This window comes from Mya arenaria, chromosome 14, assembly GCF_026914265.1.
Source record: "Mya arenaria isolate MELC-2E11 chromosome 14, ASM2691426v1".
NCBI lineage: Eukaryota > Metazoa > Mollusca > Bivalvia > Myida > Myidae > Mya > Mya arenaria.
The window spans coordinates 42,034,467-42,304,310 of NC_069135.1; the positions used below are offsets into that span (position 1 = coordinate 42,034,467).

General features: G+C 35.6%; 10 protein-coding genes and 11 non-coding genes across 29 annotated transcripts; 8 read left to right on the forward strand and 13 right to left on the reverse strand.

Moving 5' to 3' along the window:
• Window positions 1-2,751: 2,751 nt before the first annotated feature.
• On the reverse strand, window positions 2,752-4,125 carry LOC128217830 (uncharacterized). Its single transcript, XM_052925235.1, has 2 exons — window positions 3,873-4,125; window positions 2,752-3,035 (listed from the first exon to the last, which is right to left on the reverse strand). Exons 1-2 carry the CDS (start codon window positions 4,018-4,020, stop codon window positions 2,767-2,769), a joined length of 417 nt encoding a protein of 138 aa, XP_052781195.1. The 5' UTR covers window positions 4,021-4,125; the 3' UTR covers window positions 2,752-2,766.
• A 14,771-nt stretch (window positions 4,126-18,896) lies between these two features.
• Window positions 18,897-21,130, forward strand: LOC128216148 (uncharacterized). Its single transcript, XM_052922729.1, has 2 exons — window positions 18,897-19,228; window positions 19,810-21,130. Exons 1-2 carry the CDS (start codon window positions 18,897-18,899, stop codon window positions 21,128-21,130), a joined length of 1,653 nt encoding a protein of 550 aa, XP_052778689.1.
• Window positions 21,131-33,031: 11,901 nt separating this feature from the next.
• LOC128216149 (uncharacterized) lies at window positions 33,032-35,264 on the forward strand. The gene is made up of 2 exons (XM_052922731.1): window positions 33,032-33,363; window positions 33,935-35,264. Exons 1-2 carry the CDS (start codon window positions 33,032-33,034, stop codon window positions 35,262-35,264), a joined length of 1,662 nt encoding a protein of 553 aa, XP_052778691.1.
• A 7,232-nt stretch (window positions 35,265-42,496) lies between these two features.
• On the reverse strand, window positions 42,497-117,903 carry LOC128218523 (inosine-5'-monophosphate dehydrogenase 1-like). Of its 7 annotated transcripts, XM_052926208.1 has the most exons (16): window positions 117,740-117,903; window positions 117,410-117,458; window positions 115,509-115,610; window positions 115,181-115,255; window positions 113,903-114,109; window positions 112,777-112,864; window positions 111,364-111,563; window positions 110,082-110,172; window positions 109,500-109,595; window positions 107,730-107,873; window positions 105,593-105,737; window positions 87,128-87,271; window positions 86,725-86,808; window positions 86,293-86,317; window positions 83,627-83,663; window positions 78,478-81,187 (listed from the first exon to the last, which is right to left on the reverse strand). In XM_052926208.1, exons 1-14 carry the CDS (start codon window positions 117,835-117,837, stop codon window positions 86,302-86,304), a joined length of 1,539 nt encoding a protein of 512 aa, XP_052782168.1. In that variant the 5' UTR covers window positions 117,838-117,903; the 3' UTR covers window positions 78,478-81,187; window positions 83,627-83,663; window positions 86,293-86,301. The 7 variants fall into 7 exon arrangements, with proteins under 7 accessions (XP_052782164.1, XP_052782166.1, XP_052782169.1 ...); XM_052926204.1 differs by lacking the exons at window positions 78,478-81,187; window positions 83,627-83,663; window positions 86,293-86,317; ... (1 more) ...; window positions 87,128-87,271; window positions 105,593-105,737 and adding exons at window positions 42,497-43,972; window positions 46,402-46,438; window positions 69,387-69,470; window positions 69,793-69,936; window positions 75,414-75,558; XM_052926203.1 differs by lacking the exon at window positions 86,293-86,317.
• Window positions 71,297-74,823, forward strand: LOC128218522 (uncharacterized). Its single transcript, XM_052926202.1, has 2 exons — window positions 71,297-71,960; window positions 72,078-74,823. Exons 1-2 carry the CDS (start codon window positions 71,629-71,631, stop codon window positions 73,399-73,401), a joined length of 1,656 nt encoding a protein of 551 aa, XP_052782162.1. The 5' UTR covers window positions 71,297-71,628; the 3' UTR covers window positions 73,402-74,823.
• Window positions 101,328-105,453, forward strand: LOC128218521 (uncharacterized). Its single transcript, XM_052926201.1, has 2 exons — window positions 101,328-101,693; window positions 102,901-105,453. Exons 1-2 carry the CDS (start codon window positions 101,362-101,364, stop codon window positions 104,261-104,263), a joined length of 1,695 nt encoding a protein of 564 aa, XP_052782161.1. The 5' UTR covers window positions 101,328-101,361; the 3' UTR covers window positions 104,264-105,453.
• A 743-nt stretch (window positions 117,904-118,646) lies between the features above and the next one.
• LOC128216150 (zinc finger MYM-type protein 1-like) lies at window positions 118,647-123,515 on the forward strand. The gene is made up of 6 exons (XM_052922732.1): window positions 118,647-118,762; window positions 120,356-120,844; window positions 121,016-121,658; window positions 121,947-122,078; window positions 122,440-122,866; window positions 123,466-123,515. The coding sequence occupies exons 1-6, from the start codon at window positions 118,647-118,649 to the stop codon at window positions 123,513-123,515; spliced, it is 1,857 nt and encodes a 618-aa protein (XP_052778692.1).
• Window positions 123,516-134,853: 11,338 nt separating this feature from the next.
• LOC128217759 (optineurin-like) lies at window positions 134,854-150,007 on the forward strand. Its single transcript, XM_052925125.1, has 14 exons — window positions 134,854-135,014; window positions 135,469-135,845; window positions 136,248-136,432; window positions 137,761-137,901; window positions 138,679-138,753; window positions 139,553-139,987; window positions 140,274-140,417; window positions 140,738-140,862; window positions 141,900-142,052; window positions 142,684-142,795; window positions 144,715-144,885; window positions 145,597-145,812; window positions 146,412-146,582; window positions 147,154-150,007. The coding sequence occupies exons 2-14, from the start codon at window positions 135,506-135,508 to the stop codon at window positions 147,289-147,291; spliced, it is 2,406 nt and encodes an 801-aa protein (XP_052781085.1). The 5' UTR covers window positions 134,854-135,014; window positions 135,469-135,505; the 3' UTR covers window positions 147,292-150,007.
• Window positions 150,008-155,777: 5,770 nt separating this feature from the next.
• On the reverse strand, window positions 155,778-155,849 carry Trnam-cau (transfer RNA methionine (anticodon CAU)). The gene has a single exon. It is a non-coding gene; the product is annotated as a tRNA-Met (tRNA).
• A 3,046-nt stretch (window positions 155,850-158,895) lies between these two features.
• On the reverse strand, window positions 158,896-158,967 carry Trnam-cau (transfer RNA methionine (anticodon CAU)). Its single transcript has one exon. It is a non-coding gene; the product is annotated as a tRNA-Met (tRNA).
• Window positions 158,968-159,132: 165 nt separating this feature from the next.
• Trnam-cau (transfer RNA methionine (anticodon CAU)) lies at window positions 159,133-159,204 on the reverse strand. Its single transcript has one exon. It is a non-coding gene; the product is annotated as a tRNA-Met (tRNA).
• A 5,813-nt stretch (window positions 159,205-165,017) lies between these two features.
• On the reverse strand, window positions 165,018-165,089 carry Trnam-cau (transfer RNA methionine (anticodon CAU)). The gene has a single exon. It is a non-coding gene; the product is annotated as a tRNA-Met (tRNA).
• Window positions 165,090-165,255: 166 nt separating this feature from the next.
• Window positions 165,256-165,327, reverse strand: Trnam-cau (transfer RNA methionine (anticodon CAU)). The gene has a single exon. It is a non-coding gene; the product is annotated as a tRNA-Met (tRNA).
• Window positions 165,328-179,728: 14,401 nt separating this feature from the next.
• Window positions 179,729-179,800, reverse strand: Trnam-cau (transfer RNA methionine (anticodon CAU)). Its single transcript has one exon. It is a non-coding gene; the product is annotated as a tRNA-Met (tRNA).
• Window positions 179,801-184,236: 4,436 nt separating this feature from the next.
• On the reverse strand, window positions 184,237-184,308 carry Trnam-cau (transfer RNA methionine (anticodon CAU)). Its single transcript has one exon. It is a non-coding gene; the product is annotated as a tRNA-Met (tRNA).
• A 1,643-nt stretch (window positions 184,309-185,951) lies between these two features.
• Trnam-cau (transfer RNA methionine (anticodon CAU)) lies at window positions 185,952-186,023 on the reverse strand. The gene has a single exon. It is a non-coding gene; the product is annotated as a tRNA-Met (tRNA).
• A 2,198-nt stretch (window positions 186,024-188,221) lies between these two features.
• Trnam-cau (transfer RNA methionine (anticodon CAU)) lies at window positions 188,222-188,293 on the reverse strand. The gene has a single exon. It is a non-coding gene; the product is annotated as a tRNA-Met (tRNA).
• Window positions 188,294-190,540: 2,247 nt separating this feature from the next.
• Trnam-cau (transfer RNA methionine (anticodon CAU)) lies at window positions 190,541-190,612 on the reverse strand. The gene has a single exon. It is a non-coding gene; the product is annotated as a tRNA-Met (tRNA).
• A 429-nt stretch (window positions 190,613-191,041) lies between these two features.
• On the reverse strand, window positions 191,042-191,113 carry Trnam-cau (transfer RNA methionine (anticodon CAU)). The gene has a single exon. It is a non-coding gene; the product is annotated as a tRNA-Met (tRNA).
• A 3,970-nt stretch (window positions 191,114-195,083) lies between these two features.
• LOC128217522 (ubiquitin-like modifier-activating enzyme 1) lies at window positions 195,084-215,066 on the forward strand. Of its 3 annotated transcripts, none has more exons than XM_052924700.1 (25): window positions 195,084-195,143; window positions 196,669-196,764; window positions 196,984-197,042; window positions 198,251-198,419; window positions 198,733-198,867; window positions 199,678-199,784; window positions 200,103-200,187; window positions 200,617-200,749; window positions 201,102-201,199; window positions 203,737-203,883; window positions 204,229-204,399; window positions 204,816-204,923; window positions 205,736-205,816; window positions 206,253-206,408; window positions 206,844-207,092; window positions 207,759-207,986; window positions 208,559-208,705; window positions 209,649-209,723; window positions 210,233-210,428; window positions 211,396-211,577; window positions 211,943-212,029; window positions 212,378-212,482; window positions 212,863-212,946; window positions 213,461-213,561; window positions 213,873-215,066. In XM_052924700.1, the coding sequence occupies exons 1-25, from the start codon at window positions 195,099-195,101 to the stop codon at window positions 214,006-214,008; spliced, it is 3,180 nt and encodes a 1,059-aa protein (XP_052780660.1). In that variant the 5' UTR covers window positions 195,084-195,098; the 3' UTR covers window positions 214,009-215,066. The 3 variants fall into 3 exon arrangements, with proteins under 3 accessions (XP_052780660.1, XP_052780661.1, XP_052780662.1); XM_052924701.1 differs by lacking the exon at window positions 195,084-195,143 and adding an exon at window positions 195,953-196,176; XM_052924702.1 differs by lacking the exon at window positions 195,084-195,143 and adding an exon at window positions 196,322-196,474.
• Window positions 215,067-227,748: 12,682 nt separating this feature from the next.
• Window positions 227,749-230,820, forward strand: LOC128216151 (zinc finger protein 888-like). Its single transcript, XM_052922733.1, has 2 exons — window positions 227,749-227,760; window positions 229,537-230,820. The coding sequence occupies exons 1-2, from the start codon at window positions 227,749-227,751 to the stop codon at window positions 230,818-230,820; spliced, it is 1,296 nt and encodes a 431-aa protein (XP_052778693.1).
• Window positions 230,821-269,844: the final 39,024 nt, after the last annotated feature.

The window sequence follows — 269,844 nt, forward strand, 5'->3', positions numbered from 1 at the left end:
AGTTTTATGAACATAATGGGCAGAAAATGTGACCTCAGAGTGAAAATAAGATTTTTTCAAACTTTTGGCCAAGCTGCCTATTGACCGGATACATCTACCTATAGAAATCCAACCCATCAAAACATTTTATCAAAAAAAATGTTCTTGCTAAGATAAGTTTTAGGTAGATTGGGTAAGAAAAGTGGCCATAAGAATGTCACCAAAGTGTGCCAAACTTGTCACCTAATGACCTCTGTTACCATTAGCACTTTAACCCATATTCACTAATGTCTTGAGCAAGTTTGAGACCCACTCAGATATATAAATACATAAGTGTACAAGTATCCAAATTATAAAGAAAATAACAGGTAACTGCCTTGGATAGGGAAAGTACTTCTGGCATGGAGTAGGAATTTATCAGGTGAGTCCACTCACCCAAGATAAACAGCATATGACCTACTGACCTGGTTAAGCAAAGGTTATCATGCACCCTCATATCAGATTGATTTCAATGCAAGTGACAGGATAAATGATTTTAGCACACCGGATGGGCACTTCCGGAGAATTCAGCCATGCTGGAAAACTATCTGGCACCCCCACGCTTGATGAGTCATGTGCTGTGACGCAATACTTTTTATTTCTTTTATTATACACTTTATGTAATCATAATTATAATTTCAAAGAACATTAACCTTACAAAAAATATAGCTTCAACACAAAACAAAATAAACCTCAAAAGATGTTAAATTGAAGGAACTTGTAGACATATGCACTGAATAAAAATTACTTTGTGTCATGACACCAGTAAACATCATTGCACATGCTTTTTGGTGAAATGTACAAAGATGTGTTTTTCTATGTTCTGTTTTTTTTTTCACAAAAGTATTATTCAATGTATGCAAGAAAAAAATCAAACATGTTTGTCCAGTCCAGATAGAAAGCTTTTAGGTAAAATGTCTAAATAATGTTCATAACCAAAAGTGGTTTTAAAGTCTTTATACAAAAACAAGACTGGACTATCAAGAGAGCGATACCACTCTTGCCTAAAACAATCAATTATTCTAGTTTTTAACTCACACAAAAAATACTTTTCATTTGGTACACTAGCATTATCAAATACATATCCAAAGCCAAACTCGCTCAAAAGCTTTCTAACATTTGATACCCAATTATTCTTTCCTATTACACAGTCTGATAATACATACCTATATACAGTGCGCATTATGATATTATCACTTCTTACAACCTTAAGCCAATATTGTATAATTCTAACAAATCTATACATGTACTAAAGAGGATATCTGCCAACCTGCTCACCGTAAACACTTGCTGTAAATGTATTTTTTCTAGCATTTAATAGACGTTTACAAAGTTTTAAATGAATTCTTTCAATTTCTTTAGACTTGGTATAATGACATTAACATAAATACAAGAGATGCATAAATATTATGATATTTATTACAAATCAATAAATTAACAACACATGTTACAGTTTTTCATTTTTCTTTTCCTTTTTTCAAAACATTGTTATATCAAAATACATAATTCTAATAAATAAACACTTTGATATGATTAACAATTTATTTATATTATCTATTAAATCATTTATTCTCAGGAAAATAAACTCTGAAACATAATATTTTATTATATAACATATAGATGGTTCACTTCGTCTCACCAAGTGGTTCACTTAGTCCTGGTTCACTTGGGAAGTGGTTCACCTCGTCCTACATTCGAAAAATCCGACCCTGGCCTTGTTATCTGGCATCGCAGGTGCTCTCCATGTGGATTTTTCTATCTGGACCAAAAACTCATGACAGATATTATTCTTGAAGATGTAAATAGAGAATACTAGGTTAGTGCTGTGGATGGAGGAAGTTTATCTGGCAAGGCAGAGGAATTTATCGGGTGAGCCAGATAAACCTCCTCCATCCACGGCAGTTACCTAGTATTCTATTCATCTTGTTACTTTGTTTTGTTTATTAATTAAGTATTATTTAAAGTAAGGGGAGCAACTGTTTTTTCCTTGTTGACGTCATCACACTCGGTATCCATGTTTAAATTGCCCCCAAAATAGTTCTAAAAACTGTTCAACTTTTTTCAATATGTTTATATTCAAAGTCATTGCATTTTAATACGTCAATATCAATTCAAACCATACAAAAGCTTTGAAAGTGCATAAACATGGATCAGTCCCCAAACATTATCTGATGATGTAAAAATTATTCCGCAAGTGACAGAGTACGTACAGTAAACATTATTCAAGATCACGAGTGTTCACAAACAAATGGATTTAATTAATGTTGATAGTGTTGGATGATCAGAACTGCACCGACAAAGAAATCATTCATTTCTGTTGTAAGTGAGATTTTGTCATACACCACAGAAATGGAATAAACTATCACCGAGTATCGTTGAATGCTGTTTCACAGTTTCCAGCATTTGCGGGTGGGGTAAGATTTGCACATCACACATGTAGTTCAGGTCCATTGTTGTGCCAGTGTCATTATTATGCAGATTGGTGGGAGTTTATGGGCGAGTGCAAATAATTGCTTTAAGTTGTTTGTCATATGACACAGGCAAAAAGAAAGTAATATGAAGATTTGCACTTTGAAGTTTTGAGTCTGATTCCTAGTGGCAAGGTTAGAGCTTTAAACTCTGCAAATTCTTCTCATTTCTCGATCATTAGAATTATAGAATTATCCTTTGATGAAAAACATAATGTGTGTGACCTTTGGTCCCACAATGACTAACACATAATAAAAACCAAAGCAACCTTGAACAATTTTATTTCTTTGTTTTCTTAGTTTTTAACAAAACATTTTCAGCAGCTGCTTTCAATTCTTCAATGGATAAAGAAACTTCATCCCCAAGTTTTTCTAGTTTTTCATACAGTATGTTCATCTCTTTGGGCTCTTCTTTCAACTTTGTATACAAGGTAATGAGCTGTTTCACTTGCTCATATGTAAAATTTACAACCGCTTGGTCATGTGACCTGCTCTCATCAGGTGATTGGATGGAATGGTCCTCCCCACTTGAATGCGCCTGCAATCTCTCTGCAAAAAAAATAATTGCCATTTATTTTTTGTCAACTTATTTGAGGTTATTTGTGTCAGAAGAGACGTATAATATAAGTTGATATGCTTATCACCCATGAGTCTGTTTCCTGGAATGAAACCAGCACTACATGTAGTTTCTATTTTTTGAGAGCCAAAGAGAATGTTCCCTTGATCTAACAAATGATACAGTGACAGTACAATATGAATGTGTGTGTGCAGCTCAAATTTACGACTGCTTTGGCAAGACCTGCTGCTGTCAAAGATTTTCACCCCTTCAGCTGTCCAGGGCTGATTAGAAAAATCCCACATAACACGTCTATTATTTTAGAATAGTACTAGTCAGGTTCTAAAAAATAACTGTTTTTAAACATTGAAATTAGTTAAAGGTTATTACGGGTATTCCACTTTATCCAAATGTTTTGTTCCCACCAGATACTTATATATATACAGTAATACTTAGATATTGCCTCCAAGTTTGCAGTGTTGAAACACATGACAAATAATTAGTTTAATTTAGATCGACTTCTGTTAATAAAGCATCGCCATTTTGAAACCATCTAGCAGGTGCCCGTTATCTTTCCACTCAATATACTTAGCGCTGGGATCTGTCATTCTTGGCTAGGAAAACAACAAGTGGGATATGGACACGTAGAGTCCCCAAATAAAAAATCGCCAAAGACTCTGAAGCGGCTGTTTTATACTAAAAGGCGTCCTTTCAATCAAATTCCAATAAATTGATACAACACAATCATGCAGTAAATTAATTTAGAGAGAGTTTCTATGCATGTCTATATAAACTTTTTAAATAACTTATTTTTTAAAGATATTTTTGACCTGATGGCACTGAAGCTGCAGCTGACACATGCGCTGGATACTGCTGATGGAAAATGACGTCACTCCCATCTGCAGAGGACAAATCCTTCAAAATCTGCTCTGGTGTCGGTGGTTTGGGCCGATCTTTGAACGTTTGACTCTTTCCCATATTGAATTATGCAAATATTTGTGACAAAACACAAGACAAAAATCTTACTTTATGTCATTTTTTTGTTGTTGACAAACCTAAAAAAGGATCTTGTCGTAATATTAGCAAACGACTCACACAACAAGTAAAGCTAAGGAGCACACAACATAATTGATATTCACTGTCCTTTAGTCTGGAGTTTACTCCCCTTACACTATTGGTATGGAATATCATTAAACAGGTTTTCGTGTTCTGGTGATTCCACCAACCGGAAATAAAGTGTGGCAAATCATTTGGAGTTTTAAAACTAAGATATCAATAGCCGGAACCCTTCGGCAAATGTTGATTTATGTAAAAAAACATCGTCTTTGAAGACCGCAATGGTTGATTGGTATTGTCCCGTGATTTTATCAATGTATTGTTTAAATGTCAAACTATACATACCTGCTGTTTACGTCCTGTGGGATAGTGGTGCAAGCGTTGGTTTTCTATTTTTTTCTTGACTTAACCGGCATTGGTTTGTATATGGCTTTATCAATGAGTAATTAAGTGGTGGAATATCACTCGGAAGGCTTAAGGTTATAAAAAAATCTGAGAGCAGAATTGGACTCAGTCTAATAAAGTGGTAATCCAAGCTTCTTTGTCAGATCAGCTTTAGTCTGATATATTTCACGCTTGGTACTGGAAGAACCAAGTACTGGTGTCATACGGAAGCTACGAAAGAGTCGGAGGCATATAAAAATTAGAAATAGGATCCAAAACAAATGGGCTCCAAAATGGGAAGCTCCGCAGGGAATTTATTTGTTCAAAAATGGTGTATATATGGTGTAGTTATTTTTTTCTACTAAATTCACAGGAACTCATCGGTGGACACTTTAGGAGAACATGTGTGCGCTGGGTTCCGGATGGAAGATGGATGTTGACATCACCATTCAGCATTCAGGACCCCATTGGAAATAAACCTCGGGGCTTTTAGCGGCAATTCTTTCTCGACTACACATTTTAATCGTAAGACTTTTCAGCCATGTTTGTTTTTGTGTATTCGAAGAAGATACTCCTATCTCATTTTTACGAACAATGATATGAGAAAACTACGGAATGCCGTTAGGGCCATCGCCTATGAATGTGTTGATCTGAAACGCGATACTCGATAGTACGATGATGAAAACGCGAAGTCACCAAACTACGATGGTGAAAACGCGACAGTACGATGATGAAAACTCGACAGTACGATAACGAAAACGCGATAATACGACAGTACGATGATGATAATGCGATAAACTATCGTGTTTTCACCATCGTACTTTCGCGTTTTCACCATCGTAATATCGTGATTTCGCGTTTTCATCATCGTAGTTTCGTAATGTCGCGTTTTCATCATCGTACTATCGCGTTTTCATCATCGTACTGTCGTGTTTTCATCATCGTACTGTCGCGTTTTCATCATCGTACTATCGCGTTTTCATCATCGTACTGTCGCGTTTTCATCATCGTACTATCGCGTTTTCATCATCGTACTGTCGTGTTTTCATCATCGTACTATCGCGTTTTCATCATCGTACTATCGCGTTTTCATCATCGTACTGTCGTGTTTTCATCATCGTACTATCGCGTTTTCATCATCGTAATATCGTGATTTCGCGTTTTCATCATCGTACTATCGCGTTTTCATCATCGTACTGTCGTGTTTTCATCATCGTACTATCGCGTTTTCATCATCGTACTGTCGTGTTTTCATCATCGTAATATCGCGTTTTCATCATCGTACTGTCGTGTTTTCATCATCGTACTGTCGCGTTTTCATCATCGTACTATCGCGTTTTCATCATCGGAAGTTGTTCTGTTTTCATCATCGTACTATCGCGTTTTCATCATCGTACTATCGCGTTTTCATCATCGTACTGTCGTGTTTTCATCATCGTACTATCACGTTTTCAACATCGTACTATCGTGTTTTTTTTATCATCGTACTGTCGTGTTTTCATCATCGTACTATCGTGTTTCACCATCGCACTATCGCGTTTTCAGCATCGCACTATCGTGTTTTCACCATCGCACTATCGCGTTTTCAACATCGTACTATCGTGTTTTCATCATCGTACTGTCGTGTTTTCGTCATCGTACTATCGCGTTTTCACCGTCGTACTGTCGCGTTTTCATCATCGTACTGTCGTGTTTTCATCATCGTACTGTCGTGTTTTCATCATCGTAATGTCGTGTTTTCATCATCGTACTATCGCGTTTTCATCATCGCACTATCGCGTTTTCACCATCGTACTGTCGTGTATTCATCATCGTACTATCACGTTTTCATCATCATATTGTCCAAGTTTTTGTTGGATTTTCTGGATAGAAATTGAGTAAGTTTGATTTACTACAGATAAGTTTATAGAAGTTTTTCTTTTTCTAATATACATATTTTTTTCTAATACCCATTTTTACGGGTAAATAACTATGCCATATTAGCGATCGTCTGCACAGATTTACAGTAAACACTTATTACAGTAGAAAATCCCTAAATACCGAGTACAAAATAAACTCGTTATATTTAGGCCTTTTTTTAAAAAAAAAATTGGTTAACGGATCCGCCGCCCATTTATTTCGAAAACTCAAAAAAAAAAAAAAAAAAAAAAAAAAAATGGAAAAAGAAAATGAATTTTTTTTTTTTTGGTAATTTTTTCTTCTTCAAATATTGAAATAAGTAAATCAGTTGTGTGTGTTTTTTGCGCACATGAAATGATGTAAAACCTGTTGCCTGTTCCTTTGCAACATAAGGATGCAGTTTTAAAAATTGTTTTCAAAATTGAGATCATACAAAAAAATAAATTCTCATTTTCAACATACCATCTGCATATAAACTATTTTTTTGGTATAACTGACATCAAGGCTGATGTCTGTATCAATGGTAACAAATCACATATAAACCAGAGTAATTGATAAAATATATTGTCCTGTGTTTGTCCCAGGGGGGCATTAATTGTTAAACAAATTATATGGAGACTACTATTCAAGTAATCAAAATCTGGGGTAACTTAAATTTGGTTAAAGCTGCAGAGAAATATCTTAACTTTAACGAAAACAATACTAGAAAGACAACTTAACAGCTAGTCTAGTTTCATAAAGACCTTGCGTGTATTAAAATGTTTGAGATTCGTAAGGCCATTTTTTTATTAATTGGTCAACGGAATTCATTACTGAATATAAATTCATTTTTATTATTTACATTTCCTTATTCCATTTAAAATAAATAATTGAGTCAGTGAAATTTGTTACATTGTGCTTTTTCTGTTGAGAAAAAGTAGTGCCCAGCAATGAGGAGACACAGGCATATTTATAAGGTTGACATCAATTATCTTCTCAAATGCCCATATCAACTAATATCGGTCATGCGTTAACAGTGTTAAACGGGTTTTCACAAATTATCAATTGCCTTTCAACTGTCATTGCAATTTTTACAACTTGCGAACATTTTAATACCTAGCAATTGTTTGTTTATTTTGGAACACGCCTTCGGTGGGGGGGGGGTGAAATTATGACCTCGAGGGATCCATAAGGTTTTGTGCATGATTTGTGTACTTGGGACCGAGAATATTGCTCGACTCCTCGACATAATAAGGTTTCGATGCAGCATAGGTATATTTTATATGAAAATAGAAGGAAAAAGTTCGGGACCAAGCTCCGACCTCGAGGGAAAGCCGGTTCTCGAACGACCGCTTGTTCGAACGACCGCAGTTTTACTGTATGTGGAAATAGTGTAGCAATCAAAACATACTTAAGCATTTCAAATGTCATTCATATATATATCTATGAACATGTCCTTCCTGTTTGTTGTTATGTTGATCTTTTGGTTTTGGGTTTCGCAACAAACGCTATGAAAAATACATGTACATGTATTGTAAAAAAATAGTATGAGTATGAAATCCTTTTTTTTTCGCACCACCCGTCCAACATTTTTTCAAAAAAATCCGTTGACCAATTAATAAACAAAATGGCCTCACGAATCTCAAACATTTTAATACACGCAAGGTCTTTATGAAACTAGACTAGCTGTTAAGTTGTTTTTCTAGTATTGTTTTCGGTTGATAAATGTTATCTGGTTAGCATAAAGAGCCAAATAGACACGCTTTTTGTATGTAGCATGTATGCCTAATTATACTATACATGTATCATATGTCGAATTATTGTTCACATACTGTTCTGTCATTCTTATAACTTTGTATGGTTTATCTTGTCGAAAGTTTTTTTCAGGTCGGTCTTTATTAACTAGGTAACATGGCAACTTCATCAAACAACAAGGGACGGACGGCGGCGGTGAAGAGGATCCGGTCCGCTCTCAGCTCTGACTCCTCCATTGACGGCGAGCTATCGTACCTCGACCTTCATTCGGGACGCGTTACGACCGCCTCCAAGAAGCCGGAAGGTGAAGGGATCACACTTACGACCCCGCAATATGACTCTATGATGTCTAAGCTTTCAGTTCTTTAAAAGGTGCTTAGCAAGTTAGAGAAATTAGACAAGTTGGATGAGATAGAGATAACATTAAAATCTTTTAGTTTAGATACAAAAGTAGATGACTTTGAACGACGGCTTTTAAAATCCAAGTCTGACATGAAAGATCTAGAACATTCTGTACAGTTTGTGAGTGATAAATATGATGAAGTGGAGTCGCAACGAAAAGATGAAATTGTGAAAATAAACTGCATTGAAAAATCTTATAGTGATATTCGTCGCGAAAATGATGAACTGCGGGCAGCCACGAATGACATTAAACAGATGAATACCAGTCTGAAAGATGATTTGATCGACATTAAAAGCAGAAACATGAGAGATAATCTTGTATTCATTAACATTGAGTAACGCACGGCGAAGACTGTGAACATGTTCTGTGTAAATTCATATCAGAAAGTTATAGATCACTGATAAAATTCAGTTCGAGCGCGTGCACCGCTCCAAACCCAACCCCTCCCGACCGATCCTTTATGGGCAGCCCACTCCAAGACCTATTATTGCAAAATTTAGTTTCTTCAAAGACAGGGAGCGTGTGCGTAAAAGTGGCTATTTACTAAAGAATACCAACTTTGGGATCCATGAACAATTTCCTGACGAAATCGAGACCACACGCCGCCCACTATACCCGATCCTTCGACAAGGCAAACGCGACAAGAAGAAGGCGGTACTGGTCAAAGATAGGCTTTATGTCGATGGAGTGGAGGTCAGAGCTGAGGCACCATCGGCCGCTGCTGCGGGCCCCAAACACGGTCATCGGCCGTCCCCACAGCGCCCGGGAAACCAAAGGACATCCGGCCACTCGCCCGTTTAGGATAGCCACTGTGACGGATATGGAACTGTTTCATTCTGTAGCGATAATGTTTGTGGACTTGCGTCTAAATCATTAATTCCGGAATTTATTGATTATGTTTCTAATTTTGATATAGTAACATGTTTTGAAACACATCTTGATGATTTAGATGTTAGTTTAGATAATTTTGAATGTATTTACAAAATTCGAAAGCAAAAATATGTGAAAAAATCAGGTGGTATTGCAATTTTAGTTAGATCGAATATATAATATGTAAGTACTGTTTAAACATTGATTCTGATTGTGAATATGTTCAGTGGTTTAAGTTATGTAAAACTCTTTTCAATACTGACGAAGATGTTGTCTTGGGTGCGGTCTATGTTCCCCCAGAAAGTTCGAAATATTTTATGCAAAACCTATACAATCTTTTTTTAGCTGAATACGAACAATTAAGTTGTAATAATAAATATGTCATTACAATGGGTGATTTAAACGCAAGAACTGGTACTTTAGATAATGTTACTTATGTTGATGATAGCATTTTTGATGTTATTGATGTTAACCCCAATACATTATTTGATATCGATTTAATCAATGAGCTAAGACGCTTGAATTTATCACTAAAGCGATCATCGATGGATAAAACAGTAAATAAGGTTGGCAAAGATATAGTTGATTTTTGCAAAGGCAACGATTCCGTTATATTAAATGGTCGTGCATTTAATGATAAAGATGTTGGGAATTATACTTGCCAACAAACCTCTGTAATTGATTACACAATATCATCGGCCCATAGCCTTAAATTATTTTAACATTTTACAGTTGATGATTTTAGCTCACTGTTTTCTGATGTGCATTGTCCAGTTCTTTTTGCCCTGAGGGCACCATTAGACATTAACTCTGTTAATCGCAAGCACAATAAAGAAAGGGTTAAAAGGTGGAACGATGATGAAGCTGACACCTTTAAGCTAATTATTGATGTTGCACACAACAACAGTGTTATTTTGAAAATAGATAACTGTGATAGTGTTGATAAACAGTTTGTTAATGATATATCTGCCGAGGTAGAAAGTATCTTATTAGATTCAGCTAAATATACCCTTGGTACATATAAGTCAACTACAAAGCAAAAATGTAAACCAAATCATAAACCATGGTATATAATGACCAATGTAAAGAGGCACGAAAACATTATCATACATATAAACGTAAATACCACTTTGTAAAAAACCAGCTCAATAAGACTGAATTAAGAAAAGCAAGTAAAAGTAATAAAAAGGTACTACATACTAATTTTGTAATTTTCAAGAGATAAAACCGTCAAAAGTTACGTAATTTGAGATCGACAAAACCTAAGGACTATTGGAATTATGTCAACAGCCTAAATAAGAAACAAAATAGCCCCGATGTTGATATGTCTGTATTTTACGATTTTTATAAAGAACTCAAATCTGATAATACAAAACAGAATGATGAACCAAATTCAGATTTTCCAAATATTGATATAGCAAATAGTCTTAATGACGAAACTACTTTAGATGAAATACTTAAAGCTGTACACGTGTTCTCTAAAGAACGGCAAGGCGTCCGGGTTTGACCTACTCATAAATGAATATATTAAAAACAGTATCGACATGGTACTGGGATTATATCATAAATTATTCAATATTGTGTCGATAACTGGTTATCTGCCAGATTCATGGACTGTAGGCTGTATAGTGCCAATATATAAAAATAAAGGGGATATTCAATTACCTGAAAATTATCGTCCAATTACCTTGTTAAGTTGCATGGGTAAATTTTTCACTTGTATTTTAAATAATAGACTGATTCAGTTTGTAAAAAGTTATGATTTACTGAATGTTAACTATTTAACAAGCAGGTTTCCGGAAACACTATTCTACCATTGATAATATATTTGTTCTGCATATGTTGGCGGAATATCTTAAATTCAAAAAGAAGAAATTATTCTGCGCTTTTGTTGATTTACAAAAACCTTTTGACTCGGTGTGGAGAATAGGCTTATGGTCAAAAATGGTAAAATACAATATATCCGGAAACTTCTTGAATGTCATAAAATATATGTATAGTTCCATTAAGTCATGTGCATCGTTAGACGGTAAATATTCGAACTTTTTTGCATGTAACAGAGGACTTCGCCAAGGAGAAAATTTATCTCCGTTACTGTTCTCACTTTATCTAAATGATTTAGAACACTATATGGTTACAAGAAACGACAAAAGTTTAGAGGTAAACGATGTGAACTTAGATATGTGTATTAGACTACTTATTTATTATATGCCGATGACACAGTGGTGTTTGCCACTTCTGAGGATGATCTTAAATCTGTACTCCATACGTTTTTTTCTTATTGCTGTCAGTGGAACCTAAATATTAATTTTGAAAAGACAAAAATTATGGTATTTGGCGATAAAATGAGACGAAATAGAGATATTAAAATTAATGATTGTACAATAGAAGTCGTTGATCATTTCAAATATCTAGGAGTTTTGTTCTCGAAAAACAGACATTTTGCATTAGCTAAGAAACATGTAACAGAGCAAGCTCGTAAAGCAATGTTTAGTTTGTATAGGACAATTACGAAGTTAGACCTCTCCATTGATTACCAACTTAAATTATTTGACCACACCATTGTACCAATTTTGACATATGGTTGTGAGAGTTAGGGTTATGGTGAATTGACACTTCTTGAAAAGGTACACACAGATTTCTCAAAACATATACTCGGAGTTAAAAAGAGCACGCCTCATGTTATGTTATATGGTGATCTTGGTCGCTATCCATTGTCGATTGTAATTAAGAAACGTATGGTTGGATTTTGGCATAATTTGGCAGCATTGCTACTTTGATATCTGAAAAAAATACAAAATCTATACTTATAAAATGTGACGTCGTTTGCGAAAATGCGCCCTGTTGACGTATTGACGTTAACAATAAAAACAAATTTTAACCAGGACAGGATGTCCATACAAACTCATTAAAATGTCGAAAATTAAAGTCAAGAAAACCCTTTTCGACTTAAGCATTTAAAATTGGCTATACTTGTTTGGTTTAGAGTCTTGAAACATAGCAAACATGAAAACATCACTTTTCCTTGCACATGACTGATTTTTGCTGACGACATCACAAATATAAACGTCTTACGCAGTTTAAAATTATAATATTTGATGTTTGAAGAATTTCCAAACTTATCCAATATCATCGTATCAGTAGCACACGTAACTAGAACATCAAATCATTATAATATCTTACACCTAGTTATCAGTATTATGAACAAAATCAGCCCAGTTATAAGCATACCATAAATATTATCGTAACAAAATTAATATCGTCATTTTATATATCATCTCAATAAAAAGAATGTCACTTACACTGCCTGTGCTTCAAGTTTTGTGTTTTTATAAAATATTTATCAAGGCCTTTTGCATAAATCGTTCTGAGCATTGTGCAAAAAGAATCCAAAATAAATTTGATTCCCTAAAGTCATGCAAATAAGTATGTTTCCTTTTCATTAGTTCACACTGAGGCATCAAGGTTTTCAGGGGAAAATGTTACGTTATAACCATAAAGTTTAAGAGCATAAGGCGAGAGATTTATTTTTGTATTTTGTTGACTCAGAATTTAATAATTTAATATGTTCCTGCCGAAAAAGGTATTTTTTTATACTTTATAAAGTTACATTTTTCATTTGTGCCTGTTTAACATTGGATCGTTCAAGTTTAAGGTGGGCATTTATTATATATTGGCATCAATGGAATAAGAATGATCAACCGAAAAGTAGTGTTATTATACAGATAAAATGCAGGATTATTGAGCATAATGGGGTTTTAAGTTGTTTTAAGTTGGATTTTTCTTATCAATGTCACCATAAAAAACACACTCTAGATCATTTAAAGTTTGAAAAAAACTGTATATACAAAAAAAGGAAAATAAGGGAATGTTGTGGAAAAACATGAAAATTAATGTTTTAATATATAACTGTTAGTTTATAAAGAATATACCGATTTGAAACTCGAAAATTGTGAAATGATATGATTTATAATTAATACACATTAGTTCTAAATTTGTCAACTGTAGATGTTCCAAGATGATTAAAGCCATGTTGAGATACACTACCAACCACGCGTTTTTTTTACAGATTTGCTATTCACTACGTTATTTCCTTACTGACGGTATTTTTCTAATCTATTTTTCACTAACTTTACGACCCGTTCATTTCTATAATATGCTCCGCGTCGAGTCAACGCTATACGCGGCGTTGCGAATTGTTAAAAAACGGTAAATAAAAGGCTTTTTCTTTGTTCCTGTCATATAAATATAATTCTTGTCAGTTTTATTTAAATCCGAACTCGACACGTATTTTACAAATCGCTTGGTTAACTTAGGTTGATTCCTGAAAAAATATGACCGCAGCTGTGAAAGTTTTTTGTCTTCTTATTCGCACGAATTTAAATTTCGAATGCCCTCATTAAACTAGCGTGAATGTAAATAAAAAATATATATTGAATACAATGTACCTATAATTAAATGATATTCATTATCAGTGGATACAATTGCTAGTGACATATAGGGGAATTTACCTCTAGAAAACGAGGCAAGAAGGCCTTCAACCATGCGCTGTAAACTTTGAATGCGTCTTTGACCACAGTCGCTTTCAATTGTGATTTTCCAAAAAATATATAGTAACTTACACAATAAATCACATTTAAAAACATTCTTTGCACAATGATAATTTTTAAATAAAAACTAAATTCAGTTTTGTTTGATTAGCCTTGACACCTACAACTACGTACAATAACCTCTTCTCTTCCAACAAAACTACAAGCGGAGCAACTAGTTCAAACTCTTCATGCAAAGCCATTTGAAAGCCGGTTTACATGTATATTTTAGAATCATGTAACCTATTTAAAAAAATACTTTAACAACAAAACACTCAATATTCCATCGACCTAATTTATTTTAGCGTGTGTGTGTGTGTGCGTGCGTGCGTGCGTGTTTTACAAAAGGTTGGCAAAGAACATAAATTGTATTCAACGATACACTATTTCCAAAACTTGTATTTAATGATACACTATTTCCAATACTGTACTGAAAAGTGAATACTTTCAAATCTATCTTCAGGTATAAATGTGTTTATCTATTTCATTTGTATATGAAAATCCAAAAATGAATTATAAATGATTGTACACAGTGAACTAGCAAAAACTTGAGTCGATTCAATAATAGTAATTTTTCTACCAAAATAAGCCACACAAATCTATTTTCTTTCTTAGTTGACCAAGGGGTGCAATTCAACAAATACTTTAGCCCAAGTGACGAAGCTTGCTATAATTTACATTGTATGTCTATTGACACTGGAAACCTGTGTACCAAGTTTAATGGGACAACAATGCAATATAATCACTAGAAAGTTCCTAGGCTTTAACATCAAACATAAAAGGAGCCTATAAACGCTTTTTATACGCATCAGTGAGGTCAACTATGAAATGATGTAAATGACTTCCAAAGGTTTCGACAACTGTTACAATAAATGACACGGCTGTGACTATTTCTGTGAAACAATGACTACTTTCATAGGAATATGAATTATAGAGTTTGCTCAAAATTCACCTAGCAGAATCCCTGAGCCTGCTTGTAAAATCTAATCTTGGCCATCAAAATTCCAATACATGTGTTCTGCAATTTACACTTGCCTTGGTTCATAAATAAAGCTGTCCGGGCCTTCAGGTTTTCCTATGTTCCAAAACATTGGAATCATTCATACGCCAGAATGGCCCGTGCTTTATACAACATTTATGATGACTGACAATGTACATATCTCTAATTTCTGTAGTTTTACAGACAAATAGACACAGCCTTAAAATGACTTGAACAGAAGGCAGGTGCGCAGTCATGGCGGAAAATCCAAAGTACTATTTACACAAATCTTCTCACCTATCAAGAATACAGACGCAAAATACTACAGAGAAAGAAAATCAACATTAAGTACCATGATATTTACATTATTTATCGGCAACCAATATATAGTAGACAACCAATATGAAGTACGGACAAACAGGATTACAAGAATACGCATGCTCATCATAAAGTAGCATTTAAGTCCATGGTATTCAAAAAGTTCTTTTCAAAGTTTTGCTTATTTGCATTAATGAAAAAGGCGATCATTCGAAACTTTCGTTTTAAGAATTAGGAGACATTTATAGAAAATAAAAATAAATAGTTTGATTCATAATCTTACACTAAAATAAGATGTAAATATGAGGGCACTCCAAAGACATTACATAATAATATTCTACTAAGTATCAAAAGCAAAACGATATTAACTCTGTGTAAAAATACAAGAAGCTGGTTCTTTTTTGTCCTTTACCCAGTGTTAACAATAATAAATGAAAATGGATACATAAGAATGAAGATTGTGAACTCCGCCTTCGATCTGCGCCGACGCAGTTTTCCGTTCAAAGTACATCATTGATCTAGAAAGTTAAGATTTAATGCCGAACACAATAAATACATTATTAGATGCAAAGAAATTGTATCTTTTATATCTTTGTGTCACACACATATGGAACATAAACTCCTCCTACCTGTTAATACTTCATTTGAACTACCAAATGGTACCAGATATTTCGGCTTCAATAGAACAATCAAAGAATGTGCCGCGGAGACACGCCAACGCAAAGAGTTAAGTGTTTGTACGAGCATAAAGATAATCGATTATTAATCGATACTCGGTCGGTTTTTAGTCTCCGATAGTAACATTTGGTTTGATTCCCAACACTTACCGACGTTGTGAGAGGCTCTTGAAGCCAATACCCTGGTAGCCATGCTGTATGCCGGCAATCGGATATGGAACGAAGTTGTGGATGGAGCCTTTGTCTTGAATTGACCCGCTGACTCATTGGGCTACCTCAACTTATCGCTCTCACTGGAATCAGAAAGGAAGGTTTTTTCATAGTTCTGACAGTACATTCACTGATGTGTGTGAGTTTAAACATGTTAAGGGAGAAAGACAGTCTAAGATTTATAGCATTGTCATGAATCACTCTCAATTTCGTTTCTTTGGTAGAAATTGGTACTGGTGTCCTTTTTAGAGGCCATGAGTGTGTACATCTCACAACCTGTTGGATGAGAGGTTGACATCCATACCATTCGACTCCTCTAATCCTCTCAGAGATGGATTTGCTAGATAGCAACATAATTTGTGGTCAAAAAAGTAAAAAGAACATCCAATTATACTCATATTTTAGAGAACCGATTTGAATCCTTTCGAGTTTTAAAGTTTTTACTCTTTTCTTGCCACAATAATACAAGTCAGTTAACACAATTAACATGTAGGGGGCACTGAGTAAGAGCATTACATATAATTGACTCATGACTTTTAAATTGTTAAACATACGCCAGCAGCCAGATATCTGTTGACATTGGTAAACTTCGCATATACAGTCCAAACTCGCTATGTCGACCTCTGATATCTCAATATTCCGGTTGTGTAAACCTTTTTCCACGGTCCCGAATTTATTCCTTCTTTTTCTATTAAAAATAATTCCGTATATGTCGATTTTTCTATCTCGATTTTTTCGCCATATCGAAGTCATATTTCAGTCCCTGATGCCAAGTTTCACACATTTTCTGTGTTCTTTCATTCGGAGCTCCTCGGACATTTTTTTCAGAAACACCCTCGGATGTATGCCGGTACATCAGTTGAAGTAGTTCGTAAATTTTTGAATTATATCTTTAATTTAATGTAGTATTTAAGAGTTGTATTTATTGATCTAAGTTTAAATTAATTAAGATTCTCAAGGGTTAAGTCATGAAGTTTAACTTCTAAATAAGATTACTACGCGATCTATTTGCAGCGGACTTAAACGTACCACTTTTTGAGTATGTAAACCGTCCAAATACATCCGAGGTTGTTTTCGATAAAATGGCCGAGGAGTTCCGAATAGTGTTCTGTATGTCGAACAACAGATCCAGCTGTAGGTGCGAAAAAATCATGACGGTTTGCGGCATGTCGCTAAATTACCGAGCGTGTCAAAATAACAAACTGTCATAATTTGGAGTATAATTGATATGTGGTCGCCGAATGGGTATTATTGGTATTTCCCGATAGCGCGGGTAAATGAGCTTGCCCCCCAATGTTTATGTGAAAAACTACACAGAAACAAGCTCAATAGCCAAAAGTTTAAACATAAACCCCGTTTAATGGCACGGGGTATGCGCCAAATACCGATTCAATTGTAGATGTAAACGTTAGACATGATTTTGGGTTTGATGTTATTATTGTATTTTAGATGTGTCGAATGTTCGTTATCTGAATGTTTTCCCTAAGTCCCGACGACCTCGAAATATCGAGTTTCGATTGTATATCTATTAAACAAGACTGGTTTAATATAATAGTATATTATCAGAATAAAACATGTGTGTCAAGTCCATCTTGTGTGCTGAATTAACTGTCAAGGTGATGGAAGTGTTAACATCAGCCTAGGTCATTATAATTATATAACTTTCTAAGAGTTGTTTTATAAGATTGTTGTTGCTATATCAGCTTTGTTTGCCGCTAAAAATATACAATTAAATTCAGAATGTCAATATGGAAATTATATGCATAAAATGAACTAGAATGCACCATTTAAAACTTAAATTAGCCTGAACACCATATATTAGATTTTCAACCTATAATTTTCGGTTCTTGGGAAGTTGGTGCACATCCAAAACAATGACCCCTGAGCCCATCTTACATTTAATCCTAAATGTGACCAAGATAGTCTTCAGGTAGATTAACATGCGCCTGAGTGTTTTTTCCTTTGTTTCGCCACTTATGTTGGAGTAAGGGACACAAATATACAAGTATTAAATATATTATATTTATTAACATTTATGTCTTTGATAAAGAAAACATTTTTACTTTGAAATTTCCCTCAACTCTTTTCAACGCCCGGTAGTATCAAGATAAAATTGTACAATTTTGGTTGAATCTTTGGGGCTAGGTTAGTATACTTTATGAGTAACAATGGCTTTAATCTTTTAAAGTTCCTCGATTTATAAAGCTTTTTATTTGACTCATGAATTTTCCTGCTCTTTATGTTACGAAAACCAACATAATAAAAAATGATTTAAACATGCAAAATCTTGCTGACGTATGATACAAAGTAATAGCCTTTATATGGGGGTTTGTATTGACAGTCATGAATAAACCTTATCAGCTCTCCTGACAACGTCAGCCATTGCGAATAAACTTGGGTAAACTTCAGATTTTCACATCCTTATTTCAAATAGTTATCCGAATTTAAAACCTTACTAGCACACAAGTGGATTAAAATAATTGTAAAAAGTAACAACGCTTAAAACAAATAGGGATTAAAAGGAATAATGAACTTCAAAAAATAGTTCAATAGGACATTGAAAAGGGAACTATGGCGTCTATGTTGGAATCATCTTTTCAACAAGTGTCTGACCTAAATCATGACTTTGTCTGTTAACTAGGTGTAAAGATGATCGAATAAATCACCTAAAGAAATTATATTAAATATACACAATGTTATGGACTTTCGTTCCTGAGTGTAATTAATAAGTAATAATGGCTGCCAACTACAGTTCCTCTGTTTATCAAACTTTTGATTTGATTCATGACTTTGCCTGCTCTACATGTAAAGATGATGGATTAAATAATGAGGCACAGTTCTTCTGTGGTGATTGCAAGAAATATTACTGCAATAACTGTGTACAGCTACACAACAAACTGTTCAGGGCACATTCAGTGCTTGGAAAACAAGATGTGAGCAAGTGGGTGGGGTATGCAGGACTGAGCCCCTTAGAGATATGTGACAAACATAGTGACAAGAAGCTTGAACTGGTCTGTGAGGACCACGATGAGCTTTGTTGTCCCATTTGTTTCTCACTGACTCACAGGTAGGTCTGAATAAATTATCCTTCTTCATTAATTGACTTTTAAGTACAACTTATACACTGAACAAACCCTTTGGACATATACATATAATTCATATTTTTAGCATTTGTTTTGAGTACCACTACTCACTGATTATTCATAGAATATGCTCGAAAATCTTACATATCATAATAACCGTATTAAAAAGTGTATAAGACACACTTTTATGCCGACACACAAACAATGATTAATTTGAGGACTTTGAGGAGAGCGCCATCGGGTGTTTAAATATTTATGTACTATTTCATAACCTTTGCCATTTTCTCGATTTATTAAAATTTGGCAAACTAATATAGTGGCTGCCGATTTTAACATTTTTTCACTGAATCTTGTAATTATATGGTTATAAATTTTTTCACCTGATTGTTCACATATATTGTGCCTCCGTCTTGACGATTTTAGCGTCCTAAACACAGAATAATCATTATTATTCCTGCTGTTGTCGAATAATACCCATTAAACATTATCAAACAAAATGTCAAAATAGTATACAGAAGTTATACAATCAAAACAAAGAATATCAGTTGTAAATTAATTGTTTCAGAATGTGTCAGGGTATCAAGCGTATTCCTGACCTTGTGGATGGACTTAAGAAACAAACAGACTTCATAAAAATGCCAGCTGATGTACAAAAGATTATCTACATGCTTCAAGAAATCACCCAGAAAAGAACCAACAACAAACAGTCCCTCAAAGGCTCTGGAAAGAAATTGCTTGTGGAAATTAAGTCACTGAGGCAACGAATAAATGCCAAGCTCGATATATTGGAGGAAAAGACCAATGCCATCTTAAAAGTCCAGCTCAATAAGGCAGATGATATCCTTCAGGATGACATTGACAAATGCACAGACCTCACTTACAAACTAAAAACTTACCTACAAACCATCCAATCCCAGCAAGATGACAGCAATTCTTACATCGCGTACAAGAAATGCACGGACAAGATGAGAGAAGCAGAGAGCCTGCTCAAGCAACTGTCTGTCAATCCTAACAAATCACCAGCATTTTGTGGTGACCCCAGGATTGAAAAATTTCTTTCTGGATTAAACTCACTTGGGAAAATCTTGTGTATACATGGTGTGTATAAGGTGAAAAACAGATCACAATACACAGCTAAAATCCAAAATGATAAAATAGGTAGCGCAATAACCGGTATATGTGAGCTGCCTGGAGGAGAGATCCTCATAACGGACTACAACAACCAGAAAGTAAAGCTGCTAGACTCCAAGTACAATGTGATAGCCACATGTAACTTGCCTGATGAACCAATACATATGTGTCATATTGCTGGAAATGAAGCTGCTGTAGCTCTAGGTGAAAAAGGTGTGCATTTCATCACAGTGGCAGGCAGTACACTGGGTGTAAGAAGGAAGTTAACATTTTCACATTATTGTCTCGGTATTTCCCACCGCAATAGTACACTCTATATAGGATCCAGCACAGCAATTTACCAGTACACAATGTCAGGCCAATTAGTGAAAAAGATATACGAAGACAAAAGTGGTTTTGACACAGTGGGCAGATTCACACTGAGCATAAATGGCTCCAACATCTACATACCTGCTCCAGATCACAACAAACTGATCACCATTGACACAAGTGGGAACATTCTGTCTACTCTTCATGACCCGGACTTTAAGTCCCCTATTGCAGTGTGTGTGAGTGACGGAGGACATGTGTATGTCTGCTCTTATGCATTCCACAATGTAACACAGGTGGACAAAGAGGGTAAACGCAAAATTTCCACTTTGATCACAGGGGCAGATGGACTATGTTCTCCTCAAACAATATGGTTTTCAAGACAATCATGCAAACTGATTGTAGGAGAACAACGAGATGAAATTGCTGTTTTTGAGTTGGAATAAAATGAGAACTTATGATGGAAATATGAGACAAAATCAGCCGTTTTTTTACTGCACTTAGCACAAAACCATGTGATAAATGGGATGAATAAGAACACAAAACATAGTCATATTGCATAAATTGTATAATAATAAAGAGCGCTATCAGCAGACTTTAATGCTCAACTGTTTTTTCAGCTGACGTGTTTAATGTGACAATATATTTTTGCCAGTAAGTTAAAAGTTTGTATGAAACATCTTTGGTTAATGTGTCAAAGTACAGATTCACGATCTTATCAATTTTATGTCGAAAATTACTCATTTTAAGGGCAGTAAATCACCCTTCAATTTAAGCTATTAAGGGCACAATTACCGAACATTTGAAAAGCGAAAATTCATGGTCATACAATTATAATTAATAAGTATGCTATATTAAATGATCACTTAGCTGCAAAGTTATTTACTATTTCCGCTGTATTTTTTTTCAAAACATGCGATTTAAATGTAAAGCGTAATTTCTATTTATAAATATCTTGAATTTAGGTCAACATAACTGCAAGGCCTCAAAGATGCGCATGCGCCCTCTGACGTCATTCCCCCATGTGCTACATTTTGATCTTTAAGCGTATTAGAACATTGAAAGGAATTTTTAGAAAAATACTCAACACCAAGGCAAGCCTCTGTATTGATCTAGATCATCGAATAATCTATCAAAGTAAAATGTGAATATATGAGATATTTTATTGAAGTGATTATATATGACATTATATTGAAGAGGCTCTTTGTGATTACATTGTATATTAGGTACATATATGTCACTGTATAAGAAAAACACTGTATGTGACATTATATTGAATTGACTGTTTATGACTTTATGTGAAAGTCAGTGTATGGTACGTAATATGTAAGTGACTTTATGTGACTTTATATATATATATGCAATTGTATGCGAATTTATATGTAAGTTACTGTATGAGACTTTATATAAGTGCTTGCATGTGACCTTTTATGTAAGTGACTTTAAATATAAGCAATTGTATGTGACTTTAAATGTAAGTGAATGTACATAATAATCTTGGTTCTGTCATAACCATTGTGGCTGGCATTCTTTCTACACAGCAAGCAATTATATTTACAGCCCAGGCACATGTGTGTTAGTGGTTAAAATGCCCCATTATCAGGTTACATTCGGATAATCAACACCCCCCCCCCCTCCCCCTAAAAAATGTTATAAAAGGATATTTGTTAAAGTTATATGTGTACCATGACTTTTAAATGTCTCGTTTGACCTTGACCTTTGAACTATGGACCAACGTCAAGGTCATTGCACATTATCTCAATGAGGACAACATTTGAATCAAGTAATATGGTAATCCATCAATGCATAGGTAAGTTATAGCCCGTACAAAAACATGTGTACTCTGACCTTTATATGTCTCATGTGACCTTGACCTTTGAGGCCTGGGTCAACGTCACTGCACATCGTCTCAATGAGGACAACATTTGTACCAAGTGTTATGGAAGTCACTCAATGCATACGTAAGTTATAGCATGGACACAAGCATGTGTAATCTGACCTTTTAATGTCTTGTGTGACCTTGCCCTTTGAGGTATGGACCCTTGTCAAGCTCACTTCACATCATCTCAATGAGGACAACCTTTAAACCAAGATATGTGGTTATCCATCGATGCATAAGTAAGTTATAGCGCAGACACGAGCATGTGTACTCTGACCTCTAAATGTCTTGTGTGACCTTGACCTTTGAGGTATGGGCATCCGTCAAGGTTACTGCACATCGTTCAATCAGGACAACAAGTAAGTAAGTTATAGACCGGACACGAAATTTTACAGACAGAAAGATGGACGGACAGACTGACAAAGTGCAATTCCTATAATACCCTCCCCACTCTGTGACGGGGAAATAAAAATATGCTTCTGGATTCAAACTGCTACCATGAAACCCTCAAATATTTGTAGTCCTGTGCTCAACAAAATAGGCTAAAACATTGAAATTGAAGAGATTCAAATTGAAGTTTTCATTTATTGCTATCTTAATGAACATGATAGGTCTATGGTGCTTGTGCACTGCACTTCCGCTCATTGTCATCTATCTATAAACCAAGTTTTATTTTAATCCCATTAGTAGTTTTGAAATTATGCTCGGACAATAAAAAGTAACAAATGGCAATCACTGTGTTATTAGCTGAAATAGAATGATAGTTCTTTAAAATTGCACTTCCTCTCTTTGTGCTTTACCATTTGTGTGATGTTCCATTAGATTTCCTCCAGTAATATTTAATTTATACTCCGGACAAGTAAAAGCAACAAAGGTCAAAAACTCTGTAATAAGGTAAATCTGAGTTAAATGTCTTGTACATTGCACTTCCTCTCATTATGTTCTTTCATTGTATGAAGTTTAATTTAATACCATCCAGTAGTTTTCAAATTATCCTGAGGACAAGGAAAAGTGCAACGAACCAACCGACCAACCATAGGGTGACTCCACGTTGCATTCCATTGCAACAATCTAGATAATAGCGATAAAATAGAGGATATGTGTGTGTTTTAGTGTAAGATCGTATTTTATTTCACGAGAATCATAGAAAAACATAGCAAGCATTAACACTATACGGTATGGTATTATAGGAGTGTACATGTATAGAGCACATACCGGATCATTTTCTCAGGCAGCATTGCTACTTTGATATCTGAGAAAATATAGAAATTATACTTACAAAATGTGACATCGTTTGCGAAAATGCATCCTGTTGAGGTTTTCACGTTAACAATAAAAATAGATGTTTGGCAAACCTTATGCATCCTTGCGCGCCATGTTGTCAAGAATATTTGAACAATTGAATGAAATATGCATGGACTGAAATGACAGCTGATTTGTCATTGACATTGGATGCCTTTGAGACAGTTTTACGGTTATGACCATTTAAAGTGTGAGGATACTAGGTACAGTTTTCAATCATGTTCAAGCAATATACCCCCTCTTCTTCAAGTACAGCCAGTTTTAAATGTTTAAATCGAAAATGTATTTCTTTAATTCAATTTTCGACATTTTAATAAGTTTGTAATGAAATCCTGTCCTGGTTAAAAACATGTTTTTAAATGCCCCCTTTCGAAGAAGAGGGGGTATATTGTTTTGCACATGTCGGTCGGTCAGTCGGTCCGTCTGTAGACCAAAGTTTGTCCGTGTGATAACCAAACAATTACTGGACCTATTGTCATCAAACTTGGCATGAAGGTTGGACCTGACCAGTAGATGGCCCTCAAACGTAGCATTTTGGTTGGGAGTTACTTCCTTGCACATGACCCATTTTTTCTGACGACAATACAAATATTAAAGTCTACCGCAGTTTGAAATTATTATATTTGATGTTTGTAGAAGTTCCAAACTCATTATATATCATAGTTTCACTAACACACGTAACTAGAACATCAAATCATTAAATTATCTTACCCGGAGTTACCAATATTATGAACAAAATCAGCCTAGTTATAAACATACTGTAAATATTATCGTAACAAAATTAATATCGTCATTTTGTATGTCACCCCAATAAAAAATGTCTTAAACTGCCTGTGCTTCATGATCAAATTTTGTATTTTTATAAAATATTTATCAAAGGCAAGCACCTTTTACATTGATCAATTTGAGCATTGTGCAAACAAATTCCAAAAACAAATTATTCCCTAAATTCATGCAAAGAAGTATAACGTATGTTTCCTTTTCATTGTTTTACACTGTGGCATCAAGGTTTGCACCGGGAAATGTAACTTTATAACCAAATAGTTTAAAAGCATAAGGTGAGATATTTATTTTTTTGTATTTTGATTGCACATAATTTAATCAATTAATATGTTCCTGCAGTAGGAGGGATTTTTTCCTAAGTTTTAAAAATTTTAATTTTCATTTGTGCCTGTTTACAATTTGATTCGTTCTATTTTATGGTGGCCATTTATTATATATTAGTATCAATTGGATAACAATTACCATGCTGTGGATTTTGTCACATGAACGTCCAGTTCCACAAAAGTTAACAATTTACTGTAAATATACCAAAAAGCACTCCGCCGATATGGACGATTAACAAAAAATATAGTTATCAGACATGCAGCGTTATTGAACACAAAGGGATTGCTTCAAGTTGGGTTTTTTCACAAAATAATCTTAAAAACAAGCTCTAGCTCATTTAGAATTGATAAAAACCTGTGTATTCAAAAAAGGAAACAAAGGGAAAGTTGTAAAAAAACAACAACATGAAAATAAATGTCTAAATGTGTATTAGTAACTGTTAGTTTATAAAGAGTATTCCAATTTGAAACTCGAATATTATGAAATGATATGATTTATAATTAATACACATTAGTTATGAATGAAACTTCAAGTTCTAAGAATGTGTCAACTGTATATTCTTCAAGTGGATTAGCCTTGTTGAGATACACAACCAACCACGTGTCTTTTGCAGATTTTGCTAATCGCCCCGATTTTTCCTTACTATGACGTTATATTTTTCATCTATTTTTACTATACCCCGCAACATAAGCATATCGCACACACCGTTCTTCTCTGTACCTCGCCTCACATGGAGTCAACACTAAACGTGGCATAGCGGTTCATTAACAGAAATTTAAAAAGTTTTTCTTTGTTCCTCGTATAAATATACTTCTAGTGAGTTTATACTCGACCCGTAATCTACAAATCACTTGGTTAATTAAAACTCAAAATGTAGTTTGATCCCTGAAAATCATGCGTGCAACTGTGAAAGTTTTCAGGCGCTATTGTCACTTTAATCGCACTAATTTAAATTTCGAATGCCCTCATTTAACTAGTGTGAATGTGAAAAAATAATATATTGAGTACAATTTAGCTATATTTATATGATATTTATTATTGGTGGTTAAAAACAGCGCCGTTTAAGGGAATTTACCAATGTGCATGTTTTCGGAAGTTGTACGCAGTAGCAGCAGATGAACGCGGTCAAAAGCGTACCACCGCGTTGGCTACCACGAAATATATCCCGCAATATATCCGCGATGACGAAATGTCTCCTGCGAAAACAACGCGTATTGCAAAAACGCGTGGTTAGCAGTGTACTGCAAAATGATTGCAAAGAACATAAATTGTATTCAACGATACGCTATTTCCAATACTTGTATTTAATGTTTAATGATACCCTACACTACCAGCCACCAGTCCTTTAAAAAAAGCGTTGCCACCGCGGGCGAGGTTGCGTCATCGCGGAACATCGCGGGGATGTATTCCGCGTTCGCCAATACAATACGGCTTACTGCGATATGCAGGTATTTTAAAAGAACAAAACAGAAATTGTATTCTACTAACTAAACATATTTTTTTGCGAATAAGTTGAAAATAGAGTCTGAAAACTTCCACAGAAACAAAGCATAGGTTTTAGGGATCAAACTACGTTTTGAGTACGAACTAAGTGATTTGTAGATTACGGGTCGAGTTTGTTTGATTTTAATAAAATTGACTAAAATTATAGGACTTTATAGGACGGAAACAAAGAAAAGGTCTTCATAAATTGAAAGGTACCTCAATGACCGTTAATTAACATTTTGCAACGCCACGTATAGTGTTGACTCGATGCGGTGGAAAAGTATGGAAATGATGTGTAATGCCTATTTCGCGGGGTATAATGAAAATTAGAATAAAAGAAAAAGCGCGGCGATGTTCGAAATCTGCAAAATATGCGTGGTTAGTAGTGTATTTCCAATACTTGCATTTAAAAATACACTATTTCCATTTTCAATACTTGCATTCAATGACACACTACATGATGTATTTCCAATACATAAATTTAATGATATACTATTTCCGATACTTCACTGAAAAGTGAAAACTTTGAAAGACAATGCAAATCTATCTTTGGATATAATCGTGTTTATCATTTTCATTTTATATCGAATCCAAAAATAGTAATGGTAGTAACGTCTATTTGAACAAGCAACAAACTTGAATAGAGTAATTTTTCCACCAAAATAAGCCACACCAATGTAAGTTGTTTTTTTTCCTTTCTAAGTTGGCCAAGGGGTGCATTTCAACAAATACTTTAGCCTCAGTGACGAAGCTCAAATGCTACCAACAATATTATATGTCTTGACTATTGAAAGCAAGTGTACCAAGTTTGATGGCCAAAATAAGACGTTTAGCCTAGACAGTTCCCAGACTTGCCATCAAACATATAAAGAGCCTATAAACGTTTTATACGCACCAGTGAATTCAATGAACATGAACTGATAACAATAAAGTTGGGAAGATCTTTCAAAGGGTTTTTGGTCAACTGTTACAATGAATGACATGGCTGTGACTATTTCTGTGAAACAATACTTTTTCAATTGGGATATGCATAAAACAGTCTGCTTTAAATTCACCAACCAGAATGCCAACGCCGGCTTGTAAAATCTCATCTTGGCCAAACCAAATTCCAGTACATGTTTTCTGCATTTTACACTTTGCCAATGTGCATAAATAAAGCTCTCAGGGCATTCAGAAATTGGAATAATTTATAGGCCAGAATGGCCTGTGCTTCTTACAACATTTTGTGCAGACTGACAATGTCATAATGTACATAATCTCCAAAGTTTTACTGACAAATAGACACAGCCTTAAAATGACTTGAACTCACCCATCCAGATTACAGACGCAAAATACTACAGAGAAAGAACATCAACATTAAATATCACCATATTAACATTAATTATTGACAACCAATATAAAGTACGGACAATAGGATTACAAGAATACGGATGTTCATCATAAAATGGAATTTAAGACCATGGTATTCAGAATTTTCATTTCAAAGTTTTGCTTATTTGCATTAATGAAGTATGCGCTCATTCGAAACTTTCTCTTTGAGAATTAGGATATATTTATAAAAAATCAAAAAATAAATAGTTTTGATTCATAATCTCTCACTGAAATAAGATGTAAATATGAGGACACTCCATATAAATTACATAATAATATACTATCGAAAGCAAAACAATAATAACTCTGTGTATAAATACAAGCTGCTGGTACTTTTTGTCCTTTACCAAGTGTAAACAATAATAAGCGAGAATGGATACTAACGAAAGAAGAATGTGAACTCCGCCTTCAATCTGCGCCGACGTAGTTTTCCGTTCCGTACATCATTGATATAGAAAGTTAAAATTTAATGCTGATGACGATAAATACTTAAATAGATGCAAAGAAATTATATGTTATATGCAACCGCGGTTGCAGTTCTTGGAAAATATGCAAACTCGCGGCCGAGCGTTCATACTGCATGAACGCACAAAAAATAAGAATCAATACTTATATTTACATTTTCCCTTTTTATTTGTTTATTTTTTTCGACCTAATAGTGTTTGAGAACTAGTCTTTAATTACAACAAATGGGTTCAAAACGTGTAGAGCGAATGTAAATGGTAAGAACACTTGTCGCCCTTGGTGTTTTAGATGGGCGTTTTTTATCCTCTGCATAATAAATCGTCCATAAGTAATTTGCAGAAAAAAAAAGTTTGTAGTTTCTGTAAAATATGTTGAGGTGATAAGGATTTTTGTTGTAATATGTTCATTTTAATCAAGAGAACATTCGATACATTTTAACTCCTGTTTTACATATGCATGACCCATGTTAGTGGGTATTAAAATGTGGTCACGGTGATTTTATGGATTACTTCCAGTTCAAGGTAATTATAACGTCATAATTTCATTTTGTTGTTTTCATATAACTTTTGATATAACTTAAGATATTGAAGTGTTGTGATGTGCTAGTCTTCTCGAATTGTCAATATTAAGACGTATCTTCGAACTCGCGAAAATACATGACAATTTGACAGTCTCCAATCATTTCATGGATTTAAATGTAGATAAGCTGGACGAAGATATTGCTTAATTCTATCGTAGAAATATATTAATTGTCTGAATCCGATTATGGATCATACATTTGTCCTAGAAAGAAATAGCCGAACTCAGAAGCATCAGCCATGTTTGTTTTGACAGTTGTTGCAACCGAACCGTAGTAAAGACCGCGTAAGTCAATTTCAATTTGTTTTTATTATTTGTTCAATGCGTGATCTTTTGTTATCAAATGCAAAATCAAGCATTTTGCAAATGATATTTCTAGAAAATAATGTCTTTCATTTAAATTCTTCGTAAAACATCAAAAGAAACATGTAAACAAGCCGGCATTCAACAGAACATGTGCTTTCTTGCCAAACTTCGCCTACAAAGGTCATGAAAGGTCGACCGGTTCATGCAAAATGAACTCAATTTTATCGTTCAGAAAATCAAGTACGGATGTAAATATACATATTTCAACCACACATATCTGTAACATAAACTCCTCCTGACTGTGAGTGCTTCATTTGAACTATCAAACCAAACCTGATATTTCGGCTTCAATAGAATAATCAAAGAATGTGCCACAGAAAAGCACAAGCGCAAAGAGTGAAGTGCTTGTACAAGCATAAAAATAATTGAATATTAATCGATAATCGGTCGGTTTTTTACCTCCGATAATCAATAGTAAAATTTGGTTTGATTCCCAATACTTACCGAAGTTGTGAGAGGCTCTTGGAACCAATATCGTGGCAGCCATGCTGTATGCCGGCAATCAGATATGGAATGAACTTGTCACTCTCACTGGAATCAGAAAAGCAGTTTTTCATAGTTCATACAGTACATTCACTGATGTGTGTGATTTAAACATGTATAGGGAGATAGACAGTTTTAGTGTTATACTAATTTATTTAAGCTTGATTGTGAAGAAAGCTAACAATTGATATGAATCACGCAAGTCCGTTTCCTGGGTAGATGCCAGTACTGGTGTCCTTTTAAGAGGCAATGAGAAAGTACCTCTGGTGGGAATAGAGCCCACAATCTCTTGGGTGAGAGGTTGACACCTATACAATTAGACTCATTCTCTCGGAGATGGACTTGGTAGATAGCAACACGTCTTCAGGCCAAAAACGCCAGAAAAGCCAATTTCACTAATAAATATCCAAGAGAAACGTTTTCGAGCTTTACAGTCTTTACTCTTTTCTTGCCACAATAAAACAAGCCAGTTTATGCAATTGACATGCCAGGGGGCAATGCGTAAGAACATAACAAATAGAAAGATATTGATCCATGGCATGACAAATGTAAAACTCACACCAGATAACAGTTCACATTGGTAGACTTTCATGTATATTTTTTAAACAAGAGCGGTGTTATAATATACGTTTATCAAAATGAAACCTGTGTGTCAAGTTTATCATGTGCGCTGAATTAAGTGTCAAGATTATAGTCCTTGCCAGTTCTAATCTTAAAGTTTGTTTTATAAGATAATTGTTGCTATTTAATGTGTTATCAGCAGTGTGTGCCATTAAAAGTATTCAATTAAATTGAAAATGTCAATATGGAAAATCCTATGCATAAAATGACTTTAAAATGCACCATTTAAGACTTAAAATAGCCTTAACACTCTATACCTGATTTTAACCTATAGTTATTGGTTCCGGGAGAGTGGGTGCACATCCCAAACCATGACTCCTATGCCCCTCTTAGGCCAAAAAAAATATACCTGTGTTTCCGGTAACCCGACCGACCCTATTTTTTCCTCGCCGACCACAATTTTTTTTAGGCATAAAAGTAAAAATAAATAAATATATATCGTCGTTATTTTCGTTGTTTCTCTGTCTCTGTTCCCGGAGAATAAACTTTTATTCCTGATATGTATTACCGAGACGCTTTGTCAACAGGAAAACAAAATGGCGGAGTTCGCTGAACCCTGTCCGATATCTTCTAATTGGCAAACGCTTGATTATGGTCCAAACATGTGGTTGATCATAGGAGACACATGTTGTTGCCTTTATAATGAAAATATTTAAAAGATAGTTCGCGTTGTTATATATCCACATGTTCAAAACAAAACTTATATTTTTCTTACGGTAAGGCTTTGCGTATATCATGCAGGCTTCTTACGATTAGGCTTTGCGAATTCATGCAGGCTAACTGCCAGGTTCCAATACACATTTCATTAATCATTACATTAATTAATCCGCAATTATCAATGGTTATTCATTTCGCCTAATTTAAGTCCCATCAACTGATATTCAAACAAACACCTGCGAAAGTTAACAACACATTTATTGGAATGTGTCGGCTGCAGATCAAACGGTACAATTTGTGATGTCAGAGAACGAGCGTGGTTTAGATCAAAGGCGCTCGGCTATGGTTTGTATTTAAATCGGTCAGTCGGATACCGTATGATCCCATTTTATTGCCAGTATTTCGTCTAGGCTGGTTAGAAAACACCATACGATCGAAAAAATAATAATAAATAATCGTCGTCAGAGAATCTTAAAACAATGACAGAAATGTTTGAATTCACTACAAATATGAATAAAACTTGTATGAAAATAAAATACGTTAGATAAATCCATATCCGCGAATACTTGTTCTATTATTAACCTACCTCCACATTAGAGAGCTCACAGTTGACGTGAAAATCGGCGATTTTCTTCAAGCAAATTAACAAATTTAGTTGATAATTGAATGTTTGGCTAGATCATTATCACAGATTGGTAGAATTTGAAGTGCTGGATTTGTTCTAAAAACCGATCGCGTTTTATAAACGAGTATTGTATACAAAAACACCAGATTTCATGGGCAAAATAGGAGGAAAAATACGGTAGTCGAAGGTAAGAAAATGATTTCAGACATTGAACAAAGCCGTTTTTTTCTGACTTTGTGTGAATTATGAAACGCTTAGATATAACATAATTGATCCGATGCAACAGAATATTGCATGTAATCGAAACTGTAAAAAAAAAAAAAAAAAAAAAATCCCTACCGACCGACCATATTTTTTTCGCCATGTTACCGGAAACATAGGTTGTTTTTTTTTGGCCTTACATCAAATTCTGAATGTGATAAGATAGTCTTCATGTAGATTGGCATGTGCCTTTTTTCCTTTGTTTCGCCACGTATGTTGGAGTAAGAAACACACATATACATGTATTAAATATATTAAAACATTTATGTCTTTAATAAATTTACTTTGACTTTCCCCCCACTTTCTCTCTTTAAAGCCCTTTGCAACTTGCTTTAACATTGAATAATGCGATGAGATCAGACGGTAACTGGGACAGACTGTCACAAAGTATAAAATCTTTTAATCACCTAAACTGATTATCAAATACACACACTTTGGTTCCTGTACCCAATAATGGTTATTGAATGTGCCTGTTCAACTCAGCGCGCCCGGTAGTATCATGATGAAATTGTACAATTTTTGTTGAATCTTTAAGGCAATGTTAGTATAGTTAATGAGTAAAAAGGGCGTCAATATTTTAAAGTTCCTCGATTTATCAAACTTTTGATTTGATTCATGATTTTGCCTGCTCTCCATATAAAGAAGTTAACATAATAAAAATGAATTTTAATATGAAAAATTAATGCATGCAGATGTATGATACAAAGTAATAGCCTTTATATGGGGGTTGTATTGACAGTCATTAATAAACCTTATCAGCTCCCCTGACAACGTCAGCCATTGCGAATAAACTTGGGTAAACAATAGATTTCTTACTTCTTCATTTTAAATATTTATCCAAATGACATTTAAAGTTTTAAACCTTACTAGCACCCAAATGGATAAACATTATTGTAAAAAATGACAATGCTTAAAACAAATAGGGATTAAAAGGAATTATGAACTTCAAAAAATAGTTCAATAGGACATTGAAAAGGGAACTATGGCTTCTATGTTGGAATCATCTTTTCAACAAGTGTCTGACCTAATTCATGACTTTGCCTACTGCCTTGGTGTAAAGATGATCGATTAAACCACCTAAAGAAATTATATTAAATATACACAATTTTATGGACTTTTGTTCCTGAGAGTAATTTATGCGTAATAATGGCTTCCAACTGCAGTTCCTCTGTTTATCAAACTTCTGATTTGATTCATGACTTTGCCTGCTCTCCATGTAAAGATAATGGATTAAATAATGAGGCACATTTCTTCTGTGTTGCGTGCAAGAAATTTTACTGCAACAACTGTGAGCAACTACACAACAAGTTGTTTAGGACACATACAGTGCTTGGAAGACAAAACGTGAGTAAGTGGGCGGGGTATGCTGGATTGAGCCCCATAGAGATATGTGACAAACATGGTGACAAGAAGCTTGAACTGCTCTGTGAGGACCATGATGAGCTTTGTTGTCCCGTTTGTGTCTACTTGACTCACAGGTATGTCTGAATAGATTATCCTACTTCCTTAATTGACTTCTTAGTACAACTTATAAACTGAAAAAAAAACTTCGGACATGGATACATATTATATATATTTTGAGCATTTCTTTTGAGTACCACTTCTCACTGATTATTCGTAGAATATGCTAGAAAATCTTACATACCATAATAACCGTATAAACAGTGTATAAGACACACTTTTATGCCGACACAAAAACAACATATAATTTGAGGGCTTCGAGGAGTTCGACATCGGGTGTTTAAATATTTATGTACTAAATAATAACCTTTGTCATTTTCTCGATTCATTAAAATTTAGCGAAATAAATATGGTGGCTGCCGATTTTGACACTTCACTGCATCCTATATATGTTATTAAGTTTTTTACCTGATTGTTCACATATATTTTTTTGCGTCTTATTGATGTTAGCGTCCTATACACAGTATTCGATATTATTACTCTTGTTGTCGTATAATACCCCAAACTAAATTAAACAAAATGTCAAAAAAGTATACAGAAATTATACAATCAAAATAAAGCATATCATTCGTTAACTAATTGTTTCAGAAAGTGTCAGAGTATTAAGCATATTCCTGAACTTGTGGATGGACTGAAGAAACAAACAGACTTCATAGAAATGCCAGCTGATGTTCAAAAGATTATCTACAGCCTTCAAGAAAACACCAAGAAAAAGACTGACAGCCAAAAGTCCCTCAAAGACTCTGGAAATAAATTTCGTGCAGAAATCAAGTCACTAAGGAACAAAGTAAATGCCAAGTTTGATGAATTGGAGAAAAAGACCAATGACATCTTTCAAGAACAGATCCATAAGGCAGATGATTTTCTACAGGACGACATTGACAAATGCACAAACCTCACTTCCAAACTCAAATCTTTTCTAGAAGTCATCCAATCCCAGCAATATGACAACAATTCTTTCATTGCATACAGGAAATGTATGGACAAGATGCGAGAAGCGGAGAACCTGCTAAAGCATCTGTCTGTGAAGCCTGACAAATCACTTGCATTTCATGGAGATCCCATGATTGAACAATTCCTTTCTGGATTGAACACACTCGAGACACTTGGAGAAATCTTTGATGAGAACTATGTGTATAAGGTGAATAACAGATCACAGTACACAGTTAAAATAAAAAAAGATAAAACAAAGTGCCTAATAAGTGGTATATGTGAGCTGCCTGGAGGAGAGATCCTCATCTCGGACGACAACAACCAGGAAGTAAAGCTGCTAGACTCCCAGTACCAGGTGACATCAACACATGACCTCCCAGATGCACCAAGACATATCTGTCACATTGCAGGAAATGAAGCTGCTGTAACTATACTCAACAAAGAAGTACACTTCATCACAGTGACAGGTAGCACACTGAGTGTAACAAGGAAGTTAACAGTTCCATACTATTGTCTCGGTATTTCTTACCACAATGGTAACCTCTATGTAGGATCAAGCAAAGCGATTTTTCAGCACAAAATGTCAGGTCAGCTAGTGAAAAAAATATATGAAAACAATAGTGTCGGAAACACAGTGGAGAGATTCACAGTGAGCAGAGATGGCACCAACATCTACATACCTGATCCATCTCACCACAAGCTCATTACAATTGACACAAGTGGGAACATTCTGTCAACTCTTCAAGATCCAGATTTTGGCTGGACTACTTCGGTGTGCGTGAGTGAGAAAGGACATGTGTTTGTCTGCTCACGGATGTCCGACCAAGTGACACAGGTGGACAAAGAGGGTAAAAACAAAATTAACACATTGATCACAACGGCGGATAGACTATGTTCTCCTCATGCAATATGTTTTTCAAAAAAATCATGCAAACTGATTATAGGAGAAGAAAGAGATGACATTTCTGTTTTTGAGTTGGAGTAAAATGAGATCTTTTGATGGAAATATGAAGGCTTTTTACTGCACTTAACACAAAACCATGGAAAATATTGGATGAATTAAAACACAAAAATATATTTAAATTGCATAAATTGTATTAAGACCATTATCATCGGACTTCAATGCTCAACTGTTTTTCAGCTGACGTGTTTTATGTGACAATATAGGTTTGGGATTTACTACATGTGTGGACTTCCATAATGAAGAGATCGACAATCACACACATCGAACTTTTATGTAAAAATATAATATATAAAATATAGAATACAAGTTTATTTATTTATTTATTTTTTAGATCTTCGACATGACATATACTTTCTTTGCTATTGGTTTAAACAATGATGCATCCATTATTATACTACATGATGACATTTTTTTAAACATCGCATTTGCTGAGGCCAACTGTTTCAGATGGCTGTCTTTAAATGACTGCATCATACCTTTTAAAGTTGGCACTTTTGCTCCGGCCTTATTTATCGGTGATGTCTGTATTCGGCTGTTGAGAACATTATCAGTTTATATATTAGTTTTGCTTTATTCTCCATTGTTTACCAAATGATGCTGGCTCTGATGAGGCTTACAGTTTTATTTTTTAATTATTGATTAATGACGGGACAAGTGTGAGGTTATGGCTCTAAAAGCTAGTTAAGCCCCCCTCCTCTGCAAGTTGACTCGAGATCTAGTGAACTCCTGTTGACTGTTTATGACTTTATTATGTAAAAGACTGCGAGTGACTTTATATTCGAATGACAATATGTTACTTAATATGTAAAATGACTGTGATTTTATTTAGATGACTAATTGTCACTTTATATGTAAGTGATTTCATGGGACTTTATGTGATCTAAATGTAAATGAATGTATGTTACTATATACGTTAATTACTCTTTGTGACTATATGGGGTGAATATATGTCTCTTTATATACAAATGACTTTTATGTGACTTAATATGTAAGAGACTGTATGTAATATTTTATTGAAGTGATTATATGTGACATCATATTGAGGTGACTCTTTGTGACTTCATTGAATATAAGGTGCGTATATGTCACTTTATAAGAAAGTGACTGTATGTGACATTATATTGAAGTGACTGATAATGACTTTATGTGTAAGTCATTGTATGGTACATATGTAAGTTACTGTATGTGACTTTATATAAGTGATTGTATGTGACATTATATGTAAGTGACTGTATTTAACTTTATTTATAAGCGATTGATATGTAACTTTATATATAAGCGATTGTATGTAACTTGATATGTAAGTGAATGTACATAATAATCTATATATAAATTTGACATTTTGGAAGTGCATTTCACAAGTTCAGAACTTTATACAATTATGTTTTGTGTGTTTAATTGTCAATGATTGTATGTGTCCGATATAATAAATTATAGCCAGAGTTATTGGTCTTAAAAATCCAAACACCAAAAAGGCTGTCCAAAGGACGGCTATATCTTCCGCCGTTGTTTTTTTAGATCATGTTTTTCTCGGAACCTGACTGGTACGTTGAATCTGACAAAAATTGTACACTACCACTGGTCAATAGTGTGAAAATAGGAACCAGCCAACATAGAACCCATCATCACTGTAGAATAGATGGTGCAGGTAATCAAGAATGTAGGAGAGTGGTATCAGAGAGATGCTAATCAGAGCTTAGTTCAATGGTAATCATAGGTAAGGTAAATATTAAAAATGCAGTTTGATGTGCGTCCTAGAGTGGTTTGATGGAAACAGGCGATAGTTGGGAGGGTTATCAGTATGCTCTCTGTACCTTCTTAACTTTAAGTTCATTGCATTTTCTACCTGTAGATGCTTCAAGAGAATGAGCCTTGTTGAGAACACTGTTGATATTTCTCTGTCAACCATCACAGACACTATTGTAATCATGCAAGTGCTCTGCCACTAACGCTACCATTCAAGTGTGCCAAAATAGTATATCTGTAAAAATGCATGTACTCAACAACTTTAATGCTACCAAACATGTATATTTGCAACAAAACAACAAGGATCACAAACCTGTAGATGATCCGAGTGACAGTGCCTTGTTGAGATGTCCCACTGTTGATATTTCTCCGTCTGCGATCACAGGCACACCGAATCTCCGCGCGTATTCAGCCACCTTGTAAACAGCAGTGTTGCAACCTATCTGAACACGAAGTATTGGGACATATATTGCAAGCTACCTGGTCAAGATCTATCATTACATAATATCGCAAGCTAACTGGTCATGATTTTTCTTGACAACGACAATATTCCTATGACAAAAAAAATCAAGTTTTTTCTTTGCAAAGAAGACAAGTAAAAAAAAAATGGAATCCAACAGCAGATTCTAAATGAGATGCAAAAGCCAAATATATAATGTCTGAAAGATGGAACCGTTATTGTTAATTTGGACTGCTTTTAACAAAGGCTTAGTTACAATTATTGCATTTTCTTTGACTACCTTATCTCATACCTTCCTGTGTAATACAGATGGAGCCACTGCCCACCCCAACCCTTAGACCGTCCACTCCAACGTCAATGAGATTCTTTGCTTGGGCTGCCGTGACCACTAAAACAGGGATGATTCTTTTCTGACTATCGATCTGTTATCATGATGTACTAAGTATATTTTCCATTTAAAACAATACTGTTTACTTAAATTGTGGTGGTGGTGGTGGGGATGTCTGCCATATTCGAGTTTAGGCAATGGGAGTCTTTGCCCTATTCTTTTGGTGGTGGTTGGGGTTAAAACATAATTATAATTGTCTTGATGTTCCCCCTTTTTTCGAATTCAGTTCCTCACCCCTAGTACCTTTTTTCCTGAAACAGCCCTTAAGTAGTTTATGAAGTGTATTGTTCACATTTGTGTCCTTCAGATGAAGAGTAATGATGATTGTTAAAGTGAACTGGCACATTGAATTGAATAAATGTATTTCACATACACGACAGGCTTTATCCTATATAAATAACTGAATATTAAACCCTTATATGCTCCCTTCCTTCTGCAGCAATTAAAATTATACTCGCCAAAGGAGATCAATGCTTAGAAGAAGTTAACTTACTAGTATCTATTCAATTACCCTTACCCCCTATTAACAAAGTGTTCACCTACCATTACCCACTTTGAAAAAAGTGTTTACCTACCATAACCCACTATAAACTAAGTGTTCACCTACATTTACCCCTATGAACTAGTTGCTCATTTACCTTTACACCCTATGATTTGTATGTCTGGGTATTGTAGTTTATCGGATTTAATCATTTATCTTTATCTGGTAGATGGAGTTGTCTTGAGATTAGTCCTGAATATATAACACAGATATTTATATCGCTTAATTATGATAACAAATAATTCAAATATTTTTAATAAAGATGCTACTATATACCTATATAAAATAAGCTAAAGCGTAGGAATTTATCCTGTTCTTTTTTTTCGAAACATTGATTCCACACATAAAACACAGATAAAAGAAAGTGCCCAGTTATGAGTACCGATTTTAAAACAGTGCTTACTATGTAAACACGGTGTTTGGTTGCAGACAAAACTTTGCTAGACATGATCAACCAGTATATGGAGTTTGAAATCAATACCTTAAAGGCTTTTTTAGTTATGCTCCAGATAAATATTAAGAATGAAAATGAACAATAGGCAAGAGTTATTTTCTCTATGCGTACTTACAAAGACAAGTAAGTCGGGCTAGCTTGGATCAACGCTTCCACTCTCGGTGTTCCCGTCTCGTGAGTACTGACTGCCGCCCCTAACAACAACTGTTTTTCGTCCTTGGACCCTAACGGGTACTCTCGTTTTTTGTGTGTGTCCGTCCGGGCAATCGACGCCAACAGTTCGTTATTTTCATTGATGATTGGAAGCCTTCCTGTTATCAAAATAAGAAGAAAAAGATGGCCTAACCACAGATAGTAATGTATTTCTGTCTACAAATCTACCAGTCGTTCGAAACTACTAGAATTTAACCTTGACAAAACAGAACAGGCACCCTGTTATCAGGTTGATTTCAATGCAAGTGACAGGATAAATGATTCTTGAAATGTGTATGTAATGGTAAAATATGTTAATTGTCGATTGAGGAGCGTTTTATAAGTAGTAACAACACCGGCACTACAGCTTGTATCTACGCAAAAATGTCTCAAACAGACCACCTTGGCCATTTTCCAATAACATATTTGGGCCGAGATGTTCCCCTATGGCATCCACACTCATTTTTAGGCGTGGAATCAAGTCTGAAAGAGCCTTTGCAACGATTCTTTTCGTATGTGTATACACTAATATAAGGCAGAGCACCTATCAAAGCTGCGTCCGCGTAGACACGACTTGATGAGGGGCTTTGACCAGGAGTCAGACGGTGAGATGTCTGAGCTGTATGGTGGTTGTTTTAGAAAGTGCTGCTGCAAATAGTCCGTTGCCAGTGTAGAACGATGTGCGGGTGCTTAATCGTTCAATAACTAGATACCGCACTCCCTTGTACGTGAGTGCTTGTTGTCAATAACACCAGAGAAAACAATGTTATGATCCCTATAAATATGTATGTAACATTTATGTGCTAAGGTACTGGAACTAGAGCAATGTTAATGTTTCCACCAATTTCCAATTTATTTATGCACATTTCTTGAATCATTCGCTATTTATTTAGAGTATTTATTTATTTTATTTTTTAGGGCGGATAGCCGGTTTTTTTTGCCAGATTATGACATCACAATATAGGGATAATTTAGTTTTAAAACTTTCTCCATGTATATACCATGCTGTACATGCGGCGATAACCATGCAATCCTTTAAAGAAAACTGCAGAAAATCTAGACCCCTTTATCGAAAGTTAATTACGCTAACCATTTGGTCATCGATACCAACGCTGTATTCCATTACAACAATCTAGTACATACTAACGATAGAAATAGTTTTATTGGATTTATTTGTAAATATATTGCAACATGACACTCAAACAATACCATCAAAATCTAGCAACATTTCATTTCAAGAACATGCATTCCATCAGATAACTAACAAATATATCATATATACAGGAAATAAAACCAGTTAAAGAATTTGGTTGCAAATGTTTGCTTCAATAAATGGTACTGGTAGTCTACATAATTTCAGTTAAAGTACAGCTTATCAATACTATGTTTTTATTTTACTTGAGGTTTTTTGTTAAACTCAGTTAGAGTCACAGACATTGTAAAGCACATTTGATATTGGCAAGGTAGTGTCAGAACAATTATATTATTATAAATCATCAGATAGTGAATGAGGTTTAACATGTTTAACAGAAACTCTTAACTATTATTATCATAAAAAATCTTTGACGAATTCAACAGCCTTAATACACAATTACACATTGTCATTGACAGCTTCCATTTTATATCATACATACATCATTTTATACGTTACTCAGACTTAAACGGCCTTAACTTTGAAACATACCTTAACTTTGAAACATATCCCGAGGAAGTATTCAATAAACAACTTGAATCAATCATAAAATTCAAAGTAGAATACGAGTGTTTTGATTGTACAGTATTATTAATTGACCAATGGACTAAATGAAAACACTCAGGCATGTCTAGAGATAAGGAACTTTATTGAATACCTCCCCAGGGGACTTATTGAAGTATCATGGGAGAGGTTTTCATTCCTAGGAGAGATCTTCCAAGTTGAAAACGTTTCCTAGGTACAAAAAAACGCTCCTAGGGTTCTTCATAAAACAGCAACTATAAACTAGAGCTGTCACAGGAGTGACGAATACCCCCAAATGCCGCCTGGACACAGGAATGGCAAACCATTCCTTTGAAAAGAGGCCATAACTCCAAGGTTACTGTACACTGCATCTTCTTTTATCATGCATGTATTGTTTGTCCGGAAACCGTTTTTCTATTTTCGTAACAGTGCACAAAAACCTTTACTCCACTGGCCCCATTTTCAATTACAAGCATTGTCTTCACAGAGGCTGCCTATACAGCAAGTTTCATCACAATATCTCATGCCCAATTAAAGTTATGAAGCAGAAACCATTTTTCTATTTTTAGTAACAGTGACATTGACCTTGGCCCCACCAGCCCCAATATCGAACTTGACCTGTATCTTCTGAAATGTACACCTGTGTAAAAAAATGTTCAAATCTGTCATGCCTTTCATGAGTTATCGTCCGGAAACCATTTTCTATTTTTAGTAACAGTGACCTTGACCCCACCAGCGGCAATATCGAACTTGATCTGAATCTTCTGATGTTACACCTGTGTACCAAAAATTGTTCAAATCCGTTTAGCCTTTCATGAGTTATCGTCCAGAAACCGCATTTCTATTTTTAGTAACAGTGACCTTGACCTTGGCCCCACCATCCCCAATATTGAACTTGACCTGTATCTTCTGATGTTACACCTGTGTACCAAAAATTTTTCAAATCTGTCAAGCCTTTCATGAGTTATCGTCCGGAAACCGTTTTTCTATTTTTAGTATCAGTGACCTTGACCTTGGCCCCACCAGCCCCAATATCCAACTTGACCTGTATCTTCTGATGTTACACCTGTGTACCCATTTTTTTCAAATCTGTTAAGCCTTTCATGAGTTATCGTCCGGAAACCATTTCTATTTTTAGTAACAGTGACCTTGGCCTTGGCCCCACCAGCCCCAATATCGAACTTGGCCTGTATCTTCTGATGTTACACCTGTGTACCAAAAATATTTCAAATCTGTCTAGCCTTTCATGAGTTATCGTCCGGAAACCATGAAAACCGACAGACCAACCGACCGACAGACCGACCGACCGACAAGCTCACTCCTATATACCCCCTCAAACTTCGTTTGTGGGGGTATAATTACTACTACAATGTAACAGGTCAACATATTAGCACAAAAATAACTGACCATAAAAAGCATAATGCAAGTAACAAGTACATTGAGAAAAATGATCTGTGTCAACCATTACTTCTTTCTAGGTTGTTTCATTCCAAAATTTCCTTACCAAACAAAACTCATATTATCTCAGTGTTCAATTATCTAGCCATACCAAACATATAACGAGAAATCAATTCATAAATGTAAAGTTTCTATAATTCTAACCCTATACATATACGCATGTATCAACCATCAAAAATACATTCTGTCTTTAAGTAATGGTGTTATGGGTGTTTACACAATCATTCTATAAAATGCTTCATCTCAGAAATAAATTTAAACATATCCTATTCAATGATAATTATTAAAGGATTCATTTTTGTACCTTAAATGTTCATCACAATGTGATATAATGTACCATTAATATTCATGACACTCAACAAAATTTACATTTTATGTCCCTCCCTGTACCTTTATTATTCACCACAATAATCAACATTATCAATAATCTCAAGAAGACATAAATAACGCCTGCACTCGTGAAACAAGACAATGTACTTATAGTACATGTATGTATTTTAATGATTTATGATTACTTTAAGTATTCTGTCTAAAAAAAATACTGATTGTAATATCAAGTTTAAATACAAACTGGATAGAACAGTAGCACAGACTACCCATGTTATAAAATTTATCATCGGAATCAAATCGCTGTAGTATTTCAAATAAAACCTAAATATTATGCTTCATTTTTTTCAAAAAACAACAACAACAAAAACATAAAAACAAGAACATTGAAACATATAATTGTAGCATTTTTACAAGATTTTTGTCTTGGATTTCTGTTGCTCAACTCAGTTAGCAATAATGGAAATACAATTATGCCTATAATGATTGACACCAAAATAGAAATTCATGGAAATACAATAAAGCCCGATCTATGCAAACTTGCCAACACTTATGTAGAATATTATCATAGAAATACAATTAAGCCTGATCTATGTAAATTGACCGACACCTCGTTAGAAATTCATGGAAATACAATTATGCCTAATAGGATTGGCACTTCAGTTAGAAACTCATGGAAAATATTATTATGTCTATGTAAACTGACCAACACTTTAGTTGGAAATTCATGGATATACAATCATGGCAAGTCTATGTTAACTGATTGACACTTCAGTTGGAAAATCATGGATATACAATCATGGCAAGTCTATGTTAACTGACTGACACTTAAGAAAATATAAAACTGAAAAACAAGCACCATTACAGAGTAAAGTTGAGACTTAGTAATATTTGAAACATAATTGGCATGATAATTATAAACGACATAATGAAAAAATATATCTGGAATGCTACTAACAAGGGCAGTAATTGTAATCCCTTCAAAATATGAAATCATAATATTTTTTCATAACTATTCATCAAAGACATACAAGTTAACAATTTATCACTTCTGAAAAAAGTACAATGGAAAATTCCTTCATTTTTTCTTATAACACATCAATACCCTGCAGACCCATTTTATTTATACTGAAACATATTTGAAACTGAACATTTATATACCATCAAAATCATGAACAGAAAACTTTTGGATATTAGTTTCTGCAGTTAAATTTATTGACAATCCATGCAGGCTGATGCAAATGATATTCACAAAATGTCATTTGAAAATATTTCATCATCATCTTATGCATGCTAATGTTTGATTGATTGCTGAAGTACGTGATGACGATTATGGCTGGTCCGCAGAAGACGCTGAACGCTAACGGTCCCAAGAACACAGACCGAGAGATTGCACAAAATTGTTGACTGCTACCCCCATTCCGCTAGTACAGGCGTTTCTCATATCTGCAAAAAATAAAATTTCAATTTTATCACGAAAAGTTTTAGATTTCAACTTTCATTTCCTAAATATTTGTGCTGATCAGTAGTGGAAAGAGTATCAGTACAGTAAAAATAGTCAAACATATTTCTAAAATAGGTCAATAACTGAAGTTAACAACCATACTTATTACAATCAAAAGTGTTTTGTTCAATATAGTCAAGATAACACTCAATTATAGCTTGTGGTTTAAGTGAAAACCACAGTAATTTATCCAGGCGTTATTTATGGAACAGAAACTCCCATTGTATGTGTTACCATTCTGATATGTGTGGACAACACTCTCAAACATAGTACTTTTTTAAACATTTTTATCACATCACAATATAATTATCTTCAGAAACTTTTACTCTTTTCTTTACAATTGCTGTCTAATAGGTTCATATTTTGCTATAATAAAAAGTATGCTCTTAAATAAGAGGGCTCCAATAGTCAGGAAACACTATTAGAATTTGATACAAAAAATCATGCAATGAACTGTAAATAACAGAAAATACTGAATAGAGGTGCTTAATTAAGGTGTTTGCCTTTGATGTTCTGATTAAACGTGTACATGTACAACGCCTTTAAAACAGTACATGCTTAACCAACTGAACCGTGACAAGCAGAAATAGGTAATCTTATCAACGATTATATCATAGGTCATCTCATCAACGACTGTATCGTACAGATCATCTCAGTAACGATTGAATCATCGTCCAGGTCATCTTTTCAAATCAGTACCTAAAGAATCAAGAAAAAAATGGTATATAACTCGAAGCAAATGATAAGATTGAAGAGACATTGAGGCAATATTTATTTAAATTTTCAATCAAAAGATCAATAAATTTTGTGATAATACTTAAACATCAAACTGAAATTATTGATGACTCACACTCTTTGATAAGATGGTGCCTATGATAGTAAATCGGAATTAAATCGGTAATATGCTGTCACTGGTTCCCATGACAAAAATGGCAGAGCCTATAATGTGGCATATTTTAAGCTCCATGCAGAGCTACTGATAAGTTTTCATTTTAATTGAAGTGTATGTGTGTAAACAATGCTTTCATTCATTAATGGCAATTGTTTAAATGTACAGTTAAAAACACCACATCGCAACACTTCTCATCAAGGGAGATCACTCTGAATGAGTCGAATTTTGGTTAGTATCATAACGCGCATTTTCAGGCGTATTTACAGCCATTTCGATCCTTTACTGTAGCTCTGTCCATGGAATTTTTAAGGTCGTTAACGCATGAATAACATATTTGATGTGCTGACCCATTTATGATTGTCGCAATACAAAAATGAGATTACCGTATATGTTCTATATGACGCACTTGGGCATGTCATACTTCTGTAGGTAAACAGTAAGTCTTGTTTAAACAATAATGGACTGATCACATTAGTGCCTTTCTTCTTATAATCGAAAATCGACTGAAAAGGGCAGCATCGGCGACAATTAATAGTGATTTTGCCATAATTGATTATTTGAATGGATGAGGTTTTTTTATTAAATTATTTTTTCCTTTTAAATTCATCAATTTGTTATTACCTTGATATAAAAATACAGAATTAATGTATTAACAAAACATACAAGTGAGGAAAAGGTTATAATAAGTTATAAAAATGAAGCCAAAATGCAAAGAGCGAAGTGTTTGTATAAGCATAAAAACGAATGATTATGAATCGATCATCAGTCGGCTTTCAATCTATTTAAGGCAATTGATGGTAAAAATAAGTCCAACTCCAAACACATCAATCGATGTACATTTCAAACATAATCCATAATCAATCGAAGAAAAAAACAGAAACAAAGCATCCTCTTTAATATTTTCTGTAAAAAAAACAACAGTAAGGCCAATCAAAACCGATCTTATGCTGATCACAAAAAGTTCAAAAAAGATGTCAGTCATTCGGTCCGACAGCCCCTGAAATTTTGTCAGTATTGTTTTTAAATATTTGTCGGTCTGACTTTTGCCAGTCTTTTAAGATTTCTGTGAAATAAAATTTGCCGCTATCTTTTGACAGCCCCACACTGACTCGCAATAAAATTGCCATTGGTTGATTTGGTGGCAATGTAATTCTCTCTTTTAAGATTTAAATGAGCCGTGTTTAATATTTGATGAACATTGTATCTTTACTACTTTTTTACATCTGAACACACTGTCAGTCAGATAAACACCTTACCATTTCAGTCTGAGAGAGACAAAATTTACCAGTCAAGACCACTGATTTTAAGGTTTTCGCGATGTCTGGCTTGTTCCTAAATGTTTTGAATTATTACAGGCAAGCCAACATATTGAAAGACCAAAGGTCGTAAATCCAACTAAACATAAAATCAGTTTGTCATGGCCCTGACAAGACTATACGATGTGGGATTATAAAGAGGATACATGTATAGAGCACATACCGGAACATTTGCTCAGGCAGCATTGCTACTTTGATATCTGAGAAAATACAGAAATTAATCTTATAAAATGTGACGTCGTTTGCAAAAATTCGCCCTGTTGATGTATTGACGTTAACAATAAAACAATTCGTTTTTGAAAACATTTAAAAATGGCTATACTTGTGTGTTGAAGAGTCTTGAAACAAAACAAAAATGAAAACATCACTTTTCCTTGCACATGACTGATTTTTGCTGACGACATCACAAATATTAAAGTCTTACGCAGTTTAAAATTATTATATTTGATGTTTGAAGAAGTACCAATCTCATCCTATATCATCGTATCAATTAATGTAACTAGAACATCAAATCATTGAATTATCTTACATCGAGTTATCTATATTATGAACAAAATCAGCCCAGTTATCAGCATACTGTAAATATTATCTAACACAATTAATATCGTCATTCTATATGTGTGTCTCTATCACTGTCCATGGTTCAAGTTTTATGTTTTACTTAAATATTTATCAAAGGCAAGCACCTTTTACATAGATCAATCTGAGCATTGTGCAAACAAATTCCAAAAAAAAAAATGATCCCTAAATTCATGCATGGAATTTTTCAAGTATGTGTCCTTTTCATTTTGTTTTTACACTGAGGCATCAAGGTTTCAACCGGGAAATGTAACATTATAACCAAATAGTTTAAGAGCATAAGGTGAGATATTTATTTTTATATTTTGTTTTCTCAGAATTTTATCATTTAATATTAGAAGAACTAGAAGTACTTTTTCAAACTTTTAAAAATTATAATATTAATTTGTGCCTGTTTACAATATGATTCGTTCAAGTTTAAAGTGGACATTTATTTTATATTGGTATCAATGGGATAATAATTATTATGATGTGGACTCATTTTGTCACATGAACATCCAGCCCCAGAAAAGTTAACAATTTACTGTAAATATACCAAAAAGCACTATGCCGATATGGACGATAAACGTAAAACTATTGTTATCAGACAGATAACATGCAGCGTTATTAAACACAAAGGGATTGTTTCAAGTTGGATTTTTTTTCACAAATTAATCATAAAAACAAGCTCTAGCTCATTTAAAATTGATAAAAACCTGTGTATTCAAAAAAGGAAAATAAGGGAAAGTTTTAAAAAAACATGAAAATTAATGTTTTAATGTGCATTAGTAACTGTTAGTTTATAAAGAGTATACCAATTTGAAAGGCGAACATCATGAAATAATATAAATTATGATTAAAACACATTAGTTCTGAATGAAACTTGAAGTGATAAGAATTTGTCAACTATAGTTTCTCCAAGAGGATTAGCATTGTTGAGATACACTACCAACAACGCGGTTTTTTCAGATTTTGCTAATCGCCGCGAGTTTTACTTTAACTGGGGATGTTATCTTTTTAAACAAAATTTTCACCATACACTGCCAAATAAGCAATTCATATGCATAAGCGATTTTCCTTAGTGACGCCGCGTATAGAGTTGACTCAACGCGGTGGAATGCCGTGAAAAGTATAGAAATAAAAGCAGTGGGTGTTATGCCTATATCGCGGGGTATAGTGAAAATTAAAGTAAAAAGATCAAGTCCGCGTTCAGGAAAAATTGTGGCGTTGTGCGAAATCTGCAAAAGAAACGCGTGGTAAGTAGTGTATTTCCAATACTTGCATTCAATGCTACACTATTTCCATTTCCAATACTTGCATTAAATGGTACACTATTGTCAATACTTGTATATAACGATACACTATTTCTAATACTTCACTGAAATGTGAAAACTTTGCAAGACAATGCAAATCTATCTTTTGATATAAATGCTTTAATCTATTTCATTTTTACATCAAAATCCCCAAAAAATCATAAATGGTTGTAAAGTCTACTTGAACTTTCAAAAACTTGAATAGAGTCAATTATAGAGTGATTTTGCCACCCAAAAAGCCACACAAAACTAAGTTGTCCAAGAAATGCAATTCAGCAAATACTTTAGCCTAAGTGATGAAGCTAAAATGCTACAAATAATAGTATTTGCCTATTGACTCTGGAAACATGTGTACCAAGTTTGAAGGACAACATAAGAAGTTGAGTCAAACAGATCAGCGCGGATATCAATGTTATATAATCACTAGGCAGTTCCCCGACTTTACCATCAAACAAAAAAGGAGCCTATAAACGCTTTTTATACACATAAGTGAGTTCAATGAACATGAAATGATAAAATGACATTGGGAAGATCTTTCAAAGGTTTTTTGGACAACTGTTACAATGAATGACACGGCTGTGACTATTTCTGTGAAACAATGACTTTTTTAATTGGAATATGCATAAAACCGTCTGCTTAAAATTCACGAACCAGCATGTGTGAGGCTGCTTGTAAAATATCATCTTGGCCAGACAAAATTCCAGTTGATGCATACTTTATTTAACACTTTGCACGAGTGCATAAATTAAGCTGTCAAGGGCATTCCCATTTTCCTCTCATCCAATAAATTGGAATAATTCATTGGCCAGAGTTGCCTGTGCTTCATTCAACATTTTGTGACATCTGACGATGTCATAATGTACATTATCTCCAAATTTCTGTAGTTTTACAGACAAATAGACACAGCCTTAAAATGACTTGAACAGAAGGCAGGTGCGCAGTCATGGCGGAAAATCCAAAGTACTATTCACACATATCTACTCACCCATCAAGATTACAGACGCAAAATATTACAGAGAAAGATAAAACAACATGAAGTACCATCATATTTACATTAATTTCCGGCAACAAATATATAGTACGCAACCAATAAATAGTACGGACAAACAAGATAACAAGAATACGGATGTTCATCATGAATTTAAGCCCATGGTATTCAAAATTTTCTTTTCAAAGTTTTGCTAAATTGCATTAATGAAAAAGGCATTTATTCGAAACTTTCTGTTTGAGAATTAGGATACATTTATAAAAAATAAAAATAGTTTTCATTCATGACCTTTCACTGAAATAAGATGTAAATATGAGGGCACTCGATAGAAATAACGTAACAGTATACTATCAAAAGCAAAACAATATTAACTCTGTGTATAAATATAAGCAGCCTTTTTGTCCTTTACCCAGTGTAAACAATAATTGATGAGAATGGATACATACGAATGAAGATTGTGAACTCCCCATTCGATCTGCGCCGACGTAGTTCTCCGTTCAAACTTCAATTCCCCAGAGTACATCATTGATCTAGAAAGTTAGATTGAATGCTGATGATAATAAATACTTTTAATAACAGATGCAAAGAAATTGTATATTTTATATTTTCGAATCACACATATATGGAGCATATACTCATCATGCCTGTTAATACCTTATTTGAACTATCAAAGGGTTCCAGCTATTTTGGCTTCAATATAACAATCAAAGAATGTGCCGCAGAGAGAACGCCAATGCAAAGAGTGAAGGGTTTGTACGAGCAAAAAAAAGATTATTAATCGATAATCGGTCCGTTTTTAAACTTTGTTTATTGATAGTAAAAATTGGTTTGATTCCCAACACTAACCGAAGGTGTGAGAGGCTCTTGGAGCCAATATCCTGGCAGCCATGCTGTATGCCGGCAATCAGATATGGTGCGAACTTGTTGATGGACCCTTTGTCTTGAATTGAACCGCTGACTCCTTGGGCTACCTTTAACTTATCACTCTCACTGGAATCAGAAAGGTTGTTTTTCATAGTTAATACAGTACAGTCACTGATGCATGTGAGTTTGAACATGTTCAGGGAGAAAGACAGTCTAAGATTTATACTAGTTTATTCAAGCTTGGTTGTTAAGACAGCTAAACATTGATATAAATCACTTTTAAATCTGTTTACTGGGGAGCTGCCAGTACTGGTGTGCCTTTAAGAGGCAATGAGAAAGTACCCTCGGTGAGATTAGGAGCCACAATCTCTTTAGTGAGAGGTTGATACCTTTTCCATTTGACTTCTCTCATTAACTCAGAGATGGACGTGGTAGAGAGCAACATGCATTTAAGGCCAAAAAGCCAATTACACTTATATATTCAAAGGGGGAGGGGGAGGGGGACACTGAGTAAGAACATAACAAATAGAAAGATTGACCTATGACATAACAAATGTAAAACTCAAAAACGCATACCAGATATCAGTTCACATTGGTATGTATATCTATTAAACAACAGTGGTTTTATAATTTAAGTTTATCAAAATGAAACCTGTTTGTCAAGTTTATCATGTGCGGTTAAATAAGTATCAAGGTTATAGAAGTGTTTTCAACATCCAAGGTCGTAGTTCTTGCAGCGCGTAGTAGCTGGGGCCGCATGGGCCGCGACCCCAATATTCTGGCTAGTAACGGCAATGGGGCCGCAAATATTTGATACCAATTTTCTTAATAATCGTATTTTAACTAAAACAACGCGCATATAGATCAATTCCAGTCTGACACGATATTGAATAACAGGTCACCATGTCATAATTAAACATGTGACCATCTAGCTAATTGACATGTGAATGACGTGAAAACAGTCAGATAAGTGGGAAAAAAGGCAGTAAGACAATAATTATTTGTATCGTTTTTGATGTTTCAAATACTGTAGTTGAAGAACTGAGAAAGGAAATTAGTCCCGCCACACCTGGATTAAGAGTGCTGTGCCCGATTAGATGGACTGTTAGGGTGGATTGTTTGAAAAGTGTCTTAGACAATTATTCCGTTCTCCAGAAATTGTGGGATACCTCATAAGACAACAAAAGACACTGAGACCAGAGCAAGCATTGTTGGTGTGTTGGTTTGAAGAGTCAGATGGCATCATTTAACTTTCTTTATGGTGTGACAAATGGGTATGCACAGTGACAACATAAGCAGAGCTCTGACAAAGACATGTCAGCTTCTGAAGGTCACGATCTTGCCCATGTGTCAGTGTCTAAATGTAACAATGAAATTTTCATGTTACTAAACGATAATAGTTGTATATCTATCAACTATTTTAACCGAAAAAGGTTCAGATAAAAACATGAAAATAATACCTGAACTCCCTGGAAATCGAGTCTTCCAATGCTTAAATTTAAAAAAAATCAAACGTAGGGGACACGCCTCATTAGCCCCACCCCTGTCTGCGTCCCTAAGCGCCTGTAATCTTAACAAGTTTGTTGCTATCTTATGTGTCAGCTGTGTGTGCCACTAAAATTATTCAATTCAATTCAGAATGTCAATATGGACAATTCCATGGATAAAATAAACAAGAACGCAGCATTCAATACTTAAATTAGCTTAAACACCCTACATCAGATTTTAACCTATAACTTTCGGTTTCAGGGAAGTGGGTGCATTTCCCAAATCATGACCCTCTAACATCAAATCTTGAATGTGATCAAGATAGCCTTCTGATAGGTTGACATTGGCACGAGATTTTTTTTCCCTTTGATTCGCCACTAATGGAGGAGTGAGGGACAGAAATAAACATGTATCAAATATATGAATACATTTATGTATTTCATAAAGAAAACATTTTTACTTTGACTTTCCCTAATCTTTTTTCAGTGCCCTTTGCACCTTGCTTTAATAGTGAATAATGTTATGATGTCAGACAGTGATTGGGCCAGACTGACACAAAGTATGAGGTCATGATTAGACCTTATCAGCTCTCCTCAAAACGTCATCCTATGAATACACTTGGATAAACAACAGAATTCAACTTCCTCATTTGAATGGCTAGCAAGGTTTAAAACCTTACTAGCACACAAATGGATTACAATTATTGTAAAATATAACCATGATTTTAACAAATAGGGATAAAAAGGAATAAGTAACTTTAAAAACAGATCAATAGGACATTAAACAGTGTTAATCAAACACTTTGAATACTATTTTCAACAAGCTTCTGACCTGATTCATGACATTGCCTGCTGACTTGGTTTAAAGTTGATAGATTAAATCACCTTTACAAATTATTAAATACACACAATTTTCTGGACTTTGGTTCCTGTATCTAATCAGGACTATCTCTTGTTCAACACAGCCTGTGCAAAGCAGCCTGCCTGGTAGTATCATTGGACATTGTCCAATTTAGGTTGATTCTTTGGAGTTATCTGAGTGTAATTGATGTGTAATAATGGCATCCAACTACAGTACCTCTGTTTATCAAACTTCTGATTTGATTCATGACTTTGCCTGCTCTCCATGTAAAGATGATGGATTAAATAATGAGGCACAGTTCTTCTGTGATGAGTGTAAGAAAAATTACTGCCAAAACTGTGTACTGCTCCACAACAAACTGTTCAGGGCACATTTAGTGCTTGGAAGACAAGATGTGAGCAAGTGGTTGGGGTATGCAGGACTGAGCCCCATAGAGATATGTGACAAACATGGTGACAAGAAGCTTGAACTGCTCTGTGAGGACCATGATGAACTCTGTTGCCACATTTGTGTCTCTCTCACTCACAGGTATGTATAAATAGAACATCTTACTTCCTAAATCTACTTTAGAACAACTTATATACTGAACAAATCCTTTGAGTATAAATATGTAATATTTTTGAGCATTTCTTTTATGTACCACTATTTACTTACAGTATTATACAGTGTAAAGGACATACTTTTATGCCCACATGAAACAATGAGAATTTTGAGGGCTTCGAGGAGAGTGATTTTGGGTATATAATATTTATTTACATGGGATGTACTTTTTTTATAACCTTTTCATTTTCTCAATTCAAAAAAAGTTCATCAAACAAATATGGCGGCTGCCTATTTAGATGTTTTTGCTCTGCGTCTTATCTATGGTATTAAGATTTTTTACCCGATTTTTATATATGTTTGTGCCTACGTCCTATTAACAATTTGATACGGTATTATTCCAGTTGTTGTCATACTATTCACCTAAAATCATTCAAACAAAATGTCAAAATGTTAGTTATAGTTATACAATCACAATATGGAATATCAGTTGTAAATGCCATGTTTCAGAATGTGTCAGAGTATCAAGCATATTCCTAACCTTGTGGTTGGACTGAAGAATCAAACAGACTTCATAAAACTGCCAGCAGACGTTCAAAAGTTTAACCACAGGCTTCAAGAAATCACCAAGAAAAGGACACACAACAAAGAGTCCCTCAAAGTTTCTGGGAAGAAATTGCTTGCAGAAATCAAGTCAATGAGGAATCGAGTAAATTCCAAACTCGATGAACTGGAGAAAAAGACAAATGCCATCTTACAAGACCAGCTCCATGAGGCAGATGATTTTCTACAGGACGACATTGACAAATGCACAAACCTCACTTACAAAATAAAATCTTATCTAGAAACCATCCAATACAAGCAAGATGACAACCATTGTTACATTGCGTACAAGAAATGCACGGACAATATGCGAGAAGCTGAGAACCTGCTAAAGCAACTGTCTGCCAAGCCTGAAAAATCACTTGTATTTCTTGGAGATCCCATGATTGATCAATTCCTTTCTGGATTGAACACACTCAGGTCGCTTGGGGAAATCTTTGACGAGAACTATGTGTATAAGGTGAAAAACACATCACAATACACAGCTAAAATCCAAAATGATAAAAAAGGGTGCCTAATATCCGGTATATGTGAGCTGCCTGGAGGAGAGATCCTCATCTCAGACTTTAACAACTATAAAGTAAAGCTTCTGGACTCCCAGTACCAGGTAATAGACACATATAACCTCCCTGATGAACCAATACATATATGTCACATTGCAGGAAATGAAGCTGCTGTAACTCTAGGTAACACAGGTGTGCACTTCATCACAGTGACAGGTAATACACTGAGTGTAACAAGGAAGCTAACATTTCCAAATGATTGTCTTGGTATTTCTCACCACAATGGTAACCTCTATATAGGATCCTGGACAGCAATTTACCAGTACACAATGACAGGGCAGCTAGTGAAAAAGATATACGAAGACAAAAATGCCGGAGTCACTGTGAACAGATTCACAGTGAGCAGAGATGGCACCAAAATCTACATTCCTAATCCATCTCACAACAAGCTGATCACCATTGACACACGTGGGAACATTCTGTCAACTCTTCAGGACCCGGACTTAAAGAGCCCTACTTTAGTGTGTGTGAGTGACAGAGGACATGCGTTTGTCTGCTCTTCAAGCTCCCATACAGTGACACAGGTGGACAAGGAAGGTAAACACAAAAAGACCACATTAGTCACAATGGCGGATGGACTATGTTCTCCTCAAGCAATATGTTTTTTAAAACAATCTTGCAAACTGTTTGTTGGAGGCGGAGATGAAATTTCTGTTTTAGAGTTGGAGTAAAATGAGAACTTACGATGGCAATATGGGATAATATCAGCCATTTAACTGCACTTAGCGCTTAACCATGGGAAAAGTGGGATGAATTTAAAACACTTTTTTTCAAATTGCATATAGTGTATAATAATAAAAAGCACTATCAGCGGACTTCAATGCTCAACTGTTTCCAGCAGACGTGTTTTATGTGACAATATATTTTACCCATAGTTTTGGGACTTGCTACATATGTTTGAACTTTCATAGTGAAGAATTCGAGAATCAACTGGTTTAAACCTCGAATTTGCTAAGGCCAGCTATGTCAGATTGCTGACTTTGAATGACTGCATCATTCCTTTTAGAAGTTGGCACGTTTGCTCCGACTTGATTCATTTGTTTGCAGGTGATGACTGTATTAGACCGTGAGAAATTTTATCAGTTTATATGTTAGTTTTACTTCATTATACATTGTTTTCACATTGATGCTGGCTCTGATGAGGCTTATAGTTTTTATTCTGTAATTGATGAAAATTGTTGGGACAAGAGTGAGGTTATGACCATATAAGCTATACATAATAAAATGTACGTGACTTTATATATAAGCAACTGTATGCAACTGTATGTGACTTTATATATAAGTGACTGTACGTGACTTTATATGTGAGTTACTGTACGTGACTTTATATATAAGTGACTGTATGTGACTTTATTAGAAATAGAGTGTGGCTAATGTTTAAGCTACTGTATGTGATGATTAAATGAAGTGATTTTATGTGACATTATATCTAAGTGACTGTATGTGACTTTATGTCGAAGTGACTGTGTGTGACTTTATATCTAACTAACTGTATTTGATATTATGTCTACGTGACTGTATTAGACATTATGCCTAACTTACTGTATTTGATTATGTATAATTGAATGTATGTGTCATTATATCTAAGTGACTGTATGTGACATTATGTCTAAATGACTGTATGTGACATTATGTCTAACTCTCTGTATTTGATATTATGTCTTATTGATTGTATGTGATATTATGTCTAAGTGACTGTATGTGATATTATGTCTAAGTAACTGTATGTGATTTAATATCTAAGTGACTGTGAGTGACTTTATGTCTAAGTGACTGTATGTTACTTTATATGTAAGTGACTGTATGTGACATCATATGTAAGTGACTGTATGTGACATCATATGTAAGTGACTGTTTGTGAAATTATGTCTAAGTGACTATATGTGACTTTATATCTTAGTGACTGTGTGAGACTTTATATCTATGTGACTGTGTGTGACTTTATATCTAAGTGACTTTGTGTGATTTAATATCTAAGTGACTATATGTGACTTTATATTTTAGTGACTGTGTGACTTTATATCTAAGTGACTGTAGGTGCCATCATATGTAAGTGACTGCATGTGACTTAATATATAAGTGACTGTATGTGACTTTATATATAAGGGATTGTATGTGACTTTATAAATAAGTAAATGTACATAATAATCTGTAAATTTGACATTTGGAAGCGTCTTCAACAAGTTGAATACCTTATACTTTTACTTCAGTGTGTTTAATTGACAATGATTGTATGTGTCGATATAATAAATTATAACCAGAGTAATTGGTCTTGATTTCGCTGTACCCATTTGGTTCTGTCATTACCACTATGGCTAGCATACTTTCAACACAGCAAACGGCCTGTAGTTTTATTTAAAGCCCGGGCGCATGTATGTGTATATATTGGTAAAAACGTTAATAAACAAGTTACTTTGGGATAATAATGTCACTTCGGTGACATAATGCCAATGTGTTTGGTTCATAAGAACATATCTTTTAAACAACATTGAAAAATAGATGATCTCTACATGCTGCTTAACATCACCAGGGTTTTTTCACCTTCGCTATACATGCCGTCCACTAGGCCTCCGAAGGGTTCCCGATAGCGGAATTCACGAATCGGGATGTTTCGGCATGTCTTCGCGATGTTTTGGAACCCTTCCGTGTCCTTCCTTAACACTTCTGGAAACCTTCTCAGCACTTCAGTGCAAATCGGGATCGAAAAAGCTTCGGCATCCAAATTTTAAAACTTTTAAAATTTAAACGCCGAAGGTTTCATTCGGGATCTTCGGAAAACCATCGGGAACAATTCTTGACATTCGGGAACCCATCGCCATTAACTCGGCATCTTTGGAAAGCCTTCTGGGAGGCTTGGTAATCTTTTAGCCATACATTCCTTCAATTCAAAATCATTAGAGATATGGCAGTCTGATATGAAGCCCGTGCTCCCCATGTCACACCAGATAAACTTATAGTTACCATCTACCATCACGTCATTATGATACAAACTTCCCGAAACCGGTGGCTTCTTGATTTCCACATGTTTGCCATCGAGGGCACTAAGAGTATGAGGCATGTTCCACCTGCTTTCAAATTGGGCGGCCACTTCACGCCAGGCCTCTGGAGTATTTGGAATGACTAGAACGTCATCCTTATACTCATGAAGCAGGGCAGTACACACTTCTAGGACGAAATGGAAAACACTATCCACAGCAACGCGGAAGTCATGCGCCAAGGAGGCGTACGTGTCCCCAGATGCCATGTAGTTCAGCGTCATTGCAAGCTTTAGGCCAGCAGGAATGGCATTACGGAATCTGGTGTCCGTTTCTGATGCGAGGCGTTAAAAGCTTGAGTTTGTCGTCAAATATTGTTGGCATGATCCTCAAGTACCTTTTGAAGGAGGAGGCAGCTTCATCTCGGAATTCTTGCATCAATGTATTGTACTGTCCATACTGAAGCCTCCTGTCATCTGTGAGCCAGGGGCGGGCCCACCATCGATGACATCTTCTTCTTCTCTGTCTCAAAAACAATGCCAAGGCAAGCATGGCATCCATTTCAGCTTGGATTTGGAACTGAAGTACAAGGTGAAGACCTCTAACATACATGGTTTCTCACAAGTAACTGATGATTAAATAGTAGTTCGGCATCGTTTGAATAACCCGACTCTCAACTTTTCAACATTTCAGCATTATATCGCCAACGATTCGGCAACTCTCTGGCATGATCTGCAATGTTACCGCAACCATTCCGCACGTTTGGGAAACATTCGGGTGCAAATTCTTGAACTGTCGGCATTCTTCCGCGTAGCATTCTGCTACTTCGGATAGGTTTCGGCGTTTATACCGCAATCTTTCGTATGCCATTCCGCGAATTCAGATGGACCCACTGCCCATCTCAACCTTTAGGCCGTCCACTCCAGCGTCTACGAGATTCTTTGCTTGGGCTGCCGTGACCACTAAAACAGGGATGATTCTTTTCTGACAATCGATCTGTTAACATGCTGAACTAAGTATACTTTCCATTTTAAATAAAACTATTCTTTTGGTGTTGGTTGGCTTAAAATATAATTATAATTGTCTTGATGGTCCCCCTTTTTCGAATTAAGTTCTTAACCCCCAGTATTTTTTTTCCTGAAACAGCCCTTTAGTAATTTATGAAGAATATTGTTCACCTTGTTGTCTTTTAGATGAAGAGTAATGGTGATTGCCAAAGTGTACTGGCACATTGAATGGAATAAATGTATTTCACATACACGACAGGCTTAATCCTATATAAAGAACTGAATATTAAAACCTTTAATAATGCTTCCTTCCTTCTGAAGTCATTAAAACTATACTCGCCATGGAAAATCCCTGCTTAGTAGAACATCACTTATTTGTACCTATTCAATTACCCTTGCTCCTGTGAACAAAGTGTGCACAAACCATTACCCTCTAAGCAAAGTGTTCACCTACCATGACCCTCTATGAACTAAGTGTTCACCAACCATTACCCCTGTGAACAAAGTGTTTACCAACCACTACACAGTGAACAAAGTGTGCACCAACCATTACCCCCTAAGAAGAAAGTGTTCACCAACCATTACCCCTGTAAACAAAGTGTTCACCAACCATTACCCCTGTAAGCAAAGTGTTCATCAACCATTACCCCTGTGTACAAAGTGTTCACCAACCATCACCCCTGTAAGCAAAGTGTTCACCAACCATTACCCCTGTACACAAAGTGTTCATCAACCATTACCCCTATGAACAAAGTGTTCACCAACAATTACCCCCTGTGAACAAAGTGTAAACCAACCATTAACCCTGTGAGCGAAGTGTGCACCAACCATCACCCCTGTGAACAAAGTGTTCCCTTACAATTACCCCTATGAACAAGTTGTTCACCTACCATTACCCCCGATGATCTGTATATCTGGGTATTGTAGTTTCAGGGATTTAGTCATCTCTATCTTATAGATTGAGTTGCTTTCGGATGAGTCTTGAATGTATAACACAGACATTTATCGCTTAATTATGATTACAAATAATTCAAATATTGTTTATAAAGATGCTAGTATATAAAACCTATACCTATATAAAATAAGCTAAAGCGTAGGAATTGATCCTGTTGTTTTTTCTCTATTTATCGAATCATTGATTTAACACATAAAAACACAGATAAAAGAAAGTGCCCAGTTAGGAGTCCCGATTTTAAAATAGTGCTTACTTTGCAAACACGGTGTTTGGTTGCAGACAAATCTTTGCTAGATATGATCTACCAGTATATGGAGTTTCAAATCAATACCTGAAAGGCGCTTTTAGTTATGCTCCAGATAAATATTAAGAATGAAAATGAACAATAGGCAAGAGTTATGCTCCGTACTTCGTGTATAAGCTTATTTCTCTATGCCTACTTATAATGACAAGTAATTCTGGGCTAGCTTTGGACCAACGCTTCCACTCTCGGTGTTCCCGTCTTGTGGGTACTGACTGCTGCCCCTAACAGTAACTGATTTTTCGTTCTTGGACCCTAGCAGTTACTCTCGTTTTTTGTGTGTATGTTCGTATTGGGCAATCGACTCCACCAAGTCGTTATTTCCATTGATGATTGGAAGCCTTCCTGTTATCAAAATAAAAATAAAAACAAGGATGGCCAAGTCACAGATAGTATTGTATTTCTGTCAAATTTACCGGTCGTTCGAAACTACAACTGTTATCAGGTTGATTTCAATGCAAGTGACAGGATAATTGATTCTTGAAAATGTGTATGCAAATGATAAAATATGCTATTTGTCGATCGAGGAGTGTTTTATACGTTGTAACTACACCGGCTCTTAAGCACTTCAGCTTCTATCTTCGCAAAAATGTCTCAAACAGACCATCTCGGCCATTTTCCATAAACATATTCGGACTGAGATGTTCCCCTATGGCATCCACTCTCACGCCTTTGCAACGCTTCATTTCGAGCTGTATGGTGGGAGTTCAGGTAGTGCTGCTTCAAATAGTCTGAAACCAGTGTAGAGATGTGTGGGTGCTAAACACGGCACTCCCCGGTACGCGAGGGAGAGGGAGCAATACTATTCTTTATCGTTCAATAACTTGACACGGTACTCCCCGATCCGGGAGTGCTTGGTGTAGTCAATAACAGAAGAGGGAACAATGTAATAATCCCTATAAAATATGCATGTGACACTTCTGTGCTAAGGTACTGGAACTAGAGCAATGCTAATGTTTCCACCTATTTCCAATTTCCAACCAGTTTCTATTCTGGGCTCAGCATAATTATGCAGTATCCAACGTATAATTAGAATAATTAGCGTCTTAAGTGGTGCATTGGGTCTTGTTTATGCATCCAAATTGATATTCGCTATTATTATTTAGAGTATATATTCTAAAAAAAAAATTTTTTTTTTTTTTTTTTTTTGGGGGGGGGGCACTTGCGGATAGCCGTTTGTTTGCCAAATGTTGACATCACGTTATAGGGAGAATTGAGTTTTAAAACTTGGTCCATTTATATTCTACACTGTACCTTTAATTAAGAAACATTGTGATAACCATGCAGTACTTTTAAAGAAGACGCCAGAAAATCTAGACCCCTTAATCTTAAGTTAGAAACGCTAACTAATTGGCCATCGATACTAACGTTGTATTCCTTTAGAACAATCTAGATAATAATGATGAAAAATAGTTTTATTGGATTTATTTGTAAATATATTGCAACATGACATTCAAACAATCGCATCAAAATCTAGCAACACTTCATTTGAAGAACATGCATTCCATCAGATAACTAACAAATAAATCATATATACAGCAAATAAAACCAGTTTTAGAATTTGGTTGTAAATGTTTGCTTTAATTAAAGGTAGTGGTAATCTGCAGGATTTCAGCTGAAGTACAGCTTATCAATAGTATGTATTTATTTGACATGAGGCTTTTTGTTTTAATTAGTTTGAGTCACAGTAATTGTATAGCACATTTGATATTGGCATGGTAGTGCCAGAACAATTATAATAAATCATCAGATAGTAAATGAGTATTTACATGTTTAACAGTCTCTTAAATAACCATTATTATCATAAAAAAATCTTCGAAGAATTCAAGAGCTTTTATACACAATTACACATTGTCATTAACAGCTTCCATATTATACCATACATACATCATTTTAAAGGTAAGTCAGACTTTAATGGCTTTAACTTTGACACAGATCCTGAGGAAATATTCAATGAACAACTTGAATCAATCATAAATTCAAAGTAGAATATGAGTGTTTTGATTGTACAGTATTATTAATTGACCAATGGACTGAATGGAATCACTCATGCATGTATAAGGATGAGGAACTTTATTGAATACAACCCCAGGGGACTTACTGAAGTATCATGGTAGAGGTTTTCATTCCTAGGAGAGATCTTCCAAAGTTGGAAACGTATCTTAGGTTCAAAAACCGCTCCTTGGTCTCTTCATAAATCAGCAACTATAAATTACTTCTACAATGTAACAGTTCAACATAATAGCACAAAAATAACTGACCATCAAAAGCATAATGCAAGAACCAAGTACATTGAGAAAAATGATCCGTGTCAACCATTATTTCTTTCTAGGTTGTTTCATTCCAAACTTTCCTTACCAAACAAAACTCATATTATCTCAGTGTTCAATTATCTAGCCATATCAAAAATATAACGAGAAATCAATTCATAAATGCAAAGTTTCTATAATTCTAACCCTATACATATTCACATGTATCAACCATCAAAAATACATTATGTCTTTAAGTAATGGTGTTATGGGTGTTTACACAATCATTCTATAAAATGCTTCCTCTCTGAAATAAATTTAAACATATCCTATAATAATGTAAATTATTGAAGAATTCATTTTTGTACCTTAAATGTTCATCACAATGTGATATAATGTACCATTAATATTCATCACACTCAACAAAATCTACATTTTATGTCCCTCACAACGTGATAAAAGGTACCTTTAATATTCACCAGAATAATCAACATTATCAATAATCTCAAGAGGACATAAATAACGCCTGCACTCGTGAAACAAGAGAATGTACTTATAGTACATGTATGTATTTTAATGATTTATGATTACTTTAAGTATTCTGTCTAAAACAAATACTGATTGTAATATCAAGTTTAAATACAAACTGGATTGAACAGTAGCACAGACTACCCATGTTATAAAATTTATCATCGGAATCAAATCGCTGTAGTATTTCAAATAAAACCTAAATATTATGCTTCATTTTTTTTTCAAAAAACAACAACAACAAAAAACATAAAAAACAATTACATTGAAACATATAGTTGTAGCATTTTTACAAGATTTTTGTCTTGGATTTCTGTTGCTCAACTCAGTTAGCAATAATGGAAATACAATTATGCCTATAATGATTGACACCAAAATAGAAATTCATGGAAATACAATTATGCCCGATCTATGTAAACTGACCAACACTTATGTAGAATTTCATGGAAACACAATAAAGCCCGATCTATGTAAACTTGCCAACACTTATGTAGAAATTCATGGAAACACAATAAAGCCCGATCTATGTAAATTGACCAACACCTCATTAGAAATTCATGGAAATACAATTATGCCTAAAAGGATTGGCACTTCAGTAAGAAACTCATGGAAAATATTATTATGTCTATGTAAACTGACCGACACTTTAGTTGGAAATTCATGAATATACAATCATGGCAAGTCTATGTTAACTGATCGACACTTTAGTTGGAAATTCATGGATATACAATAATGGAAAGTCTATGTTAACTGACTGATACTCAAGAAAATATAAAACTGAAAAACAAGCACCATTACAGAGTGAAGTTGAGACTTAGTAATATTTGAAACATAATTGGCATGATATTTATAAACGACATAATGAAAAAATATATCTGGAATGCTACTAACAAGGGCAGTAATTGTAATCCCATCAAAATATCAAATCATAATAATTGTTCATAACTATTCATCAAAGACATACAAGTTAGCAATTTATCACTTCAGAAAAAAGTGCAATGGAAAATTCCTTCATTTTTTTCTTATAACACATCAATACCCTGCAGACCCATTATATTTATATTGAAACATATTTGAAACTGAACATTTATATACCATCGAAATCATGAACAGAAAACTTTTGGATATTAGTTGCTGCAGTTAATATTTTTGGACAATCCATGCAGTCTGAAGTATGCAAATGATATTCACAAATAGTCATTTGAAAATATTTCATCATCATCTTATGCATGCTAATATTTGATTGATTGCTGAAGTACGTGATGACGATTATGGCTGGTCCGCAGAAGACGCTGAACGCTAACGGTCCCAAGAACACAGACCGAGAGATTGCACAAAATTGTTGACTGCTACCCCCATTCCGCTAGTACAGGCGATTCTCATATCTGCAAAAAATAAAGTTTCAATTTTATCACGAAAAGTTTTAGATTTCAACTTTCATTTCCTAAATATTTGTGCTGATCAGTAGTGGAAAGAGTATCAGTACAGTAAAAATAGTCAAACATATTTCTAAAATAGGTCAATAACTGAAGTTATCTTGTCAACAACCATACGTATTGCAATCAAAAGTGTTTTGTTCAATATAGTCAAGATAACACTCAATTATAGCTTGTGGTTTAAGTGAAAACCATACTAATTTATACAGGCGTTATTTATGGAACAGGAACTCCCATTGTATGTGTTACCATTCTGATATGGGGGTTAATGTGTGGACAACACTCTCAAACATAGTACTTTTTTAAACATTTTTATCACATCACAATGTAATTATCTTCAGAAGCTTTTACTCTTTTCTTTACAATTGCTGTCTAATAAGTTCATATTTTGCTATAATAAAAAGTATGCTCTTATTTAAATAAGAGCGTTCCAATAGTCAGGAAACACTATTAGAATTTGATACAAAAAAATCATGCAATGAACTGTAAATAACAGAAAATACTGAATAGAGGTGCTCAATTAAGGTGTTTGTCTTTGATGTTCTGATTAAACGTGTACATGTACAACGCCTTTAAAACAGTACATGCTTTACCAACTGAACCGTGACAAGCAGAAATAGATAATCTTATCAACGATTATAACGTATAGGTCATCTCATCAACGACTGTATCATACAGATCATCTCAGTAACGATTTCTTTATCATCGTATCAATAATTACACATGTAACTATAACATCACATCATTGAATTATCTTACATCGAGTTATCTATATTATGAACAAAATCAGCCCAGTTATCAGCATACTGTAAATATTATCTAACACAATTAATATCGTCATTCTATATGTGTGTCTCTATCACTGTCAATGGTTCAAGTTTTATGTTTTGCTTAAATATTTATCAAAGGCAAGCACCTTTTACATAGATCAATGTGAGCATTTTGCAAACAAATTCCAAAAAAAATTGATTCCCTAAATTCATGCAAAGAATTTTTCAAGTATGTGTCCTTTTCATTTTGTTTTTACACTGAGGCATCAAGGTTTCAACCGGGAAATGTAACATTATAACCAAATAGTTTAAGAGCATAAGGTGAGATATTTATTTTTGTATTTTGTTTACTTAGAATTTAATCATTTAAAATTTTCCTGCAGTAGAAGTACTTTTTCATACTTTTAAAAATTATAATATCCCGGAACAACCTATTTTCGACCACAACCTATTTTCGACCACCTCCTGAATATGGGTAGAACATTTCTATTTTGCGTCACTTCCGGTAAAAATAAGCTCCAATTGTTAACCATAACAGTAGAACTGTCAGAAAACTTCATTTGAAAAAGAATGGGAATGGAAGTGTTAAAAAAACTTAAGTTATACTTGAAACAACACCAATTTGTCATTTTTAATTAATGCCAAATTAGACACTTCGTTTAAAATGATTTCACATGTTAAATACTTCTTTAAAATCGTGTTGTTTTTGTCATTCGGAACTCCTCGGCCATTTTTTTCAAAAACAACCTCGGATGTATTTGGACGGTTTACATACTCAAAAAGAGGTACGTTTAAGTCCGCTGCAAGTAGATCGCGTAGTAATTTTATTTAGCAGTTAAACTTTATGTCTTAACTCTCGGGAATCTTATTTATGTTTGCAATAATACACTTCACTGGTAATCAATTTAAACTTAGATCAATAAATACAACTCTAAAACACTAAATTTAATTAACGATATAATTCAAACAATTACGAACTACTTCAACTGATGTACCGGCATATATCCGAGATTGTTTTTGAAAAAAATGGCCGAGGACTTCCGAATGTGTTTTTGTTTGCAAGATCTTACATATCTACCAAAGCCTAAAACCTATGCCCTATTGTTTTCTAAGTATAGTGCACAACATTAAAAGAGCATCAAAATATGGTATGTTCCTTATTCTAAAATTAATGAAATTTATCTACATGTAACAATATTGAATTGCATTTGGGCGCTCAGTTACCATAAAATTATACATATTGTAGCCAAGGCAGGTCATATAAGGCTCATTCAGAGTTGGACCAGTGATAACAAGGTTCATGATGGGTGAATTTATCATTTTGTACCCATGTGAAAGCCATTAGAAGGGATGATGCATTCCTTTGCCTCTCTTGTGGTGATACGTAACTAAAAAGTGACTGTATGGCAAATATGTAAATATTTAATTACTTTTTTAACAAGAGTGACACACACAAAATACGCCCATCAATAATTTCTTGGATTCTTTGAGCCCAAGAGACAATCAGTGTGTACTTGGCAAAGCATTTATACCGGCAAACATTCTTGGTAAAGATTTTATAGCTACAAACATTTTCAGCAAGTTTGGTGAAGGTCAGATGAGAATTGTTCAAGTTAGAGAGTAGACAAAGCTTAAATGGCAAGGGCAGTAATCCTGAAGTGCTTCGGGGCATTTGGCTGATTATCATACTTGACCGATTTATTTTACCAACAAATATTTTCAGCAAGTTTGGTGAAGATCAGATGATAACTGTTCAAATTAGACAGTGGACAAAGCAAAAATGGCAAATTTTGACCAATTCAAGGGCCATAATCCTGAAGAGCCTGGCTGGTTATAGAACTTTGCCAAGAATATATACCAACAAACATTTATAGTAGCAAGTTTGGTGAAATTCGGATAAAAACTGTTCAAGTTTGAGAGTAGACAAGCTAAAATGGCCAATTTTGATAAATTCAGGGGGCCATAACTCTGGAGTGCCTAAAGCGATTAGGCTGGTTATCGAACTTGACCCATATATTTCACCAACAAACACTTTCATGAAGTTTGGTGGAAATTGGATGAAAAATGTTCAAGTAAGAGAGCGGACAAAGCTAAAATGGACAATTTTGACAAATTCAGGGGGCCATAACTCTGGAGTGCCTAAAGCGATTTGGCTGGTTATTGAACTTGACCGAGATATTTCACCAACAAACACTTTCATGACGTTTGGTGGAAATTGGATGAGAAATGATCAAGTTAGAGAGCGGACAAAGCTAAAATGGCCAATTTTGACAAATTCAGGGGGTCATAACTCTGGAGTGCCTAAAGCGATTTGGCTGGTTATCGAACTTCACCTAGATATTTCACCAACAAACACTTTCATGAAGTTTGGTGGAAATTGGATGCGGACAACATTGTGGAGCCGCCCGCCCTAACGCCCGCCGCCCGCCGCCCGCCCGCCATGGGTGTTCCCATAATACGGCCATCGTAAGATGGGCGTATAAAAATGAAATACATTAAACAGTTTAAACAAGTTATAGAAATAAAAATAAAAAAATATTGTGCACAAACTTTTGTTGCGAAGTATAGTTAAAGGTCATGGTCGAAAGCATGTTGTATCTAGGTCAAATACAACATGTGACAGCCGCCATTTTGGATTCAATATGTAAACAACAGACGATTGAAACAGATTATATTTTTTTGTTTTTTGAAAGATGAATGATTGCTTTAAATGGTACACACAAACATTTATTTTTTATTATCACTTATTTATGATTAAAATGTAAATAATCCTTAGGCGGTCGAAAACCCGTTGTTCCGGGATATTAATTTGTGCCTGTTTACAATATGATTCGTTCAAGTTTAAAGTGGACATTTATTTTATATTGGTATCAATGGGATAATAATTATTATGATGTGGACTCATTTTGTCACATGAACATCCAGCCCCAGAAAAGTTAACAATTTACTGTAAATATACCAAAAAGCACTCGGCCGAAATGGACGATCAACCAAAAACGTTTGTTATCAGACAGATAACATGCAGTGTTATTGAACACAAAGGGATTGTTTCAAGTTGGATTTTTTCACCAAATAATCAATAAACACAAGCTCTAGCTCATTAAAATTGATAAAAACCTGTGTATTCAAAACAGGAAAATAAGGGAAAGTTTTTAAAAAAACATGAAAATTATTGTTTAATGTGCATTAGTAACTGTTAGTTTATAAAGAGTATACCAATTTGAAAGGCGAACATCATGAAATAATATAAATTATGATTAAAACACATTAGTTCTGAATGAAACTTGAAGTGATAAGAATTTGTCAACTAAAGTTTCTCCAAGAGGATTAGCCTTGTTGAGATACACTACCAACAACGCGGTTTTTTTAACCAGATTTTGCTAATCGCCGCAATTTTTACTTACTGGGGATGTTATCTTTTCAATCTTTTTTTCACCATACACCAAAATAAGCAATTCATATGCATAAGCGATTTTCCTTAGTGACGCCGCGTATAGAGTTGACTCAACGCGGTGGAATGCCGTGAAAAGTATAGAAATAAAAGCAGTGGGTGTTATGCCTATATCGCGGGGTATAGTGAAAATTAAAGTAAAAAGATCAAGTCCGCGTTAAGGAAAAATTGCGCCGTTGTGCGAAATCTGCAAATGAAACAAGTGGTAGGTAGTGTATTTACAATACTTGCATTCAATGCTACACTATTTTTCAATACTTGCATTAAATGGTACACTATTGTCAATACTTGTATATAACGATACACTATTTCTTATACTTCACTGAAATGTGAAAACTTTGCATGATAATGCAAATCTAACTTTTGATATAAATGCTTTAATCTATTTCATTTTTACATCATAATCCCCAAAAAATCATAAATGGTTGTAAAGTCTACTTGAACTTTTAAAAACTTGAATAGAGTCAATTATAGAGTGATTTCGCCATCCAAAAAGCCACACAAAACTAAGTTGTCCAAGAAATGCAATTCAGCAAATACTTTAGCCTAAGTGACGAAGCTAAAATGCTACAAATAATAGTATTTGCCTATTGACTCTGGCAACATGTGTACCAAGTTTGAAGGCCAACGTAAGAAGTTGAGCCCAACAGATCAGCGCGGATATCAATGCCATATAATCACTAGGCAGTTCCCCAACTTTACCATCAAACAAAAAAGGAGCCTATAAACGCTTTTTATACGCATAAGTGAGTTCAATGAACATGAAATTATGAAAATGACATAGGGAAGATCTTTCGAAGGTGTTTTGGACAACTGTTACAATGAATGACACGGCTGTGACTATTTCTGTGAAGCAATGATTTTTTTTAATTTGAATATGCACAAGACCGTCTGCTCAAAATTCACGAACCAGCAGGTGTGAGGCTGCTTGTAAAATATCATCTTGGCCAGACAAAATTCCAGTTGATGCATATTTTATTTTACACTTTGCACGAGTGCATAAATAAAGCTGTCAAGGGCATTCAGATTTTCCTCTCATCCAATAAATTGGACTAATTTATTGGCCAGAGTGGCCTCTGCCTCATTCAACATCTAGTGACGTCTGACGATGTCACAGTGTACATTATCTCCAAATTTCTGTAGTTTTACAGACAATTAGACACAGCCTTAAAATGACTTGAACTGAAGGCAGGTGCGCAGTCATGGCGGAAAATCCAAAGTACAATTCACACATATCTACTCACCCATCAAGATTACAGACGCAAAATACTACAGAGAAATATAAAACAACATTAAGTACCATCATATTTACATTAATTTTCGGCAACAAATATATAGTACGCAACCAATAAATAGTACGGACAAACAAGATAACAAGAATACGGATGTTCATCATGAATTTAAGCCCATGGTATTCAAAATTTTCTTTTCAAAGTTTTGCTAAATTGCATTAATGAAAAAGGCATTTATTCGAAACTTTCTGTTTGAGAATTAGGATAGATTGATAAAAAAATAAAAATAAATAGTTTTCATTCATGACCTTTCACTGAAATAAGATGTAAATATGAGGGCACTCGATAGAAATAACATAACAGTATACTATCAAAAGCAAAACAATATTAACTCTGTGTATAAATTAAAGCAGCCTTTTTGTCCTTTACCCAGTGTAAACAATAATAGATGAGAATGGATACATACGAATGAAGATTGTGAACTCCCCCTTCGATCTGCGCAGACGTAGTTCTCCGTTCAAACTTCAATTCCCCAGAGTACATCATTGATCTAGAAAGTAAGATTTAATGCCGATGATGATAAACACTTTTAAGAACAGATACAAAGAAATTGCATATTTTACATTTTTGAATCACACAGATATGGAACATAAACTCCTCCTTACTGTTAATACTTCATTTAAACTATCAAACAGTACCAGCTATATCGGCTTCAATATATAACAATCAAAGAATGTGTTGCAGAGAGAACGCCAATGCAAAGAGTGAAGTGTTTGTACGAGCATAAAAATAACTGATTATTAATCGATACTCTGTCGATTCTTAAACTCAGTTAATTGATAGTAAAAATTGGTTTGATTCCCAACACTTACCGAAGGTGTGAGAGGCTCTTTGAGCCAATATCCTGGCAGCCATGCTGTATGCCGGCAATCAGATATGGAACGAACTTGTGGATGGAACCTTTGTCTTGAATTGAACCGCTGACTCCTTGGGCTACCTTTAACTTATCACTCTCACTGGAATCAGAAAGGCAGTTTTTCATATTTCATACAGTACATTCACTGATGCATGTGAATTAAAGCACGTACAGGGAGAGAGAGAGTCCTAGTTCTATACTAGTTTATAAATTTAAGCTTGATTGTGAAGACAGCAAAAAAATGATATGAATCAGTCTCCATTTCCTTGGTTGGATCAGTACTGGTGTCCCTTTTAGAAGCCATGAGAGAGTAATCCTGGTGGGAATAAAACCCACCACAACCTCTTGGGTGAGTGGTGCAAACCTATACCATTAGACTCCTCTCAGAGATGGACGTGATAGATACATGTAGCAACATGTTTTTATTGCCAAAAAGTAACAAAACCCTAATACAATTATATTTTAGAGAATTTTTTTGAAGGTTTTCCAGTTTTCAAGTCGTAACTCTTTTTATGGAAAGAAAATGATCCATGAGTTTAAAACTGTCAAACATATGCCAGATATCAGTTTATATTGGTAAACTTCGAATGTAAATCTATTCATCAATAGTGGTTTATGACACAAGTTTATCAAAATGAAACATGTGTGTCAAGTCAATCTTGTTTGCTGAATTAAGTGTCAAGATTATAGAAGTGTTAACATCAGCTTTAGTCATAGTTTTTGCCAGCTCTAATCTTAAGAGTTTGTTTATAATATAGTTGTTGCTATCTTTGTATTATCAGCTTTTTGTGCCAATCAAATTATTAAATAAAATTCAGATTCACAATATGGAGAATTATGCATAAAATGAACTAGAATGCACAAATTATGACTTAAATTAGCCTCTGCACCTAAAATCAGATTTTAAACCTACAGTTTTCAGTTAGGGGAAGTGGGTGCACATCCAAAACCATGACCCTAAGCCCCTGTAACATCAAATCCTCAATGTGACCAAGATAGTCTTCAGAAAGATTGACAAAGTTTTTTTCCTTTGTAACCCCAATTGTGGAGGAGCTAGGGACACAAATATATTAAATATATGCATGCATTTATACACTTGATAAAGAAAACATTTTTACTTTGACTTTCCCACAACTATTTTTAACGCCCTTTTCACCTTGATTTAACAGTTAATAATGTTATGAGGTCAGACTGCCATTGGGACAAACTGACACAAAGTATGATATCATGTAAAGAAGTCATAATAGAATATATTTTAAACATGTATAATTAATGTAGTAATATGATACAAAGTAATAGCCTGTTTATGAAGATTTGTATTGACAGTCATGAATAGACCTTATCAGCTCTACTGACAACGTCAGCCATAGTGAATAAACTTGGGTTAAGAAATGATTTTTACTTCCTGATTACAAATATTTATACGAATGACTTTTAAAGTTTAAATCATTACTAGCAAACAAATGGACTTAATTATTGTAAAAAAATAACCATGCTTCAAACAAAAAGGCAAAAAGGAATACTTAACTAAAAGATATAGGACATTGAACAGTGTTATTTCAAAAGTTTGAATCATCTTTTCAACAAGTGTCTGACCTAATTCATGACTTTGTCTGCTGACTTGGTGTAAAGATGTTGGATTAAATCACCTTTACAAATCATTAAAAACACAGTTTTCTGGACTTTGGTTCCTGTAACTCATCAGGGCTAATTCTTATCCTGTTAGTATCAATGCAATTGTTCAATTAAAGTTGATTCTTTGGAGCTATCTGAGTGTATTTTATGAGTAATAATGGCTGCCAACTACAGTTCCTCTGTTTATCAAACTTCTGATTTGATTCATGACTTTGCCTGCTCTCCATGTAAAGATGATGGGTTAAATAATGAGGCACAGTTCTTTTGTGACGAGTGTAAGAAATATTACTGCAATAACTGTGTACTGCTCCACAACAAACTGTTCAGGACACATACAGTGCTTGGAAAACAAGATGTGAGCAAGTGGGTGGGGTATGCAAGACTTAACCCCATAGAGGCATGTGACAAACATGGCGACAAGAAGCTTGAACTGCTCTGTGAGGACCATGATGAGCTCTGTTGCCACATTTGTGTCTCTCTCACTCACAGGTATGTATAAATAGAACATCTTACTTCATAAATCTACTTTAGTACAACTTATAAACTGCACAATAACAAGTTATACCATCAAAATAAAACATATCAGTTGTAAATTTATTGTTTCAGAATGTGTCAGAGTATTAAGCATATTCCTGACCTTGTGGATGGACTGAAAAACCAAATAGACTTGATAAAACTGCCAGCAGACGTTCAAAAGATTAACCACAGGCTTCAAGAAATCACGGAGAAAATGACACACAACAAAGAGTCCCTCAAAGTCTCTGGGAAGAAATTGCTTGCAGAAATCAAGACAATAAGGAATCGAGTAAACGCAAAACTCGATGAATTGGAGAAAATGACAAATGCCATCTTACAACACCAGCTCCATGAGGCAGAATGTTTTTTACAGGACGACATTGACAAATGCACAAACCTCACATACAAACTAAAATCTTACCTAGAATCCATCCAATCCCAGCAAGATGACAACAACTCTTACATTGCGTACAAGAAATGCACGGACAAGATGAGAGAAGCAGAGAACCTGCTAAAGCAACTGTATGCCAAGCCTAACAAATCACTTGTATTTCATGAAGACCCCATGATTGAACAATTCCTTTCTGGATTGAACACACTAGAGACACTTGGGAAAATCTTTGATGAGAACTATGTGTATAAGGTGAAACACAGATCACAATACACAGCTAAAATCAAAAATGATAAAAAAGGGTGCCTAATATCCGGTATATGTGAGCTGCCTGGAGGAGAGATCCTCATCTCAGACTTTAACAACTATAAAGTAAAGCTTCTGGACTCCCAGTACCAGGTAATAGACACATATAACCTCCCTGATGCACCATTACATATCTGTCACATTGCAGGAAATGAAGCTGCTGTAACTCTAGGTGACAAAGGCGTGCACTTCATCACAGTGACAGGTAGAACACTGAGTGTAACAAGGAAGTTGACAATTCCACATTATTGTCATGGTATTTCTCACCACAATGGTAACCTCTATATGGGATCCTGGACAGCAATTTACCAGTACACAATGTCAGGGCAGCTAGTGAAAAAGATATATGAGGACAATAGTGCCTTTGTCACAGTGGGCAGATTCACAGTGAGGAGGGATGGCACCAACATTCCTGATCCATCTCACAACAAGCTGATCACCATTGACACAAGTGGGAACATTCTATCAACTCTTCAGGATCTAGACTTTGACTGGCCTATTTCAGTGTGTGTGAGTGATAGAGGACATGTGTTTGTCTGCTCTCATAGATCCCACACAGTGACACTGGTGGACAAGGAAGGTAAACACAAAATTACCACATTGGTCACAATGGCGGATGGACTATGTTCTCCTCTAGCAATATGGTTTTCAAAACAATCATGCAAACTGATTGTTGGAAGAGAAGGAGATGAAATTTCTGTTTTAGAGTTGGAGTGAAATGAGAGTTACGATGGTAATACGGGATAATATCAGCTGTATTTACTGCACATAGCGCATAACTATGGGAAAAGTAGGATGAATTTAAAACACACAAAATTTTCAAATTCCATAAAGTGTATAATAATAAAGAGCACTATCAGCGGACTTCAATGCTCATTTGTTTCCAGCTGACGTGTTTCATGTGACAATATATTTTACCCATAGCTTAGAGATTTGCTAGCCTACATATGTATGAACTTTCATAGTGAAAAATTCCAGAATCAACTGGTTTAAACCTTGAATTTGCTAAGGCCAGCTACATGTGTGTCAGATTGCTGACTTCGAATGACTGCATCATACCCTTTAAAAGTTGGCACTTTTGCTTGGACTTGATTCATTCGTTTGCAGGTGATGACTTTATTAGACCATGAGAACTTTATCACTTTATATGTTAGTTTTACTTCATTATTCATTTTTTTCACGTTGATGCTGGCTCTGATGAGGCTTATAGTTCTTATTCTGTAGTTATTGTAAAATTGTTGGGACATGTTAGAGGTTACGACCATAGTAGCTATATATGAGCGACTGTATGTGACTTTATATGTAAGTGACCGTATGTGACTTTATAAGAAATTGACTGTGACTGCATATGTAAGCGACAGTATATGATGATTAAATGAAGTAATTTTATGTGACATTATATTAAAGTGACTGTTTGTGATTTTATATGTAAGTGACTGTGTGTTACTTTATATTGAAGTGACAGTATGTGATTTTATGTCGAAGTGCCTGTGTGTTACTTTATATCCAAGTGACTGTATGTGTTATTATATGTAAATGGCTGTGTGTGACTTTATATTTAAGTGACTGTATGTGACATTATCTCCCAGTGACTGTATGTGACATTATGTCTAAGAGACTGAATGTGACTTTATATCTAAGTGACCTGTATGTGATATGTCTAAGTAACTGGTTGTGACTTTAAATCTAAGTGACTGTATGTGACTTTATATGTAAGTGACTATATGTGACTTTATATGTAAGTGACTGTATGTGACTCAATATGTAAGTGACTGTATGTGACTTTATATGTAAGTGACTGTATGTGACTTTATATATAAGTGACTGTATGTGACTTTATATGTAATTGACTACATGTGACTTAATATGTAAGTGACTGTATGTGACTTTATATGCAATCGACTGTATGTGACTTAATATGTAAGTGACTGTATGTCACTTTATATGTAATTGACTGTATGTGACTTTATATGTAATTGACTGTATGTGACTTAATATGTAAGTGACTGTATGTGACTTTATATGTAATTGACTGCATGTGACTTTATATCTAAGTTACTGTAATACAGTGTATATGCCATCATATGTAAGTGACTGTACGTGACTTTATATCTGAGTGACTGTATGTGCCATCATATATAAGTGACTGGTTGTGACTTTATATCTAAGTGACTGTATGTGACTTTATATATAAGGGATTGTATGTGACTTTATACCTAAGTGACTGTATGTGCCATCATATGTAAGTGACTGTATGTGACTTTATATATAAGTGACTGTATGTGACTTTATATGTAGGTGACTGTATGTGACATTATATATAAGGGATTGTATGTGACTTTATATCTAAGTGACTGCATGTGACTTAATATATAAGTGACTGTATGTGACTTTATATCTAAGTGAATGTATGTGACTTTATATATAAGGGATTGTATGTGACTTTATATATAAGTGAATGTACATAATAATCTGTAAATTTGACATTTGGAAGCGTCTTCAACAAGTTGAATACCTTATACTTTTACTTCAGTGTGTTTAATTGACAATGATTGTATGTGTCGATATAATAAATTATAACCAGAGTAATTGGTCTTGATTTCACTGTAGCCATTTGGTTATTTCATTACCACTGTGCCTAGTATAATTTCTGCCCTGCAAGCAGTCTGTAGTTTGATTCATAGCCCGGGAATTTGTAAGCTGGTTAGTAGTTAAAACTCTCAACCTACCTGAAATATCTGCTCTGACTTGCTCGATGTTTTTCCATGGCGTCAAGAGAACCCATGCCTCGATACTTCTTCAGACGTACTCCGTCCGCAAAGAAATACTCGCCTGGTGCTTCTGATGTGCCAGCCAACATAGAACCCATCATCACTGTAGAATAGGTCATCAAGAATGTAAGAAGATGGTTATCAGAGAGATAGTAATCAGAGCATAGTTGGATAATATTTAGACCAGATGGTATTTAGAGCATAATTGGACGGTCATCAGAGCAAAGGGTAATAATGGGTAATAATCAAAGTGCAGTTTGATGTGCATCCTAAGTTGCCTGGATAGAAAAAGAAGGGTTGTTGGAGGGTTATCATCATACTTAATGTGCGTTCTAAACTACAAGTTCTTTGGATTTTTTCTAGCTGTTGGTGATTCAAGAGGATGAAGATGAGCCTTGTTGAGATAACCCACTGTTAATATTTCTCTGTCAACCATCACAGACACACTGTATTGTAAACATCCAAGTGTTCAGCAACTAATGCTACCAATCATGAATCCCAAAATGTAATGTCTGTAAGAATGCAAGTATTCAAGAACTTAAATGCTACCAAATATGTATATCTGCAACATTACAGCAAGGCTTACAAACCTGTTGATGTTGAGGTACAGTGCCTTGTTGAGATGTCTCAGAGGGGCAACCATGCTGGAAAAGTTAGTTTCCATCCCTGTTTAAACTATACTCTTCAAGGAATATCACTGCTTAGATGAAGTTCACTTACTCGTACCTATTCAATTACCCTTACCCCTATGAGCAAAGTGTTTACAACAAAGACATAACCCATTTTGAACAAAGTCTTGTACAACTTTTATTTTTATGAACAATGTGTTCACTAACCATTGCCCCTGATATAATTGTTCACCTACCATAACCCACTAAGAAAAGTGTTCACCTACCATTACCCTCTATGAGCAAAGTGTTCACCAACCATTACCCCCTAAGAAAAGTGTTCACCTACCATCACCCTCTATGAGCAAAGTGTTCACCAACCATTACCCCCTAAGAAAAGTGTTCACCTACCGTCACCCTCTATGAGCAAAGTTTTCAGCAACCATTACGCCCTAAGAAAAGTGTTCACCTACAGTTAACCCAATGACGAGTTGTTCACCAACCATTACCCCTTAAAAAAAGTGTTCACCTACCATTACCCCCTATGATTTGTATGTATGGGTATTGCTGTTTCGGGGATTTAATCATCTCTATCTGGTAGATGGAGTTGCCTTGGGATGAGTCCTGAATATATAACACATAAAATTTGTTATCGCTTAATCATGATAACACATAATAATATTTGAAAAAGATGTTACTATGTACCTAACAGGGCTTCTAAGAGTTTAAAACCTCAATCAGTCCAAGCCGGGCAACATCTACCCCCCCGCCCTCTCTCAGTATGTTTTATGAATAAATAATACCCTCCCCCTCCCTAAAGTACGGCTCCAAAGTCCCGTTATAGATATATCTGAAGAATTATGTCACACATTTTCGCAATGTGTATTATATTAATATTTTTTCTTGATGTGGCGTGGCTTTAAAGCCATCATAGCAGATTTAGATAGTCATTGATACAAACTGTATTTAAAATGAGATTCTCATCGACTTCTGCAAGGACTGCTACGATCGTAATTTATTGCGGCCGATGAAAAGACAAAAAGTGAAACAGTGTTGTTACTTATATGCTTAATGCATGCTTACAACGATAAGGAAAGCTGCGCCAGCTTGGACCAACGCTGACATTGTCGGTTTGTCCATCTCGTGTGTACTGACTGCCGCCATCACTAACTATTGTTTCTTTGTCGTCCTTGGACGCTATCGGGTACTCTGGTTCTTTGCTGTGCCCGTTCAAGCTATCACGCCACCATTTCGTTATTTTCATTGGTGATTGAAAGTTTTCCTGTTATCAAAATCGGAAGAAAAACAATGATTGCCGAATTACAGAAAAGTGACTTTCAAACACTCAATAAAGTGTGTAAGCCTCAATCATTTTCTTGCATGTTCGTTGCTACATGTGTGTCTGCAAATTAAACAGTTATCCGAAACAACTAGAATTTACCTGAACAAAACTGAGCAGGCACCCAGTTATCAGGTCAATACCAATGCAAGTATAAGGATTTATAAATGATTCTTGTAGTTGTGTAAAAAAGGTAAATATGTTATCCGTCACCCATGAGGAGCCATTAACAAAACATCTAAGCAGAAATGTCTCAAAGGAGCACCCAACTCGGCCATCTCCTATTGGAAAATGTCTATTTGAGTATCTGGAATTCCCCTTGGCATTCACACACTTTTTTAAGGTGTGAACTCATTTCTGAAAATGTCTACAAACTCTTCTTTTTGGTAAAATGTTTATATACTGATATAAGTGCACCTTGATGTCAGAAGGCGCGATGTCTGGGCTGTATGGTGGGTGTTTGAGGTAGTGCTGATCCAAATAGTCTGAAAACAGTGTTACAGTGGAGAAATATGCGGGAGCTTTATCGTTGAACAACTTGACACCGCACTCCCCGGTGTGTGAGTGCTTGTTGTAGTCATTAACAGCAGGGAAAACAATGTTATGATCCCTATAAAATATGCATGTTACATTTCTATGCTAAGGTACTGGAACTAGAGCAATACCAGTATTTCCACCAATTTCCAACCCGTTTCTATGCTGGGTTCAGCATCTGTACTATCCAATGTATCATTAAAGTAATAAGCGTCTTAAATGGTGCATTTTTGGTGTTGTTTATGCATATTTCTTGAACCATTCGCTATTTATTTAGGGTGTATATTTTATTTTCTTAGGGCGGATAGCCGTTTTTTGGCCTGATTATGACATCACAGTATATGGATAATTTATTTTTAAAACTTTCTCCATGTACATACCATGTACATGTGATTATGAAACATTGTGATAACCATGCAATACTTTAAAGAAAACTCCAGAAAATCTAGACCCCTTAATCGTGAGTTAGATACGCTAACCACTTTGTCATCGATACCAATGATGTATTCCATTACAACAATCTACATAATAACGATAGAAATAGTTTTATTGGATTTATTTGTAAATATATTGCAACATGACACTCAAACAATACCATCAAAATCTAGCAACATTTCATTTCAAGAACATGCATTCCATCAGATAACTAACAAATATATCATATATACAGCAAATAAAACCAGTCAAAGGATTTAGTTGTAAATTCTTGCTTTAATAAAAGGTACTGGTAGTCTGCAGAATTTCAGCTGAAGAACAGCTCATCAATACTATGTTTTTATTTTACTTACGTTTTTTTGTTAAACTCAGTTTGAGTCACAGACATTGTAAAGCACATTTGATATTGGCAGGGTAGTGTCAGAACAATTATATTATAATAAATCAACAGATAGTAAATGAGTTTTAACATGTTTAACAGAGACTCTTAACTATTATTATCATAACAAATCTTCGACGAATTCAAGAGCCTTAATACACAATTACACATTGTCATTGACAGCTTCCATTTTATACCATACATACATCATTTTAAAGGTAAGTCAGACTTTAATGGCTTTAACTTTGACACAGATCCTGAGGAAATATTCAATACACAACTTGAATCAATCATAAATTTCAGAGTAGAATGTAGAGTGTTTTGATTGGACTGTATAATTAATTGACCAATGCATGTCTAAGGATGAGGAACTTTATTGAATACAACCTCAGGGGACTTATTGAAGTATCATGGGAGAGGTTTTCATTCCTAGGAGAGATTTTCCAAAGTTGAAAACGTATCCTAGGTGCAAATACCGCTCCTAGGGTTCTTCATAAAACAGCAACTATAAAGTACTACTACAATGTAACAGTTCAACATATTAGCACAAAAATAACTGACCATAAAAAGCATAATGCAAGTACCAAGTACAATGAGAAAAATGATCCGTGTCAACCATTACTTCTTTCTAGGTTGTTTCATTCCAAACTTTCCTTACCAAACAAAACTCATATGATCTCAGTGTTCAATTATCTAGCCATATCAAAAATATAACGAGAAATCAATTCATAAATGTTAAGTTTCTGTAATTCTAACCCTATACATATATATACACATGTATCAACCATCAAAAAATACGTTCTGTCTTTTAGTAATGGTGTTATAGGTGTTTACACAATCATTCTATAAAATGCTTCATCTCAGAAATAAATTTAAACATATTCTATGTAAATTTTTGAAGAATTCATTTTTGTACCTTAAATGTTCATCACAATGTGATATAATGTACCATTAATATTCATCACACTCAACAAAATTTACATTTTATGTCCCTCCCTGTATCTTTAATATTCACCACAATAATCAACATTATCAATAATCTCAAGAAGACATAAATAACGCCTGCACTCGTGAAACAAGACAATGTACTTATAGTACATGTATGTATTTTAATGATTTATGATTACTTTAAGTATTCTGTCTAAATAAAATACTGATTGTAATTTCAAGTTTAAATACAAACTGGATTGAACAGTAGCACAGACTACCCATGTTATAAAATTTATCATCGGAATCAAATCGCTGTAGTATTTCAAATAAAACCTAAATATTATGCTTCATTTTTTTTCAAAAAACAACAACAAAAACATAAAAAAACAATTACATTGAAACATATAGTTGTAGCATTTTTACAAGATTTTTGTCTTGGATTTCTGTTGCTCAACTCAGTTAGCAATAATGGATGGAAATACAATTATGCCTACAATGATTGACACCAAAATAGAAATTCATGGAAATACAATTATTCCCGATCAATGTAAACTGACCAACACTTATGTAGAAATTCATGGAAACACAATAAAGCCCGATCTATGTAAACTTGCCAACACTTATGTAGAATATTATCATAGAAATACAATTTTGCCCGATCTATGTAAATTGACCGACACCTCGTTAGAAATTCATGCAAATACAATTATGCCTAATACGATTGGCACTTCAGTTAGAAACTCATGGAAAATATTATTATGTCTATGTAAACTGACCAACACTTTAGTTGGAAATTCATGGATATACAATCATGGCAAGTCTATGTTAACTGATTGACACTTTAGTTGGAAATTCATGGATATACAATCATGGCAAGTCTATGTTAACTGACTGACACTTAAGAAAATATAAAACTGAAAAACAAGCACCATTACAGAGTAAAGTTGAGACTTAGTAATATTTGAAACATAATTGGCATGATAATTATAAACGACATAATGAAAAAATATATCTGGAATGCTACTAACAAGGGCAGTAATTGTAATCCCATCAAAATATGAAATCATAATAATTTTTCATAACTATTTATCAAAGACATACAAGTTAACAAATTATCACTTTTGAAAAAAGTGCAATGGAAAATTCCTTCATTTTTACATCAATACCCTGCAGACCCAATTTATTTATACTGAAACATATTTGAAACTAAACATTTATATACCATCGAAATCATGAACAGAAAACTTTTGGATATTAGTTGCTGCAGTTAAAAATTTTGACAATCCATGCAGGCTGATGCAAATGATATTCACAAATTGTCATTTGAAAATATTTCATCATCATCTTATGCATGCTAATGTTTGATTGATTGCTGAAGTACGTGATGACGATTATGGCTGGTCCGCAGAAGACGCTGAACGCTAACGGTCCCAAGAACACAGACCGAGAGATTGCACAAAATTGTTGACTGCTACCCCCATTCCGCTAGTACAGGCGTTTCTCATATCTGCAAAAAATAAAGTTTCAATTTTATCACGAAAAGTTTTAGATTTCAACTTTCATTTCCTAAATATTTGTGCTGATCAGTAGTGGAAAGAGTATCAGTACAGTAAAACTAGTCAAACATATTTCTAAAATAGGTCAATAACTGAAGTTATCTTGTCAACAACCATACTTATTACAATCAAAACTGTTTTGTTCAATATAGTCAAGATAACACTCAATTATAGCTTGTGGTTTAAGTGAAAACCATACTATTTTATCCAGGCGTTATTTATGGAACAGAAACTCCCATTGTATGTGTTACCATTCTGATATGGGGGTTAATGTGTGGACAACACTCTCAAACATAGTACTTTTTTAAACATTTTTATCACATCACAATATAATTATCTTCAGAAACTTTTACTCTTTTCTTTACAATTGCTGTCTAATAGGTTCATATTTTGCTATAATAAAAAGTATGCTCTTAAATAAGAGGGCTCCAATAGTCAGGAAACACTATTAGAATTTGATACAAAAAATCATGCAATGAACTGTAAATAACAGAAAATACTGAATAGAGGTGCTCAATTAAGGTGTTTGCCTTTGATGTTCTGATTAAACGTGTACATGTACAACGCCTTTAAAACAGTACATGCTTTACCAACTGAACCGTGACAAGCAAAAATTGGTAATCTTATCAACGATTATATCGTATAGGTCATCTCATCAACGACTGTATCGTACAGATCATCTCAGTAACGATTGAATCATCGTCCAGGTCATCTTTTCAAATCAGTATCTCTGGGAAAAATGGTATATAACTCGAAGCAAATGATAGATTGAAGAGACATTGAGGCAATATTTATTTAAATTTTCAATCAAAAAATCAATAAATTTTGTGATAATACTAAAACAACACACTGAAATTCTTGATGACCCACACTCTTTGATAAAATGGTGCCTATGATAGTAAAACTAAATTGAATTGGTAATATGCTGTAATTGGTTCCTATGACAAAAATGGCAGAGCCTATAATGTGGCATATTTTAAGCTCCATGCAGAGCTACTGATAAGTTTTCATTTTAATTGAAGTGTATGTGTGTAAACAATGCTTTCATTCATTAATGGCAATTGTTTAAATGTACAGTTAAAAACACCACATCGCAACACTTCTCATCAAGGGAGATCACTCTGAATGAGTCGAATTTTGGTTAGTATCATAACGCGCATTTTCAGGCGTATTTACAGCCATTTCGATCCTTTACTGTAGCTCTGTCCATGGAATTTTTAAGGTCGTTAACGCATGAATAACATATTTGATGTGCTGACCCATTTATGATTGTTGTGGTATAAAACTGAGATTACCGTATATGTTCTATATGACGCACTTGGGCATGTCATACTTCTGTAGGTAAACCGTAACTCTTGTTTAAACAATAATGGACTGATCACATAGTGCCTTTCTTCTTTTAATCGAAAATCGACTGAAAAGGGCAGCATCGGCAACAATTAATAGTGATTTTGCCACAATTGATTATTGGAATGGATGAGGTTTTTTATTAAATTATTTTTTCCTTTTAAATTCATCAATTTGTTATTACCTTGATATAAAAATACAGAATTAATGTATTAACAAAACATACAAGTGAGGAAAAGGTTATAATAAGTTATTAAAATGAAGCCAAAATGCAAAGAGCAAAGTGTTTGTATAAGCATAAAAACGAATGATTATGAATCGATCATCAGTCGGCTTTTAAAATCTGTTTAAGGCAATCGATGGTAAAATTAAGTCCGACTCCAAACACATCAATCGATGTACATTTCCAACATAATCCATAATCAATCGAAGAAAAAACAGAAACAAAGCATCCTCTTAAATATTTACTGAAAAAAACAACAGTAAGGCCAATCAAAACCGATTTTATGGTGATCGCAAAAGTTCAAAAAAGGTGTCAGTCATTCGGTCTGACAGCCCCTGAAATTTTGTCAGTATTGTTTTTAAATATTTGTCGGTCTGACTTTTGCCAGTCTTTTAAGATTTCTGTGAAATAAAATTTGAAAGCCGCTATCTTTTGACAGCCCCACACTGACTTGTTATAAAATTGCCATTGGTTGATTTGGTGGCAATGTAATTCTCTCTTTTAAGATTTAAATGAGCCGTGTTTAATATTTGATGAACATTGTATCATTTCTACTTTTTTACATCTGAACACACTGTCAGTCAGATCAACACCTTACCAGTTTAGTCTGAGAGATACACAATTTACCAGCCAAGACCACTGGTTTTAAGGTTTTCGCGATGTCTGGCTTGTTCCTAAATGTTTTGAATTATTACAGGCAAGCCAACATATTGAAAGACCAAAGGTCGTAAATCCAACTAAACATAAAATCAGTTTGTCATGGCCCTGACAAGACTATACGATGTGGGATTATAAGAGGATACATGTATAGAGCACATACCGGAACATTTGCTCAGGCAGCATTGCTACTTTGATATCTGAGAAAATACAGAAATAATACTTATAAAATGTGACGTCGTTTGCAAAAATTCGCCCTGTTGATGTATTGACGTTAACAATAAAACAATTCGTTTTTGAAAACATTTAAAAATGGCTATACTTGTGTGTTGAAGAGTCTTGAAACAAAACAAAAATGAAAACATCACTTTTCCTTGCACATGACTGATTTTTGCTGACGACATCACAAATATTAAAGTCTAACGCAGTTTAAAATTATTATATTTGATGTTTGAAGAAGTACCAAACTCATCCTATAGCATCATATCAATAATTACACATGTAACTAGAACATCAAATCATTGAATTATCGTACACTGAGTTATCTATATTATGAACAAAATCAGCCCAGTTATCAGCATACTGTAAATATTATCTAACAAAATTAATATCGTCATTCTTTATGTGTGTCTCTATCACTGTCAATGGTTCAAGTTTTATGTTTTGCTTAAATATTTATCAAAGGCAAGCACCTTTTACATAGATCAATCTGAGCATTGTGCAAACAAATTCCAAATAAAAATTGATTCCCTAAATTCATGCATGGAATTTTTCAAGTATGTGTCCTATTCATTTTGTTTTTACACTGAGCCAACCGGGAAATGTAACTTTATAAGAGCATAAGGTGAGACATTTTTTTTTAGATTTTATTTACTCAGAATTTTATCATTTAATATTTTCCTGCGGTAGAAGTACTTTTTCAGACTTTTAAAAATTATAATATTAATTTGTGCCTGTTTACAATTTGATTCGTTCAAGTTAAAGGTGGACATTTATTAAATATTGTTATCAATGGGATAATAATTATTATGATGTGGACTCATTTTGTCACATGAACATCCAGCCCCAGAAAAGTTAACAATTTACTGTAAATATACCAAAAAGCACTCGGCCGATATGGACGATCAACCAAAAACTATTGTTATCAGACATGCAGCGTTATTGATCATTAAGGGATTGTTTAAAACTGTTGGGGTTTTTTCCAAAATAATCTTAAACACAAGCTCTAGCTCATTTAAAATTGATAAAAACATGGGTATTCAAAAAAGGAAAATAATGGAAAGTTTTGAAAAAAACATGAAAATTAATGTTTTAATGTGCATTAGTAACTGTTAGTTTATAAAGAGTATACCAATTTGAAAGGCGAACATCATGAAATAATATAAATTATGATTAAAACACATTAGTTCTGAATGAAACTTGAAGTGATAAGAATTTGTCAACTATAGTTTCTCCAAGAGGATTAGCCTTGTTGAGATACACTACCAACAACGCGGTTTTTTTTACCAGATTTTGCTAATCGCCGCGAGTTTTACTTTAACTGGGGATGTTATCTTTTTAAACAAAATTTTCACCATACACTGCCAAATAAGCAATTCATATGCATAAGCGATTTTCCTTAGTGACGCCGCGTATAGAGTTGACTCAACGCGGTGGAATGCCGTGAAAAGTATAGAAATAAAAGCAGTGGGTGTTATGCCTATATTGCGGGGTATAGTGAAAATTAAAGTATAAAGATCAAGTCCGCGTTAAGGAAAAATTGCGCCGTTGTGCGAAATCTGCAAAAGAAACGCGTGGTAAGAAGTGTATTTACAATACTTGCATACAATGCTACACAATTTTCCAATACTTGCATTAAATGGTACACTATTGTCAATACTTGTATATAACGATACACTATTTCTAATACTTCACTGAAATGTGAAAACTTTGCAAGACAATGCAAATCTATCTTTTGATATAAATGCGTTAATCTATTTCATTTTTACATCATAATCCCCCAAAAAATGGTTGTAAAGTCTACTTGAACTTTTAAAAACTTGAATAGAGTCAATTAAAGAGTGATTTCGCCACCCAAAAAGCCACACAAAACTAAGTTGTCCAAGAAATGCAATTCAGCAAATACTTTAGCCTAAGTGACGAAGCTAAAATGCTACAAATAATAGTATTTGCCTATTGACTCTGGCAACATGTGTACCAAGTTTGAAGGCCAACCTAAGAAGTTGAGCCCAACAGATCAGCGCGGATATCAATGCCATATAATCACTAGGCAGTTCCCCAACTTTACCATCAAACAAAAAAGGAGCCTATAAACGCTTTTTATACGCATAAGTGAGTTCAATGAACATGAAATTATGAAAATGACATTGGGAAGATCTTTCGAAGGTGTTTTGGACAACTGTTACAATGAATGACACGGCTGTGACTATTTCTGTGAAGCAATGATTTTTTTTAATTTGAATATGCACAAGACCGTCTGCTCAAAATTCACGAGCCAGTATGTGTGAGGCTGCTTGTAAAATATCATCTTGGCCAGACAAAATTCCAGTTGATGCATACTTTATTTTACACTTTGCACGAGTGCATAAATAAAGCTGTCAAGGGCATTCAGATTTTCCTCTCATCCAATAAATTGGACTAATTCATTGGCCAAAGTGGCCTCTGCCTCATTCAACATCTAGTGACGTCTGACGATGTCACAGTGTACATTATCTCCAAATTTCTGTAGTTTTACAGACAAATAGACACAGCCTTAAAATGACTTGAACAGAAGGCAGGTGCGCAATCATGGCGGAAAATCCAAAGTACTATTCACACATATCTACTCACCCATCAAGATTACAGACGCAAAATACTACAGAGAAAGATAAAACAACATTAAGTACCATCATATTTACATTAATTTTCCACAACCAATATATAGTACGACAAACAAGATTACAAAAATACAGATGTTCTTCATAAAATGAAGCCCATGGTATTCAAAATTTTCATTTTCAGGTTGTTGTTTTTTTGCATTTATGAAATAGGTGGTCATTCGAAACCCTCTCTGAGATTTAGGATACATTTATAAAAAATAAAAATAAATATTTTTCATTCATGACCTTTCACTGAAATAAGATGTAAATATGAGGGCACTCGATAGAAATAACATAAAATATACTATCAAAAGCAAAACAATATTAACTCTGTGTATAAATTAAAGCAGCTTTTTTGTCCTTTACCCAGTGTAAACAATAATAGATGAGAATGGATACATACGAATGAAGATTGTGAACTCCCCCTTCGATCTGCGCAGACGTAGTTCTCCGTTCAAACTTCAATTCCCCAGAGTACATCATTGATCTAGAAAGTAAGATTTAATGCCGATGATGATAAATACTTTTAATAACAGATACAAAGAAATTGCATATTTTACATTTTCGAATCACACACATATGGAGCATATACTACTCATGCCTGTTAATACCTTATTTGAACTATCAAAGGGTTCCAGCTATTTTGGCTTCAATAAAACAATCAAAGAATGTACCGCAGAGAGAACGCTAATGCAAAGAGTGAAGGGTTTGTACGAGCAAAAAAAAAAAGATTATTAATCGATAATTGGTCCGTTTTTAAACTCTGTTTATTGATAGTAAAAATTGGTTTGATTCCCAACACTTACCGAAGGTGTGAGAGGCTCTTGGAGCCAATATCCTGGCAGCCATGCTGTATGCCGGCAATCAGATATGGAACAAACTTGTGGATGGAACCTTTGTCTTGAATTGAACCGCTGACTCCTTGGGCTACCTTTAACTTATCACTCTCACTGGAATCAGAAAGGTTGTTTTTCATAGTTCATACAGTACATTCAATGATGCAAGTGAGTTTAAACATGTTAAGGGAGAAAGACAGTCTAAGATTTATACTAGTTTATTTAAGCTTGATTGTTAAGACAGCTAAACATTGATATAAATCACTCTTAAATCTGTTTACTGGGGAGCTGCCAGTACTGGTGTCCTTTTAAGAGGCAATGAGAAAGTACCCCTGGTGGGATTATGAGCCACAATCTCTTTGGTGAGAGGTTGACACCTTTTCCATTTGACTTCTCTCATTAACTCAGATATGGACTTGGTAGAGAGCAACATGCATTTAAGGCCAAAAAGCCAATTACACTTATATATTCAAAGGGGGGGAGGGGAGGGGGGGGGGGGGTGGCACTGAGACAGAGTAAGAACATAACAAATAGAAAGATATTGACCTATGACATAACAAATATAAAACTCAAAAACGCATACCAGATATCAGTTTTCACATTGGTATGTATATCTATTAAACAACAGTGGTTTTATAATTTAAGTTTATCTATGTGCGCTTAAATAAGTATCAAGATTATAGAAGTGTTTTCAACATCCAAGGTCATAGTTCTTGCTGCGCATAGGAGCTGGGGCCGCATGGGCCGCGACCCCCCCCCCAATATTCTGGCTAGTAACAGCAATGGGGCCGCAAATATTTGATACCTTTTTTCTTAATAATCGTATTTTAACTAAAACCACGCACATATAGATCAATACCAGTCTGACACGATATTGAATAAACAGGTCACCATGTCATAATTAAACATGTTACCATCTAGCTAACTGCCGTGTGAATGACGTGAAACAGTCAGGTAAGTGGGGAAAAAAGGCAGTAAGACAATAATTATTTGTATTGTTTTTGATGTTTCAAATACTGTAGTTGAAGAACTGAGGAAGGAAATGAGTCCTGAAATTAGAGTGCTGTGCCCAACTAGATGGACTGTTAGGGCGGATTGTTTGAAAATGGTCTTGGACAATTATTCCGTTCTCCAGAAATTACTTAAACATTCACAACCAATTTTGTTAAGATGAATGCGCAAACTACAGAACTTAAAGCTAAAAAATGGCCTTTGGGCTTTCAACAAGAACAAGGCAGAGTAATTCACAAAATCAACTGCAGAAGCAAAATGTCTCTCAAAATCTTAGACTTGCAAATTGTCTCCCTTAACTCTAAACTTGAATTTATATGTACATGTAAACTTGGCTAAAAATAGAATTCACTCATGCAGACCTGGCTAAAAATAGAAAGCATTTCTTTAAAACTTTCATGGCCCATAATCTAGGCATTCATGGGCGGATCTTGCTGGTTTTCGAAAGGAACCGAGCTCTAATGGATATCTAGATACTGTACATGTTTCATCGAGATACAATCAAAACTGAAGACTGTATCGTGTTCACAACCAATTGTATACACAATAGCATTATTTTATACTATCAATGGCCATAATCTAGGCATGCATGGGCGTATCTGGCTGGTTTTCGAAAGGAACCCAGCTCTAATGGATATCTAGATACTGTACAAGTTTCATCGAGATACAATCAAAACTGAAGACTGTTTCGTGTTCACAAGCAATTGTTTACAGATGCACGAACGCACGACCGCACGGATGCACATACGACGTACACATTACCATCGCATAAGCTCTTCTGGCCTTTGGCCAGTAGAGCTGAAAACATGAAAATAATACCTGAACTTACTGGAAATAGAGTCTTTCAATGCTTAAATTTGAAAAAAATCAAACGGAGGGGACACGCCCCATTAGCCCCACCCCTTTCCGCGTCCCAGATGTCAATTACCTTCCTATGCGCCTGTAATCTTCAAGAGTTTGTTGCTATTTTATGAGTTATCAGCTGTGTGTGCCACTTAAATTATTCAATTCAATTCAGAATGTCAATATGGTTAAAATAAACAAGAATGCAGCATTTAATACTTAAATTAGCTTAAACACCCTACATCAGATTTTAACCTATAACTTTCGGTTTCAGGGAAGTAGGTCCATATCCCAAATCATGACCCTCTTACATCAAATCTTGAATGTGACCAAAAAAGCCTGCTGATAGATTGACAATGGCCCGAGATTTATTTTCCTTTGATTCCCCACTAATGGAGGAGTGAGGGACAGAAATAAACATGTATCAAATATATGAATACATTTATGTATTTCATAAAGAAAACATTTTTACTTTGACTATCCCTAATCTCTTTTCAACGCCCTTTGCACCTTGCTTTAACAGTGAATAATGTTATGATGTCAGACAGTGACTGGGCCAGACTGACACAAAGTATGAGGTCATGATTAGACCTTATCAGCTAGCCTCAAAACGTCAGGCTATCAATTCACTTGGATAAACAATAGAATTCAACTTCCTCATTTGAATGACTTGCAAGGTTTAAATATTTATGCGAAAAGCTACAGAAACAAGCTCAGTAGCAAAAAGTTTCAACATAAACCCAGTTTAATGGCACTGGGTAAACGCCAAAGACATAGAACTTAAAATCACAAACAAGAAACATGGAAGAACAGCACAAAACTCCACAAGGAGCACAGTGCAAACAAACTTAGTTTATATATATATATATATATATATCAAAGTGCTGAAAGCACTGATGGACTAGGGCTTCATTCAGGGGAATGTTCACAACCATATAACAATATTCTAAGCATTGAAAAAATCGGCTCACATCACAAGGGGTCACTGTTTAATGGGCTAGCTTAAACTTTAGACTAAAACTGCTTGCAGCTAGCTGCAAAGGAAATTTGAAAAATCTAGTGAAGTGTGTGTAAAGTGAGGGGGGGGTATAGGGGGGGGGGGGGGGACACATACTTCTTTAATTTGATCAAATCCTTTTACTTCTTTAATTTGATCAAATCCTTTTATATCAAAGGTCTGTTATTTGCAGTTTCACAGAAGATTTTCAATGATGTAATTATGTACTATATAGAAAACCTGTCACCTCTTTTTCAGGGGAGCTTTAAACCACAGGGCCATACTTTGAACAATCTTTGTATAAGACATCTACATTGTACACCTATGTCAGACTGCATACACAATGCTATTAGGAAGTAGTTTTTATTTAAAAAGAGAAGAATAATTGTCTCCCTCTTAATTTGTGCTTGGTATTCAATTCATATAACATGTTACCATGATAACTTAGTGCTGTTGATAAATATTAGGCACTGCCTTCTGTCTAATGCTATTTATATTACTGCTGCAGACTTTTGTACATAGCAAAGCAAGTTGAGTAGACTTAGATGAGATGAATATTGTTTTTAAAGTATGAAATATTGAAATGTCTTTTAAATACTCTGACCATCAAATTTCATAACATGGTGTCAGCAGTTCATCACACTGCTAGAGAGAATGGAATAGCAAACATAATTTTATTCTTTATTATATACCCATCATCAATCCACATGCAATACATATCACAAAATACTTTAACCCATATTCCGCTCCAGTGCAATACGGCCATATACCACTCTTGTGACGTCACGTCATAACAAGTATGTTCACGTCATTAAACCAATAAGTGCATCCTTAAAATGAAATTTATTATGCAAAGATGTGGCTTCTAAGTGATCTAATCAGTAATGTATTTAATAAAAGGATTATTAGTACTGCGTTATGATCCGGATATGGCGGAATGTCATATTTGATTCTGGTAGTAAATTTGATTTTTCTCGGCTTGTGCCTTGTGAAATCCTAATCTGCAAAAATCTACTTGAGTTAAATACAACCTCCTGGATCAAAACGCAGGAACAACAAAACCTGTTACCCCGTGGACAGAGCATCTTTAACCCACAGGGCCATTGTAACTTTGAACAATCATTGTAAAAGACAACTACATACAAGATGCTTAAGGAATTAGTTTGGAAAAATTAAGAATTATTTTCTCCATCTTAATTTGTATGCATTAGATAACTCAATAATTGCAGCAGTTGGCCATTCTTGTATTGTTATCTGTCACTGTCCTGAATGCTCCCTATCTCAATAGATGCAAAAGGTTTAGGCTCATGATTCTCCTGGTCCAATATGTCATACAGAAAGAAGATGTTGAATGTAGAATCAAGAAGCTTTCTTTTCAGGCACTCCAAATTGAATAGTACTGTAACATTTGGAGTGCCAAGAATTAGTGGGATTCCTAGGCAACACAGGTATCAGGTGTTGCAGTACATCTGGCAAATACTTTTCACCCGTCCTTGTAAATCTAAAAAAGCTTTCATTTCGCAAAAGTAGTTCATATAACTATATTAAGGTTGCTAAATCAGAGTTTGAATAATTCTACAAACTAGATGTGCCTTTAATTGCAGCAATTTGAACTCCAACTCATTATGTCAATTAAGCTGGTTAAGCAATACTGTAGTTCCTTGGTGTGGGGATTGCTTTATTTACTTTAATAAACAAACAGTTCTTGCGTTGGAAAGTACAATGTATTAATATGCATTTTTCTTGCCCTGACTCCATCCAAGCCTTAAATCTTAGATCAACATGTACTTGGGGCTATGTGTAATAACAATGAGAACTATAAATTATGTTCAATTTAGTGCCACTTATGATATTTCATTCCACAAACAAAAACACTAACATGTTCAAACCAATATCCTATGTTATGATAAAACCATTGCCAAGTTGGTAATTTGAAAAGACAAGAAATTATATCTGGTCAGGGTTTGACATAGTCTTTCTAGACAGCGTGCTGGACTTGTTTTGCATTTACTTTAAAAATCTTCAAAAGCTTAACTGAACAAGACTGGAGCAAAAAAGGGGTTTAAAAGACTTACGAGATCATTCTAACATCACCTATACCATTAGTTCTTATCTACAAACTTAAGTCAACATAATAATTAATGTTTTACATAAATATTGCAATGAATAAAACATATTGCAACAAGAGATGTTTGTCAAACATTATGCCCCCCCTGAGCGCCATGTTGTCAGGATTATATGGACAATTGAATGAAATATGCATGGACCGAAATGACAGCTGATTTGTTGCTGTTTTAAGATTATGACCATTAAAGTGTGAGGATAAAGTGTGTTATGACCGTCATGACCTTTGACTCTATGAACTCAAAATCCAGAGTCATCAGCTGGTCACCAGAAACCTAAATGTCAAGTTAGAGTGCCATGGGTGCAGGCATTGTCAAGTTATCACAAGACAAGTTTTTTTCGTTCATGGTCACTGTGACCTTGACCTTTGACCTGATGACCCCTTAAATCATAAGGGGTCATCTACAAGTCAGATGCAACTCCAAGTCAAGTTTGAAGGCCATGGGTTCAGGCATTGTTGAGTTATCACTCGGACAACCTTTTACCATTTAAGATCACTGTGACCTTGACCTTTGGCTCTATGAATCCTAAAATCAATAAGGGTGATCTACTGGTCAGGCTTAACATCCATGTCAAGTTTAATGATCATAGGTTCAGGCATTGTTGAGATATCAGTGGGGGAAGATTTGTTAACTTTTTTGCGTTAAAGGTTACTGTGACATCGACCTTGGCCTGATGACCCCCAAAGTCGATAAGGGTCATCTACTGGGCAGGCCCAACCTTCATGTCAAGTTTGATGACCATAGGTCCAAGAATTGTCGAGTTAGCTTTCAAGGTCACTGTGACCTTGACCTTTGACCCCTAAAATCAATAGGGGTCATCTACTGGTCAGGCCCAACCTCCATGTCAAGTTTGATGACCATAGGTCCAAGAATTGTCGAGTTTGCTTTCAAGGTCACTGTGACCTTGACCTTTGACCCCTAAAATCAATAGGGGTCATCTACTGGTCAGGTACAACCTCCATGTCAAGTTTAAGGGCCATGGGTGCAGGCATTGTTGAGTTATCACTTGGACAACCTTTTATCATTCAAGGTCACTGTGACCTTGACCTTTGGCCCAATGACCCCTAAAATTAATATGTACAATCTCCTGGCCAGGCTCAATCTCCATATCAAGTTTGAGGGCCATGGGTGCAGCCATTGTCAAGTTATCACTCGGATAACCTTTTATCATTCCAGGTCACTGTGACCTTGACCTTTGGCCCAATGACCCCTTAAATCAATAGGGACCATCTTCTGGCCAGGCCAAACCTCCAAGTCAAGTTTGAGGGCCATGGGTGCAGGCATTGTCAAGTTATCACTCGGACAACCTTTTATCATTCCAGGTCACTGTGACCTTGACCTTTGGCCAGATGACCCCAAAAACAATAGGGGTCATCTCCTGGTCAGGCCAATTCTCCAAGTCAAGTTTGAGGGCCATGGGTGCAGGCATTGTTGAGTTATCAATCGGACCACCTTTTACCATTCAAGGTCACTGTGACCTTGACCTTTGGCTCAATGACCCCCAAAAACAATAGGGGTCATCTACTGGTCAGGCCCAACCTTCATGTCAAGTTTGAGGGCCATGGGTGCAGGCATTGTTGAGTTATCACTCGAACAACCTTTTACCATTCAAGGTCAGTGTGACCTTGACCTTTGACCCATTGAGCCAAAAAATAATAGGGGTCAGCTACTGGTCAGGCCCAACCTCCAAGTCAAGTTTGAGGGCCATTGGTGCAGGCATTGTTAGTTATCACTCGGACAAACTTTTACCATTCAAGGTCACTGTGACCTTGACCTTTGGCCTGATGACCCCCAAAAACTATAGGGGTCATCTACTGGTCAGGCCCAACCTCCATGTCAAGTTTGAGGGCCATGGGTGCAGGCATTGTTGAGTTATCACTCGGACAAGCTTTAAAATTATTTTACCATTAAAGGTCACTGTGACCTTGACCTTTGACCCGATGACCCCCAAAATCAATAGGGGTCATCTACTGGTCAGGCCCAACCTTCATGTGAAGTTTGATGACCATACGTCCAGGAATTGTTCAGTTATCACTCGGACAAGCTTTGGTCTACCGACGGACGGACCGACCGACCGACCGACATGCCTGTGCAAAGCAATATACCCCTCTTCTTCGAAGGGGGGCATAATAAGTGCCAATAACATAGCAATCAAGTATGATCACTATAGGCCTAAACATGAGATTTCAACATTTCCTAATAAACAATAAAAAAAATTACTCAAGTTTCTCATTATTTACACAAGCTGAAAAAATGGTCTCTTTTTGAATACTTCACATATTTCATGGCTTTCATCATTCAAACTAACATTTCGCTTGTTATTTCAATATTCAATGATTTTGTAAACATTCATAACTGATGGTTAAAATTAACATTCATGCTAATCATGCCTACCAAAAGCACCTGACTGACCAATCAGTATCCAATTTTGGTAGGGCTTATTGGTGGTTCATTGAAATCAACCATGACCTCCCACAATCTGCACTGATCAACAGTAGTCAATGAGTTGTTTCAATTGTTCTTATTTTCATAAACTTAGAAAACAACTGCAGTGAATAAAATTTATTCCTCATCACTAAGAGAAAGTTTAGAAAAATGAACGAAGCCGAGTTACATCTAGTAGGATATCAAATCCTACAAATGTATTCATCATTTTATATAACCGTATAAAGTAAATGTTAAATTTTTGAAAGTCTAAAAAGTTTTATTTTTTTGTATATCAAAGAACATTTGTGTGTATAATCTTGATGATATTTTGTGATTCATTTAATTTCATTCTTGTTTCATTTAGTGTTCAATCCCAAGCTTTCTTGTTCACATTTAAGTGCAAGAAAAGTCACTTAATAATGATCTGAATAAATTCATTATAATGTAAGGTCACATAAAGGATATATTGTGCGTTTAAAAAATAACATTTTTTCATCTGTTTATGTCAAATGTAGTGCATTGAAATTTTATTATGAGTTTAAAGCTGCACTCTCATTTTGACAACTTTTTTATTTTTTGTCTTGGAACGAGCCAATTTTTGCGAAAATCCATGGAAACCAGTTATATAAGACTGCTTACCAAAATTTAGATGGCAGATTTTTATATTAAAGTTAAAAAATTGATGTTTTAAGCATTATTCTTTAACTGTTAGTAATGGTTTAAGCCATAAAACATTAATTTTCGAACGGAAATATGACAAACTACGAGCTGATTGTTTGTCAGCAATCTGATATCATTGGTTTGAAGATGTTTACGCAAAAATTTGCTCTTTCCAAGACAAAACAAGAGCTGTCACAGTATGTGACGAATGCCCCCGAATGTGACATTGACCTATGAACAAGGTCAGTACATGAAAAGTTGATCTTGCCTTTACGTGTCAAATACATATGGCAAGTTATTTTAAATTGCCTCTGAACATAGAAAAATACCACCCATACTTGACAACCTACACTGTTATGTCCTTATATTCAGAATTCCCTTGTGAATAAACACTTAGTGTATCTTTCACCTTAGAGGTAGGGACATGGGTCTTGCACACGACACATTGTCTTCGTATGTGGAACACATGTAGCAAGTGATTTTAAAATCTGTCCATACAAGAGAAAGTTACAGCCCGGACACGACAACCTATACTCTATCTCCTTATATGCAGCACTCCATTGTGAATAAACACTAAGTGTGACCTTGACCTTTGAGGTAGGGACACAGGTCTTGCACGCGACACGTCGTCTTGGTATGTGGAACACATGTGGCAAGTTATTTTAAAATCTGTCCATACAAGGGAAAGTTACAGCCCGGACACGACAACCTGTACTCTATGTCCTTATATGCAGCACTCCATTGTGAATAAACACTAAGTGTGACCTTGACCTTTGAGGTAGGGACACGGGTCTTGCACGCGACACATCGTCTTGGTATGTGGTACACATGTGGCAAGTTATTTTAAAATATGTCCATACAAGAGAAAGTTACAGCCCGGACACAACAACCTATACTCAATGTCCTTATATGCAGCACTCCATTGTGAATAAACACTAAGTTTGACCTTGACCTTTGAGGTAGGGACACGAGTCTTGCACGCCACACGTCGTCTTGGTATGTGGAACACATGTGGCAAGTTATTTTAAAATCTGTCCATACAAGGGAAAGTTACAGAGCCGGACGGACGGACGGTGCGATTTTAATATGCCCACCTTCGGGGGCATAAAAAAGTTGTAAAAACGGTAAATCTGTGAGAGTGCAGCTTTAAACTATGACAGGAATAATTCAAGGGAATGATTTTTTGTGAATTCTAGCATTAAAATTGTCTGAATCGCATGAAAATTTATAAATTATGTAAGGTATTCTCACATTGGTCACACTTTTTAAACTTTGTGCTGTCTTCTTTTTGTTTGTCTCAAATTAATACAGCATTGGCTTCACTTGTTGTTTATGAATGGGACTGTACACCTGATTGGCACCAAAAAAGTTTTTTTTTTTCCTGTAACGAATCTAAGGACACTTTTTTAATAAAATATTTTACTCTTTGATATCGTTATTGTAAATAAAATACAAAAAAAAAATTGCTGTGAAGTGTCGTATCCACTATGCTATGAAGACTTACTTTTACTGGGTGGAATTTTCCAGATGTATACCTAACTCGCTAATATCATGTAATAACATCAACGGCAGATCACGCATAAGGAATGAATTCTACTCGGTAGACATACCTAGTAATCTTTTTTTAATGGAAAAACACGAAATAACTGCTATTAATAAATCATTTGTAAACTATGGGGATCATCAGTTAGTAAGTTTCAATGCATTAATTGTACACATCGATACCAAGTTTATGTCAATTTCCTACAATTTTCTTTAAATTTTTGCTTTTTCATCATTAACTGAGTACAGCCCCTTTAAACTGTACCTTATAATGTCTGTGACTTATCAAATTGTTAATTGTAATGGTCTACAACCAAGATTTGTTTTAATTATCCAGGTTTCAAACTGCATTGTGTATGCGATTGGAAAGGTAATCTTGAAAGCTCACTTGGTATAATTTTTACAAATAACATTCACCCTGCAAGGTACTGATATTTGGATGATACATAAAGATTTGCACAGTCATTTATGTATACTTGCATTTATTGATAAAGGATACCTCTTCAAATCTTATATTTAGATTGCAAAGTATAACTTATATAAATAAATATATATTCTTAACTTTATCTGAATACACAAGCTAATGCACCAGTCAATTGAAAGGCCTAAAAAAAATTGTTTGGTTAGGGTTATATCCTTTTCAAAAGGTAGGGTAGGTAGGTTTTTTTTTTTGTTTTTGTTTTTTTATTATTAGGCTTTATATAAGAATGTTAGTTTCATCATTGGAGAATGGTGTTAAAGTTATCTCCTGTATAAGCATTAAAGGTTTTAAACTACACATTGAAAAGCAATTAAAAAAAAAGAAAAAAAATATTATTATTTTTTTTAGTTTTTTCATTATTTTTTTAGTTTTTTCATTTTTTTTTTTTCAAACTGACTATAAAAACCGTAGGGTCGGCGCCTATTCCCTAGGTAGGGTCTGATAACCCGAACCAAATGTATTTTTTTTAGGCCAAACCATGCCCCCCCCCCCGGTCCCGGAGTAGCGGTCCAGCCAACCCCAGCTAAAATCCCCGCCCTACAGAGATAATCTGATGGTAAAATCCTCACCAAATGCCCCGCAACTAAGGGACATTATGTTAAGCCCCATCCATACTGTATTTTCCGGGAAGACCTGGCTCTGCGGGGCCACCTGAAAGGTAAAAACATGGCCCATTTCACCGGCTATCCCCGGTATACCCCCCGGATGTGGGAGCCGTGGTTACAATTGACTGGTGCAATCTCATGCCAAGATGATTCCTGGTCTGACATCGCGAGGTTAGTTATTCTTAAGCATACAAAAGCCTGGACAGCATTTGAGAAAGACTGTTGTGAGGTTAAATCTTCATTACTTCACTATTCCACAACATTGGGTGATAAGGGAACTTTATTGAATATTTTGATTTTAATTTTGTTCCTTAAACGCCACAAGTCAACTGATTAATTAATACAAATTCAATTCTATCTCCACAATATTCGGCACTGCATTGTTAAATAAAACACAAAAGTTACACTTATAAATTATTTAACCAAATACCTTTCCCTCAAATATTTCACAAATTTATATTGATCTATCAACAACAATGCATCACCATACAGTATCTTTGACTGATTTTTGATATTCATTCCTGGCTAGAAAACAAAAAGTGAGCACAAAGCGTCTTCAGAAAAAGAACTTGTAAAGTATGTACCAGTCAATTGTAACCACGAACCACGCCCCCCTCCCCCCCAGGGAATAGCAGGTACTTTGACTTTCGGCCCAGCCAATCCCCGGTAAAATCCCTGCCCTGCAAGAACGTACTGGTGGTAACATCCCGTGAATACCCCCCCCCCCCCCCCCCGCACCCAAGGGATCTAAGATAAGAGCAATTCTCTGATATATTTTGAGGGAAGACAAAACCACCGCAATCACCCGGCATTGCGAGGACACTAGTTCTGGCTTCAATAACTTTAATGTTGATATTTATTTTTGACTGGTGCATTTCACAGGGGCAGGTTGTTTTGTTTTGACAAACCACGCCCCTGTCCGTGCTCACATCACCCTGTTTAAGAAGCCATAACTTTATCAAAACTTTTATGTCAAAACAACGCAACCTGCCCCTGTGGTAAGAGAGGAAATCAAAATTGAGCATGCAAACTTGTTTTATCAATGGCGATGGTTTATCACAATGTCATGTACTTACACTGAGAATGGCTCCAAGACATTCTATGCACATAGGTAAACAATCATCTTATTCACAAATGCTGTGCACATATCCATACATTTGGCTTCATTTAGAATGAAACTTCATAAGTAAGTATGCGCATATTTGATTTTTTTTAATCTCCATTTTGCAAAATTGAAATCACATGATTTTTTCAAACGAACTTGTATTGCTTGAAAATTTACAAGTCAATTTAAAAATGCTACCCACGGTAAGATGAAAACTAGAAATGTGTCCATAGGACACGGATGCCCCCACTTCGGTTTTTTGTCACAGAAAATAAGCCATAATGATTTTTGAAGTATTTTTGGCAAAAAAGGGCCGTAACTCCTAAATGACTAAAGCGATATCCATGACTATCGAACTTGATCAAGATATTATGGTCACAAACATGTGTTTAAAGATTGGTGAGGATTGGACAAACAGTTTTCAAGAATTAGATCGGAAACAATCTTCGGGACGTATTTTTCAAGTCTTTTTTTGCAAATAAAGGGCCGTAACTCCTAAATGACAAAAGCGATTTCCATGGCTATCGAACTTGATCAAGATATTATGGTCACAATCATGTATGTAAAGTTTGGTGAGGATTGGACACATACTTTTCAAGAATTAGATTGGAAACATATATTTTTGAAGTATTTTTGGCAAAAAAGGGCCGTAACTCCTAAATGACTAAAGCGATTTCCATGACTATCGAACTTGATCAAGATATTATGGTCACAAACATGTGTTTAAAGTTTGGTGAGGATTGGACAAACGGTTTTCAAGAATTAGATCGGAAACAATCTTCGGGACGTACGTACGTACGTACGGACAGACGTACGTACGGACAAGGGCAACCCTATATGCCGCCACTTTGTGGGGGCATAATAAATCCGTTTGATGGTGGTAATCATTCAATGGCGGCTTTATTGATAAATTTCCTCAATAAAACACTATGAAATTCACATCATCAGCATCCGGAAGTAGCATAACATACATGTATGTCTGAATCATTCAGCCGCTCTGTTCATAAATCTTGAGGTCAATACGTAGACTGGTACCCTGATTTACTTTTCCTCAAAAATATAAAGTTATACAGGTACGTGGCATATGGTTTTTAGTAAACATTAATAGTATTTGAACAATAAATACCAAAAATCGTGTTGTATTTATAAATGTGCTAAGTGCCATGCGATGATTAGTTGAAAAACTTTGTATTGAAAAGAAAATATCACGGAAACATGCAAATTATGTCGAAAAAAAGAACAGGAACCGACTTCGGAATACCAACATTGTATGCAAAGGATAACAATACTTTTTTTAAACCAAATTTCCTGGTTGTTTTCTTCTTAGACCACACGCTTTATTCGCTTTACGTATGAATTCACAAGACCTTTCGAATGCGCGACGGGCACCGCGGTTAGCTGATACTGGTTTCTTTCGGATAAAAGAGAAAGAGGGTACCAGTCTATCAATACAGAGCATTGAACGGAAAAATTTTGCTGCGTACTTTTCCAATATGTTTATATTCTTATTGCATATAATCTGACCGTATGCAAGAATATTCATGTAGTTTACCCGATTAACTCACTCGCTACGTATGAATTTCTTGTGCTTCATTAAAAGAACATACAGTTAGCTTGAATTGTTAGGGGAACTATTTTCAAATTCGCTAATGGCAATCCAATCAAAATACAGCGTATGAATACATTACGTCAGTGAACCCCAAGATGCGGCTTGAAAATGCAGACATCGCGGTTATGGCTATGAACTAGGCCACAAGTGCCCTAGTCCAAAAACTAGGTATGTTTATCAAGGATTGTTAGGTACTGCCTTGGAACAGTCAGTAAAATGTAAATTTACTGGGGGTTTAAACCAGTTTAAGTGCACAAATCTCATTCTTATTCCAACAATCCCAAATAAAGATAAAACGCAAAAGGTAAATCTTATCAAAGTATGCATCAATTTGAGGAAACTTAACAATAAAACAAATAATAATAAACTTATATATAGGTAACCCCAAGTACTTCTATGATTAGAGATCCCAACTCTATCTGTAAAACTTTACTAGCACACAAAATGGATTAAAACTAATGTAAAAAATAACCATGCTTTTAAAAAATAGGGATAAAAAGGAATAAGTAACTTTCAAAACAGATCAATAGAACGGTGTTTATTAAACAGTTTGAATAATATTTTCAACAAGCTTCTGACCTGATTCATAACATTGACTGCTGACTTGGTTAAAAGTTGATAGATAAAATCACCTTTACAAATCATTAAATACACTCAATTTTCTGGACTTTGGATACTGTATCTAATCAGGACTATCCCTTGTTCAACGCAGCTTGTGCAAAGCAGCCTGCCTGGTAGTATCATTTGACATTGTCCAATTTAGGTTGATTCACTTCTGAGTGTAATTTATGAGTAATAATGGCTGCCAACTACAGTAACTCTGTTTATGAAACTTCTGATTTGATTCATGACTTTGCCTGCTCTCCATGTAAAGATGATGGATTAAATAATGAGGCAGAGTTCTTCTGTGATGAGTGTAAGAAATATTACTGCAACAACTGTGTGAATCTACACAACAAACTGTTCAGAACACATACAGTGCTAGGAAGACAAGATGTGAGCAAGTGGTTGGGGTATGCAGGACTGAGCCCCATAGAGATATGTGACAAACATGGTGACAAGAAGCTTGAACTGCTCTGTGAGGACCATGATGAGCTTTGTTGCCTCATTTGTGTCTCTCTCACACACAGGTATGTATAAATAGAATATCTTACTTCCTAAATCTACTTTAGAACAACTTATAAACTGAACAAATCCTTCGGATATAGATATGTAATATTTTTGAGCATTTCTTTTATGTACCACTACTTACTTACAGTATTATACAGTGTAAAGGACTTACAGTATTATACAGTGTAAAGGACATACTTTTATGCCCACATGAAACAATGAAAATTTTGAGGGCTTCGAGGAGAGCGACTTTGGGTATATAATATTTATGTACATGGGATGTACTATTTAATAACCTTTTCATTTTTTTCAATTAAAAAAAAGTTCATCAAACAAATATGGCGGCTGCCTATTTAGATGTTTTCACTGCGTCCTATCTATGGTATTACGATTTTTACCCGATGTTTAATGTATGTTTGTGCCTGCGTCCTTTAAACAATTTAATACGGTATTATCAGGGTTCCCGCTGGCAATCGTCATTGTCGCCATTTGCGACAAAATCGCAAAAGTGGTGACAATTTTTCAAATTTGGCGAATTTATGGAGACAACGATTATTTTTGAAAATATTTTCTTAAAATGACGTAAGCATAGCCCATGTGGCCTGCATGATAATTAATTCAATCACTGTCACAAATCAAGCGCATCTGCTGGTGCAAATCCGATAATTAGGGCAAGCAGTCACGGCCCAGTGAACACCTTGCTAATTATTGCGAAATTTTATTTCTTTCAAGGATTAACAATGACATCCTTTAACTCTTATTAGCAAACCATTTTAAGATTTAGCTCAACAGCTTTGTTATTGCGTAATTAACGTGTTAGTTTTAAAAATGCAAATCATAGAAGTTTAGGTTGTCGGAGAGACAAGTGGCAATATTTTCACTTTTTTATTTATACACTTGTCCATATATTTGTCAATAGAATAACAATTTGCTTATATCTTGTGCTTTATTTACAACAATATTATATAATGTTCTGCTAATGAGCTACTAGTAATTAAATGCAATTTAAGGCTCTTAAAATGCTTAAACCCCATGAGCTTCAGGGGGCTGCCCTGGACCTGTAAGGGAGCCATTCGCGGCCCCTTAACCTCCTCATTTTAGGTGTATAATATGACAACAACTGGAATCATATTATTCACCTAAAATGATTCAAACAAAATGTCAAAATATTATACAGTTGTTATACAATTACAATAGAGCATATCAGTTGTAAAATAATTGTTTCAGAATGTGTCAGAGTATCAAACATATTCCTGACCTTGTGGATGGACTGAAGAAACAAACAGACTTCATAAAACTGCCAGCAGACGTTCAAAAGATTAACCACAGGCTTCAAGAAATCACCAAGAAAAGGACCCACAACAAAGAGTCCCTCAAAGTCTCTGGAAAGAAATTGCTTGCAGAAATCCAGTCACTGAGGAATCGAGTAAATGCCAAACTGGATGAATTGGAGAAAAAGACAAATGACATCTTACAAGACCAGCTTCATGAGGCAGATGATTTTCTACAGGACGACATTGACAAATGCACAAACCTCACATACAAACTAAAATCTTACCTAGAACCCATCCAATCCCAGCAAGATGACAACTCTTACATTGCGTACAAGAAATGCACGGACAAGATGAGAGAAGCAGAGAACCTGCTAAAGCAACTGTATGCCAAGCCTAACAAATCACTTGTATTTCATGAAGACCCCATGATTGAACAATTCCTTTCTGGATTGAACACACTAGAGACACTTGGGAAAATCTTTGATGAGAACTATGTGTATAAGGTGAAACACAGATCACAATACACAGCTAAAACCCAAAATGATAAAAGAGGTAGCGCAATAACCGGTATATTCCTAAAAACCGATATACGCAAAATAACCGGTATATGTGAGCTGCCTGGAGGAGAGATCCTCATAACGGACTACAACAACCAGAAAGTAAAGCTGCTGGACTCCCAGTACCAGGTGATAGACACATATAACCTCCCTAATTTACAAAGTCATATGTGTCACATTGCAGGAAATGAAACTGCTGTAACTCTAGGCTACAATGGTGTACACTTCATCACAGTGACAGGTAGTACACTGAGTGTAACAAGGAAGCTAACATTTCCACATTATTGTTATGGTATTTCCCACCACAATGGTAACCTCTATATAGGATCCAGCAAAGCAATTTACCAGTACACAATGTCAGGTCAGCTGGTAAAAAAGGTATATGAAGACAATAGTGCTGGAGTCACAGTGGGCAGATTCACAGTGAGCAGGGATGGCACCATCATCTACATACCTGCTTCATTTCACAACAAGCTGATCACCATTGACACAAGTGGGAACATTCTGTCAATTCTTAAGGACCCGGACTTAAAGAGCCCTACTGCAGTGTGTGTGAGTGATAGAGGACATGTGTTTGTCTGCTCTTCAAGATCCCACATAGTGACACAGGTGGACAAGGAAGGTAAACACAAAATTACCACATTGGTCACAAAGGTGGATGGACTATGTTATCCACAAGCAATATGGTTTTCAAGACAATCATGCAAACTGATTGTTGGAAGAGAAGGAGATAAAATTTCTGTTTTAGAGTTGGAGTAAAATGAGAAGTTACGATGGTAATACGGGATAATATCAGCTGATTTTACCGCACATAGCGCATAACGATGGGAAAAATGGGATGAATTTAAAACACCAAAATTTTTCAAATTGCATAAAGTGTATAATAATAAAGAGCACTATCAGCGGACTTCAATGCTCATTTGTTTCCAGCAGACGTGTTTTATGTGACAATATATTTTACCCATAGTTTTGGGACTTGCTACATATGTTTGAACTTTCATAGTGAAGAATTCGAGAATCAACTGGTTTAAACCTCGAATTTGCTAAGGCCAGCTACATGTATGTCAGATTGCTGACTTTGAATGACTGCATCATTCCTTTTAAAAGTTGGCACTTTTGCTCCGACTTGATTCATTCATTTGCAGGTGAGGACTGTATTAGGCCGTAAGAACTTTATCACTTTTTATGTAAGTTTTACTTCATTATTCATTCGTTTCACGTTGATGCTGGCTCTGATGAGGCTTATAGTTCTAATTCTGTAATTGTTGAAAATTATTGGGACAAGTAAGAGACCGTATGTGACTTTATAAGAAATTGACTGTGACTACATATGTAAGCAACTGTATTTGATGATTAAATGAAGTAATTTTATGTGACATTATATTAAAGTGACTGTTTGTGATTTTATATGTAAGTGACTGTGTTACTTTATATTGAAGTGACAGTATGTGATTTTATGTCGAAGTGCATGGTGTGACTTTATATTTAAGTGACTGTATGTGACATTATCTCCCAGTGACTGTATGTGACATTATGTCTAAGTGATTGTATGTGACATTATCTCCCAGTGACTGTATGTGACATTATGTCGAAGTGACTGTATGTGAGTTTATATCTAAATGACCTGTATGTGATATTATGTCTAAGTAACTGGTTGTGACTTTACATGTAAGTGACTGTATGTGACTTTATATATAAGTGACTGTATGTGACTTTATATGTAAGTGACTGTACGTGACTTTATATGTAAGTGACTGTATGTGACTTTATATGTAAGCGACTGTATGTGACTTTATATGTAAGTGACTGTATGTGACTTTATATGTAAGTGACTGTATGTGACTTTATATGTAAGCGACTGTACGTGACATCATATGTAAGTGACTGCGTGTGACTTAATATATAAGTGTGAGTGTATGTATTGATATAATAAATTATAACCAGAGTAATTGGTCTTGATTTCACTGTAGCCATTTGGTTATTTCATTACCACTGTGCCTAGTATAATTTCTGCCCTGCAAGCAGTCTGTAGTTAGATTCATAGCCCGGAATTTGTAAGCTGTTTAGTAATTAAAACTCTCAACCCACCTGAAATATCTGCTCTGACTTGCTCGATGTTTTTCCATGGCGTCAAGAGAACTCATGCCTCGATACTTCTTCAGACGTACTCCGTCCGCAAAGAAATACTCGCCTGGTACTTCTGATGTGCCAGCCAACATAGAACCCATCATCACTGTAGAATAGGTCATCAAGAATGTAAGAAGATGGTTATCAGAGAGATAGTAATCAGAGCATAGTTGGATAGTATTTATAGCAGATGGTATTTAGAGCATAATAGGACGGTCATCAGAGCAAAGGGTAACAAGAGATGTTTGTCAAACATTATGCCCCCCCCCCCCCCCAGAGCACCATGTTGTCAGGATTATATGGACAATTGAATGAAATGTGCATGGACCGAAATGACAGCTGATTTGTCACTGACATTGGATGCCGTTGAAGCAGTTTTAAGATTATGACCATTCAAAGTTTGAGGATAGAGTGTGTTATGACCATGAACTTTGACCTCAAAATCCATAGGAGTTATCAGCTGGTCACCAAAAATCTAAATGTCAAGTTTGAGGGCCATGGGTGCGTGCAGGCATTGACAAGTTATCACACAGACAAGCTTTTTTCGTTCAAGGTCACTGTAACCTTGACCTTTGACCCAATGACCCCTAAAATTGTAAGGGGTCATCTACGGGTCAGACACAGCACCAAGTCAATTTTGAGGGCCATAGGTGCAGGCATTGTTGAATTATCACTTGAAACATTTTCGCATTCAAGGTCACTGTGAACTTGACCTTTGACCCAATGACTCATAAAGTCAATAAGTGTCATCTCCTTGTCAGGCCCAACTTCCATGTCAAGTTTGATGATCATAGGTTCAGGCATTGTTGAGATATCACCGGGAAAAGATTTGTTAACTTTTTTGTGTTAAAGGTTACTGTGACCTTGACCTTGGCCCGATGACCCCAAAAGTCAAGAGAGGTCATCGACTGGTCAGGCCCAACCTTCATGTCAAGTTTGCTGACAATAGGTCCAGGAATTGTCAAGTTTGCTTTCAAGGTCACTTTGACCTTGACCCCTTAAATCAATAGGGGTCAGCTACTGGTCAGGCCAAACCTCCAAGTCTAGTTTGAGGGCCATGGGTGCAGGCATTGTCGAGTTATCACATGGACAACTTTTTTACCATTCAAGGTCACTGTGACCTTGACCTTTGGCGTGATGACCCCAAATACAATAGAAGTCATCTTCTGGTCAGGTCCAACCTCCAATTCAATTATGAGGGCCATGGGTGCAGGCATTGGCGAGTTATCACTCGGGACAACCTTTTACCATTCAAGGTCACTGTGACCTTGACCTTTGGCCCGATGTGCCCCAAAAACAATAGGGGTCAGCTACTGGTCAGGCCCAACCTCCAATTCAATTATGAGGGCCATGGGTGCAGGCATTGTTGAGTTATCACTCGGACAACCTTTTACCATTCAAGGTCACTGTGACCTTGACCTTTGACCCAATGAGCCCCAAAAACAATAGGGGTCAGCTACTGGTCAGGCCCAACCTCCAAGTCAAGTTTGAGGGCCATGGGTGCAGGCATTGTTGATTTATCACTCGGACAACCTTTTACCATTCAAGGTCACTGTGACCTTGACCTTTGACCCGATGAGCCCTAAAACAATAGGGGTCATCTACTGGTCAGGCCCAACCTTCATGTAAAGTTTGATGACAATACGTCCAGGAATTGTTGAGTTATCACTCGGACAAGCTTTGGTCTACCGACGGACCGACCGACCGACCGACATGCCTGTGCAAAGCAATATACCCCTCTTCTTCGAAGGGGGGCATAATAATCAAAGTGCAGTTTGGTGTGCATCTTAAGTTGCCTGGACGGAAAAAGGAGGATTATCATCATACGTTTATGTACCTTCTAAACTACAAGTTCTTTGGATTTTTTCTAGCTGTAGGTGATTCAAGAGGATGAAGATGAGCCTTGTTGAGATAACCCACTGTTAATATTTCTCTGTCAACTATCACAGACACACTGTATTGTAAACATTCAAGTGTTCAGCAACTAATGCTACCAATCATGAATCCCAAAATGTAATATCTGTAAGAATGCAAGTATTCAAGAACTTAAATGCTACCAAACATGTTTATCTGGAACATTACAGCAGGGAACACAAACCTGTAGATGCTCCGAGTGACAGCGCCTTTTTGAGATGTCCCACTGTTGATATTCCTCCGTCTGCGATCACAGGCACACCGAATCTCCGCGCGTATTCAGCCACTTTGTAAACAGCTGTTGCCTGTGGTCTTCCTACAGCCATTACTGAAACATAAACATGTTGTGAAAATATTTGCAAATATAAAATTAAAATGTAGTGTAACAGATTCAACTATTGTCAACAATTTTCAGTTGTTGCAAGCTATCTGATCAGGAACTATCATGACATACATGTAATACAGTGAAACTGCGTTCCCTCTAACAAGCGGTCGTTCGAGAACCGACGTTCCCTCGAGGTCGGAGCTTGGTCGCGAACTTTTTTCCTTCTATTTTCATATAAAATATACCCACGCTGCCTCGAAACCTAATTATGTCCAGCAGTCGAGCAATATCCTCGGTCCCAAGTACACAAATCATGCACAAAACCTTATGGCCTCCTCGAGGACATAATTTCACACTTTTTCCCGAACCCGTGTTCCAAAATAAACAAACAATTGCTAGGTGTTAAAATTTTTGGCAAGTTGTAAAAATTGCAATGACAGTTGAAAGGCAATTTGATAAGGTGTGAAAAACCGTTTTTCACTGTTAACGCATGACCGATATTAGTTGATATGGGCATTTGAGATGATAATTATGAGAAGTTAACGCTTTAGATGTGGTCAGAAGGTTCTTTGAATTCACTGCCGATGCTGACCGTGATCTTCAGACGGTCTGTACGCTGTCATGTCACATTACGATTGAACAGTTTCGCGAAACCGACAAGATGCGCCAATCATCAATCCTTGATTTTGCGTAACTTAAATCTGACTAATGCCAGAATATGTACTGTCATTCAAATGTTGCTTGTTACGAATATGTGCTTTTTTGTTAAAATAAACATTTCTATTTATTCATTTATTGTTTTTTCTTTTGCGTTTTACATTTAGTTTACGTCAACCTTTGAACATATTAGCGATTTCCACAACGCAACACATAATCGGTGTCTTAGTAAACAGTCTGTTTGACGACTTCAAACTTAAAATACACTGAAAGATATTTCATATCAAACTGGAAAATTGAAAATCGGGTCGTTCGAAACATCGGTTCCCTCGAGGTTTTGGCTCGGTCCCTGGCGACCTCGAGCGATCGCAGTTTTACTGTATTGCAAGCTACCTGGTCAAGATCTTTTTTGACAACGACACCATGCCTATGACAAAAAATTCTAGTTTTTTTCTTTTGCAAAAAGGAGACAAGTATAAAATCAGGGATGTGATTGACCTGGCAACTGGAGGGCTGAAACCATTTCGGCCATGGGTTCTCGGGGCACTTTTGGGATCAAAAGCACACTGCCATAGAAGAAAAACTGGCTTTTTAAAAGCTCTTTTGAGGGTTCTTCTGACTTTAAATTTGAAGCTAACTGGAATATCAACTCTCACAACCAAAAGCACTCTAGTAACTTTTTAAATCAGCTGAAAAATAAAATAAAATAAAAAATTCATTTTTTTATTATTTTTTTTTTTTAGGGGGGGGGGGGGGTCCCTGGGGCTATTAGATCCGTAGAATTCCGCGAATCCACGGACAAATCACATCCCTGGAAATGGAATTCAACAGCAGATTTTAAATCAGATGCAAAACTTTGAAAAGCCAAATGTATTATGTTTGAAAGTTGGAACCATAATTGTTAATTCAGACTGCTTTTAACCAAGGCTTAGTTACAATTATTACTCTGTCTTTGACTACCTTCTCTCATACCTTCCTGTGTAATACAGATGGAGCCACTGCCCATCCCAACCCTGAGGCCGTCCACTCCAGCATCTATGAGATTCTTTGCTTGGGCTGCTGTGACAACTAAAATAAGGATGATTCTTTTTTAGTGACAATTGATCTGTTAACGTGCTGAACAAGGTATGCTTTTCTTTTGAAATAATACTATTTAGCTTTACTGTGGTGGTGCCAGAGGGGCAACCATGCTGGAGAAGTTAGTTTCCATCCTTGTTTAAACTATACTCTTCAAGGGATATCACTGCTTAGATGAAGTTCACTTACTCGTACCTATTCATTACCCCCTAAGAAAAGTGTTCACCTACCATTACCCTCTATGAGCAAAGTGTTCACCAACCATTACCCCCTAAGAAAAGTGTTCACCTACCATCACCCTCTATGAGCAAAGTGTTCACCAACCATTACCCCCTAAGAAAAGTGTTCACCTACCATCACCCTCTATGAGCAAAGTGTTCACCAACCATTACCCCCTAAGAAAAGTGTTCACCTACAATTATCCATATGAACAAATTGTTCACCAACCATTACCCCCTAAGAAAAGTGTTCACCTACCATTACCCCCTATGATCTGTATGTCTGGGTATTGCTGTTTCAGGGATTTAATCATCTCTATCTGGTACGTGGAGTTGCCTTGGGATGAGTCCTGAATATATAATACATAAAATTTGTTATCGCTTAATCATAATAACAGATTATTATTTTTGAAAAAGATGCTACTATGCCCGTCCCCCGCCCCAAAATATGGTTACAAATCCTATTATAGAAATGTCCGAGGAATTAGGGCACACATTTTCGCAATGTGTATTAAGTCAATATTTTTCCTTGATGTGAAAAAGCTTTAGAGCTATCATAGATGATTTAGATAGTCATTGATACAAATTGTATTTTAAATGAGATTCTCACCGACTTCTGCAAGGACCGCTGCGATCGTAATTTATAGTGGCTGGCGAAAAGCAATCAGACGACAAAAAGTGAAACAGTGTTGTTACTTATTTGCTTAATGCTACTACAGTGGATCAACATTGAACTGAAAATCTTGAATAAACAGATATATTTATACGCATAATCAGTCTATCACATTTCTTTCAGACTGTAGTTAATCAAGCGTGTCACTGTTGATATCCTATAGAATTAGGGCAAACTAGGTTAATTTATTCGGAATATTAATGCTTTTTCAGATTAACAATGACAAATTCATTTATAATATGATGATAATGAACTTTCATAGCGAAAGTATGACAAATGAGAAAAAATTAACACAGACAATTTTCCCCCTCAAGGATATCCCCTAGCTACAATAGGATGTCTCCTGGTAGTTAAGTTGTGGTATGACAAACACTCTTTGTGTGTTATAAATTCGGGGGGGGGGGGGGTGTACTGATAGCCATTTTGGACTGAAAATTGAAAAAAAAAAAATTTTGGTCCAAACTATTTGCCATTTTCTGTAACTGTTATCGGTCCTGCAAAGTCAAAATTTGGCCACACCGGCAAATTGTCAGTTTTTAGAAGCCTGGTATCTATATAACAAAGGCTGAGGCGAAGGAATTCATCCTGTTGATTTTTGTTCTTTAATCAAATCATTGATTCAACACATAAAACACCGATTAAAGAAAATGCCCAGTTAAGAGTCTCGATTTTTAAACTTTCTTTACTGTGTTAATACAATGTTTGGTTGCAGTCAAATCTTTACAATTTATAACAGTACAGTATATGGAGTTTGAAAACAATACCTCAAAGGCTTTTCTAGTTATGCTCCAGATAAATTAAAATTAACAATAGGCAAGAATTATGCTCCTTTCTATTATTAAAGCTGATTTCCATTATGCATACTTACTATGACAAGGAAGTCTGCACCAGCTTGGACCAACGCTTCTACTCTCGGTTTGTCCGTCTCGTGAGTACTGACTGCCGCCCCTACCAACAACTGTTTTTTGTCATCCTTGGATGCTAGTGGGTACTCTCGATTCTTTTTTGTGTCTGTCCGGGCTATCAACGCCACCAGTTCGTTACTTTCATTGATGATTGGAAGCTTTCCTCGAATCAAAATCAGAGGTGGAAACAAGGACGGACCAATCACAGACAACATAAGTATCTTCCATGGCTGCTTGCGTAAGATAGGTTCATCCCAACTCTAGTGTAGGGTGTTTTACAGAATGAGGTTTACAGAATTTCGGCAGAAGACCCTGCATGAAAGTTGGGATGAACCTATCTTACGCAAGCAGCCATGGAAGATGCATTTTCTCCCACATCAATTAAACAAAATAAAGTATAAACATATTCTTTTCTCTGGAACTCTTATGTGCATAGTGAAAATAATTTGCGTATAGATATATATGTAATAATTGGTGGTTGTCATAGATATGCTCATAGTGATTTGTTTTATGTAAATAGTCAAATCGTTCTGAATTTTTTTTTTTAGGAGAGTGCAGCATTATTTAGTGCCATTTGAAGCGAGAAATGATTCATTTGGATTTTGAATATTGCCAGAAGACAAGGTTTTCATGGTGCTACAGACAACACAACAAGAAAGGTAACTGCATGGTGACAATAAAAGTAGTTCCATACGGTTTTTTTATCTTTGCCCATGGGCAAAATAAGGATTTCCAGCATGGCCAAATATTTTGATCTACTTCTCTTGTGGGAGAAAAAGATGTCTTTCAAACACTGAATAGAGTTTATAAGCCTCAGGTTAAGTCATTTTCTTGCATGTTTGTAGTTCTGTCTGCAAATTAACCAGTCATTTGAAACTACCAGAATTACCCATTATGCGAACAGTCTCAGGCCTCAGTCTGGACTCAAGACTCAGAAAAAATTTCATCCAAACTGTAGCATACGGCATTTTGCGGAAACAAGGTTTACAGAATCAAACTTTAAAGAATTTCCGCAGAAGACCTTTCGTGAGGGTTGGGATGAACCTATCTTACACTAGCAGCCATGGAAGATGCATTTATAAATATATTTGTAAATAATAGTAAAATTTTCACTTAGAAATGTAATTCATTCAAGTTAACCATCAATGCTCTGCTATTGGAGAAGAGTTACAATACAATGAAGATCAGCAGTTTTGAGTTTTCAGTCTGGACTCAAGACTTGAGGGTGTTCGTAATGGGCCAGGGACCTGTACTTGTAAGCCTGTGATGGGCTCGGTGAAGAATAACACCACTACGAGACTGAATATGAACAATCCTGACACTTTCTACAACTAGCAATTATTTTGCGGACTAACGCCTTTTCAGGAGTCTGGTACCTTTCTTGCTTTTCTGGAGAATGAGATTGGCCTCTTTGAGAGTAACACCTGATGGAGCACACACAAGCTCATCAAATGGGGTCATCACCTGGAAAAGTAAATGAATATTTTGTTCACTCATACAGTTACAGGGATAATAACAGGTCGTGAAAATTAACTTCGAGAATAAGGGAGTCAGGCTCTAAACAGGTTTAGGGGTTTAAGACCCCTGTTGACGTCTGTTGATCTGTGAAGTTGCATCACTAGAAGTCACTTGCATCGTGACCATATTGCATGAAACGGAAGGTGGTAGGAGATGTATCTCATTATGCAATGAGAAGAGATACAATTACACTGATCCCCAGTATTTAATTTATTTAATATCATTTAAGGTTTCTTTAAAATATTTCTTTACAAAGGCACTTGAATTCTACTGTGTGATACAGAATCAGAAAACACAAGTGTGTACTACGGAAATTATTTCTGGTGCCCATTTTTCTTATTGAAATAATGCATTTTTAGACGAAAATAGTACGTAATAAATTTTGTTAAAACATATTCAATACAAAATGGTTGAATTGTGTAGAAAAAAATTATTCTTATCATCTAAGAAGTAAATTCCAAAATTAAGTTCATTAAATTTCTCAAATTGGTTTAACTGTTGAGAAAAAAATCATCTTTAAAGTTATCTCAAGATTAAAGTTCCTTTATTTTCCTGCTCAAGAGAATGTGGGCTAAAGCAATCCCTATCCCTAGTGATGTTTTGATGATGATTAATAAACAGAAAAATTGATTAGTTGGAAATCAAAAAAGCGACAATTGATTGTATTTGATCATAATCGATCCTCGATTCAACTTCTTCTTCGTCTTGTTATTTGTGTTCAGTTTATTTACATCAATTATTTTTTATTTATACATTCGGTGTTCAGTTGTTATCGTTAGCAATATCGCCAATAGCAACAACAACATTATTTTTCATACATACACTAATCATAAGCATAGTTAGAAATTAAGAGTTATTGTACAAGAATAAAACTACATTTAATTTAAAGTATTGTCAAAAAACAAATCTACTATCGATAATGAGTTACATGAGTGGAACCAATTATCGATAGTCAAACTGGAACCAATTTCCAACACTACCTACCCCTGACACAGACGTCTTGTGGTCCTCGGATGATAAGAAGTCGATGTCACGTTGAGTAACCAAGCCCACAAGTTTACCACCCATGTGACCATTTTCTGTTATGGGGATTCCAGAAAAACCATAATGCTTCTTGGCGTCCATGACGTCTTTAACTGTGTGGTTGGGTGACATCACAACAGGATCAACAATGAAGCCTTGCTCATATTTCTGTAATAATACAAAACAAAATACAAATGTAGTCTGTATTTTTTTCTGATAACAATTTAAAGAAATAGAAATATCTAAATTGTACCAAATGTCTTGGCATGTAATTTCTAAAAATGATACAAAATGCCATCATTTTCCCCTATTGATTAGGGTAAAAAACACACAACATTTTATCTTTTAGACAACGCAACCCTCAGGATATTCAACCTTTAATTAAAAACATACTGAAATGTCATCCTAGGCTTTTGTGACTTGTTTCTCTTTTGACTGGACTTCCCAAAATAGCCCGAAACAAAACACTGATAGTTGAATGACCACAATTGTCATTGCTAATTCAGATGGTTGACATTTACTTAACTTTTTGTTAAAAGCGAAATATACACATTAAAAACCGAGAGCTTCAGAAGCAAATGCCAAATCTTGCCACAATAACTGGCTAACATTCAAGGTTTAAATTGCAGACATCCTTGTACGCAACTATAGAGACACAACAATCAAAGCCATGACAGAATGTACATGTTGTAACTTGACATTTACAGCTTCAACAAACAAGAGTTGTTTGTCAAACAGTAGGCCTCCTGCCTACTGCTTTGTCGGAAACATGTGGTAAATGGAATAAAGGTTTATTATAAGAAAAAAATTATTGATGGTTGCACAAGTTATAACGAAAATGAGCCCAGGTTGAACTTCAAGCTGCAGACAAAAGTTTTCATGAGCAGGTTGACCTTTCACCTACTGACACTCCAGATATGGGGCAACCTAGTCCAGGGGGACCTTAAACTTTAGTGTCTGAGTCCTAGGTCAAACTTTTCTCAAGTTATTGTGTAAACAAACTTCTATAAGGGTATTGACAATACCTCAACCTATCGCTACAATATAAATAGGGTTCATCTACTGCAACCTACCCCTGACTTATGGTCAAACCATTCATGATTTCTATTGCTGACAAAACTTGGTCTACCATCAATCCAACTGAATTGTCATTTACAAACCAATATGCACCTTATTCCAAAAGGGGTTATAAAAAAGAGCAAAGTTGGAACAAGAATTGAATCTCTGAATCTCTCTCACCTTCACTTTGCGTACTTCATTAGCCTGGAAATCCACTGAACAGTTGTGGTGAATGACACCAACACCCCCACACAACTGTAATAGAAATAAAGAGATAATACTATTATACCAACTGTTTTAATATTGAGAAGATAAAATTTTCACTATTTGTTGCAAATCAGTCAGGTCAGGAGTCAAAAAATGGCAACAGTTCATAGCTTCGTTTTTTCTGACATGAACACAATGGCGTCACAAAAAGGTCATTTTGTTGATAGGTTGCTTATTTATTATAACTTGGAAAATTATAGCTTGTAAACCTAGGAAGTGCATCCGGAAAAAATTCACTTACAGCCATAGCAATGGCCATCTGTGATTCTGTGACGGTATCCATTGGAGATGACACAAGTGGAGCCCTCAAGGTGATACGCTTTGTCAAAGCTGATGTCAAATCCTGTACAAAACAAAACAGAATTGTGTGAAAGAAATCATTAAAATATTTAACAGATGACAATTACAGTAAGTTATGTACTAAGTAGATGTTTTTTAATGGCACAAATTTCGTAATTATTATTTAATATTAATTTGAATAAGTCCATAACATTTAAGAAATTGCAAACACTGAGTAAATAATTTGTTTATCATGTTCGTGCTATTTATCAGCAGAGAGTAACAGATATCACCAATTATCTAAATAATCAATGAACTGATATCGGACTGTTTCCAATCCATGGTTTATATGTGATAATGCCAACATCTGTTTGTGTTTCTTGGTTTCAAGGGGAATAATTAGACAAATATTTAAGCAAGAGTTGTGGAACCTTAACTAGCATGTTGGCAGAGAACAATTTGTACCAAGTTATACAGTAATACAGTCATTGAAATTAGACTTTTGGATGAACAAGGCCGAATTCTTATAATTTTGCTTGGCATCAAATTTTTGAACAAGCCCTGAGCACTACATAAAATTCAGCTGCACTTACAATCCGACTTGTTTTGGCAGTCTGAATTGATTTATTATTGATTTATTAGCAGCTCTTCTGAATATAAACTTGTTTTTACAAGGTAATATTCCTTCTGTTCCTCAATCAAAAACACTGACATTTGACAAGTCTCTTAACCATGATGTATTTTATGCATATTTTCTGAAAATCTAAAAATGGTATTAGTAACAAATATCAAGTTTTTGTTTACATTATATCATTGTTTTTTGACTGAAAATTAAAGCAATTAGAAATTATACCACTTTTGAACCCAATCTACCGCTTTTGAGACCTAAAACTACCTCTCTGTCAATACCTGATAAAAATACTGACAATATTTGTCAATAAGTCATGTATTTGATTTTCTTAGCGCTAACTTGCCAATGACCGTCTGCTTCAAAAGAAACAATGTTTAAAAACGTATGCCTTGTTTGAACAATTCAAGTATCAATTGTTTTTGTTGTATTATAATTTAACATAAGCCTGACAACATTTTATATCATTCCTTCTATTGAATTTTAACGTACTTTAATTATTGACCAGTGTCTTCTCTATGTACATTCTGATTGGTTGACGTTCAATAACTCTGCCTACTTGCGATGTTTCTATAAATGGATGACACACGACCCAATTATTTGATTAGTAGATTACTGATTATAAACTTAAAACTGCAATGTTTTGATGTGTCATAATGAACAATTAGCACCCTGATTAGCGTGAATTACCGTTAATCTAAGCCAGTGATGACGGTTGTGTGCCTTATCATGCGCTGATCTGTGACAGATCAGGAGACGGCGACATGACCATTGAAATACTTTTAGGGCGTAACTTTGTGATAAACAACGATTTGAATGGCCAGAAGGGTGCAAGAGGGCGGGAAAAATATGACAGGTTGTGTTAAAAGGGGCAACGGAGCGGGGTCAAATAAGGGCAGGGCCGGCCGCCCTTCCATTCCGCATTAGCTAAAACACTACACCATAATTTGATGGCCATAGCCTAGACTGGCACTTAAGGTCATTAAACTTTTTTCATTGGTATCTGGGCCAAATGGACTGCTAATCTGGACAGTATGGTCTTGCGGGGTCTAAGCATCTTTCAATTTTGGCAGAATGGCCTGCCAATCAAAAGCATATTTTCCGGAACTAATCAACGTTGGGCTATATCATTTGTATACATCTCAAAAATTAACACACCACCAAGGCTATGTCAACACATAATTAAGACTTTCAGACTTTAAGAAAGATAAAACATGATATGTTAGGTTTCTTACCACTTCAGTCGATGCAAAGTCAATAAACCCAGGTAAAATCAAGAAATCACTGAAAACAGATAAAAATGCTGAATTATGAATTATCAGATAGTATGTTAAATGAACTTGCTTAAAGAATAAATTACTTCTATATATATATATATATATATATATATATATATATATATATATATATATATATATATATACCGCACATGTTCCTCATATTTAAACAAATACGTGTTGCACTGAATGACCTCAATTGGTTTTCGTAAACAACTGCGTTAAAAAACTTAAAATACACTCATGGCACTCAATTTTGGCTGTTTACATTCTTCTACAACAACTCACTTGTACGTAAATCCATCTCCGTGAGAAAAAAGTTGAGCCCCTGTCAAACCATCATCCGGTACGTACCCGGCTCCTCCCGTTATCAGATAGTCTGCCATTCTTAAATATTGAAAACAACGTGGTTACGACCCAGCTGTCAATTTTTGTTTTGGCAATGGCGGGAACCTGCCTCGTTCTGGATGCAAATGTCCTCACTAGCCTTAAATTATTCGGTAAAAAATATGACTGTGGCGTAGCATCCACAAATGCAAGAGGGTGACATACGGTACCTGTACATTCGCTATAAACACGATTTGTCGACTAATATCAATTTATGATACTTACAAATCAATAATTCTAATGGTGTTGCCACTGGCCTTCTTTCGCGATTGCTAATTGTAACAATGTTACTAATAAACTGGACCACAGGCAGCAGTTACGTTGACAGGACCTACCCTATGGCCACCCCCCTCTAAAATGGGAAATTGTTTAAATACAAGGCCGCATGATATGGAAAGCCATTACCGAACATTCGTATTTCAAAATCTCAGGTTAAAGTTGTGTAAAATATCGGTAAAATATCGGTGAACAGTGTAAGTGCATCGGCGTAGCTCCAATAGGCACGGTAGGCCCGGGCCTACACATCGTTTCCAAAAATGAAAAATACAAAAAGTCCAAATCTGCTATAAAAACTGAAAGGTAAGGGGGTGACAGCTTATGCCTACTTTACATTCAAGTTAACTAAGCATTGTTTTTGCAAACAAGTTTAGTGCCTTTTTTTTAAAGACAGTCGAACCGTTTTACAAATCGATTCGATAACATTTTTACAACAACCGGCAAGCGCGTGATTTCAATGAGCGTCTGTTTAACTCGGTTTTGTTTACAATATAAGTTTCGAAGCGGCAGCATATTTTGAATATCATTCAACATGTTTCCCCCTTACCCCGACCCTGGAGATTCCGATGGTTCGTGGAATGATGAATTCAAACTCAGACTTTTATCACAGAAGTGGGAGTTGGTCAGTGATTTTAAATTTCCATCGAGGTACGTGTGGCTGACAGATCTTTAATCGGAAAAGTTTCGAAAATTTCGGACAAAAATAAATTATTATTGTCTTAGTTTATCATAGAACAAATGGTAGGAAGGAATTTCATTATACACAATGTAACCTTAATATTTGATATTTTGCATTTTTCTGCTGTATGGATATATTATGTTTGTAGTTACTTCTTAGTTTAAAGGGACGATACTGTACACAAAATTGGCTCCAAAAAAGTGTTTTCTCTGTAACGAATCTCAGGACAATTATTTAATAAAATGTTTTACTCTTTGATATCATAATTGTAAAGAAAATACCAAAATGTAAAAAAAAAATCGAGTCGGAGACAGGGTTCGAAACGGTGTCGCCAAAATTGCAGTCCAGCGATGTATCCACTGTGTTACAAAGGCTTACCTTTAATTCATGGAATATTTAAGCTATACCTAACTTGGTAATATCACGTGAAAATATCGACTAGCCAATACGCATAAGAATGAACTGTAATAGGTATACGTACCTAGTAGTTTTTTTAATGGAAAAATACGAAAATAAACTGCTAAAATAAATTAATTGTTAACTACATGTACGTGGTACTTCAGTAAGTTAGTTTCAATGCATTGGACACATCGATACCAAGTTTATGTCAGTTTTTGACAATTTTCTCATCATACGGTGTATAAAACTTAAATAAACTTATGCCAATTTATGTAAACACGGTACGACGACCCACCAAAGTGTGGAATGTACCTATTTGGAAGAAGAAGAAGAATAACGCTACAGTACACTATTCTACAGTTCATAAATAATCAATCCCTCCGTTCCTTTTATCACAATGGCCTATTCACTTTTTCATCCGTCACGAAAAATGTATAAATATATACTGCTCAGTACTATGTTTTACTGTTACTTTGCCCTTCCGTTCGTCCGTCAGATCGTCCGTTCGTTCACTCATCTATTCATCTATGCATCCGCATACATGCCCGTCAATACAATATTTAACGATTTACTGTCATTTTTTTCTATATTCTATGGCATACTACTGCCGTAAGTTAACTTGACTGTGTTTGCGAATTGTTTCGTGTTAACCATTTAATTTTCGCGTTAATTATCTAGCTATCTAGTTAATATTCGGGATCCTTTTTTGGTAAGATAGATATCTTATCTAGTTAACCAGTTATTATGTTACTTATTAATTGGTATTCTCAAATCATAACTAGATAACCAGTTACTGCTAAAAGCCAAAAATGCATTAATAGAGAAGTGGTAATACGAATCTTATCATTACCAGTTATTTTGTTACTTATTAAGTGAAATTCACAAACCATAAGTAGCTAACCTGTTAATGGTGTTCAACTAAAACAGGTAACAGGTGGGAGTCCTGGGCACTTTCAAGCCAGGTTTTAGTTTAGTGATATTTATGTTACCGAAAAAGTTTCGCGAATATTAACTAGATATCTAGATAATTATCGCGAAAATTAAGTGGTTAACACGAAAAATATTGCGAACGTTCATAGGTTATCTTACGGCAGTTATATGCTACCATAGTATTCTGCTATGCATGTTATGTTGTATATTTATAATGCTTCATGTCATTTTAGAAATATTGGCGGTAAGGAGAGAAAGTTTAATGCTAGCTGGTTGTCCGAGCACACATGGTTACGCTACTCCCTGAAGAAGGACGCTGTGTTCTGTGCTTGTTGCCTGGTGTTTTCAAAAGGTGAGAAGGAAAAGACGTTTATCAGGACCCCTGTTAACGACTGGAAGAACTTTTCGAAACTTGTCAAAACGCATGCATCGTCTGCAAATCACAGAGGTTGTTCAGTTCTTGCTGAAAATTTTGTTGATGTATCCACTGGTAAAGCTCTCTCCATTAATCAGCAATTGTCATCGTCTATTAAATGCACAGTGGAGCGAAACAGGCATGTGCTGTATGAAATTATTGAAACCTTGGTTCTCCTAGGAAAGCAGAACATTGCTGTAAGAGGACATACTGAGGACAGGAGTAATTTTATGGCAATTTTGCAGTCCAAAGCAAGGAATGACGAAATTCTGGCAGATCATCTGGCAAATGCTCAATCAAACGCAAAGTACACTTCGCCGGACATTTAAAACGAACTGTTGGGTATCTGTGCCGATCAAGTTGTCAGTACAATCATATATGACTGTAAATTGTCCGGTTTCTTCTCTATTATGGCTGATGAGGCAACTGACTGTTCAACAAAGGAACAACTTTCTGTTTGCGTTCGTTTTGTTTCAAGGGTAGAAGAGAAGCATGTCGTTCGGGAACAGTTTTTAGGGTTTGTCACTTGCAAGTCTATAAAGGGAGTATATTTGGCACAAGGCATACTCGAATATCTGCAAGGCACCGGCTTAGATATTTTGAAGATTCGGGGCCAGTGTTATGATGGCGCAGGAAACATGGCGGGCAAGTACAATGGTGTTCAGGCGCTCATCCGTGAAAGATTACCACTCGCTCACTACACCCATTGTAAGTCACATTGCCTAAACCTGTCATTGGTCCACAGCTCCAAACTTCCATGCGTCAGGACCATGATGTCTACAGTGCAGGATATCGCCTTTGCGTTTGACTACTCTGCGAAACGCCTCACAACATTTGCAGATGAACTGTCAGAAGACGTTGTTACAAAGCAATCGATGGAAGGCCGACAGAAGTTGAAGACCTTGTGTGAAACAAGGTGGATGAGCAGGGCAGATGCGCTTCGTACATTCAAGAATGCCTACCGCGTTGTCGTCCATGCGCTCGAAACTCTGCAGGAAAATGGTGACGTCAAAGCCAGCGATCACCTCAACGCTATTCTGCAGTTCCAGTTTATTGTTACTCTTGTGGCAACAGAGCACATCTTGAGCAATCTAGTAGGACTTACAGCAGTTCTTCAAGCGGTAATAGTTTGTGCTTATTACTACGTGCGACTTAAGTTAATATGAAAAAAAAGATTTTAATGGAAAAAAATCCCACAACAAATACATAAATAAATAATAACTTCATGAATTTCAGAATTATTCTCAGAACAAAACGTGTTGCATCCTTTAGATTTATGTATGATAATTTATAAATAAAAGTAAATCTTCAGGTAAAAAGTATCTGTCTGTTTTCCTTTCCTTTACATACACGATGAAACAGTGAATTTATGCATAAACATAATATATACTTATCTCATTTACATCTAGGTGGACATGGATCTCTTGGAGGCAATCGAGCAAACGAAGGTGGTCATGCAGATATATCAAGCTGAGAGGGATGACCCCCTTGTATGGGATGCCCTTTATCAGGAAGCTGTGACCGTAGCTGACGAGTTCCAGGTACATGTGTACACATATTACCTGTATTTGCATGTTGATTTCATGTGGTTGCCGATAAATATATGTATTGATATACTGGTGCATACAGCAAAGCGTTTTAACGCAATAATTTACAGTTCAACGGAACACCATGATAAAAACGTATTTGTAACAGTTCGAAATGCATCGTGTTTTTTCCAGATTGCAGACTGATAATTTAAAAAAAAATCTGCTAGCTGCTTTTATATTTCGATTTAAATATAATAAGATCCAGATATACTTGGTAAACTTCTATTAGGTATTTTGCATTCTTCTACCGAATGGTTTAATCGATTCGGCAATTAACGATATCGATCGAATGTTTTATTTTTGTTTTACCTAGATTGACCCAGCAGTGCCACGACAAGCAGCCAGACAGAGGAACAGGGCGAACTATGATGTACAGGACCCGAGTCGGTATTGGAAGGTCTCCGTCTTCTACGTTTTTGTTGACCACTTGCTTCAAGAAATGGATACTCGTATCCTAAAGAATGAAGAGCGCTTCCAGGCTCAATGGTTAATTCCAACCAAATTTGAAGGTCTCCTGCCGGCCAATGTGGACAGGATCTACGAGGCCTATGAACCAGACCTGCCCAAGACTCGGCAAGAGTTCAGCGAGGAAGTAAGCAGGTGGAATCTGCGATGGCAGCTGAATGATGCAAAGCCTTCGACACTGCTGGCGACACTCAACAAGACATCGGAGGCAGCTTATCCCTGCATATACATTATACTGCAAATACTGCTGACCATGTCTGCCACATCCGCCTCATGTGAGCGCTCCTTCAGTTCCATGAGGCGTATCAAGACATACCTTTGTTCTACAATGACCGGCGAGAGGCTATCCTCACTTTTCGTCCTCCATATTCATTGCGATGTTGCGATAAACATAAATAAAATTAAAATGCATGACTTGGATTTCATTTAAAGACACTCGATATATCATCGTAAACAAAACCAACTAGACACGCTTGTTTAACCATTAAATACATATTTTCTATTTTGAAGCTTTTTGACAATGCTAACATGTAATATCAAAGCTTTGTATTTCAGTTCTCTTACTGAACATTATACGTAAGACAAAAATAAATTTTAGTCAAGTGCATTATGAAGCTATTTTTGATGACTAAAAAGGCTCCAGATATACGCCAAATCCCACCATATTGGATCTATAGTTTAAAAAAATCTAGGGGGAGGTCCCCCGAACCCCCCGTACTAAGTGGGCCTATACTTAGTAATAGGCCCAGCTACGCCCCTGAAGTGTAAACAATATCAGTACACTGTACAGTATTGATGAACAATAATCAATTCAATAAATCAAGTGATATTTGAAAATGTTAAATCAGACCATGAAACAGTGATACCCTTACAGGTATTAAAAAGCCAAACAAACCAAGTGTTTATGGGACCGGCGCACCGTAATCACACCGTATCACAAGCATGTGAATCTCAAACGTGTGTCCACTTAAAAAGTAATATTTAAAACGCTCTTCTAGCTTAACGGGTACTCCCCATGTCATGTTCAATACATGTACGTCTAAATATAAACGGAATTGAACACACGTTCATGCACCGGACCTCGAAATGCACGAGGAAACGGGACATGATCCACTATTCATGATGCCCTGTAAATTTATACATGTGTATTTCAGACTCAAAAATAGTTCATATAATGTCATTTTAAAAGTCGACAATAAATAGTCTTACTTGTTGTGAGTAGAGCTCCCCATTGATTGTAGACGATCCGCGCACCTCCTGCCGACCGACTGAAATCCTTCAGTTGGAGTCGAGGAACCGGAAGCCGACATTCACACTACTTCCAATCTGGAATATTTAAGTTATTTCATATAGATATAGCATCACCTTTAATATAATAATACAGCTGGATTAATTAAATTATTTTATGAAAGTCATAATCTTTTATTTTATATTTTTTATTGTCTTTGCTCTCTCTGTCGAAGTTTTTTTTACTGTATCGTTTCGTATTGCACAGATTTGCTCGTTATTTGGGGTTTCGGAAAACCGGAGGGAATATTCGGTACGCAAATGTATGACAAAAGGGAGGGATGTTACACCCTTCGCCCTAGTATCTGTGTTAAAAAGTGGTCAATAATTAGTCGCCACGACACAGATCCTCACGTCACACTGGGACTACATTTACATACAATTCACCAGACTGTCGAGGAAGTCAGTCCTGTTGATATCACTGAGTCTGAGACAAATCAGTATAACTGTGTCGCAGGTATGACTATTATAGTCAGATGGTCGATTGGTCACCACAATCTACATACTGTAATCTAAATTTGTCAACCAAACTTTCCGCCCACTGACGGCCGGTCAGTCGATCGGAGGGCTGTGCATGGCTCGGTCGGTCGATCTAATTTTGGGTCATTTACATTTCGTCTACACGTTTCGAACAGCATAAACGCTATCATTGGGTCGATTTTTCAGAACTTTATTGAAGTAAGCAACATTGTTAACCTCATCGCTGTTAACTTTCAAATATTCACCACTGTGAAAGTTTAAAAATTACACTTGTGTTACGCAATATTTCAAATAAGATTTGAGACAACTGTTTCAGCTGTATTTGCTTCATTAAAATATGTGAACACATCAAACCATAGTTCACGTTCTAAAGTTAACTTTGATAAAATAAACACCGTTTTTAACTTTAACAACTTTCTGAACAATTCGGTCAGCCTATCGGTCAGTTCGGTCGGTCATTGATCCGCCTTCAGGGCGATATTCAAATGGATCGTCTGTTCATCATCTTTCGACTCATCAGCCACACTTCGAATAAACAATAATTGCAATGCAAGCACAAATGCGAATGTGTACTGCTCGTAGTGACACTCTTTTTCAAAATCAATACACACACATCTATTAAACATAAATTTTGAGTGATAAACCTATAACTACTTACTGAATAATGCATTCATGGAAAATATAATTACTCATAACAATATTGTAACAAGGTATTTAATAGCTGACAACGTATAAATATTAAATGATGAGTGAATGCTTTAAGATTTACTGTGATTTACTATCGTCTTATAAGGTTGAAATACCGTGTTTTTGCTCCCTTCTTTTAGATTAAACTCGGTACCGTTCTTTATAACCATTGTTGTCTTTTTACATTTATTCATCCTTTTTGGTGTATTAAAACAGTTGTATTAATTGTGGCAAATCTTATTTGGGAGTAAGAGTGCATCTTTAAGGTAATATGGTCCGATTTGAGTAAATAATCAGTGATTCCTTTTAACATACTTTTTTATTTAAATATATTACATGTATAAAAATGACGTTGTGATATTAAATATTTAATTATGGCTAGATAATTAATCAACATTATATAAAATCGAACGTTCGCATCCCATTTTTAGTTATAGTTTAAGATTGTTTGTATGTAAATGTAAAAAAAATACAATGCGTGATGCTTTCCCTTTTTATACTATTTCTTATCCAAATATATGTATAGTCAGGGGCGTAGCTTCCTTTAGGCCGTGTAGGCCGCGGCCTACACATTTTTCAGAAAATCGAATTAATAAAATTGCTAAATCTGCAATAAAGGCATAGGGGGTTAGGGGCTTAAATTTGAAATCCCGACAAATGCGCCTTAATATAAATTTACTTCAAGGTAAAAAGATTGATATTGTTGTTCTCATTAATGTTTTTACAACAAAAAGCACCAACCACAACATAGCTAAAATAAAAATCGGGGGGGGGGGACACCCCAAGAAAGTGGCCTACACATTTATTTTCGTCAAGCTACGCCCCTGATAGTTATGTCGGATTCATATTCCACACACACACTCATTTAAAGGGACTCGCTCAAGTTTTGGGACCAAAAATGAATTTCCCACTATAATGCACTTGAAATCACTTGTTTTTTTGTTTTTTTTACTATATGATATCTGAATTGCAGGAAAAATACAATTAACGTATACAAATGGTATGTTCTAAGTGAGATGAAACCCAAGCAGGTACAGTCAATGATAATTTAGAGCACTGACAACAAAACTACACACCCACAAACCGGGACTCATACACGAACATAAGGATAACTTAACCTGTATGCATTTTATAGAAACGCGTTACTAACGTCAGGTGCGTAGCTTCCTTAAGGCCGTGTAGGCCGCGGCCTACACATTTTTCAGAAAATCGAATTAATAAAATTGCTAAATCTGCAATAAAGGCATAGGGGGTTAGGGGCTTAAATTTGAAATCCCGACAAATGCGCCTTAATATAAATTTACTTCAAGGTAAAAAGATTGATATTGTTGTTATCATTAATGTTTTTACAACAAAACGCACCAACCACAACATAGCTAAAATAAAAATCGGGGGGGGGGGACACCCCAAGAAAGTGGCCTACACATTTATTTTCGTCAAGCTACGCCCCTGATAGTTATGTCGGATTCATATTCCACACACACACTCATTTAAAAGGACTCGCTCAAGTTTTGGGACCAAAAATAAATTTCCCACTATAATGCACCTGAAATCACTTGTTTTATTTTAATTTTTCTATATGATATCTTAATTGCAGGAAAATTACAATTAATGTATACAAACGTTATGTTCTGAGTTAGATGAAACCCAAGCAGGTACAGTCAATGATAATTTAGAACACTGACAACAAAACTACACGCCCACAAACCGGGACTCATACACGGACATAAGTATAACTTAACCTGTATGCATTTTATAGAAACGCGTTACGAGTTACGCTATACAAAATCATGGACTTAAAAGACAATATTTGAGCCTAAATTATTATTTGTTTAAGGGTTGCAGCCGTCGATATCTTAGTTTTAGCACTCCTAATGATTTGCCACACTTTATTTCGTAGAACAAAAAAGTGCATTTTACAAAAACATGAGCGAGTCCTTTGAAAAGTAACATATTATACCCCAAGGGTTATATAGGCTATCTTTTACGTTGCCCATATTTTGTAAATAACAAGAAAGGACACCTTCCTTTTGAAAGCAGTCATAATATGAATGTTTAATCTTTCAAAACAGACTGAATGTGTGGGAAGCTGAGTAAGGCTAAGAAAGTTTGCCATTATATTTAGTATCTTTAATGGCCGTCAACGAGTCTTTTGACGAGTTTTACTATGGCAGACTCGAGTAGAGCCTTTGGCAACGATTCATCATAAAAATCCTGCTTTGACACTCTCCTTACATACAACATTGTATTTAGATCATTAACAACAACCAACTGTGTTAAAATTTCATAAACCATTTTGTTCTAACAATGTGAAAACAATTCATCTGGGCATAGCTTGTAAACCATGCATACACTGAACAGACTGGTTATAAATAATTGTATGTTGCACTGTACATGTCTTTATACACCACTTTGCATAATTAATGTTTTGTTATTTCTAAACTCATCTGATATATGAAATAAAACTTTTGAAATTGTTATATATGATTTGCGTCACGTTCCGTCACGTCACGTCTCTTACATAATTCATCGCATGTAGCTTTCAAAAACTATTGCACCAAAGTTAAAGCTGCACTCTCACAGATTTAACGTTTTGACAACTTTTATTTTTTTTTGTCTTTGAACGAGCCAATTTTTGCGAAAATCCATGGAAACTAGTTATACAAGACTGCTGACAAAAAATTAGATCGCAGGTTTTTATATTTAAGTTCAAAAATAGATGTTTTATGCCTTTTTCTTAAACCGTTAGTAACGGTTTAAGCCATAAAACATTAATTTTCGAACGGAAATATGAATATCTGCGTTCTGATCTTTTGTCAACAATCTCATATCATTGGTTTGCAGATATTTACGCAAAAATTTGCTCTTTCCAAGATAAAAAATAAAAAAGTTGTAAAAATGGTAAATCTGTGAGAGTGCAGCTTTAAAGCCATTGGCTTATTAAAAATGATATGAACAATATTGAGTTGTATATACTCATGATGATGAAGCTCCATAAGTATAGCACCTAAAACCATGAAATTTCATTCGAGTGTCGGTTAGCATGGGTTGCTGTGCACATGAGATTTGTTTATACTTGTACTTAGTCTAAAATAGTATGGTCCTTCACTAATTAAAAAAATACTGAAAAAGACAACAAATGTGTCTTGTGTTTTTCCAAAAGTATTGCACCTACACTAATGAAACATAATTGGCTTGTGTGTCAGTTTGGGAAGTTGTGCACCTGCAAATCGTTTGAAAATTCACTTTTTCTAACAATAGTTTGGGCTTCCACGTTATCATGGTCTAAAAATCTAGGGGCGTGTGATAGCTCTAGTTTACAAATGACAGTTTGGGAAGTTGTGCACCTGCAAATCGTTTGAAAATTCACTATTTCTAACAATAGCTTGGCCTTCCACGTTATCTTGGTCTAAAAATATAGGGGCGTGTGATAGCTCTAGTTTGCAAATGTTATGGTAAACCTAAATATGAATATGTTAAGTCTAGAATGGTATAATCTGGTGTGTTCTATTCACATATCCACTCCGATATTGATAGAAAAAAAGTTAAAGTTAACTAAACAATATGTTTGTTTGTGTGGGGCGTGGTCACCCCTTAAGTCAACATTTCATAGGTAAGGTCTACATGAAATTGTGATTATTATCCAACTTAACCGTAAAACGGTACAAAATACCTACACATATTGCAATGGGTTTTTGTATTATGCTTTCTAAATAGTTAACCACTAGTAGTTAGTTACTCCAAAATTAAATAAAACATGCATAATGAAACATATCAGGCCAACTCTTACTGAGGAAGGCCCTTAAAATTGGGTGTATTTTTACCAAACCGAACAAGAAATGTAAACAGTTCCCCGGTCATGTGTCCGTATTACATTTTCGAACATATATTACAGAGTCAATGAACCCACAAGAAGTTGAGTGATTTCATAATGATAAGAACACCTTTAACACGGCGAATGTGTCCCGTTTTTTTACCTGTTTATCTTTTCTTCATTTTCATTGAAGCTTTGCGGAGGATATCAAAGTAACATCAACCGATTCAACAGCTAAAATTATCCTAATTTATGAATGTTCACTGCGCAGAACCTTTTCACAGAAACTCCAGTTTAATATAAATATAAGTCCAAACCATATCATTAACACATCATATATATTTGTATACTCAAGAAGTTAATGTGAACTACAGTGATAGCCATTCTCATTCAACTTTGAAGCAAAGTGGTTTGTCAGCGAATATTCAAGATCAGTGACTGCTATGGTTATTGATTTTATTACATGAAATAATCGTGGTCTTATTATCGGAAATGTCGCGCTGGCGAAATATTGAACGGTTGCTATGGCAACGATATAATGCTGGCTAATCAATTCACACTGAGCGCAGCTTGTTTCTTGGTAAACTAATTTTCTCCGGTTTAATTAACGGTAAAAGTAATTAAAGCACTAACACAGCCGAGTGTATCATAAAGTATTCGTTACAAAATCAAAGTAAATATGCAATCTGACCTTAATCTGCATTTCAATCCAACGAGTAGATGAAAACATTACAACATTGTTTTATTTACTGACGTATAATATAAACATACGTAGCCTACACATTCATGGGAAGTGTCACACTTTTCAAAGATTTCAAATTTTGTAAAACGCAGACTGATTTTATCCTCAACAATTTTGCAAAAAAATACATAAGTGTGAAATTAACTACGGTGGCAGCAAGGTGACATGCGTATGTTTTTTGTGCGCACGAGATATGTCGTGCGCAGAAGATACTTTTTCATGCGCACGAGATAATTTAGTCGTGTGCACGAGATACTAGTATGTCGTGCGCACGAGTTACTAAGTCGAACGCACGAGATAATAAAGTCGTGCACACGACATAATTAGTCAATCAGAATACACTTTATATATTTGAATGTTTAAGTGTATTCTGATTGGCTAAACTGTGTACGACCAGTGGCGTAGCTACATATAGGCCTTGTATGCCCGGGCCTACAATTTTTGGGGGAAATGATAAATATGAATAACCCAAAAATGCAACAAACACTAATAGATACTCAAACACTTTGAACAACTCAAAATATTGTTTTATTTTAACAAAAGCAAGTTTGGTGTTTATTTAAACTTCGTCACAATGTGTGTTGCTTGGTGTTATTGTAATCATTGAAAGTATTATTGAGTGTGTGCATTTTGCATATAAAAGTCCCCAAACTCACATAGCATCATCGGGCCTACAAGTATTGTAGGCCCTAGCTACGCCCCTGCACGTTATACGCACGACTTAATATGTCGTGCGCACCAGATAAATAAGAACATACACATGTCACCTCTGTGCCACCGTAGAAAACGGTAACACCTTGGAGAGTTCAGTTTTGATAAATTCCCGGTCTTCTCTCTATGATTCATGTTCTTGTTTTGCGATAAGTACCGGTACAATGAGTCCTGTAAACTTGCAGTATATCTAAAACTTGTGTATTGTGAAACTTCTAATGGGGGATCTGTTGTTAAGTTTTTTTTTTACAATAGGTGAAATAAAATGCCTCATTTTGTTGATAAGCGTAAGTAACTCTATTGAACATTTAATTAATTTTAGGCTTTATTAAAATATGATGAAATGACACTCTTATTCAAAATCAAAACATGCACATGAATAACATAAATGCATTTTGAGTGATAAAAATACTAAATAATTCATTATGGAAAATAATATTTTTTGATAACTAGATTGTAATCGTGTATGTAATAGCTGAGAACGCAAAAATATTAAATGATTGGTGAGTGCTAAATGATTTACTGTGATCTACTATTGTCTCATAAGGTAGAAATACCGTTTTTTCTGCACATTACTTTCAAATTAAACTCGTTATCCTTTATAACGGAACCATTGTTTTCGACATTTATTCATCCTTTTTTGTATATTAAAACAATTGTATAAATTTTGGTAAATCTTATTTGGGAGTAAAAGTGAATCTTGTGAGATATGTAAGATATGCGATTTACAAACCATTTATTTCTCTGAACGCTCCATTGCCCGGGTGGCACCGTATATTTTTGGTATCCATTTAAAGGTATAAGATGGCTGGTCACTTATATGTGAAATAAAGGACCGAAAGTACGCGAAACATAAAGTTAGTACAGATGATAAATTGGCTATTTTCAACTGAAATCGGACGGAAAAATGATCTATTTCGAGAATCTATAAATCAAAACACTTGTTTAATGTATTATTTTTGGTAAAAAAGGAGAAAAAAACCGCACAACTTTTTCTGCACAAGAAGATTCAAATGTTTATAAAACTATAAAATGGGTAACATGGCTTCCAAAGCCCACATACTTGTGTACCAGGTACCTTAAACAAGTATCAGTCAATCGCTATATTTGCTTTTTACTTTATACATGACAATTTTAAATAACACCATTTGAACTAAATCTAATTGTTTATAAATATAATTCTAGAAACATTAGAAAGGTACATACTCAGACCAAACTAAGTAAAACAAGTATAGTCCAGTCGGTTAACGAACACAAGTGCTAACTTATGTATGGCATCCGAGATATTAGTAGACTTTCGAGATAAAAACAAATTCGTCTAATTACTGAGCAATGCTGATTATTGGATCTCGCCAAAGCAACACTTTCTTTGATTAGAGGAAAAATCAATTTACATGAACTTGCACACTATTGAAAAGTTTCCAGGCAAAATTAACAAGTATACAATAATGGTCTTTTATTGCTGACCTGGGCTCTTTTTTTTGCCTTCTTAAAGCTTTACGCTCACAGATTTACCGCTGTGACAATTTTTCTTTTTTGGGGGGCTTGGAATGAGCCATTTATTTTTCGTAAATGCCTGGAAACCAGTGATACAAGACTGCAGACAAAAGATCAGATCGCCGTTGTTTATACTTACGTTCGAAAATTGATATTTTATAGCTAAAAGCGTTACTAACGCTATATTAAGAAAAATATTTTTTTTACCAGTTTTCCAAATAATTGAGATCTGAATAACTCAAAAACAGAAATTATCATGTATGGCACTAAACATCAGCTAGCAAAACTTAACATTTCAAGTGTGAGAGTTGGTGGATCATCAGTAAAATGTGTTAATAATGTCAGAGATTTGGGTGTACATATGGAAAGTACGCTTAATTTTGACATGCATATCAGAAAAAAATGTCAGATTGCGCATGCTCAGCTTAGAAATCTGAAAGAAATTCGTAAACACCTTTCACAAAAATCAACAGAGATAATGGTGAACGGCCTTATTCATTCTCATATTGACTTTTGCAATGGATTATTTACGGAAATTCCTGCCAATCAGATTAACAGACTTCAGAAAGTTCAGAACCAAGCAGCAAGAGTTGTGACCAACACACCATACGGTCATCCAACTACCGAAGTCCTCAAATCCCTTCACTGGCTACCTGTGAGGGCAAGAATTATGTTTAAAATTCTTGTCATTGTGTTCCGTATTGTGCAGGGAACAGCTCCTTCTTATTTGAGGTCTTTGTTAAACCGTGTTCAGGGAAAATACAGACTAAGACCTTCTGATGACATTCAATTTATTGTTCCAAGAACCAGAACCAGAATTGCTGACAGATCACTTGTTGTGGTTGGGCCAAAATGGTGGAATGCTCTTCCTAGAGACATAAAACACATTAAAAGTGAACCTACTTTTAGAAAGGAACTGAAAACTTATTTGTTTGGACTGTTTTATAATTAGAAGCCTACCAGATTTTATGTGTAAATGACTGTATATACCTTGTGTGAAATAGCGCATGAACTGTGTGAAGCGCAATCGAATATTGAACAATACTTTTTGCGCTATACAAATGTATTTGTATTTGTATTTGTATTTATATTGTGAGTTATCTTATATGACTGGATTAGAGGCATTGATACCAAAATCAGCTGATTCTAAGACAAAAAATATATACAAAAAATATGTCAAAACTGTCACTCTGTTAGACTCAGCTTTAATTGGTATTTTGCAAAATATATTATGAATCAATGGCATGGTATAAAAGGAATATGATTAAACAAACTCAAAAGTAACTTCCTACGTGTCGGATTTATTTACATAAGCATACAAGATGGAAACAATTTTGAACTAAACCACAAAATATCCTCAGTTGTGTAATGTACGATGCAACTATCCTACTTCTTTCAGAACAGAACAGGGACATTTATTAAGAAACAAACACATGCAGCTTATTATCAACAGCATAATTATCGAAGCATGCACATGCGCATTAATAAATACATTATTATAAACAAATAATAACACATTGTTCCAAGAGAGCAAATTACATCCAGTTTCAGTAAGACTGGAATGTTCACTATAGAGTCTCTTGTCTGATTTGCCTTTATACATATAACATGCGGCCAGATTATGTAACGTTCACTTCTTTTTAGAGGTAATTAATTTAAACACACTCGGTTGGACATGATTGTAACTAGGTACATAATGATCCCTTAATTAATTGTCTATACATATGCGTATCTATCAAATATTAATTCAAAATGATATTCATCTTTAATGCCATTCAATGAACATACATCACATTACCTTTCATGGCGGGATATGTTGCTATAACGGCCATCTTTGATCATAAGCCTGTGTGGTGACAATCTTAATTTGCTTAACACATGTCTATATATAACATTGTCAACGTTGCATGAATAAAAAGACAGTTCAAATGTGTATTTCATCGCACATATTCTAACTTATAGAGTTAAGCTTTCTGAGCTTCACTCTTCTAGCTGTGTAATATAAGTATCTTTCAGTCTTAATTTTAACTGACTTGTACAACATGGCATATTCAGTAATCAGTGAGACTCTATACAACCAAATCTCATTAAAACCAGATGATTTTAATAACAGTTTCACTTTGGTTAACCAATTGACACGACCCCTTTCTAATTTGTCTAAACGCATGTACATATATGGTAAACATCATACAATATACAAATCGAATTCTAGCTATTCATTAGTATTTAACTATTTTCACTTTCCTGAAAATTGATATTGGATACCCGCGTCTCGTTTCTTCATATAGTGACAAAATATTTCGTCGTTATTTTGACATTCTATATTTGGTTTATAGGTCTGTCCCAAGCTCCATTATGATTGAATGATAAGTGTATTCACGTAAAAGGGACATTACACTGTTGGTGTTGGGGCGATTCTTTCCGGCGATCGCCGAACTTGGCCATAAACACTGAGACCTAGTGTAATCATGATCGGGTTACAATTAATTTACGTTATTTTCTGCAAAAGATTTAAACCTGTTTTCGTTCTAATGTTAAATGGGCACCACTCTGTAGTTACCACCAGTGAAGCGATTATCCAAAGATCGAACTTGGCCGAGACCACAGGGGTTTCTCTCGATTTTGACCCCGTCACGATACAAATTATAAAGACTTTATGAAAAAGGAACCGTGACTAAGTCAGTATCTAACTAATGTACAAGTTAAGTCAACATTGGATGGTAAGTTTAAGCTCTTTTGCGTTATATTTATTGGGATAAAACCGTGACACGAGAGAAACTTGCCCCTGGCCGAGACCCTTAGGCCCACCAGCATTGTCAAGTTTCATCATGATTGGATTGTTTGCGAAGGTACATGTATGTAGTAAAGCAAAAACTGCCGACGCAAAAAGTAATATCTAGGTAAAAAATGATTTTTTTAATGCATACGTATTCCACACCGTGAAGCGCACCACGTGCTACTTATCTGATCGGCCGTTTAAAATATAGCCGTTTTGACTATTTCATAATATTTAGGCTACTGACGACATTTTAATCTTGGAAAAACCCAAAGGTCAGGGTTGATGAGATGAAAAATATTGAAAACAACCCAGATTAAACCCAAAACAAATCATCTGTTAAGGAAGCTTATTGAGTCGAACGTTTAGTGATTATTACTTATGTCTGGTGAAACATATTTTTTTGGACAACAGATGATACCGAACTAGGTAAAGTAAACTGGATTTTGATAGTTACTGTAAAACTACATTGTAGCACTGATGAGTTTTGTAAAATTGTTTTCCTTAAGTCTTCAAGGCAGTTGTTCTTACTTTCAGGCTGATGTCAACTTCTTACTCATCCTAAAATGTATCGTTGAATTTATTTCCTCATTGAAAGGAAAGCCTTGGAATAAAATAATAATTACTTGCTACATTATAGGTAATATTGATTGAAGAATGATTAGGTTACATTTATTAACATTCTTCGGGATTTCAGTTATCTCTGTATCATGTTGACGAATCATGTTGATGAATCGTGTTGACGAATCGCCATATCAAAGATCATTTAGTTATTTGGACTTACATTTGTGAAATATGTGTTATTATTGTCATATTGAATGAATTACCATTCAAAGCATATTATTAGTATAAATATTTAAAATGCATGTTACATTATTTTTAGAAATATTCAACTTCAAGACGTAAAAAAGAAGCCGAAGATGTCACAGAGTTCAGCCAACACCGGCCTGCCACAGCCCAACATCAGTGTCCCTCCAACCCAGTTGCTTGGTGGTCCTCAGTCGGGAAACCCCCCTTTTAATGGCTACGCAGAACTACCTTCTCAACATGGAAACATGAATCAGTCTCATCCATCTCGGTCTTCTGGAAGCTCATTTTCTGTGCTATCAAACCACACTGGAATGACGCATAGCAATGTGTTTGTCCAAGCCCTTCCAAATGGCAATGGTTTGTCCCCTAGTATGTCGTTGACTGATATATCACTGGAACAAGCTATGGAGAAAGTTCATGAGCTTGCACATGAGAATGCTACTCTCAGAGGTAAAATTATTGCATTATATCTATCGCCCATAGATGGTGGGGATTATGGTTTTGTTATAATACAGCTATATGCTCTAATGCTATCCATGTACAAAAATGATATCAGAGATGATAAAATTCAGGATCAGGATTAATCCCATAAATTTCTTTAAAACAGGATTGAGTGATTTCTACAAACCCTAGACTACAGAACATTTGTAATGTTTGTTATTTGCTGGACATTCATTAACTAAAACTCGTTAGTTAAGAGTACCTTGGAATGAAAAGAGATAACTTTGAAAGCAATTTCAAACAGGGGTCTAAGTGCCTTAACCCTGCTTGCTGACTGAATCCCTCATACTTTTACTAATTTGAATTGGAATTTTCTGTCAGTTATCCTCCCTGCTTATTCATTTGTTACAGACTATGTAAAAGAAAACAACGAAAACATGAAGAAACAATTCTCTATGCTGCTACAGTGGAAGGGAAAGGTCCGTGAGAGTAACCAGCAGAATCTACAGAGATTTGAGGCCCTGCAGCGGCAAATCTTGCAGCTCGGAGCGGAAAATGAGAAATACAAGCAGTGTTTGCAGGGGCCTGAGAAACAGGTAGTTAAATGTTCAAGGCTAAATAAATCATTTCAACTCTTACATTCTCGTCTAAAAGAAATATTCAAGGCCAAAGAAAAGTTATAATTTTGATTCTCACAATCTCATCTAAATTCAAGGCTAAAGAAAAAATATTTGAATTCTAACATTCTCATCTAAATTTTGATTGAATATTCAAGGCCATAGAAAAGTAATAATTTTAATTCTTACATTCTAAATTGGATGAAACATTCAAGGCAAAAAAAGAGATAATTTTATAAGAGTAAAAAAGTTTACATTTTCATCTAAATGAAAAATGAAATAAAAAAAATGATAAGAATCTCGTAAATTAGGTTCCCTATTTATAATAGAGTGAAAGTAATTATTATAAATCAGAATTTAAAAATTTGCTCTTTTTTAAACTCCAGTCTTGTGAACTCCAGTCTTGTGATTTTTTTAAATTAATGCAAGGACTAGATACATGCTTTATTTCAGTTTGATAAAAACGTTCACACTTGATATTAATTTACTATTTTGGAATCCAGATACTCATTTTAATTTTATTGCTAAAAATGATATTTACTCTTCTAGATAGGGAAATTTTATATCAAATTGAAAAACAAAGAAGCGCTTTAATGCAGTTTATATACTAGTATTAGATACTGAGAGAATAGAAACTTAAACAGTGTTATTTTCCTGACCAATTAAGGACTGAAGTCTAGCTTTATTCTGAATGCTAAAACACAAAAAAATTCCCAAATTTCAAATTTCTGTTTAAATTTTTATATTGTTTCAATTTTTGTAAAAATGTTGCATTATTTGTCAATGAAAAAGACCCTGACCCTCTTCAAAATCGTGGAAAAAATTTGTTTTATTTGCATTGCAATGATATTGTGCAGTTGTCCGAACACAGTAAGGGCTCAGGGCTGTCTCTCAGCTCTTGGGGGAATTGGGCTGGCTCCTTTGAAATAAATTCAAAGATAAATTTTGGCAGAAAACATCATTTCAAATAAACACAAATATTGTTTTATCTTAATTGATAATTAGTGTAAGTAAATTGTTGTGTCATATAGACAATCACATTCACATAAGAAATAATTGGATTGTAATGACAACACATTGCAGTCGAAGAAAGCATACATCATGGCTATCTTTTGTCTGAATGTGATCACTTTCTTTTCTATAGAACAACCATAATTGTAACTTTGACACAATATTACGAGAAAATATATGACTTTGAAGATGGGAAATTAGGCTGAACTTCAGCCTCAAAATTTCTAGAAAGGCAGCCTTGTCATTTGGGATGTCCTTTAACAAAGATATGATTTTTAAATGTGATTTCCATTCAGAATTCAGTCATGGAGGAACTCCATCGTCATGTAAGAAACCTTGAAGAGGATAAGGCATCAACAGAACACAAGATTGCCGCGCTTCGAGAGAAGATTGAAGAGCTTACCAACCAGCTCGACAAAGCCGGGACTGAAGAAACGGTTTGTGACTTTCATTTTTAGATCATAACAACTTGAAACCAGTTGGCATCCAGTTCCAACATTTAAACCTCCTACCAGGCAGAAAAAAAACGACAGCAAACATTGATTAAGGAATGGACATAAATTTTATTGTTCTCAATTTAACCTCTGTGAGAAACACTTACAGCAGGCGCTTCGAAAAGCAATCTGGCAATGTAAATTTATCCTAAAAACAATATATAACAATACAGTTAAAAATTCATAGACAACTTAAGTAATTACTTTATAGTTCATCTTATACAAATGTCTCAATAACATATTAGCATCACAAATGCAGTTCTTTGATATACATGTATTTGATTGAAAAAATAAACGGTTTTGATTAAAAAAAGCTACAAACCTTATGATGCTAAACATAGAATCAAATTCATTTTGGCATGGCCTTGTCTTATGAAAAAAAAGAGTAAAAGTACTGGTGTTGTCATTGTGGGCGTTGTTATTATTAGTATCTAAATGCTTGAAATAAATAAGCCTTAAACCTTTAAAGCTTTATACAATAGATTACATTCCCGATGATGACAAAAGCGTTCTTATACATGTATGTAAAAAGCCTTATTTAAAAAAATATAAAATAATAATGCCTACCTTACCTAAGCTGTTTTTGAAAAAGATGTAACTCTAACGAAACCATTTTAATTTTAGCCTAATCAGTGATGTATAAATTTATTAGTTCATGAAAACTGAAACGGTATATAGTGTAAGGGTCAAACTGTCTGAATTTTATATTTATGTTGTCAGGTGCTAGTTAACACAGCTGTGGACGAGGGGGAGATTGAGACGTACAAGAAACGCTGTAACGAGCTCTCCCATCAGGTGTGTACAGTGATTGATTTATATGGGTTTAAGAGACCAATGCTCATTCGGCAATAATGGAAGCAAAACTGTAGTAATTATTGTATCCTGTACCCCTTCTTATGCTGCTTAAATCATTCAGGTACACCCATAAAATTATGAGTAGAGTCTATGTGATGAATATTTTAGGATGTTTTTGAAATGCAGTTTATGTCAAAAAGGATGATTCGCATGGAAACTTACGATCTAAATGCCTTAGGATGTGTATTGAAACAGGGCCTAGAACCCTTGTTCCATAGATAGCCCTTTTTGTTTGACCCTGTGTTGAAAAATCCGTGAAGATGAGGATTTATTATATGCTTTTTGGTGGGTTATATATACTAAAATTATATATACTAAAATAAAAATTATATTTCACTGTTTTGAAATTTTAGCCCACTGTCATGTTCAAATCAAATGTCAAGCATACACAATTTTAACGTTGAAATGACTTTACGTGAGGCATACAATTTAGCGCACTTTGCTGAAAAAGTGCAATTAACTATCATTTTATAACCTTCTAGGAATATAATTTAAAGAAAAAATGCTCTATATAGTAGGAATTTTTGCAACTTGGCATTTAATATCTTGAGTTTTTGTGTGGATTTTGAAGAAAAACATAGTACAAAGTTAAACTACGTCAAAACAGATTTTCATATCTATTCTTTCTGAAGTCACATGTGTTGACATGTGTCAATTGATTTTGGTACAATGGAATATCTGGTAAAACTTAATGGAACAACCTGCCAAACAATAACATGATATATTTATATGTCAACAGGTGTACAACTTTCACGAGCAGAATGAACAGTTGATGGCTGACCTTCAGCAAGTGAATGCACACAAGGTTCAAATCCAAATGGAAAACAATCGCTTGTATGAAGACAATCTTGCTCTTCAGAAGAAAATGCAATCCTTCCTCGGCGACATGAATAAGACAAAATTCTCCCTCGGTGCCCTGCAGGACCCTAGTAACACACAGTATCAATACGGAAAAGACAGCGGAGAAAAGGAGTCGCCAGAAAAAGAGCAAACAGGCTCAGTTCCAGAAAAATCAGATATGGAAATTTTGGCTCTTCAGGCCGCAGCGATGGGAGATAGAGTATTGTCGGCGGAAAATGCGGCCGAGCAGACGGAAATGCTTCGATCTCAGCTGCAAGAAGAAAAGTCAAAGACCACAAAACAGAGCCAGACTCTAACTAGTAGAGAGCTTGAGGTAAGATATTTTTTGTAGTTTTCAGACAAATTTTGTTAGCCATTTTATTTTGTCTGAGCCGCTAATGATTGACTTGGCTGATTGGGCAAACAGCCAGCTTGCTTATCATGGGATAAATAATGACTCTTATTTTGCCCCAGAGATTAAAGGTCTACAGGGCATTATGAGAGAGTTAAAAAAAAATTCATAACACAGGACAGCCATATCACTTACAGGGACAGAGGAGCTGATTAGATCAAAGCAATTTTAAGTCTTCACATTAAAAGCATCTTCTTTTGATTCACAGATTAACCGTCTACAAGGCAAGCTAGGTGAACAGGAACAGTTGATAGGCCATTATAAGGAACAACTGGACAGCCAGATAGCCAACCTGACACTGGAGCATCAGCGACAACAAGATAATCTCGTTCAACAGTTAGATCACTTTAAGGTAATAACCATATTTGGTTCATAGCTCATGTTTAGATTAAGGCGATAACTAGCCTACTAAGTCAATAAAGGGCTAACAACTTTACAGCCAGGATGGAGCATCAACAACAACAAGATCATGTTGTTCAACAGCTAGATCACTTTTTGTAATAACTATGTTCAAACTGTTCGATGTTAAGCTAATAGAACTGGCTGCTAGTCAAGATAACATCATCTGCTTACTTCTAAATTTTTTTATAGCTTCCCTTATTAATATGGATATAGGAGACTCTCACCTTTTAAGATTTTAATCAAATCTTAAAACTCCCAATTTCATTTAAGTCACAACAACATGGTGGAGATGTCCAAAGCCTGAAGGCGCAGGTGATGTCGTTAATACAAGAAATACAGGAAACATCTGCCAAATTTGATATGGCCTCAAAAACCATTGATGTCAAGTCTAATAGGTAAGTACTATGGTCAGGGATGTGATTTGTCCGCGGAATCGCGGAATTTCGCGGATCTAATGCCCCAGGGACCCCCCCCCCCCCCATCAGCTGATTAAAAAAGTTACTAGAGTGCTTTTGGTTGTAAGAGTTGATATTCCTGTGTGCTTTAAATTTCAAGTCAGAAAACCCCTCAAAAGAGCTTCTAAAAAGCCAGTTTTTCTTCTAAGGCAGTGTGCTTTTGACCCCAAAAGTGCCATAAGAACCCATGGCCGAAATGGTTTCAGCCCTTCAGCTGCCAGGTCAATCACATCCCTGTATGGTGCAGGTGATGTCGTTAATTCAAGAGAACAGGGTGTCATGTGTAAAATGACATGGCCTTTAAAGGTTAATGATGTCAAGTCCAATAGGGAAGTCCAAGTCAAAAGGCACAGGTGATATCCTTAATTCAAGAGAAACAGGTGTCATTTCCAAAACCTGATAATGCCTATTATTATTGCGTATTGATGTTAAGTATTAAGTAGGTAACACTTGGTATTTTAAATGGTGATGCTTTTTGAATATATAGATATACCCAACAATAAATAATACCCATCAGAAAAGGTTTGTCTGGTCACAGTAACAAATTAGGCTCAGACTTATATAATTAGGTCCTGGATTGAGGATTTTTTTTAATATGCCTGAGTATGATACTTGCATATATGTGTGTGGTAAATTGAGATTTCCAATCTTGTTGACGGAACATACTACTTGCTGGTGATACATGAGTAGCAAGTCTTTGATAATATTAATGGTTGAGTTATCCCCCATGTGAGTTTGGTTAGTGGTCACCAAGCAAGACAAGTATTCTCGAGGTACTTCGGTTTCCCCTACAACACAAGACCCTCAGGCAACAGCGTGCCAACAAGAGTGACTTAGTTATCATAACTTTTGTCACAATTGTTGTAAAACAAATAATGCGCAAACTATCCCCCATGATCAACCTATAAGAAATTGTTGGTAGCTAATGTACAGAGTTACTCTTGCTTAAAGCTAATGCCCAACCGTTTTGTTACCAGAATCATGGAGTTAGAGGAGCATATTCGATGCCGCGAGGAACAGAACGCTCAGTCCCAGCGAGATATGAACAACTATGTTCATACGCTGAAATCTTCCTTACAAGTCTCCGAGGAAACAATCAACAAGGAGAGAATGGAACATGCCACCACTAAGTAAGTTTTGGGGTTCAAGGATCATGCTTAACATTGACAACATGTTTTCTACATTTTAGAGAGAAGTTTCCATCAAGTTTTACTTGTCAGTCTGTCTGGTTTTCGAAGATAAAAAGTTGAGTTCTTGTCAGAGGCTTGTTATCATTTGCGACGTTGTTGGTGTTATTGTTTAAAAACCTTAACCTTTGCCATAACTCAGGAACTGTTATAGATAATCAAACTTTGCATGTATGTTGCCAGAAATAATATACACATGTGAAGCAAGGTCTATAATTCTGGCTTTAATATTTGTGTAGTTATTTCTCTTTTTGACATGGAAAAAACATCATCAGACAATCTTGACATTCCCGTGATGGCAGTACTTTTTGTACAAGTATGTTTTGTAGTTGACTGAATATTAGCTTTACGATAACAACTGTCACAATAAAAATTTGTATGATATCAGTATATGATTTATACGATATTTTCTAGTATCTTTATCAGTCGCCAAATTTTGCTGAAGCCCTGCACTGATAAAATGCTTATTTGGCTTTTATATATCAAGGCTCATTAAACACAATTATGCCAAGAACTAGTGTTAGAGTTTGGGCTTGTTCATACAAAAATATTATTTTGGTGATTCAACTTCCAGAAAACAACTAATGGAGTTCCGAGCCTCGTTCAACCAGTTAGTGAGTGACTATAAGGATCTGCTGGACACATTTGATGAGTACAAGGCATCAGTAACGCAACAACAAGAACAGGTATAGTTTTATTGATAGTGTAGTAAAACTTAATATGAAAAGTTATGGAAAGGTGCTGCACCCTATCCTTTTTTTTGGAAGCACCCTTCTGCTGTTATGGAGACCAGCATTGGCACCCTTTTGATAGAATTAAATACTTTAAACTGTCAAATATATTTTTGATTTGAGTAAAACTTGCCATATAATTACAAATTCTTACAAACTTAGCATATAGGCAGGTGAAACCTAGTAAACCTCAGTAAACCCTGTCCATTACATTTTCTATCAAATTCGTAATGTTCAAGTTCTTTAAAGCCAAATTACCTTATTTATCCTTAAATAGCACTCTGTTCCTCTGTTTCAAAACCCTGTCCTTTTTAATACCAGGCTTAAACCCTACCCCATATAGAAGAGGGAAAACGAAGCTGTGTAAAATGAGAAATTACTTAATATATGAGAAAGAGACCTTGGCTGATAAAATGCTGTTTTCCTCAATTAGTTAAGCTATCAGTATAATTCTGAAACAGAGGGATACTTTATCATTACATGTGACAAAGAATTACATGTATATCACATTCTTTAATGTTCGTTTTTCTAAGATACACAATGTAGGTTATCTTTCTTGAATTGTTTCTTTATTCCTCTGGTTCATGAAAATCATTTACACAATGTAGGTTATCTTTCTTGAATTGAATGTAGGTTATCTTTCTTGAATTGTTTCTTTATTCCTCTGGTTTATGAAAATCATTTACACAATGTAGGTTATCTTTCTTGAATTGTTTCTTTATTCCTCTGGTTTATGAAAATCATTTACACAATGTAGGTTATCTTTCTTGAATTGTTTCTTTATTCCTCTGGTTCATGAAAATCATTTTCTAACTTCTTTATTGATGCACACACATAGGATACATTAGCATGCATTTGTGTATTTTCTGGAGAAAAAAAACAACATGCTGTCTGTACGAAAGTTTGTCTGACCTCGGCTCGCGCCAATATTAAATGGCGAGGTCCGACAATCACAGCTATATTGTAGGCCCGCTTGTCCGGCAATAATTTTTGGGGCAAAATGATATAATAAAAATGTGTCAAATGTGTATCTTGTTAATTTTATTAACTAACCTATGTTTACTTTATCAAACCAACTTAATCAGGGCGTTTATCGACCCGAGCTCCCCGGGTTTTGACGCATTCAAAATCGTAAATGACCCGAAAATGAAGCATCATAAATTTGTAATATTAATAATTTGCAAGACCTGATCTAAATGTCTTTTTATCAATTAAAGTCAAGAGCAATTAACACCCGCAATGACAACTAATTATCGATCTGGAATCTAATCGGTTTCCATGTTAATTAGCAGCACTCAAACTCAATGACGTGATAACTCCGCCCATTATGCAAATTAACGGATACCTTCTGTTTTTTCACTTAATACGATGGTTTAAAAAACAACAATGCTTAAAACCATGTCTATATCAGTTTAAAAAATGTATATATGTATTAGTTTTTAATAGATAATCATGTACCTTGCAATGCCCTCATACGACAGAGGAAAACTATAATTAAGAAGTAAGACCATGTATTTAGAAAAACACGGAAAATGACACTTGAAGATCTGATTTTGACTCCTGAAAATCAGATTTTAAGAGTCATTGACCATTGGGTTTAGACCCTGTTGAAAGCCCTGACTTTCACAAAAATGTACATGAAATGTTTGGTCCTGCAAAAACTGGTCCGGTCCTGCAATGTAGACTGTATTGCAGGACCTTGTGTCCTGCAATATGATAATGACTTTTGTACAGACTGAACATGTAGAATTATTTATGATGATCAAGCTGTTTAAGTATTTTAAGCAATATATATAATTCTATCCCAAAATAAGTAGCATAATTTACATGTATTATCATTATTTACATGTATTATACCCCACATTTATCATCAGAGTGGGCCGAAAACTCGCCAGCAGCTTGAAGAGATCAATCGCCTTACAGCTCAGACGATAGCTGCTGAGGAGGCCATTACATTCCGAGACGACCAGATAAAGGAATTAAAATCAGAAATTGCTCGTCTCAAAGATGACGTGGATAATACCATACCAGTACTGCGAGCTCAGGTAAGCAAGAGGCCTTATCAACTCAACTTTGACTATTATACTTTACTCAACTTTGACAAGGCCTAAAAAAAAATACATTTGGTTCGGGTTACCCGACCCTACCTACGGAATAGGCGCCGACCCAACCGTTTTTATAGTCAGTTTGAAAAAAAACAGAAGGAAAAACTAAAAAAAAAAAAATTCGTTTTTTTTTTAATTGCTTTTCAATATGTAGTTTAAACCTTAAATGCTTATACAGAAGATAACTTTAACACCATTCTCCAATGATGAAAATGATATTCTAATATAAAGCCTAATAAAAAAAAAAAAAAAAGCCTACCTACCCTACCTATTTTTGAAAAGGATGTAACATTAACCAAACATTTTTTTTTTTTTTAGGCCCTATTATACTTGATTCAACTTTGACATTTGTAAACCACTTTGACTGTTGTACTGTACTAACTTTGACATTTGTAAACATTTTTGACCTAGGTACTCATTTTTTTAGAACATGTACTATTTTCTGCAGGGAAGCATTTTACATTGTCTCCGACAAAATGGTGACTGTTAAAAGTATGAAAATAACATTCAGACTAGACCTAGCTTCGCATAAAAACAAAGACTCTGAAATATTCACTCAGTTTGTTAGCACTGAAATTGAAAACAATTTCCTTCTTTTTTTTGCCTTATAGTGAATCTATGAAATTGATCATCTTCTTTCTCTGTTTCCAGCTGGAGGTTTATCAACAGGACTTTGAAGCTGAACGTAACGCCAGGGAACGGCAAGTTGAAGAGAAAGAAAACATTATCGCAGAAATGAAAAATCTGGAGGTTAAAAACCAACAGTTATTGGATGAGGTAGAAAGTAACTCACGGAGGACTCTTGCTGATATGCAGCGACGGCATGCCAGCCCCTCCTACCATCAGCAGCTGCAGAACCAACTACAGGTAGCAATGATTAATTTAATTTCAGTTTTTCTGTTTTCAATAAAAAAGTCACGGAATTGTTATAGACTTGGAATCTTTTTTGAAATCATAGTGGGCGTGCAAAAACGTTGGACATAATTAAAAAAACTGATCGAGATGATCAAACGAAACTTGGTACACATGTTGCCAGAGACAATGTGGACATGTATAGTAAGGCTCCTTGTGCCCTTAAACAGGGTTAATTTTTGAATTTATGACTACTGGGCTTGTCCGTGTATTTTTCATTGTATTAATCATAACTCTGGATTTAATAATTGTTGAGTTATGTCCCTTTTTAGACAGAAAATTATAGACAATTGTGTTTGAATGAACAATTTCTTAAGGTATGCCTGTAATCTTGGACAAAATTTGATCTTTATGTTTTAAGGTAGAAAGCCATTTTGATAAAAACTTAAACCAGGTTGAATCCAATTTTCAGACATGGTCACCATACCCAGGCAGTGATCAACAACAAATGAGATACGGGCACCAGCCTGTAAAGTTGTAACAATATTGAACAGATTTATGATTGCATTTAGAAATGAACAAAGTCTCAAAATTTATTCACTGTTATTATGCAGGGTGGTTCCAATGTTCAGCACCGTGCACCATCCCCGGGCAGTAACCACCAACAACAGCCAATCAGATCCGGGCATCAACTACAAGGGGGTTACCAAGGGCAACAGGTGGACCGTAGTCATGGTGATGACCTTCAACAGAACACTAACTTTGTACCAGTGAATCCCCCTCAGGTATTGGTCATTTTTAGCTTGGCTATAATTTGATAACTGTTCAAGATATTCAAATGAAACGTGGTATACATGTTGCCAGAGACAGTACACAATTGTACATCTAAACCTGCCGTGAATAATTGTAGAGTTCTGCTCTTTTTTTACTGAAAAACAGTATTGGTGTCTGCTCAGTGGCACTCTTGTACTAATTCTTCCAAACTTGATTGTTAAAAAATCTTAAATTTGATACGAATGATACTTAAGTCTATATCTAGTACTTTGTTCCTTTAGGAGGTCAGAAGATTGTGCTCTGAAATTTACCATAAGAAAACTCTCACCCCGTATAAGTAATAATTATTGGTATCAGATCATTTTAATTTTTAGTGTTTTTAGGAAATATTTATGTAGGTATATGTCAGGTTGCTTAAAGTCCCTTTGCTTATAAAATTTAATAAATTGGACAGTGTGTGTGAAAGAATGAAGGACACCATACATATCTAAAGTGTGGAGTTTACTGTTAATATATGGACACACTTCAGATACACGTCTTATACTGTTTTGATAACTAACTGTATTGATGACTCCTTTACAGTTCCCTGGTCGGCCTGGCTCAGCGGGCAGTGGCGGTGGTCAAGACGAAGAGGGCAACCAGACCTGTCCCAAGTGTGGAGTTTACTGTCCCGATATGGACACACTTCAGATACATGTCCTAGACTGTATTGATAATTGATACACCTATACTGAACTATATAGACAATATTTGATATGGTTATATGATACAGAATAAATGGACTGTGTTCAAATATATTAATTTATCTATTGACAACTGATAAGCAGTTTTCAAGCACTCAAATGACATTAAATTTAACACTAATTTGTAATTATGTCTCCCCCTCTCTGGGGGAGACATATTGTTTTTGCCCTGTCCGGTAGTCCGTCCGTACGTCACACTTCGTTTCCGATCGATAACTGGAAAACCGCATGACCTAGGATCACCAAACTTGGTAGGGAGGTTGGTCGTGAGGTGTAGAGGATCCCTATTGTTTTTGGGGTCACTAGGTCAAAGGTCAAGGTCGCGGCGACCCCCAATATAAAAAATATTTCTGCTCAAAATCTTGAGAACGGTTTGACCTAGGTTCACCAAACTTGGTAGGGAGGTTGGTCATGAGGTGTAGAAGATCCCTATTGTTTTTGGGGTCACTAGGTCAAAGGTCAAGGTCGCGGCGACCCCCAATGTAAAAAACATTTCCGCTCAAAATCTTGAGAACGGTTTGACCTAGGTTCACCAAACTTGGTAGGGAGGTTGGTCATGAGGTGTAGAAGATCCCTATTGTTTTTGGGGTCACTAGGTCAAAGGTCAAGGTCGCGGCGACCCCCAATGTAAAAAACATTTCCGCTCAATATCTTGAGAATGGTTTGACCTAGGTTCACCAAACTTGGTGGGGAGGTTGATCATGAGGTTTAGAAAACTCCTATATTTTGGGGGGTCACAAGGTCAAAGGTCAACGTCGCTGTGACCTCTAATGTAAAAAAATATTTCCGTGCAATATCAGGAGAATGCTTTGATCTAGGTTCACCAAACTTTGAAGTGAGGTTGGTCATGATGTCTAGTTGATTTTGCGATCAGTTGGTCAAAGGTCAAGGTCACTGACCTTGAGGTGAAGAACCGGTTTCTGCTCAATAACTCAAGAACGTTTACACCCAGGAACTTCATACTAGGTATGCCAGTTAGTCATGACTAGTTGATGGCCCCTATTGATTTTGGGATCAGAAGGTCAAAGATGAAGGTCACAATACTGTGAGGTAAAAAATGGTTTCCGCTCAATAACTAAAGAATGCTTCCACCCAGGAACTTAATACCTGGTATGCCAGTTGATCATGACTAGTAGATGACCCGTATTGATTTTCAGGTCAGTAGGTCAAAGGTGAAGGTGACCTTGAGGTAAAATAACAGTTTCCGCTGATTTACTAAACACAACTTCGGCCCAGGAACTTCATACTTGGTTTGCTAGTTGGTCTTGATTATAAGATGACCACTATTGATTTTGAGGTCAGTAGGTCAAGGTCAATTTCTTTGTCACCAGTACGTACGTCACACTTCTTTTGGCTCAATAACTTATGAAAGCTTGGACCCAGGAACTTCATACTTGGACCCAGGAACTTCATACTTTGTATGCAGGTTGGTCATGACCAGTAGATGACCCCTATGTTTGTTCGTCTCCAGTCCAAAAGTACAAATTTCATGTCCATCATTGATTATTTCTCACCTACGACCACACAATGGGGGAGACATGCGCTTTTTCAAAAAAGCAATCTCTAGTTAATGTTTATGATCTTGCTGTTTTTGGAAACAGGCCACAATGTTTCAAACATTCTTTGAAACCTTAAAATTACAGGATCAAAAACCAATATTGTTTTAGTATAATTTGTGTATTATTCTCATGTTAAAGACTTTCAATGGAAATGATCTTTTTAATAATCGTGATAAACTATGGTTTGTAAATTTAAATAAACATTCAAATTTGTGTAAGTAAATTGATCAGATTTTAAAAAGAGACTTAAACTTGTTACTCTTAAGATTTTTTGAGATATTGGGGCCAGTTCTATATATGTTTATATATTAATATACTTAAAAATCAATTATAGCTGTGAGTGAACGGTGCTAAAACTATATTGCTTTACTATTCAAATTTAATTAAGGTACTAGAAATCTCAATAGTTTATTATCACATGGGTAACTGTTTCGTAATTGTGTATCGTTATGTTGTTATGAATACATTGTTGTTTTATACAAATTAATTGATGTGGATGTTTTGTTATGATGTTTTTTGAAAATCGTGCATTTTGAGCTAGTCTGTTGGTATTTTTTTTAGAAATCAAAAGTGTCAGTGTCAACATTAAAAAACTAAACCTTGGCCATGACTCAAAATGTTTAAAGATGTTCAACTGAAACTTGGTACATACGTTGCTAGAGGCAATATGCATATGTTACAGCAAGGCCATTAACTCTGGACTTAAGCACTGTAAAATTATGCCCCTTACTAAATTCCAAGTATTTTTTTACACTAGGTTATGTGCTTTATTCTGCGTGCAAGTGAAACGTTTTTTTGTAACTTAATACATGTAGTTTTATTTTCTGTGGAATTCATAATGCTAAGTCAGTCATAATCTAAAGATTTCATATTGAAAATGTTGGAGTAGATTGAAATATTTTTTGAGATGATACACTAATTTTGCCAGTACTTTATTAAGCCAATATATATATATATAATTATGCATGTATCTTGTATTTGGCAAGTCTTAAACAACTTTACTGTTGTACTGCTTGCGAATGTTAAAACACTTTTGTTTTCTGAATTGGCATCTATATTTTTTATTTATCACTTTATTTAGTAACACGTATCAATGATTATGTGATATTTTAAAGGCAATGAAAATAAATGTATTGATATTTTATGTTTTGTTAAATCAAACCTAAACATTGGATATATGTCTGTGCCTCAACTAACTCCTACACATACACAATATAATGCATAATAAATTAGCACAATAAAAAACCAGCTACTGATTCTCCTGGCATTTTATCAAGTTCAAGACCTTATCCTTTGATACACAATAACTAATCATACCACTTTGCAACTGATCTGATGAACTGTTAATTTCACTTTCCAACACAAGAACTGTTCATTACACTTCCAAAGACACAAGAACTGTTTTCATTACACTTTCCAGCACAAGCCTTGTTCATTATTAATATAATTAATAATAATAATAATTAGTATTATTATTATTGCCCTGTACAACTGTTGACGTAACCGCACAACCTCCCTTTTCTTGTGGTCAATGTAGTGCCGATATGCCGTCAGCAAACCCTCAACGACAAAAACTCTTCCCCGAATCACCACCCGGAAGTTCAAATTGTTGGTTGAATGCGCCAACACATGCCGCTGTATAATCTGTTCCCGTTTGATATACAAATGTTCCAACTGTAGTTCCGTCTGGCCTACATTTCCTCCTCGCTGTCGTCTGAAAACCGCGCGCCAATGTCGTGTGTGTTTATCGTGTACAACTTTTGACGTAACTGTACAACCTCCCTCTTGTGGGAATGTAGTGCCTATATGCCGTCAGCAAACCCCAACGACCAATAATCTTCCCCGAAACACCACCCGAAAAATACACAATGAGGAACACACAATGAGGAACACACATTGAGAGACACACACCGAGGGACACACAATGAGGGAAACACAACAACAGACACACACCAAGAAACACACAACGAGGAACCGTGACAATGAGAGACATACAACGAGAGACACACGACGAGGAACACAACGAGGAACACACAAAGAGAGACACACAACGAGGAACAAACAACGAGGGACACACCACGAGGGACACACAATGGGAGACACACAACGAGAGACACATACTGAGGGACACACAACTACGGACAAAAAAAGTGACACACAACGAGAGACTCACAACGGGAGACACACAACGAGAAAAACACACTGAGAGACACACAGCGACGGACACAAAACGATGGATACACAACGAGAGACACAACGAGAGACACACATCGAAAGACACACAACGAGGGAAGGACGAGGGGAGGACAACGAGGGACACAAAATGAGGGACACACAACGACGGACACAAAACAATGGATACACAATGAGAGACACACAATGAGAGACACACATCGAGAGACACACAACGAGGGAAGGACAACGAGGGACACAAAACGAAGGACAAACACACACATTTTCTTGATAACATATTTCGAAGAATAACTCGTCTGCAACTTGATCTGGACATTTTAGATATTTCCATATCGAGCATGTATATTTCATCTGAGCAAAATTAGTCGAATTCTTTAAATTTTAACATTATTCCACAGATTACGATTGAACAATGCATATTTTGACAACAGTATAATTTGGAGGATTCACAATTCACTTTTGCCAAACCAAATATTTGGCTTTTTATAAAGCGTGGAATGATATCTTCATTTTTATTTATGCATACCTTGTACATTTTAATTGAAAAACAAATGAAGAACATTCAACATTTATTGACGGCAAACACTTGCGTTGACAATCTAATCAAGAACAACCATAATTTATGAACACAAACTTCATCGGCTTTGAGAACTACTTAGCCTCGAACTGAGATGCGTGAAACGGCATTTTCAGCTTGCTCAAAATCCCATGTCGTCATTACAAAAAGCGGCATAGTCGATAGAATACTTTTGTACATATCGTAGCGCAATATATTTATAGCAATACTTTTCACGGTGGTTTTCCAGTTAGTTATAACTCATAAAAGGTGAAAGTTAACAAAAACAAATGCAATTTATTATTAGTTATTATACGCACTGCTCACAAACAAACACTCATTGTTTTTAAAGGAATAATAAATATAAAATGGAGAGTACGGGTAGCTTTTAAAACTGAGTGTGACATTACAACATATTTTTTATGTAAACACATTTCCATTAAAGATGCACTCTTACTCCCAAATAAAATTACCACAATTAATACAATTGTTTTGATTTACCAAAAATGATGAATGAATGTCGACAACAATGGTTCTTATGAAGGATACCGAGTTTGATTTATATCTACCTTATGAGACTAAAGCAGATCACAGTTAATATTTTGGCATTCACCAATCATTTCATATTTTTGTGTTTTCAGCTATTAAATACACGGTTACAATTTTGTTATCAGTATTTAATATTTTCCATAAATGCATTATTTAGTAAGTAGTTAAAGGTGTATTACTCAAAATGTATCCTTATTGTACATGTTCTGTAAATGAATCTTGAATCTTGTATTAATTTTGAATAAGAGTGTCACTTTAATGGTATATCAACAGTTTAACACGCAATTGTGATGAGTATATCAACAGTTTAACACGCAATTGTGATGAGTAAATCAACAGTTTAACACGCAAATGTGATGAGTATATCAACAGTTTAAAACGCAATTGTGATGAGTATATCAAAAGTTTAACACGCAATTGTGATGAGTATATCAACAGTTTAACACGCAATTGTAATGAGTATATCGACAGTTTAACATGCAATAAATTGTGATGAGTATATCGACAGTTTAACACGCAAATGTGATGAGTATATCAACATTTTAAAACGCAATTGTAATGAGTATATCAACAGTTTAACACGCAATAAATTGTGATGAGAATATCAACAGTTTAACACGCAATTGTGATGAGTATATCAAGTGTTTAATACGCAATTGCGATGAGTGTTTTGTTTGCAAATTGAAACCATAATTATAAACACAAACAAAAACTATGACTGTATTTGCTTTGTGTGAATACTATGTTTGATACAACAATGCAATCCACATTAAAGCATCCTTTGCGAGAAAACATCTAATATCGAGTCACAAACGTTTTTCCATGTTGTTTTAAGAACGTAGTTTCCGTCTTCCAAAGTCTAGATAATGCGTACGTTCCTCTTGTACAATTCGAACATTGCAGGTCCAAGCAGCTCTTCATTTACAGTGTCCTTGATTAAAAACATCACTGGTTTGCCCATTTGTAACGCCTGTTCGAATTCCTGCCGACAGTACGTGCTTTGTGCGTACGAATCGGACAAAAGGATAAGGACCATTGCTGATCGTCGTAGAGTTAAAACGATTTCGTCAGCAATAACGTGACCCGATCGAAATTCATGGCCTCCTATAAATACGACCGTCCTATTGGTTTCTAGCAGAGCTTGGAGACGCTGTTCTAAATGAGTAATAACATACTCCTGGAGAAATGCTTCATCTGTGCTGTTAAATGACAGAAATATTATAAATTCATACTCATTTTCCCCATCTCTGAGTAATTCAACTGTGTCATCAATGATCTGTTGGCGTCTCCTTTTCCTTTTTATAAACACGATGGTGAAAGATATAAAAGATACCAATAGTTATGTCCCTACTCCAAGACCAATAGATAACCCTAGACGAAGTGGAGAATTACAAGTAAATTGTATTACGGACAAAACGGTTTCATCAACATTAGTACGCTAAAATCTGATGCAACATTTCGCCAATCTTTCGACTTTAATAGAGTCATTAACATTGGAAAATAGGTCGTTCAAGTGATTGCTTTCAATATATCAGCATTTTTTTTATTAAATGTCGGTGAAATTTACAATTTACAAAGTCTGTCATTATCTAAAAATATTGAATTCAAAATATTATGACTTAATTGTTTCGAACCTTGAAATGGATTGAAACGTGTTTTAGTGATACAATGCTCATGCCAGTATAGTATTTGACCAGCTCACATGCTTATACATGTATCTTTTTTTACAAAGCTCTTTAGATAGTTTGCTACTTTATTTACGAATGCAATAACCTTTTTTTGTTAATTAGTTTTAAGAAAGATCAACTCAATAAGACTAAATTCAATACGTATCTAGGTTAAATTAAGATGTATATGTTACGGAAGCAGAGCATTCACACCTTCAGAACATACAATAATGGTGTGATCCTATTTGTCAATAACTGAATTACCCTATAACCACACTGACAAGCTACCCACCCTCTCGCCTTGCCTGAAGAGTGAATATTTTAAATAAATCAAGTATGAGCTTGCAGCTCAAGATCCAAGCTCAGCCGACTCTTTAAAAGCTAACAAACTAGTGTTATACATTTACAATCAATATAAATTGCACCCTCTTTACAAATAAGCATACACATTAAAATCCGACTCGATAAAACTATTACAATTTACCAGATTCCATATCGACATTTAAAAAAAAAAATCACACGTATAAAAAGTATCTTGTTATCCAAAATCTTCTGCATTATGGATATATCCAAGGTTGCCATTTTCGAGGGTCTGTTTGAGTGTGATCGTAGGATAGGCCAGGCGGAACTACAGTTGGAACATTTGTATATCAAACGGGACCAGATTATACAGCGGTATGTGTTGGCGCATTCAGCGAACAATTTGAACTTCCGGGTGGTGTTTCGGGGAAGATTATTGGTGGTTGAGGGTTTGCTGACGGCATATCGTCACTACATTGACCACAAGAAGAGCGAGGTTGTGCAGTTACGTCAACAGCTATACAGGGTAAACACTGACGATATTGGCGCGTGGTTTGCAGACGACAGTGATGTGGCGCCTTTCGACAGTCAGGAGGAAATGGACATTGAGTGAAGAACCATAGTTGCATTAAAAGTGTGTGTAGGTCTTTTATTATGCAGATGACAATGAAGATGTCCATCCTCGGCTAGACGGATCTGGGCATTGATTGAGGAATTTCAGTTGCAATGAATTGTGTTTTTTTTCTTCATATTGTACAATTACACGCAAGTGTAAGTTGATGGGTTGGAGAAATGATCAGCGACGTGAGAGTGTGCTGTACAAATGTCTTGCATTACAGCTCTAAAACCCGTACATGTTTTGTTATGTACATGTAGTTATTGCGAGATGCTTTAGAATTGTTGATGAAAAGATGTTATTGAATAAACAATGAAACTTTTAATAAATCTACGTTTTCGCAACCGACCCACATCCCAGAATCTCAATCGTATCGCATGTTTTAACACGATGGTGGCGATGACCGTTTGGCTAGCGTATCGGAGGGGTCTAGGTTCGGTCCCCACTCGGAGCTTCGTCGGTCATAGAACTGGTTATAACCGAAGAATGGTAAACGGTTCTTTATCACATGTAAATAGCAGATTTTAAAAAAAACTAAACCATGTGAAAACAACCTTTCTGACCGAGTTGCATGAGATCGGATCATGTAGCTTCCAAAGTTCAAATATCTGACGGAGTTACATTGAATTAGCATCAGTATTATAATCATTATCATACCCATCATCATATGATAATGTTTAAAAAAACACACGTTCAACCAATTCACAAAAGCACCAATTCAATGAGTGTGTTTTTATCATTATTAACCAGAGTCTACCGTAAGAGTGTTCGCACATGTGGGCACACTAATGGATTAAATGTTTTAGCAAATATCCATGTAAAATCGTATTTCTAGTGTAATCTAGGCATATAGTTTTTGTCATATGTTCATGAAATACCTTTGGACATCTTAAGTGGGGAGGTTGGTAAGAGCGCGTTTTGGAGATGTAACAGGTGTCCCTTGACTGTCTATAAGTGAGGATTCAATGTCAATGAACTGTTGGACACCTGTTCCGGGATAAGAGTTTGGTAAGAAAAAGTTTCTAGCAGAGCGTGGTTTCGATCCACGGACCTCTGGGTTATGGGCCCAGCACGCTTCCACTGCGCCACTCTGCTTCGTTAATATATGTGTCTATAAACAGTTTTATATCCTTAAACAGAATAGGCTAAAATCTGATGCAACATTTCGCCAATCATTTGACATTAATATAGTCATTAACTATAGAAAATAGGTCGTACATGTGATTGCTTTCAATGTTTCATCAGTTTGTTTTTTTATTAAATGTCGGTGAAATTCACAACTTACAAAGTCTGTCATTATCTTAAGGTATTGAATTTAAAATATCATGACTTAATTGTTTCGAACCTTGAAATGGATTGAAATGTGTTTCAGTGAAATAATGCTCATGCCAATATAGTATTTAACAGCTCACATGCTTATACATGTATCTTTTTTTACAAAGCTCTTTAGATAGTTTGCAAAATACTCATACTCGTATGGTGAGGACCTCCTAAGGGAACCATTTTTAAGTAATATCTGTGGACTATCCATTGTATGTTGTAAATAAATGTTGGTTATCCAGTTTGTGAATAAAACTTGAAAAACGATGTACAAGGACTTCCTTAAATTAGCATTAGTGTTCGAAGACTCCCACACAGACCTTTGAGGAGACAACCTCTTGAGTAACTAGACGTTGTGACAGAGAATTCTCCTCATAAAATCTACGCTAAAATCTGATGCAATCGATTTTGCCAAAAATCAAGAAAGGTAAATCGTACAGGCATCGAATTTAACATCAATAATTGCTATTAATACTATAGCAACCGTCTTTCATGATATGTAATTAAAAAAAAAACTTTTGAATTAAAAAGGATTGTGATGTTGATGAATATTGTTTAAATAGTTATTACTTGTTATGGTAATATTCCGGCTAAGATGTGAATACAGAATAGGCATATTTAAAACGGCCAATGAAACATAACTGAATCAAAACGAATTCAAGAACGGCTAATTTTGGGTTTTATATTTATTTCTGCGTACCGATATCATCATGAAGTATTTCCTAAGTGTAACTGTTCACACGAACTATCAACAGGGTACCAATCGTTTCTTATTGAAATGCACCAGCAAACATTTAAAGCTGCATGAAATTAATTATAAAAGCAAAAAATGATTTTAACCAATTCGGCGCAAAATGTATTATGAAAAGAAAAAAGGTTAGATAATCGATCAAAGATATTCCAAATCTGATTTCGGATCTGCTGGCACAGCCACAAACAAAACCCCATATGTACAACTCAACAACCTCTTAAGTTGCATGACTCTGGCTCATTAATCTTCTATGACGTTCGGACGGATAGACAGACTAACATACAGCCAGGCATACAAACACTGACAGACAAACAGACAAACCGCCAGGCAGGGCAGGCAGACAGACCTTAAGCCGAAGGAAATACATTATTATTGTATTTGGACATCTGGTACGCTTGTGAATTTTAACTGTATGCGAAACTTTAAACAATGTTGACACCGACGCAAGCGTACGACTTTTGTTGTAATCGGGCCCAGTTTCAATAAAGGTTGTACAATTCTAAGCGTAGGGAATAGACATTAGAGAGTTTGCGAAACACTACGTGTGCGTGCACGCGTACGTGTGAGCTACATTTTGGCCACTACGTCATTAATGTTTGTGTATACATGTTCATGGTATCAGTATTGTGGATTTGTCATTTTCTAAAAAATGTGCATTTTTTAGACGTGAACATGTTAAAATTTGAGGATTTTATATGTCAATGTCAACAAACTGTACGACAATTGTTCCGGGGTAAGAAAAAGTTTCTAGCAGAGCGTGGTTTCGACGTTTTAGACGTTTTCACGGACCTCTGGGTTATGGGCCCAGCACGCCTCCACTGCTGCAACCTGCTTTGTTAATATAAACGGTTTCATATCCTTAAATAAATAACGCTAAAATCTGATGCAACATTTCGCCATTCATTTAACATCATATAGTCTTACTAAATTCCAAGTATTTTTTTACATTCGGTTATATGCTTTATACTGTGTGCAAGTCAAAATAACACGTTTTTTATAACTTAATATACAATTTTATTTTCTGTGCAATTCGTTATGCTAAGTGGGTCATAATCTAAAGATATCAAATTGAAACTGTTGAAGTAGATTGAAATGTTTTTGAGATGATACAATAATTTTGCCAGTACTTTATTTAGCCAATATATAAATATATATAATTAAACATGTATATTGTTATTTGGCAAGTCTTAAAATACTGTGCTAATGTACTGCTTGCGAATGTTAAAACACTTTTGTTTTCTTAATTGGCATCTATATTTTTTTTATTTATTTATCACTATATTTAGTTACACTTTTTCAATGATTATGTCATTTTTTTAAAAAGCAATTATAATGAATATATTGACAGTTTATGGTTTGTTAAATCAAACCTAAACCATAATGATATAGACGGATATAGATCCGTGCCTTAACTGTCTCCTACATATATACAATATAATGTTCGTTATACTTTCCAACACAACAGTAACACTGTTCACTAGAATTTCCAAACAGAGGAACTGTTCCTTAGAAGTTCCAGCACAAGAACTGCTTATATTACTTTCAATCACCAGAACTGTTCATTAGACTTCCCAATACATGAAATGTGCACTAGACTTTAAATACAGGAACTGTTCGTAGGACATTCCATCACAGACTTCTTCATTATACTTTCTAACACAAGAAATGTTTATTACACTTTCCAACACATAAAGTGTTTCCTAGACTTTCCAACATAGGAAATGTTCAGCAGACAGTCAGTTTAACTTCTATGTCAAAACTAAATTAACGAAAGAAACTGAATTATCTGGACTTTGAAGAGCCATAACTTGAGTTAAAATATATTTATTTATTTATTTGTTTTTTTAAAAAAGGACTGGAACTTGCATTTAAATCAAACAAAAATTAAAAGGCTGCAACTTGCATTTAAATAAAACAAAAGTAAAAGGCTGTACCATCAAGGGGGAGGTTAGTAACAGCGCGTTTTAGAGATGTATCATGTGTCATTTGACTGTTTATAAGTGAGGTATCAATGACAATGAACTGTTGGACACTTGTTCCGTGGTAAGAGTTTGGAACAAAAAAGTTTTTTAGCAGAGCGTGGTTTCGATCCACGGACCTCTGGGTTATGGGCCCAGCACGCTTCCACTGCGCCACTCTGCTTTGTTAATATAAATGTCTAAAACGGTTATGTATCCTTAAACAAAATACACTAAATCTGATGCAATATCTTATCAATTATCACGGCAGGTAAATTATACAGGCGGAAATATTCACATAATATAGTCACAATTGTTTCGGGGTAATAGTTTGCAAAGAAAAAGTTTCTAGCAGAGCGTGGTTTCGATCCACGGACCTCTGGGTTATGGGCCCAGCACGCTTCCACTGCGCCACTCTGCTTCGTTATTTTTTCAATAAGAGGTGTAATATATCTAGTACGCTAAAATCTGATGCAACATTTCGCCAATCTTTCGACTTTAATAGAGTCATTAACAATAGAAAATAGGTCGTTCAAATGATTGCTTTCAATATATCAGCAGTTTTTCGGTTTTTTATTAAATGTCGGTGAAATTTACAATTTACAAAGTCTGTCATTATCTAAAAATATTGAATTCAAAATATTATGACTTAATTGTTTTGAACCTTGAAATGGATTGAAACGTGTTTTAGTGATACAATGCTCATGCCAGTATAGTATTTGACCAGCTCACATGCTTATACATGTATCTTTTTCTACAAATCTCTTTAGATTGTTTGCAACTTTATTTACGAATGCAATAACCTTTTTTTGTTAATTAGTTTTAAGAAAGATCAACTCAATAAGACTAAATTCAATACGTATAGGTTAAATTAAGTTGTATATGTTGCGGAAGCAGAGCTTTCACACCATCAGAACATACAATAATGGTGTGATCCTATTGGTCAATAACTGAATTACCCTATAACCACACTGACAAGCTACCCACCCTCTCGCCTTGCCTGAAGTGTGAATATTTTAAATAAATCAAGTATGAGCTTGCAGCTCAAGATCCAAGCTCAGCCGACTCTTTAAAAGCTAACAAACTAGTGTTATACATTTACAATCAATATAAATTGCACCCTCTTTACAAATAAGCATACACATTAAAATCCGACTCGATAAAACTATTACAATTTACCAGATTCCATATCGACATTTTAAAAAAAAATCACACGTATAAAAAGTATCTTGTTATCCAAAATCTTCTGCATTATGGATATATCCAAGGTTGCCATTTACGAGGATCTGTTTGAGTGTGATCGTAGGATAGGCCAGGCGGAACTACAGTTGGAACATTTGTATATCAAACGGGACCAGATTATACAGCGGTATGTGTTGGCGCATTCAGCGAACAATTTGAACTTCCGGGTGGTGTTTCGGGGAAGATTATTGGTGGTTGAGGGTTTGCTGACGGCATATCGGCACTACATTGACCACAAGAAGAGCGAGGTTGTGCAGTTACGTCAACAGCTATACAGGGTAAACACTGACGATATTGGCGCGTGGTTTGCAGACGACAGTGATGTGGCGCCTTTCGACAGTCAGGAGGAAATGGACATTGAGTGAAGAACCATAGTTGCATTAAAAGTGTGTGTAGGTCTTTTATTATGCAGACGACAATGAAGATGTCCATCCTCGGCTAGACGGATCTGGGCATTGATTGAGGAATTTCAGTTGCAATGAATTGTGTATTTTTTCTTCATATTGTACAATTACACGCAAGTGTAAGTTGATGGGTTGGAGAAATGATCAGCGACGTGAGAGTGTGCTGTACAAATGTCTTGCATTATCAGCTCTAAAACCCGTACATGTTTTGTTATGTACATGTAGTTATTGCGAGATGCTTTAGAATTGTTGATGAAAAGATGTTATTGAATAAACAATGAAACTTTTAATAAATCTACGTCTTCGCAACCGACCCACATCCCAGAATCTCAATCGTATCGCATGTTTTAACACGATGGTGGCGATGACCGTTTGGCTAGCGTATCGGAGAACCTGGGTTCGGTCCCCACTCGGAGCTTCGTCGGTCATAGAACTGGTTATAACCGAAGAATGGTAAACGGTTCTTTATCACATGTAAATAGCAGATTTTAAAAAAACTAAACCATGTGAAAACAACCTTTCTGACCGAGTTGCATGAGATCGGATCATGTAGCTTCCAAAGTTCAAATATCTGACGGAGTTACTTTGAATTAGCATCAGCATTATAATCATTATCATACCCATCATCATATGATAATGTTTAAAAAAACACACGTTCAACCAATTCACAAAAGCACCAGTTCAATGAGTGTTTTTATCATTATTAACCAGAGTCTACCGTAAGAGTGTTCGCACATGTGGGCACACTAATGGATTAAATGTTTTAGCAAATATCCATGTAAAATAGTATTTCTAGTGTAATCTAGGCATATAGATTTTGTCATATGTTCATGAAATACCTTTGGACATCTTAAGTGGGGAGGTTGGTAAGAGCACGTTTGGAGATGTAACAGGTGTCCCTTGACTGTCTATAAGTGAGGATTCAATGTCAATGAACTGTTGGACACCTGTTCCGGGATAAGAGTTTGGTAAGAAAAAGTTTCTAGCAGAGCGTGGTTTCGATCCACGGACCTCTGGGTTATGGGTCCAGCACGCTTCCGCTGCGCCACTCTGCTTCGTTAATATAAGTGTCTATAAACAGTTTTATATCCTTAAACAAAATACGCTAAAATCTGATGCAACATTTTGCCAATCGTTTCACATAATATAGTTATTACTTATATAAAATAAGTCGTTCAAGTGATTGCTTTCAATATTTCAGAAGTTATTTTAACTAACGTTTCTAGCAGAGCATGGTTTCGATCCACGGACCTCTGGGTTATGGGCCCAGCACGCTTGCACTGCGCCACCCTGCTATATGGAAAGTATTCATCTTTAAATACAATCCACTAATTCATTTCTGGCCTAGTGTTATCTTAATAATCAGGGTTTGATGTAAGATCGGGCACAAATGAGGGGCCTACCATTGGATTTAATTGTTTGGCAAATATCTGTCTAAATTGTATTTAGTGTAATCTTGGCATATATAAATAATGATTTCATATCTATTTATGGTCTAACTTTGCCAGAACCCTCTTAAAAACTGATTTACAAAATAGTGTTTACTTTTGGACGTGTTGTTAAATACAACATCTACATTTCATTATTGAGTATTAAACAATCTGTTTCCAGACTGCTTTTATAAAGATGTTTGTTTAGTAATTTATAACAGTTTGTAATAATCTTGTAGGTTCATATATGGCTGCAGTTGATCTTAACTACCTTTGTTCTATTATTAAATCCTTCCTGCTTTATCTTTCTGTAATCCCTTCAAAATTCAAAGAATGATTGTTTATCAATTGACACGTATTGCTTATACATGCCTTAAAGGAACGTCTTTAAATATGTTGTTACAATAATATGCTCTTTGGTTTTCCGTGTTTGTTCAAAAGCTTTCTTGTTAAATTTGTTACTTGCTTTTATCAGTCTAGAATTGACAGCCGTATGGTTAAGACCTTTTAAGAGAACCATTTTTAAGTAATATCTGTGGACTATCCATTGTATGTTGTAAATAAATGTTGGTTATCCAGCTTGTGAATAAAACTTGAAAAACGGTGTACAAGGACTTCCTTAAATTAGCATTAGTGTTCGAAGACTCCCACACAGACCTTTGAGGAGACAACCTCTTGAGTAACTAGACGTTGTGACAGAGAATTCTCCTCATAAAATCTACGCTAAAATCTGATGCAATCGATTTTGCCAAAAATCAAGTAAGATAAATCGTACAGGCATCGAATTTAACATCAATAATTGCTATTAATACTATAGCAACCGTCTTTCATGATATGTAATTAAAAAAAAACTTTTGAATTAAAAAGGATTGTGATGTTGATGAATATTGTTTAAATAGTTATTACTTGTTATGGTAATATTCCGGCTAAGATGTGAATACAGAATAGGCATATTTAAAACGGCCAATGAAACATAACTGAATCAAAACGAATTCAAGAACGGCTAATTTTTGGGTTTTATATTTATTTCTGCGTACCGTTATCATCATGAAGTATTTCCTAAGTGTAACTGTTCACACGAACTATCAACAGGGTACCAATCGTTTCTTATTGAAATGCACCAGCAAACATTTAAAGCTGCATGAAATTAATTATAAAAGCAAAAAATGATTTTAACCAATTCGGCGCAAAATGTATTATGAAAAGAAAAAAGGTTAGATAATCGATCAAAGATATTCCAAATCTGATTTCGGATCTGCTGGCACAGCCACAAACAAAACCCCATATGTACAACTCAACAACCTCTTAAGTTGCATGACTCTGGCTCATTAATCTTCTATGACGTTCGGACGGATAGACAGACTAACATACAGCCAGGCATACAAACACTGACAGACAAACAGACAAACCGCCAGGCAGGGCAGGCAGACAGACCTTAAGCCGAAGGAAATACATTATTATTGTATTTGGACATCTGGTACGCTTGTGAATTTTAACTGTATGCAAAACTTTAAACAATGTTGACACCGACGCAAGCGTACGACTTTTGTTGTAATCGGGCCCAGTTTCAATAAAGGTTGTACAATTCTAAGCGTAGGGAATAGACATTAGAGAGTTTGCGAAACACTACGTGTGCGTGCACGCGTACGTGTGAGCTACATTTTGGCCACTACGTCATTAATGTTTGTGTATACATGTTCATGGTATCAGTATTGTGGATTTGTCATTTTCTAAAAAATGTGCATTTTTTAGACGTGAACATGTTAAAATTTGAGGATTTTATATGTCAATGTCAACAAACTGTACGACAATTGTTCCGGGGTAAGAAAAAGTTTCTAGCAGAGCGTGGTTTCGACGTTTTAGACGTTTTCACGGACCTCTGGGTTATGGGCCCAGCACGCCTCCACTGCTGCAACCTGCTTTGTTAATATAAACGGTTTCATATCCTTAAATAAATAACGCTAAAATCTGATGCAACATTTCGCCATTCATTTAACATCATATAGTCTTACTAAATTCAAAGTATTTTTTTACATTCGGTTATATGCTTTATACTGTGTGCAAGTCAAAATAACACGTTTTTTATAACTTAATTTACAATTTTATTTTCTGTGCAATTCGTTATGCTAAGTGGGTCATAATCTAAAGATATCAAATTGAAACTGTTGAAGTAGATTGAAATGTTTTTGAGATGATACAATAATTTTGCCAGTACTTTATTTAGCCAATATATAAATATATATAATTAAACATGTATATTGTTATTTGGCAAGTCTTAAAATACTGTGCTAATGTACTGCTTGCGAATGTTAAAACACTTTTGTTTTCTTAATTGGCATCTATATTTTTTTTATTTATTTATCACTATATTTAGTTACACTTTTTCAATGATTATGTCATTTTTTTAAAAAGCAATTATAATGAATATATTGACAGTTTATGGTTTGTTAAATCAAACCTAAACCATAATGATATAGACGGATATAGATCCGTGCCTTAACTGTCTCCTACATATATACAATATAATGTTCGTTATACTTTCCAACACAACAGTAACACTGTTCACTAGAATTTCCAAACAGAGGAACTGTTCCTTAGAAGTTCCAGCACAAGAACTGCTTATATTACTTTCAATCACCAGAACTGTTCATTAGACTTCCCAATACATGAAATGTGCACTAGACTTTAAATACAGGAACTGTTCGTAGGACATTCCATCACAGACTTCTTCATTATACTTTCTAACACAAGAAATGTTTATTACACTTTCCAACACATAAAGTGTTTCCTAGACTTTCCAACATAGGAAATGTTCAGCAGACAGTCAGTTTAACTTCTATGTCAAAACTAAATTAACGAAAGAAACTGAATTATCTGGACTTTGAAGAGCCATAACTTGAGTTAAAATATATTTATTTATTTATTTGTTTTTTTAAAAAAGGACTGGAACTTACATTTAAATCAAACAAAAATTAAAAGGCTGCAACTTGCATTTAAATAAAACAAAAGTAAAAGGCTGTACCATCAAGGGGGAGGTTAGTAACAGCGCGTTTTAGAGATGTATCATGTGTCATTTGACTGTTTATAAGTGAGGTATCAATGACAATGAACTGTTGGACACTTGTTCCGTGGTAAGAGTTTGGAACAAAAAAGTTTTTTAGCAGAGCGTGGTTTCGATCCACGGACCTCTGGGTTATGGGCCCAGCACGCTTCCACTGCGCCACTCTGCTTTGTTAATATAAATGTCTATAAACGGTTATGTATCCTTAAACAAAATACACTAAATCTGATGCAATATCTTATCAATTATCACGGCAGGTAAATTATACAGGCGGAAATATTCACATAATATAGTCACAATTGTTTCGGGGTAATAGTTTGCAAAGAAAAAGTTTCTAGCAGAGCGTGGTTTCGATCCACGGACCTCTGGGTTATGGGCCCAGCACGCTTCCACTGCGCCACTCTGCTTCGTTATTTTTTCAATAAGAGGTGTAATATATCTAGTACGCTAAAATCTGATGCAACATTTCGCCAATCTTTCGACTTTAATAGAGTCATTAACAATAGAAAATAGGTCGTTCCAATGATTGCTTTCAATATATCAGCAGTTTTTCGGTTTTTTATTAAATGTCGGTGAAATTTACAATTTACAAAGTCTGTCATTATCTAAAAATATTGAATTCAAAATATTATGACTTAATTGTTTCGAACCTTGAAATGGATTGAAACGTGTTTTAGTGATACAATGCTCATGCCAGTATAGTATTTGACCAGCTCACATGCTTATACATGTATCTTTTTCTACAAAGCTCTTTAGATTGTTTGCAACTTTATTTACGAATGCAATAACCTTTTTTGTTAATAAGTTTTAAGAAAGATCAACTCAATAAGACTAAATTCAATACGTATAGGTTAAACTAAGTTGTATATGTTGCGGAAGCAGAGCTTTCACACCTTCAGAACATACAATAATGGTGTGATCTTATTTGTCAATAACTGAATTACCCTATAACCACACTGACAAGCTACCCACCCTCTCGCCTTGCCTGAAGTGTGAATATTTTAAATAAATCAAGTATGAGCTTGCAGCTCAAGAACCAAGCTCAGCCGACTCTTTAAAAGCTAACAAACTAGTGTTATACATTTACAATCAATATAAATTGCACCCTCTTTACAAATAAGCATACACATTAAAATCCGACTCGATAAAACTATTACAATTTACCAGATTCCATATCGACATTTTAAAAAAAAATCACACGTATAAAAAGTATCTTGTTATCCAAAATCTTCTGCATTATGGATATATCCAAGGTTGCCATTTACGAGGATCTGTTTGAGTGTGATCGTAGGATAGGCCAGGCGGAACTACAGTTGGAACATTTGTATATCAAACGGGACCAGATTATACAGCGGTATGTGTTGGCGCATTCAGCGAACAATTTGAACTTCCGGGTGGTGTTTCGGGGAAGATTATTGGTGGTTGAGGGTTTGCTGACGGCATATCGTCACTACATTGACCACAAGAAGAGCGAGGTTGTGCAGTTACGTCAACAGCTATACAGGGTAAACACTGACGATATTGGCGCGCGGTTTGCAGACGACAGTGCTGTGTCGCCTTTCGACAGCCAGGAGGAAATGGACATTGAGTGAAGAACCATAGTTGCATTAAAAGTGTGTGTAGGTCTTTTATTATGCAGACGACAATGAAGATGTCCATCCTCGGCTAGACGGATCTGGGCATTGATTGAGGAATTTCAGTTGCAATGAATTGTGTATTTTTTCTTCATATTGTACAATTACACGCAAGTGTAAGTTGATGGGTTGGAGAAATGATGATCAGCGACGTGAGAGTGTGCTGTACAAATGTCGTGCATTATCAGCGCTAAAATCCGTACATGTTTTGTTATGTACATGTAGTTATTGTGAGATGCTTTAGAATTGTTGATGAAAAGATGTTATTGAATAAACAATGAAACTTTTAATAAATCTACGTCTTCGCAACCGACCCACATCCCAGAATCTCAATCGTATCGCATGTTTTAACACGATGGTGGCGATGACCGTTTGGCTAGCGTATCGGAGAACCTGGGTTCGGTCCCCACTCGGAGCTTCGTCGGTCATAGAACTGGTTATAACCGAAGAATGGTAAACGGTTCTTTATCACATGTAAATAGCAGATTTTAAAAAAACTAAACCATGTGAAAACAACCTTTCTGACCGAGTTGCATGAGATCGGATCATGTAGCTTCCAAAGTTCAAATATCTGACGGAGTTACTTTGAATTAGCATCAGCATTATAATCATTATCATACCCATCATCATATGATAATGTTTAAAAAAACACACGTTCAACCAATTCACAAAAGCACCAGTTCAATGAGTGTTTTTATCATTATTAACCAGAGTCTACCGTAAGAGTGTTCGCACATGTGGGCACACTAATGGATTAAATGTTTTAGCAAATATCCATGTAAAATAGTATTTCTAGTGTAATCTAGGCATATAGATTTTGTCATATGTTCATGAAATACCTTTGGACATCTTAAGTGGGGAGGTTGGTAAGAGCACGTTTTGGAGATGTAACAGGTGTCCCTTGACTGTCTATAAGTGAGGATTCAATGTCAATGAACTGTTGGACACCTGTTCCGGGATAAGAGTTTGGTAAGAAAAAGTTTCTAGCAGAGCGTGGTTTCGATCCACGGACCTCTGGGTTATGGGTCCAGCACGCTTCCGCTGCGCCACTCTGCTTCGTTAATATAAGTGTCTATAAACAGTTTTATATCCTTAAACAAAATACGCTAAAATCTGATGCAACATTTTGCCAATCGTTTTACATAATATAGTTATTACCTATATAAAATAAGTCGTTCAAGTGATTGCTTTCAATATTTCAGAAGTTTTTTTAACTAACGTTTCTAGCAGAGCATGGTTTCGATCCACGGACCTCTGGGTTATGGGCCCAGCACGCTTGCACTGCGCCACCCTGCTATATGGAAAGTATGTCATCTTTAAATACAATCCACTAATTCATTTCTGGCCTAGTGTTATCTTAATAATCAGGGTTTGATGTAAGATCGGGCACAAATGAGGGGCCTACCATTGGATTTAATTGTTTGGCAAATATCTGTCTAAATTGTATTTCTAGTGTAATCTTGGCATATATAAATAATGATTTCATATCTATTTTATGGTCTAACTTTGCCAGAACCCTCTTAAAAACTGATTTACAAAATAGTGTTTACTTTTGGACGTGTTGTTAAAATACAACATCTACATTTCATTATTGAGTATTTAACAATCTGTTTCCAGACTGCTTTTATAAAGATGTTTGTTTAGTAATTTATAACAGTTTGTAATAATCTTGTAGGTTCATATATGGCTGCAGTTGATCTTAACTACCTTTGTTCTATTATTAAATCCTTCCTGCTTTATCTTTCTGTAATCCCTTCAAAATTCAAAGAATGATTGTTTATCAATTGACACGTATTGCTTTATACATGCCTTAAAGGAACGTCTTTAAATATGTTGTTACAATAATATGCTCTTTGGTTTTCCGTGTTTGTTCAAAAGCTTTCTTGTTAAATTTGTTACTTGCTTTTATCAGTCTAGAATTGACAGCCGTATGGTTAAGACCTTTTAAGAGAACCATTTTTAAGTAATATCTGTGGACTATCCATTGTATGTTGTAAATAAATGTTGGTTATCCAGCTTGTGAATAAAACTTGAAAAACGGTGTACAAGGACTTCCTTAAATTAGCATTAGTGTTCGAAGACTCCCACACAGACCTTTGAGGAGACAACCTCTTGAGTAACTAGACGTTGTGACAGAGAATTCTCCTCATAAAATCTACGCTAAAATCTGATGCAATCGATTTGCCAAAAATCAAGTAAGGTAAATCGTACAGGCATCGAATTTAACATCAATAATTGCTATTAATACTATAGCAACCGTCTTTCTTAATATGTAATTAAAAAAAACACATTTGAATTAAAAAGGATTGTGATGTTGATGAATATTGTTTGAATAGTTATTACTTGTTATGGTAATATTCCGGCTAAGATGTGAATACAGAATAGGCATATTTAAAACGGCCAATGAAACATAACTGAATCAAAACGAATTCAAGAACGGCTAATTTTGGGTTTTATATTTATTTCTGCGTACCGATATCATCATCAAGTATTTCCTAAGTGTAACTGTTCACACGAACTATCAACAGGGCACCAATCGTTTCTTATTGAAATGCACCAGCAAACATTTAAAGCTGCATGAAATTAATTATAAAAGCAAAAAATGATTTTAACCAATTCGGCGCAAAATGCATTATGAAAAGAAAAAGGGTTAGATAATCGATCAAAGATATTCCAAATCTGGTTTCGGATCTGCTGGCACAGCCACAAACAAAACCCCAGATGTACAACTCAACAACCTCTTAAGTGGCATGACTCTGGCTCATTAATCTTCTATGACGTTCGGACGGATAGACAGACTAACATACAGCCAGGCATACAAACACAGACAGACAAACCGCCAGGCAGGGCAGGCAGACAGACCTTAAGCCGAAGGAGATACATTATTATTGTATTTAGACATCTGGTACGCTTGTGAACTTTAACTGTATGCGAAACTTTAAACAATGTTGACACCGACGCAAGCGTACGACTTTTGTTGTAATCGGGCCCAGTTTCAATAAAGGTTGTACAATTCTAAGCGTAGGGAATAGACATTAGAGAGTTTGCGAAACACTACGTGTGCGTGCACGCGTACGTGTGCGCTACATTTTGGCCACTACGTCATCAATGTTTGTGTATACATGTACATGGTATCAGTAATGTGGATTTGTCATTTTCTAAAAAATGTGCATTTTTAGACGTGAACATGTTAAAATTTGAGGATTTTATATGTCAACGTCAACAAACTGTAGGACAATTATTCCGGGGTAAGAAAAGGTTTCTAGCAGAGCGTGGTTTCGACGTTTTAGACGTTTCCACGGACCTCTGGGTTATGGGCCAAGCACGCCTCCACTGCGGCAACCTGCTTTGTTAATAAAAACGGTTTCATATCCTTAAATAAATAACGCTAAAATCTGATGCAACATTTCGCCATTCATTTAACATAATATAGTCTTACTAAATTCCAAGTATTTTTTTCTACATTCGGTTATATGCTTTATACTGTGTGCAAGTCAAAATAATACGTTTTTTTTGTAACTTAATATTGAAAATTATTTTCTGTGCAATTCGTTATGCTAAGTCGGTCACAATCTAAAGATATCAAATTGAAACTGTTGAAGTAGATTGAAATGTTTTTGAGATGATACAATAATTTTGCCAGTACTTTATTTAGCCAATATATAAATATATATAATTAAACATGTATATTGTTATTTGGCAAGTCTTAAAATACTGTGTTAATGTACTGCTTGCGAATGTTAAAACACTTTTGTTTTCTTAATTGGCATCTATATTTTTTTTATTTATTTATCACTATATTTAGTTACACTTTTTCAATGATTATGTCATTTTTTTAAAAAGCAATTATAATGAATATATTGACAGTTTATGGTTTGTTATATCAAACCTAAACCATACGGATATAGACGGATATAAATCCGTGCCTAAACTGTCTCCTACATATATACAATATAATGTTCGTTATACTTTCCAACACAACAGTAACTGTTCACTAGAATTGCCAAACAGAGGAACTGTTCCTTAGATGTTCCAGCACAAGAACTGCTAATATTACTTTCAATCACCAGAACTGTTCATTAGACTTCCCAATTCATGAAATGTTCACTAGACTTTAAATACAGGAACTGTTCGTTGGACATTCCATCACAGACTTCTTCATTATACTTTCTAACACAAGAAATGTTTATTACACTTTCCAACACATAAAGTGTTTCCTAGACTTTCCAACATAGGAAATGTTCAGCAGACAGTCATTTTAACATCTATGTCAAAACTAAATTAATGAAAGAAACTGAATTATCTGGACTTTGAAGAGCCATAACTTGCGTTAAAATATATTTATTTGTTTGTTTGTTTGTTTTTAAAAAAAGGACTGGAACTTGCATTTAAATCAAACAAAAATTTAAAGGCTGCAACTTGCATTTAAATCAAACAAAAGTAAAAGGCTGTAACATCAAGGGGGAGGTTAGTAACAGCGCGTTTTAGAGATGTATCATGTGCCATTTGACTGTTTAAAGTGAGGTATCAATGACAATGAACTGTTGACCCTTGTTCCGTGGTAAGAGTTTGGAACGAAAAAGATTCTAGCAGAGCGTGGTTTCGATCCACGGACCTCTGGGTTTTGGGCCCAGCACGCTTCCACTGCAACACTCTGCTTCGTTATTTGTATCTAAAAGCGGTTTAATATAGCTAAACAAAGTATGCTAAATCTGATGCAACATCTCGCCAATCATTTGACATATTAATATAGTCATTAACTATAGCAAATAGGTCGTTCAAGTGATTGCTTTCAATATTTCAGCAGTTTTTGTGTCGTTCAAGTGATTGCTTTCAATATTTCAGCAGTTTTTCGGTTTTTATTAAATGTTGGTGAAATTCACAATTTACAAGGCTGTCATTATCTAAAGATATTGAATTCAACATATTATGACTTAATTGTTTCGAACCTTGAAATGGATTGAAACGTGTTTTAATGATACAATCCTCATGCCAGTATAGTATTTAACCAGCTCACATGCTTATACATGTATCTTTTTTTTACAAAGCTCTTTAGATAGTTTGCAACTTTATTTACGAATGCAATAACCTTTTTTTGTTAATTAGTTTTAAGAAAGTCAACTCAATAAGACTAAATTCAATACGTATAGGTTAAACTAAGTTGTATATGTTGCGGAAGCAGAGCTTTCACACCTTCAGAACATACAATAATGGTGTGATCTTATTTGTCAATAACTGAATTGCCCTATAACCACACTGACAAGCTACCCACCCTCTCGCCTTGCCTGAAGTGTGAATATTTTAAATAAATCAAGTATGAGCTTGCAGCTCAAGATCCAAGCTCAGCCGACTCTTTAAAAGCTAGGAAACTAGTTTTATTAATTTACAATCAATATAAATTGCACCCTCTTTACAAATAAGCATCAACATTAAAATCAGACTCGATAAAACTATTACAATTTACCAGATTCTATATCGACATTTAAAAAAAAAATCACACGTATAAAAAGTATCTTGTTATCCAAAATCTTCTGCATTATGGATATATCCAAGGTTGCCATTTACGAGGGTCTGTTTGAGTGTGATCGTAGGATAGGCCAGGCGGAACTACAGTTGGAACATTTGTATATCAAACGGGACCAGATTATACAGCGGTATGTGTTGGCGCATTCAGCGAACAATTTGAACTTCCGGGTGGTGTTTCGGGGAAGATTATTGGTCGTTGAGGGTTTGCTGACGGCATATCGTCACTACATTGACCACAAGAAGAGCGAGGTTGTGCAGTTACGTCAACAGCTATACAGGGTAAACACTGACGATATTGGCGCGCGGTTTGCAGACGACAGTGCTGTGTCGCCTTTCGACAGCCAGGAGGCAATGGACATTGAGTGAAGAACCATAATTGCATTGAAAGTGTGTGTAGGTCTTTTATTATGCAGACGACAATGAAGATGTCCATCCTCGGCTAGACGGATCTGGGCATTGATTGAGGAATTTCAGTTGCAATGAATTGTATTTTTTCTTCATATTGTACAAATACACGCAAGTGTAAGTTGATGGGTTGGAGAAATGATCAGCGACGTGAGAGTGTGCTGTACAAATGTCGTGCAATATCAGCGCTAAAATCCGTACATGTTTTGTTATGTACATGTAGTTATTGTGAGATGCTTTAGAATTGTTGATGAAAAGATGTTATTGAATAAACAATGAAACTTTTAATAAATCTACGTCTTCGCAACCGACCCACATCCCAGAATCTCAATCGTATCGCATGTTTTAACACGATGGTGGCGATGGTCGTTTGGCTAGCGTATCGGAGGGGTCTAGGTTCGGTCCCCACTGGGAGCTTCGTCGGTCATAGAGCTGGTTATAACCGAAGAATGGTTAACGGTTCTTAATCACATGTAAATATCAGATTTTAAAAAAAACTAAACCATGTGAAAACAACCTTTCTGACCGAGTTGCATGAGATCGGATCATGTGGCTTCCAAAGTTCAAATATCTGACGGAGTTACATTGGATTAGCATCAGTATTAGAATCATTATCATAACCATCATCATCTGATATTGTTTAGAGTTAAAAACAATCGTTCAACCAATTCACAAAAGCACCAATTCAGTGAGTGTTTTTATCATTATTAACCAGAGTCTGACGTAAGAGTGTTCGCATGTGTGGACACACTAACGGATTAAATGTTTTAGCAAATATCCATCTAAAATTGTATTTCTAGTGTAATCTAGGCATATGGTTTCTGTGATATGTACATGAAATACCTTTGGATATCTTAAGTGGGGAGGTTGGTAAGAGCGCGTTTTAGAGATGTAACAAGTGTCACTTGACTGTCTATAAGTGAGGATTCAATGTCAATGAACTGTTGGACACTTGTTCCGGGATAAGAGTTGGTAAGAAAAAGTTTCTAGCAGAGCGTGGTTTCGATCCACGGACCTCTGGGTTATGTCAAGTGTAAGTTGATGGGTTGGAGAAATGATCAGCGACGTGAGAGTGTGCTGTACAAATGTCGTGCATTATCAGCTCTAAAACCCGTACATGTTTTGTTATGTACATGTAGTTATTGCGAGATGCTTTAGAATTGTTGATGAAAAGATGTTATTGAATAAACAATGAAACTTTTAATAAATCTACGTCTTCGCAACCGACCCACATCCCAGAATCTCAATCGTATCGCATGTTTTAACACGATGGTGGCGATGACCGTTTGGCTAGCGTATCGGAGAACCTGGGTTCGGTCCCCACTCGGAGCTTCGTCGGTCATAGAACTGGTTATAACCGAAGAATGGTAAACGGTTCTTTATCACATGTAAATAGCAGATTTTAAAAAAACTAAACCATGTGAAAACAACCTTTCTGACCGAGTTGCATGAGATCGGATCATGTAGCTTCCAAAGTTCAAATATCTGACGGAGTTACTTTGAATTAGCATCAGCATTATAATCATTATCATACCCATCATCATATGATAATGTTTAAAAAAACACACGTTCAACCAATTCACAAAAGCACCAGTTCAATGAGTGTTTTTATCATTATTAACCAGAGTCTACCGTAAGAGTGTTCGCACATGTGGGCACACTAATGGATTAAATGTTTTAGCAAATATCCATGTAAAATAGTATTTCTAGTGTAATCTAGGCATATAGATTTTGTCATATGTTCATGAAATACCTTTGGACATCTTAAGTGGGGAGGTTGGTAAGAGCACGTTTTGGAGATGTAACAGGTGTCCCTTGACTGTCTATAAGTGAGGATTCAATGTCAATGAACTGTTGGACACCTGTTCCGGGATAAGAGTTTGGTAAGAAAAAGTTTCTAGCAGAGCGTGGTTTCGATCCACGGACCTCTGGGTTATGGGTCCAGCACGCTTCCGCTGCGCCACTCTGCTTCGTTAATATAAGTGTCTATAAACAGTTTTATATCCTTAAACAAAATACGCTAAAATCTGATGCAACATTTTGCCAATCGTTTTACATAATATAGTTATTACCTATATAAAATAAGTCGTTCAAGTGATTGCTTTCAATATTTCAGAAGTTTTTTTAACTAACGTTTCTAGCAGAGCATGGTTTCGATCCACGGACCTCTGGGTTATGGGCCCAGCACGCTTGCACTGCGCCACCCTGCTATATGGAAAGTATGTCATCTTTAAATACAATCCACTAATTCATTTCTGGCCTAGTGTTATCTTAATAATCAGGGTTTGATGTAAGATCGGGCACAAATGAGGGGCCTACCATTGGATTTAATTGTTTGGCAAATATCTGTCTAAATTGTATTTCTAGTGTAATCTTGGCATATATAAATAATGATTTCATATCTATTTTATGGTCTAACTTTGCCAGAACCCTCTTAAAAACTGATTTACAAAATAGTGTTTACTTTTGGACGTGTTGTTAAAATACAACATCTACATTTCATTATTGAGTATTTAACAATCTGTTTCCAGACTGCTTTTATAAAGATGTTTGTTTAATAATTTATAACAGTTTGTAATAATCTTGTAGGTTCATATATGGCTGCAGTTGATCTTAACTACCTTTGTTCTATTATTAAATCCTTCCTGCTTTATCTTTCTGTAATCCCTTCAAAATTCAAAGAATGATTGTTTATCAATTGACACGTATTGCTTTATACATGCCTTAAAGGAACGTCTTTAAATATGTTGTTACAATAATATGCTCTTTGGTATTCCGTGTTTGTTCAAAAGCTTTCTTGTTAAATTTGTTACTTGCTTTTATCAGTCTAGAATTGACAGCCGTATGGTTAAGACCTTTTAAGAGAACCATTTTTAAGTAATATCTGTGGACTATCCATTGTATGTTGTAAATAAATGTTGGTTATCCAGCTTGTGAATAAAACTTGAAAAACGGTGTACAAGGACTTCCTTAAATTAGCATTAGTGTTCGAAGACTCCCACACAGACCTTTGAGGAGACAACCTCTTGAGTAACTAGACGTTGTGACAGAGAATTCTCCTCATAAAATCTACGCTAAAATCTGATGCAATCGATTTTGCCAAAAATCAAGTAAGGTAAATCGTACAGGCATCGAATTTAACATTAATAATTGCTATTAATACTATAGCAACCGTCTTTCTTAATATGTAATTAAAAAAACACATTTGAATTAAAAAGGATTGTGATGTTGATGAATATTGTTTAAATAGTTATTACTTGTTATGGTAATATTCCGGCTAAGATGTGAATACAGAATAGGCATATTTAAAACGGCCAATGAAACATAACTGAATCAAAACGAATTCAAGAACGGCTAATTTTGGGTTTTATATTTATTTCTGCGTACCGATATCATCATCAAGTATTTCCTAAGTGTTCACATAAATAAAGGTTGTACAATTCTAAGCGTAGGGAATAGACATTAGAGAGTTTGCGAAACACTACGTGTGCGTGCACGCGTACGTGTGCGCTACATTTTGGCCACTACGTCATCAATGTTTGTGTATACATGTACATGGTATCAGTAATGTGGATTTGTCATTTTCTAAAAAATGTGCATTTTTAGACGTGAACATGTTAAAATTTGAGGATTTTATATGTCAACGTCAACAAACTGTAGGACAATTATTCCGGGGTAAGAAAAGGTTTCTAGCAGAGCGTGGTTTCGACGTTTTAGACGTTTCCACGGACCTCTGGGTTATGGGCCAAGCACGCCTCCACTGCGCAACCTGCTTTGTTAATAAAAACGGTTTCATATCCTTAAATAAATAACGCTAAAATCTGATGCAACATTTCGCCATTCATTTAACATAATATAGTCTTACTAAATTCCAAGTATTTTTTTCTACATTCGGTTATATGCTTTATACTGTGTGCAAGTCAAAATAATACGTTTTTTTGTAACTTAATATTGAAAATTATTTTCTGTGCAATTCGTTATGCTAAGTCGGTCACAATCTAAAGATATCAAATTGAAACTGTTGAAGTAGATTGAAATGTTTTTGAGATGATACAATAATTTTGCCAGTACTTTATTTAGCCAATATATAAATATATATAATTAAACATGTATATTGTTATTTGGCAAGTCTTAAAATACTGTGTTAATGTACTGCTTGCGAATGTTAAAACACTTTTGTTTTCTTAATTGGCATCTATATTTTTTTATTTATTTATCACTATATTTAGTTACACTTTTTCAATGATTATGTCATTTTTTTAAAAAGCAATTATAATGAATATATTGACAGTTTATGGTTTGTTATATCAAACCTAAACCATACGGATATAGACGGATATAAATCCGTGCCTAAACTGTCTCCTACATATATACAATATAATGTTCGTTATACTTTCCAACACAACAGTAACTGTTCACTAGAATTGCCAAACAGAGGAACTGTTCCTTAGATGTTCCAGCACAAGAACTGCTAATATTACTTTCAATCACCAGAACTGTTCATTAGACTTCCCAATTCATGAAATGTTCACTAGACTTTAAATACAGGAACTGTTCGTTGGACATTCCATCACAGACTTCTTCATTATACTTTCTAACACAAGAAATGTTTATTACACTTTCCAACACATAAAGTGTTTCCTAGACTTTCCAACATAGGAAATGTTCAGCAGACAGTCATTTTAACATCTATGTCAAAACTAAATTAATGAAAGAAACTGAATTATCTGGACTTTGAAGAGCCATAACTTGCGTTAAAATATATTTATTTGTTTGTTTGTTTGTTTTTAAAAAAAGGACTGGAACTTGCATTTAAATCAAACAAAAATTTAAAGGCTGCAACTTGCATTTAAATCAAACAAAAGTAAAAGGCTGTAACATCAAGGGGGAGGTTAGTAACAGCGCGTTTTAGAGATGTATCATGTGCCATTTGACTGTTTAAAGTGAGGTATCAATGACAATGAACTGTTGACCCTTGTTCCGTGGTAAGAGTTTGGAACGAAAAAGATTCTAGCAGAGCGTGGTTTCGATCCACGGACCTCTGGTTTTGGGCCCAGCACGCTTCCACTGCGCCACTCTGCTTCGTTAATTGTATCTAAAAGCGGTTTAATACAGCTAAACAAAGTATGCTAAATCTGATGCAACATCTCGCCAATCATTTGACATATTAATATAGTCATTAACTATAGCAAATATGTCGTTCAAGTGATTGCTTTCAATATTTCAGCAGTTTTTGTGTCGTTCAAGTGATTGCTTTCAATAATTCAGCAGTTTTTCGCTTTTTATTAAATGTTGGTGAAATTCACAATTTACAAGGCTGTCATTATCTAAAGATATTGAATTCAAAATATTATGACTTAATTGTTTCGAACCTTGAAATGGATTGAAACGTGTTTCAGCTCACATGCTTATACATGTATCTTTTTTTTACAAAGCTCTTTAGAGAGTTTGCAACTTTATTTACGAATGCAATAACCTTTTTTTGTTAATTAGTTTTAAGAAAGTCAACTCAATAAGACTAAATTCAATACGTATAGGTTAAACTAAGTTGTTCAATAACTGAATTGCCCTATAACCACACTGACAAGCTACCCACCCTCTCGCCTTGCCTGAAGTGTGAATATTTTAAATAAATCAAGTATGAGCTTGCAGCTCAAGATCCAAGCTCAGCCGACTCTTTAAAAGCTAGGAAACTAGTTTTATTCATTTACAATCAATATAAATTGCACCCTCTTTACAAATAAGCATCAACATTAAAATCCGACTCGATAAAACTATTACAATTTACCAGATTCCATATCGACATTTAAAAAAAAAATCACACGTATAAAAAGTATCTTGTTATCCAAAATCTTCTGCATTATGGATATATCCAAGGTTGCCATTTACGAGGATCTGTTTGAGTGTGATCGTAGGATAGGCCAGGCGGAACTACAGTTGGAACATTTGTATATCAAACGGGACCAGATTATACAGCGGTATGTGTTGGCGCATTCAGCGAACAATTTGAACTTCCGGGTGGTGTTTCGGGGAAGATTATTGGTGGTTGAGGGTTTGCTGACGGCATATCGGCACTACATTGACCACAAGAAGAGCGAGGTTGTGCAGTTACGTCAACAGCTATACAGGGTAAACACTGACGATATTGGCGCGCGGTTTGCAGACGACAGTGCTGTGTCGCCTTTCGACAGCCAGGAGGCAATGGACATTGAGTGAAGAACCATAATTGCATTGAAAGTGTGTGTAGGTCTTTTATTATGCAGACGACAATGAAGATGTCCATCCTCGGCTAGACGGATCTGGGCATTGATTGAGGAATTTCAGTTGCAATGAATTGTGTATTTTTTCTTCATATTGTACAAATCCACACAAGTGTAAGTTGATGGGTTGGAGAAATGATCAGCGACGTGAGAGTGTGCTGTACAAATGTCGTGCATTATCAGCGCTAAAACCCGTACATGTTTTGTTATGTACATATAGTTATTGTGAGATGCTTTAAAGATGTTGATGAAAAGATGTTATTGAATAAACAATGAAACTTTTAATAAATCTACGTCTTCGCAACCGACCCACATCCCAGAATCTCAATCGTATCGTATGTTTTAACACGATGGTGGCGATGGTCGTTTGGCTAGCGTATCGGAGGGGTCTAGGTTCGGTCCCCACTGGGAGCTTCGTCGGTCATAGAGCTGGTTATAACCGAAGAATGGTTAACGGTTCTTAATCACATGTAAATAGCAGATTTTAAAAAAACTAAACCATGTGAAAACAACTTTTCTGACCGAGTTGCATGAGATCGGATCAAGTAGCTTCCAAAGTTCAAATATCTGACGGAGTTACATTGGATTAGCATCAGTATTAGAATCATTATCATAACCATCATCATCTGATATTGTTTAGAGTTAAAAACAATCGTTCAACCAATTCACAAAAGCACCAATTCAGTGAGTGTTTTTATCATTATTAACCAGAGTCTGACGTAAGAGTGTTCGCATGTGTGGACACACTAACGGATTAAATGTTTTAGCAAATATCCATCTAAAATTGTATTTCTAGTGTAATCTAGGCATATGGTTTCTGTGATATGTACATGAAATACCTTTGGATATCTTAAGTGGGGAGGTTGGTAAGAGCGCGTTTTAGAGATGTAACAAGTGTCACTTGACTGTCTATAAGTGAGGATTCAATGTCAATGAACTGTTGGACACTTGTTCCGGGATAAGAGTTGGTAAGAAAAAGTTTCTAGCAGAGCGTGGTTTCGATCCACGGACCTCTGGGTTATGGGCCCAGCACGCTTCCACTGCGCCACTCTGCTTCGTTAATTGTATCTATAAGCGGTTTAATATACCTAAACAAAGTACGCTAAATCTGATGCAACATCTCGCCAATCATTTGACATATTAATATAGTCATTAACTATAGCAAATAGGTCGTTCAAGTGATTGCTTTCAATATTTCAGCAGTTTTTGTGTCGTTCAAGTGATTGGTTTCAATATTTCAGCAGTTTTTCGGTTTTTATTAAATGTCGGTGAAATTCACAATTTACAAAGTTTGTCATTATCTAAAGATGTTGAATTCAAAATATTATGACTTAATTATTTCGAACATTGAAATGGATTGAAACGTGTTTCAGTGTTACAATCCTCATGCCAGTATAGTATTTAACCAGCTCACATGCTTATACATGTGTCTTTTATTTTTTACAAAGCTCTTTAGATAGTTTGCGACTTTATTTACGAATGCAATAACCTTTTTTGTTAATAAGTTTTAAGCAAGATCAACTCAATAAGACTAAATTCAATACGTATAGGTTAAACTAAGTTGTATATGTTGCGGAAGCAGAGCTTTCACACCTTCAGAACATACAATAATGGTGTGATCTTATTTGTCAATAACTGAATTGCCCTATAACCACACTGACAAGATACCCACCCTCTCGCCTTGCCTGATGTGTGAATATTTAAAATAAATCAAGTATGAGCTTGCAGCTCAAGATCCAAGCTCAGCCGACTCTTTAAAAGCTAGGAAACTAGTTTTATACATTTACAATCAATATAAATTGCACCCTCTTTACAAATAAGCATCAACATTAAAATCCGACTCGATAAAACTATTACAATTTACCAGATTCTATATCGACATTTAAAAAAAATCAAACGTATAAAAAGTATCTTGTTATCTAAAATCTTCTGCATTATGGATATATCCAAGGTTGCCATTTACGAGGGTCTGTTTGAGTGTGAGCGTAGGATAGGCCAGGCGGAACTACAGTCGGAACATTTGTATATCAAACGGGACCAGATTATACAGCGGTATGTGTTGGCGCATTCAGCGAACAATTTGAACTTCCGGGTGGTGTTTCGGGGAAGATTATTGGTCGTTGAGGGTTTGCTGACGGCATATCGGCACTACATTGACCACAAGAAGAGCGAGGTTGTGCAGTTACGTCAACAGCTATACAGGGTAAACATTGACGATATTGACGCGTGGTTGGAGACGACAGTGATGTGGCGCCTTTCGACAGCCAGGAGGAAATGGACATTGAGTGAAGAACCATAATTGCATTAAAAGTGTGTGTAGGTCTTTTATTATGCAGATGACGATGACCATTCTCGGCTAGAAGGATCTGGGCATTGATTGAGGAATTCAGTTGCAATGAATTGTGTATTTTTTCTTCATATTGTACAAATCCACGCAAGTGTAAGTTGATGGGTTGGAGAAATGATCAGCGACGTGAGAGTGTGCTGTACAAATGTCGTGCATTACAGCGCTAAAACCCGTACATGTTTTGTTATGTACATGTAGTTATTGTGAGATGCTTTAGAGATGTTGATGAAAAGATGTTATTGAATAAACAATGAAACTTTTAATAAATCTACGTCTTCGCAACCGACCCACATCCCAGAATCTCAATCGTATCGCATGTTTTAACACGATGGTGGCGATGGCCGTTTGGCTAGCGTATCGGAGGGGTCTAGGTTCGGTCCCCACTGGGAGCTTCGTCGGTCATAGAGCTGGTTATAACCGAAGAATGGTTAACGGTTCTTAATCACATGTAAATAGCAGATTTAAAAAAAACCTAATCCATGTGAAAACAACCTTTCTGACCGAGTTGCATGAGATCGGATCATGTGGCTTCCAAAGTTCAAATATCTGACGGAGTTACATTGGATTAGCATCAGTATTAGAATCATTATCATAACCATCATCATCTGATATCTAAAATTGTATCTCTAGTGTAATCTAGGCATATGGTTTCTGTGATATGTACATGAAATACCTTTGGACATCTTAAGTGGGGAGGTTGGTAAGAGCGCGTTTTAGAGATGTAACAGGTGTCACTTGACTGTCTATAAGTGAGGATTCAATGTCAATGAACTGTTGGACACCTGTTCCGGGATAAGAGTTGGTAAGAAAAAGTTTCTAGCAGAGCGTGGTTTCGATCCACGGACCTCTGGGTTATGGGCCCAGCACGCTTCCACTGCGACACTGTGCTTCGTTATTTGTATCTAAAAGCGGTTTAATATACCTAAACAAAGTACGCTAAAATCTGATGCAACATTTCGCCAATCATTAATGACATATTAATATAGTCATTAACTATAAAAAATAGGTCGTTCAAGTGATTGTTTATAATATTTCAGCAGTTGTTGGGTCGTTCAAGTGATTGCTTTCAATATTTCAGCATTTTTCGGGTTTTTTATTAAATGTCGGTGAAATTCACAATTTACAAAGTCTGTCATTATCTAAAGGTATTGAATTTAAAATATTATGACTTAATTGTTTCGAACCTTGAAATGGATTGAAACGTGTTTCAGTGAAATAATGCTCATGCCAATATAGTATTTAACCAGCTCACATGCTTATACATGCATCTTTTTTTACAAAGCTCTTTAGATAGTTTGCTACTTTATTTACGAATGCAATAACATTTTTTTTTTGTTAATTAGTTTTAAGAAAGATCAACTCAATAAGAATAAATTCAATACGTATATGTTAAATTAAGTTGTATATGTTACGGAAGCAGAGCTTTCACACCTTCAGAACATACAATAATGGTGTAATCCTATTTGTCAATAACTGAATAACCCTATCACCACACTGACAAGCTACCCACCCTCTCGCCTTGCATAAAGTGTGAATAATTTATATAAATCAAGTATGAGCTTGCAGCTCAAGATCCAAGCTCAGCCGATTCTTAAAAATCTTGGAAACTAGTTTTATACATTTACAATCAATATAAATTGCACCCTTATTACAATTAAGCATCAACATTAAAATCTGACTCGATAAAACTATTACAATATACCAGATTCTATATCGACATATTTGAAAAAATCACACGTATAAAAAGTATCTTGTTATCCAAAATCTTCTGCATTATGGATATATCCAAGGTTGCCATTTACGAGGGTCTGTTTGAGTGTGATCGTAGGATAGGCCAGGCGGAACTACAGTTGGAACATTTGTATATCAATCGGGACCAGATTATACAGCGGTATGTGTTGGCGCATTCAGCGAACAATTTGAACTTCCGGGTGGTGTTTCGGGGAAGATTATTGGTGGTTGAGGGTTTGCTGACGGCATATCGGCACTACATTGACCACAAGAAGAGCGAGGTTGTGCAGTTACGTCAACAGCTATACAGGGTAAACATTGACGATATTGACGCGTGGTTTGCAGACGACAGTGATGTGGCGCCTTTCGACAGCCAGGAGGAAATGGACATTGAGTGAAGAACCATAATTGCATTAAAAGTGTGTGTAGGTCTTTTATTATGCAGATGACAATGACCATCCTCGGCTAGACGGATCTGGGCATTGATTGAGGAATTTAGTTGCAATGAATTGTGTATTTTTTCTTCATATTGTACAAATCCACGCAAGTGTAAGTTGATGGGTTGGAGAAATGGTCAGCGACGTGAGAGTGTGCTGTACAAATGTCGTGCATTACAGCGCTAAAACCCGTACATGTTTTGTTTTGTTATGTACATGTAGTTATTGCGAGATGCTTTAGAATTGTTGATGAAAAGATGTTATTGAATAAACAATGAAACTTTTAATAAATCTACGTTTTCGAACCGACCCACATCCCAGAATCTCAATCGTATCGCATGTTTTAACACGATGGTGGCGATGGCCGTTTGGCTAGCGTATCGGAGGGGTCTAGGTTAGGTCTCCACTGGGAGCTTCGTCGGTCATAGAGCTGGTTATACCCGAAGAATGGTTAACGGTTCTTAATCACATGTAAATAGCAGATTTTAAAAAAAACTAAACCATGTGAAAACAACCTTTCTGACCGAGTTGCATGAGATCGGATCAAGTAGCTTCCAAATTTCAAATATCTGACGGAGTTACATTGGATTAGCATCAGTATTAGAATCATTATCATAACCATCATCATCTGATATTGTTCAGAGTTAAAAAAAAATTAAACCAATTCACAAAAGCACCAATTTAATGAGTGTTTTTTTTATCATTATTTACCAGAGTCTGACGTGTTCGCACATGTGGGCACATTAATGGATTGAATGTTTTAGCAAATATCCATCTAAAATTGTATTTCTAGTGTAATCTAGGCATATAGTTTCTGTCATATGTACATGAAATACTTTGGACATCTTAAGTGGGGAGGTTGGCAAGAGCGCGTTTTAGAGATGTAACAGGTGACACTTGACTGTAAGTGAGGATTCAATGTCAATGAACTGTTGGACACTTGTTCCGGGATAATAGTTTGGTAAGAAAAAGTTTCTAGCAGAGCGTGGTTTCGATCCACGGACCTCTGGGTTATGGGCCCAGCACGCTTCCACTGCGCCACTCTGCTTCGTTAATTGTATCTATAAGCGGTTTAATATAGCTAAACAAAGTACGCTAAATCTGATGCAACATCTCGCCAATCATTTGACATATTAATATAGTCATTAACTATAGCAAATAGGTCGTTCAAGTGATTGCTTTCAATATTTCAGCAGTTTTTGTGTCGTTCAAGTGATTGGTTTCAATATTTCAGCAGTTTTTCGGTTTTTATTAAATGTCGGTGAAATTCACAATTTACAAAGTCTGTCATTATCTAAAGATATTGAATTCAAAATATTATGACTTAATTGTTTCGAACCTTGAAATGGATTGAAACGTGTTTTAATGATACAATCCTCATGCCAGTATAGTATTTAACCAGCTCACATGCTTATACATGTATCTTTTTTTTACAAAGCTCTTTAGATAGTTTGCAACTTTATTTACGAATGCAATAACATTTTTTGTTAATAAGTTTTAAGAAAGATCAACTCAATAAGACTAAATTCAATACGTATAGGTTAAACTAAGTTGTATATGTTGCGGAAGCAGAGCTTTCACACCTTCAGAACATACAATAATGGTGTGATCTTATTTGTCAATAACTGAATTACCCTATAACCACACTGACAAGCTACCCACCCTCTCGCCTTGCCTGAAGTGTGAATATTTTAAATAAATCAAGTATGAGATTGCAGCTCATGATCTAAGCTCAGCCGACTCTTTAAAAGCTAGGAAACTAGTTTTATACATTTACAATCAATATAAATTGCACCCTCTTTACAAATAAGCATCAACATTAAAATCCGACTCGATAAAACTATTACAATTTACCAGATTCTATATCGACATTTAAAAAAAATCACACGTATAAAAAGTATCTTGTTATCCAAAATCTTCTGCATTATGGATATATCCAAGGTTGCCATTTACGAGGGTCTGTTTGAGTGTGATCGTAGGATAGGCCAGGCGGAACTACAGCTGGAACATTTGTATATCAAACGGGACCAGATTATACAGCGGTATGTGTTGGCGCATTCAGCGAACAATTTGAACTTCCGGGTGGTGTTTCGGGGAAGATTATTGGTGGTTGAGGCTTTAGAATTGTTGATGAAAAGATGTTATTGAATAAACAATGAAACTTTTAATAAATCTACTTTTTCGCAACCGACCCACATCCCAGAATCTCAATCGTATCGCATGTTTTAACACGATGGTGGCGATGACCGTTTGGCTAGCGTATCTGAGGGGCCTGGGTTCGGTCCCCACTCGGAGCTTCGTCGGTCATAGAACTGGATATAACCGAAGAATGGTTAACGGTTCTTAATCACATGTAAATAGCAGATTTTAAAAAAACTAAACCATGTGAAAACAACCTTTCTGACCGAGTTGCATGAGATCGGATCATGTAGCTTCCAAAGTTCAAATATCTGACGGAGTTACATTACTTTTAGCAAATATCCATCTAAAATTGTATTTCTAGTGTAATCTAGGCATATGGTTTCTGTGATATGTACATGAAATACCTTTGGACATCTTAAGTGGGGAGGATGGTAAGAGCGCGTTTTAGAGATGTAACAGGTGACACTTGACTGTCTATAAGTGAGGATTCAATGTCAATGAGCTGTTGGACACTTGTTCCGGGATAAGAGTTTGGTAAGAAAAAGTTTCTAGCAGAGCGTGGTTTCGATCCACGGACCTCTGGGTTATGGGCCCAGCACGCTTCCACTGCGCCACTCTGCTTCGTTAATTGTATCTATAAGCGGTTTAATATACCTAAACAAAGTACGCTAAATCTGATGCAACATCTCGCCAATCATTTGACATATTAATATAGTCATTAACTGTAGCAAATAGGTCGTTCAAATGATTGCTTTCAATATTTCAGCAGTTGTTGGGTCGTTGAGGTGATTGCTTTCAATATTTCAGCATTTTTCGGTTTTTATTAAATGTCGGTGAAATTCACAATTTACAAAGTCTGTCATTATCTAAAGGTACTGAATTTAAAATGTTATGACTTAATTGTTTCGAACCTTGAAATGGATTGAAACGTGTTTCAGTGATACAATCCTCATGCCAGTATAGTATTTAACCAGCTCACATGCTTATACATGTATCTTTTTTTTACAAAGCTCTTTAGATAGTTTGCAACTTTATTTACGAATGCAATAACCTTTTTTTGTTAATAAGTTTTAAGAAAGATCAACTCAATAAGACTAAATTCAATACGTATAGGTTAAACTAAGTTGTATATGTTGCGGAAGCAGAGCTTTCACACCTTCTGACAATAACACTGACAAGCTACCCACCCTCTCGCCTTGCCTGAAGTGTGAATATTTAAAATAAATCAAGTATGAGCTTGCAGCTCAAGATCCAAGCTCAGCCGACTCTTTAAAAGCTAGGAAACTAGTTTTATACATTTACAATCAATATAAATTGCACCCTCTTTACAAATAAGCATCAACATTAAAATCCGACTCGATAAAACTATTACAATTTACCAGATTCTATATCGACATTTAAAAAAAATCACACGTATAAAAAGTATCTTGTTATCTAAAATCTTCTGCATTATGGATATATCCAAGGTTGCCATTTACGAGGGTCTGTTTGAGTGTGATCGTAGGATAGGCCAGGCGGAACTACAGTTGGAACATTTGTATATCAAACGGGACCAGATTATACAGCGGTATGTGTTGGCGCATTCAGCGAACAATTTGAACTTCCGGGTGGTGTTTCGGGGAAGATTATTTGTGGTTGAGGGTTTGCTGACGACATATCGGCACTACATTGACCACAAGAAGAGCGAGGTTGTGCAGTTACGTCAACAGCTATACAGGGTAAACATTGACGATATTGACGCGTGGTTTGCAGACGACAGTGATGTGGCGCCTTTCGACAGCCAGGAGGAAATGGACATTGAGTGAAGAACCATAATTGCATTAAAAGTGTGTGTAGGTCTTTTATTATGCAGATGACGATGACCATCCTCGGCTAGACGGATCTGGGCATTGATTGAGGAATTCAGTTGCAATGAATTGTGTATTTTTTCTTCATATTGTACAAATCCACGCAAGTGTAAGTTGATGGGTTGGAGAAATGATCAGCGACGTGAGAGTGTGCTGTACAAATGTCGTGCATTACAGCGCTAAAACCCGTACATGTTTTGTTTTGTTATGTACATGTAGTTATTGCGAGATGCTTTAGAATTGTTGATGAAAAGATGTTATTGAATAAACAATGAAACTTTTAATAAATCTACGTTTTCGAACCGACCCACATCCCAGAATCTCAATCGTATCGCATGTTTTAACACGATGGTGGCGATGGCCGTTTGGCTAGCGTATCGGAGGGGTCTAGGTTAGGTCTCCACTGGGAGCTTCGTCGGTCATAGAGCTGGTTATACCCGAAGAATGGTTAACGGTTCTTAATCACATGTAAATAGCAGATTTAAAAAAAAACTAAACCATGTGAAAACAACCTTTCTGACCGAGTTGCATGAGATCGGATCAAGTAGCTTCCAAATTTCAAATATCTGACGGAGGTACATTGGATTAGCATCAGTATTAGAATCATTATCATAACCATCATCATCTGATATTGTTCAGAGTTAAAAAAAATTTTTAACCAATTCACAAAAGCACCAATTCAATGAGTGTGTTTTTATCATTATTTACCAGAGTCTGACGTGTTCGCACATGTGGGCACTTTAATGAATTGAATGTTTTAGCAAATATCCATCTAAAATTGTATTTCTAGTGTAATCTAGGCATATAGTTTCTGTCATATGTACATGAAATACTTTGGACATCTTAAGTGGGGAGGTTGGCAAGAGCGCGTTTTAGAGATGTAACAGGTGACACTTGACTGTCTATATGTGAGGATTCAATGTCAACTGTTGGACACTTGTTCCGGGATAAGAGTTGGTAAGAAAAAGTTTCTAGCAGAGCGTGGTTTCGATCCACGGACCTCTGGGTTATGGGCCCAGCACGCTTCCACTGCGCCACTCTGCTTCGTTTTTGTATCTATAAGCGGTTTAATATACCTAAACAAAGTACGCTAAATCTGATGCAACATCTCGCCAATCATTTGACATATTAATATAGTCATTAACTATAAAAAATAGGTCGTTCAAGTGATTGTTTTTAATATTTCAGCAGTTGTTGGGTCGTTCAAGTGATTGCTTTCAATATTTCAGCATTTTTCGGTTTTTTATTAAATGTCGGTGAAATTCACAATTTACAAAGTCTGTCATTATCTAAAGGTATTGAATGGAAAAATATTATGACTTAATTGTTTCGAACCTTGAAATGGATTGAAACGTGTTTCAGTGAAATAATGCTCATGCCAATATAGTATTTAACCAGCTCACATGCTTATACATGTATCTTTTTTACAAAGCTCTTTAGATAGTTTGCTACTTTATTTTCGAATGCAATAACATTTTTTTTGGAAATTAGTTTTAAGAAAGATCAACTCAATAACAATAAATTCAATACGTATATGTTAAATTAAGTTGAATATGTTACGGAAGCAGAGCTTTCACACCTTCAGAACATACAATAATGGTGTAATCCTATTTGTCAATAACTGAATTACCCTATAACCACACTGACAAGCTACCCACCCTCTCGCCTTGCCTGAAGTGTGAATATTTTAAATAAATCAAGTATGAGCTTGCAGCTCAAGATCCAAGCTCAGCCGACTCTTAAAAAGCTTGGAAACTAGATTTATACATTTGCAATCAATATAAATTGCACCCTTATTACAAATAAGCATCAACATTAAAATCTGACTCGATAAAACTATTACAATTTACCAGATTCTATATCGACATATTTGAAAAAATCACACGTATAAAAAGTATCTTGTTATCCAAAATCTTCTGCATTATGGATATATCCAAGGTTGCCATTTACGAGGGTCTGTTTGAGTGTGATCGTAGGATAGGCCAGGCGGAACTACAGCTGGAACATTTGTATATCAAACGGGACCAGATTATACAGCGGTATGTGTTGGCGCATTCAGCGAACAATTTGAACTTCCGGGTGGTGTTTCGGGGAAGATTATTTGTGGTTGAGGGTTTGCTGACGACATATCGGCACTACATTGACCACAAGAAGAGCGAGGTTGTGCAGTTACGTCAACAGCTATACAGGGTAAACACTGACGATATTGGCGCGCGGTTTGCAGACGACAGTGATGTGGCGCCTTTCGACAGCCAGGAGGAAATGGACATTGAGTGAAGAACCATAATTGCATCAAAAGTGTGTGTAGGTCTTTTATTATGCAGATGACGATGACCATCCTCGGCTAGACGGATCTGGGCATTGATTGAGGAATTCAGTTGCAATGAATTGTGTTTTTTTTCTTCATATTGTACAATTACACGCAAGTGTAAGTTGATGGGTTGGAGAAATGATGATCAGCGACGTGAGAGTGTGCTGTACAAATGTCGTGCAATATCAGCGCTAAAATCCGTACATGTTTTGTTATGTACATGTAGTTATTGTGAGATGCTTTAGAATTGTTGATGAAAAGATGTTATTGAATAAACAATGAAACTTTTAATAAATCTACTTTTTCACAACCGACCCACATCCCAGAATCTCAATCGTATCGCATGTTTTAACACGATGGTGGCGATGACCGTTTGGCTAGCGTATCGGAGGGGCCTGGGTTCGGTCCCCACTCGGAGCTTCGTTGGTTATAGAAATGGTTATAACCGAAGAATGGTAAACGATTCTTAATCACATGTAAATAGCAGATTTTTAAAAACTAAACCATGTGAAAACAACTTTTCTGACCGAGTTGCATGAGATCGGATCAAGTAGCTTCCAAATTTCAAATATCTGACGGAGTTACATTGGATTAGCATCAGTATTAGAATCATTATCATAACCATCATCATCTGATATTGTTTAGAGTTAAAAAAAAATTTATAGCAAATTCACAAAAGCACCAATTCAATGAGTGTTTTTTTATCATTATTTACCAGAGTCTGACGTGTTCGCACATGTGGGCACATTAATGGATTGAATGTTTTAGCAAATATCCATCTAAAATTGTATTTCTAGTGTAATCTAGGCATATAGTTTCTGTCATATGTACATGAAATACTTTGGACATCTTAAGTGGGGAGGTTGGCAAGAGCGCGTTTTAGAGATGTAACAGGTGACACTTGACTGTAAGTGAGGATTCAATGTCAATGAACTGTTGGACACTTGTACCGGGATAAGAGTTTGGTCAGAAAAAGTTTCTAGCAGAGCGTGGTTTCGATCCACGGACCTCTGGGTTATGGGCCCAGCACGCTTCCACTGCGCCACTCTGCTTCGTTAAAAATACGGTGAAATCTGATGCAATTTATTTATTAGGTAAATCGTACAGGCATACAATTTTACATTAATGATAGTCATCAATAACTAAGTCGTTCCAATGACTGCTTTCAATATCGGAGCTCTTGTCTGTCTTGGTTTGTGGTTTCCCCTATGTGTTTGAGAATGGCTTGAATAATGCTATATCAAAGATGTGAACAGCGAAGTGGAGGCGAAGATGAACCCGCTTCGGCTTACAGACAAGCACAACAAAAAGAGATGATCTTCAACGTCAAGTAATAAGACCTTTCATACAATGAGTTAGTTGATGCATTCATCTTAACCTTTACACTAGTTTATATTCATACTGAGCGCTGAAGATGGTGTGGTCTATAAATACTGGACTATTCTTCAATTGTTCTGTTGACAACGTGAAGAAAAAGTTTTTAGCAGAGCGTGGTTTCGATCCACGGACCTCTGGGTTATGGGCCCAGCACGCTTCCACTGCGCCACTCTGCTATTTTTAAATACAAGGCATCAATTAATTTCTGGCCTAGTGTTATTTAAATAATCAGGGTTTGGTGTAAGATCGGGCGCAAATGAGAGGCGCACCATTGGACTGAATTGTTTGGCAAATATTTATCTAAAATTGTATTTCTAGTGTTATCTTGGCATATAAAAGTAATGATTTCATATCTACGCTAAAATCTCATGCAATCGATTTTATCAAAAATCAAGTGAGGCAAATCGTACAGGCAGCGAATTTAACATCAATAATGAATACTTACTAAGTCGTTCAAATACTTGATTTCAATAGTATAGCAACTGTCTTTCTTGAGTTGTAATAAAGAAAATATATATGTTTGAATTAAAAAGGAGTTAGATGTTGATGAATATTGTTTAAATAGTTATAATTTTGATTTTTACATTTACTGTGTATGACTTGTAATGGTAATATTTCGGCTTACTTGTAAATACAATATAGGCCTATTTAAAACGGCCAATGAATCATTACTGGATAAAACCGTCTCCGTGGCCTGGTGTTTAAGGCCTCCGCCTACGGAGCGGGAGGTCGTGGGTTCGATCCCGGACCGCGTCATACCGAAAGACATTAAAAGTTGGTACAAGTAGCTCCGTTGCCTGACGCTCTGCATTTAAAGGGTAGTGCTTGGAAAAGTGGTGTACTCAGTACTGGTTCAACCCAGGAAAGTTGTATCCCGTGCATCGATGCTTTACACCGAGCATGTTGAAGTACCAAGAGGTCTCTTTGCAAAGAGCTAGAGTATCGCACCCGGATCACTTGTATCTCACTCTGTTTCTTCAAGGCTTTCAATGTCTGGATTTGACTGCGAATTGCTGTCACTTCTATCTCATGTCACTTATGGCATTTACACACAATTTATGTCGTGATGGCGTCATGGCGGGGTCAAGCCATAATGCAGCCAATGGGCTCGGGCAGACCTTGATAAACTCAAATAAACAAACAAACAATTACTGGATCAAGACGGCTTAGAACGGCTAATTTTGGGGTTATCTTTTTTCTGCGTACCGAAACCATTATAAGGTATTTCGTTAGTGTTTACACGAACTATCGACAGGGGACTAAACCTACCGTATTGAACAGTAGCAGCAACATTATAAGCTGTATGAAAATTATAATAAAAAAGATAAATACAATATTTTAACCGTTTCGGCGCAAAGTGTATTATACAAATTACAAAGGTTAAACAATTGATCAAAGATATTCCAAATCTGATTTCAGATATGCTGGCACAGCCACAAACAAAACCCCAGATGCACAACTCCACAACTCCTCAAGTTTCATGACTCTTACTCATTTATCTTCTGTAGCGGACGGACGGATAGACAGACAGGCATACGGACAGTCATACAAAGACATACAGACAGACAGACAAACCCTCAGGTAGGCAGGCTGGTAGGCAACACACCTTAAGCCGAACGGGAGACATAATTCTTGAACATCTGGTACGCCTTTGAACTTAAACTGTATGCAAAACTTTAACCAATGTTGACACCGACGCAAGCGTACGACTTTTGTTGTTATCGGACCCCGTTTCAATAACGATTGTACATTTCTAAGCGTAGGGAATATACTAGAGAGTGTGTGCGGAACACTACATGTGCGTGCACTTACACGTGTAAGTGTGGACTACTTTTTGTCCTCTACGTCATCAGGTCATGTGCATACATGTACATGGTATCCGTTTTGTGGATTTTTTGGTGAACATGTTAAAGTTTGACGATTGTATGCGTACAATTTTCTACATTAGTGATATACCCTGATAAAGGTCAGTTTGGTAAAGAATCTCGGCTCTAAAAATAGAAAAAAATTGTGCCTATACCACCTACCTACCGTATTTATTTTGGCCTTACAGATTTAAAGCGAATTTCACATATAACTTTAAGGCGCGTATCTGACTGTACGCATACAGTATACGCAGTTGCGTAATGAAATTTTGACAGGTCTTTTTTGTCATACCAAAACCCCCGAATTTGAAATAAAAAAAACTAAAGGGGATAGGGGTGAAGGTGTTAAAATGCTGTCCGTCAATGAACTAATTTCGATCTGCGTGATTCAAAATTGGCCCTAGCTACGCGCCTGACATTTAAACTCGACTTAATAAACGCACATGTACACAAAATGTTTCGCATCCAATCTATTTCTGTATACGTTGTTTCTCCTGCTATTTTAAGGCATAACTGACTGAACAGAAAATAATTATAAACATAATGTAAGTCGATCGTAAATAAACTGTGTCATAAAATATTTGACTTGGTTTCCCATATTCGAGAAAATAAAAGTAACATGTCAGAGTTGACTAATTTTTAGTATAAATACAAGAACAGCCCTAAGATCGGCAAATGTGAGAACAGCAATTATAAGGTCCCAGTTCGGAATATAATATTCAATAGTTGGTGAGTCTGTAGTGCTAAGTTTTAGGGCATGAAACTGTCTGATATTGTCACGTTAAGGTGCATAAGGAAAAATCTGAAAGTGTGCACAATGGGCTGGGTGTTTAGAAGTTCGTTAAAGTTAACAACCTTGTTAACGACATCGCTGTTTAAGGTATAGTTGTTAATGGCGCAAGTGAGCTTTGGTTTTTGGTCGGTCACCAAGCCGGACAGGTGGGTTAGCCGGGTACTCTGGTTTCCCCAACAACACAAGACCACACTCTCGCGTAACATCGTGCCAACGAGAGTGATTTATATAATTTTGTAATCATTAGTTTCACAATCGATCAAATAAATAAGTATAGTAATGCACCTTCGCGTCGGAGTTCGTCACCGCGGGGCGGGGATTTTACCCGGACTTGGCTGGACCCGAAGTCGAAGACCCCGCTATTCCCCGGATCGGGTGGGTGGGTGAGGGGCGTTGGTTACAATCGACCGGTGCATACCAGCATCGTTTGTTATGGTATCGTTGTTACCGGCATCGTTGCTTACAGTATCGTTGTTATTTTAAAGACGAACTCGTTATGAAATTATGCCCACATTCATTAACGTCTTGAGCCTTAGTTCCAAACTCAAGACTCGAAATACTGATCAAAATGGTTACGCATGAAATGTTCTACAATTAGACAGACATACTTTGTTAAAACTAGTAATATTATTAAAGATATTTGACCATTAAGAATTCGCATTTATGAGTCCGAGTCTCAAACTCAGACTCCAGGGGTGGATCCCAGGACATGCCGCTAGAGGGGGCGTAACTTAGGAGCGTTACCTTTTTGACTTGCGCCCTTCCCCCAGAACCGAAACTTTATTTGATTTTTAAGTATTGGTATGGGTGTTTGGGGGTACTCCACCATTTTTTTAACCATTTCTTGTCCGAAAATGTTGCATTTCATGTGTATTTATTTTCCTATATTGAAATAAAAAGTACATTTGGACGATTAAGGGGGTGAGGGGGTCGCCGGGTGCACCCCGCCCCACTTCCAATCCCGTGCTTTGACGGTGCATCTCGCGGGTCTCCGGACACGCAAATTCTCCGTTAATGTGGGGACGCGCATAGCTTGTCGGTATTAGGGTTCTTTGTGTGTCGGTCCATATATGAAGTTAAGCATAAAATTTAAAAAAAGAACGACAACAAAAAAACACACACAAAGAAAACAACAACAACATTAACAAAAAAACGCAACAACTTTTACATGTATTCAGATAAATATAATGTGCTTGAATATCTTTCCTGCATATATTTTCATTCTAATACTTAAAAAAGTAATGGAATTGTTCAGTGAGTGGTTGGGGTTAAAATTACATAGTCTTTAGTGTCACCCAATGCCTGGTTCTAAATGAATTGAACACCATAACGAGCTATCGGGCATATCCAGACCAAATCAATAGTTCACGTGTGCATTTATACGGAAAGAAAGTTTAATATGTAGAACACAATGGTATTTTGTAACGTAGTTGCAGACTTTCTGAAACCTTCGTTTTCTGGTTGTAAATCTATTTTTTAGCTTCATACATTTTTCGTCTGAATATGGGAATTGGTGGCAGTAAGAATGTCAAGCCAGCAAATAAAAAGGTAAATTGATAAGTTCATGTATGCTATTTTAAGGTATGATTTTCGCTTATCTACATGTGATTGGAAGTCGATAGCTCATAAATATTGTAGTGGATACGAGGTGTATAGTGTATATATTTAGAACATTTGCGTGTCGTGATCATTTTTGATCGATATTGTACCTGCCAAAGGCGTAGGTTTAAGTTCAAATGTTGAGCACGTTTTTAGATATAACTTATTATTTTATAGGTGATCATTAAAAATTAAAAAATGGCTTTTACATAACTTTAATCTTTGAAAACTGATATTAACAATGCATTTTCGTTCCTCTTACTCATGCTGTCATTTTATTATGAACTAAGGCTTGAAATTTGAAACTTTAAAATGCGTGAAACGACTCAAATACAGTCCGCAAAATTGAAATATGATATTTTCGAAACTTGAAAACGAGAAGTTTGCTCATGAATGCATTTTGGATCATTTTGTGTTATAATAGGTTATACCAATTATAAGATATTTTCTGATCGAAATTATAAAAGTTCTATAAAGACCAAACCATATTCATTTTACATATACATGTCGGTATTCATAATTGCACCTTGTCATTTGGCCCTCTTTTCCCCCAAACAACAGTTGAATCTTTGTCTGCAATTATGATGCTTATTGATATCTTTTATTATCAATATTTTTTATTATGCACAAAACATGGATTACATCGCTAGCTTCCGAAATAATTGATCACGAGCAACATTTGCCCGTGCACTGCTACGCGCCTGAAAAATGACAATAGGGCATTGGTTTTACAAAATCTCCCAGCATGCCACAAAACATAGAAACAGGAAGTATATTGACGATAATAGTATTCCGGGAAACACCTCAATTATTGTGTCATTTTGTATAATATTAAGTTAATCTTTATCTGATTATATGTTAAGTTCATTGGAATTAAACAATTTTATCTTATTAAAGAAATTCTGTCTAAATTCATTTACGCGGATTGGCGAAATTGAGCGAAATTTGTTGTGACAGTTGCCGGTTTCTTTTTGTGTATTGGGTGAGCTGACGTCAGATTGAGAACTGACACTTGTCAATTATATTAACACAAACTTTTATTATTATTATATAAGCCTGTTTTCATGTTTTGTTTGTTATAAATATTTTCTATCGTTTAACACAGGATTTTCTAGTACATTCTGGAATAAAGAATGTAATTTGACGAATATTTATAATTTCATGCATGAGTCATTTCCAAATTCTCCCAACTTCCGCACGTGTAGAAAACTGCCGCCATATTGGTTTTCTGGATCTGCGAAAAACTGTTGTAGTCGTCTGTTTATGTCAAAAGTTTTCAGGTATTAACATTTGTAAACTTTATCTTTGGATGAAGAAGTAATAATGACCCTTCATATGGTATGTAACCATCATTTGGCTGTTTATGCGTTCGACTGATGATGGAAAATTGAGCTTTCGTTTTGAGGAATACCCCACCCACTTCTTTTCAATGAAAGAATGAATGAATGAACTTTTCCTTGTTCTTTATTTTTAGATGTCAAGTGTGAGCAACGACCAAGAGCCTCCAGCTAAAAGACAGCGTGTTGAAAATACACAAAGTGATAACAGCAACTCGAATTCAGTTGGAAACGTACGTTTTTTTTCGACATTAATTTCTGAGCAACAACAAAATACCATCTCTTCATTTAATGTTATTTTCAATATAAAATGTATGTTTTATTCAGCATTTTAATTTAGTCATAAAGCATAAACTTTAAAAATATATTGAAACTCTTGATACATTAGTCAATTGTCTTAAAATTAAATGAATTTCTGAACTTGTCGATAGTTTTATTTTTAACAATTTCAGAACATGGCGAAAAATGGAGTTGAAGGGGAGATTGATGAAGGGTTGTACTCGAGACAGCTGTGAGTATATAAAATAAGATGTCACAAGACCAAGACATTAGTGTTCTGTTGTATTACTTCAATGAATTCAATGCATTTGTGTCCACAAGGGTTTCTCTTTTACATTGACTGCGAAGTTGTGACACAGGTTGGCAAAGCAAATATACATATGTAAAAATACCTCTATCAACCAAAAGACAAATATTACATGATGTTAATCATTAAAATAACATTAAATATTCACATTGCATGCACATTTCAATCTGTAGCATTTTAACAAGGGCACAAGAAACTGATTTTTCAGTAGGCACTGTTAATTTGTTAAATTCGCCATTTAATGTGTTGGCAGTCATCATACAACCATTGTGCTCTGAAATTAAAATGGCCGACAAACTACCAAAACTTATCTTTATGGGTGACTTTGGCAAATTGTCGTACAACACTACACACAGCATTATTTTTATTAAGGTAATTTCATTATTTTGATTTTTGGGAACATGTGTCCGAATGCCATTATATTTATATCTTAATTGACAACTCAATACGGTTTGCACTTTGGTCCTTCAAAAATCCTTGTTTTTATGTTAATCACTTAGCAGAAAAAAACACATCCTTTATCTCCTTTACAATTTTTTTATTTTGTTAATTTCATTATTTTGATAATTGCTCAATTGGAAGAATAGCCCTTGTCTATAGGTTATAAAGGATAATAAAGAGAAACACTGTGTTTGTGACAAGTAAAAATATGGTTTCACTTTAAAGTTGTTCTTGAATGATTAATGTATAGTTTAATATAGTGAAAGAGTTATGGAAGATTGGTGCATCCAGTCTTTTTGGAAGCACCCCTCTGTTCTCATGGAAACCAACATGTGCACCCTTCTGCCCTCATAGAATCAATTGCTCGAGACTTGTCAAATATTTTTTTGCTCTGATTAAAACTATAATATGATTATGAATACATACAAACTTAACATATTGGCAGTTGATACCGAATAGTACTGCAATTAAACACAATTTCTAACATTTCACATTTTATGTCAAATTCATTAAACCTTGCTATTTAAAAACCTTATTATTAAGAAATGAAGAATATGAATGAATTTGATCAAGCAGCATGGATTAAAATTAAGAAAAACTGCAATAATTTTCAGAAAGTCCATTTATTATTTAATTGACATTGAAATTTGATACCCAATTTCATTACCAAATTCATGATTTTTTTCCATCAGCTATGTACTAGGTCATGATGCCATGCGGCGGATGCAGTCCTCCAATGTTCTCATCTCTGGAATGAAAGGACTGGGCGTTGAAATCGCCAAAAATGTTGTGCTTGGTGGTGTCAAGGCGATGACCATTCATGACACTGGAAATGCTGGCTGGATGGATCTGTCTTCACAGGTAAATTAAAGGAAGTAAAAGAAAAATCAAACAATTTTAGGGGTTGAAATCAGTTGTTGTAGTGAAAACTTAACTGTTGTGTTCATTTCTGTTATGATTTAAAAACAAAGCTGTTGTGTAAATAAAAGTTTTATACATACATCATGTACTATATTGCACAACATTTTCAGTCAGTCCAACAAGTTTGAAGAGTCCTCAACCATCTTTCAAACCAACGAGAACTTTGTTATTTACAATGAATGTAAACTAATGAAGATATATTGCCTTTATGTATCGGATTTCAGATAACTCAGATAACATGTTTCTTTTTTAGTTTTTCCTGCGAGAAGCAGATATTGGAAAGAACAGGGCTGAAGTGACGCTACCCAGGTTGGCTGAACTCAACAGCTATGTGCCCTGTAACTGCTACACTGGAGCACTGAATGAGACCTTCCTAAAAGGCTTCCAGGCAAGTCTATTAAAAAGGATTTAAGACGTTGTTACATCCAATTGTTCGGGCCCCAATTTCAGGAATCTTAAGTCCCTTAGGATCAAGCTTTCTATACACTTCGAATTTTAAAGGGTTTTGAGGTTACCACAACTTTTTGTTTTGTGAAATCAAGGTTAGGCGACTATAAATCAATTCCTAGATTTTCATACCGACTCACCCTCTCTTTCATTCGCTGCCTCTTAAATTTTATTGACTCGAATAAAAGTGTTGAACTGGGCTCTGTAATTGTGTAGCTGTCCTGGAACGGCACTTATTCATACCAGCCGGTGTTGTTGTAAACATTCACCTATAAAAAGGAGAATCATGTCACCTACTGCCCCCATTTTAAAAATAAATTGGATGAAAATTTAGCAATTAATTTATACTGGCCATCAGCAAGTTATTTGTGAATGGAAAATGACAGAGTGGTCTAGGTGTCCGCCTTTCACCCAAGAGCTTGTGGGTTTGATTCCCACCAGGGGTACTTTCTAATGGCCTCTTAAATAGGACACCATTACTGGTTGCTACCAAGGAAATGGTCTAAAAAGAGTGATTCATCTGAAATTAAAGTAAATGAGTAATAACTAAATCCTCCAGTCTAATTTGAAGACATGGCTAGATTCATACTGTTGTTAAGAATATTTATTGTAATATTGCTTGGGTACTTATAAATCCTTGGGAATTTGAAGCTTATGTAACCTTTATTTGAAGCTTATGTAACCTTTATATCCTTAAAAAAAATGTAATAATTTATATTCAAACCTAATGATTTTATCCCCCTTTTTGTAGGTTGTTGTGTTGACAAACTCCAGCCATGAGGAACAGATGACTGTCGGAGAATTATGCCATGCTAACGGCATTAGCTTCATAGTTGCTGATACCAGAGGACTTGCTGGGTAAGCTGTGACGGAAAATGGGGCCAAAATCTTGCCTCATCACGATCTCAAAATGTATATTAATTTCGCAAAAATTGGATTAAAAATTAACAATCCAAACACTAATCGTTTATTTTTTTATCTGAAATCTTTAAAAAGTCAACTAGTACAGTTACCTTTAAATCCATCCCTACTCTCTTGTTTGAAATATACTATCATAATACTAAGGGCACTGGCCCCATTCACAAAAAGGTAGAAAAAACACCGTGGATGTTATCTCATTCCTAAGTTTCATATATATAAGTTATTGTAGTAATAATGTTTTCTGTTCTCATACAGGATGATATTCTGTGATTTTGGCGAAGAATTTGTGTGCTATGATGTGGATGGTGAAGCGCCAGTCAGCAACATGATCGCTGATGTGGTAAGCATGGTTTTGTTCTTGGCTGGAAGGTGGGGGGGGGGGGGGTCAGGTATTGTCCCTGTCTGCATTTTCATTGGCATCAGTAGCATTGTCAGTGTCAACATTGTTGTTTTCAAATCATAAATCTTGGCCCTTACTCTAGAACATTTCAATATATTTCTATGAAACTTACTGTTAATGTTGCCAGAGACAAAACAAAGTGTAAAAAGTTTACCAATGCTTCAAATTAGGAAAATTTATCATGGAAATGCTTCAAGCTCACTCCTTTAAATTATTGGAAGATTGACATAAAATTAGGGAATTTTTTTTTTTTAAATTTTTGTATACAAATTATTGCCTCTGCTAAAGAAGGTGAAAAGGCACTGCATTTTGCTAAAAAAATGTCAGCAGGAGAAAAAAACTCTTTAATTTTTATGTGGAATTCCCTAGGATGAAGACGGTGTTGTTGCCTGCCTGGATGAGAGCAGACACGGCTATGAAGATGGGGATTATGTGTCTTTTACTGAGGTCCAGGGCATGACTGAGCTTAACGACCATGAACCCTTTAAAATCAAGGTTCTAGGTAAGATCTGTTTGTGATTTTGTTGTTTAAGACAGCATATATTATAGAATTGTTTAACAAGTGTCATTCTGTGTAATTTATAACATTTGTTAAGTGGTTAAAGTAGTGCAAAATTATTAATAATATATTTGGCCTTCATAATTTTTCATTGTATTAGCTATTAATATTAAGTAGACATTTTGTCAGTAATCATAGAATTTGACATTTCTATTTCTATAATCCTCCATGCATTTCATAAAATTTTGCATGTTCATGAAATTAGTTTAAATTGTACCTTTGTAAAAACGATATTAATTGACTTAATATTTGTCGGACTAAATTTTAAAATAACATGACATTTTTTAAATTGCAGGACCGTACACATTTAGTATAGGAGATACCAAATCATTTAGCAAATACACAAAGGGAGGAATTGTCACTAAAGTCAAAATGCCAAAGAAGATGAAATTTGTAAGTAGTAGTCCCAGAGTACACAATTTCCTATTCATATTTTAATAGCCACTTCATGCACAGTCAGGTTAAATTCAAACTTAATAAATGTTTTTATAAATTCATTCATCCATTTATCAATTGGTTTATGTTCCATCCATTTATTCCAGCATTCATTCATTCTGCCAGAAATTAATTTATTCATTCATGCATTGATTGATTGAATGAGGGAATATTCTTGTATGTTATTGTATTTATTTGTATATATTTTATAAAAAAATTTTATTCCATTTCACAATGATGCATTAAAAATACTCTTACTGCTGATAATAAATAACCTAGACTAAAAGATGTACTTCTCAATAAAATAATACTCTTTAAAAATACGCTCTGTATTGACAAGAAATTTAAAAAGAAAAAAAAGATACTCTTTTCGATAAAAGACACGCTTTTAACGCAGATATATGTTGTAGAGGACATATATCAGTTAAATAGGCTCTTACTCACAAAAAATTTTTTTTAAACGAAGATCACTTACACAGCAAAAGATGCAGAACTATTGCAATTATTTACGAAAGAGGCAGAAAAATTGCACTTTCAACTGCATTTTAAGAATATTATGCAGGGCTTAATTTGAAACTTGAAGTATGAACTTCCTGTCCATCAACTTTGAAAGTTTTTCACTGAAATGTGGAAGTTTAAGGCTCACGAATACTATGAACTTCATGTCCCATCAACTTTGAAAGTTTTTCACTGAAGTGTGGAAGTTAAAGTCTCATGAATACAATTATTTTTCACGTTTTTTCAACTATTATGTTAAAAGTCAAATAATTTGCAACTATAACTTGCAGTTCACAGATTTATATTATAATAATTCAATTTACATCAAGACTGATTAAAAATGTGACCATAAAAGTAATATTGACCTCAGGTTTTGATATTTTGAATTTCCAAGCATTCAACTTTGGAAGTTTCTTCAACATTATGGAAGTTTTTGTACTTCCAAGGAACCCATTTAGCAGGGGTCGACACTAACCATTTTCCCAAGGGATCCCGAAGGGACACCAACATCTGAAATCAGGTGTCCCTTCCTGAAATTAAGAGTCCTTTCCATTTTTTACATTTTTTTTCATTAATGAGCCTGTTTTAATATTAAATTGAACATACAAATCTAGTGCCTTTTACTTTTCAATTTGTAATTCAAGTATACACCATATTATACATGTTTTCAACAGCATGCAATGGCAAGTTAGTTATAGCACAATGTCACCCATGTGAACCTCTGGCAATGGCAGAGAGGAAGATTTGGGTCTAAAGTCGGTACAATGTAAACAAAAACTTGATGTTGTTACTATTTTTAGAATTTCGGAAAATACGCATTAAAAATGCCATGGTTCAGGGTCTTGTCAGATGTCATTGCTTTTGATTGAAAAACAGTAGGAATATTACATCTGGCTTGTGAATCAATCAGACTTCCCTACAAGTGTAGTGCATACTGGAAGAGCAGACAACTGGAAAATAGTGTATGTTTATTTTCGCGCCAAAATGTCATAATTTTTTTATCCATTGATTGAAGATAAATAATAAAACTTTGGGAATTTTATTTCTATAATGTTTTGATCAAGGCATAAAACAAAGAATGCTGAATAGTAGGATGGCTTCCCAGTAAACTAGTTCCGTAGGATGCCAGTCTTTTGTGCCGTAAATGTTACTGTAACAACTCGATGGTCGCATCATTAAGGCATCAAAGTCAGCAGTTTTGGCATCTTTTTGGGCGGTTCTGACACGTGAGCAAACTAGTTCACCATAATTATTGTACCGATTATAAAAGTCCGTCACCTCTGACACCATAATTATTGTACCGATTATTAAAGTCTGTCACCTCTGACCTCGTTGATAATGTAAACAACAAAGCGGAAGCGTTAACCCGCATGCGCACTGTGAAATGACCTGTTTATTTACAGATTCATGACGTAATTATAGTGAAACGGTCAGCCATACTTTCGCTTTAGTGTGTGCGACGTATTAATATTAATATCTTTTTTACATGCACTGTCAAGAAAGTTGGGGGGACCCAAATTTAGGTAATTAATTCATGAAACGCTATTTATTTATTGATATTTAGCTTTTATCGGTCAAAATTTAAGTGTCCCGACAGAATACCGGACTTTGAAGTTGAGGTGTTCCTCCTGAAAAATTGGTGTCCTCGGGATCCCGGGACCCCGTTAGTGTCGAACACTGCATTTAGGAAATTTTAACCAATTTTAAGGGAGTAATATACTTCCAAACTTCCTTTAACGGAAGCCCTGATTGTGGTAGTGTTTTACCCATCAATTTTGAATAGGGTTGTACCCAAACATTTGATTAAATAATACAGAAAAAATATATGTTTTTATTAACATTATATACTGGATTTACTGAGATAAGTAAATACTGGAGAACTTCGAGAAACTGGTTCCTAGCTATGAATGATGCTGATACCTGATAGTAAACTTCGTAAACCAAAAGTAAAGTGACTGTAGTAAATAATGTATTCATTGTTGTCTTTTATATCTCAGAAATCAATCAAAGAAGCTGAGAATGCCCCAGAGTTTGTGATGACCGACTTTGCCAAGTTTGACCGGCCGGGTCAGCTGCACATCGCTTTCCAAGCATTGTACGAGTTTGAGAAGAGAAAATCAGCCCTTCCCTGCAGCAGGAGCAAGGTAGGTCAGGCTTTTGTAATTAAGATTAATGATCAATGGCTCAGGTTATTTTTGTCTGTGCTTATATTCCATTAACCAGAAGTTCTACGATGCACACATTTACCAATGCTTAATAAGTGATATATTTTTAGTAAATTCTCCTTTTACATTGTTTCTTTATTACTGGAAGTAGTGTTGTTTACAATTCAGGTACAAAAATGTCCATTTGATGATGTGAAATCACGTGACAAATGTGATTGTTTTTCTTTGTACATTATGGAAGCATCTTGATACTTATACAATAAGTTAATTCTGAGAAATTCACATGAATGTTCATGTTTTAAAGACTTCTTTCATTACCAACAGGATGACGCCACAGCATTTCTGGAAATCTTCAAGGAGGTGAACGCAGCATCTGCAGCCAAGGTTGAGGACATTGATGAAGACTTGATTCGTGAGTTCGCAATGGGAGCGCGGGGTGACCTTTCTCCGATGGCCGCTGTGATTGGTGGTATCACTGCACAGGAGGTCATGAAGGTATATACATCTTTGCTAATTTTGTTTGTTTATACTGATTTAAAAATTCTTTTTGCAACTTATGCAAAATATATGTATTCACATTTCTGCAAAATTATATTTAACATTACTTGGATTATGACTTTTATTTCCCAAATTCCCAGGAATATATTCTAAAAAAATGCAAAATCCAAAAAAGTCATTATAAAATGTTTGTTTTAAAAGCTAGTTTATTGCAATTTATTAACTTATAAAAGCCCACAAATAAATTATTGAGAAGAGTTTTTGATTATATTCAACCTATATAGTTATTTACCAAAAAAAATAATAAAGCAGAGATTCCCTATTCCAATGGTATGGGTTATTATTCCAAAATACCCCCCGAAAAATTTGGTATGTTATGCTACACTATTTCAGGCATGTTCTCTATATTACAGGCTTGTTCCGGAAAGTTCAATCCTGTAAATCAGTACTTGTACTTTGACTCCCTCGAGTGTCTGCCAGAAGACAAAGATACGTCCCTAACAGAAGAACTCTGTGCTGCAGTAAGTTCATATCTGGAAGTTCAAAATCTACCATCAGTCGTGATGAAACAGACGTCCTATGCTTTTACATTTTAGGGTGCTTCTTTACTATGGTAAAATATCCTAAGGCCTTAAAAAAATATTTTGTTCTGGTTTCCCAAACCCTACCAGTGAAATAGGCTCTGACCCCACCATTTATATAATCAGTTGGTAAATTATTTGTGTGTTTTAATACGTAGTTTAATACCTTTGAAGCTTTATACAGAAGATTACTTTAACACCACTCTAAAAATGACAATAATTTGTTTGAGTAAAGGATGTAACCCTAACTTTAACCAAACCATTTTATTTTATTTTTTTGGCCTATTAAAATGGGGTAAACATTTATTTTTAAAGTTTGCACATTACTTTGGAAAAGAAGAATTAATGCAATGTGCTCTGTTTCAAAGGGGTTCTGGTTGAGTCCAGAGACATTGTTCTGATTTCTGCATCATGTCAGTTCTTGATCAGGCCCCAATTTCTCGAAACTTCTTAAGCTTAACAGGCTTAAGTCGCTTATTTCAATTAGCCAAAATACATACTGAAAATGGATTTTGATTAATGAAAAACGTTTTATTCTGATAATCATACACATTATTCTTACATAATTTCTAAAAATTCTTGAAGAAGTAAATATAACACATTTTATAGAAGAACACAAATAGTGAGATTAGCTTAATCCTGTTATAAGGGACTTAAGAAGTTTTGAGAAATTGGGGCCAGATGATTTGAATCTTGGCACTGCTACTCACATTTGATGCTTTTGATGAAATTTGATGATATTTGTATTCCAGCAAAACAACAGATACGATGGCCAAATAGCTGTGTTCGGACAGGAGTTCCAGAAGAAGTTGGGAGACCTCAAATACTTCCTGGTATGACACTATGGTATATTCATGTAGCACTTTGCATATTGATAAAGGTTAAAAGATAAACTTGCTATTTGGAAGTTTATTTACCATTATAATTGTATTACATTTGTACACTGTAAATCTGAACAATATTTATCCAAATTTATCATTGTTACAAAAAAATATTTTTGGTCCTGATTTTTTTATCTTTGTTGGATTAAAATTGCCATCAATAAATATATGATAAAAATTGATATATCAAATTTATCGCCATTTTGAAAGTCAAAATATGGTCCCAATTTTGGATTAAAGGTGTTTAAATGTACTTGTATATCATTCAGTTTGGAACATTTCTACATAAAAAGTGGGGTGGTGGAAGTTTTGTAGGGTGTAAAATTAGGTGGAGGGAATTTCTTATTTGGGTTGTTGGTTTTTACTGTTGAATACAAATTCGCAACAGGTAGGAGCTGGTGCCATTGGCTGTGAAATGCTGAAGAACTGGGCTCTGATGGGTGTGGCATGTGGGTCCAACGGTCAGACATGGGTCACAGATATGGACATTATAGAGAAATCAAACCTGAATAGACAGTTCCTGTTTAGACCTTGGGATGTGACCGTAAGTAGAATTCTGGAAAGGTGCAGAGCTTTAAGATGTCCCCACCGTCAATCAGTAGAATGGTATCATTTATAATAATCAAGGCTAAATGAATGAAAAGAATAAAGAAGAGTCATAAAATGCATAAGAAATACGTAGTTCCAAAGTAATGAAGCCAATATACAAATTGTAAGTGTTTATATATGTGCATAAGAACTTTAAATTATTAATCAAATATTGATTGGTCTTCGTTCTTTGATAATTTATGGTTTAAAAGAAATTGTCTGATTCCCAACATAACATGAATGTATTTTTTCTTAAAATTCTACAAAAATGGTGTTAATTAGGACATTCTTTCACTAATTTACTTATTTCTAAGATCTTCAAATATAAGTAACATGAAGAGCTTTCACGGTCAACAGATTTATAGAATGCCACAAATATTTTGTTTAACAGAAGCACAAGTCAATCACAGCTGCCGAAGCGGCCAAAGCTATGAACCCGAACTTCAAAATCACACCTCAAGAGAATCGTGTAGGCCCTGACACTGAAAACATCTACACTGATGCATTCTTCGAGGCCCTGGATGGTGTTGCAAATGCATTGGATAATGTTGATGCTCGCATGTACATGGATAGACGGTGTGTGTACTACCGTAAACCACTGCTGGAATCTGGGACACTCGGCACCAAGGCTAATGTTCAGGTAATAATTTGAAAATTAAAAAATTGCTTTAAAGTTAAATGGAAAATTGTTTCAAAAATATGTTTTAGATGTGAACCTTTCCTGCTTCAGAGTACATGGGGAAACGTGTCAAATAGCTGGCAGCATCTATACAATTGATGACGTATATTTAATTAAACACATTTACTCAAAAACGAGGTTGAGCCCTAAGGCCTACTTTTCATTTTTGGAATGGGTCCCTGAAGTATGACGTGAAGTAAAAATATAATCTGTTTTAATTCCATAATTTCAGAAAATAGTTAAAATTTGGGTGAAATAACTGCAAGGAAAGTTAGCATAACTTTATAATGGGATAACTGCCTAGAAAGTTTTGCGTTAGCTTATCTGTTCACTCATAATTTATCCCTTGATACCAGATACTTGATACCTTGTTAACCAGTAAGTGCAGTGGTAAGCGCTCTTATTTTCACCAAGGCATCACAGGTTTGGCCAGGGCGCATGTTAAATTGGTTTGCGGTCACCATGCTAGACATTTGTCATTCCTAGGGGGTTCTCCAACAACATGAGACAACTCTTGCATGTAATATTGTACCAACTAGGGAGAAATACATGCTGTAATCACTTGTTTCACAATTGTAAAAGAAAAGAAAAGTTTATTCTTACTCTTTACATCTGTTTTCCTCACAGGTTGTGATTCCACATGTCACAGAATCCTATTCCTCGTCTCAAGACCCGCCAGAGAAGTCCATCCCTATTTGTACGCTGAAGAACTTTCCCAACGCCATTGAACACACACTGCAGTGGGCCCGAGACACATTCGAGGGAGAATTTCGGGGTCCCATTGAGACAGCAAAGTTGTACCTCACAGATCCAAAGTTCTTAGAAAGGACGATGAAATTGCAGGGTACTCAACCAGTGAGTAATTTGTTTAATGCTGACAGATGTATCAATTAATGCTGACAGCTTTAAGAATTGTGATAGCATCGGCATATTTGTCGTCATCATCATGTACAAATTTGGAACCATGACCGGCGCTGAAATATCTTGAAGATATTCAAACTAGATTTAGATATCATGGACAATAAGCACATGTACAGCAATGCCCATGTAATGAAACTGTAGTATAAAAGCATTGAACGCAGTAGTTTTATTTATGTACAAACTTTACAAACTTTATGAAAGTCTTTCTTATTTTAGTACCTTTTTAGTTAAAATTGGTTCACCTATTGTCAGAAACATAACACACATGTAAAGTAAGGCCAGTTATGCCTGTTTTTGAATAATGAAACCCCAGAGAGTTACCTGTTTGTCACATGAATTTATCAATTGCCAGTTTGCCTCTTTTAAGCACTTAATAACTATAAGTGCAGATATGTAAAGGAATGTTAATCATATATTCTGAGCAACTTACAATCAAAAGATACATGTAGACTAAACTTCTCTTTTTCTATTGTGTATGTCAATAAATTTTCTCCTGTTTTTCCTAGATTGAGACATTGGACACTGTACGTAAAGTTCTGGTTGATCAGAAACCGGGAAGTTTTGAGGACTGTGTTAAATACGCTCGTCTCATGTGGCAGGAAAATTACCACAACACCATACAACAACTTTTGTACAACTTCCCAGCAGATCAGGTATTTCTCAACTTTTGTACAACTTCCCAGCAGATCAGGTATTTCTAAAGACTTCTTAAAGCTCAACTGTTTATGTCGAGCCGGCTTGTGGTGAGCAAGACATAGTTGTCACATTAGCGGTTCTGTGTATGTGGGTGTGTGCTTGTGTCTGTCTGTCTGGACTGAATTTGTCCAGGCTGTATCATGATCATGCATTATAGGATTTTCAAAAAACTAACCATGAAGGTTCACCATGATGAGGTGGCGTGGTGTGCACAAGACCCAGGTCTGTACATCAAAGATTAAGGTTAGAAGTCAAAGGTTGAAATGATCCTTGTCTGGGCTGTATCTTGACCATGCATTAAAGATTTTTCAAAAAAAAAACACAACAAGGTCTGTTACCTCAAAGAATAAGGTTTGACATTTGGAGGTTTAACATTAAAATGAGTTTTGTTGATAGTACTGGTCTTGACTGAACCTTATCAAGGGTTCACCATAATGCGGTGTAGTATTGCAGGATCCATGTTTTGTTTAACTCCAAGTTATTCTGTACATCAAATGTATGGAAGAGTATTATCTGTGTCAAATGGCTCTTTCAACAGCCTCGACCTGTCGCCATATGGAATCTAGTTTGAAGAAAGAAAAGCTATAAAGTACTGTAATAGGCTGGCAGGCATAAAACTTGTCTGTGGATTTTTGCAAATTTTAGAGGATCTGATTGCTACAACAAGTCAATTTCCTATAAAAATTTCATAGTCAAATTGAAAGAAAGTACAGTAAAAACTTGTATTTTTAACATATAAGTATGTATTTTAAATGAAATCAATGATAATAAAATATTTCTGATATCATATAGGATTACTGGGTATAACCAGGTTTTGTACATAAAAACAAAACGATACAATCAAAAGTGTCATACTTTTTTCATTCACATCAGATATTAACAAGTGCTGCACTTTTTCAGACCACAAGTTCTGGAGCAGCCTTCTGGTCAGGTCCAAAAAGATGTCCTCATCCACTCAGCTTTGATTCCAGCAATGTAAGGACAGTGTTTTCTTATTGTTTTTTCATAGAAAATATCCTACAGCGTCTGTGCCTTTCTTTATATTATGATATTTTTCAGACTTTCAAAAAATGCCAAATGAATGATGTAATATTGAAATATGCATTATGCATATATCATAAATCCAATGTCTTTGACATCGTTTCTGTGAAAGAATGCAATACAGATCATTAATTTAAATCAACAAATTGAATGTGTTCTAGTTGTCAGGATAAGCACAAGCCCTGCACAGGTAAAATGCACACATTTTGAAAACAAGTTGCACATATAAATTATGTATCATGTTAGTTTTTCTCCTTTTGGGCAAAATGACGCTATTTTTCCCCGATTAGAGGACCCAGCCACCATTCTCTTAAATGTGGAGAAAAACACTGTAAGCCTACTTTGAAAAGGATGACAATCATAATGTATAGTCAAGATTTGATAAAATCGCGTACATAACATGTTCAAGGTTAGGTAATAAACATTTGTGCAAATCTTCACAGGACACCCACCTAGACTTTGTCATGGCTGGCGCTAACTTGAAGGCAGAGATATACGGTATCAAGCAGGTCCGCGATCGAAGTGCAATCAAGAAGATTGTTGATACAATCAGCGTGCCAGAGTTTAAGCCCAAGTCTGGCGTGAAGATCTCAGTCACTGATGCCGAATTGGAGGCTTCAAACGGCTCTGGAAACTTTGGTAATATTTTGTACTACGGTTGATGAGAGTAAGAGCAGTTAATTTGATGTAATAAACTTAAAAGAAAAAATATTTTGGTCAAATGAATTATACTTGAGTAGTCCTCTTTCCTTTGGAAATGATCGTTTTTGTGTTTGGTAAAACTTAATGCCTTTTTTTCCTATCATTGTACCTCAATTGTTGAATTATACAGTGAGGTTTGTCATAGTTATATAAGTTATTTGATATATTGTTTTATTTTTAAACGAAGGAATGTATTGTTTTTACTGAAATCGAAGGCTTTTTATACCCATATGGTTTATAGGTTTATAGGTCTGTGCTGAAATGCTGTTTTAAGTAAAGCTGCTTCGTCGTTTAGGTCATTATCAAATTCAGTCAATCCTAAAGCATTCATAGGAAGTGGTCTGTTTACATTGACAGTTATATTTTAGCAGATTCAGTGCTTACACGTTCAAGAGAGATAATGGGCCATTGTTAAGAACATTTTTAAAGCTTACATGGTTAAATACATCGTTTTTTGACTTTCAAATATTTACTTCTTGGAAAGTTTTATGGATACACCACGCTAGTGATCTGCAGTATTCTTAGTAAGAGGTGAGACAATTGTTAAAATAGTTTACCTTGAACAGTAAACAAAACTGTCTTATCACATAAACTTTCAAGTTCTGATCAACAGTCATCGAAATTAGACTTTTGAATCAACAAGCCCGAATTCTTATACTATTGCTTGGCATCAAATTTTTGAACAAGCCCTGCTATATAAAATTCAGAATTTGAGCAAGCCCAAAAGACATTTTACCAGTGCAGGACTTGCGGGCTTGTGCTAATTTCGACCATTGGTTCAATCGGGCCAATGTCTTTCACTATTCTGATCGTTTTTAGATACAAATTGTTTCAAGTTTATTTCATATATTACTTTGACTTAGTTTCTTACAATTCTTCACCAGTGGGTTCATTAATTTTCCAGATACGGACCAGCTTGAGAAGTTGAGAGACCAACTGCCAAACCCAGAAAAGATGAAAAACTTCACGCTGAATCCCGTAGATTTTGAGAAAGACGATGACACAAATTTCCATATGGATTTCATTGTGGCGTGTTCAAACCTCCGAGCTGAGAACTATGACATTCCTCCAGCTGATAGACATAAGGTGGGCGTCGGAGAAAAAAAAAAATCAAATACGTGGTTGACATTTTAGAATTTGAAGCTCATTTCTAAGAAAAAAAGTCCAGGTATTGTCATAACCTTTGTGCCGTTGACTTGCACTTATTTTCAGTTAAGGATAAGTGCATTTTTTGTTATGTGCTTAGGTTTACATTTCATGGATAACTGAACTTGTACCGTTTTTTTAATTGTTAAGAAAAAATTTCTAGCCCCTTATTTTGTGATATTGGAAATGTGTACTTTTAAAGCACTGCAAAATATGTGATAGTTGCTTAGTTGTATCAAGAGATAAATAATGTAAGAATTTTAGTGATTGATAAATATTAATGTAAAAAATGTTTTCCTTTTCAGTCTAAACTGATTGCAGGACGGATTATCCCGGCTATTGCTACCACCACTGCCATGGTTGTGGGCTTTGTCTGTCTGGAATTATACAAGGTAGATACATTTAACCTGCCCCAATTACTCTCCTTTAGCCGTTCACTTGTGAAATGAGTGAATCATGCCAATCTAAATGGATGGTTGACAAATTGATTGCTCCTTGCTGTTATTCTCAACTGGAAAATTGACATGGGCTGGTTTATGGCAGCTTTAAATGACATAGAACAATTGACTCACTGTTTTTTGATTGCAAATCAGCCTAATAGAATGGCGTACATCTTGGTAGTAAATGAAAACATTTCAATCAATTATCACATGTGTTAAGATAAGTTTGCAAAGTGCTATCTTTGGAATCTATAACCATGTACTTGACAGTCTGTTGAACCGGGTATTTGTTTTTTTTAGATTGTTCAAGGGCACAAGAAGATGGAGCTATTCAAGAACGGTTTCTGCAATCTTGCACTGCCATTCTTCGCTTTCTCTGAACCTATAGCAGCCCCGAAGAACAAGGTATACAACTTGATCTGTGCTCTCAGTTAGTTTGTTTCAAGAATAAGAAAAATGAGGCCTCCTTTTAATAAAAGAATTAGGCCTTCAATAAAGTTTTTCCAACCACATTGGGAAATATTTATTGTTAATGTTCTTGAATTCAGAATAAAATTTCTAGGTGTTAAACAGACAAATTATTGTAAGCTTCTCTGTTTTGAAGCTGTTGGGGTCAAAATTTGTGGCCTAGACATGTATATAAGTAGTATATACTAAAAAGTTAATTTGATAGAGATTGTGAAAATCCCACTTGAAAAGTGCACAGGAATCCCTACACTGTAGGTTGGCACATAGGAAATTTCTATCCTTGGTAATTGACAACTATTGTGTGTTTTATGTTTCAGTATTACGACAATGAATTCACACTTTGGGACAGATTCGAGGTTCAGGGAGATATGACCCTGCAGGAGTTCCTTGACTATTTCCAGGTATAATCAAGATATCAATGTTCCAAGAGGCTCGTGCAATTTTTGGGGGGGATTTGCCCAATTCAATATGGTTTTTAATTTGCAATGCCATTATTTATAAATAGGAAAGCAAGCGTTAATTGAATATTTTGCTATGATAATGTTTAAAATACACAAACTCAATGTTTTGCGAATTATCATAAAAAATGCAACATGGGTAAATTTTAACAATCAACAATTTTAAATTGTAAATTTGAGTCTATTTCCTAAATCTTTTATAGCGAAATTATTGAGATTTTAATGAATGTTAGAATTTTGTTTAGAATATTATGAAAAATAAAGTTTATTTGACATTATTAAGTTATTATATCAAAATGACGAAAGTTTATAGAAAATGGCTCAAGATGTTTTATGTAATATCGGTCTTTGCTGCTTTAACTCCAGTGATGTGGCCCTTAAGGTTTCTTTGTTGATTCTCTGTTTGAGCATTTCTTACCAAATCTTTACCATTTTTTTACTTTTGTTTCTTCCACAGAATGAGCACAAGTTGGAGATAACGATGCTTTCTCAGGGTGTGACCATGCTGTATTCATTCTTCATGCCCCCGGCCAAGCGAAAGGAACGCATGGGCCTACCGTATGTATCTTGTACTTCTAACATGTTTCATTGTTTCACTATGAAGGATAGTTTTTCTTAGAGCATGAATCTTAAGAACTGTTTTCATACCTAAGAGCAATTGATTAGTTAGTTGTATGTCTACCTCTCACTAGAACGAGCTAGGTTTTCATACTGTAGGATTCTCAATTAAAGGCGTATCATATAGCTGTCACTGTTTAGTTTATCAATTATCATATAGATTACATTATTGCATGGTGTTCAATGTTGTATAGAAAATCAATCTGTATTATATTTGTTTGAACTTATTTGTAATTCATACATTTTTGTAGGATGTCTGAAGTTGTAAAGAAAGTCTCAAAGAAGAAGATTCCATCATATGTGAAGGCCCTGGTGCTGGAATTGTGTTGTAACGATACCGACGGTGAAGATGTTGAAGTGCCCTACGTACAATACCGATTGCCCTAAAACTGCTTGTGACGGTTGATCAGTCACTTGGCGAGTTTTGGGTGGAATGAAACTACTACTAGTACTAATAGTTTATGGACACTGGCTGTGTGTTGACTTGCACAGGGATATTGTGCATTTATTATCATCGTTCAAGTGCTACATATTTTGAAAGGTGGTGTGATTAAAATCATTCATGAAAGAAACATTATTGTCACGCTGTAAAGCTTTTTTTAAAGCTCATTGTAAAAAAGAAAATACACATGTAATCAGGAATAGTGTCAGACATAGGTATTTGCACTAAATGAATTAGCAACAAATGATCAATGACTTGCATATATGTTTATCGCTCAATATCTTCTTTAAAACAGCATTGTTTTCAGTTGATTCATTGCATAGAGAAATATTTTGATGACAAGACAGTTTTTGGTTTAAAAAAAAGGAGCTTAATTTAAAGGGGTGATTTGACTTCTCAAAACTTTTATTTTATTTTGGTGCATATTTCATTGACCAAATTTCTTGTGATTTATTTATTTAGACACTTGATTGTCTGCCTTTGACTTAATGACAAATGATGATTAATGTTTGTACATGGTTTACAAATTTACAGATTTACAAGTAATTATTGAAATTGCAAGAATAAAAGATTGAAATATATCATTATTATGTTTAGTTATGATATGTTCTAAAGAACAATGTGTACTTGATCATTTGTAGAATTAAAAATAAAGAACACAAGTCCTGAAATATTAAAGAAAATATTCTTTGATTTTGTAGATTTTTGTTGTTATGCTGTAACACTGTAACAGAGCACAATTAATTTGTATGTGTATTTGAATGGTATTTATTAAACATTTGAGCAGTCGTAAAAAAAAATTATGTGTGAAAAAATAATGTTTCTGTTACTAAGTCATGTGTATATGTAGTTTGTAAATGTGACGAATTCAAGTCTGTTGTCCTGATGGAGCTTTTTGTATTGTTATCTCATTAAACATTGATCCATTTGCAAATTATTTGCTTTACTTGGCCTGTTTTCAGGCTTGCATAATCCATATTGACCAATAAATATTACAAATGCGTTTCCAGATTTTTTTATTTTTCTGGTCTGATGGTGCTAAAACAGAAAAAGTGGAGCTTTTGCTAGAGATTCTGTCTCTTGTGTCGTTGATATCGTGCAGATCAGTGACCCTAGCAGCACATTTTTAATTAACAGTGCGCACCAGTGTACAAACTGGGTTTCCTTGAAATAATTGACAGCTTTCAAAGCTTTTAACCACAGAAAGACCGTGAAATGAACTTAGAAACGACTTGAAACTATGCCTTCAAATGTGAGGCGAGCTGAATATGCGCATGTCAATACTGTTCAAAGTAATGATCATTAAGTAAAATGAACAGCTGACGCGAGAGGAACATGACCCCTAAAATGGCTATACAAATAAAGTATCTGATCAGGAAGTTGGCCATTGATTAACTATCCTATGTATTACTTTTACTTATTCACTGCGATCACAATATGTATCTGTTACATATTCACAGACGTCAATTGAGACTACAATATCGCCGTTTCCCCAGTCATTCGAGAAAAACACAGATGCAGTGTTATTAAAAAATGTACCAGTTTTCCAACATAATTAGTTCACTTCGATACTAAACATGTACATTGTCGCTCTATATTAATGATAAAAGCTAGTCAATGTGAATGCCGCTTTAGGTTATTATCTATAAAGATTGAATGTATGTTTTGCACATTTGTACATTTTCATTGATCGATACATTTGACGGCTTGCTTTATGTTGTGTTACGTTCCAATTATCCTACATCTAGATTTAGTATGATGTAAATTCATGTTATTTATTTGCAACAATCACAGACTTTGTAGCTGACATTCAATGCTAGTTATTTAGCAACCTGATTCGTGCAATGTTGAATCATCTGCATACTAATCAATAATTATTTATTATCATTACGAAGTGCAACATCATTAATATATGTAAAACTAGTGGACCTTGTACGGATCCCTGTGGTACTCCTGAGATTATTTTCCACAATTAACTTAATGTTTCAATTAGTTAAATATGATTGAACAGATATGACATTTCCGAAAAAATACAATTATAGATTGTGTAAAATAATATGACGATCCACAACATCGAATGCCTTTTGTATGTCAAGAAAGTTGCCCCTGTCAACGTATTCAACCCATCAACTTTATCAGTTATTTGTTTTACCTCATCAGGTGAAGTATTACATAAATGAAATATTGTGTCGCCTGCCTTTTGCGTCTGGAGCTTCCTTTATCTTATGAAAATGTTCCGGAATAAGTGTTACTTTTTCTAGCATTCGGCTAAATCTGTAGAATATTTGTTTAATTCATTTACAATGTTGAGTTCTCCATAAATCTTGCTCTTATATGTTTGTTATCGTGATGGCAATACTATGATATTAGTTTATTTCAAATGTGAAATGTCTGTCAGATGATGAAGTTTTTCGAAATACAGATACGTTTTAGTTAGTTGCGGGTCCTAGGTCTAGTGGTAACATACTTGACTCACAATTCAGGGGTCTCCGGTTTGATTCATCGTTGCACCACTAAAGAATACCCATCATCTTCCGGGAGGAACGTTAAATCGGGGTCCCGTGTGACAGCGCTATACATTGGTGCACGTTAAAGAACCAGGGTAGCTCTAACCAGGGTTACATTCTGTCTGTGCACTTTGCTCCAAAAACCTAAAATGACTAACACTCTTATCGGAGCACTCGCTGAATGGGCCTTGCCCGAGTGCGAGTATAAATAAACGTACAAACAGTGATTTTGCACATGGCCAAGGGAACATGACCGTCGGGTTTCTGGTAAACTCTCACATGACTGGCCGTTCTTTACATGTTATGACCCTTCGTAAAAACAGAACAAAAAACAACTTAATTATGTTTGAGATTTCTACCTTATACGGAGATTGGTGAAAAATGCCGTTGACGTGTCCTCTTGTTGTATTCACATTCACTGTGAATCAAATGGAATATATGTGATGATGTGTTTGTAAAACTCCGCTTTGTTTTTTTAACTGTTGTAGGTCATTTAGATTCGATTGTAAAACCGGTATGTTTTCCGCTGGGACCCACTCCCTTGATCAAACGAATACTTTGTAACCACTGCTGAACATATGTCTTTGAACACCCGTAAAATACGGGTATTTCGCTAATTTTGGACCAGAAATGAACCCGGATTCGAGCGCTCACCTGTGTTCCTTTTATTTACCGATGAAAATTGCTAGAAGTCGAACGACAAAAAATATACACCAAAAGAAATAAGAATAAAAATGGATGGGAAAAAAATGCATGCTTTCGGGAATATATAAGTTATTATCATGCAACAATTTTCTTTCAATTTTCTTCTTACATATATGCATTGCCAGTGGTGTTATCTAAGACAGCAGAAACAACCTCATATTGTTGAATAGGACAATATCAAGATTAGATATAATCTGTAAATATTCGATCTATCAAATAAAAATCAATGTAATAAAACACGTTTAAAATGAGAACAGTTTCTTTCAAATAGAGGCAAGATTTATTTTTAAAGTCACATCTACCGTGAATCATCTCCTTATACGTAAGTCAAAATTGGACATATAGGTATGGCTTTGCAGATATAAATAAACATTGAGTAAAAAGGGAAAGCGAAAATGTTACCACATTAGTTTTGTGTATAATTATAATATAATGAAATCAAATGAAAGTTCATGTCAATTCTTTTCATAAAAAGCATTATTATAATTCATCTAAAGCATCGTATGCATTATTGTCACATACATTAAAGGGACTAGACACCAGATGGTCCAAAAATCGGTAAATACATTATTTTCTTTAAACAAGCTTAGAGGTATCAACGCGAGCTAGTAGGAGGCCGATATAATACATCAATGTTTATTATTAAAATAATAGACACAACAATCATGTTGCTGTCTCATCTGCGTTTTCTCATTTATAAAAAGTTCATAACGATTTCCCAGTTTAAATAGTTATTAATAACGAATATATAAGTTTAAACCATTTCACCAGGTAAAGGATATAAAGTATGTTCACTTTACAAATGAAATGTGTGTATAGAGTGTTTAGTTCAAATCACAGTAATGAATAATAACATAATGAAAATAGTGGTATACAGCTTAGTTTAAATAGTTCACTGCATTTAATGAAATGAACGCGCCTTTGAAACTTCGTATTTATACTTAACATCAATATTTCTCCTTGTCCCTGAAAAAACTTTATTGCACACAATACGTCTTCCTAACTTCGACCCCTCCGTCCCCCATGCTCCGATTGACCTTCCGTTTTCCACTCCCTTTCCGGTCGCTGTTCCTCTCATACTTGCTCCTTGGTTAGCATGTTGTTCCGGAAGTTATGGCGCAGCCCAAGCGCGATGTACCCGTTTTAGTTTTAGATTGTCCAGAACTTCTTTAGCCATTGTTAGCTTCTCCACCATAAATTCCGTAACAAGCTGTTCTGTTTCCGCAGTTTCTCTTCCCCCACTCCCGGGATGTTTCCCCAAATCAGGTTGTTTCTCAAACTCTGAGATTTTATATACTTCTAATCGTCCTTTATTTTGACATTGTTTTTCTCCAGGTCGGCTATTTTCCTAGCCATAGCCTCGTCCATAGCCGCTTAAGATCGCGATCGAAATTGTCCTCTTTTTCTCAAGCCTGTCTAGCGGTTTTAGTTTTTTATGCCCCCACAAAGTGGCGGCATATAGGGTTGCCCTTGTCCGTACGTACGTCTGTCTGTCTGTACGTACGTACGTCCCGAAGATTGTTTCCGATCTAATTCTTGAAAACCGTTTGTCCAATCCTCACCAAACTTTAAACACATGTTTGTGACCATAATATCTTGATCAAGTTCGATAGTCATGGAAATCGCTTTAGTCATTTAGGAGTTACGGCCCTTTTTTGCCAAAAATACTTCAAAAATATATGTTTCCAATCTAATTCTTGAAAACTGTTTGTCCAATCCTCACCAAACTTTAAACACATGTTTGTGACCATAATATCTTGATCAAGTTCGATAGTCATGGAAATCGCTTTAGTCATTTAGGAGTTACGGCCCTTTTTTGCCAAAAATACTTCAAAAATATATGTTTCCAATCTAATTCTTGAAAAGTATGTGTCCAATGTGGATCCAACAAGTTTTTTCCTGCCTGAATGGCGCCATATAACCTATACAGTCTTGCGATGCCGTAAAACCCAACTCAACTCAACTTATCCTATATGTGCAGATTATCCTGAATAATCATTATGGCTTATTTTCTGTGACAAAAAATCGAAGTGGGGGCATCCGTGTCCTATGGACACATTTCTAGTTATCCTTTTCGTTCAGTTTTAAAAGTCATTTTCCCAAGCAGCGCTTCAATGTCGGCGTTGAAGGCCGCTCGGAGGCACTTCCGGGATGGGATGATATTGTTTGTGTCCCAGATTATAACTTCGCCTCTGTATCACTCTCACACTGTTCTAGCGGATAAAAAAGGTTTGCAGGTTAAAAAGTAAATTAATATGCTACTGTCTGTTGACTTTCGCTCACTAATATATAAGTCAATGCTTTCGCATAAATTGTTCAAATTTACTCGTTAAATTTATTTCATCACCACTTTCTTTGTTCTGCTTTTTAAACTCATTAAATCATTTGTCATAATGTATGCAAATACAATTGTCTATCTACTGGTATATTTTCCATATACTCCTCTCTGTATAACATTTATTTGACAAAAAATGCTGAGCCCCAAAAAACATACGTCCTATCACTCTAATGGCCCGCTATTTATTCACTCTGTACACGCATTGCAACAGGTCCTGAGCATTCTCTTCACATCTGCTCTAAACGTAGGATTGCAAAAGAAATAAACATAAAAGTTCAAAGCCGAATTAAGCAATTTTAAATTGTAACATACTTCAAAAGATATAATCCATTCTATGTTTCTTCTTTTTGCATCGAATCTTGGAAGATATGAAAACAACCTGAGGAAATTAGATGGAAACATTGTTATCAGAAAAACTAGACTTGCAGCGACAAACAGTTTTAAAAAGGACCGCTGGGTCCTCTGATCTCTGACACGGTTGAAATTTGTCGAGTTTATTTTCACATAAATTGTTATATATCCAATAACAACAATTATAAACGGAGCGGCAAATTCACAAAAGGCTCTAAAGAATTCTGGAAACGCAGGTAATTTTTCTCTGATGTATGGGATCAAGAAGCTGCAGACATAGAAAACGCTCACCCCAACACTTGTCACGGCAACTGAACACAAAGCGACAATCGCCACGTTGACTGTGCAAATACGTTTAACTTCGAACGGTAACGTCACACTCAACATTCTTTCAACGGTGATCAGTACAAGAACCCAGTTGGAGAACAATGTAAACGAAAAATGCACCAGACTCGACGCTATGTACACATCAATGTTCAAATCGAGGAAACCATCTATTGTAAAAAATACGGCATTCACGGTTGTAAGGATCAAATCAGAAACTGCCAGAGCACAGAAAAATAAACACGTTGTTTGTGCGAGTCTTCGAATACCTGTTAACTTTTTACACATGATCATGATGATTAAGCTATTTCCAAAGTAAGACAATGCCACATAGATGGCACAAAATGCGATTCTCCAGGTATTTAATGAAGCCATTTTGGCACTATATTCGAAGCACATCAACGCTAGCCATCAGAACATAAAGGTGGTTCGCTTGTGCGATGAACGTTCGTGATTCCGTTGTAACAAATGTTGTTGTTTTCTCTCACTGAATACATTGCATACATTGATATTTATATTAATCTACAAATTATACCAAAATAATTGGATTGGATATACAATATTAATGATACCAAAATACCCCCATTAGGCCAAGAGGTCATGGGAGTGAACAATTATATTACAGTGGTCGAAATTAGCACAAGCCCGCAAGCCCTATACTAGTAAAATGTCTTCCGGGCTTGCTCAAATTCTGCATTTTATATAGCAGGGCTTGTTCAAAAATTTTATGCCAAGCGATAGTATAATAATTCGGGCTTGTTCATCCAAAAGTCTAATTTCGATGACTGTATTATATGGATTGGTATTATATTTCCTAAAACTCAAAAAAACACACACAAATAAATCCGCTGTCAATATCGTCGACCATGATAAATGTGTGCTGGAACCGCAAAGTCTCATCGAATAATAATATAATATTAAAGTTGTTGTCATTATACGAAGCCTCGGCATACGGGAATCTGTCAAGACTGATGTCATGTTACAAAGGGTGTCTAAACACGGTTCTAAAATTTAAAATTGCCAAAATAAACTAAGGTAGACATAAATGCAATCGCAAATTCTCGGCAATTTCCGTATAGGTTCCAAAATGTTCCTACCATAAACGCCCCCGAAGTTAATTCCAATCCTGCAATTTACATTTTGCTTTCATTTAGAATATACATTATCCGTGAAGAATGACGGACTAAAACTGTGTTTATATTTCGTTTACCGGTCAGGAAGGGGCTCACTCAGTGCCAGTTTTTGACGTTAATTGGTTTCTGCCTACCTGCATATTAAATGGTTCGCTGCCATTTAAAAAAAATATTATTTAGAAAATTATGAATTAAAGTAGAGAAATAAAAAGTGCGATGTAGCAAAATCCCAAAACTATTCCCCTTTAATCTCCGGCCTTTTTTTATCCAAGCGTTTTGAGGGATGACCATAGGACTTCTAAAGTCCGGCCAGAAAGAGCCCAGTCCATATATTAATACCACCATAATATTTGTTTTATTGGCACTACATATATTCAGTTTTAATTTAAACGAGTGACCGAGAAAATAATATTTCATTGATCTATATATTGGTGTAAGGAACCAGGGAAAAGCTCGCCGAAATCTTCAGTCTGGGAGAATCACACAACAATAGCAGAATTTCTGTTGGGTCTTTTGGAATGTTTTTTTTTTCAAGAACAAGCATTAAGGCCTTACCATTGATACGAGAATATATCTTGGTTAATTGTGTATATGTTTTGATTCTTCTTCCAAAGCAGAAACTGCGTTCGCAAAAAGGGAACCCACAGGTAAACTAAAAAAAAACCTGAAATTTTGCATTACTGTTGAGAAAGTAGTTTTCGTCACACGGTGCAAGTACTTCTTTGAGCGACACAGGCGTTCTTTTTGTTTTGGTGCATCCTTCTCATTACTTTGGCTTTGGTCTCAAATTGAACGATCGTTGGGAATTGTTTGATTTGGTCTTTACTGCTACTGTATACGTAAGTTTATCATTAATTCAAGGTAATAAATATGTTACCTCTAAAACATCTTCCAATTGTTCAGATAAACAGAAATAAGGTGCTGTATTGGTGGTCTAAGTATTTTCACAGGCATTATCCCTGTCTTTTTGTTAGCCAACGGTCAGTTGTTTCCCTGGCAATGCATTTATTTGTACAGATATTCTTACTTACATGTTAAATCTTTTCAAAATAGTCTCATTATATTTTTTAGGATATCAGCAAGGATATAACCGACAGTTGGTTTTTCTATTAAAAATGGTATAAGTTCTTAAAGTTAGATTTTATTAACTTAAACCTACAACCATAACAGCAATTACTCATCACCTTAACTATGCTATGTCATTTATATTTTGGGGTGGATGTCGTGTACTGCAATAAATCTATGTTATGTTATGTTATGTTATGTTAGATCAATGTGAGACCGTTACAAGTCACAGTCATTGGGTTACAAATTCACAGACAGTGATCATATAAATGCCGTTATGTATTGCTTCAAACCTACCTTAACGACGAACTCAAAACTTTCCATTGAGCTCAAATTATTTGACGACTCATCAGGAGCTGACTGGTCAGATGATTCAGATGATTCATCAACAATATCTCTTTATGCGTTGCACGTGTGGTCATAACTTAATTAAGTGATTATTAAAAATACAAAAATAAAACATTGAAATATGTCATGATAATGTGTAGTTATGACAGGTAAGATAGAAAATGTGAACTTCTTCGTTTGTAAAAATAAGACAGAAGAACACAACTCCTTAAATATTAAAGAAAATATTTTGATTTTGTTGTTTTGTTATACTGTAGCACTGTAACAGAGTACAATTAATTTGTATACATGTGCATTTGAATGATATTTATTAAACATTTGAACAAACTCGTAAATATATGATTATATGTGTGAAATAAATAATGTTTTCTGTTACTAAATCATGTGTGTATGAAGTTTGTAAATGTTACGATCTTTTTGAATTGTTATATCATAAAGCATTAATCCATTGGCAAATTTGGTGCTTTACTTGGCCTTGAGTTCCCGTCTCTTTTTTAACAAACATATTATAACGCCGTTTGATTTGTCAGATTTGCCGGGAGATGCTGGATGCAGTGTTATTAAAGCAATTGTAGCAGTTTCCCAACATAATTAGTTCACTTCGATACTGAACATGTATATTGTTTCTCTATATTAATGATAACATCTAGTCAATGTGAATGCCGCTTTAGGTTATTATCTTTAAAGGTTGCATGAGTGTTTTGCACATTAACATCTTCATTGATCGTTACATTAAGATTGACGGCTTGCTTTATATGCAGTTAGTAGTAAATGGTTATATAGCTCGCTGTTTGAGTGCCGTAGCCAGAGGCATGTTTAAACCGAACCAGTCGGTGTTGGGGTGGGAGTTGGGGTGTCGATATGTCATAGGACTTTCCTAGTGCATCCTGGACGAACCCAGTCCATGTTGTACCACCATAAAATTCGTATTTTTGGTACTATTTATTCATTGATCTATATAATTGATATTAGGATGCAGGGAAAAAAGGATTCAATTGTTTACTGAATCAAACGTCAAAACAGGTATTTTGTGTCCGGGAGAATCCCACAATAGCAGGATATCCATGCGGTCTATTTCTGTATCGCTTCGTCCACGTATTCAAAATTATCCACAAAGTTCTTACAACGGTTTAAGTTAAACTGATGCCCTTCTTAGTGGGTTTGTCGTGTTCCCATTTTCTAAGATCCACGCATGAGAAGTAAATGTAAAATTATCCTTTCTTATATAGTATACATTAGTGACGTCAGTAATTCGCTTGACGTCCATTGGTTCGTTCCAAATTAACCGTCGTTCTGAAGTAGAGTTTGAGTGACGTTACCGGATGACTCACGGTCGCGTGTGGCTGATAACGCGTCTTTTAGGATTGGTCATATTTAGGTAACGTATAATCTTCAACATTTTTTATAAAGTGTGTGAATATGGATGAAATACTACAAAGGTATTTAATAATATCGATACAGCCACTGGGTTCCGTTACACAATTTAGTCCTGAACAAAGTTTGCTCTTTTCCGTTGAGATTCTGAATGGTATTTCTATTGTTCCCAAAGGGAGAGCATATAGTCGCTGTTTTGTCCGTCTGTCCCCACCGTCCGTCCTTCACAACAGTGTCCGGCGAATAACATCAGAACTACTTATGGGACTAAAATAAACCAGGGTATAAAGATCAGGGCCTTTTCTGTCCATTTTGGAAAAAAAACCCAGACTAATTGGGAAATTTTGCGAAGAAATTCACAGATTTTGGAAGATATTTCTGGCCTTTTTTGTCAATAGGAGATAAAAAGCTTGCAAATTTATTTTTTCGAATCGTGTTATAATTGGTAATATAGGGAATAAAATTAAAAAAATCACCATGTAGGCTGGAATTAGGATTAGGTCCCGGATTAGGGCAACAATTCTCTGTGGAATTTAGTGTATTTACACAGTTTGTGTATACCATGTGATAAATTACATCATATATGCTACGTCGGAAGGCAACATTTTGCTTCAAATGAAGACTTAAATCAAAGATAACTTTTCTTTTACTACACCATTTTAAATGAAACTAAGGGTAGTTTATACCGCTTAAAGAGCCCTGCCTTCGTTTTATTACCGGAGTTTTATAAGGAGATTAGTTTCATCAAACACTTGGACAAACCTGTTTACAAAATAATGTTTTGACAGTGCTCCGTCAGACGGCCGTTTCGTGATAAGGTGTGTCGAGGTGATTTAAGAAAATAAACTCTCAATCAAACTCTGGTAAAAGCCCGAAGCCGGGGCTCCGTAAGCGGCGTAGACTGCGCTATGTTTCATTAGAAATGGTGAAGAAATAGTGAAGATATCTTTGTTTAAAGACTTTATTCGAAGCAAAGTATTGCCATCCGAGGTAGCATTTATGACGCAATTTATCACGTGGTATACCCACACTGTTACATGTCGACCAAAAGTGCTGATAAATGCATTTGTAATTGGAAATGGACAATTGTTTTGAATGAATTGTTCCTGCGCTTAAACCCAAACTTAATATAAAGGTGCAAGTCGAGAATCCAGGCTTTTGGTGACAGCGATTTCATCTCTTTTGGTATTTATTTATTTTTTGAAATTGGGAAAAGATGCACATTTGACATTGGGAATGGGTCAGATATTGTGACAAGTGAGATGGGCAAAAAAAAGCCTGTAGATACATGACAGCGAGTGGAAGTGCAGTGCACAAGAACCATAATTATAGCATACATACTAATTAAGTTATCTCCCTTAAACCAATTTTCACAATTGGTGCTTGTCCGGATCATAACTTAAAAACCGCTGATGGGATTGGAATAAAACTTGGTATATAGATATATGGCATTGAATGGAAATGCATTACGTACATCGGTACATGTTTTAAGTTTATATTTCCACCAGTTACTATATAAGAACATGTTGTTTTTTTCTCAAAACAACTTTCAAATATCATTCCTAGGCTTTCTATCACAATTCGTGTCTAAAGTGGTTGCGTGTTTTGGAAACATATAAAAATGAGGTCCATTAAAATCGTTTACATATGCTCTTTTGAAATATTCATTTCTTTTGAAAAATATAATAATGGCTTGAGTATGTTATGTCTGAATCATGTGGATAATGTGTTTGAATTTTCTTAATTTAATTTCTGTTATGTTTTAAAATTGATTCTGATCAATGATAAATTCAAGCCAGATATTCGCCATGAACAATATATAGAAAATAAACAACGTTTGAACTGGACAGTGAAAATTTTGTTTTTTTCCGTGCCTCTTGGTCTACTTTCAAAATGCTGTACTACGACAAAATATTTTCTAAAGCACTATCATCAAAAACAAAACACCGTCTAATGCGCGCTTGTAGATACACATATACGATGCACTTCAAAATGTATTCATCTGACATGAGATCTAAATAAGAATTGGAAACTTTTTAACCCATTTATTTGTAAAAAACAGCAACATTTTGGTCACTCAAAGTATGAACAAAATCGTATTTTCGGCAGTAAGCAATATATCAATATTTCACCCCTTCAAACAGGCCAATCAGATGTCCTCAGCCAATATCGGGTTTCATTTAATTATCTGTACACTAGCAATAAACTTTCGAAATAAAGGCAATGTTCATATATCCTAGAACATATAGGTTTATCAGTATCTGTTATGAAACTAGCTTATTGTATTAAAAAGTCATCAATTTACATATCCTATTTTTAAGTAATGACAACCACTTATCGGTCAGTGTTTGTCAGAAAGATACATATTTGTCCATATATAAAACTACATTTGGCGTGTGATTTCTTCATATTTGAACCTTTATGCTATACATATATATAGACAAAATCGGACTCCCCAAATACCAACATGTTCGCAAATAACCAACTGGAAATGTTCGAATATCCAACTGGCAGACGTAGAAAGAGTATTTAAATAAAACTGTGTTAAATATGGGTGCATGTATAAAAATACATTTAGCGAGTGATTTCCTCACATGTGTATCCTTTTACCATCAAACGAGACAAAAACCCAGTGGCGGATATACCGGGGGGACATAGGGCCCGTGCGCCCCCCCCCCCCAGCGGGCCGGCAAGTAATGTTTCTTGGGCACATCTTTATTGATTGAACTGTACAAATAAATTGTTTTGTCCAAATTTAAATTTTATACATGTATGAGCATTTCAGCAAATAAACAATTGATCCTGATTATCGAGTATTATATAGTATAGAAAACGAAAAAGTCTCTTGAAAATGACATCGGGGCCCGAACATTGGATAAATAAAATCGGCGCTGCATTTTACACAGACAGCTGATCAAAAGTAGACAAATATGGATGCAGTTATACGCGTAATGCAACAGTCAATTGTAACCCCCCCCCCCCAGGTCCGGCGAATAGCGGGGACTTTGACTTTCAGTCCAACCAAGCCTGGGCAAAATCCCTGCCCTGAGGAGACAACTACTGGTGAAACCCCCGCCAAATGCCCCCACACCCCAGGGACTCTAGGTAAGGCCCTTCCCCGCTATATTTGGCGCGAAGACAAAACCACCGCATTCACCCGGCACTGCGGGGCCACCTGGAAGGTAAAAACACGGCCCATTTCCCCGGCTATCCCCGGTATACCCCCGGACTTGGTGGGCCGTAGTTACAATTGACTGGTGCACAAATTTACTGTTTTCGAAAATATAAGTTGTTTAAAACTGTTTTCATGTGCACATTATATGTTCGTCATTGCTTTTAATAATGTCATTGTGTGTCAACAAGATATGTGTGTGCATGACGTGAATTTAAAGTTTAAATTCAAAACGTTGCCGCCTTGAAACTTTCCATTTCGGCCTTTATTATCGTCTAATTCTCGGAATTATGCTAGAGCCTTTATTTATTTAAAACCTTTTGGAATTTGTTGTCAAGTTGTTTTTACTTCAGATAACTTAAATAACAATGACATCCGAGGTACCTAACAGTATCGTTGAGTGCAATCAATATACTGTAGGTTTATATAGCATTTATTCTACACCACATATATGTGTGTCTCAGGTAGACGAGTGGTTAACGACTTTGACATGTTTATAATTAGTTGTGCCCCCATTTAGAAAGTCCTGGAGCCGCCACTGAAACCGAATCCAAAACTGATTGGTAGTTGGATATTCGCGACAAACAACTGACAGTCTTCGAATAATCTGCCGGCGAATGAACAAAAAAGTGCATCACATTGAAAGGAAATTTTAAATGCGGAAACAAGAAATCCATAGTTAACACATTCTCGGATAACGAATAATCATTTTGATATCCTTTTCCTCCTACCACCATTTGAACATTTCTCGTGTATGTCACACAACGAGAGACATACAACTAGGACACATACCGAGATAGACACGACAAGGGACATATAACGAGAGACACACAACTAGGACACATACCGAGATAGACACGACAAGGGACATATAACGACAGACACACAACTAGGACACATACCGAGATAGACACGACAAGGGACATATAACGAGAGACACACAACTAGGACACATACCGAGATAGACACGACAAGGGACATATAACGAGAGACACACAAAAAGGACACATACCGAGATAGACAAGACAAGTGACATATAACGACAGACACACAACTAGGACACATACCGAGATAGACACGACAAGGGACATATAACGACAGACACACAACTAGGACACATACCGAGATAGACACGACAAGGGACATATAACGACAGACACACAACTAGGACACATACCGATATAGACACGACAAGGGACATATAACGACAGACACACAACTAGGACACATACCGAGATAGACACGACAAGGGACATATAACGAGAGACACACAACTAGGACACATACCGAGATAGACACGACAAGGGACATATAACGACAGACACACAACTAGGACACATACCGAGATAGACACGACAAGGGACATATAACGACAGACACACAACTAGGACACATACCGAGATAGACACGACAAGGGACATATAACGAGAGACACACAACTAGGACACATACCGAGATAGACACGACAAGGGACATATAACGAGAGACACACAACTAGGACACATACCGAGATAGACACGACAAGGGACATATAACGAGAGACACACAACTAGGACACATACCGAGATAGACACGACAAGGGACATATAACGACAGACACACAGCGGGAGAAACAACGAGACACACAGGAAGAGACACACGACGAGACACACAACGACAGAAACGGCTAGCCACACATAGCGAGACACACAACGAGACACACAACGAAACACACAGGAAGAGACACACGACGAGACATACAACGACAAAAACTGCTAGCCACACATAGCGAGACACACAACGAGACACACAACGAAACACACAGGAAGAGACACACGACGAGACACACAAAGACAGAAACGGCTAGCCACACATAGCGCGACACACAACGAGACACACAACGAAACAAACAGGAAGAGACACACGACGAGACACACAACGACAGAAACGGCTTTCCACACATAGCGAGACACACAACGAGACACACAACGAAACACACAGGAAGAGACACACGACGAGACACACAACGACAGAAACGGCTAGCCACACATAGCGATACACACAACGAGACACACAACGAAACACACAGGAAGAGACACACGACGAGACACACAACGACAGAAACTGCTAACCACACATAGCGAGACACACAACGAGATACACAACGAAACACACAGGAAGATACACACGACGAGACACACAGGAAGATACACACGACGAAACACACAGGAAGATACACACAACGAAACACACAGGAAGATACACACGACGAGACACACAGGAAGATACACACGACGAGACACACAGGAAGAGACACACGACGAGACACACAGGAAGATACACACGACGAGACACACAGGAAGATACACACAACGAAACACACAGGAAGATACACACGACGAGACACACTGGAAGATACACACGACGAGACACACAGGAAGATACACACGACGAGACACACAGGAAGATACACACGACGAGACACACAGGAAGATACACACGACGAGACACACAGGAAGATACACACGACGAGACACACTGGAAGATACACACGACGAGACACACAGGAAGATACACACGACGAGACACACAGGAAGATACACACGACGAGACACACAGGAAGATACACACGACGAGACACACTGGAAGATACACACGACGAGACACACAGGAAGATACACACGACGAGACACACAGGAAGATACACACGACGAGACACACAGGAAGAGACACACGACGAGACACACAGGAAGATACACACGACGAGACACACAGGAAGATACACACAACGAAACACACAGGAAGATACACACGACGAGACACACACGAAGATACACACGACGAGACACACAGGAAGATACACACGACGAGACACACAATGGCAGAAACTGCTAGCCACACATAGCGAGACACACAGGAAGATACACACGACGAGACACACAGGAAGATACACACGACGAGACACACAGGAAGATACACACGACGAGACACACAGGAAGATACACACGACGAGACACACTGGAAGATACACACGACGAGACACACAGGAAGATACACACGACGAGACACACAGGAAGATACACACGACGAGACACACTGGAAGATACACACGACGAGACACACAGGAAGATACACACGACGAGACACACAGGAAGAGACACACGACGAGACACACAGGAAGATACACACGACGAGACACACAGGAAGATACACACGACGAGACACACAGGAAGATACACACGACGAGACACACTGGAAGATACACACGACGAGACACACAATGGCAGAAACTGCTAGCCACACATAGCGAGACACACAGGAAGATACACACGACGAGACACACAGGAAGATACACACGACGAGACACACAGATAGATACACACAACGAGACACACAACGAGACACACAGGAAGAGACACACGACGAGACACACAATGGCAGAAACTGCTAGCCACACATAGCGAGACACACAGGAAGATACACACGACGAGACACACAGATAGATACACACAACGAGACACACAACGAGACACACAGGAAGATACACACGACGAGACACACAGGAAGATACACACAACGAAACACACAGGAAGATACACGCGACGAGACACACAACGACAGACATAACGAAAGACACCGCTAGCCACACATAGCCATACACAAAATGAGGCACGAGAGACACACAACGAGGGATACACAGCGAGACACATACCGCCAAAAGACATCAAACAAAATTGTACTTGAGAACAATGTTAATGTTTACTTTTTTACAGAGGAACAATTAGATTATAACATTTCGGATGAGCCATTAAAGATAAATTGTAAACATTCATGCTTAAAAATGATTCTACTAACCATTCGAGAGGGTTTCTAAGAAATGTTTTTCTCAGATTATTGTCAGGTGGCTGAATAAAAGTGTTTATTTCATGTGGTTGTTCAAGTCAATAATTTAAGCTTTAATATAATTCCCATTGACTTCTGCTTTATAAAATGTGATCTTTAACAGCATTGCAATTGGATATAATTCAAACAGACAAAACAAGATGAATAGTTTTTATATAACATGTCATGGTAAAAGAGATCGTTATGGCATAGAGGATATATGTTGATTTCAGTGTAAGATCGTAATTTATTTCAAGAGTGGCCATCGAAAAAAAAACATTTAACGGGTGGCGCAGCCACGAGTGAAAATACTATTTTACTTTGACCGCGAGATTTTTTTAAAAGTCGGAATCATTGCGATTTTACTGTAATTTTCATTTACGAATGAGGTTAATTCTGAAAAACTTTAAAAACTTAAGTTACTCATCCGAACCTTAAAGTTTGCGTTCAGTGTTATAGCAGAAACAGCTAATAATCGAGGTATTAGGAGCCTTTTTCATATCCCTATCCCACATAGCCTCATAAAACCCTACGTTATTTACATATGCTATCACCTATGGCCGGGTCGCAGTTATGCAGTGACATAGGTTCCCATGCCCCTTCCCCCAGATCGTTTTAAGGTTTCCGCACCTTAACAATGCCAGACTATCGGCAGGCATCCGAGTTTTTTTTAATATTGTATAAACTAGGGACATATTTCAACAACACAGTGGCATAAGCACCCGTCTTCCCCTTGCTCGCCCTTGTGTTTCCGCATCAAATTAGTGTCAGAGCACTGTTTTATACTGTATATATATAAAATCATTGAAGCATGTAATCTTGCTTTTAATTTTAAATGAAATTGAACCTGATGTACCCGTTTTGCAATCTTTAAAGGCCAATAAACGTGTACTTGTAATATTTGTTTCGGTGTGTTTTTTTTACATACTTTTTCTCTTCCTTTTCCAGGCATCAAAATGTACGCAATTGTACATTGGAAATGGTAATAGGTATTTAAAAACACCTTAAATTCCGCCCCAATATTATGAATTGCCATTAAATACAAAGTTGGTTTAAATTTAAATATATCAATAAATGGATAACATACTAGTAGTTGCATCTGTTTGGCATGTAGTAACATACTTGAAAATTCAAATACTCTGATTTGCAAGTTAATTATAGATAAACAGGAACTGTTTCTTTTTCCATAACAGTTTATTTACTAATAAACACCAAAGTTCCAGATGGTGGTGTTGGTGATGATGATGATGATGATGATGATGATGATGATGATGATGAATTTTTATTGATAAATTTAGTAATTTTCTTTATATATTATCTACATGTATGTATCAGCTTGTTGTTGTTTTTTCAAAATAATGTCGAGAAATATTAAACTGTTTATATTTTATTTTGTATATGTATGGCAGTATTATTATCTATACTAATAAGTTAGAAAGGCTTTTAAAGTACTTTTTTTTCCTTTACAGCACTAAACATTCTAGATGGGTAAAGAACCTGAAGGGGCATAAAAACCAAATCAGCATTGACTCAGCATTGATTATTTATCATCTGCGCACACACTACAAGTACAAACGCATGGGAACAGACCAAACTTCAAATGTTGAAGAGTGAAGACTTATTGTGAAAAATTCTAAATGTAAGAATACCATTGACAAAATAAAACAAATATACATCGATTACCTACAGAGACTGTTTACATGTTATAATATTAAAAAGACAAATTAGTTGAGAACTTTCACTCTGACATTTTTGGAGGGGCATTACCGCCTACATGTACATAGTGTTCTTGTTTCTTTACATATTTTAATTTGAAAGTACATTCATTGATTTTAAATCTGAATTCTGAGTTAGTATCACACGTAAAATTCATTTATTTGAATGATTACATTTTATGAATAAGTCCAATAAAGCTTTATCAATTTTTACAAGAAAAGGGTTGATTTTTAAGCATTTTATTAGCTGTAAAAATGTATGGTTACATGACATTATGTATGTATTTTCTTCAAAATTGAACGGTAAACTATCATAAATTGTCTTTTAAATTGTTCATTAGACATTATAGAAAATATTTAAAATGGTTACAGCAGGTTGTCTTATTATCAATTATTTTTTATGAATTCATGAAACTGCTGTATATTTTCAAACATCGAAATACTGCTCTGTTCAGAAGACTCACAAGATCAATCAAAATGATTTTTTTTGCATGTGTATCAATAATGCTGTTCGGTTGAACTTATGTTTTCTGTTAACTGAAGTTTATTTCACCAGAAACTGTTGTGTTTATTTCATAAGCTCTGATAATGTGAAACAAAAATCAAATATAGACAAAATATTTACCTGTCGCTCTTTGTAGCCCTTGGAGTTTGGGGTTGGGTGTAATGAAACTTAAATATCTTTTTTAATTCACGGTAAAATATCTTCAAAATTTGGATAAAAGTCCCATAGTGTACCTTGATGATAACTATGTTGTCGGTGAAAGCTTTTATTAAAATGTGTATTACTGAAATACCTTAATTCAGTTTAAATAATTATGGCCTTTACTGAATTTTGTTTTCAAATAGATTTCCTGTTATACTGAGCTTTGTCAATTTTTTGGTTGTTTTGTATTATGTACAATTACTACTTCTATTTCCTAACTTAATTTTTTTGTCTCATTTGTCAAATTGAATTGGTATTTATTTCATATAAAGTGAAAAAAACACACACTATTTTTAAAGATGCACTCTTACTCCCAAACAAGACTTATCATAATTAATATTATTGTTTTGAGTTTTCAAAATGGGTTGATAGATGTCAACAACAATGTTTCTAATGAAGGATTTTGAGTTCAATTTGCTAATAAGAATGAACATAAAACATGGTATTTCTGCCTTGTGATACTATAGAAGACCACAGTAAATCTTTTAGCAATCACCAATCATTTAATATTTGTCATGCTTTCTGCTATTATAAACAGAGTCACAAGCTTGTTATAAATCAGTAAACAATATTTCAGTAAATGCATTATTTAGTAAGTAGTTATTGTTTTATCAGTCAATTTGATGTGTGTTATAAATACAATTATATGCAGGGCTTCCATTAAAGGATGTTTGAAAGTATATTACTCCTTAGAAATGGGTTAAAACTTCCAAAATTGATTTCTAGGAAGTACAAAAACTTCCATAATTTTGAAGAAAACCACCAAAGTAGAAAGCTTGGAAGTTCAAAATATTCAAACCTTGTGTCAATATTGCTTTTATGGTCACAATTTCAATCAGTCTTAAGATAAAATGATTTATTATAATATAAGTCATTGAATTTGGCAAGTTAAAGTTACAAATTACTTGATTTTTAACATTCTAATTGAAAAATAGTGGAAAAAGATAGTGCATGTATTCGGGAGATTTTAACTTCCACATTTCAGTGTAAAACTTCCAAAATTGATGGACAGGAAGTTTATACTTCCAGTTTCAAATTCTTAATGGAAGCACTGTTATATGTATTGATTTCAAATAAGAGTTTCACTTTAAAGATAATGAACAGACACACAAAAACTAGACACATTTGATACTAATTGTATGAATGATTATTGTTTAGGTGACCTCTGATTTGTTTTGGAGATATTCATAAATGGGTATTATTCTTTGTTGTCTTCAATTTCTTATACATTTAAGGATTTTTATAATTGCTTTTCTGGTATATATATTAATTTAATGCAAATGAAAACACACTTTAAGGTAGACACAATTGACATTAATTATATAAATGATTATTGTTTACATGTACTCTGATCTGTTATGAAGATATTCATAAAGGGGTGTTCTTCATGTTATTATACATTTTGGACTTGATTTAGTATTGCTTTTCTGGTATATATTCATTTAATGCACAAAGAAATTATTTTAAGTGTTCAGTATCACTTTCACACATTGTTTACTATTTTTTTTGTGCATATTTGGCCTATTTATGCTTAAATGTGCATTGTTGTATTTCAAAACCTTTGTGAAAAATAGAAACAGTATTATTTCTTTCATGCATAGTCTGATACATATTCAGTTTGTATGCATTATTTTTATCATATTTGAAAAATTTGCCATTGTCCTATAAGACACATGCTATTTTTGTGTTAATATCACTATGAACTAAAAACATCCAATTTCAACTCTTCTTTACCATGTAAATGGAGAAGTTAACATTATAACTCCATTGACCAGTTTTTATGCAATTTGTCCAATTTCATACATTTTAGTATTATTAAACAGCTAAAACAAGGCATGTTATGTTATAAATGCATTTCATCTAGTAAACAATGTTCCCTTTTTATATAACAGTTCAATAATTATGTTTTATTTATGTTTGTAACTTTCAGACGAAATGATAATGTTTATTAAAGTACTACAAAAGTGGTTATTTCATGTCACTTCTTCATGATGAATTCCCCATATACTCAAGAAACTTATTCTTCCCTTCAAGTTGTCATTCCAGCATGGTGACTTTGCCCCCTCCCCCTAAATGATTAGAACTGCAGTGTACAAGAACAATAACTATATTTCAGCGAATTGCAAGAGTTATTCCCTTTGTTCCTTTTCCAGTCCGTAGCATAACAAGAAAACTACTTTTTGGAATTTCATTAAACATCATTCAATGGTAAAGCACAACAAGAGGAAGTGCAGTGCAACATGACTATAGCTGTATTTCAGCTAATTACAGAATTATTGTCCTTTGCCTCTTTTTCTTGACCAGAGCATTACTTTTAAAATACTCATGGTATTGAAATCAAACTTGGTATATGGATAGGTGGCAATGACAAAAAGTACAGTGCACAAGCACCCTAATTCTGTCGTGTTCATTAATGTACCACACCCCTAATGAAATGTTCAACTTAAAACTCTTCAATTTCAATGCTTTAGCCTATGTTGTTAAGCAGAATACTACAAATATTTTGAGAATTTTATGGATGCGGTTCGATGCATTGTTATATGCTTGTTGGCCTTGACATTCCTTGTTTTTCAACATATAACAAATGCATAAACTATTAAACGGCGCCCTTTGATGGTATGCATCAATGGTCTTTCTTGTTTATTGATAAAACGAAAAGCAATCAATGCATGTCGGTTTCACATGAAACCATGTTTAAACTTTAGCTGAAGATAAGGACGACTGACTCTCAAGCTAGTAATAGCAATAAACAATTCAGCATACCGCTTTAAATGTAAATTCTTAGAGTGATATCAACTATTCAAGAGCATTTTACAATGACATTGGGCGTCGATTACATTTGAGCAATTCGTCGCATTTCTTTCCCCAATATGACACATTATACACAGTCATTATGAAATCAGAGTAGACGACCAGTCTTTTTCTGTCCTTTGTTGAACATACGTATTGTGGCTTTCGTACTTCTACTTTAAACTGATCTATAATTTTACCATTGTCGGACATGTAAACGATGCTATCGTTGCCACTTGAACAAACAAACATGGTTCCTTGTGCTCCCAATGCTATGCCTCTTGGTTGAATTATACTTCGGTCTTTCACCTTTATCTGTTCTTTATAAATTGTATCATATATATACACGGTGTCTGTCTCTGTATTTGTGAAGTATAATTTAGAATTGCTGTCATCATAAACACATTTGCAATCACAGAAACTTGAGAAGAGTTGTAGATCTTTGAGACCGTCAACGACCTCTGCTCTACCCTCCTTGTCCACCTCATAAAATGGTTCGGCGCAGTTTATTGTACTGACAAGAAATTTAGAATAAGGTGTCCGGCAAATTGCATCACACGGAAAGGAAATTTTAATTTTGGAAACGTGCTTGAATTTGGACGTCGTGTGCTTTTCACGCGGAGGACGAACATCTATAATTTTGATAAATTGCAGTTTGTCACTTTCACTTACCGTCACGGCAATTTCTTTTTCATTCATGACCGTTACATCACGTGGTGTTTCTTTGAAAAACAACTTTGTGCCTATTTTTTGAAGATCCATATTGAATATCCAACCTTTTTTATTCACTGCATCTAAAGCTATTAATCTGTTACCAGGTAATGTTTCAATCGCGGTTATTTGTGGTTCATGTGTCACGTTTTGAAAATCGGGCCGTAAATCTTTTTTAAGTATTTGTTCTATTTGCAATGGTCCAAACAAGGAATCCATATTTTTAGTTAACACAAATTTATATAACGTAGAATCATTTTGATATCCTTGTTCCTCCTGCCCCCGTATGAACAGTTCACGTGCATGTCTACATCTAGACTGCAGCATCGCTGTTGTGTCGTCTGTTAACTCACTGGCAAGTCTCAGTTGATTGTTGATATCGTTTAACGAGTCTGATAAACTCTGACAACGTCCCTCAAAACGTTCTAGTTTGTGAGATATAACGAAATTTCCTTTTCGTTTTGGCCTTGGAGGCATTTATTGACAGCCACATCGAACATCTTCATTTCATTAATAAGCACTCCCGACGTTTTACGCAAATTTAAACTCTTATCTTTAAAGGTGTTTGTTTTCTTTAGAAGATTTTGGAAGGTATCAATGAGCTCATTTGCTTCTTCAAGAAGTTTATTTAACTTGCCAGTGGCATCTTCAAAGCGTATATCATTTGCTTGATACGCAGAAATATTTTTTTCGAATTCTCGTTTCGTTCTTTTATACTCATCTCTTAGCTCTTCATTAGAAACAGTGCCTAGTTGTTGTATTACACAAACTGGAGGAATATGTACATTATCCGTACAAATACTGCAGCATAGTTGCCTATGTGTTTTGCAGAAAGATTGTATTGGTCTGTTATGATCTGTACACATACGTAAACCTTGATTTGAAACCAATCTTGCAGATCCGTGTCTTCTCTTTTCTTCTTTACCTACAATATCATGTTTTCCCCGTTGAAATGAACAGTAGTTTTCTTTACAGACACCACACAGCCAGTCGTTGCATAATCTACAAAAGAAGTCCGCAGCAACAACTTGATTTTTCCATTCACATGGTCGGCAAATACTTCCACTACACGAAGCCATAGCTATCATGTGCATTAAGGAATCCCAAACATGTTTTAAGCGGAATAGATGTACAATTTAAATAGAAACTATCAATTTACTTCCTTTACAAGATATGGATATGTAAATAGAATACAGACGATTTATACAGGTATTATTAACCGTTTATGATGTTAAGCTAGTTGAAGTACATTAGCGATAATAAATCCATATATATCTTTGTTTATGGTCTATTGACTGACACGTTGAATAAAGTTTAATTTTTTTACACTCTAAATAAATCTAGTTGCACAAATATACAGATCTATGGAAAAGGTAGGTTCTTTAAACAAAATATTAGGCGCATAAATAAATAAGAATAATTTCAAGTTTTCAGCTTGTCAATGAAACAACAGCAATTACAGCAGGCATGAGTCTAACTATTGTGTCGTTTAAAGGCATTAGGGCTTCAGACCAAACGGGAGACGAACAACACACCGAGACAACGAAAGACAAACAGCGAGAGACACGAAGAAGGAAAAAAAAACGCGAGCCACACAACAAGATACGAACCTCAAGAGACACACAACGAGAGACATAAAATCAGACAAACATCTAGATACACAAAACGAATGACACAGGACAATAGAAAAAACAACAAGAGGCACACTACGAGAGACACACACCAGGTGACAACAAGAGACAAACAACAAGAGACACTATACGAGAGACACACAACGAGTGACTCACAACGAGATACATACAACGAGAGACACACAACGAGAGACACACAACAAGTGACACACAACGATAGACATACAACAAGTGACACGCAACGAGAGACAGACACACAGCGAGAGACACACAGCGAGAGACACACAACGAGAGACACACAACAAGTGACACACAACAAGTGACACACAACGAGAGACATACAGCGAGAGACACACAGCGAGAGACACACAGCGAGAGACACACAACGAGAGACACACAACGAGAGACATACAGCGAGAGACACACAACGAAAGACATACAACGAGAGACACACAACGAAAGACACACAACAAGTGAGACACAATGAGAGACATACAGTGAGAGACACACAGCGAGAGACATACAACGAGAGACACACAACGAGAGACACACAACAAGTGAAACACAACGAGAGACATACAACGAGAGACACACAACGAGAGACATACAGTGAGAGACACACAGCGAGAGACATACAACGAGAGACAAACAACGAGAGACACACAACGAGAGACACACAACAAGTGACACACACCGAGAGACATACAGCGAGAGATACACAACGAAAGGCACACAACAAGAGACACACAACGATAGACATACAACGAGAGACTCACAACGATAGACATACAACGAGAGACACACAACGAGAGGCCCACAACAAGAGACACACAACGAGAGACACACAACGATAGACACACAACGAGAGACATACAACGAGAGACATACAACGAGAGACTCACAACGAGATACATACAACGAGAGCCACACAACAAGAGACGAACCTCAAGAGACACACAACGAGAGACATACAACGAGGAACACACAACGACATACAACGAGAGACACAACGAGAGACATACAACGAGAGACAAAACAAGTGACACACAACGAGAGACATACAACGAGAGACACAACGAGAGACATACAACGAGAGACACACAACGAGAGACACACAACGAGAGACATACAACGAGAGACATACAACGAGAAACACAACGAGAGACACACAACGAGAGACGCACAACAAGAGACGCACAACGAGAGACATACAACGAGAGACACACAACGAGGGACACACAACGAGAGACATACAACGAGAGACATACAACGAGAAACACAACGAGAGACACACAACGAGAGACGCACAACAAGAGACGCACAACGAGAGACATACAACAAGAGACACACAACGAGAGACACAACAAGTGACACACAACGAGAGACTCACAACGAGATACGTACAACGAGAGACACACAACGAGAGACTCACAACGAGATACATACAACGAGAGACACACAACGAGAGACACACAACTAGTGACACGCAACGAGAGACATACAACGAGAGACACACAACGAGAGACATACAACTAGTGACACACAACGAGAGACTCACAACGAGATACATACAACGAGAGACACACAACGAGAGACACACAACTAGTGACACGCAACGAGAGACATACAACGAGAGACACAACGAGAGACACACAACGAGAGACATACATCAGTGACACAACGAGAGACATACAACGAGAGACATACAACGAAAGACACAACGAGAGACACACAACGAGAGACACAACGAGAGACACACAACAAGAGACATACAACGAGAGACAAAACAAGTGACACACAACGAGAGACATACAACGAGAGACACAACGAGAGACATACAACGAGAGACAAAACAAGTGACACACAACGAGAGACATACAACGAGAGACACAACGAGAGACATACAACGAGAGACACACAACGAGAGACACACAACGAGAGACATACAACGAGAGACATACAACGAGACACACAACGAGAGACAGACAACAAGAGACGCACAACGAGAGACATACAACGAGAGACATACAACGAAAGACACAACGAGAGACACACAACGAGAGACACACAACAATAGACGCACAACAAGAGACACACAACGAGAGAAACAACAAGTGACACACAACGAGAGACATACAACGAGAGACATATAGCGAGAGACACACAACGAGAGACACAACGAGAGACACACATTAAGTGACACACAACGAGAGACATACAGCGAGAGACACACAACGAGAGGCACACAACAAGAGACATACAGCGAGAGAAATACAGCGAGAGACACACAACAAGTGACACGCAACAAGTGACACACAACGAGAGACATACAGCGAGAGACATACAGTAGGATAAACAACGACAGACATATCACGAGAAACACACAACAAGAGACACTCAACGCGATACACAAAGAAAGAGAAACAATGAAAGACACACAACGAGTGACACACACCCATAAACACACAACAAGAGACACATAACTCGAGACATACATCGACAGATACACAACGAGAGACACACAACGAGAGACACACAACGAGGGACACACAACGAGAGACAGACACACAACGAGAGACACAAAGAATGAAAAACAATGAGAGACACACAACGTTAGACACAAAACGAGAGACACAAAGAAGAAAACAAAACAAATGAGAGACACATTTAGAGATGCACACAAAGAGTGGCATATAACTGGTGACACAAGGAAGGTGAATCAACGAAAGACACATAAGGGGAGACAAACAACGACATATACACAACGGGAAACTCACAACGGGGGACACACAGCGAGATACGCACATAACATAAGACACAAGGAGGTACACACAATGATAGTAACACAACGAGAGATACACATCGAGAGACACACAACGAGATTCACACATTACATTAGACACAAGTAGAGACACCCAACGAGAGACACAAAACTACAGTCACACAACCAGAGATGCATATCGACAGACAAACAATCCTATAAATGAACATTTACAAAGACATTTAATAAAAGCTATTTTTCACACCTTCCGTTTGGTATTTTTCTTAAGCAGTGTAAAACAAAATAGGGTATGATATTTCGGAAAAGAGACAGATAAAACTAAATATATAGCACCGGTCTTTTAGGACAGCAAGTTAAATGTCAGTAATATTGAAACAACGTAAAAACGTTAACTACAAAGAATGCATGACGGACAAGTAAAAAACAATCAATGTTAAGTTGGGTGCGAAAGGAAAATAGACCAAAGTGTATATTTTTGTATAACTTATGAACATGTTGACTTGATGCAATTATGCAAATATTTATCTTTAAATACCATTGTTTATTATGTTTCATAGCCCATATGTATTGCCAATATTGCAAATTACACTTGAAACATTAACATTTTAAACGAAAAAATCAATTCAAAACTTTATTTAAACTATTTATTTCGGACTTTTAAACTTATGAACATCTTAACACCTGATGAACAAAAATATATATTTTGATTATCTCACCTCGAGTATCATTATTTTAAATAAATAATGATAATGTTATAAGGGGAAAATGCAGTCAAGCATAAATCACAAATAATTTTAGGAGCAAAACAGTTATGAAATAATTTTATTACTATAAATGACAATCTTCGTTTCAAATGCCCTACCCGAAGTGTCATTACCTTGCCGATGGATTATTCTTACCCTGCTGAGATTACCATGATGACCATGATCACGCCAAATGAGGGGTCATAAAACCTTTATCGTACAGTTGAATACACAGTTCCTGAGCATCGATTTTCTACTAATTTTGCATAAATGGTCAAAAAGGACCAAAAGATATTATAAATTCATTTTTTCGAAAAGTGCATTTGAAAGAGAAAAACATTCTGCACCGTAATCCGTTGGAAGCTAAGCGATGGGATGTTTATAAGTAACTTTAAATAGCAAAACAATTTTAGCTCCTTCTTAATTCAGTGTAACTTTGGGTGACCAACAAAACCCTAAAAAAGGACCAAAATGTAAAAATCATAGATTAAAACAAAAATGTCATCTTAACTGGCAAGAATTATCCTCACATATATGTAGGAAGTTAGTCGATCGGTTAAAAGACTAACTCGTGGGAACTGTTTAACCATATTTCCCCTATAAAACTTTACAGGCACCTTCGCTACATTGGATTTCCCCATCTGGTCATACAATTTGCTCCCTTTAACTGTTTTCTTCTTTTACCTTCTTATAAAGTTCTCCTCTCTCCATGATTACGTTCTTCAAATGGCTGATCTATTACTGTTCTTCGACACTTCTTAAATAATGACTCTTCTCGCTGCCCCTTTAGCTGGTACCATAACAGTGTCAGAATACATTGAATGGGCCAAATAGGCATTGCAAGCCTATTTTAAGTCCATATCCTACATAACCTGCCTAAGCTCATACATATTGACATACGGCATCACCTATGCCCAGGTCTCGGCAATACAGTGAAAAAGGTGTCTATGGTCCCCTTGCTCGTTTTAAAGTTTCGGCACCATAACAATACAAGAATATTGGCGGGCATTGGGAGCCCATTTCATGTGGATATTCATCATGGCTTGCCAAATATTTGAAAGTTTTCGAATGTTCTGTTACCTGGTGATATACCTCAACTACACAGTGACATAAGTCCCTATGGTCCGCTTGCTCATTTGAAGGCTTCAGCACCATACCAGTTTCAGAATATTGGTAAAATAGGCACTGGGCCCGGTGTCGGTTACACAATGACATGTGTTGCTATGGTTCCCTTGCTGGTTTTAACAATAGTCTTATGGAGCCCATTTTATATCCCTATCCCCATTATATCCTACCAAAATTCCTTGGTATATATATATATATATATTATATCGCCAATGGCGAATAATGAATTTCAGCTATACAGTGGCATAGGCTACTATGGTCCCCGTGATCGTTTAAAGAATTCCGCACCAAACCAATGTCAGAATATGGGATAAATAAGCATTGAGAAACTGTTCATAACCCTATACCGTATGTCCTGCTTTAAATCCTATGTTATTCGCATATTTGATAAGCCTATGGCTAGGTTTTGGCTGCGCAGTGGCATAAGTCTCTTTGCTCATGTCCACGAAGACGTGACTTTTAATAATTAGTATACTGATCTGACAAGATATTGAGATACGGTGCTAGCGCGGCATCAACGCGGTGACGTGGTGATACGGTGTTTCGGTGCTAACTTCACGCACATTCTAAATATCTGCAATTGAACACTGGTAAAATTCTTTTTTACTATCTCAACATTTGTCAAATAGCAGGCAGACTTACCCAATCCATTGAAATTAAATGACATTACCATTTAGGTCCCCATCAATGTCCTTTTCACACATTTTTATATTTCAATAAAATGTTACCAATAATAAGAATACGATCACAAAATAAGTGGTAATAGTTAGCCAATCATTCTGTATTTGGTCTCACATATCGCTTTGTTGATTGAACATCTCCTTTAGCGGCCACTATAGACTAACTATATTCTAAAAACCCATAATCATTCCAATGTCAAATGTAAAATCTCCGTACATGGACTGCAGCATAGTTGTGTATGTGTTTAGCAGTAAGATTGTATTGTTCTATTATGATCTGTACACCCGACTTGTTTTGAACCCAATCTTGCTCATCCGTGTTTCCTCATTTCTTTTTTTACCAACAATGTCATCTTTTCCTCGTTGAAATGGAGAAAAGTTTTATTTAAGGATACCACACAACCAGACTTTGCATATTCTATACTAGAATTCCGCAGCAACAAAGTGATTTTTCCTTTCACATTGTCGGCAAATATTACCACTTCACGAAACCATAGCTATAATTTGCAGTAATGAATGGTTGAAGCAGAATACTCGTACGTATTAACACAGATTTTCTTACTCTAAACAATGAATGTACTTTACTTTCTTTTCATAATGTAGAAATAGAATTCGGTGTTTGCACATATTTGTGGGCAAATGACTATCGAGGATCTACTCTATTTATTGCAGCTCCATCATGAAGAAAAGATTTAATGGTAAAAATAAACATTTATTTTGTCGATCTTCATGATTTGGTAAAGTCGTCTATTTGCCATAAATCGCTTTGCCCTCTGCGCATGCGCGAAGTAACTATGATTGAGAGTTAAGGGTGCCGTTTTCTGGAGGTAGTTGAAGTCATGAAACCGAATTTGAAAATAAATGTGTAATCAGCTATTACATCGCATTGAGATCTATTCAGTGCACAAATAAAATATTTATGTTAGTGATTAAGACTAAAAACAGGCTTGAAACAGCTGTACAACATTAACAGGTTATAGTTTACGAATTCCTCTGAGTAAGTTACATAATAACTGGTTAACTAGATATGATTCGTAATACTACTAAATAACAAAACATTTTTTTATATAAACACATTTCGATGAATATATCAACCGTTAAACACACAATTGCGATGAGTGTTTTGTTTGCAAACAATAATTATAAACAAAAACCATGACTGTGTATTTGCTTTGCGTGCTTACTGTGTTTGATACAATAATACAATCCACGTTAAGGTATCCTTTTCGAGAAAACATCTAATATCGAGTCACAAACATTTTTCCATGTTGTTTTAAGAACGTAGTTTCCGCCTTCCAAAGTCAAGATAATTCGCACGTTCCTCTTGTACAATTCCTACATTGCAGGACTTAGAAGCTCTTCATTTACCGTATCCTTGATTAAAAACATCACTGGTTTGCCCATTTGTAACGCCTGTTCGAATTCTTGACGGCAGTACCTGCTTTGTTCGTACGAATCGGACAATAGGATAAGGACCATTGCTGATCGTCGTAGAGTTAAAACGATTTCGTCAGCAATGATGTGACCCGATCGAAATTCATGGTCTCCGATACACACGACCGTCCTATTGGTTTCTAGCTGAGCATGGAGATGCTGTTTCAAAGGAGCAATAACATACTCCCGAAGAAAGTCCTCATCTGTGCTGTTAAATGACAGAAATATTGCAAACTCATACTCATTTTCCCCATCTCTGAGTAATTCAACTGTGTCAGCTGTTGTCGTTTCTTTTTCCTTTTTATGAACATGATGATAAAAGATATAAAAGATACCAATAGTAATGTCCGTACTCCAAGACCAATAGATAACCCAAGACGAAGTGGAGAATTACAAGTAAACTGTATTTCGGACAAAACGGCTTCATCAACGTTTCTAGTATTTCCGTTATTATTCATGCAGGTTGCCTGTTCATAGCTGTCTTTTCTAAACGCCACCAGCCATTGGGCTGTTTTCAAATCTTCGCAACATTTACATTGAAAGTCGTTTCCACTTATGTCAAATGTGGCGTTTTCATTATGTTTTATCATATCTTCAATAGTTTGCATTGATCTTATATCCAGAATTCTGATATCGTTGGCAGAGATTCTTAGAATGTGTATGTCTTTCAAAGATGTCAAGCTTAAACTTATAGTGCGAAGCCTGTTTCTTGACAAATCAAGGACTCTCAGTAAGATGTTTGGTGAATATATTCTTTGGTATGCTGTCCAGAGCATATTGCTTCTATTTTCAATAGATTTTTAAATAGATTTCCAATTAACGTTTTGTTCTTCGTATTCATAATATTTAGGTTATTGTTAGAAATATCAATAATTTTAAGAGAACTATCGAAACATCCAGGGTTGATGAATTCTATTTTATTTTCACTCAATGAAAGCGTCGTTAAGGCAGGAAATATTCGAGAAAAGTTGACTTGTGCATCTAAAACCTGTATATTACTTCTTTTCAATGAAACTGTTTCCAAATTAAACGGATATTCACTCGTGAATTTAATGTTCGAAATATTTTGGAGAATGACAGGATTGTCCATGTTGCAAATTTCATCAATAATCAAGTGTTTCGTTTCTCTAAACAACGTTAAAACGTCAACGTTTACGACGATGTTATACACATTCTAAACGGGCCAAAAACATGCTGGTCTGGCCATTGCTGGTAATATCACACCAGTTAGGTCTATGGCTTCAATTTTTGCCACCTTTTGTGTGTTTTCCGAGTCTACAATTTTAAGAATATTGCAATATCGAAACGACAACTTCTTGAATCGGATTTAATTTGCCATTTGATACTTCATATCATAAACTGATATTTGCGTCATGTCTAGAACAAGAACGTTTATTGGTCTTTCACTTATAAATTTCCAGAAAGTATCATCCAAAGCCAGTTGATGTAACTTTACTCCAAAACGTTTCAAAACAAGTGTTTTAAGATTTGGTAAAGAAGGTAGATGATAAAATTCAGAATATATTTCGTTCGGGCTCATGTCAAAGCATCCAGTCAAGTTCAACACCAGAAGGCCATTAAGTTCACTTAGCCATCCCTTTTCAGCTCTTGATTTAGCAACACTGACGCGCAGTTCAAGCAATTCAGCCAAACTTTCAAAGCAGTTAGATCTAAAGTTTATTCTATATTTTTCGTCATCTGGACTGTGCATCTCCAATATCCTTAGTGATTTATAAGTGGGATGATCGAAGATACGTGGTTCAATAGCTGTATTCTTCAACAAGCACTTAAGAGTTTGCAGTACATCCATGTAAAATGCTTGAAGGTATCATATTGTTGCATACCATGGTGTTTCCTTTGATTTCACATGTTTTCTGGTGGGAGGTGCATGTCGTTGAACTCTCGAATGCTTGGGAAAGCACAATAACCAGTAGCAAAATCCAACTGACTTTCGTAATGACGGTTAAGTCCATTTTAATACAATACGATGTTACAATATATTGACCACTTATTATTTGTTTAATTTGATTATTCACTGTTTGTATTATGATAAAATATATATTGAAATTCAAATCGCCTTCAATAAGTAACTAACTAGTACATGTGTTATGAAAATGGTGAACAATCTCATGCTTTATAAATTTCTTCCTTATCCAGTGTGTACACACACACTCGCACGCACGCAAATCCCCCTTCAACCAATTAGTTTAACTGGAGCCCACGCGTCTCTTCTCTACGCCACCGCTAGCTTAAGATCCAAATATTCATGAGGTTAGTACTAATTTATATTCCGCCTATGTTTTTGAAATAATTTGAGAACACGATGCCTTTTTAATAGTGTTTTTTATCAGTTAAATTGTGGTATGGTTTTGGTGGCTTCAAATGACAAATGAATTAATTTGTGATAAACAGGAAGCTAAATGAAGGATGATTATATTTCAATAAGTCAGTCTCTATATTGTGTATCCAGTGCAATCTTTGTCAAACATCTTTCACAACAATATTTGGAAGGACTAGTCAGTTTAAAAATTATAAGACAAAGATAGAAGATAAGTTTAAATTCGAGTATTTTTATGGAAGTTATTAATATTTTTTATTTATAATTGTATAGCTATAAATGACATGTCTTAATACATGTTGCTGCCTGGTATGTTAGATACCTTAATCAGGTAAGACGATCACTTTTTATGAGCGACGCATTTAGACCAACAACGAGAGACACAAACCATGAGACTTACAACGAGACACATAACGAGAAATCCAAACAGATACACAACGAGGGTAACAACAAGACACATAACAAGTCACATTACGAGAGTTACAACAAGACATATAATGAAAAAACATAACGAGACACATAAAGAGAGACACAAACAGATACACAACGAGGGTAACAACAAAACACACAACGAGACACATAACGAGAGTAACAACAAGACATATAATGAAAAAACATAACGAGACACACAAAGAGAGACACAAACAGATACACAACGAGACTTAGGACAAGACCCATAACGAGACACGAAACGAGAGACACATAACGAGAGACACAAACAGATACACACCGAGACTTACGACAAGACACATAACGCGACACATAACGCGACACATAACGAGACACATAACGAGACACGAAACAAGACACATAACGAGACACATAACGGGACACGAAACGAGACACATAACAATACACATAACGATACACGAAACAAGACACATAACAAGACACGAAACAAGACACATAACGAGACACGAAACAAGACACATAACGAGACACGAAACGAAACACATAACACGACACATAACGAGACACGATACAAGACACATAACAAGACACATAACGAGACACGAAACGAGAGACACAAACAGATACACAACGAGACTTACGACAAGACACATAATGAGACACATAACGAAACACGGAACGAGAGACACAAACCGATACACAACGAGACTTACGATAAGACTCATAACGAGACATATAGTGAGACACATAACGAGACACCTAACGAGAGACACAAACAGATACACAACGAGACTTACGATAAGACTCATAACGAGACACATAACGAGACACTGAACGAGAAACACAATAAGAGACTCCACGAAAGTTACAACGAGACCTACAACAAGACACAAAATGAGACACAAACAACGGGAGACTAACAGAGAGCGAAATATAATGACACACATAACGAGAGACATAAACAAAACACACAACGAGACACACGAAATACACAAAATGCAAGTTTTATTGTTGGTATTGCTGCCCATTTCTTTAAAACTGTAAATCACAAAGTCGACCCAAAGTGTGCGTAATCCAAAGAATTTTGTACAGCAGGATTAAAGTGATCGTTTAAAAAAGAATGAATATAAATTCAATTAATTGAAAAGGTATTTGCGCAGCGATCCGATTTGACAATTGGTATATTTATTAATACGATGACAGTAGTGACCAGATTATTATGATTGAAAAACAGGCATTTAACAGGCTATGTGTTCAGGTACCACGAGGTCAGGGGAATGTTCTAAAACCTGACATAGCCTGGCCCGGCCATGCCTGACCTGGTCTCCTGACTCAGCATATCGTGTCGGGCCAGACCAGACCAGGTCAGATTTAATTCATAATCAGAAAAAAAATGTCAGTTGATTTGGGTTAGTTAGTCATGTTACTGAATATTTGGGTGGTTTTCTAAAAAGATTATCTCGCATACATAGCTTATTTCATATATTATGTTTATAAAAGTGTCCTCGGAATTTTATGATGAAATAATTGAAACAGTATTTTCAATAACCATTACTTACGACTGATACTGATCAGGGTTTTAAATACAACAACATATTCATCTAAGTTATGACCATGAAGTTCAATTACATAATTAATTAGATTACAAAAAACAAGTTTTCAAATGAACTATGCATGTAGTTTTCAATTACTTCATGTTCAACTAAATGAGCCGTAAGATGGAAAATTTACTTCTAAAATAATGACAAATCATCACAAATAAAAATATATATTATATACAATTATATATTTAGTATTATTTACCTAAGTCTGAACACATTGATTTTAGGAATTGATTTGTAAACCCAGATCTGTGTACTTCAAGGGACTATACACCAGATTGGCACCAAAAAAAGGTTTTTTTCTGTAACGAATCTCAGGACAATTATTTAATAAAATGTTTTACTCTTTGATATCATAATTGTAAAAAAATACCAGAATGTAAAATAAAAATTGTGTCGGAGACCAGTTTCGAACGGGTGTCGCCAAAATTGCAGTCCAGCGTTGTATCCACTGTGATACGAAGGCTTACCCTTCACACTTTGAATATTTACGCTATATACCTAACTTGGTAATATCACGTGATAACATCGACTAGCTTATCACGCATAAGGAATGAATTCTACTCGGTAGACATACCTAGTAATCTTTTTTAATGGAAAAATATGAAAAAAAACGTAAAATAAATTTATTGTAAACTACGTGGAACTTCAGTTAGTAAGTTTCAATGCATTGTACACATCGATTCCAAGTTTATGTCAATTTTCGACAATTTTCTTTTGTTTCGCTATTTCACCATACTGAGTGCAGCCCCTTTAAATATAAGTTTATCCGATTATTGTTTACATATTCCCATGCATTCAATTAAACTACAATTGTTTGTATCAAAATAAAACTCAGAAAAAATCATTCTATTGAACATGCCGTTTAATTTCTAAATAACGTTATATCATTACGTTCCAGTATATTCATAGCTTGTTTTCTCAATATCCTGGCTGAGTTAGCAGGCCGGTCCATGCCAGGGTTTGGAACACCCTGCCGCCAGGTCAGCACTGCCGATACAGGCAGACGATTGGTTCCAAGTCAATGCGAGGGACATAATGCAGGAGCACATGGTATACCACCGATCGCGAGCACACAAACCAGCGACACGACAGAAACTCCCGAAAACTTCGCCTCGGACAAAATTGGTGTTCGTCCTAGCGAAACGGCTTCTTACGAGTGTAAGAGGACACTTTTAAAGAAAAACTTGTACTGTATCTATTAAATACACTTCTTTTTCTGCTTGACATATTGTCCGTATAAACATTATTATGTCAAATGATTGTTAAATTGTTTTCGTTAATCTAACTAGTATGACAGTACATTACCTGACCGCAAATCGTAAACGAATAACTCTGACGTCACGCATTTTACAGGTACCTTGATTTTCTTGATAACATATTTCGAAGAAGCTTTCGTCCGCAACTAGATCTGAACATTTTGGAATTTCAATATCGGGCATGTTCATGTCATGCTAGAATTAAAATGTGTTCAATTAGTCGAATTAATTAAATTACTACTGAACAATGCATATTTCGACAATGTATAATTTCGAGGGATTCGCAATTCATTTTTCCTAAAGCACTATTGGGCTTTTTACAAACACGTTGAATGATATCTTCATTTTTATTCATGCATACCTTGTACATTATATTGAAAAGAATCAAGGACATTCAACAATTATTGATTACAAATACTTGCGCTGAAAATCTAAACAAGAACAACCATAGTTTATGAACACAACCTTCACCAGCTTTAAGAACTACTTGGCCTCGAACTGAGTTGAGTAATACGGGCTTTAGCCTGCCCAAAATTCCATGTAGTCATTACAAAAAACGGCTCAGCCACAAATAATATTTTTGTACATTTCATAGCTCAAATTATTTTATACCAAAACGTGTCATGGTGGTTATCAGTAAGTGTTAGCTCGTTAAAGGGGTCAGTAAACAAAAACAATCGCAATTTATTAACAGTTACTTTACATACTGCTCAATAAGCTAACACTCATTATTTTCAAAGTTTTACATTGGCATAAAACATTCGTACTGACGATGCTAGCCTTAAAGGCCTTGTTTGAGCCTTCTATAAGTGACTTCCTCCCGCCCAATCCGTGTATTGCACACACTTCAGTGAATAGATCTTAAGCTTTATTGCCTTGCGCTGTCTATCAGATCTCTAATCTGGTTGTCCTGCTGTGCAGTTCTAAAGGTTTAATCATAGAAATGGACAATACATCTTGTCTTTTAGTTTTTTATTCTTGTTGTTTTTTCAAATAATTATATTATTATTACAATGCCTTAGAATAAGATTAAGAGCTATGTTATATATAAAAGCTCCTTTATATGATTCAACCATGATGCTTCAAAATTTGGATATAACAATGGTGACCATGCATTTAAAATGGATTTAAATATATATGTTATAAAACTATAAAAAATATTTATAACTCCTATTTGTGTTATATGTATTTTCAATCCGTTTCATTAATAAATTAATTTGCTACCCATAATATTTTTTTAAGTATAAGTGAGACAATGCGATTATCAACTATAAAAACTTTCAACTTTCAAAGGCCCTGAACCAATTAACAAAAACAAAGGAAATTGGTCCCTACTTTAACACAAGTGCAAAACAGGAGATGCACAGCAGGGATTAGCATACCAAATATTCCTTGAACTAGGCCTTTAAGGTTAAATTACGTTAGCTTAAAACGGTATAAAATGGAGAGAACGGGTAGCTTTTAAAACTAAACCGCATGTCTTACAACATATATAAACACATTTCGATTAAAAATATAACAACAGTCAAACATGCAATAGCGATCAGTATTTGATTGCAAATCGAATCCATAATTAAAAACAAAAATACGAAACATCACTGTGTATTTGATGTGTGCGATTACTGTGTTTGATACAATACGGTTCATGATGATCCCTTCGCATTAAGGTATCCTTTTCAAGAAAACATCTTATATCGAGTCACAAACGTTTTTCCATGTTGTTTTAAGAACGTAGTTTCCGTCTTCCAAAGTCCAAATAATTCGAACGTTCCTCTTGTACAATTCGTACATTGTAGGACCAAGCAACTTTTCATTTACAGTGTCCTTGATTAAAAACATCACTGGTTTGCCCATTTGTAACGCCTGTTCGAATTCCTGACGACAGTACGTGCTTTGTGCGTACGAATCGGACAATAGGATAAGGACCATTGCTGATCGTCGTAGAGTTAAAACGATTTCGTCAGCAATAACGTGACCCGATCGAAATTCATGGTCTCCAATACACACGACCGTTCTATTGGTTTCTAGTAGATCTTGTAGACGCTGTTCTAAAGGAGCAATTACATACTCCCGGAGAAAGTTCTCATCTGTGCTGTTTAATGACAGAAATATTGCAAACTCATACTCATTTTGCCCATCTCTGAGTAATTCAAATGTGTCATCAATGAGCTGTTGTCGTTTTTTTCCCCTTTTAATGAACATGATTATGAAAGATATAAAAGATATCAAAAGTAATGTCCTACTCCAAGACCAATAGATAACCCAAGACGAAGTGGAGAATTACAAGGAAACTGTATTTCGGACAAAACGGCTCCATCAACGTTTCTAGTATTTCCGTTATTGTCCATGCAAGTTGCCTGTTCATAGTTGTCTTTTCTGAAAGTCACCAACCATTGGGCTGTTTTCAAATCTTCGCAACGTTTACATTGAAAGTCGTTTCCACTTATGTCAAATGTGGCGTTTTCATCATGTTTTATCATATCTTCAATAGTTTGCATTGATCTTAAATCCAGAGTTCTAAAATCGTTGGCAGAGATTCTTAGAATGTGTATGTCTTTCAAAGATGATAAGCTAAAACTTAAAGTCCGAAGCCTGTTTCTTGACAAATCAAGGACTCTCAGTAAGATGTTCTTGGTAAACATATTCTTTGGTATGCTGTTCAGAGCATTCGAAGAAAGGTTTATAGCTTCTATTTTCAATAGATTTTTAAATAGATTTCCAAATAACCTTTTGTTCTTTGTATTCATAATATTTAGGTTATTGTTAGAAATATCAATAATTTTAAGAGAACTATCGAAACATCCAGGGTTGATAAATTCTATGTTATTTTCACTCAATGAAAGCGTCGTTAAGGCAGGAAATATTCGAGAATAGTTGACTTGTACATCTAAAACCTGTATATTACTTCTTTTCAATGAAACTGTTTCCAAATTAAACGGATATTCACTCGTGAATTTAATGTTCGAAATATTTTGGAGAATGACAGGATTGTCCATGTTGCAAATTTCATCAATAATCAAGTGTTTCGTTTCTCAACGTCAACGTTTACGACGATGTTATACACATTCTTAACGGGCCAAAAACATGCTGGTCTGGCCATTGCTGGTAATATTACACCAGTTAGGTCTATGGCTTCAATTTTTGCCACCTTTTGTGTGTTTTCCGAGTCTACAATTTTAAGAATATTACAATATCGAAACGACAACTTCTTGAGTCGGATTTCATTTGCCATTTGATACTTCATATCATAAACTGATATTTGCGTCATGTCTAGAACAACAACATTTATTGGTCTTTCACGTATAAATTTCCAGAAAGTATCATCCAAAGCCAGTTGATGTAACTTTACTCCAAAACGTTTCAAAACAAGTGTTTTAAGATTTGGTAGAGAAGGTAGATGATAAAATTCAGAATATATTTCGTTCGGGCTCAAGTCAAAGCATCCAGTCAAGTTCAACACCAGAAGGCCATTAAGTCCACTTAGCCATCCCTTTTCAGCTCTTGACGCGCAGTTCAAGCAATTCAGCCAAACTTTCAAAGCAGTTAGATCTAAAGTTTATTCTATATTTTTCGTCATCTGGACTGTGCATCTCCAATATCCTTAGTGATTTATAAGTGGGATCATCGAAGATACGTTTTTCAATAGCTGTATTCTCCAACAAGCACTTAATAGTTAGTGCAGTACATCCATGTAAAAGGCTTGAAGGTATCATATTGTTGCATACCATGGTGTTTCCTTTGATTTCACACGTTTTCTGGTGGGACGTGCATGTCGTTGAACTCTGGAATGCTTGAGAAAGCACAAAAACCAGTAGCAAAATCCAACTGACTTTCGTAATGACAGTTAAGTCCATTTTAATACAATACGATGGCACTTTATATTGACCACTTGTTATTTGTTTTTAGTTTGATTATTAACTATTTGTATTATGATAAAATATATTGTAAACTAAATCGCCTTCATTAAATAACTTACTAGTACGTGTGTTATGGAAATGGTTAAAAAGCTCATACTTTATGAAACTCTTCCTTATTCAGTGTGAATATAATATCGCATCCAGGAGCATATCAGCTATACCATAAGCCGTGTGACAAATTTAATGTTAAGAGCATTAGGGGAGAAAGGTGACATATCATAAACTCGACATAAGAGGGTGGCGTGACAAATGAATCGTGAATAAATATTTTTACACACACACTCGTACGCACGCACACTAGCATGTACATCCCCCTTCCCCAAATTACTCTACCCAGGGCCAAATATGCATGACGTTAGTATCAAATTGTTTGAGAACACGAAGCCTTTTAAATAGCTTTATCAGTTAAATAGACGTAACGAGACACATAACGAGAGACATAACGAGACACATAACGAGTCACATAACGAGAGACACAAACAGAGACACAACGAGAGACATAACGAGAGACATACGAGACACATTACGAGACACATAACGATACACATAACGAGAGACACAAACAGATACACATAACGAGTCACATTACGAGAGAAACAAACAGAGACACAACGAGAGTTACAACAAGACACATAACGAGTCACATAACGAGAGACACAATAAGAGAGACAAAGAAAGTTACGACAAGACACATAACGAGACACATAACGAGAGGCACAATAAGAGAGACAAAGAAAGTTACGACAAGACACATAACGAGACACATAACGAGACACATAACGAGAATCGAAACGAGAGACACAAACAGATACACAACCAGAGTTACGACAGGACACATAACGAGACACATAACGAGACACGAAACGAGATACACAACGAGAGCTACGACAAGAAATATAACGAAACACATAACGAGAGACACAAACAGATACACAGCGAGAGTTACGACAAGAAACATAACGAAACACATAACGAGAGACACAAACAGATACACAGCGAGAGTTACGACAAGAAACATAACGATACACATAACGAGAGACACAAACAGATACACAGCGAGAGTTACGACAAGAAACATAACGATACACATAACGAGAGACACAAACAGAGACACAACGAGAGTTACAACAAGACGTATAACTAGACACATAACAAGATACACAAACAGAGACACAACGAGAGTTACAACAAGACGTATAACTAGACACATAACAAGATACACAAACAGAGACACAACGAGAGTTACAACAAGACGTATAACTAGACACATAACAAGATACACAAACAGAGACACAACGAGAGTTACAACAAGACGTATAACTAGACACATAACAAAAGACACAAACAGAGACACAACGAGAGTTACGACAGACACATAAAGAGACACGAAACGAGAGACAGATACAACAACAATCAAAAGTAACCTACGAAACTTATAAATGAAAACAAAATGTGTCGATTGAGTAATTTTACTTATTTGGCATAACTTTTAAATTAAGCCTCGTACGCATTCAAACTGCTATTGACGAAAACATAAACCAGACGGTAGCGCTCGAATTACATGTATATAAATCGTCTGCATATAATATGCGCTCAAATGAAGAATTTAAGTCTGCTTTACAATCTGAGCCTGTTTCGTCGGATAACGGATGCGATGAATTAACGTGCGCGAAGTATTCACTGTTACATTGATAAGGTACACAAATAATGAGCAGGATTTTGCTGCATATAAAGCAGTTCGTACGAGGTTTAAATTACATTGCAAATCAAAGCAAATTTTGCATCAAATCGACCGTAAGAATGTCCTGATACGAGTAATAATCCAAAACAGTTTGGGTCAGTATTGAAGTCTAGTACACGCCAAACTAAATCAGTTCCTTGTAATATTAAGAATGAAGAGTGGTTAATGTACTTTTTAGACCTATTATTTAATACTTACTTTTTGATACTTTTAAATACAATTTTAGATACTGGCTCATTCCCAGATGCTTAGTGCGAAAGCATTTTGGAGCCTATATTTAAGTCAGGCTCGAGAAACGATCCATCTAACTTTAGGGGCGTTTCTCTCATCAATGTCGTGTTCAAAATATATTATGGTATAATGCATTATAGGCTTACACGTTGGGCGGAGGAATTCGACGTGATCGACGAGGTTCAGGCGGGTTTTCGCGCAGTATATTGTACCATAGATAAAAAAATTCTGTTTACAACCAATGATAACGAATTGTATTGTTTGTCGACTTTAAAAGGCATTTGATTCGTTAGTTCACCAAAAACTGTTTACTAGTTTGATGAGTAAAGGCATTCGTGGCAAAATATTAAATGTTCTTGTATCAATGTATGCAAATTTGACCGCGCGCGTTGGAGTAGAAAAGAGAAATTTACCAGAAGCCTTTATTTGCAACATAGGTACCAGATAAGGGTATTTGAGTTCACCGATCGTTACATAAACGACCTCTGTTCCTATTTAAGGGGAACAATAATAGAGGAATTTTCATAACAAATGATATTCCCCACATTATAAGTCTGATTGTGATAAGGCGAAAATGATTGTTAACTTAAAGAAAAAAGACGGCGGCCCGTTGAGAAATTATGTGAAGGCAACCTCTATGTATAAATATATGGGTCTCCTTTTTAATGTGGTCGTGTTCCACATTGCGTGACCTATTAATCAAAATGTATTAAATCCTGGTGTAAGATTCTAAAAATGCAAATTCATCACTACCTCAAACTTTGTAACGTTATGTTAAAACGTCAAGACGATATTGGAAGGAAAAAGTGGGTAACAAAAGTTAGAGAAATATTATTCCAGTATTGTTTTGGTTACGTCTGGTTATGGCAAGACGTAGGCGACATTAATATTTTCAACGCGCAATTAAAACTTTAATCGTCCGTATGACTCAGGGGTGGCACGATACAGTTAATACCCCTTCAAGATGAGATCTCAATTAACACGTTAAATCCTTACTCAATCCGGAAAAATATATTTCCATAAATTTGTCACATAAGTTTGTTCGTGTGCTCGCGCGATTTAGGTGTTCAAGTCACAGGTTAGATATCGAAGTTGGCCGGCATCTTAACATAAAAAGAAATGACAGAATATGTACGTCCTGCTAAATCAACGACAACACGGTTATTGTTAGAATAATTTCAATCGGTTTTCATATACCAGAGGTTCTCTACTATAAGAATTCAGTTCTTATACAGTTTGTACACGGGTCGTTCTGACCTACATGCCTTTTACCGACTCCTGCAGTCAGATAATGGTTTTGTTATTAAACAAGTGGCAATAGTTAGTTTTAACTTGTTAAAAATGGCAGATTAATATTAAAATTTGTACAAAATTTGTATTAAGCAATGACACCACTGCATTGTAATAAATGGTGTATATATTATAGTTTGTATTTTGGGCCAGAGGCCTTTATGTATTAAATAAAGTTGGAGGAGTTAAAGGAGAAGACACAACAAGAGACACAACGAAAGTTACAACGAGACCTACAACAAGACACATAATGAGACACATAACGAGAGACACAGCAAGAGACACAACGATAGTTACAACGAAACCTTCAACAAGACACATAATGAGACACATAACGAGAGACACAGCAAGAGACACAACGATATTTACAACAAAACCTTCAACAAGACACATAATGAGACACAATCAACGGGAGACACAACGAGAGCGAAACACAACGACACACATAACGAGAGACATAAAAACAAAATATCTAACGAGACACACGAGAAACACAAAGTGCAAGTTTTATTATTGGTGTTGCTGTACATTTCTGCAAAACTGTAGGTGACCCCAAAGTGAGCGTAACCCAAAGAAGTTTGTATAGCAGGACTACAGTGATGGTTTGAAACAGCACATGAGAATAATCGGGGAGAAGCCAGCAAGGTAATAACGCAGCGATCCGATTTGACAATGAGTCTGTTTATTAATACGAGTACAGTAATGACCAGATAATTATGATATAGTAACGGGCATCTAACAGGCCATGTGTTCAGGCACCTAGCGGTTAGGGGCATGTTCTAAAACCTGACCTAGCCTGACCCAGCCAGGCCTGACCGGGCCTGGTCTCCTGACTTATCATTTTGTGTCGGGCCAGACCAGGCCAGGCCAGATTTTATTCATAATTAGAAGAAAATATCTGTTGATTAAGTTTAGTTAGTAATGTTACTGAATAATCTGGGTGGTTTTCTAAATAGATCATCTCGAATACATAGCTTAAAGCATGCATTTTGTTTATAAATGTGTCCTCGGAAATTTATGATGAAATAATTGAAATAATATGTTCAATAACCATTACTCACTATGGTTATACATGCAACAACATATTTACATATTCATCTAAGTGATGATCATGAAGTTCAATTACATAATATATATGTTATATATACTTATAGTATTTACTTGAGTCTGAACACATTGATCTTAAGAAATGATTTGTAAACCCAGATCTGTGCACTTAAATATAAGTTTATCCCATAATTGTTAACAATATTCCCATGCATACAATTTAAGTACAATTGTTTGAATCAAAATAAAACGAATAATTATATTAAACATACAGTTTAATTTCTAAATAAAGGTATATCATTGCGTTCCAGTAAATTCAGAGCTTGTTTTCTCAATATCATGGCTGAGTTAGCAAGCCAGGCCAGGTCAGGGTTTGGAACATCCCGCCGCCAGGTCAGCACTGACACGATAGAGGCAGGCGAATGGTTTCAAGTCAACGCGAGGGACATACTGCAGGAGAACATGGTATGCCACCGATCGCGAGCACACCAACCAGCCATTCGGAACTCTTCGGCCATTTTTTTTTCAAAAACAACCTCGGATGTATGCCGGTATATCAGTTGAAGTAGTTCGTATCTTTTTAAATTATATCTTTAAATAATTTAATTTTAGTGTTTTAGAGTTGTATAAATTGATCTAAGTTTAAATTGATAACCAGTGAAGTGTATTTTTGCAAACATAATTAAGATTTTCAAGAGTAAAGACATAAAGTTTAACTGCTAAATAAAATTACTGCGCGATCTACTTGCAGCGGACTTAATCGTACCTCTTTTTGAGTATTGTAAACCGTCCAAATACATCCGAGGTTGTTTTTGAAAAAAATGGCAGAGGAGCTCCGAATGACCAACCAGCGACACGACAGAAATTCCCGAAGGTGACATACTCTCGGATACGGCAACGGACTAGGAAATCGTAACGCGTAGCATTTGCTGTACTAAATAAACATTGTGAAAACATTGAAATGACGGGATTCTTAAGTGTTTTGATATTATTTGCAAAAGTGTAAAATTACAGATAAATTTGACAACTTTTTAGATTCATATTTCCATTTTTGTTTTTTTAGATCTATAATAGGTAATGATATATGTAATAGTGGAGGTATTAGTGTATTTATTAATAAACCTCTGTATAATTTGAATATTGGCGAACGATGCCAGTTTGACGATTGTGTAGTATTACATGTTATTTCACCACAGTCAAAATGTTATGTATTTAAAATGAAACCTTTGTAATAATTTAACTGTAGCAATGTCTAGGATACTTATTTCTTCTCATAATCTGTCTATTGAAATCGGTAGATGGCATCATCCAAACTGCATTCCTCGTGTAGACAGGAAGTGTATAACATGCAATAAATTGGAAGACGAATACCATTTTGTGATAGAATGTAACTTATATACTGAACTCCGTAAAAGATACATTTCTAAATATTACTGGTCCAATCCTAGTATGTTTATTGTGAAACAACACTTCGAAAGTACGAATATTTCTTAACTCAGAAAGTTAAGTACATACTTACATCAAGCTTTAAATTTAGATCTAGATTACAAAGATAAAATCACTTTTATTTGTCAGTTTGTTGTTATATAAATTTGCGTTATATTTACATTATAGTATTGGAGAATCCAATCATTGTTTTGTATGTATTGGATGGTTGATATTTCTGTCTATGAAATGTATGATGTTTAATGTGTAAAAGTTCACTTGACTAAGATTTCTATGTTTGCACTGTATGTATGTGTATGTATAAAAACACGTGCTCCGTCTATGCTGTGAACGTTCACCTTTTACGTTGTCTTTAATCATGTCCATCATTATCGGTAAAAGTTATTGAAAACAACAACTATTTCTAACAGCTCGTGTCTAAAAAAGTAATCCTCACATGCTCCACTTGCTATCTCATTTGTGAATATTTAATAGTGTATTTTTCTCACGGCCCATGTGGCTTATTGAACCTGTATTCAAAATAAATACGCATTTTATGTATATTTCACCTGAAGTCTTCACGTATAATAATAGAAAGGCTGAGAAAAATGGCCATTAGGTATTCCTCGGCCATTTTTACCGAAAACAACCTCGGATGTATGCCGGTACATCAGTAGAATTAGTTCGTAAATTCTTTAATTATATCATTAATTCAATATGGTGTTTTAGCTTCTATTTATTGATCGAAGTTTAAAGTATTTGCCAGTGAAGTGTATTTAAATTAAGATTCCCAAGAGTAAAGTCACTAAGTTTAACTGTTAAATTAAATTACTACGCGATATACTTGTAGCGGACTTAAACCTACCGAATTCTGAGTATGTAAACCGTCCATATACATTCGATGTTGTTTTCGATAAAAATTGCCACGCACGTACCAGGCAGCGAAGGCCGATTGTTGGGTGCTCCCCAAACTTTGCCTGCAGTTCACAAATAATAGTTCAAAGACAAATTTAATTACTTATCTATTGAAACGTAAACAATACTAGTTATACAGTTTTTTCAACATAATTATACATTGTACTTCATTACTAAAAAGTGGTGAATGCCAATGGATAATTTCACCATTTTCTTCTAAAGAAATACTACCGAAAGAAAATGGCAGATAAAAAGCAATATTCAACTCTATATACACGCAAACAGATATACCACAAAAATGGCAATACAATTTACATGTTATGTCCCTAATACAATTGAAAAGTTTGATTTTTAAGTTTAATATACAGTGTGTGTGTATATCACGTGATATATTACGTCATATATGCTACATGTACGTCGGACGGCAACATTTTGCTTAAAATAAAGACTTAAATCAAAGATAACTTTTCATTTACTACAAAGGGCAGTCTTTGCCGCTTAAAGAGCCCCGCCTTCGTTTTATCACCGAAATTTGATAAGGTCATAAGTTTCATCAATATTTGACAAAATAATGTTTTGACAGTTCTCCGTCAGACGGTCGTATTGTGAAAAGGATTGTCGTGTTTTTAGAAACTAAACTCTCAATCAAACTCTGGTTAAAGACCGAATGCGGGGCTCCGTAAGCGGCGTAGACTGCGCTCTGTTTCATTTAAAATGGTGAAGAAATAGTGGTTATCTTTGTTTAAAGTCTTCATTCGAAGCAAAATGTTGCCTTCCGACGTATCATTTATGACGCAATTTATCACGTGGTATACACACCCTGTATAGAGAAAAACAATATAATTCTACGTACTTTAGAAATTTAGATAATACTATATATATATATATATATATATATATATATATATATATATATATATATATATATATATATACTAAACCCGTATGCGTATAAAAAGAACAATAACTATTATAGAAGTGATTTATTTGACGAATTAAATTTATAAAGTCGATTCAAATCTTACTAAAATAACCCATATCCTTATGCATAAATAGATCAGTTATGTTCTATAAAACGAGCTAGCAAGATTTGCTCCCCTTTACACTATACTGCATCATTAAATCGAGTACTTTTTATACGACGATATCCATAGCAGAGCTATTGAAAAAGTATCGTCTTACGGTTGTAAGAATTTCGAGTAATCCCACTAGCCGATACAGTGTAGAAAGGCCATGATAATAATCTAATGATTATCGTTTGGAAAAATATTTCTATTTATCTACTTGTAAATCGGTATTTATTTATTTATGAATGCAATTACTTGCTCACTAATATAAATCCAATACATGTGCACTTATCGTCGTATAAGGCTGATACAGTTGTTCGTTTTTTCTTCAAAAGTGTCCTCTTACAAACGTAAAACACCGTTTGGTTAGGACGAACACCAATTTTATCGTCGGCTTCGCCTCGGACAAAATTGGTGTTCGTCCTAGTGAAACGGCTTCTTACGTCTGTAAGAGGACACTTTTCAAGAACAACTCGTACTGTATCTATTACATAAATTTCTTTTTCTGCTTGACGTGTTGTCCGTATAACGACATTATTATGTCAAATGATTGTTAACTTGTTTTCGTTAATCTAACTATGACAGTACATTATCTGACCGCAAATCGTAAACGAATAACTCTGACGTCACGCATTTTACAATGGACTGGTACCCTGATTTTCTTGATAACATATTTCGAAGAAGCTTTAGTCCGCAACTAGATCTGAACATTTTGGAATTTCAATATCCGGCATGTTTATGTCATGCTAGAATTAAAATGTGTTCAATTAGTCGAATTGTTTATATTACTACTGAACAATGCATATTTCGACAATGTATAATTTGTAAACTATTTTTCGAGGGATTCGCAATTCATTTTTCCTAAAGCACTTATTGGGCTTTTTACAAAAACGTTGAATGATATCTTCATATTTATTCATGCATACCTTGTACATTATATTGAAAAAGAATCAAGGACATTCAACATTTATTGATTACAAACACTTGCGTTGAAAATCTAAACAAGAACAACCATAGTTTATGAACACAACCTTCACCAGCTTTAAGAACTACATGGCCTCGAACTGAGTTGAGTAATACGGGCTTCAGCCTGCCCAAAATTCCATGTAGTCATTTCAAAAAGCGGCTTAGCCACAAATAATATTTTTGTACATTACATAGCTTAAGATATTTTTAACAAAACGTGTCATGGTGGTTGTCAGTAAGTGTTAGCGCGTTAAAGGGGTTAGTTAGCAAAAACAATCGTAATTTATAAACAGTTACTTTACATTCTGCTCAGTAAGCAAACACTCATTATTTTCAAAGTTTTACATTAACATGAAACATTCGTACTGACTACGCTAGCCTCAAAGGCCTAGTTTAAGCCTTCTATATGTGACCCCCCCCCCCCCACCCCACCCATGTATAGTACACAACTTCTGTGCATATATCTTAATCTTTATTGCATTGTGCTGTCTATCAGATCTCTAATCTGAGTGTCCTGCTGTGCAATTCAAACGGTTTTATCATAGAAATGGACAATACATCTTGTCTTAGCTGTTGTTGTTTTTCAAATAATTATATTATTATTTTTACAATACTAATGTGAAAAACTACAGAAAAAAGGTCAGTAGCAAAATGTTTAAACATAAACCCGGTTTAGAATGCCTTAGAATAAGAATAAGAATAATGCTATATATAATAGCCCCTTAATATGATTTAACCATGATGCTTCACAATTTGGATATAACAATGGTGACCATGCATTTAATGTGGATTTAAATATATAGGTTATTAAACTATTAAAAATCTTATAACTCTTATTTGTGACTTTTGTATTTTCAATCCGTTTAATTAATAAATTAATGCGATTATCTACACTAAAAATTTTCAACCCTCAATGGCCCTGAGCCAATTAACAAATACACGGGAAATTGGCCCCTACTGTGACACCAGTGAAAAACAGGAGATGCACAGCAGGGGATATTCATGCCAAATATTCATTAAACTAGGCCTTTAAGGTGAAATTACGTTAGCTTAAAACGGTATAAAATGGAGATAACGGGTAGCTTTTAAAACTAAACTTCATTTCTTACAACATATATAAACACATTTCGATTAACATTATAACAACAGTTAAACATGCAATAGCGATCAGTGTTTGTTTGTAAATCAAATCCATAATTTAAAAAAATACGAAACATCACTGTGTATTTGATGTGTGCGATTACTGTGTTTGATGCAATATGATTCATTATGATCCCTTCGCATTAAGGTATCCTTTTCGAGAAAACATCTTATATCGAGTCACAAACGTTTTTCCATGTTGTTTTAAGAACGTAGTTTCCGTCTTCCAAAGTCCAGATAATTCGAACGTTCCTCTTGTACAATTCGTACATTGCAGGACTAAGCAACTCTTCATTTACAGTGTCCTTGATTAAAAACATCACTGGTTTGCCCATTTGTAACGCCTGTTCGAATTCCTGTCGACAGTACATGCTTTGTGTGTACGAATCGGACAATAGGACAAGGACCATTGCTGATCGTCGTAGAGTTAAAACGATTTCGTCAGCAATAACGTGACCCGATCGAAATTCATGGTCTCCGATACATACGACCGTCCTATTGGTTTCTAGCAAAGCCTGTAGACGCTGTTCCAAAGGAGCAACAACATACTCCCAGAGAAAATTTTCATCTGTGCTGTTAAATGACAGAAATATTACAAACTCATACTCATTTTCACCATCTCTGAGTAATTCTACTGTGTCATCAAATATTTGTTGTCGTTTCTTTTTCCTTTTTATTAACATGATGATGAAGAATATGAAAAAGAGCAAAAGTAATGTCCCTACTCCAAGACCAATAGATAACCCTAGACGAAGTGGAGACTTACAAGTAAACTGTATTTCGGACAAAACGGTTTCATCAACATTTCTAGTTTTTCCGTCTTTGTCTATGCAAGTTATCTGCTGATAGCTTTCTCTGTTGAACTTCACCAACCATTGAGCTGTATGCAAATCTTCACATAATCTACATTGAAAGTCGTTTTCACTTAAGTCAAACGAGGCGTTTTCATTATTGCTTAAACTGTCTTGAATAGTTTGCACTGATCTGATATCCAGAGTTTTAAAATCGTTGGCAGAGATTATTAGCAAGTGAAATTCTCTCAAAGGTATCAAGCTAAAACTGATGGTGCGAAGGCTGTTTCTTGACAAATCAAGGTCTCTCAGTAAGATGTTCTTGGTGAACATATTCTTTGGTATGCTGTCCAGAGCATTTGAAGAAAGGTTTATATTTTCTATTTTTAAAAGATGTTCAAATATATTTTCAAACAATGTTATGTTCAGCGTATTCATCATATTTAGGTTATTGCTAGAAATATCAATTGTTTTTAGAGAACTGCCGAAACTTTCGAAAAAGCTAGGGTTGATAAATTGCATTTGATTTTCACTAAGTAAAAGCGTCGTTAAGTTCGGGAATATTTGAGAAACGTTTAATTGCAAATCTAAATATTGTATATTATTTCTTTTCAATGAACCTGTTTCCAATTCAAACCTATAGTTACTCGTTAAATTAATGTTTGAAACATTTTTGAGAATGACAGGATTGCCCATGTTGCAAATCTCATCTAAAATCAAGTTTTTGGTTCTTCTAAAATATGTGTTGTTGTCAATACGTTTAACAACGTTCTGCATACTTTCAATCGACCAAAAACAAGACGGCCTTGATTTGGCTGGTAAAATCGCACCAGTTAGGTCAATGGTTTGAAATCTTGCCACCTTCGTTTTATTTTTCCAGTGTACAGTTTTAATAATATTGCAATACCGAAGTGACAACAACTGTAGTCGGATTTCCTTTACCATAAGATAATTCAAATCAAGTACGGATATTTGCGTCATGTCAAGAACAAGAACATTAATTGGTCTTTCACGTATAAATTTCCAGAAAATCTCATCCAAGGCCAGTTGATCGAACTGTACTCCAAAACGTTTTAAAACAAGTGTTTGAAGATTTGGTAAAGAGTTGACATGAGGGTTATAAAATTCTGAATATATTTCGTTTGGGCTCATTTCAAGGCATCCAGTCAAGTTAAACACCAAAAGCTTATTGAGTCCACTAAGCCATCCCTTTTCTGTACTTGGTTTAGCAGCACTGACGCGCAGTTCAAGCAATTCAGCCAAACTTTCAAAGCAGCTAGATCTAAATAGTAATCTTTTCCCCATGTCAGATGGACCGTGCAACTCCAATGTCCTTAGTGTTTTATAAGTGGGATCATCGAAAATACGTTTTTCAATAGCTGTATTCTCCAACAAGCACTTTATAGTTAGTGAAGTACATCCTTGTGTAAGGTTTGTAGGTATCATATTGTTGCATATCATGGTTTGTCCTTTGATTTCACATGTTTTCTGGTGGGAAGTGCAGGTCGTTGAACTCTCGAATGCTTGAGAAAGGACAATAAGGGATAGCAAAATCCAAATCACTGACTTAATGTAGGTTAATTCCATGTTGGTACAAGTTGTTCAAACGTTAGAGTAACCACTATTGTCCTCGTCCTGTTGTGTTTAGGTGAACATTTTATATGAACACGTTTTCATTAAGCTACTAATATTTTGTTTATGCTATATTATCGCATATCTAACATAAACTCGCAAGTTAGATCCGGTATTTTGTATCCGGTATGTGTTTGTCCAGATGAAATATCGAATGCTACGTTTTGATATCTGATAACAATTACAGAATACTTTGAGTGCAATGGCATTGAGTAACGTTTAATGAGTTTATAGATTTGAAATTTAGGTTAAGTTTACTTAACCTTTGCAGCTGAAAAAAAAAACAGCTAAAAAGTAAACTTCAACTAAATAAAAAACAATCTCCTTCACATTTAACTTTGCACACACTCAATATTAACGACACCTTCTTTCATTTAAATTTAAGTGATTTCCATTTTACGATAATCTAACATGCACAATGGTAATGTTTACGGCAGCATTAAATCATTTAAATATAGTTAAACATCGAGTTAATTTACTTTAAACATTACATAAACTCATTGTTGACGACTCCTTAAACTCAATTTGAATTTAGCTAAATGTCTATTTTAGGTACGCCTTATTTTTCATTTCGGCTTGCAAAACAGTCATTGATCTCTTTAATCAAATAAATCAATCTTTAAGACAGTTTGATACTTTATGTAATATATACCTTACCGTAATCTTAATCTAACCGGCTAAAAAGCAAATTGAACCGTCCATTGTTCCCGCCAGCAGTTTGTTTTTGAGAACCCTGTTAAATATACATGCATATGTTTAGCTCAAGCCTCTATTGTGTATGTTACTAGGGCGGCAACCAGTAGGCGGAGGTTACTATATGTTCAGCACATGCCTAGTTTGTATCTACGTAATATATACAGTACAAGTTTTTCTTCAAAAGTGTCCTCTTACAGACGTAAGAAGCCGTTTCGATAGAACGAACACCAATTTTGTCCGAGGCGGTAAGAGGACACTTTTGAGGAAAAAAACGAGTAACTGTATCTGACGATTAGTGTATTGCATATATTAGTGAGCAAATAAATTTATTAATAAATACATATATACAGATTAATAAATACATGTAGATAAATAGAAATATTTTTCCGAAAGATAGACATTAGATTATTATCGTGGCTTTTCTAAGTACAATGTATCGGCTAGTGGGATTACTCGAAATTCTCCTGCACGGTCCGCTTACAAGCGTAAGAAAACGCTTTTTTATAACTCTGCTGGGGTATAGTCGTGTAACGTGTGATAACTAGGGCGACAATAAGAAGGCGGAGGTCACTATATGTTCAGCTCATGCCTAGTTTGTATACATTGCGTGATAAATAGGGTGACAACCAGAAGGCGGGGGTTACTAAAAAGACCGTCTCCGTGGCCTAGTGGATAAGCGTCCGCCTACGGAGCGGGAGGTCGTGGGTTCGATCCCTGGCCGCGTCATACCAAAAGACGTTAAAAGTTGGTACAAGTAGCTCCCTTGCCTGGCGCTTGGCATTTAAAGGGTAGTGCTTGGAAAAGTGGTGTACTCAGTACTGGTTTAACCCAGGAAAGTTGTACCCCGTGTATCGGTGCTTTACACCGAGCACGTAAAAGAACCAAGGGGTCTCTTCGAAAAAGAGCTAGGGTCTCGCACCCGGACTTCCTTGTATCCCACCACTGTCTCTTCAGCGTGCTGTTCCTTCAGCAAAAACAAAGGACCCCGTTGGAAATAAGTGCTTGCACTTTCACGGGTTATCCTTGATCGCAAGGTCTAAAGAAATACATACATACTATATGTTCGGTTCATGTATGTTATGTCCCTACACTGTGTTAATTAATGCAACAATCATCAGGCAGATGTCACTGTAAGTTAAATTCAAGCCTATGTCCCTATTGTGTGTTTATAAGGGCGACAACCGGTCGGCGGAGGTCACGGTATGGTCAGTTCAGGCCTATCATGTCCTTATTGTGTGTTTATCTATGCGACAACCATCAGGCGGAGGTCACTGTATGGTCAGTTCAAGCCTATTATGTCCTTATTGTGTGTTTATAAGGGCGACAACCAGCAGGCGAAGGTCACTGTATGGTCAGTTCAGGCCTATCATGTCCTTAGTGTGTGTTTATCTATGCGACAACCAGAAGGCGGAGGTCACTGTATGTTCAGCTCAGGCCTCTTATGTCCCTATTGTGTGTTTATCTATGCGAAAACCATCAGGCGGAGGTCACTGTAAGTTAAGTTCAGGCCTATTATGTCTCTATTGTGTGTTTATAAGGGCGACAACCGGTCGGCAGAGATCACTGTATATTCAACTCAGACATATTTGCCTCTATGGCGGAAGTTACTTTATGGTCAGTTCAAGCTTATAGTATTTCTACTGTGTTTATTGGGGTGGCAACCAGTCGGCGGTGGTTACTAAATGTTCAGCCTAGTATATGTAGTTTGTACTTCATATTATGATCATTTGTCTGTCCACAATTTGCCTAGTAACACGCTGCATTTGTAGCTTAAAAATTGAACGACTCATTTCCTGTTTAAATTATTCTCATATTTAAC

What these genes read in the sequence shown, in the direction of transcription:
- LOC128216148 (XM_052922729.1), top strand. Translation starts at nt 18,897, where the DNA reads ATGGCTGCCAACTACAGTTCCTCTGTTTATCAAACTTTTGATTTGATT. An exon ending in TGTTTCTCACTGACTCACAG is followed by an intron (nt 19,229 to 19,809) that starts GTAGGTCTGAAT and finishes TAATTGTTTCAG; the next exon opens with AATGTGTCAGGGTATCAAGC.
- LOC128217759 (XM_052925125.1), top strand. Translation starts at nt 135,506, where the DNA reads ATGTCACAGAGTTCAGCCAACACCGGCCTGCCACAGCCCAACATCAGT. An exon ending in TGCAGGGGCCTGAGAAACAG is followed by an intron (nt 136,433 to 137,760) that starts GTAGTTAAATGT and finishes ATTTCCATTCAG; the next exon opens with AATTCAGTCATGGAGGAACT. An exon ending in TAACGCAACAACAAGAACAG is followed by an intron (nt 142,796 to 144,714) that starts GTATAGTTTTAT and finishes ATTTATCATCAG; the next exon opens with AGTGGGCCGAAAACTCGCCA.
- LOC128216149 (XM_052922731.1), top strand. Translation starts at nt 33,032, where the DNA reads ATGGCTTCCAACTGCAGTTCCTCTGTTTATCAAACTTCTGATTTGATT. An exon ending in TGTGTCTACTTGACTCACAG is followed by an intron (nt 33,364 to 33,934) that starts GTATGTCTGAAT and finishes TAATTGTTTCAG; the next exon opens with AAAGTGTCAGAGTATTAAGC.
- LOC128218522 (XM_052926202.1), top strand. Translation starts at nt 71,629, where the DNA reads ATGGCTGCCAACTACAGTTCCTCTGTTTATCAAACTTCTGATTTGATT. An exon ending in TGTGTCTCTCTCACTCACAG is followed by an intron (nt 71,961 to 72,077) that starts GTATGTATAAAT and finishes TTATTGTTTCAG; the next exon opens with AATGTGTCAGAGTATTAAGC.
- LOC128218523 (XM_052926204.1), bottom strand. Translation starts at nt 117,837, where the DNA reads ATGGCAGACTATCTGATAACGGGAGGAGCCGGGTACGTACCGGATGAT. An exon ending in GTCACTCGGAGCATCTACAG is followed by an intron (nt 75,559 to 107,729) that starts GTTTGTGTTCCC and finishes CCTATTCTACAG; the next exon opens with TGATGATGGGTTCTATGTTG. An exon ending in AAGAGCCTCTCACACCTTCG is followed by an intron (nt 69,471 to 69,792) that starts GTAAGTGTTGGG and finishes CTTACTTTCTAG; the next exon opens with ATCAATGATGTACTCTGGGG.
- LOC128218521 (XM_052926201.1), top strand. Translation starts at nt 101,362, where the DNA reads ATGGCTGCCAACTACAGTAACTCTGTTTATGAAACTTCTGATTTGATT. An exon ending in TGTGTCTCTCTCACACACAG is followed by an intron (nt 101,694 to 102,900) that starts GTATGTATAAAT and finishes TAATTGTTTCAG; the next exon opens with AATGTGTCAGAGTATCAAAC.
- LOC128216150 (XM_052922732.1), top strand. Translation starts at nt 118,647, where the DNA reads ATGTTTCCCCCTTACCCCGACCCTGGAGATTCCGATGGTTCGTGGAAT. An exon ending in AATGCTCAATCAAACGCAAA is followed by an intron (nt 120,845 to 121,015) that starts GTACACTTCGCC and finishes TTTTGTTTCAAG; the next exon opens with GGTAGAAGAGAAGCATGTCG. An exon ending in TTACAGCAGTTCTTCAAGCG is followed by an intron (nt 121,659 to 121,946) that starts GTAATAGTTTGT and finishes ATTTACATCTAG; the next exon opens with GTGGACATGGATCTCTTGGA.
- LOC128217522 (XM_052924700.1), top strand. Translation starts at nt 195,099, where the DNA reads ATGGGAATTGGTGGCAGTAAGAATGTCAAGCCAGCAAATAAAAAG. An exon ending in ACAACTTCCCAGCAGATCAG is followed by an intron (nt 208,706 to 209,648) that starts GTATTTCTCAAC and finishes GCACTTTTTCAG; the next exon opens with ACCACAAGTTCTGGAGCAGC. An exon ending in TAGCAGCCCCGAAGAACAAG is followed by an intron (nt 212,483 to 212,862) that starts GTATACAACTTG and finishes TTTATGTTTCAG; the next exon opens with TATTACGACAATGAATTCAC.
- LOC128217830 (XM_052925235.1), bottom strand. Translation starts at nt 4,020, where the DNA reads ATGGGAAAGAGTCAAACGTTCAAAGATCGGCCCAAACCACCGACACCA. An exon ending in TGCAGCTTCAGTGCCATCAG is followed by an intron (nt 3,036 to 3,872) that starts GTCAAAAATATC and finishes TTTTTTTTGCAG; the next exon opens with AGAGATTGCAGGCGCATTCA.